Source organism: Maylandia zebra, linkage group LG22, assembly GCF_041146795.1.
Source record: "Maylandia zebra isolate NMK-2024a linkage group LG22, Mzebra_GT3a, whole genome shotgun sequence".
Lineage (NCBI taxonomy): Eukaryota > Metazoa > Chordata > Actinopteri > Cichliformes > Cichlidae > Maylandia > Maylandia zebra.
Window position 1 is genome coordinate 18,816,324 of NC_135187.1, and position 243,285 is coordinate 19,059,608.

The 243,285-nt window shown below is 41.7% G+C and overlaps 10 protein-coding genes and 4 long non-coding RNA genes across 22 annotated transcripts; 6 read left to right on the plus strand and 8 right to left on the minus strand.

Moving 5' to 3' along the window:
- Positions 1-16,105: 16,105 nt before the first annotated feature.
- On the plus strand, positions 16,106-81,477 carry runx1t1 (RUNX1 partner transcriptional co-repressor 1). 6 transcript variants are annotated; one of them, XM_076879174.1, is made up of 11 exons: positions 16,106-16,300; positions 58,774-58,911; positions 60,452-60,693; positions 63,435-63,524; positions 67,774-67,955; positions 71,161-71,423; positions 71,996-72,093; positions 72,373-72,568; positions 73,334-73,402; positions 76,137-76,369; positions 77,189-81,477. In XM_076879174.1, the coding sequence occupies exons 1-11, from the start codon at positions 16,279-16,281 to the stop codon at positions 77,510-77,512; spliced, it is 1,857 nt and encodes a 618-aa protein (XP_076735289.1). In that variant the 5' UTR covers positions 16,106-16,278; the 3' UTR covers positions 77,513-81,477. The 6 variants fall into 6 exon arrangements, with proteins under 6 accessions (XP_076735289.1, XP_076735288.1, XP_012773772.1 ...); XM_076879173.1 differs by lacking the exon at positions 16,106-16,300 and adding an exon at positions 23,882-24,421; XM_012918318.2 differs by lacking the exon at positions 16,106-16,300 and adding an exon at positions 23,882-24,421 and having other exon boundaries at positions 76,179-76,369.
- Positions 22,545-23,808, minus strand: LOC143414549 (uncharacterized). Its single transcript, XR_013095183.1, has 3 exons — positions 23,738-23,808; positions 23,056-23,122; positions 22,545-22,966 (listed from the first exon to the last, which is right to left on the minus strand). It is a non-coding gene; the product is annotated as an uncharacterized LOC143414549 (long non-coding RNA).
- Positions 81,478-106,723: 25,246 nt separating the features above from the next.
- On the plus strand, positions 106,724-108,852 carry LOC143414585 (uncharacterized). Its single transcript, XR_013095219.1, has 3 exons — positions 106,724-106,807; positions 106,927-107,042; positions 108,735-108,852. It is a non-coding gene; the product is annotated as an uncharacterized LOC143414585 (long non-coding RNA).
- On the minus strand, positions 108,505-115,038 carry LOC105940849 (uncharacterized). The gene is made up of 3 exons (XR_001167493.2): positions 114,824-115,038; positions 114,392-114,461; positions 108,505-108,896 (listed from the first exon to the last, which is right to left on the minus strand). It is a non-coding gene; the product is annotated as an uncharacterized LOC105940849 (long non-coding RNA).
- A 255-nt stretch (positions 115,039-115,293) lies between these two features.
- On the minus strand, positions 115,294-120,642 carry otud6b (OTU deubiquitinase 6B). The gene is made up of 8 exons (XM_004548078.3): positions 120,359-120,642; positions 119,075-119,223; positions 117,613-117,714; positions 117,172-117,372; positions 116,562-116,682; positions 116,409-116,470; positions 116,192-116,298; positions 115,294-115,929 (listed from the first exon to the last, which is right to left on the minus strand). The coding sequence occupies exons 1-8, from the start codon at positions 120,426-120,428 to the stop codon at positions 115,845-115,847; spliced, it is 897 nt and encodes a 298-aa protein (XP_004548135.1). The 5' UTR covers positions 120,429-120,642; the 3' UTR covers positions 115,294-115,844.
- An 891-nt stretch (positions 120,643-121,533) lies between these two features.
- On the plus strand, positions 121,534-129,420 carry LOC101476881 (ras-related protein Rab-5A). 2 transcript variants are annotated; one of them, XM_004548075.4, is made up of 6 exons: positions 121,534-121,711; positions 124,935-125,155; positions 125,389-125,540; positions 125,656-125,778; positions 126,260-126,353; positions 126,781-129,420. In XM_004548075.4, the coding sequence occupies exons 2-6, from the start codon at positions 124,990-124,992 to the stop codon at positions 126,894-126,896; spliced, it is 651 nt and encodes a 216-aa protein (XP_004548132.1). In that variant the 5' UTR covers positions 121,534-121,711; positions 124,935-124,989; the 3' UTR covers positions 126,897-129,420. The 2 variants fall into 2 exon arrangements, with proteins under 2 accessions (XP_004548132.1, XP_004548133.1); XM_004548076.4 differs by having other exon boundaries at positions 124,938-125,155.
- An 86-nt stretch (positions 129,421-129,506) lies between these two features.
- On the plus strand, positions 129,507-138,768 carry kat2b (K(lysine) acetyltransferase 2B). Its single transcript, XM_004548077.3, has 18 exons — positions 129,507-130,261; positions 131,084-131,210; positions 131,305-131,450; positions 131,542-131,628; positions 131,730-131,911; positions 132,002-132,193; positions 132,361-132,464; positions 132,599-132,724; positions 133,477-133,610; positions 134,549-134,757; positions 134,851-134,977; positions 135,077-135,187; positions 135,281-135,424; positions 135,526-135,640; positions 136,579-136,609; positions 136,815-136,878; positions 136,970-137,054; positions 137,317-138,768. Exons 1-18 carry the CDS (start codon positions 130,061-130,063, stop codon positions 137,508-137,510), a joined length of 2,379 nt encoding a protein of 792 aa, XP_004548134.1. The 5' UTR covers positions 129,507-130,060; the 3' UTR covers positions 137,511-138,768.
- Positions 138,769-139,012: 244 nt separating this feature from the next.
- Positions 139,013-143,222, minus strand: sgo1 (shugoshin 1). 2 transcript variants are annotated; one of them, XM_004548074.4, is made up of 9 exons: positions 142,724-143,222; positions 141,975-142,183; positions 141,782-141,825; positions 141,629-141,690; positions 140,537-141,403; positions 140,277-140,408; positions 139,971-140,141; positions 139,566-139,680; positions 139,013-139,474 (listed from the first exon to the last, which is right to left on the minus strand). In XM_004548074.4, exons 1-9 carry the CDS (start codon positions 142,866-142,868, stop codon positions 139,315-139,317), a joined length of 1,905 nt encoding a protein of 634 aa, XP_004548131.1. In that variant the 5' UTR covers positions 142,869-143,222; the 3' UTR covers positions 139,013-139,314. The 2 variants fall into 2 exon arrangements, with proteins under 2 accessions (XP_004548131.1, XP_004548130.1); XM_004548073.4 differs by having other exon boundaries at positions 139,566-139,749.
- A 4,919-nt stretch (positions 143,223-148,141) lies between these two features.
- On the minus strand, positions 148,142-178,943 carry LOC101476118 (zinc finger protein 385D). Its single transcript, XM_004548072.3, has 8 exons — positions 178,785-178,943; positions 176,543-176,658; positions 162,524-162,631; positions 161,825-161,987; positions 160,126-160,374; positions 159,858-160,039; positions 149,321-149,422; positions 148,142-148,979 (listed from the first exon to the last, which is right to left on the minus strand). Exons 1-8 carry the CDS (start codon positions 178,792-178,794, stop codon positions 148,737-148,739), a joined length of 1,173 nt encoding a protein of 390 aa, XP_004548129.1. The 5' UTR covers positions 178,795-178,943; the 3' UTR covers positions 148,142-148,736.
- LOC143414547 (uncharacterized) lies at positions 165,753-172,784 on the plus strand. The gene is made up of 4 exons (XR_013095179.1): positions 165,753-166,063; positions 170,259-170,310; positions 171,413-171,508; positions 171,668-172,784. It is a non-coding gene; the product is annotated as an uncharacterized LOC143414547 (long non-coding RNA).
- A 5,889-nt stretch (positions 178,944-184,832) lies between the features above and the next one.
- On the minus strand, positions 184,833-187,541 carry LOC101475825 (ras-related protein Rab-25). The gene is made up of 5 exons (XM_004548071.2): positions 187,253-187,541; positions 186,523-186,718; positions 186,101-186,294; positions 185,842-185,922; positions 184,833-185,753 (listed from the first exon to the last, which is right to left on the minus strand). The coding sequence occupies exons 1-5, from the start codon at positions 187,287-187,289 to the stop codon at positions 185,629-185,631; spliced, it is 633 nt and encodes a 210-aa protein (XP_004548128.1). The 5' UTR covers positions 187,290-187,541; the 3' UTR covers positions 184,833-185,628.
- Positions 187,542-189,801: 2,260 nt separating this feature from the next.
- ubqln4 (ubiquilin 4) lies at positions 189,802-198,350 on the minus strand. Its single transcript, XM_004548070.5, has 11 exons — positions 198,108-198,350; positions 196,540-196,691; positions 196,213-196,361; positions 195,851-196,113; positions 195,535-195,693; positions 195,150-195,372; positions 194,856-194,995; positions 194,341-194,424; positions 192,662-192,777; positions 192,418-192,583; positions 189,802-191,240 (listed from the first exon to the last, which is right to left on the minus strand). The coding sequence occupies exons 1-11, from the start codon at positions 198,249-198,251 to the stop codon at positions 191,088-191,090; spliced, it is 1,749 nt and encodes a 582-aa protein (XP_004548127.1). The 5' UTR covers positions 198,252-198,350; the 3' UTR covers positions 189,802-191,087.
- Positions 198,351-200,606: 2,256 nt separating this feature from the next.
- On the plus strand, positions 200,607-202,645 carry LOC101475234 (lens fiber membrane intrinsic protein-like). 2 transcript variants are annotated; one of them, XM_012918243.3, is made up of 5 exons: positions 200,607-200,825; positions 201,443-201,651; positions 201,854-202,003; positions 202,102-202,236; positions 202,353-202,645. In XM_012918243.3, the coding sequence occupies exons 2-5, from the start codon at positions 201,477-201,479 to the stop codon at positions 202,412-202,414; spliced, it is 522 nt and encodes a 173-aa protein (XP_012773697.1). In that variant the 5' UTR covers positions 200,607-200,825; positions 201,443-201,476; the 3' UTR covers positions 202,415-202,645. The 2 variants fall into 2 exon arrangements, with proteins under 2 accessions (XP_012773697.1, XP_004548126.1); XM_004548069.3 differs by lacking the exon at positions 200,607-200,825 and adding an exon at positions 200,857-201,010.
- A 1,785-nt stretch (positions 202,646-204,430) lies between these two features.
- On the minus strand, positions 204,431-229,020 carry tinagl1 (tubulointerstitial nephritis antigen-like 1). The gene is made up of 12 exons (XM_004548068.6): positions 228,733-229,020; positions 226,138-226,448; positions 224,330-224,396; positions 218,377-218,469; positions 218,170-218,284; positions 214,529-214,655; positions 214,183-214,333; positions 213,911-214,097; positions 212,946-212,991; positions 211,979-212,102; positions 209,117-209,162; positions 204,431-208,104 (listed from the first exon to the last, which is right to left on the minus strand). The coding sequence occupies exons 2-12, from the start codon at positions 226,439-226,441 to the stop codon at positions 207,937-207,939; spliced, it is 1,428 nt and encodes a 475-aa protein (XP_004548125.1). The 5' UTR covers positions 226,442-226,448; positions 228,733-229,020; the 3' UTR covers positions 204,431-207,936.
- Between the last annotated feature and the right edge of the window lie 14,265 nt (positions 229,021-243,285).

The following is a 243,285-nucleotide window of genomic DNA, read 5'->3' on the forward strand; positions in this document are numbered from 1 at the left end:
CCTTTATGTCTCTGATGTCAACCATAATTTATGAATTTATGATCACCTCATTGTAATATTGTATTAACTAGATCCCAACTAAAATAGCTCACCATTTACTGTGTGGCATTCCCAACCACATACTCCCTGCTTTCCTGTCTGTGCTCACAAATAAAAGCTTCAAATGACCAAACTAAACTTTTAAAAACAAAACTATGTTTAAAAAAAATTTTTTAAGAAAATGCTTGAATGTGAGGTCATATGTGTCGACAGGTTGTTGTGCCATAGACTTTTTTTTACAGTCAGACTAGATTTTAACAATCAGATGAGTCACCACCAGCTGGATAACAATCCAGCATTTCCAGATTGGTTTTGGACTCAGATCGGACCTCCATCTTCTATCTACAGTCTATGTGATGGATATAGATATCGCCTGAGTCTTTCATGTATGGAGAAAATATCTCTCTCCCTGTGTGTGTGTGTGTGTGTGTGTGTGTGTGTGTGTGTGTGTGTGTGTGTGTGTGTGTGTGTGTGTGTGTGTGTGTGTGTGTGTGTGTGTACTCCCACATGGATAACATTGCCATTCTGGGCTTTTCTGCCTCATAGACTCACAGCTGCTTTCTCCCGTTTGAGGAGATTTGCCAGGTCTGATACATAATACAATCCATTTTAATGTTAATTCACAGTCCAGAAAGCCGCATAAATAAGTAGGCAGATGACATCACAGGTGCATAGATAATCACACACCTATATCTCACATGAACGCAATCAGATTCACTTGTTCATGTAAAATTATTTGCAGAAATACAGCCGTGCCATCATCTGTATGACAAGGGTAAAGATAACATGGTAATACTCATAATCACATTACAAAAAGTATAATATGGGGACATATATGTTTTATGATTAAAAAACTTTATAAAGCAGTCCCCTTGTCCACATCATTGCCTAATGTATTGCCATTAGCAGCATATAATGAAACTGACCAGCATGGAGTGAGGTTATCCTCCATCAAACCACCTTGAGGCTGTCACAGTCCCAGAAACCCTTCTAAGTCAAGGGGACTGTGAACAGCTCGCATCAGGGGGGTCATGGATGGATGTATATTGACTCCAGAGGATGACTGGAAGGCAGAGAAAGACAGACGGGCTTTGATATGGACTCTGAACCGGTCCCTTGTCATCTACTAGATGGAGGCCAGAGAGAAATACAGGAGGGAGGAGGGGTGAAACAGAAGGAGAAGGGAAGGGGAAAGAAGGCCTGGGGAGTTTTTTTTAAAGTGAATATAGTTGTATCACGATGAAAGAAAGGAGGAAAGCAGAAGGGAAATAAAGGGCAATGAAACCACCAGATTTTTCTTTCTTATTTTTTTTAACACATTCGACGTTATGAGATATTGCTAACTGTTTATACCTGACTTGCATTTTTTCAAGCTTGAAAAAAAATATGGCATAAAAATTAGAAAATCATAGTGTTATATTTAGGCACTTTGTTCCCCAAAATTCCCCAGTTCTTTAACTGAATCTACAAAAACAGCAAAAATAATACAGTTTCACAGGCATAAAATGGTATTTTTGTGCCAACATGGTGATTCTCAAATGGCTGTTAGGCAAAAGCCTGGCATATCTTAGTATGGCGTGCAGTGTCTCCTTAAACTGAGGAAACTGGACATGTGAAGGACAAAAGGAAAAGTGGCAAGCTGGAAAAAATATCTGCAACTGAGGAACAGTACCTGAAAGTCATGTCTTGAGGAAATAGAAAAAACATCCAGCAAAGACCACACACTGGACCTTCAGGTGAGCCACCTGTTTACTGAAGCCTCATCAGAAATGGCCTCACTGGCAGGGAAGCTGTCAAGCAGCCATTCTTAAGGAAAGGAAACAAAAAAGCTGAGGTATGGCTGAGGTATTACATAATGACTTTTCTGAAAAGCAGTGGCAGCAGGTCTTATCAAGCAGTTCATCCAAATTTGAATTTATTTGGTTCGCATGAGGTCAGAAGAGAGTTAAAACAGTCAGTAATGTTGTAATGTAAAACACAGCGGAGGCGCTGTCATCGCTGAATTATTAACACAGAAAAGTACCATCAAGTGTTGAGCCACCATGCAATACCATCTGGAAAGTGTCTGACTGGCAAAAGTTTCATTTTTTTTAAGCATAACAATGATCCCAAACACACTGCCAATGCCGTAAAAGCAAACCTGGATAAAAATAAAGCACATACTATTACACTCAGTCATGGATTGGCCTCGTCAGAGTCCGGACTTCAACCTTATTGAAGCAGTGTGGGATTTATTACTCTTTATATTTGCATGTTTCAATAATTCAGTAGTTGCAATTATTTCCCAGTTTTTTCCATCTAGACATATAGAAATAAGTGTGTGTGTGTGTGCGTGCGTGCGTGCGTGCGTGCGTTCGTGCGTGCGTGCGTGCGTGTGTGTGCGTGCGTGTGAAATGGAGAAATCTATCACTGGTGTTCTGACATCTGTTTTGGGTGAGAGAGCTAAATGGGCCTTAGATGCGATCTGTGACCAACTGTCTGTCCCAAAGCACAGACAGCTTGACTCTGTGACCAATAAGTCAGCTCCACTGAAAATATGTCATCTAGACTCGCCTGTGCATGTGTGTTTGTGTATCTTTGAGTGTGCTCTTTGTATTCTTTTATATACCCTTAGGATTCAAATCTGTCCATGTCACAATGGGTTAATGAGTGCATTTGTCCCTATCTATTATCTGTTACCGAATTTCCCAGAGGAACCCACCCGTGAGATGAATAAAGTTCTATCTTATCTTATCTTATCTTATCTTATCTTATCTTATCTTATCTTATCTTATCTTATCTTATCTTATCTTATCTTATCTTATCTTATCTAGGGAAACAAGAGCGAGAAACTAAACAATTAACAAAAAATGCAATGCTAACGATAGCGTGCCCCTATTTGACTTTACATAATATGAAATAAAGATGTTAATGGTAACGACAATAAATGTATAAAAAGCAAAGAAAAGAAGGCTTAAAATTGGAGAGTATTCCTTAAAGAATTACACATGATTTCTCTGTTTAAATGCTTCCTTTTCTCTTGCCCCCTCTCTCATTTTCTCTCCTGTGCACTCATTTTCAGTGCGAGCAGCAGTGGTGGGAGAAAATGTGAGATCCAGATGTTAAAACCTCAGTGCAGATGTTCTCACTTAGATGCCAAGAAATGCTGATCGGCGTTGCCGTGCACATGCACACACAGTGGCATCAAAGCGAACCTAAAGATTTAACATAGACCCATATTTTTATGAAGAAAATCAGATATACACTCGTGCAGACAGGAGTGTTTGTGAAATGAAACCCAAACAGAAAATAAATAAATAAATAAAATGAAAAGCGAATGTCAGATCAATGTAAAACTCCAAAGCAGACCAGCATACAAAGAAAGAGGCCTAAAGGCACAGCGCTCCCTGTACATCAATGATTTTGGTACAATAACTCCCTGCTCTGTTTTATTCACTTAACAGTCACTAAGCTCTCAGTACTTACCAGAATGAAGCACACGTGTGCGCGCACAAAAAAGCCTTAATGGTTTTCAAAATAGCTCCAAATATTAATGTTTCCTCTGTTCACTACTTACATGCCATGTAGCCCGTTATTGTAAAAACAAGCTGCATTTGAAGGACCTTGACTATTCTTGTCCAAGGACTTGATGCTAATGAAATGAGAGGAGAATGCGAGCATTGACCTGCTTGCATTAAGACCATTAGAGAGAAAGAAAATATGGGAACAACCTGGCAGAGGAATCCAATTTCCAATTAAAAAAGAAATTATAGTATTAGTGCTTCAGAGATTACAAAATACTATGTTTGGGGATTTTTTACAACTTTTTTCTTCATCAAAATTATTTAGGAAATGTTATAGACTTTTTTACAATTGATGGTGTTGTTTTTTTCTGTCTACATTTGTGTAAACCAAACAACAAAAGAGGACATCTTTCTCTCTCTATCTCCACATTTTTCTCTCCGTGTTTCCTTCCCTCCTATGTGTGTAGTACATCCATTTATATGTGGATTCAGAAAACAACATATTGACATCATGTTCGTGCATGTGTGTGTGTGGCATGCACACTGTTTGCTCATTATTTGTCCTTGTGTCCTCCCGGCCAATCGGTATTGATCGGACCATATTAAGTATGGAGAAGGCTGCTTATGGCGGCAGCCTGACTGAGTGTCAAGGGAGGCATATGGATGGAGGGGGGAGGACCGGTGTGGGGATGCATGTGAATATTGGTGAAAATGTTAGAGGGTCAGCTTAGCGTGGGAAGATGCAGAGTGGAAGGAATTAAACTGTACATGTATTAGAAGGTTCAATATTAGACTTTCTGTGTGTGTCTGTTACAGACATTCATCAGACCTTGTACCCTGCCGTGCAAAGAAACACACCTGATAGGGCTCCAACGCAAGATTTAAGAAAACCCACTTTACTATCAATATAATGCAATACATCCAGATACCTAAAGAACAGAGTAGGTTGATCGCCGATGATAAACAGAAAGAACACGTATCATAATTTTTCATACTCTAACACTTTTAGTGAGGCAGTGTGAAGGTCAAACATTGCTTATGTGGTAGAGGGTGTGGTGGTGGCAGTAACCAAATAAGCAGTGGCTGAATTACATATGACTCGTAAACTCATAAATCAAGCAAACTGTGCTTTATATTACTCTAAACATTAGTTTACCTCAAAACTATCCAGTTTCACGGGCAACAAAAATAAATGACTTCTGGGGGTCTTAGGAAGAATACATGTGTTGATATTTCATATAGTAAAATAAATGCATGTCCAAAAGAACTTAACTAGAAACAAAATGAACGAGAAGGAATGCTTCAGAGCAAAAATATAACTATGTCTAAATAACTAATGTGCAATAAAATCTCTACCTCTTTATTCTAAAACCAGCTAAAGGACAGAAATTCGACGTATTTTCTCTCAAGATATGTTAAAACACTAATAGTAAAATACAGTATCCACAAATGTAAACTGGAAACATATTTTGTTTCAACAATGCTGTAATTATGGACTTTAATGACCTGCAGAAACATATATTTTATTCTTATGATTGAGTATTTGCAGCATTGTTTTGGGTAATGAGCAGCTAATGCTAAAACTATAGTCAAATGTCTCCACTAAATTTTTATCATGCTGGGTTTTTTTTATATTTTTAGTCAGCAACACTATTTTCAAGACAAATTTCCCCTTAAGTTAAAGGTTACTTTAGATTAATGCATTCAAGCTTTATTTTATTCATTAAAAAAAAATCTATTGTTTTAATTAGACGATTTTCTGTTATTTTTCTGGTACCACAGCTACCAGAATATTGCAATTGTTAACATTCAACCTTTGTTCTTTAAACTTTCATTAAATGTATAATAAGTTTTATTCTTACCATTGTTTTGTTTTGTCTTTGTTTCTGAAGTACTACCAGTCCAGCTATAGTTCATTTCACTTTCAAGTTGGTGCACAAAAACACCATCCATGATAAATTTCTCTCAGGTTAAGTTGCTCCTTATAGCCTTTGGCTAAATGCTAAAAGCAAATAAATGCAGATTGCTGTACAGTGTGAGAGGAAGGTCAGATGCATGGTTGAAGGTGAAAATCAGTCTAGAAGCACTGTTGTCAACATCGCTATTTGTACACTTGAACATGAGCTTGTCTTTGAAGAAAATGAGTCTCAGTATGAAGCAATTTATTTTTCTTGCCGCGGAGAATCTCTTTTAACTTGAAAACCTAAGCGCAACATCTCTTTTGAATTGTTTATGTCTAAGAAAAAGCTGAATCTATTTATTGCATCTACTGAATCCATTTATCTCTCTCATTGTGGTTGGATTGCTACAGATAACAGCCCAGTATTCGTTCTGTTGGTTCAGGATTTGGAGTGCTGCCTGTTGGCTTGCATCAGTGCCCTCCTGTTTGTTTTCTCCACAAGAGTAGATGAGTCAACTGATTGGCAGTCAGACTACACGCTAGACGATAGTGCTAAACCTTGGCTGGGGTTAGCTGTTCAATTATTCACAGAAAGAGCAAAAGAAAGAAAGAAAGAAAGAAAGAAAGAAAGAAAGAAAGAAAGAAAGAAAGAAAGAAAGGGGGAGTGTGTGTTTCATGTGCGTAAGTAAAAGTAATGAATGACAGAGTCAGGAAAAGAGAATAAAAGAAGATGAACAGGTGAAAAAGAACAATTCAAAAGCTTAAAATCAGCTAATATAACCAATTGAAAATGTCCACTTCTTTTTATCACCCACCTTCAGTGGTGCAAGCTCTGCCTAATGCCTTAATCATGCTGCTAGCCACTGTCACCCACCACATCGTAGAAACACACATACAATAAAGCAGCGCTAGCTCTGCCAACACTACACACAAATGCACCAACACACACTCCAAGCACTCCAGCATATGGGTCAGATCTAATCGCAATAATTTCATTTCCCCCCTCATCAGCTCCAAGCCAGATAGACTAAGTCCCATTTGTAACCACTGCAGCGCTACTGGAGGGAAATATGACAGATAAGAGGACTCTTGTAATAAGCCGGCTGTGTGGATCTGATAAATGAAGAGAGCTTTTGCCAGTTAGCTGGAGAAATATATTGTAGAATGGTGAAAACCCGAATGTGGTAGCTTGAGGATTCATAAAAATAAATGAAGAAACAAATTAACTTTGTTGATTAGCGGCAAGACGGAGGAAGCCGCTTGGAAACAGCTCAGCGCCACTTGGGATATCTGATATCACGGAGAAAGCAAAAACATAGATGTTTAAGATACAGTAAATCCTCGTAGGCATCTTTTCAACAACAGTCACTCCTCATTCACACATGCACAAATACACACTTTCTGTCAAAAACAAAAAACAATCTTTTCAGCTGTTCCTAGTAAAAACAGATGTGCAAGGCTAATTCTGATGAGAAATTTTAATATTTGTTTCGAGCCTGGGCCTGCATCGTGCACATATGGTTTTCAGGGGTAGAGGTGGAGTCGCTCAAGCGGAATTTGAAACATAAATAGAACAAAGGATTGTGGGAGGTGGTTAATTTCAGCTGTTTCCATGGCAGGTAAGCTCCGTCGGCAAGGCTCTGATGTTTATTTGTGTGCTAATGTTTCTCTTCACAGCATGTAAAATTATGTTTGACATGCTTTGCACAGTTCAAAAATATGCATGAAAAAGGGGGGTTTAAAAAAGAATCAGCACCAAAGGAAAGTCGCACTTTGAGAAAATTGCAGTATCACACAAAGATTTTAATGGCTGGATTGTTTAAACGGGAGGAATTAGGGTGAAATGTGGAGCAGATCGAATGTTATTTGTGCAATACTGTTCGACATCTGATCCGTTTCTCTCGTGACTGAGAATTTCAAACCTTTTCTGAAAGGCATATTCCAGTGAAATTAGGTCAAAAGCAAAGTGAAGGAGGTTATCCACGAGCCGAGAAATGCTTCAGTGCATCTAAGAAAATCACCCATGCGAGACCCAGCACATAAACAGCCATCTTGTCAATCACCTTGTCAATCAGTCAGACACTAGGTCATCAACTCGGTAGGCCAGTTCTGCATTCACCCCGCGACCCAGTCATCCATCTTTGTATTGTTCTCTCATCTTCCCTTCCAACCTTCCTTTATCCTCTCACCACAACTAAGCTCCACAGACCTGTAATGATCCACTGTCTCCTTCACTTACTAATGCTTGGTCGAGTCAAGCCAAGACCTCTTCCCTCCGCCTCCTACTTATTTCAAGATTTGTTGTTTATCAAGGATTTTTATGTTGTTGTTCTCTTTTCTTCTGTGAAATTCGTTTATCTTCTGAAATTTCAATAGGTTTTAGCTTTATTTGAGCTTGAGATTCTTAAGAGTTTCTTTCATTAACTACTGATGTCTGTCAAACTTGCATCGTCTTACACGTTAAGGTGCAAAATTCTCACTACTACAAATGAATAAAACCCTACCAAGCATCACCTGAACAGCAGATGTGTTCCAGGTTTTATACAATATACATTTTTACTATTTAAGGCGCTTTCCCCTCGCTGCACATTGATTCATCATCAAAAAGGAAAAAGGAGAAATTGTTTCTGCCTCTTTTCAGCTCTTTTGAAGAAAAAAAAATTAGTGTGCTTGTGAGGCCACTGAATTGGTATAATTACATGGGTTTAAATGCAAATTTACAATGTGCTTATTAATTCTATTCTGCTCATTTCAAATGACTGACTGCACTTAATTAAATCAGATTGATTAGACCTTTTCTAGACTTTCCTTTTACAACCACATAATTATGACAAATAGAGCCACTTGACACCAAATCTACAGCAGAGGAGTGAGCTTTCTTTTCTCTGCCATTCAGCGTCTTTCAAGTCCTGCGTGGGGATCTATGGGCGGGTCACAAGACGGCACATCATCCTGAGGGAATACTGTTTATTTATACAGCGATTTAAGGCCACTGACCTGTTGTTCACATTTTACCAAACCATTCATGAAAACATTACATCAGCCATTACATCTTCCCACACACCACATTTCAAACACCCCCATTTCAGCCTCAGTTCTCTGGAAAGACTTTTCCACTTTATTAGTTCCTCATCAGCGCACCCACATGACCTGAAGAAACGGGAGACCACACTAGTCAAAATATGTTAGTTATATGATGCTTAATCTTCCTAGGAGCTCCTAAATTGAAACCAGGCTGTCAAAATAATACAGACGATGGCAGAAATACGTATTTCCTTTAATTTGATACACTTTCCCAGTCTATGCAGCTACAGTGGTTCCTTTGGCTCTGTCCTTAATAACACAGGCTGTCTGGACTCGTTGCATTTTGTTCCTGAAGTCTAATGAGCACACAAGATTAGTTGTTTTTCACAGTGTCACAAATCTAGGTGTGAGACAGCCCTAAGAAAATGGGCAAAATTGCAGTCGTCCTGTAAATATCATTCTTTGTCTAAGAACAAGAAAGGTGATTATGTGCATAAACTTTCTAGTATTCTTTTGTCAATGCGTTTACTCAGCTTGAATATTAATAATTCCAAAAAACCAGTGCTAATGGTGCGTTGAGCACAAGGGGAAACAGGATTAATAATTAAGAGTGGGGGAAAAAAACAATATGCAAAAAACATATTCAAAGAAATGTAATATTTAAAAAGCAGCACCCCAGGACCTGGCGAGTTAATGGCTGAAAGAGCTCCTGCTCCTCAAGTGTTTTTCTGAGCTTTGATTGCAATTTGGAGAAAGAATTATCTCATCGGGGTGCGTGGGTGGAGGGAGGTCGGATCTGACTGTGAAGTGCTTGTCATTACCAAGATCTCTCCCCTTCTATTTTCACTTGTTCCCTTTGTCTAACTCTTTCCCCTTCTCCCCTTTGTCTCGGTCGTCGAGGTTGCTCTGCAACTGTAGCTTGGCAGAGTCAAAATATCAGCGAGTTTTACAGCACATGACACATACAGAATATTTATATAGCTTTGTACGATCCATGCAAAGAAGACATATTTAGATAACTGTGCAAATTTACTAAACATATTTGGAAAAGCAAAACTTCAAAACTCAGACTGTAAACCTGACAGTCTATAGCTATTGGATTCAAATTTATAATCAGTGCATCGACACATCTGCGAGTCCATTTGTAGATGCATGCCGAAGCTACTTCTCTCATCACTCATGCACCCCATCAAGACAGGTTCATTTTCCACATTCCTTCTCCCTCCCTCTTCTCCATTGATTTGACAATCACTGTGTAATCTCGAGCTTAAATGACTCTTTTTAAAAATGCCGTGGGCACTAGGGTCATGATATTTCCCCTTAATTACTGTGCCACATTATCACCGTAAAGCACTTTCCACCTCTCTTGCACTTCTAATTACATTGCTCCGATTGCCATGACACATCCTTTCATTTGCCGATGCACTTTGCGAGCTCATGTGCGCGTGAGCGAGAAAGAAGTAGTGAAAGAGCAAGGGCAAAAGAGGGAGAGACAAGCAGCAGCGTGTCTTCATTGAAGAAATATTTTAAATCCTTTTTTGCGCACTCACAATTCTGTTTGGAAGCCTTGACATTTAAAACAGATTAATACAATTTATCTGAACCATCGGAGATGAATACACAAAAAGTTTCAAGCAAAAAAAATCAAAGAATAAGACCGAGAGCAAATACATACTGAGAACACAGCAGCGGTACGCCTGTGTGGTTAATTTTGTGCAAATATCAGTTGTGTATTATTGTCAGAAGCAGCAATTAATCTTTTTTTGGAGACATTTCCAACCATCAAATGAGTCTTTTTGCTTAAATATAGTTTCCTGGTATTTGTGCTTCATTCGTCAGTATAGGGGAGACGGAAAAGGGGACAAGATAAATGGCTAAAGATTTGATATTAATTCGTAGTAATGGAATCACCTATATACATTCATAAAAGAAATTGCATTTCATATATATATATATATATATATATATATATATATATATATATATATATATATATATATATATATATATATATATATATATATATATATATATACAAAAAAAGCATCTGAGCATCAGTATTCACTTGGCAGCTGAACGCAGCCATGCTCTCAATGAAGTACCACATATAATTTCCATTAGATGTAAAAAAACAAAAGGTATACATAATCAGTGTCTTGCTACAATCTGATGGATACAGAGAGTAAATGAATTGAAAGGGAAGTTATGCACACAGCAGCTGGGGCCAGTAGGTATACTGTAACAATCACTTATACTAAATGGATGGACTGTACTTATATAGTGTTCCACTTAAAGCACTTTCTTAATATAAGCCTCATAGAACACTTCATACCAGTTCTTGTTCTTATGCCTAAACACTGGAGAGAAACTCAGGGTTCAGTATTTTGCCCAAGAATTCAAAGATGCCGACTGTGGGAGGCTGGGATTCAACCACCAACCTTCCAATGGAGTTTTTCCAAAAGAAAAACTGAAAATAGCAATAATGATAATGCATTGACTATATTTGATATAGTGTGAAAATTAAAATATTTATATTTTCATAATAATTTAATGTTTATATCTAAAATGTGTCTATAAGCTGGTGGAGATATATCTAAATGCATTTGTTTCCCAGATAAACAGTAGTAGATGTTAATTTCTAATTTGATCTTAATGTTCCCTTTTCTTATTCTTGCAATGTCTAGAAAACCCACATGGATACACAGTATTTGTTTTATTGTAACAATATAATTGTGCGACAGTGGGATTTAGTTGATTGCTATTTAGCTTAGCATTGAAGGGTTTTGTTGAGAGCATCTCTGCAAACTAACAGGCAGTGTACCAAAGGACAATGACCCATGAGAAATTCATCTGTGACTCGTATTTTTTAAGAGCAGAAACAAAGCATGAACATGAAACATCTATTCAGAGCACATATTTAGCACAGCCAGTGGCTGAAATGTGCCCAGCCTTCAGCTGAGCTCCTACGTGTAGTTTCCAATGCCAAATTTACAAAGCCAAAGGCGTGCAGACCTCCAAAGAATGATCACTTTTTAACTCCTGTGGTCACAATTAGAGAATCTGCCTCAGCTTTTTATTCACACACAGCTGCAAAGCTGTTACACCTTGCACAATAACTGAATTGTAATGATCAAAAGCATGTTATTGCAATCAGAGATTCCTGCGCCAACTAATTCAGACCTGTTAAATGTCACCATAAAAAGTTATGACACAATGTGTGCAAGATAACAGTGTAACTACACTGATTCAATATTTGGCTGGGTTTTCCCATTTTAAACACCCCAACTCCTACCAAAGACCCATTTTACTTGTCACTGTGTTCACAAACCATTATGAGGTCTTTTCCACTGGTTTCAGAGTGGGATGGGGGAGGGGCACGGGGGATGCAGTTTCACCAGGTGGGCTCTCTGCTAAATAGCCGCTGCTCACTTAAGCACTTATTACTTAAATCTAGCTAATCAGACAGTATTACATCTATGTCCATTTTTGAGAGCAGGGCTCTGTGGTGTAAATTAGCCTTTTTACATGTAGTGTTTCATTTCCACTTTAAAACTGATTTTATATTATTTTTTCCAGAACTGGTCACAGGATGATCAACTCACTTTCAATGTCATACACTTTTACTAGGATCAATTCTGATCTTTTAGATACCTTTGATTAAGAGGTTAACGCATAGATTTAAATAAGTCTTTTACATTATTTTATATCATTTGACATCATATTTTGAATAATTCAAGGAAAAACTCACTGGTGGTTGAACTGACGGCAGATTTGCATGCATGCATACAGCATGATAAGAAGTGTCTAATCTTTGTGCATAATCTGTAAGCAAAGGATGAGTCCAAGCATTTTTTTTGTTTTTGTTTTTTGCTTTCATTTATTTAAAGTTTGTGTTTTCTCAAGTCTATTTTCTGTAAGATGAGTTCTGAAGGACCTTCTTGATGGCACAGTGGATGTTGGTCAGAAACACTTCATTTCCCTTCTTGCTGAGGTGAACTCCATCCGGTACAAACATGGTGTCGTCATAATATCTCAGGGAGGGATGTTCAATGATTAAACCTCCAAAGGAATGAACGGCTTTTCTCATGGCTGAGTTTGCAGTTTTCCTTGATGTACTTTGGATTTCCGTACCTCCACACTTGGCGTTCGTTGATGCAGGAATTTATGATTATCATGGAGGGGAACTTTGCATGCAGTTCAATCAGTTCTTGCCGCCGGCATGTGAAGTGAAGTGGTGATATTGTTGGACAACCCTTTCCTGTGTGAACACTATTTGAACCCTGGTGTCTTTCCATTGGTGGTCTCCATTTCTCTTACTCTCTTTCAAGTCAAACCTATTATACCCTGAGTCCTGCAATGTGATACATAAGTCTTCAACACTTTTGCCAGTGTGTTTGAAGTGCCATTACACAGTAAACTGATGTTGGTTTATGTTGTAGAGGGCAGAGACAAATGAGACACGCATGATCGTTTCTCAAATAAAAACAAATTGTGGCCTGCATACTTTATACATTGTGGCACCTACACAGATATGCACAGATAAGAAATAAATTAACGTAAATTAAAGTACTTTAGGTGTTGAGCCATTTACATTGTGCCTGAACAGTTTCACTGAGCCTTCACAGTGATTTTAATGTGGAGTGATGGATCACCATTTCTCCTAAAGAAAGGTGGAAAAGGGTGTTGTTTCCTTCAGTGTTGATTTAACAGAAATATGATAACAGAAATAATAGAAAGTAACAGAAATACTCTGACAATTGTACAGTAGCTGGAACTGTGATTGATGTTCAGGCGGAGAAGTGCAGTGGATGTTTTTGTGGAGAGGTTTGTATGTGAATAAGATCAGAGAGGTAGTGATCGACTTCAGTAGAAGAAGGGCAACTGCAGGGCGCATGGCTATCCTGGGGCAGGATGTTGTCTTGGTAGAAGAGTACAAGTTGTGAACTGATAGACCAACACAGAGGATGTGTGCATAAAGTGAAGAAAGTTGAGATCTTTCACACATGCACCAAAATGATGGAGTTTTCTGTCGCTCAGCTACGGCGAGCCTAGTGTGCATTACTGTGGTCTGCTGGAGGAAGCAGCATTAGAGCTGGTGATACTCTGACAGACTGAATAAAGAAAGGCTGGCTCTGTAAACAGCTGCAAACTTGAAGCTGTAATGGAGAGGAGGTCACTGAACACACTGTTGGATAATCCTGACCACCCTGTGCATCACAGGACAGACACTGGAGGACCTTCTCTAACAGACTGGTACAGATACAGGAAACCTTTCATGCTGTTAAATCTTTATAACATAATACATCTGTTTGACAGATCCGGCAGAGATTTTATTGACATTTATAATTCAGTCTGGCTTTGCTTATTTAGAAATTTTTCATTTGTTTAGTCTTGACTTATTGGTTAACTTAATAGCTTAACCTGTCTTCATTTAGCTTGTCTTTCATTGCATGGCCAACATTCATTTCAACAACTAAATAAAAAAATGCAGAATCTGGAAATATCTCCACTATCTTTTCTGTGAAAGCCACAACATTTGTGACTATTCCCATTTTGTGGTTTGGTGGGTGTCAAATAAATATATATTTAAAATATAACATGACTAACATAAAACTGGATGTATTCTGCAACTGACTGTTTCATTTCTACACTGTACAGAAGAGTGTAGAAATTACCTGTAACATTTACCTGTAACATAAGTGCATGCCATGTTGAATTAAAAAGAGGCAATCATCTCTCTGTTATTGTTAATGTGCTTCAGGTTAAGTAATTGACCCAAATATGGAGAGAGTCCCCTGAACGCCGGCCAATCACAGTTGACCTAAAGATAAACAGATTAAAGCTCATTATTTTTGCACAAGGCTATTTCTTAACAACCATTAAGCAGCCTAATTAATGAGAAATAGAGTTCCTAACATGCTCTAATATTCCAAAATGTCAAGATTCTCTACTCTTACTTTACATCAAAAAAGTGTTATACAACAGATTACTTTAATTCCTTGGTCAGAGTGTCGTGTATTGTGTATCATCACTGGCAGTCTCATCTATACTGTATATCTGTATATACTGCACATACTGTTTATATACTGTTTGTCTCTTTTTTATTTCTATGTGGTTGCATTTTTCTAACATGTTCAAAATAAAGATTCAGTTCAAATTCAAATATAGTAACCAGTTATCCATCAATTGTAACAATTTATTCTTAGCACTCTGCACAATTGCACATACATGTTGTTATTGTGCGTGTCATGATACTATTGTCCGTACTGTCTGTTTGTCTATTCTGTTTACATTGAGAGGAAAAAACATAACTCGCTGCCCAATTCCTTGTATGTGAACACATCCTTGGCCAATAACACTGATTCTCACTTTGATTCTGAATATGTATTTACTAAGTATAACCTCATGTCATGGTACTGGTTGTATGCACGATCCCTTCTTCATATGATACAATCCTCCACTCACCACTTTTCAGTGTGCATTTTGGCAGGAATGAATCAAGATGTCTGTGTTTGTGACTGCGTGTGTTTCTGCATCTGTGTCAATGAATTTGAGTTGGTTGTGTGTCGCTTTCAGCCTCTGATGACCTTTGCGTGTTGCTGCTGTGAGCAGAGTGACCCGGCTGTACTCATTAAAACCAATGGAACGGATCATTCCCCGCTAATTGTTTTCCACTGACAAATGGCTCCTCTGACTCCCGAAGACTGCTGCAGGGACCCTGCCTGCCTAAAGCATACTCACTTCACTAATGAGAAATGCCTGTCTGCAAGTATTTGTGTGTGTGTGTGTGTGTGTGTGTGTGTGTGTGTGTGTGTGTGTGTGTGTGTTTGTGTGTGCGTGTGTGCGAGAGAGAGAGTGAGAGAGTGAGAGGCAATGTAAACGTATGTCTGTAAATGCACAAAAGTGTGCATTTGTGTATACGATATTCGTCATGCCTGTCTCCCTCGCTGTGCACTGCCATGTGTAAAGCCGGAAACACTGCTACATTAGGCTCAGCATAAGCCATTAAGGCATTTTTCTCTTGTCAGTCACCCTAACACCAAGATATTATTAACAAGTAAAGTCTTGTATCTAACTGCTTAAAAAGTCAAGATTTACAGTCAGACATGTTTCATGCAAGGTGTGGATGGCAATCATTTTAGTACAGCAAAGGTAATTTTTCCCTTATTTACACCGTAGGTAAAACATTTTCACCATGGCAGCATTACCAAAACCAGCCAGTCTTTCTGCTATCACATGGTATTTTTAATTTGTTTCAGTAAATATACAAACCATCAACTGTGTGCAACACATTCACGTAAACTAAAGGTAAACTCAAGGTAAACTCAAGGACAAAAGATAACTGGCACTTAGAATACAGGAATTTGTTTTTATTTATAATCTTAATGGCAGGACCAAAATTGGTACCAAATACTATTTTGAAAGAAAAAAATCTTTCCTGACAAGGTTTGTTTAGCTACAGCGCTGTGCCACAAAGTGACAGTGTTAAGGTTTAAAAGAAGGGCGCAGGAGGGGTTCTATAAGGCCACACCTGGTGCTGCTATTACAGCACACACACACACCTTTATTTCTCTCTGTTGTCCCTTTCTCTGGTTCCACCTGTTCCATGGTCCACTGGATGACTGTGAATCCTATTAGGGGACACCCTTCAGCACCCCAGCCCCTCCCCAGCTTCACTACCTGGCACTAATCCATCAGAGGGGCAGTCAGGCTGTGCGCCACCCCTCCACCACCCATCCCTGATTCCTGCCAGTGCCCAGTGCTGCAGCAGAAGCCCCAGCTGGGGGACCGCCAAAGCTTGGTCGTTATCAGATGACGGATAGCTTCATATCAGGTGGGTAAAGTGCGCTAGCATTGGAGAGGGCCATCTGGCTGATGATTTGGGGGAAGTTGGGAAGTCGAGTCTGCAAGTGAGGTATAGCAAGGCAGGTGATGATGATAGATGGGGCTGAGAGCATAACCGCCAATCACGGTGTTCTTTGGTAGCCATACATGTGTAGATGAAACAGTTTTAATACTAAGACCATGCAGGCATGAATAGTAGCACTGTAGTACTATTTATATTGTGTACAAATTTGTTCTTTCTTCTCTCCTTTCATTGCACTGACTGCTGCTGTCATGCAGTGTCAACATTTCAGAAGTTTGATGAATGTAAGCACAGCAGAAGTGTTATTTAGTAAGACAGTACAAGAATAGGAAGTGTGATGAGGACACTGACACATCAGCTGCTGATGAAGGCCTTATTGCTTCAGCTTTAGCATCAGTCTTGGATAGTCATCTTCTATGATGATTAAAAATACATTAAAAAGATATTTATTCACAAATATCATTGCTAGGCTCTGTTCTGACTGTACTCAAAATCTTTGCGGTTGTCCACACTGATATCTGCAAAATGGATTTGCATGTCCAGATGCACCAAGTCTGTGTGGGTTGCTGTATTAATGATATAGAGATCAGTGAAAACAGCTATAGTGGTAAAACGGTTTTCCAGAGGTCCTTCCATCGTTTCCTCTACAGAAGCTGCTGTTCTCCATGCTGTTCCTCCACACTGCTGCTAGCAGCAGCTTTGATTCTTCTAAGGACTTTATGGTTTTGTTGTGTATTACATTTCAGGTGGTTTTCAGTCTTTTTTTTTTTTTCCAGAAAAAAAAAATTGAATGGCTGCAGATTTGTGATGTTGTAACTGCTGGTGTGTCCAACAGCCAATGAGGTAACCATAAAAGCAGCTTAAGAATTACAGGGGTCAGCGTTCAGAGATGTAAAAATGCATGTATAGCATTTTTAGAAATTACTTTTATGTAACTGAAAACTATGAGTACGCTGTTATCTTTTGTATAATTTAGCTCTGCATGTCCATTAACTATTAATGCATATTTTTTTGAGTTATGGTGCCCATAAAATTTTAAGGATAGGTATCTAGGTTTTTTTTGGCTATACAAGAGAACTTTTCATATGAGATGTGTTGTAAAGTTGTCATTGAGCGCATTTGCAGTTGTTAAAACACGGTCCTGTCCTGGCAAATTAATCCACTCCATCATCCCAAGAGTAAAATCCAGTCTAAACTTTCAGAGGTTTTGCTCGCTTAAAAAAAAAAGCAGACATTCTGTCAGACCCACTGATGAGGAAAGCAACAGAACATTTCTCGCATCTTGTCTCTAGTCTTAGCTGTCAAGTCTTCTTTTTTCTTTCTACAACCAGAGGGAACACAGAAGTGACAAGAAAAGGAGGAGATAGATGCAAAGACAGAGAACGTGTGGTGGCAAACAAGCAGGGAGATGTAATCTTTTCACATGCTCAGATCAAGTGCACTTGGAAAACAATAGAAACTCAAAGGATTGTTAGCCCAGGCAGAAGTATGTATCTGCCATTTTGGGCACTGATGCACACAAAGACAATACAGTGATGCTAGCAGGATAACTAAAGGCAATTTAAAGTCCAATAGGCACTCACCAATTAAGACTTAAAAACTGAGCATACACATACACAAAATTTCAACCAATTATCACTTCGGAACAAAGCAGACTTCAGCCTACTCAGTGTGATCTGTGTCAACCATCAAACAAATTCGAGAAGGGGGAAAAATATCAACTGACACAGGAGCAGGAGAGGCACTCTTCATGCTTCCTTCTCATCTATTGTGTCTATGTGCACTGTCTTGGTTGACTCCAAGGGAGTTGAGGGCTAGGAGGCTAATAGGCTGGTGGCAAGCAACTTATAGGCATCTGGGGTTCTGGTTAGCGGGTAGTTGGCTAATGTGATGACTCAGGAGTTAGACCAGGCAGAAAACTAGTCAACCGCAGTAAAGTAGTTTTTAAGAATCTCTCATTTCCAGCCTTTACCACAGCTGACTAGTGTCCTGCCTGCCCTAACTCCTGAGTCATCACATCAGATTGTGACCAAGTCTGCAAGGCTCACATAGATTCTCAGATAAGGCTTGAAGGATGTTTCCTGCAAAGTACTGTGGGAGCAGTTTCTTTGTACTCCATCCTAGAGGCCCCTTTACAATCACCATAAATAAACCCAAGGGCACATGACAACTCAAAAAAGTCTTTAAATAATGATTCTGCTCAGTCCACAACTGGCCACAATATACCGATACACTGTCACACACTGTGTGAGACGTCCCTGCTTTTTTATCTTTTCGCTACTATCCATTTCTTCCTTAGAGATAAAGATTGTCCTTTAATATAGCATGACACAATGATGTGTCAGTATCTGCTGTGTGATTTGAAAGTTACTGCCTTGAATGTCTGCATGCTGTCAGGATATTTAAACAGTCTCCCATAGAAGTTAGAGGCACTCATTTACAGTCGCATGAAAGAAAGTGGGGTTGTCAGTTTTCGCCTACTTAATTCTTCTCCTTGCTATGAGCCAGAAGGCGGGTAGAATTCCATAATACCCAAGTGAGTGTGTAAGATGCCTCTCTAGACAGCGTACCTGCATAAGATGCTGCACTGCAGCTGATATACCATTATGCAGCTCTCTCTTTATTCCTCCCTCTCACAATGCACTTCCATCTCTATCAAAGGAGAGATCGGATTTTGTTTGTTGGTTAAATTTAATTTAGCGTTTTCCAGTTACATTTTCAGTTGCAAAATAATGTGCATGCCATGTCATATCTAAGTATTTGAATGTTTTGCTAAAGAAAAAATAACTCTGTGTGTGTTGATAAAAATGTGAGCAGCATCTAAATGATGGAATGAAGGAGTCATGCAATATGTCAGTAATATTTCAGGTTAAGCAAAATATCCCCAAATATTTTAGATATTAATTTTGAGGCAGTTAACAAAACGCCTGACTCTTTTAATGTGCACATTCCAACCAATTAAACTCGCGAGGGCATTCAACAAAAGCCATGTTCTTTTTTTCCTTGACAAGTTTGCACTCCCTGCCTCCATCAATGCCACAAATTCATCAAATATTCACACGATGCTGAATCACTTGAGGACAACTCTAAAAGTTACTGTTACCTTGGACGTGACTCTACAACAGAATTTACTTGCTCGCGAACCCATTATTTCTCCTGTAAAAGAATTGTTCACGACAATCCAATCTGCAGAGGAATTTTGCTATTCATAAAAGAACACAAATTAAATCTCTCTTAGTCTCCCAGTCTGATCGATGTTGTGTGAGTGATTACAGTACAAGTGTTGTGCAAAACTGGACTGGAGTCTGTTTGCATGTGTTGTTAACAACACAAGAAACTATATTGATCATTTCACTTACTTTGGATTACATTTGATGAACACATTGACATAGATTTGTAGGTTTAAAGTTAAGGACTGTAGTTTACATTATATAAACCATGGCTACAGCTTTTAAATGCACACAAGTCGTAATGCTAATTATTGCTATTGTCAAACCAATGATCAATGTTAGGTAAAAATTTTGGAAGGCTGTATGAATTTTAACTGAAACTACACGAGAAGAAAACTGACCAACATTATACTGAGCTGATTATCTCAAGATTCACTGTCAGTCCAAGACTGACTTGACAGCAAACCTCCGATATCTGTCCATTTTATGCTCCTTATCAGGTCTCCAGATCATGAGGGTAGCAATTTAATCAGAGATACCCAGAAGTCACTCTCCCCGGACACCTCCTCCAGCTTTTCTAGTGGGACACTGAGGTATTTCCAACCTAATATTATCTCTCCTGAGCTTCCTGGTTAACCCCAGGACATCCTTCTAGTTGAACATGCCCAAAACATCTCACCTATAGGAGAAAGCCACCTCCGCTGACTGCTTTTAGTGTGAAGAGGTAGCAGCTCTACTCCAGGTGCTTCCCAGATGATGGAGGTCCTCACGCTATCTCTAAGGGACAGCCCAGATATTCTTCAGAGAAAGCTCATTCCCCATGTGTCCATCTAGTACAGGTGCTACACCAATCCATTTGTCATTCTACTGCGCTGTAGTTCTCCCTCCATCAAGAAATAGCCCCAAAATACTTGAACTCCCTCAGTTGGAGCAGCAACTCATTCTCAACCTGCAGCGGGCACAACACCCTTTCCCAATTGAATGTGGCATGTTGTATAGAGCACTTTGAGTACTCCGGGAGAGTAGAGCACGCTACATAAGAATCTGTCCATTTGCCGTTCACCCCACCTGTCAGACTGAGTTCGTCCTGTTATTTAAATGGAAAATGAAGCTGAAAGATAACTGTTTCTGACTCAGTAGAGAATTGTGCAGGGTGCATCATAGAGGCAAAACATGACGCAACAGAATCAAATAAAACAGAGAATGCTGTGGAATAGCAGCTCCACTGGAAACTACCCAGACGTGCATGTGAAGATGCCCTTGATGGGGAGATTGTTGAATTTTAAAGGGCCCCTTTACCAGAGCCTTTGCTTACCTGGACCTGAGTGGATGTTTTGTGTTTTGTGCGTATTATTGATATTTACATATATGTGTGTGTGTGTGTGTGTGGGGGGGGGGGGGGGGGGGGGGGGGGGGGGTGCTTGCGATTTGTGTGTTTATTAAGCAAAGCCATGTTCTCAGGAGAATTCTTGCTTTTCACATAATTTAAGCACATCCTTAACAAGCAATCCCATTATATAACCTTATGGTATAAAAGGCCCTCACCCTGTTTATCTTAATGATCCAAATAAGTCTAAATAAGTCAGCTACTTTCTTTTAATTTGTTGTCTTCCTTTTATCCTCTTGCCTTTGTCAGCAGCTATGTTAATGATGTTGACGGTAGCCTGCTTGGCTTCAGGCGTTGTTGATCAAATGCCAGTTAATAAATGGGATTTGAATAGCACTTGTTTACTGTCAACTCTCAGCTTATATCTGCTTCATTCTGTCTTTGTCCCCACCTATATGTGTGTGAGTGTGTTTGTTTGTAAGAGTTTGTGGGTGTGTGTGTGACTGTGTTACAGGTGGCCGCCCAGTAGGTGGGAAAATGCAGGAAGTCTGCTTGTCTGTGTCCACATGTATCAGACGCAGCATGTTTTTCCCTTTCAAAGGCGAGGTATCCTGTGTGTGTATGTGTGTGCGTGCATGTGTGTTTATGTATGTCGCCGATCACGTTGGGCGGCTGACTTCCAGGAACCCCTGCAGCAAAAACAGGCACTGTGTGTTTCCTGCTCTCGCACACCATTATCACAGGACACACACACACACGCATACACGGATCATTGCCCTATTCTCTTTTCCTTTGCAGGTTTCCTCAACGCCTATCCTTGTGCCTCCGGCTGTCAAGATGTTTCACTGTGATTGTCATGAGAGAACTTGCTCTCTGGGAGCAAACTAGAGAACACAAATAGGCGAGGAGTGACAGCATCCTCACAGCTCTGCCACTTTTTCTGACCACATTAGGTTGCTCACCTCGAGTGGGCACCTTTCTTCTGCACCTATTCTGACCTTTGGTGTATCTTATTCAGCTATGCGCTCACAACAGAACCTCCTTCCGTCATCGTGACTTACGTCTCATTTTCTTTTCCTGTCTCATTATCATTCAATATCACTTCCTTACCTTTCCATTCCTCACCTTCAGCATATCTATTCGCACATCCTATCACTCGTCTTGGCCCATTGCCTTTGTCAGAAGCTTGCAAAAGGACCTAGATGCAAAAATGTAAGTACAGCACGAGTGCTAGTGACACTATCTGTCGATATTGCCTTTGAGAACACAACCCACTCCTGAGACGGTGCAGATGAGAAGTGAGAGATGAGAGTAAGAAGAGAGAAAAAAGTGAGAAAGAGAAAAACTCAAAGAAAAACTATTGCAAACGATTGCCGTTAATGGCATCATTTTTACCACACAGTGATTGCATTGAGGAATTCACAAGCTTCACATTAACAATTCGCTAAATGCTTTACATTCAGCACACAACTGACAAATGTAGTAAGTTATGATGATGCTCCAAAATCCAGATGATCCAAAATGGCCAATGATTTCAACCTAAATCAGAATGTGACACAACACAACATTACACTGTCACGTCATAGCACACTGTCCTCCAATTAAGTGATGCATAGAAGAGGACTACAAGTGTACAAAAACTGCAGAATAAAATAAAACACAAATGATTACAACAGAATGCTTTATGAGATGTTGTGAACAGGCAATGGTGCATGACTTGTTCAACCGTGCAGTTCAAGTCGCCCGGTTGTTATCACCGAGTTGTAAACGTAGCTTCTGCTCTGTACTTTCGCTGGCTCTGCGGGTGAGATGATTTCCAGATGGTCCCGGGAAAGTGTTTGCCTTAGGTTACTGCAGGCCAGCCAGCTTGTGCCTTTTTCAGCTGAGAGAAAGATGGAGGTGCAGTGTGTGTGTGTGTGTGTGTGTGTGTGTGAAAGAGAGACAGAGAGAACGAGAGAGAGAGAGTGTACATAAAGTGGAGACATGGCTCACACAGCTCTACTTTTTTTTTTTTTTTTTTGGCTTCAGACATCCACACAATAGTAAACCAGGTCCTCGAGCACCCAGCTGGCTGGATTCGGTCCATGACACTCAACTGTGTGTGTAAGTGGTTCAGTGGTCAAAGGGCTCCCCAGACTAAAAAACAAAAAACTAGATCATTTATTTAGAAGATAAGAAGAATGAATGCATGTTTCTATCCCCTACTGTTAATTGCATTTTGATACCTCGCTGTGTGCCCTTTCAGCAGAAGAGGGCTCAGTGATGCCTCAGTTAAAGGAGCACCTGCCAAACCTCCAACAAGCAAAAACAATGCAGAAAAATATGGTATTTACTTTGTGCATAAATTCATGAGAGCTCTCCTCATTGGTCGAAACATAGCTAGAGTTTTAATGTGGAAGTTTCTGTCACTGTTTAAGTAAAAAATCCTTTTCCCTGTCAGACCTGTGGAACTATATTTAGTAGCATTAGAGAACATTTTCCACGTCAATATAACAAGATTTTTGGTTTTTTTGAGATTCTGACATTTTCACTTGGGTTACATTTTACATGCAAATTGAAAATACAAATTCAAAGTATTTTCAGCATGGTATCCTAACAAAAACTCGGAATTTTAAGCACTTGGATGACGCCTCAGGGATATATTTTTAAAAGAGTAGCCTACACTGGACCGACTTACCCTTTAACTGAACTATGAAAGCTAATCGTGACTGCAATGGCTAATGATGCTGTTGAATATACATGTACTGGCATGTAAATTACGGCAGACTTGGAAAATCACCTACCTATCCAGTAATGACTAAAGGACTTTAGAAAGGAGTTTTAGGGGCTACCTCGCTTCAAGTGAAAATCCTTTAATGCCACAGACACTAAAGAAAACACTTCTGACCGGAAACTGCGTTTTCCAACCTGTTTAGGGCACACAGATGCTGGCTGCTGCCCAGTCGCCCCCACCTCCTCCTCCTCCTGCTCCCCTCCTCAGCAGCGCTTCAGTCCCGCCCATCGCCACCTGGCTCTGCTGCGCACCGCCGACTGGAGGCAGAGTGTCGCTACTCCTCTTCCCCACGCCAACGGAGAAGCAGAACACAAGGAGCCCGAGTCCGAGGGTGTGTGGATGATTTTTTTCTCACATATAAAAACTGATTTTTTTTCCGGAATCGAAACTGACGCTTAAGGGATTTCGGAGGAAAGTAAGAAGACGGGTTTAAAAAAAGAAGAAGAAGAAGAACTCAGACAGGGTGCCCCTGCGCAGTACAGCATCCTCCCTCTGCATCTGTTTCTCATCTCTCCTCCTTTGCCTCTGCGCTTTTTACAAGATTCCCGATTCTCCCACACTGCATATCCCCAGTGACTGATCACTTATTGCAAGCCGAGAGGTGCCCTTTTTCTTTCTTTTGTCGGAGTTTGAACCACATTTCTGAGCTGCTGGGAGTATACCACCAGAGCCCCTGAAAGCTGGCTGGACTGTAGTTTTCGTCTTCCCGATACAGGCGGATCATCGAGGGGACCTTGCGCGGAGTCAAAAGGACTGGAAATTATTTAGCCCTCTCACATCGACGTGCCGCATGGTGGGAATTTCTGCCTCTTTTCAGTGTAAGTGTTCTCTCTATTAATAATAATGTTAATATTTCCCAATTCACGCCTTATTGGAGTGTTTTGTGACTTCGTATGCACACGTGTGCGCCCGAATTACGAAATATATCACAAAATACTCAACACACCTAACTGAGATTTTGTTTTATTTCTACTTTGATATATATTTATATATTAATGTAAATTAAGCAGACTGCGCTGCAGTCCAAACCCCCCTAAAAATTATAATACAATAAATACATAATCGCCAGGGAGTGCATTTCTTTTTTGTTAGAGAAATGTTTTTATTGCCCGAGATTATGTGCAGATCTGTTTCACATAGAAACGGTGCGTTTGTTTTGTGCATAATCGTGTTTCATTCTAATGGGAGAAAAAGACCGAGCAATCAGCGCTGATGTGTCTCACATTACATTTATCGCTCAAAAAATTAGAGAAAGTGAAAATACTCCGGCTATTGCCTGCTAATTATCTAGAAATGTAATTAATGAAGACAGTTGGCTTTCTAGTTTGTTTAACCAGCATGCTGCTGTCTTAATAAAAAAAAAAAACAGCTCCCAGTTCAAGAGCTTGTGCCCAAGATGCGCAGCTGTTCTGGGGCAACAGGCAACTTAAGTTTACGGACCAAGTCTCGTCATCACCTTCGTTTCAGGTGGAGCAATCTTCACATTAAGTGTTGATCTTCGAAAGACATTACACAACGTCTTGGGAGTTTAAAAAATAAAAAGTCACAATTTTTATTATTCTCACTGCAGAAACGGAGACAAATATTACAAATATTTCCTGCAAGTAGTCAACAATAATCCTACTACTGACTACTTTATGTTTTTTTGGGGGGAGGGGGGGGTTGTTTGTTTTACTTTTGCGTGAGGATTTTGAACTCAGCCTGAGCCTCTCAGTTCTGTTCAGTGTAGAGCTGCTTCTTCTAATCTTTGCCTGGGAGTCCTAGAAAGCATTTCTAGAGACTTTGCATTTCAGACTTTGAATTTGAAGTACAAAAAAAAGAAAAAAGAAAAAAAAAGGAAACATCATCCGGAGCGCTGACACAACTCTCAAACGCATCTTCTCAAACCCATGTGAAGTTTCCTTCTCCACCCGCTGCGACTTTGTCATCATCACATAACCGAAAATCTCCAAAAACGGAAAACGGATTCCCCCCCCCCCCCCCCCCCCCTTTTTTTTTTCTTTTTTTTTAATGGAGTGGCATAGGGTTGAAATTAAAGGCTTTGGGCTATATTTACTCCAGTGGGAATCTTTTCCCCCGACTGGGAAAAGAACAGACATGCGGGTTAGGGAGGGAGGCTGCTATGGCACAACATGCTGTCGATGCCCGACTGTTCTCACGGCTCAGATTAGAGAGAGAGGAAAATATCTTCTGGAAAACCATAGGGCTTTGGACATTTTTTAGGCATACCAAATGCTCCCCACACAGCATCGTACACATTTGTAGACGTCCAAGAGAGCGCTTGTTAAGTCCTGTCAAAGGCATGAAACAGAGCAGAGGTGGCTTTAGATGAGCTAAATAAGGGCGACCGGGTACAGAATGAGCAAGAGACACTGATATATACTGATCAACAAGAAAACAAAGTATGGCAGCAGTTTAAAAATGCTCCTCTCAAAGAGATATTTTATTGGGATATCATGATGCAGGTGTATCCTGTGTCTGTGAGTCTTTTAAGTCATTGAAATGAAGATTCAGGATTATTTTTCATTCTGTCTTTCTTTCTTTTAAATCCCTGTTTAGTCTAATAATTTACTGCAGTGGCGATGCCAGGTGATGTGGTTGTTCTGGCTGTCATTTATTATGCCATCAGTTGTTTGTTTCCCATCCTTTTAACGCTGGGACTTCCATTAAAGTAGTGACTTGACTGAAAAGACCATTACCTGGAGTGTGTGTGTTTACAGAGATAAAGAGGGGGGGAGGGGGGGGGGGGGGGGGTAAATGAAAGGTAAACAAAGCTGCTGATGAGGGGAGAGTAAATGATAAGTGCTGTTTGCAGGTTATCTCTGCGTTTGTGTGTGTGCGCACGTGATTGGACATGTGTGAGTGCGTGCTGCATGTGTGTGCACTGTATAAACAGGCTTGTATTAACGATAGCTGCTAAGTCTCTGCGGTCCATGCTCCCCAGCATTGCACTTCCAGGGGCCATCTGCCCAGCCACCAGCCTGCCTCACACCTGTTCTCCCTCCTCCTCCTTCCTTCCTTCCTCCTCCTCCTTCTCCTCCTCCCAGCTCTTGGGCTATAGGGTCAAATGCATCAGACCGCTGCTCACACACATGGACGGCCTTGCAAAAAATGATGGCAGCCATTTTATTCTCGCCTTCACACACAGCCAGAGAATCACACGTAGACGTACCTCTGGTTGGCAGATTGAACAAGTGATGCTGAGAAAGGCTGTGTGTGTCACATGCACACTTTCACAATGTGGCATAGATATCGTACACACACACACACATATGCACACACACTCTTTGGTTTCACTGTTTCCCCTGTTTTTTCATGTTAAGCGCTGGTAATAGCTTCCTAGCAATTTATACTGCATATTTAAATCACAGCAACAAACAATGAAGTACTGCTTTTAGAAAGAGAGAGAGAGAGATTTTTTTCATGTCTCGCACAGAGTTACACTGAGACTCCAGTGCTGCGATGTAGTTACAAAGCACTTCTTTTAAGTGTGTCACACAGACGTTTGGATGCAGTCCAGGTTTGCTATACGGTGAATAAGTGATGATGACTCAACACAGTTCATATGCTGACTGTCTCAGGTTTAATACAATCCACTTCAAAAGCAGCGCAACCCGGATCACCTGTAATTTTTTCGGCATTCTCAATTGGCTCTATCAGAGCCAGATTCTAGTATACAGAACTTAACACAAGCTCCCTCGTTTGTATACAGCCTACAGTATATGCTCTAAATTATGTATGCTCTCAAAGATTTTTGGTTGTTTGTTTATTGTATAATTCAGTGCTTAGAATAAGTGGGCTTTCCTGGCGCTACTACTACTTGGGATTTTCACATAACTGCTGTGTCAATCTAGAAGGTCTGTTCTTATCTAACTCCACGAACAACATAAAAACTTTACAGTATTCGTCATTCTTTTCACTGGGTTTTGGTGCACATTTACCACAGCTGCCGTTACTGCAGAAATGTGTATAAAGATCGAGATGGTGGAGCCTTGGACACAGATTGGAACTGAAGCAATGCAGTCAGGGGGCAACTATCAGCTGCCGAACCAGATACTAAAATCAGTGTTGCATGCACTCCTTTAAGATGTATAGATCTCTTCTGATTATTCAGAGCTGTCTGTTATCAAGTCCCAGAGTGAATTATAGTGTGCGTGCACGTGCATGGGCATGCACATACGCATGAATGCTTTTGGAGATCGATAACCCCATTGATGGTTATCAGTGAGAGGGCAGTTCTCCTCACTGCTTATTGAATTTCATCGCCCATGAAAGAGCAGCGGTGGTATAAAAAGGACTTGCAGGTAGGTGTGTTTGTGTGTGTGTGCGTGTGTGTCCGTTTGCATTGTATACGCGGCGCTTGTGTGTCCACACTCTCTTGTGCTTACAGAAGCAAGAGGTCTTTGTTTTATTGTAGCTGTGAGATGGCCTTTACAGGGTCTGATTTAATGTCAAAGTGAACGGTGAGCGCCACAAACTGATTTTATTGGCCTTGTTCGTGTTTTTTACTCTGGATAACATAAGACTTATAGGTCAAGTGAAGAAGAGGCCGACAGGGAAGGGCCTCACAGTTCATAATTTTTCATGGAGGATTTTTACCTTTCTAGCATTTTTTTTTATTATTATTTTAACTTACTTTTTCACTTAGCCAGAACTGATAATAGATTGGTTCCAGAGCAAATCTAAAAGCAGCCGTGTCATGGGAGATGTAGTTTTTTCATATGTTTAGGGTAAATGGTTAGCTGTATCTATTGCACTCAGGTTTCTGGGGCTTAAAGTACACACTCAAAATAGACACATCCAGGACAATATAAACCCACACACTGTCACACATGCAGAGCGCTTCCTCAGTCCTCTGTATACAGATGCGGATTGAGTTGCTAATTAACTCTACTTTCTCTAACTGTATCGCTCACAGACAGACCTCCACACAAACAAATGCACACATATAGAACCTCTCTCTTAGGCTTCTTGTCATGATGTCTGTCCCCTTGCTCTCGCTCCCTCTCCCTTGCTCTCTCTCTCTCTTTCTCTTCCACTGTTTATTTTCCTGCCTCCATCTGGAGTCGGCTGATATTGTAATCGCCCTAATGCACATTGCCTTCCCTTCTCTCTCTCGCTCTCTCTCTCTCAGTCACACACACACACACACACACACACACACACACACACACACACACACACACACACACACACACACACACATACATACAATGTGCCATCCTGACAAGCTCCTTTTCTTATTTCAAAAGATAAGCAACTGGATGTGATTGTGTGTGTGCGTGTGAGTGTGTGTGTGCAGGTGTCTATACAGTATGTCCAATGAATACGAAAGGACATACCCACGACTGTGTTTCCCCCTACACTCTGCTAAAGGTAATGATATTGAATAGGCGCTTCTTAGTGATGTGGAGCAGCGATAAAGTGACCAAGTGAAGATGTTACCCTTTATCTCTCACCTTCTCAATATTCACCTGTCGCCCAATTTACATTTAAAGATTAAACAGAGGACCTGGTGGGCTGGGGGTGGTTTATGTCTTCTGTAAAGATTCATCTGAAAAGGAACAGAGTGTACTGTATGTAAGAGAGTCTGAACTGCCATCTCTAAGCTTTTCTTCATGATTCAGCAGAGGTTTGAGATGCTATTCGGTGGGAATGTCTACAAGCACAAACAGACACACACACACACAAACGCTCGCACAAATCCCGAGGACACACAGAGAGGTTTGATTGATGGGAAGTATGAGCTGTGAAGCTGTGCGATTAGGAGCCTTTTTTCTCCCCAGTTCACGAGAGGACAATTGCTGAAGAATGGACCAGTTTGCTTTGCTACCAGTCCATAAAACCTGACCATAAAAGTCGTTTTTTTGTGTATGTGTGTGTGTGTGTGTGTGTGTGTGTGTGTGTGTGTGTGTGTATTAGAGAAAAGAGAGAGAGAGGCGGTGGAGTGGGCCCAGACAGACAGCGCTTAAAACAAACAAACAGGCAGGCAGAAAATCAGACAAATTGACAAAGAGAGACACAAAGAAAGAGGAAGTAGATAACAAAGAGAGTGAGAAACATCATCTCACCCCTGTCACGCTTTAGCGGTTTTTATCACCTAAACTGAGGTTGCTTCCTCTGTAAAAACTTCACATTGTTAACGCTGACCTAAATGAACCCGTGAGAATAATTCTCTCTTTTTTCCTTTTCTTTTTTTGTTTTACGAAAAGGGACTTATGTAATTTACGATCACCACCTCGGCTTATCAGCTTGGATATTTGATTTATAGCTCGGTTCACTCTCATTAATTTTGATGTATGGATTTGGACAGTACATTTTATGAAAAGGGCAGCCGCTAGATTGGAGCCCTGGCTTGGTAAAAAGGAGTGTAATTAAGATCAGCAGACAGGGAGAGAGAGAGAAAGAGAGAAGTGTAGATCAATAGATGCAGACAGTGGACCCTCTGTTTTTTTCCCTCCGAGTATTGACGTGCTCAGTCAATTACATCTAGAGAGTAGAAGAGAGAAGAAGAGATGGGGATGTGGGAGGCTGTGTGTTCAAAAATGCATGTTAGCAGACAGGAGCGTGCGCGTTGTATATTGCGGTGGTCTACTCTGGTATTTGTATACAAGCGGAGGTTCAAACAGCTAGCACCAATCTACACTGTGTTTCTTTAATATTCATAATGAAATAGAATCGGCACCGGCAGAGCAATCACGTGCACGGCTGTTTTTTTGGACGTCCAGTCGCTGCCAGCCTTTTATGTCCCATGGGCAGACACAACTAAATCATTGTTTCCTCCCCTTGCTGGTTAAAATCACACCACTACAGCCAAATAATGAGGCCCTTTTCTTTTGTGCTTGAATTTGACTTGCATGATGGGTATTGTAGGAAGAGAGGGCTTCCAGCTGTTGTCAGTTAGTGTCACAGACAAACAGGGAGATGGGACAATGGGACGACGGCCGGTCGCTCCATCTGATTGTCTTGTTGTCAAACCAACAGCAGGTGCCTCAAATGATAAACGCAGAGTGTCAATTATTTCAAGGGAGGGCCATTTTAGAAATTGGTTCAAAGAGAAAGAGGGAGAGTGGCAGAAGGGACAGTGGGGGTAACATAAAAAAATGGAAGGAGCTGGTCCATTTTCTCCAAATGGGGCCAAGTAAAAAGCCCCATTTTGTTTAACTTCTAGTGCGTCCCGTCCATCCTGTCCATAAAATTTCAGTCCCTATACATGACCGCTCACTGCAGTCTAACCTTAAATGGCCCGAATCATTGCTTCATTGCTAGCTGCCGTGCTTGTTTGAACAGAAACAGAACAAAACCACAGTCGGTTTTATCTTTAAAAAAAGAAAAGTATATTTAATGGCAGTTGTGTCCACCCAAAAATTGAGAATTACACTTACAGGCTTCAACCTCACTGCTGTTTCTCTCAAAAGGGATAAAAAGTCTCTGAAAATGGAGAAAGCTCTCGCAGTTCAGTCAGACTGGGAGATTAGTTGTGAGGCTGTAGCTGTGTATCGATGAACAGATAGAGATCTGTAGAGCTCCCTCTCCTCACAAGTGTCCATGTGAATGTGTGTGTGTTTTTATATCTGCCTACAGTATAAAAACATATATCTTTTTGTCTGGCTTGCTCGCTGTCTGTAGTGTCATCTGATATACATCCATGACCCCAGCTGCTCTTATGGATTTGCGATTGACAGCCCTTTAATCAAGGCATCTGTTCCTCCCCTCTGTCGTACTCTAACCATATGGACGTGCCATCCTCAGCTGCGCATTTCATACTAGCAATAGACGATGGGTCTCCATGGTAACCGAACTCCGCTTTTAGAAATGGGATATGAATGATATGTTTTTGGGCCTCACATGTGCAGGGATGTACACACATGCGTCTATATTGCAATGTACCTTGACATTTATAGTGTTTCATATCGAGTTAGTCTGCATGATTGTGGACCCCATCCCGCGGCACTCTCTGAAGTTTTATGACTCCAACAGTGTGCAGACGTGTTTGCCTTCTCTACATGATAGAGCCATTTGTGGAAGAATCCAAGCTTCTTTTTTTTTCCAAGACTTAAACAGCTCCAGATTGCGGCAAAACTTTTTAGTCCTGGTAACACTGAGAGCAGCACAGCACAGGAGGGAGAAAGGCTCTCACGGAGCAATGAAAATCCAAGATAGAGAGAGAGCATAAATCCATCTCCTTTTGTAAGGTACCTTTTTTTTTTTTTTTTTTTTTTGCAGATGTTTCAAGATGTTTGGCTCAAGTGTTGGTAATTTTTTGCCCATCTGTCTTCTCTCCTCCCCCTATGTCTCTTTATCAACATCTGGTTTTCGGTGAGGCAGGGAAACAAGTATCCTTTATAAGCCAAGGGTTCCCAGTTCCCCCTCTGCTTGTGCTATTAACTTAACCTCAACTACTGCTCTCTCTCTCTGTGCACACATATTCACATATGCTAACCATTAGAAAGTCATACCATTCAGAAAATGTAATAACTTTCAGTTAGAGGCGGAGATAAAGTATTTTAGCTTTTTTTTTTTTTTTTGTTCGCTCTTCACTTTTTCCATAGCTGCAAAGAATTCGAGGCTCTGGGTTTTTTTATGCCTCCCCTGAGGGAGGACAAATTACTGCCTAGATGTTAGTTTGAGGATGCTTTAGTGAGTGGAAAGCCCCTTCCCCTTAAGCATTTGGGTTGCACCCCTGGGTCTCCATCTGCACCTCTTCTACGCATTTATGAGTGACGAGCATAAAGCTGCTACTCAGGGTGATAGCATCAGAGATGCACTGCATCGTTTCACTTTGTAGGAATTTTATTTGAGCATGGATGCACACAAACATTTTGCCAGACACTTTAGCAGTGCAACAAAAGTACGATCTTAATTTCCTGTTTCCTCTTTGGCAGCATTAAATTGTCCACATAATAATTCACAGCTGTGCAGGGATCATGTACTGGAGTGCAGCTGCAACTTTATATTTGCTAATGTAGCTATCTCACACATAGGACTGAACTACACATATGTAAAAAAAAAATTAAAAATACACAGGTGTGCGCTTGCTAAATTGGTCTCTCATAAACTCAGACAGTGAGTGGCTGAATATGCAAACAAAGACAAAGCTCAGCACCATATGGCAGGGTTGTCAATCTAAAGTGAAGGCATGCAGAGCTCTCTTTGTGTTTGTTAGGTGGTCTACAAGTTTCTTGGTGTGCGTTTGATGTGATGAGTGATATTTTTAGCGTTATGTGGCATGCCATATTAACAGGCAGCCAGACACGCACACACACACAAACACATTCGTTCGCTGCCATTCCTCGTCAGAATGAACACAACATACACGCACCATCCTTTCCCACCACATACCCTTGTCCTATTTCTCGTCATTTAGTCACTTAACAAAAGCATGCTGAGCTCATTGTTACTGGCAATTATGTTCTATTAAATCAGTGTTGTTCTTGTAACACAACACCGTCTCATAAAATTTCATGAAGTGAACATTTATACTAAAATACGGCATCAAATGCATTTTAAGACCACAGCATGCAACATTTTTACCACTTCGTCAAAATGAAAGGCGTCTCAAACTGTTAAGAAAGTAGAGCTTTGGTTATTGCCAGCCATATGTAACAAAAGAGTGTAGACAATGAAGACAAGCAACCAAGTAGGGGAGTTAAAAACTACGCGCAGCAGAACCGGAGACAATCTGCATCTGTTTCTATATTTAGATAAAACACGACTCTTTGTATTTGCCACTTTGCCCCAGGCTACATGATGCAGCGACACAAAAGCATGTACACACACATGACAGATGCCCCGAACTGCTAAAGACGCTAATGCATTAGTCGTGCACCGCCCCGGGCTTTTGCCTGGCAGGGCAATGACAAGCCCAAGTCACCAGCTGATCAAGGGTAAGGGACACACGCAGCACACATGTACGTTCATCCTGATCCCATCATAAAAAAAGGATTACATTTCTACCTAAATGTAGCCAACATGTTTTAATAATTCAGTGCAACTCCTTAACACTTATTTCGTTGCTTTCTGTCTTTGACGATCTGTTCTGTATTTGATACTTGATATGGTGTTAATTTAAGTGGTTTTGATTCGAATGAACGAAGATGTTCACAGTCTGTCTGATCCAACCAACGTGTAACAAAACATAATAATAGTGTGTTGAAATGATTTTTGATCCTGGTTTTGGTTGCTTTTTATGTCTTGCAGACATCTGTTTGCTTGGCGCACTGAGTGTGTGTGTTTGTGTGTGTGTGTTTGCCTGTTTGTGTGTGTTATTTGGGTCGGGTAGTATCTTCATGGGGAATTGATTGCAAAGGATTAGAGTGTGATTACAAAAAGGGTGGGGAGCAGAGGCAGATACTGGGGTGCGAGAAAGGTGAACGGTGACAAGTGCAGCAAGGTGAAATGGGGAGAGGCAGTAGGGGAAAAATTAGATATCCATCATTTGAGGATGTAAGGTGCAGACAGTGGAAGTGTCTTTTCTAGAATAAAAATATCTACTATTTTGCTCTCTTTTGTCTAACATAGAGACAGATATATTCAAGAAATAATTATTTGAGATGAAATATTCAAAACACAGGGGCTTGGCTAATTATTGTAGACTAAATGCATTTGTTTAGGGCACGTTTCATCGGATTTGAGGCATCAGGGATAGAATAGCTGTGTTTTAGATTTTTAAAGAACACATTATTAGATGGTGAGAGTGAAGTTTTTGTGTTTGCAGATCTGATGTCACCTTGTTTGCCTGTGCCAGCTCGAGAACAAGAGTCTGAAAACAGAAAGTGGGAAACAGAGATGAGCTAGTAGGACATAGCCGTGAGTTACTTTAAACTGCTAAAGGGCCAAAGCCAGAAGCCACAGAGTCAAGCAACCGTGAGAGACGGAGGCAGTGACAGACAAAGGACATATACAATGTTGAATAACATTTATGAGTTTCAAATTGCTTAGCTCGGATACAAGCGTCTGCTTTTAGACCTTGAGCTGCTGTCTCGTTTTTTTCTTCTTCCTCTTTTAGACAGCCAGTAATGCTAAACTGCATTTGGGGAAAAATAACACATGAAATCATTCAAGCTATATTTAACCAGCCCCTGTCAAGGAGTTCACACAGCAAGCGTTTACCACAACTGCATGTGAGCACCAGTATATACTACACACATATATATATCTGCCCTACTGTAATTGAGAATTATAGTACAAGGGGGGATTGTGAGGTTAGGCGAAAATACTGCATGGTATGTGGATGTGGATGGAAGCTTGTAAAATGTGACATTCCCTGCAGCTAAGAGTACTTAGCTGAGACTGCTTTATTTCACGATAAAGAATAGTTGGTTGTGTGTGCGTGTTTTTTTGTATATAACAAGAACAAAGACAAAACTGCTCTTGTGTGTGTGTGCGTGTATGCTTCGTGAGGAAAGCAATTTTGAATTTATTGCTTCGTCTCATTTGAAATGTGTGCTTTCATTCCCGCGCGGCAAATTAAATCAGAATCTGGAATATGAATATGACAGTGTAAGAAAATTCATGAATCCACCCTGTACTAAAGGAAAATTGATATGGTATTAATTTCCCCATGAAAGGATACACTGGTGTATACGTGACACACAGACCTGAAACAGAAGCGATCTATTTCCTTTCACCACATATCACACGGGTAATGCATGCGCGGCACAGACGGATTTAGAAGCAGAAATACGTGTAGGTTATACATTCGTGTAACGGCGTGTGGCGTCGACATCCCTCTACCCCCTAAAAACCATCAATTCAGATGACGCTGAGAGGTTTAGATTTAGGACAGTCTGTCTTTGTCTCTATCTCTCTCTAGTGTCTGAGAACAGAAGTTATGGCACACTTGTGCAAGAGGAAGCAGCAAGGACACCGTGTTTTATTTTGCCAGCCAAGCCCAGTGACTCTAGTTCACAAGTTGCAAAGGAAAAAAAAAAAAAAGATTTCATACTTATTTTAAAAAAAAAATTTCAATTCAGCTTTAGCAAAATTGCTTTTGGTGTCTGTAATCATCATTGGCAATAAAGCAGCCCCTCCTAAGCACGACTTCCAAAGCCAAAGTCGGCTTTCTGTGCAAAAATATATTCAGCATATTTTTTTTAAGTTCAGCAGCAGCTGTATCTATCCTGCATTTCTGGCCTGTTTCTTTTTTCTCTGTTTCCTTTTTGGTTCCTGCCATTGTCTCTTTATTCTTCAGTCTTCTTTCTTCTGTCACTCCGGTGATGACAGCCACCTATGAAATGCTAAAAAAACACTTTAGTACAATCTTTCTTTTTCTTTTCACTGCACGTGTATATATGTGTGTGCGCGTGTCCTTTGACAGTTGAGAGAGCATATCTGCTCCACTTGTTGTCATGGAAACAGTGGGCGCCATGTGCATGTGTCTGTGTTTTATTGAAGAGCACCCCCACCACCTCTAGCCCCCCTCCCAAAACAGAACTGGGAGCAGGTACACATCACGACCTGCTTCTCACTCTTATGTAATTTACTTCTTCCAGTTTGTCCCCAGGGTTAATTCCCATCATTAGGTTCAGAGACCAATGCTCCTCTGCACTGACTCACTGTTTGGGGCTCCAGGCAGTTTAAGAAAGCCAGATAGGACACGTCACTTGCCAGGGTGGGTGCCAGGTCCAAAAGCCACTGATCCCATCGCCATTCTCCAATCCTGCTTCCCTCTTATATCAACCACTCCCCCATGCACCTTGCATCCCACTGTTGCTGTCCCAGCATTAATTACCTGTAAACAAGCTTTAACTTCCTTAGAGAGAAGAGTAGCAGTGTGTGTGTGTGTGTGTGTGTGTGTGTGTGTGTGTGTGTGTGCGCGCGCGTTTGTGTTATTTTTGTATGGGAGCAAGGCATTTATCTGAACAGCTCTACTTTCTTTCACACAGACACAAACATTGTCCCCTTTACACACATCCTGACCCCAACCAACCATCCCCACCCTTTCCCTTGCTGCTTGGGTTTGCATCCTTAAGGCTTACACACACACACACACACACACACACACACACACACACACACACACACACACACACAACCACCTCCTCTTCTCCCTCCCAGGTTTCTTCTGGTTCCTGACCAGCAGGGCTATCTCTGGATGGCCGGAGGTTCCTCTCATTCTGCTGGCCCATTGTGTGGCGAGCTGGGCTGGGCTCTGGGCCCCAGAGGCCGGGAGGGGAGCCAGGAATGGCCTGGTTCCTGTTTCTGTACTAGTTAAAGGAACTGTGGCACCATTTCCATTAGTCCCACATAACGGCTATGAAGCTGATTTTAGGGCTATTTTTGTAGAAACAGTCACATCCATGCAAGTTGTTTTCCTCGTTTTGGGGGAACTGTGGCTTTGATAAGGGGAATTGGGTAGCTTAATTGGATGCCTTGGGTGTTAAAATGACTTAATAACACAATTTGTTCCACAGCTGTTGCAGGACAAATCTGTGTTTTACATGTGCAAAATGCAGCCCTCAAAATGGATGGTTTTCCTCTTGAGCAGGATTTAGTGGGAGAGACACAAATAGGCAGCGATGATATATAAATCTCGCGCTGGCAGATATTTTTTTTGTTTTTAAAAAGACACCACATTTGAAATATTTCTTTATGATTTATTTTGTTTGTTTTGCATAATTAAATCAGCAAACCTCTAAACCGATGCCTTAAAAATTTGAATTCCTTGCAACAATAACAGACACAGAGAGTTGTATTTTAAAGGATAATTTGTTACCTTTGGCCCGACGCTGATTTAATCAGCAATGTCTGACCAGAGGCAGTGATCCTCGAAGAAGCCTCAAAAAGTCCTTCTCCTTTCCCCACCTGTGTATGTGGCTTAGTTGACTGCACACTGTCACTACACACACTATTAATCACACACACACACAGAGGCGTGCACACACAAACATGACCATCATGCCTAGTGGCAGCTCTCACTATGAGCAGTCCTCTCTGTGCTTGGCTCACTGTGGTGTGTTGCATGGAGTGCTACACTAGCTAGTGCACTCGGTTAATTATGACTGCCAAGCCGGGCTGTCACAATGATTCACTATGGAAAGACGTAAAGGGGGAGGAAGAGGGGGAGGAGAGGGTTGGCAGGTGTACAGATGTATCGTTAGCGCCACCTAGTGATACAGGGCGAATGAAAAGCAGCTCTTGCTGAAGAAAGACTCGAAGGAGGCTCGGTTTTGACAAACTGTTTGTCATTCTGTCTGTATTGCTATGCATTTTTCTTTCCCCTTGTTTTCTCGCTATCATCTATTCTTTTCAAGCGTCCCCTTTTTCACTTTGCTCTCCTCTTCTCTTCCCTTCCCGTCTTCTGTATTGCTCCTCAATCTTTCAGCACCCTGGCACTCCCTTTTCTTGCCTGCTTGTTTCTTATTTTTTCTCCCTGTCACCACTCCTCTTGCCGATGTCAGTTGTGGTGTCTTGTGTTCTGTTGCGACAAATCAAGTGCTCCATTCATCTCCTGTCATCCGTGCTACAGAGAACTGTAAATGTGCACTCTCTCCCCTCCTCTGTCTCCTCTCCACTTTATCATCGCCGAGCAGATCAGATTGGAACTGGGCCAAGTCACTCAGTGGAGGATAAATAGAAGGTGGCTGGGTGTGAGGATATATAGGACTGGTGGAGGTTACCCTAGCTGGAATTAAATGCCATTGTGTTTATATGGTTTGTTTGCTATAGGTCCTTGAGACACAGTGGTAAATGCATTAAGACTGCGGATTCCTGAGCCTATGTTTGCGGTGCTCTAGAAATCAAGCATCGGTGCAAAGCAACATCAGATCAGGTGTCAGTAATCTGGAGCTATTTTGTGCCTTCAGGTGAGAAAACAAAATTGGTTTGTGCACAACCATTAACAACTCTTTCGACAGTTAAGCAAGTGGTTTGGAAACGAGCAGTCGAGATTGGAAGAATTCAGCAACCCATCCACCCACCCACCCACCCACACACACACACACAGGGCCGCACACATGCATGCACCCACTGAAAAAAAGTCATTTGTTCTACCTCATTAGCATGTATTGTGGTGAGCGGGCGTAACACACTGAAAGGTGAAATGGGTCCGCCATGAATAGCACACCAGTCGGCAGAGGAGAGGGGAGGAAAAGGAGGGTGGAGGAGAATGGTGGGTGTGGAGGGCGGGGTGGGTTGAGGAGGGGGAGTGTCCAGATGGCTGGGGACCTGCCGCACACACAGGGAGCCTCTTGCTCGCTTTTTTTTTTTCCGCCCCTCTGCTGATTGCACCTTTTCGACTACACTCACTTTCACTCGCTCTCTTTTTGCAGTTCGCTTGCCTTTTTCTCACTTCCATCAACACACAGGCACACAAAGGCCAAGCCCATATGTAACCTCCCTTCCTCCAGAGTTGCTGCTCAGATGCAGCCGTCGTGCTCGCGCGTGCACGCGGACGCACACATCAAATATTCTCAGAGGTAATGTGTGTCCAGGAGGCAGAGAGCAGTTGAGTGCAGCCCAGTGGAGCGCCTGTTGTGGCCAACTGCACCTCTATACAAGCTGGTCGCCTTCTTTCCTTTTCTCCGCCTTCTTGTCTCTTTTAACCACCTCCTCCTGCATCCTCTACATCAATTTTTCTGGCTTCCACCTTGTCATTCGACCTTTGTTTTTCTTCAGGCGTCTCTTTATTCCTGCTTTTCTCTTCTCCTCTCAAATGGGGTGACGCGTGTATGCCGATATACGCTTAATTAAAGATATACACTCGAGTTTGTTAGATAACACTAAGTGTTCACCTTAAAGTGTGACACATTTTGGAGAGATTTCACATATCCTCTCTCTTCAGTCTGATGACTGTGGTATGACTATGTTTGATGTGCAGCATTGAAACTGTTTCTGGCGAGTTACATCAGATTGCACTAAAGCTGAGGCCATCTTTGGTCGGTTTGCGAGAGGAAGAGAACTGACGTTTGCCCTGATGTTCCCTTTCCCTTTCTTTCTGTATTATGTAGCACTGCCAGAATATCTGTTCATTTATCTTCCCATCTGTGTGTGTCTGCGTATCAGTGTGCCAGTCTGTCACTGTCTCTTTCTCTCATCCTTCTCCTCTTGATTCTCCCCCCGCAGCCACCCCACCCTCTCTCTCCCCTTCTCTCCTCTACACTTTTGACTCTTTGCCTGTGTCTCTCTCAGACTATGTGTTCCCTCTGTGTCTGGTAGAGGATCACTAATAGTCTCCACTGGGGTGTAAACTGTGTGAGGTTCTGTGTATTCTGTAGCCTGTGCAGACACACACACACACAGGCACTCCTCACATGGAGACAGCACACAAGCAGGGGTTAGTGTGCAGGGAAGACAGAAAAGGGTGTAGCAGAATGGAGGCAGAACTGTCTAGCTTATTGGTGATGGTGTACAAACATAACCATGCATTGCTCTCTGCGACTAGCTAACTCTGTTCTCTCACGCACATATCACCCTGTGCCATTAAACATGCTGACGCTGAGTGGCCAGAAGCTGTCCCGTGGGACTTTGCTTTGTATGTGTCTGTGAGAGAAAGAGATTATTTTCTGTGTGTCTCACTCCATCAACTCCGCCATTCAAGTGCACCTCATTGACTTATCATTGAGTTGGCCCTCCAAAGCCCCATTGAGTTTACCAAGTCTTCCACAAAAAAAGTCACTTCAGTTCCTTCCAATAGAACCCCTCATCACACACACATACACACACCCTTCACCCACAAAATGATATACACAGGATGGCTCCACCCCACACAAAACAGCTTTGACGCTCCATTGAAATCTCCTTAGCAAAACGGTTTCTCCTCATCAGTATTGTGTGACTATTCAGTGCGTTAATGCGCCCGTATTAAGAAAGCCTTTTATTTGCCTGTTTTGAATTTAAGCACATATATTAACCCATATATAGAGAATGAGTCCTTATTAGCCTGCGTGGGGGAGGTGTCAGGAGGTTGCAGGAGGACACAGAAAGAAGGCTATACAGTACAGTATATGCAAGCTTACTTAAAGCCACAGTATTGACTTGTTTAATTCTTGAATGAAATAAGCCCCTGATGCTCATTCACAGACACACTCACACGCAGAGGGAGTAATTTAACTCAGCACGGTTTGTATCCCAGTTTGCGGTGCTGGTGCCACTGATGTATGTGTGTCTTTATTTTATTTGTATTTTTTTTTTTTTACAAAAGTGTTCAAATGGCAGGGGATGCCATTATAACAAACTGGTCAGATTATGGGTATTACAAACATAGACCAATGCAAACAACCATCAGTGTCTGTCTGCAGGGTTTTGCAAAGCTTTTGTTGCAGTCAGCTGGATTATGCGTTTTGGCAAGCCTCTCGACAAAGTAGTTGTTTGGTTGCCTACGTCGGCTGCTGTTGTTACCTGCTTTTGTTGCAGATGAGGCCGTGAAAGTGGGCCTGATTCCAGGCAGTTTTGGGCAGAGGAGAACAGATGATTTGAAAAGAGGCTTTAGCATCCTGCAACACATATGAGATGATTTCATTGATGCTTTAAGCCGGTAAAATCTCATCAGGTAAAAAATCTGATCATGTAGCCTGACTGGTATGGGCTGGTGATAGTTAGGATGAGATGTCTTCCTGTTACTACTGCCGAAGCTAATCAGTACGAGTTCTCTGGTTGCAGTAACTGGAAGTGGGATATGAAGTTAAGCTCCCAACAGTGTATTGAATAAACTCAAATGCATTCTATCAATTCCTGTCTCTGAAATGAAACTTGAGCTTAGAGAGAGAGACTGGGTTTGCTAGTGCTTTTAGGGGCCACGTGTCTCCGGAGAGCTGGAGCAGCTATTGCTTTTGTTTATACGCTCCCATACTCACATCTTCTCTCTTTCATCTCGTCTTTGTCTCTGTCCTAATATAATTCTTTTTCTCTCCTCCCTTACTGGCATTTTTAGCAGCTCACTGAGGGAACATTAGTGCTTGTTGTCTTGCACTAACATTAAGGCGCTTTGTCTCTGATCCTCCCTGTTGTGGGCACGCACACGTTCACGCTCAGGCGGCGTGGGACATAAATGTAGCTAAAAGGAGGATCGTGAAAATCTGCTGCCATTTTTGTCCTTTACACTCTTGAACCTGAGACACGGTTTACGAGGCTGCGTGAATGCGAGCGCCTCTGTTAGTTCGCATGTGTGCAGATGCCTGCAAGCTGACAGGGAGTGAAAGCCCAGACATATGTTAATCAGATGTTGCGATGATGGCAGAGCAGAAGGAGCGAGCGAGAGAGGGAGAAAGAGCACTGGAGGGAGGAATGAGGGGTAAAAAGAAAGGAAAGGCTCTTAAAGACAGAGTGAGAGAGGGGAGAGAAATGAGAGCCAGCTGAAGAAGAAGGATGCGGAGAGAAGATTTCAGGAGTAGTCTGGAGAAAATGACAGGAAGTGCTGCAGTGATTAATTTTCTTACTGCTAAACCACTGCTGAGAATCGATTAGTTTAACTGAAGGGGCCCACACAATAAGTTTCAGGTCACTAAACAAAAGTGATTAATGTTTCCTGTAGGCACATGAGATATACATACTAACACACACAGTGCACAAGGAGGTGTTTTTTGTTTCTTTAGATCTTTAGTATGACATTGCTGCCCAATTTAAACCCAGGAGCACCATTTAATTGTTTGCCTTAAGGATCAGACAAATGAAGCTTAATGAAGGGCTGAACATTCACTATTAAAGCTGCTGAAATCATTTCTTTGTATTAAAAACTATATCTTCAAGTGAGCCTCCAGATATGCAGCTTCCCTTTGCACCATGGAAAGGCTGCTAACTGTTTGTTTCTACTCCCGTGAGCTGAAAACTTTATCAGTTTTAAATTTTATAAAATTCTGATAACTTCAGTTGCCAAAAGCAATAATTCAAAGCGATAAAATTAAAAGTAAAGGGGATAAGACAGAGTTTCAGTTTTATAGGTGGGATGAGTCTTATTTAACTGACAGCGCTGACACGAGTCAGTTGCTTTATTTTGTTTGAATTCAGAAGATTCTGCACACTACCCAGCTTGATGTCTGTTCTCAGATTTCATGAATCCAGTGTCCGCTGTTCATCCTAACAACAGGGCTCTAACACCTGGTTATGATTCAGCCGTAAGCACGAGCGTCGTCGGGAGCTCCGACAGCTGTTTTTGACATAGCTCGTGTATTCTGTGATGACTCTTGGGTCATGAAGGCAACTCATGAGTTGACTCATTGGACACATTTTCAACTTTGTTTGTCCTTTGTTATGTTCATGGCTATCTATTATCATATCATTTATTTGCTGGAGGTCCGTCGTTCTCTTCAAATACTGTCAACTGTTGCTAATCACCAACTAACCCTGCTGATTTTGTCCTTTGTGTTTATAGCAGTTTTCAACCAATGTTTTGGTTGAAGTAATGCCACCATTTGAAATGTGTGTGCATGATCCAGGTATAAGGAATAATAGATAGATAGATAGATAGATAGATAGATAGATAGATAGATAGATAGATAGATAGATAGATAGATAGATAGATAGGTAGGATTTGGTGTCTAGATTGTGTGAATGGATTATTACTTTATCATGGCCTGTCCTAGTAACTGAAAATCAATTTAAAAACTGAATAACTTCATCTAATTTTTCATCTATTTTACACATGAATCGGTATTTAAATTCTACTCTGTATTGCAATGTCGACACCTTACCTGGTTGTGTGAGAACACAGGGACCATAGTGGCGAGAGAGTGAGTTGCTTAGGAAACAGAAAAGGCAGAGAAACAGGGATAAATAATTAGAGAGAAAGAGGGGGAATCCACGACGGAGAGGAGGCAAGAGCAGAGATGTGGGCCATTTTTACTCAAGAGAGTTCAGAGGGGGTCGGAGAAGCCTGCTCCAAATGGATTTTCCTTGTTTGTAATGAGGCTACTTCTTCCAGTGCATGTGGCGCTTTTGGAGGAGTTGGACGGAAAGAAGGACAGCAAGGCGAGCAGATAGAGGAGTAAGAGGGTGAAAATGGTTGGAAGTTGTAAAGAGAGGGCAGGGAGTAGGAAGCACAAGGAGGAGGGATTGCAACTGAAGGAGAAAGAGGCTGCAGAGAGAAAGAATAATAGGAGTGCAATAGTGTTCGGTCATAGATCTTTCTGATGATGTTATGCAGTTGCCAAAGGGTGGGGGGAGGGAGAGAATGGGGAGAAAGGGAGGTAGGAAAGGATAGATGGTGGGAGAAACAATCAGTTACTGCAGGTAGTGGTGATCAGTGAGAGGGAAAGAAATAAATGGAACATGGAATAGAAAGAGAGGGCAGATTTGTGACTGAAAATATTACAGCTGTTGTGCTGCAGAGGAGGAAAGGAATAGCTTGGTGGTATTCCAAATGTGAAGCTGTTAAACTGCGATGTAGAAATGTTAAGATGAATGGAACGGCATCTGGAAAATTACAGCTATTTTTCAACAAATGAGCTAATTGTCTAAATCCCTTGTGAATATACTCCGGCACAAAAAAAAGGACATGCGCTGCATGTAGAGCACTTGTGTCTTTCTTTGGCCTTCATTTTCAAACAGTGGTTCAGAGGCTTTAAATGAGAAACATATGAGAGAGGTTCACCCAAGGAAAACTCTGGTAAAGACAGTGACCTGCTTTAGCTTCTCTTTGAAGTGAATTCCACAGTCCTGTGCTCATATTACCTTCCTACTTCTGTTCTCCTCCTCCTCTTTATTTCCTCTCCTCTCCCTTTTACTCTTATCAATTTAAACTGCTCTTGTCATTTCATTTCTTTCTCTACATTGGTTTTCACTCTTTTGCTCTCGTATTCATTCACTCTCCTCTGAAGAGGAACACTATGTAACAGACTGAGATTGATATTTTCTTTCTCTTGTTCTCACTTTTTTTAGTATCTTTCTTTGATTTTACATGACTTATGTGGTGTACTGAGAGATGGTTTGTGTCCTCAGTGAAAGACTAATCCTGATTTTACTGCATTCACACTTTATTCAGTATTAGTGAATCACTTAAGGATATCTTATAGTTCCTCATCTATATATCTGATTGGCCCAGACTGCCCAACTCAAGTAAAAAACAGAGAGACTCGGTAGACTCGCTGTCTTGCTCAGTTCAACCTGAAAACAACCTGCCAAATAATGACACTTCCTAATCCTATACGTGGGGAGAAATCCAAAGAAAATACATGTCAAGTGTCAGTGCACAGGTAGCAATGACATAACGTAGGGATCTCTGGCCTGAAGAACTCATCTGATAAGACGGGGAACGATGAGAGAAAGTGTGGAAAGGAGGAAAGGGACCGCGCGTTTATGAAAGCAAAAACAAGGGCAGAGAACGAAGCAGAGGGAGAAGTCAGAGGCAGCGCACAGATGGTGAGCTGTCAGCGGCCGGCTGTGCCTGTGTGTGTGCGTGTGTGTACCTTCATATGTGTGTGCGCTGTTCATACCATGCATATTTGTGGATTCTACATAAATGTGGAGTGCATGTCTGCCCTTGCTTTCTTGTGTGCATCCATGCATGTGTGTGTGTCTGTGCGTGTCTGTGCCCTCTGAGCTGAGGAGAGGTACTGTATGTGCGCAGAGCTGTTCTTCCCAGATGGCACTGGCAAACAGACACTGCAAGGCTGGCGGAGCTGGCACGCCCACCTAGTGCACAGTTGGCACTGCCCGCCACCATGCTTTCCCCTATGTACCGGGGGCGAGAGTACCTGCTGCCAGCCGCCTAAGCTCATTGACTGGCAGGCTGTCTAACTACTGACTTTTTTCCATTGGTAAAGTTTCTCTGGCTTTGTTGGATCCCAAGAGAGCGTTCCTTTGACCCTAAATGAATGTAAAACCTCCTGGTTTTTTAGAATCCGCCATTCAGGAACAGCATTTCATGAGTATGTTACAACAGAAGCTGCAGCCAATGCAGAAACACAAAGTCAAGACATGAGGCAATATCAGACAACCTGTCACAAGAGTTCACGTCACAATTTAGGCATTTTAAATGGTTTCAGTTGCACGCTGCTGCATTCTAGTAAAGTCAGCTGTGGCAGGCAGAGCTTTCATTCATTGCATGTCTTAACTTTATTGTGCCCTGACTAAACAGCGATGTGTCTTAACACACTGCTATGATCATGCTGATCTATAGGCCTCTGCTGGCAGGTTTCCAGTACTGGAGGCTTTCCAGCTGAACGCCTTGATGTTTTCGTTGTGCGCATGAAGAAAACACGCAGAAACATACAACACTGAATAGCTACCAACATAAAAGACCATGTTAGTGCGAATGCTCGTGTGTGTGTCTGTGTTGCAGATGCGTTTGAATACATTTATCTGTCTATGTGTGTGGGCTTGGGTGATGCGGGAGTGATGGTGGATTTTATATTTTGCATGCCATGAACAGGACGTGTAAAGTAAGTACAGATGTATGGAAGCGTGTGTAACTGTGATCCTCTGCTGTGTGTACTCTGTGTGTGTGCGTGCGTGTGTGTGAACGAGGAAGCAGCTGTGCGAGCGGCAAGTGTGCGCCAGGTCGACAACACTTAAAGCAGAACCAAGGCACGTGTGTGTGTGTGTGCTTGCGTCCGCATGTGTGTCTCTATTCTGGAGCATATGTGTGTGCGCGTGTCACAGTGCGCATGTGTTTGTATTCTTGTGTGTATGCGGGAGGGGTGGGGAATTTGGCCACCCATCTGTGCTAGGCTATTTCGCTACTGTTTCTGCAGGCATACACACACAGACACTGTCACACACACATACACACACACACACTGTGGAGCACTGTGCCAGGCAAGCTGTTCACTAGCTGGCGCTGGCAACGCTCCAGAGAGAGTGGTGGCATCCATCTGTAGCACTGGAGAGTGGTTAGGCTGTGTCTGAGTCTATGCGTGTGTGTGTGTGTGTGTTTGTGTTGCCACAGAAAAGCAAAACAATGGGACTGTCTTGATGATGCTATTAGTAGTATCAGTCGTGGGTGTGGGGACAGAGTTCAGAGATGTGCTGGTTGAAAAACTGAGGCTGTTTGATGGACACGGGGGATGGATGTGGCGAGGATAGCGATCTGAGGCGCCTCCTGCTGAACAAAGACGACAACATGTGATGCTAATACCCAGAAATGCTAGAAAACTAATGGACTGTCACAAATAATATCTCACATTTGTATATGGAAAATTAAAAATAAAGTATCAAACCTAAAATTTATGGCCAGTTTATGATTATTTTTTACTGAACTAAAGATTAAGATCTCACATTAACACATGATTATTTAAATAAAATGCAGATTGTAGACACTGGAACTGTACAGTCCTGTCAATGATGCTTCAATGGTATTGTGGGCCATGTTTAGCTCCTTTCTTCTCGCCTGTCAGTGGACTCAGATGGCTGCGTGCTGACAGGGATGCGAGACAGTGAAAGGTGAAAGAGCCCAGTAGAAAGGATGTAACAGTTAGATGAAAGGAGACAAAGACACATCGCTGACCTAAAATGGGCTGTGGTGACACTGGGCATGTGTGTGTTTGCGCGCAAGCAGAGGCCATCCCTCTGCCACCTTCGCCTCCAGCCATACTTTACTCACAGCCACTCAGAGCCATTAGCAAACCACAGTCACTGTGTCACCCACAAGAACACAGGTACACACACACACACATGCGATGTAAGCTTAGAAATGCCCCGATCCAAGGTCTCACCAACCACTGCTCCCTGCTCACCAGATGTGACTAAGACCCTGTTTTTAAACATCTTCCCCCGCAGGGCAGAGGAGGCAGCAGTGGGGGTAGAAGGGGAAGGAGAGTAAGAAGGCAAAGGAGTAGTGGTTTTCAGAGAAGAGGTGGTAAGGGCTAAAGGTTTTTTTCCCTCTGTTTTGCAAATCTGGTTCTATTTAGCACAGCCCTGGAACACATTTCATAAATTGCAGACATATTTTTTCAGAGTGGTTTTGGGGAAGATAGTTAACCGGCAGTAATTTCCAACACATGGCAGCCGTCATGTGATATTTTGAAAACACCAGGCAGACAAGCTTGTTCCCTCTCCCCCAGGAACCCCCACTCTCTTACTGTTAGCCTATGCCCTCTTTTTTCTGTTCTTGTCCTCTGCCTCCTGTATTTGATTTCCCATCTGTGTCTCATATGCCTTAAATGTTATCTCTTGTTTACAGGCTCTCCCTTCAGCATCCTTACCTCTCTTTTCTCAGCTCTTTCTTGATCTGTTTCCCACATCTGTTTTCAACCCTCACCCTTTCATCCATGTCTGTTTTCCTACATGTCACACTAAATAACTGTACTCTCACTTAGCGTCCATTGTATATCACTCGACTCATGCGCCCCCTTTATCCATCCTTCCTCTAACTGGGTGTCTCCGTCTCTCTCCACGTGGTAAGAGATAACTGTCATGTAAAACACGACGGCCTTTACTGTCTGTTGAAAATTGATCTTGCTGCTGAGGCCTGGAATATATTATATAATATTCCTTTCAGCATGGACACGCACACAGATACAAATTGGGTTCCATCTGGCTTACGGCTCCAACACACTGTAAGCTTTCAGCAATCTTATATATTTTATTGAAATCCGCACTGTGGATCTAATAAATCTGGGTAGGACATCAAGTTAGATATAGACTGTGTGATGATAATACCAACTGAATCGTGGGCTGCAGTGCCCAGCTGTGCTCCAGTATTGCTACTTCCTTCATGTTGCAGTCACGATAACAGCTGGGACACACATCATACAAACAAACGTAACGCCGCAACTGTTGGTTGGTTTGCTGGTTAGCAGACGTAGGTCATGGCAGCAGTCAAACTGTGAGATGTCAGTACCCTCTGGCCCAGGCCATGCAGTGACCAGCTTGGAACCTCTCTCTCTGTGCAACAACCTAAAACATCATCATGATTCCTTCACATTGGTAGCGAGGAACTCCACATATATTTATAATAAAGCCAGAGGCCAGAGGGTTTGATATGGGAAAGGCCTCATTCACTCTGATACCTTTAAAGGAGGTTGGCAAGCAGAGAAAAAAGGGGCGCAAGAGTGGCTCATGGAAACAAAAGCAAATATGCGTTATTTATAGTGTCCGAGGTGTGGTCCAGCTCCTGAAATTCAGATGTATTATCTCCAATTGAGCGAACATAAAATGGAAATAATGCATGCGAGCCTGTATCATTGTGAATTAGTGTGCTTGTGTTTAGAGATGGAGTGGCTATATGAGTGATTTTAAGCTGTACTTGAGCTACAGACCTGAACAGTTCTCATAAGGGGTTTGTGTATAAATGTGCAGCCTGTTCATAGCGGTTATTGTAGCGCTGACATATATGCATGTCAAAACGCACAACCTATATCGAGGTTCAAAAAGCAATTTCGCTGCTCTACACTGTAGACTAAAGAGGTTACAGACTGGCTGTGTGGGAAGCTTTAGAAAATAAAGCCATGTGTCATCGGCATTAGGATGTGTGCTGAGAGTTTTGTGTGAGTCCTTTGCTGGCGAAGAGTCTTGCCTGGGAAAACGCCCAGACCCATTTGGGCTCACTTTGCTCTGTGTCAGCATGGCATCAGAAATGAACCAAACTGTATACAGAAAGCAGTTTCCAATAGGCTGGCTTCCATCAAGTGACCAAACATGGCTCACCGAGGCTTACATGTGATTTACATCATTCTATTTTTTCCCCCCAAAACACACCATTTATATCATTATTTAGACATCATGTTGTTAATGAAAATGACAAGCCAGCTTTATATAAATAAACGATGTCTTTGATGGAGTATTCTAAATATGTTGAGCCCCGTTTGGCCCCACTGTGGAAAAATGTCAGATGGAATTAACATTTCTATTTCCATCAGCACTTTAATAATGGTAAACTCTGCTCATAATGGCGGTAAATCTCCCGAACTCGCTGTTTGTCACTCTGCAGCTTGTCTTTACTTTTACCTCTCGCCGACCCTAGTCTTCTGTCACACACATCCATTGCTCATCTTTACTTTTAAAAGAGCTCGTAGTTCAGCTTTGCCTGGCAACAAGATGTGGCAGGAGTACTTTCGATTTGAGAGGATGCATAACGGGCACTGTGAATCATTTTTATTGTTCCTTAACACTTGCTTCCCCTCTCTGTGCAAGTGAGACTTTTTCTTTTCAACAGATGGGTAAAACAGACATTACTATAAATCTGACTTAAAGAAAGAAAAAAAAAGAGCTTCTGATGCTATACACCACATATGTTTTATTGACCGCTGTGTGTGTATGTGTGCAAACGTGAGTGTAGGTCTGAAAGATCGACGTGTTTTTGTATGCATATATGCACGTATATGTGTGTGTTAAAGTTTGTGTGGTGGAACAGATGGTGCTCAGACCTCTGTGTGCAGTTGAGAAATCTCCGTATGTTGCACTGAGAGAAAAATAAAGATATGGTGGGAGATGAAAAAGACTGTCAGCATTGATCCAGAGCCAGTCTGTTTGCAAAGTTTTAGTGCTGTATTGTACCACATTTTCACTGTTACACTCATCAACGGGGAAAGATTAGGGATGGGAATCCATATTGTTCAATTTCCTGGGAAGATTATCTTTTCCTTTAAACAGTGTTTTTCTTTTTTAGACAGCTGTACAAATGTTGTCAATGTACTTCCTTCACATAGAAAGTTAACCAGAAATTGATAATACATGACCAAGCAATAATCTAATCGATATGGCATCGGTATCTATAAAATGATATCCAAACCAACCCCTCCAGGCAGCACAAGCACACAAGAAACTGATCATTAATATAATCACAAAGGGTGGGAATGATAAATATGATTCAGTTCAGGTCCCCTATTCTCATCATTCAAATCTATTGCAAGTAAACACAACCTTTAACCCCCAAACTTCCAGAATCACCAGTGAGCCATATTTCAGTGAAGCAAACACCCAGGTGTAACATACATCAATAGTAAGATGATGGACTCTTAAACTACTTCACCAGCTGGCCGGTCAGGACAACATTGGAAGTTATTAGTTCTTTTTTTTTCTTCACTGTGTTAAATGACTCAACTATCAGTCCATGTCTCAACCCCATCTCTGATTACACCGAAATATAAATGATGGATGTTTAACACGAGGGAAACCAACATCACCTTCTTCATTTGTGGTAAATGTTAAACGAACACGTAAAGCAATCGTTTAAAGCAATTAAACACATAATTGCTATTGACAGTTTGCTGACTTTAACAAGCAGAAACTACATTGTGTGCACTGGACATGCATAATTTAAGACAACGTTGCTGATATTAAGCGTTAAGCAAAAACCAACAGTGAACTTTCAGGAACAATATGTGATCACCAGTGAGTGTTTGCAAAGGGATTGACTGAAGACAGGAAGAAAAGTGGGGGGAGAAAAGCACGAAGGTAACGAAGGAAAGAGGGGGAAAAAAGGAGGCGAGGAGCGAGAACAAGGTGGTGAAAATAAAGTCAAAACTGATGCGCTGATGGTGGTGCTGCTTTCCTCTGCATTTGAATCCACTGCATCTGCTGTGGAGGAAAATAAATAAGACAATGGAGATCAGATGTGTGTGTGCGTGTGTGTGTCTGTGTGAGAAGGACTGAGAATTGTGTTGTTTTGCTATCAGTGTGTACATGCATCCCTGCAGCTGTGTGTCTGTGTATGTATTTGTGTTTTTGTGGGCTTGTGGTAGGGCGTTGCATCCATACATCTTCTTGACAAGCGGGTGGACTTTGATGGGACATGCTCTGCATACTGCTCCATCTGGCTGTGCGTGCATGTATGTGTGTGTGCATGTGTGTGTGTCTGTGTCTGCGTGATATTCCACTTGCATACAGACAAGATTCCTCTTGTTTCTCTGCGTACTCTGTCTGAATCTCAATCATCCTACCTGTCGCCCAGCGCTGTTCTTTAACACATCTGCCCTTTCATTCTCTCTCTCTCTTTTACCGCTCTTTGGTCCCTACTCCCCACATCTGTACCCAGCACACAGAGCAATCACCACACACCACTATCACACCATCTCAGTATCGTTTCATCTCTTTCATTACTACACAATTACCTATCCGCCATGCTCCCTCTCTTCACACATCAATGTGCGCTATGTGCTGGAATAACCCGCCTTGGGGGCTCTATCGTGCACAGCCGTGGGCACGTTGTGGAGACCAGTGCTCAAGCCACAGGCGTCCTGTGGCTTCGGTGCCTCGTGGTTTTCACTTCAGCACCTACACATCGGTGTTCCCAGTGAGGGTATTACACATCAAGATTACAGGGTTGCCGGTGTGTTCAAGGCACACGTGGGCCAGTGTGCATGCACTTTTCCATGTAATGATGGTATCTTACAGTATGTCTGACTAATACAATTGTGCGCTCACGCAGGCGCCAGCGCACGGTAAATTGTTTATGCCACAGCCGCCAACTCTCGAAAATTCACCCAGCATGATTGAAATCCATTGTCGTTTTGAAGAATGGGATTTGCCTGTGTGAAGTAGTCTCAAGTGGCATATTACTGCCACTGTTATCACATCATTTTCTGGGTCTCCACTGGTACTCTCGGCGCGCACACATACACATTCGCAGAACCACGCGTACACACGGAGGCAATTCTAGCTTATGAAGTGTGTAATGGAGATTGTTTGACTCTATCGCCCGATGATAGACTTTGAAGTCATTGTGGCCTCGATGAATAATCTAAAATATCAAGGTTAGGCAATGTTGCTCTCATTTCGCAAGGTGATTTGAATACGAAATGACCTCCCAGTTTTGCGTGCGATGATGAAATGTGCGAGGTTTTGATATCACATTGTTTTTTTTGCCTTGAGTTATGGGTTAGCAAAGTCCTCCCTGTAACATATTGAACTGTTTCTCAGGGACCACGTTCCTCCTAGATATCGTTCATTGCAACAATCCTGTTTTAAGCGAGTGATGTAACTTGCGTGTAACCTTAGAAAAGGCATGTATCACAAGTCAGCGGGGGGATAAAATCTCCTTTCTTTGAGCTCGGCTGTAAGAGGGTACGGGCGAGAGGGAGAGAAAGACGAAGAAAGGAAGAAAAAAAAAGCGAGAAAGAGGGAGCGATTTTTGCAAACACTGAGGATCACGTAATCACGGACGATGCGAACGGGTGATGTAAGTGTGAAGACATCCCTGTGAGTGGCAGGTAGTTGTCCAGGGCTCTGCCTCATTTCTAGGTTTGATTAAAGTTACAAACCAGAGCAGATCGAGCTTTGCTTTGTTATTTTAACGGGAGGGATGTTTGGCATGATTTGAAGAACACAGCATATTCAGTCACTGTTGTCTTAGTCTGCAGTTGTTGTTTTTTCAAATTTTTGTGTGCCTTTATGACAATGAACGACAATCCAAGTAAGCAGTGCTTAGATATAAAGAGCTACCAGCAGAATAATGGTGGCTTACACTCCAAGCTGACTCAATACACAGCAGACCGTGCAAATATAAGGCTACTCCTTATGCAAAATCCTAATTCAGTCAGATATCAGTGAAATAACCTTCGACACTTTCAATATAATACCACAGTAGAAATATGCATTTGTGCGCACATTCCCATCAGTTTTTAACTTTCTTTTATTCAGGCCGCCTATATTCCAAATATTTCCGCTAAGAGCTCCTTTAGGGTAGGGCTGCTCGATTATGGCAAAAATGATAATCACGATTATTTTCACTGAAATTGAGATCTCGATTATTTGACGATATTTATTTAACCCTTTAAGACCTACTATAGAACCAAGTCCGCCAGAGCTTATATTATTTTTTTACATGTTGTAGTGCCATTTGTGGGAGCATTTCAAGTTGCTATACAACTGTTATAGCCCATATTTTAATAATATGTATGCATTAAGTCCATAGTAACTACATTAATTGCAAAAAAAGTGCAATAAACTACAAAAAAATTGAAAATCGTTTTTTGTATTTTTTACATATATTTCTACTTGGAGAAATTTAAGAGGTTTATCCCTCAAAGCTTTAAATACAAAAAAGTTGCAAAAAATAGTTTACAACAACAGGAAATTTATTTTGAGTGTCTTCATAGTTTTATTTTGGAGATACACCAATTTTTATATACTGCAGGAAAAACGAAAAAACAATCCTATGATGCGAATTTGCAAAGAAAACAGCAGGTGCATCAAAATAAACTATTTCCAGCAGTGCAATTCGAGTTCTAAGCATCCCAGAAACGACACAGAAAAGTCAAACATGACCAGTATAGGTTTAAGGCCTACAAGTAAAAAACTACAATTTCCGCGAGACATTAATCCCTGTCATCTAGCGTGATCGATAAGCTCAGCACCTCGGCATGCATAAAGTGTGCTAGTGAAACAGCACACATTGGAGAGACTCTTGTGTGCCTTCATAGCTAATTGGTGCCTCTTCAACAACTGTTCTCATCCTCTTCAATCCATTAATTCCTAGACAACAGCACTTCTGAGAAGCCGTAAAGTGAGTTAGCCAAAGTCAAAGCACTCATCACCCCCCTTTCCATTAAAGCTCCGCACATCAATACCTGTCCACTCCTGGAGTACCGTCGTCTGGCCACAGATCTGATGTTATCCCTACATGATGTAACCGGCGATTCACTAACAGGCCTAATAAATGGACAATGCATGTGCCTGTCCATTAACTTCTAACATGGTGTATTACACTTGAGAAGCCCAACTTTTTCAAGGTTGTTTAAGGGTGCTTTTTGGATTGAATTATGCATGAGGGAGGGAGTACTTCCTATCGTTCAGCTATGTAATAAAATGAGCCTGTCTGATTGTCCTTCAGCTCTGATACATATTTTTTTTAATTTAACAGTATACGTGACATATTGGCTCATGAAAATGGATAGCACACAGGTGTAAGGTTTGCTTTGACTTGTTTTCAGGAACGTGCTAGAGTTTTAAGATGTATCTGTATTTTTTTCCCAAAACTGGGTAAATTACCTTGTGTAGGGAGAATTGCCATTGATTCAAGGGGCATAGCAATTGTAGAGTGAATAGCTGGATGCCGCCTTTGTTGGTTAGTATGAAGCCATTGATGTTATTCTGGTTATGTACTTTGCAATCAAACCAGAGACAGACGATGCTGTTTGTAAGTCACATACCTGTAACTTTGTGTGGGGGTTTGTGTGTGCAAGAAACTGTTATTGCCTGGATACACGTGTGTGTACGCATGTGTGTGTGTGTGTGTGTGTGTGTGTGTGCAAAGGTTTCACACTAATTCATTCTTCATCCTTCATCTTCTTTACCTGAGGGACAGCAGATGAGTTTTGAATGCTTTCAGGGTTTGTTTCCCTCATCTCTAGCTGATGACTACCATCCAATCACGACATTGACCCAGGTGTTATTCTCCAATTACAAGCCTGTAACCAAACTCATCTTTTCATACCACCGCAGGGCCCAGAGTTCCATGCAGGAGTCCGCGTGGATTTGAAGTTACGTATTACATATTGTGCATCAAATAGACATGTTATAGGCTTGTAATGTTGAAAATTGTATCTTTTTTTAAGTCATGGTGCTGCAGCTGTAAAAATGCTCCAATTCTAGTTGTTCTACTTGGTGGAAAAACTGCATCCTGTTATATCATAATATTATAATATGGATTTTGTTTAATAAGGCGTTACTAAAAGTCTATTTCAGATAGCGTTGTGCTGATGCGAGCCATTTTGTGTATCCATTTTCCTAACTAATCACAAAGTTTCCTGATTTGCAGCCTTTCTATACAGAACTTATAGATGAAGTGAACTGAGCCAGAAATTATCACACAATTATAGAAAAAAAAGCACCATACAGACCTTTGGAAAGCACGAGCCATTGAAACAGAATAAGCACAACCATGTGTGATATAGCGGCTTTATTTAATTTATGCTTGTTAAGTATATACATGCAGGGCCTTTTTGTTTGACTGGAAAATTATGAATTACCTTGGGTCCTGTCACCGAGCCATCTTTTTTAATGACCTTGTATTTTCGTAGATCATATTTTAGGAAAGTATAGAGGATATGATAGCTGGCAGCCAGAGGTAAGACTATACGTTTCCACTAGCTATGTCTTGAGTTTATAAAATAAATAGTCCAGATTTTTTCATATTATGGTGAAATTGGAGCAGTAAAGCTTTCACAGTCTGGGCAGGAAAGGTTGTTTGTGTGGGTGCGCAAGGAAAGAGGTAGAAAGACAGTGGAAGCAGGAGAGTCAATGTAAAGGACAGTAAGTAGAAAGGGTTCAATAGTCTCTCTGCTCGCTATACTTTTCTTTTCATATTGACTTTTCTTTAACCTCCCTTCCTCTGTTCTCTGCTTAGCTAATCAAATTTTTCCCACTAATATGCACTTTGTATCCAATCATAGTGCTCTGCTGTGCAATGTGCAACCTTTTCCTCTAAATTCCAAGCAAGCTCTCCATCACCAAGTTAAAGCTAAGTCAGTAGTAATCTTACATCTCTGTGTTCTGCATTGATGGTGTAACTGAATGTGACCCTAAAAGCATTTTAGGCTCAAGGTCATCTGGCTTTTAGTTGCCTTCCTGCATCCATAAGAGTCACACGGTCTCTAATATGTGCCAGTGTGGTGTGAGACAAATGTATTCAATCCTCCCAGGTACTCTTCAGTTGACAATGATAGGACAGTTAGAAGGCAGGAGTGCTGTCTTTATCCCTCCTTTCCTCTTTTTTGATCATCTGAGTGTAAGAATCTTAGGGATTACTGGAAAATCCTTTACAGTTTTGAATATCTTGGGCAAAAATGACTTATGATTATTTCTTTGTGATTACACACAATTACCCTAGCAGCTACAGCTTAATTAAATTAAAATAAACCTTTGTTTCTTTGTATGTGAAAGCCTGGAGAAGCTAATCGTTGTTCTTGAACAGGCTGCTGGTCATGATGATTCGCGCCGACATGTTGTATGTCTTGTTACAGCATTGATTCTTTTATCGAGCTACCTGAAATTCCTTCGGCTTACTTTCCAAACATGTTGAATAAATAAAGAAGCCCTAAACGTTCAATCGCAGGCAGAGATTTGGAGCACTTTTTAGAATTTTGGTGACATCTCCATCTCTCACTCGCCTGTCTTCTAAAGTCAAGCTGGCGTGACTAAAATACTTCACACATACTTCGTCACAGTGCACTTTGGCTGCAGTGCTTTTGAGATTTGGGCCTGGCTAACAGGCTTAGGCTCCTCTGTCTCTCTCACGGCAGTATTTCTCCTTCTTTTTACCTAAACGTAACATTATGGCACTGTGGATCCAAGCAATCAGAAAGCACCAAGGCCAACGTTTACTATTTGTGTTCTGTGGCGTATGTAGTATATGCTTTACTTAGTTGAATGCACAAATGCTTTAAAAATTTCCAGAGGAACAGAAGTGAAAATATAAGATGGTGTAACAACATACGCATTAAAAACGTACTCACAAACACATTTTGGGATTTTGGTCAAATGAATGATGGGAAACACCCGGGGGGGGAACATGCACAATATCTTTGCACTTTTACCACACTGTGATGCATTTTGGAGTCAAATCAGATCTATTCACACTGGTTACAGCAAAGTTCCCAATGTCATAGATAATACTTTACTTTCTCTTGCAGCTCCTCCTTCCTCCTTTTCACACTGTGCCACAGATACATTTGATAAGAGTCTGTTCACTTTGTGATAGGCTTGTTACTGCTGTTGCAGAGAGAAGTTGTATATCTTGTCTTGCACATTTTATATGGTCATTTAACTGGTGAGCACAAAGCAAATTTATTAAGTGGAAACGGTCATGTCCGAGAAAATGTTTTGCTTAAAAAAAACTGTCGTCTTTAGTGTTTTGTTTGACTGTTTTATTTAATGTCTAATTAGTTTATAGGCTATCTGGTTGTCTGCTGTGATGCTGTCTCAAACAGATGTGAATATACTATCCAGAGATTCAAGCATTAAGGCAGTGTGAGAGTGAGTATGTGTATTAGTTTGAGTGTAATGAGCACTGCAGTCATTAGCTGGGACGGGGAAGGGGTGTGGGCTGCAGGATGGCACAGATGGTGGTGGAATGAGACCCGGACTCACTGCAGATTTATGCTTCTCTCTCAGGTGTCTGTCTGTGTGTCTCTGCTTGCTCACTCTCATTTCTCATTTCAAAGTCAGACACTGTGTGCCAAATGCGTAAGATGAGGGGAGCCATCTCTTTCCACATCGAGTCTCTCTGGGGCTCCTCACAAACATTTTGTCATCAAAATAAATTCTGCTGCCCTTTGTACTGTACGTGCATTTGTGTCGTTTTTGTAGGCATACATTTGCACGATTTCCATTAATCAACGAGAATAATTCAGCTCTTTTTGAATAGCAACAGCTTATCAAGAGCATATGTTCTAACTGTGAAGATTTGGAAAAATAAATGCTCATTAAAAAAAAATGATGGGCTCCTGTTTACGACCGTGTTGCATCACCTCTTCTTTTAACAACACGATAAGCGATCGGGAACTGCCATAGTTTGGGAATCAAAATATTTTCCCGTTCTCGCTTGGTGTGCGATTTCATCTGCTTGTAAGTTTGAGAGCTAATTTGTTGTATTTTTCCATATTGCGCCAAATCTTTTTATCTGGTGACACAACTGAACTGCAAGGCAAACCAATGCTGTTGTAATAAAGCTAGAATCTGGTTTATCATTGTCTTCCTGACATGTCATCACATCAGTGCCATCTGGATGGCAGCATAAATTGCTTCAAAAACCTGTTCAGCATTAATGGCGTCCTCAAAAATGTATTAAATGAGCTTGGCCAAAGAAAAGTTGGTGGCTTTTTTGGCTCTTCTCTTTATATCATTTATATATAAATACCTTTTATGATCCACCTATCTTCTGTCACGGGGAGAAGCAGCCAAAGCAGAGGCACACAGATCTCCATCCCTCCTGCCATCTTCACCAGCTGTTCATGGATTGAAGAGGTTGGACACTAAGTCGTTCACAAGCCAGCTGAGAGATTTAATCTCTCCAGTGTGTCCTTGATCTGCCCCAGGGACTGCTCGATAGCACACATTAGGAAAAGCAAATTTAGGAGGTGCTCAGGAGGCATCCTAGTTACATGCTCAAGCCACGTCAAGTGACTCTCTTCAATGTGTCAGAGTAGCAGTTCTACTCTGAGCCTCTCCCAAACAACTGAACTCATCATCCTATCTTTGAGAGAGAACCCAGATACCCAACTGAGGAAGCCACTTTTGCCGCTTGTATCCGTACTGTATCCCACCTGGCACAGAATGCGAGGCGACAAAAATGCTGCTCGTTTCTACTTCACGGTATTTTGCTTTAATATTTTCTGTCTTCTTTGTCTTTGCTCAGATCGCACTGGGAAGCGCTCCATCATGCCCGACTCACCTGCGGACGTCAAGACACAGTCCAGGTTGACCCCCCCTACCATGCCACCCCCACCCAGTACACAAGGAGCACCCCGTAACAGCTCCTACACACCAACTACATGTGAGTAAGCAAAGAGGACGTGTTTATTGCTGATTGCTGATATAAGAAAACCTACTTTTATTGCAGACCGTGACCATGCTGCAAATATGGTCCAGTGTTACAGTGAGAGAAATAATGTGACTACTTTTGCTATTAATGGCCAACCAGCAACAGCCTGCTGATGAGTAGGAAGGAGGTCAGAAAATTACCTTCCTATAAATGTTCCCAGCATTGCTCAAAGATCACAAAGAAAAAAACAAAGCAAATAATCTTAACACAGTTAATATTTTACACTAATGTCACAGCTCAGTCATGTCCCGGCTGGGTGTATGGTTGGAGGTATAACAATCATATAAAAATTGCACTCTAAAAATGGTGATTGACAGTAGATTTGCAGAAGCTCATACATATCAACGCAGTTCCAGCATGCGAGTTATCATGGTGGACGTGTGGGACTCGTGAGACCCTCTTATCAAGTTGCATTGAGCCTTTTCAATTCTTTCCCAACAAGTTCATTAACACCCATGCTTACAAACTGTTGGAGCAATGCCATGACACGCACATAGCTTGTGACGAGCAAATTACACCCTAGTATTCACTCAGAAGAGCATACTTAACCACTTGCATGAAGAGCACTAGAATCAAAGAATCAGAGGCCCTGTGTGCTCAGAGCACTTGAGTCTGCATTGGTACTGCTGGTACTTTGCAACGGCTGAATTATTTTGTTCATTTTTAATCACATACCCCTTTTTTCATTTATGTTATTTACTTTCTCTCTCTCCCTTTGCATCTGTCTGTCTGTTTCGCTCTCTCTCTCTGCTGCAAACGCTCACACACCACAATTAACATTGGGGCTTCCGTGCAATGAGGGAGGAAAGGCCCAACTCTCTCATTACACATGCCAAAGGTTTTAACAAAGCAGTATGCTTTGATTTCCATCCGACGTAATTGTTACCAGATGCAGTTTGAGCATCTCGTCTCTCTCCTCTCTTTACAGTGGTGGGTTTGGACGGCGGCCAGAGGGGGAGTGAGTGGATCGCTAGTCACAACCTAATCTCATTAGAGAGAGAGCTTTATGCTGCCTTGTATCTCTTTGTACAGCAACTCCCCCAACACACACACAGACACGTATAGCTTCCGCGCTGTGGAGCACAGGGGGGGGTCTCACTGTCACCGGCATGTTTAGAGCTTCGGGAAGAACAGAAAAGGGAGACGGAGGTAGAGAGAGGCAACGTGTCTCCAAATACAGAAATATGTTTTTATGGGAGGATGTCGTGAAGGTTCAAAGGAGGCGCACTAATTGGAAACAAATGCGGACGCTTGCGGATGATTTTAGGGGAATGCGCATCGTTTGAAATCACTGGAAATCACAAAGCTGTTGTTTCCTCCATGATTTGTACGTAGCGGGAGGAAATCCAGTGTTACTTTAACAGTAATGTGATTTTATCAGAAATAAAATTTACAAAAATAATAAGAAATGACGTCAAGAAAATGCAATTAGCAAATGCCGTGCTTTCCTGTCTGTTGCTCACATTATTCTCTATGTCCTTATCTCACACAGTAACCAACGGCAGTAGCCACTCCCCAACGGCGCTCAACGGCGCTCCATCTCCCCCAAATGGTTACAGCAATGGTCCTAGCTCATCCTCCTCATCGTCTCTGGCCAACCAACAGCTGCCTCCAGCCTGTGGTGCCCGACAGCTCAGCAAGCTCAAGCGCTTCCTCACTACTCTACAGCAGTTTGGGAACGACATCTCACCTGAAATTGGCGAAAGAGTCCGCACGTTGGTGCTGGGATTAGTGGTAAGAACCTTTGGTGTCTGTGAGCTGGATCAGTGTTCTTAGAGAGGAAGTAACTGCTTGGTGCTGTTAAAATGTGTTAATATGTGTAAATACAGTATTGTGCAACAATCTTGAGTGAATCTTTATTTCCTTATATTTTGATTCCAAGAAGTCAGACTTTCTTGTAATTTTTTAAAGTGGTCTTGGGCAGTAGTAAGTCCTTCAATCAAACATAAACAACTTAGTGAAGAACACATTTTAAATTATATCTTTAGGCACTTTGTTACTAGCATCCTTTCAAGAAAATCTTGAATTTCTGATGCCAATGATAACACAGTTTGACAGGTTTAAATAGCATGTTTTCAACAACAAGATGACTCTCAGAGGCATATTAGTGTATCTTGGAAGATTTTGAACAAGTAAAAGAACAAAAGAAGAAGTGGCAGGCCTTAAAAAAAATATCTCCAGCAGATGAGCGTTGGCTCAAAACCTTTGTAGAGTTTCTGCCTTCAAAACTGATATCGATCGGTGACGTTAAAACTCATTCTTGAGGATCACACAATGCCTGGCAAACAGAGAAAATACAGCAGTGACATGAGGCTGGCAGCATCCATCTTTATACAGCTGATCGACAATGAATTTAACTACACTGCTGTGATTTCAACTGAAATGTAACAACGTGGAAACGACGGCGATATGGATTAGACTTCCCATTCCAGCATCAAACTAATGTTGTCACTAAGGGTGTGCAGGTGTCTGACAACCTAACATAACTCACCCAGTTGCATATTAAAACTGTTATTTATGTAGCTAATGAATAGATGTAATTGCAATCAAGTGATGACTGTGGCTTTAAGAGGATGCTCAAATTAAAGCATTACTGCTAATCACACTTCTAACCCTAATTAAGATCCAGCAAATAGAGGGAATAAAACAGCATTTGATATTCAACATGTAAATCAGAATTTGTCTGAGTTCGTCAATTATGAGAAAAATGTAGGAAAAGATTGAAAAATATGAAGGTTTTAAGTACAGCACATTCTTTACTGGAAATTCACATTGGTACCACGAATGTTAATATTGGCATTTCTGCAAAATATACATCGAGTACATTTGATAAGACAGATGTGTTTCCCAGTTTAGTTGACACAGTTATGCTAAGGATATATCAGGGAAAGGATTTGGTGTAAAATACAATGTGCAAATCTGGAGATTTACCACACATCTTTGTGATCTGAGAAATTTTGAGCTTAATGAGCAGGGGAATACAGAAATAATGATTGAATGTTGTGCAGAAAAGAGGAGGAGGCGGAGGAGAAGGAGGGAGGAATTTTTTTAATTAGCCACATAGAGCATAACCTCCTTTTGGCTTCACTATGTTTATTTTTCTCACCGTCTGCATACGCACATGCCTCTCCTGTGTCCTTTTGGTTTGCATACCTCCCCGCCATACACCCCCCGTCTTCCTCTCCCGCTCACTGTCTCTCTGTCCCTCCCCCTGCCTCGCTGAAAAGAGTGACACCGTTAATTAGCTGGTTGTGTGCTTGGGAGAGGGAGAGAGGGAGACTCGGGAGGTTTCACTAGCTGTCAAGAACAGCCCCTACGCAATCTGGGCGAACAGATGTAAGACTGAATGTAACAAAATTCAGGTCTGGGAAATAACGCTGAGAGTGTTGGGAGGAAAAATAATATCTGCAGCTTTTTTTTATGCTCTCTGTGTTGCTTGATTTTTCTCTCCTCCCCCCATTTATTTTTTGGGTTTTTTTTTTATTGAAGATTCCTCTGCCATGTGCAAGCACACCTTTTTCCATCTCTGCTTTTTTTTACCTCTTCCTTTGTATTCTGGGAATACCTCATGCTGAAAATTAAAAATAGTGACACTGTCTTGTCAGACACTGATGTAGTTTTCAGCAACTAGACTTTATTTGGGTGCTAAAGTTGACAGGTTGCAATGCGTAACCCACTTTTTGACCGACCCCCCCACTGCTTCAGACACTTAAACCATCTCCACATTTGCACTATTACAGGAAAAAAAAGCACACATGCTCAATAAAAGTGCACACACATGCACACACTGTTTTTCTTCACAATCTCCTGCTGCTGAAATGTATTTTGGTTATTCTTCTCTGTGATCAGTAAAAAAAAGAGAGAGAGTTGTACATAAATGATAAAACATTGATCCAGAAAAGAATGCTTGCCATGCACACATGTACAACAGAAAAGTTGTGTGAATACCCCATGATTAGTTTGATTAGCATAAATTATTAAATGCAGTGCATTATTATCCATGTCCCCGATGTCTTCCAGATATAGAAAATCCTCATTGTGTTTCAGCTTCTGATTATAATTCACAAGCGGACATGTGGTAATGTGAAAATAGAGTGGAAAACCACAAGCAACTATACTTAAATGATTAAATAAATACAGAGATAACTGTTTTTAAATGAGCCTGTATCTCACGTATGATAAACTCCATCAGCGTTCGTACAAAAGCCTTTTTAATCAGACACATTTGTCCTTCGTGCGGGATGTGTTTGGATGATGTGACTCCTGTATGTGCGTTTGTTTCTGATGGAAGGAGATGTGTGCCTTTGTTTTCTGTGGCTCTTTTTCGCTGTGGCCTGCCCATATGCTTCCTATTACAAAACCCAAAATGCTCAGTCCAGGCCAGGATATAGCTTAGCTTCCAATAAGTAATATTATCACTTAATGCCTTCCACATGGATTCATGTGTTTGTTTTTTGTGTCTCTCTCTTCTCCAGAATTCCACTCTGACCATCGAAGAATTTCACTCCAAGCTGCAAGAAGCCACCAACTTCCCTCTGCGACCTTTTGTCATACCCTTTCTGAAGGTAGAGGCATTTCAGTACACGTTTACAACAAGAAGGTTGCCCGCCTGTTTGTTTGATCAATGAAATCTGGAAAGCATTTAGCCGGCACAGATTCCAGATGTGCATACTTATGTTCATGATATTTATCCCTGTTGTTGCTCTTTTTTTTTCTTTTCTTTCTTTTTTGAGTCTCTCTTCTTTTTTGCACTTTAATCCCGTCTTTCATCCATCCCTCACTTGTTTATTTCTTGCTTCTTACTCACTTTCTCTGCTGTTGACGAGAAGCTTTCAGGGTTTTCTTCTTTTCTTTTGCTCAGTCTGTCTATATAGTGCAAAACGCTGACACAAGGCAGAATTTTTTCTTATAAGAGTGTTTGGATGGAAAGAAGTTGTTGTTTTTTAAAGATAAACACAGTGAATATACTGAAACAGAATGACTGTGGTTTTATCCCCAAGGACAACGTATCTATTTATGTCCTCCTCATCTTCATATTGGTCTTTGGCTTGTTTTTGTCATTATTTCCCTTATTCCCACTAAGCTGCATTTCAACCATTAACATGGTATGTTACTAGAGGAAAGAACACTTTCTTAAGCATCTGTGCCCTTCCCTCAGTCACAACAGCATATCTCTCATATCTATCACAGTGTGGAAGATAAAAGTGAAGGAGATGAAATTATTTCTATTTGTATCCACAAAGGGAATAATGTTTATTTAATGTGTGGTTTGTGTGAGATAGGTGCATGTAGTGCTTTTTGGTGCATATTCTGAAGGCTAAACTAGGGGCTGAGACTGGGGGCAGTAGCGTGATTTGTTATGATAGTCACGGATGACAAATGAGACTGAGGTTTATACTGAGCAGCAGAAGGTTAGACCATGTAATGGGTCCAGGTGAAGTGGAGATCAATATCAGTGAGCTACTGAAAGATGGAGAGCAGCGACGGGTGTAATATTTAACGCATCACTCATTTTTTGTTCTTTTGCACACCTCTGTAAAGGTAAAAAGCTCCATTTTTTTCCTGTTTTCTTCTCCAGTCTTCTTCTTGATTTGCATCAGTCTTTCTTATGGACTCTCTGCTATTTGTAACTGAGCAATCTGGGAACCCATCCGCTATTGTCTCATGACTAATCTCTGGGGACAATGGTGAATATTTCAGTGCTTCCAATGTAGCCAGCGGATATCCGGATCAAAACTTCCCGTCTGGGCATTGTTTATGAATGCAAATCAGCTTTTTCTATTCAGTTTTTTTTTTAAAAAGCAAATAAAAAACTAAATCATCATCAGACCATAGGTTGCGGTACCAAAAATCTGGTAATTTCTCTACAGATTCTGCCTTATAAAGGTTAGATATATCTAAAAAAAGAAAAAAAAAACTTGAATTAATAGAGATTCTGAGTGACAGATGGGTAAATGTTACTTTTGAAAACACAGGCGGCATCTTTTCCCAACACAATAGCCTCTCACTTTACATGGTGCACTCACATCTGCATTTGCAGATGTGTGCATGTGTCAACTGACATTCACAAGTTTATGTTATCCACCAAGGGTCAGCGTGGTTATGGGCAGCAGAAATTGGTCCCACTAGAACTGCCATTACTCTTTGTTAACGATACAAACAGGAGCTTTGTATCCACCCCCTCTCTTTCCTACATCACTCCCTTGCCCTTAAGTTTTCTTCATTTTCTTTCGCTTCTTGTGAAAGATTTTTTTTCTCCCTCTGCCTCCTTCTGTCCTTATCCCTTTCGTTTCTCTGTTTATCTACTGTTCTCCATCCATCCATCCTCCAGTCCCTCCTTCCCTTTTCCTCTCCTCGCCAGATGGTTATTGTATCACTGGGATGGCTGCGGAATCAAAGATGCAACTCTCTTTTTTTTTTCCTCCATCGCTCCTTCTCAGCCCCTCTCTTTCTCCCCAGTCTAATTTTAGTGTCTTCCCACTGCGGGGCCTTTAATGCCAGCTACCATATGGTAGCAGAGAGCAACTGGAGGTGTGGGGGAGCTTTTATAGGTGCGTCGAAGCACAGCTGCAACAATGCATGTCAGGGCTCAAGGTTTTTCATTACGCTAATGTTATACCGAGTCAATCCCACCAACTACCCACCCCCTCTCGAATTCACTCAACTCTTTTTTCCTTTTCTCTTAATGCTAAACCGCAAATTGGTTGGGATTCTTTACTGGAAGGAGGCAATCATAAACCACACAATGGCTGTGACGTGATGTGCTGGCGAGATGCGGGCCACACGATTCTTAAAAGATATGAATGCGTCTCAGCCTTCCACTTAAAGTTGTGCCATTTTTTAAAGTTCGCCCTTTTTCTTGCGTCAGATTCAAGTGTGAGTAGTGCTGCGAGACGGGGGAATAAACACATACAGCTGTGTGTGTGTGTGTGTGTGTGTGTGTGTGTGTGTGTGTGTGTGTGTGTGTGTGTGTGTGTGTGTGTGTGTGTGTGTGTGTGTGTGTGTGTGTGTGTGTGTGAGAGAGTGAAGGAGAAGGAGAGAGTCTGTTGTGATAGAAAATAATTGAAATAGGGCAAAATAGACATGCAAAAAACGAAGTCACCTTTCTCTTCCAACTGCAAATTATACAGAGAGAACAGAAAGTTGATGAAGTGCAGCACATCCTAAATGTGGCATATTCTGAATTGTTTTTTGGCACCGTTTGACAAAATGACAAAAGCAGTATTTGAACAATAAATCACCCCAAGTAGAATTTAGCTGTGGCTGCTGAACATTACTTGAAATGTGCCTTTCCCCCCCTTTTTTTTGGTACAAGTGCAGATGTTGGTTAACATAAGTATGCGGAAGCAAATCGCCGCACTTTATCATATGAAAAATGATCCAGTCTCTTCAGTGGTCTGCATTTCTTGACTCAGTCTTTTTGTTAATGTATCCCACATCTCCTCTGGCAATTAGGATGACCTCTAATTAATATAAGATGAGTTCACCAGGGTCAAAGCAATTTATTTTATGCTCTCTCTCTCTTTTTTTTCCTTTTTCCAGAGGGTAATTATGATCATAAACTATTAACGGACCATTAACTCGGGCAGGTAAAGCGAAGGCCAGCGGCTGGCATTTCTCTTACTGCAGCCAATTACTAGAGAGAGATTTTCATGTGATTACAACATTAATACTACTAAACAAAACATGGCCCAGTTCAGGTAGTGTTACTTCTGTGTGCAGCTGCAGGAATCAGAATCAGAAACTTTATTGTCATTGTCATGAGAACAACGAAATTAAGAATGGTCCCCGATCATTGCATCATCCCTAGCAATATCAAAATATAAATAAAACAATAACAGAAGAACAAAGGAGTGAAGACTGTGAGGAAGATTACAACAAAAAAAAACAAAAAGGAAAGGAACCACAAAAGAAGCAGGAGACTTGCGAGAGAGATTATGATAGTGAGGACAAAGCAAAGATTAACGGACCTAAAACTTGCAAAGATGGCCTCTCCAAAGGCTCTTGTGATGTGCCTCGCCAAAATAGCCCCCACTCTCATTCTAAGCCTGCTTGACGCAACACTTTCATCTTCTTGCCTCATAATGCACGCCATCAGATGTCTTTGAAGTCGATGTTCGCATACCTGCATGGCCCCGTAACTCCACACAAGAAAGTAGACCCCCTTGTTACAGTATGCCAAAGAGTTTGAAAATAGCTGCTGTGTTTTTTAAAATTTTATGCCACAGAGAGACTTTACGGCCGCTAATGCACTCTGGGTCTCAGAAAGCTGCGGTGGTTCAGGAATAATGAGCAAAGAGGGGTGAGATGGTATGGGAGACATGGATCTCTTCTTACAATAAAGTGGTATTTGGAATAAAAATCTTATAAGACATTGGCTTTTATGTGTGATTCAGTTCTTTGTGTGGGATGGTAACATGTCGGGTGGTAGGACTGTATGTTGTCTACATTTCCTGAGCATTAATATGATTACATTTACCTTTGTTACAACGTAAAGCACTCAGAGCAGAGCATAGTGTTTCTGTAAGTCATAAGTGCCACTTTTATTACTTTTAGTACATTTTTATCACTTTTTGCACCTCCAAAGTTTCAATATTGTGTTTCAGAGATAAGAAGTTTTAGTAAACAGTAACCAGCTCACAGTCTGAATGATTGTTCACCAAAGGAGACTTACCTGAAAATGTCTTTATAAATGTTGTGAGGCTGAAAGGCACGCATTCCTCACATTCTTGTACCTCCTTTGAGCTCTCAGGAAACAGTCATCAGCATTCTTGTGAATTTCCCGTAATAATCAAGTGTTGTTTCCTCCCGCAGGCCAACCTGCCGCTCCTTCAGAGGGAGCTGCTGCACTGTGCCAGGCTGGCCAAGCAGAACCCGGCTCAGTACCTGGCCCAGCATGAGCAGCTACTCCTGGACACCAGCACCACCTCCCCAGTAGACTCCTCAGAGCTCTTGCTGGATGTGAATGAGAACGGCAAAAGGAGGACACCAGACAGGTGGGTGACTCATAAAACCAGAACATCACTCTCAAATATTACTATTTCATCATTTTAAGTGTTTAATAAATCTTGATTTGGGTTGGAATTCTTAGAGGATAGCTGGAATTTGTGGGTAGAGCTTATACATTTACCAGCTCCTGGGATGAAACTTTTTTTTACCCTCTATTGTTTGAGCTCATGCATAAATCCCTTTGAGGATGCCTGCATCCCCATGCGCCCCTGCATTACTCCACAGACACAAGCTGAGCTAACGCAAGGCAATAGTGTCATGTGCAAATGTATGTACGGGAAGCGTCTGCCAGTGCGCCACCGGGTCTCATGATGTGCTCCGTTGGACAGCTCAGCTCCTGGCTTCTGCTCTTAATGGGCCAGAACTGAGGAGAACATGAGATGGGAAAAGTAGACCTGGCTACACCCAGGCACACATACGCAGGGAAAAAAGACGGAAGACAGCTGTGCCGTAATGAAAAGCATGAATAGATGTGTCACTGAATGTGTATGAAGCCCTCCGATTTGTGTGTTTTTGATTCCAAACTTATAAAGTTATTTCCACGCTTGCTCGGGTGTGTAAGTACAAAGTGTGTGCCTGTGTTTGTACGAGTCTCCACATCACTTCAACTCCCCCCACCCCAGCCAAATCATTACATCCGTTTGCTGTCACGGACTTTGGTAATGACTCAATGTTGCTTGCTCTAATGGACAAGCACTGAGACGTTCCATCCAGAAACACACAGCGCCGTAAAAAAAGGGGGGGAAAAGCTATCTTCCTCTCTGTCTGGCACAGAAAAAATCTGTCCAGACCAATGGTGTGTGTAAGTGCATGTTCAAGAATGTAGCTCATTTGCTGCCCCAGTAAAACAAATTTGAGGTGATAGAGCTGCGATATGAACAAACCATAAGATCAGACTATAAATCTAGAGTTTGGCTTTACACTCTTCTCTAATCAGAATAACAGAGGCTAACAAGCCTGCAGCAAAGTCTATTAGACATGCACAGACCCATACAGAACTGGGTTTTTTTTGCACTGGAGTTTGTGAACATATATCTGATGTGGGAGCTGCAGACTACAATGTATGTATTGTTTTGTGAAATAAAATCCCCGGGGGTCAGAATTTTTAATACAGGCAGGGGAGACGGAAATGTACATTTTATATTTGCTGAGGGACAAAAATGCTGAATGTGATATTAATAATTCTCACCTCTCTTTTCCCCAAACACTCGGCTATGCAGACTTTTTCTGTAATACCTGCACATTTGCAGGGCGTCTGGTGCATAGGGGAGTGAGCTTAGTAGAAAAGGTGCGCGTATAAATGTGAGAGGGAATATGCGGAAGGTGGGGGGGGAGTAGGCATCTGTATTCAGTGTGAAAACGCAGTCTTTGTGTGAATGCGTGTGTCTGTGTTTGTGCACGATTCTGGATCCAGTGTGAACGTGTGAGCGTGCTTTGTGTGTACGTGCGTGTGGTGTATGTGTGTGTGTGTGTGTGTCTCTGCGTGAGCGTGTGTGTGCCTAGGGAGATGGGCTGATAACACATACAGATGAGGCTCCAGCACCAATATGGCTGGCTAAGCACCTCTGGTTTCTGCTTACCCTGCTCTGCACTTATTGGAGCCTGTGTCAGAATATTGGAATTTGAATGAGAATTCTTAATTACAGACAACAATGCACTATCAATGCATTCTGATTAATACCATCGCCTGCAGAAAACAGACCAGGAAAATTAGAGTATAGCCTTAGATACTGTGTATGCTCAAAAAGCCAGTATTTAAATATCGTCTGAGAGTACAGTATTACTGATGATCGTACTCTAATAGCAATGCCTCTGTGCACATTACATTTTAGTGCATTTCCAGAATATTAATTCCATCTGTGGCATACAGCATAATCATACACAACAGGCTATTTCTTCCTTCCAAAAGAAATCTAGTCAGTAAATAATATTCCTGCATTGTTTCAAATTTAAAGTTAAATAAACATATTAAAAATATAAATTGGTGCCTTTTAATCGCATCACCGTAAAGAAAATTTTAACTGTATTCAAAAATAAGCGCGCAAATTACCACGTGTGTATCGTTTAACAGGGCGTGCACACCGGGGTATTGCACAGGTGACTGTAAATGTGTTCACAGGCGTATACTTTAGTGCCTGTAGATATAAATATTGTTGCAGTAGCAAGGCTGGGCAGAAAAGAGTGGGGGGGTGGGGGTGGATGGATGAGTCGAGGGAGACGGAGAGATGGACGGATGCAAGGGAAAGAGCATATGGAGAGCTGTGGATGAGCATTAGGAGCCCATAAAAACAGCTCATTAAGAAGTTCAATCTGTTCATCGGAGAGAGAGAGAGAGGGAGATGGGAACGGAGAGGAGAGAGGCAGACAGAGAGAGAGAGAGAGAGGAAACTGGTGGACTGCAGATAGCGGGGGAGGTTGGCAAGTTGTAACTGTGAAGTGACAAAAGTGAGAACACACACAAAAAGGCATACAGAGCACACGTGTGAGAGCGTGCTCACACAATAACACACCTGGCCACATTAATCTTTGGAAGCAGGCTAACAAAAATCCACCTGATCCCCTGAAAACTACTTGTGTGAGTATGTATGCAAGCATGCGAGCACACACATTCAGGCTTATTTGTGTGTGTGTCTGTGAATAGACATGTTTTCAATAAAAAAATTCCAAAAGGAATCCAGGAAAAGTAGCCTTTCATTGCAAGTGCTTTGTCTGGTAGGTTGGACTCAAATATTTCCAACAGCACAAGGGGGCGGACCAGTTGTTGTACTGATATGCTTCAGGTCTGGCTCTTGTATGAAATAACTGTAACAAACACATTTTGTATCACTTATTTTTACAAAATAGGTGTGATGTAAATATCACACTGATTTGTTCCTGTGTCGTCCGCTCTCCTCTCTTTTATTTCCTTTTTTCCCAATCCAATGCACCTCAGGAAGCCTTTTGTTATCTGCAGAGCTGTCACTAGAAATTGTTCGAGCTTGGTAATAACAGCAAAGATTTATGCCAGCTTTGGCCCTGTATTCTGTCTAAAATATTAAAACAAGTGAAAAATGCTGCCGGTACTTAAAAAAAAAAGAAACTAAGAAAAAAATTACGACCTTATTAAATAAGGAAATTATCCCACGTCACTGTTTGAAAGAGTCTAAGCAACAACGACAGCCACATTACTCATTTGTCTGCATCTCCACTCAGAACCAAAGAGAACGGCTTTGAACGAGACAGCGCTCTGCATCCGGACGTTCACCCCAGCAAACGGCCCTGCACTATAAGTCCTGCCCAGCGTTTCAGCCCATCCAATGGACTCTCCTACCAACCCAATGGTCTGCCTCACCCAGGCCCACTCCCTCCACAGCACTACAGGCTAGACGACATGGCCATTGCCCATCACTACCGCGACACCTACAGACACCCGGCGTCTAATCACCGAGAGATCCGGGAGAGAGCAAGGCCCATTGGTGAGGATACTGAGGATTACATTTGTGTACACGACTGTATATCTCAGAGCACAAGATCACTTTACATACATTTCACCGGTTTCTCATATCTTTATAGTCCACTGAGATGAATAACTATTACAATAATCAATCAGATTATCATTATAATCAGTGAGACTCAGAAGCCACAGACGTCATAAAAAGTGAGATACATTAACACTCCGCAGACGCACATTTAGATGTGAGATCATCATATTAGATCCTTTTTTCTTTTTGCATAAAGCTGGCCTTGATGAAGCTGTGATAATGACTTGGGCTCTATTTTAAAAATAGGAGACACATTTAGCATGTCTCACCTTGTGATGGATGTTTACTGGAGGAGAAGCTCAGTCATCTGAGTCCTGCCCTCGGGGTGGGAGAGCGATATGGAGATAGCAGAGAAAAGGGGGAGTGTGGGAGCAGGGAAAAGAAATGAATAGAGAAAGAGTGCCAAACTGAATTCAAATGAAAAGGGGAGCAAAGGCTTGATGGAGTAATTGATTGTGTCATGCTGAGTTGCTGTTTGCTTATCTGTCTATCTTTCATTCTTGCAGGTATGCATGCAGGTACCAGGCAGGAGGAAGTGATTGACCACAGGCTGACAGACAGAGAATGGGCTGAGGAGTGGAAGCACCTTGACCATGTAAGAAAAGTAATAACAATTTTATTACTATACTCTACAGTTTTGTCTTTGTAAGTTCTCTGAGTATCAGTTCGTATGAAATTGTTATCTAGCAGATCTTGTGGCGAGTCTTTATTAAAGTTTGGATGCTTTTAAGTTTCTTTATGAGCTCAGTCAAAACGATGTTTGAAATTACATGTATGTGACGAACCCTACCCTTGACAAAGACACCTTCTTTGAATTCAAACCAGCCCATTCATCCTGTCTATGTGTAAACTCAGCGCTGTGTCTGCTCCCTGTCACCTCCAGCTGCTCAACTGCATCATGGACATGGTGGAAAAAACAAGGCGCTCACTGACGGTACTGCGGCGGTGCCAGGAGGCTGACCGTGAGGAGCTCAACTACTGGATCCGACGATACAGCGATGCCGAGGAGCAGAAGAAAGGCGCTGTTAGCGGGCAGTCAAGGCAGCAGAGCCCTGCAGCACAAGAAAACACAACTTCAGGTATGGATTCACTTACATGCCCGAAGTATTATTGTTAAATTATAATTAATATGCATGTCTGCCGGTTTTAAGCTTGTTGTTCATCTTTTAAGACTACTGATTTTCAGTTTTTTGGTGTAATCTGTGCAACTTTAATTGTTCTTTAAAGGTATCTATATTAAATACAGACTCTAAAGGTGTCAGCTGATGTGCATTACCTTGCAGTCTGTTAGGTCTCTTAAAGCAAGGATTATACTCTGCAACCTTCTGAGAGGGTTTGTGCAGACCTCCATGTGCCTGCCTGTTTTTGTGACCACACAGACTTATCTGTGGAGAATTTATATGACAATGTGCCAACTAGGCATGTGCCCAGCCAGGAGACTTCAAAGAAGTAAAACAGAAATGACTGTTGGGTCTCCAGCTGTCCCTGTCTGCAATGGAATATATCCGAGGCTTAAGGCTCGGAAGTTTTTAAACCACTATTAAAGAAGCTCAAATCTAAAATGAGTCCAAAATTAATTATTATTAGCTGTAAGATCTTTGTTGTATTTTATGAATTAATAATATTGCGTGTGGAGTCCCCCAGAGTTCAAATCTAGGCCCCCTATTTTTACATTAAATATGTGTACACTGGCTGATAATAAGTCAGTTTCATTGCACTGGTCTCAAAAAGTCCTTTGGAACATAGAAAAAAAGCCAAAATGTTAACACACACACACACAGTTTTGTGTACTATGCCATTGATGGATCTCTGGTTACCACGTCTGTATGTTTGTGTCTTTCCAGAAATTCACCGGGAGCTCCTGCACCGGCCTGTCTCTGGCTACGTCCCTGAAGAGATCTGGAAAAAAGCTGGTGAGCAGCACTCCCATGCCTCTGATCAGTGCACGTAAACACAGTTCCTCTATTTTTCCTCTAATCTGTCTGAAGGCTTTATGCTTTATGGAACTCGAGGCCATGTTTAGGTAGATGAACGAGAAAGGCTCCTTTAAACCTGCTCTCTCCCCTTTTCATCTCAGTGTAGTCTATTGTCTGCAACACAAAACCTTGCTAGATTTGCATTAAAGTCAGGTTATCTATATCTGATTCTGTAGGAAGTTTCATCACTACGCACTGCACACTCAGAATATGATGTCAGGCCTTACAAGGATTTTATTGCAGTCAAATAAGGGACATAAGGAGCTTTTACAGCTGGCCCAGTGGTCTCCTGTCAAAAGTGGCAAGATTTGGTTTCAATTTGCTTTTGGCACTTTTTTTATCCCCTTAATGAGAGACACTGCAGCTATCCTACTTAACAGTTTAGAAACTCCTTAATGTTTTAATAACCCGAGTAAAATCAGCACTTGCATTCATTTTTTTATAGCTTATACAAACAGCATTGTGTCACTGTTATCACTCTGAAAACCTGAGGGTTCACTCTTTGAGATTTTGTATTCTCCACCAGTGATACAGTATATCTGCCTTTTAAACCCCCTGGAGAAAAGAAATTGTCCCCTTGCTTGACCAAGCATGATGTGTGAGATACTCAGAACAAGTAATATGCATTTAAATTGAACTGAGTATCACCATCGGGACTCTGCCTCCTCTCCAGTACTCTCTTTCCCCTCACCAGCTTTGATCGATCTTCCATCTAAGGCATTTGGTGTGTAATCACAATTCCATGCACAAGGCATATATCACAAGGCACCGGGGCAATTTCCATGACTTCAAGCAGCATAGTAGGTTAAAGACAAAAGCACCCTGGTTTAAAAACTCGCCTCAATCACAGTGGAGAGAAAATGTTTCTGTCTTTATAAAAGCATGCAGTCGGTCTGATATCGAAAACAGATTTTACATTTTTAACGCCGGTGTAATATGTACTAAGAAAGTGAAGCATATTTGTCAGGCATAAAGCTGTATTTTATCTTTTGTCTGTCAGATAAAAGGTGCCTCTTACTTTTCACTCTATTTGCCTTATCCTCAGTATTTTCCGTTATCCATTTCATTCATATTCTGGCTTAGGAGAGACTGATTTAAATGTGACCCGGGGAGGATTGCAAAATAGGATTTTTAACACAATGGAGTGCAGCGGCGAATACGTCTGTTTGAAATGGGCAAAATGTTTACAGTTGGTGATAAATATTCAAGCACCTTGCACGGTGTCCTACCGGTTTCCCACTTCCCCTCACCACATGGGCCTCTGGGATCACAATGGAAATGCATAATTTAAATATAAATTGCCTGATTTGCATACACAATTAGTCAAGTTACAGGCTTGATGGGAGCAAACAAAAAAGCCCTCCTTTTGCTTTGACGTTCTGTAGGAATTCCACCGCTTAACACCCACGCGGAAGGTTATTCATTCCTCAAAACAAGGATAAAATAACATATTGCTCCGGCTGAAAAGCACGTTTTGTGAGTGATTACCTGCGATTAATCAGCTCGTGTTCTCGTGAGAATATCCTCGGGATATTCTTTTCCAAATTATAATATATAAGATCAAGATCTTCCAGGAACATTGAACTTTACATTAATATGTCACACACTGATGTAAATATGCCTATTTAGACATTTAAAAGGTTCTTAAAAAGAAATTAATCAGTGTTTGAACGAAATCGTAATAGTTTAATTAAATCAGCTGACGAGTGTCCCCGTTATCCTGTCAGCCTACAACATTTAGACTTGATGTGCTCTTAAATCTTGTCAGATATTAAATAAATGATAAAATACTAATATTAAATATTCTAAGCTGAAAGTTGGCCTTGAAATATAAAATAAACATGAATAGTTAAAGTAGTTTTCTTTGCCGTGTGAAATAATCCATTGCAGATTTTGTTTTCTAGTTTGCATCTTCTAGATGTGTTAAAACAGTGATGCAAGTTTAGACATAGTGTGCATTTAAAACATGCATGTTTGGACTGATGGAGTAATTGAATTCATCTGTAGTTGGAGAAATATTTTTTTTTTGTTGTAATTTGTTGCTTTGTTTGATTCTCCCATAAATAAATACAGACAGCAGGAGAGCTGAGTAGCGAAAACATTTGTGTGCAGTTGAGTTTAGCACGTGCTGCGGACTTAAACACACATCAAGACGAGCTCAGCCTGCAGCTCATTGAACGCGCTTTAGCTAGGAGAGAGCGCAAGAGAGGTTTTCTACTGAGATGTTTTGCAGACTCCCATTGGTTGTTAAAGTGGGAGTGAGTTGCAGTCTCTGCTGTTGCCACATTTTGAGATATTGCTGTGGAGTCAGCCCTTATGGGTCTCTTGCAGTTGCCTGTCTTGCTGCCTCAGAAGCTGAGCATCTGACTGAAAGCATAACAGGAAAAAAAAAAAGCTTCTAGCCAGAATATGAAAACTGCTCATCCACGCAACTTCAGACTCAGCACTGCTCTCTCCTAAGTAGATGGGATGAACGACTGGAGAGCAGAACGAAAACCTGACAGAGACACAAACAAGCACAATGAGACTGTGAATATGCTAAAGGGTTGTTTAGAATGGCATATAGCAATTTGGAATCAGCAGCAGCGAGTATGTTATTCCTGTTTAAAAAACGATGGTGTACTCGTACTGAAAATACAGTCCAGTGAAAAATGCACGCGCTACATTGCAGGTACGGGAGGCTTGACTTCCTCTGTCTCCACACTCTTTCCAGAAGAGGCTGTGAATGAGGTGAAGCGGCAGGCCATGTCAGAGCTGCAGAAAGCCGTGTCAGAGGCCGAGCGCAAGGCTCACGAAATGATCAGCAGCGAGCGGGCCAAGATGGAGCGAACAGTGGCCGAAGCCAAGCGCCAGGCAGCCGAAGAGGCGCTCTCCATAATCAACCAGCAGGAGGATTCCAGCGAGGTAGAAGCGAATGTACACATTCTCAGTCTTTCATCATCAGTGTCATTATCGTCTTTTTGTGTCTGGCTTTTGATGCAAGCTGTGGTGGATTATACAGATGCTGTGGGTTTTTTATTACTATTTTAGAAAAAATATTACATAGTGCACATTTTTGTAAAACCTGATTATCCACCCCTTATGTGTTAGTGCATATGGAAGAGCAAAATGAAGTAAGGCAAGGATAATCAAGCACCTATTACCCCCGAGTAGCTACTTTACAGTGCTTGGAAGGGTGCTACCATTTGAGCTGAGAGGAAATAAGTAAAAGCATTTGGTAATCTCCATTAGAGACCTGAAAGTTTAATCATTTAACTGAGAGGGAACTCTGCCGTTCATGTGACATTAATTGCAGGAGCGATGTTTGTAACAGAGAAGCGCCCCAGAGGAGAACTTTCAGAGGTTGTTTATAACTTTGTTCTCCTCTTTCCTCTGGCTATGCAGGCGCCCTGACATGCTCTCCTTGCGGTTTCCAAGATATATAAGTGGCTCTAAGTGTAACAAGAGATTTTTTTTTTATCTGTCTGTGGTTTGGGTCAGGCTTAAGCGCCAAGCATAGAAGTAGAGGCTTCTTTCATGGTATCCTGTGTGGTGTACCACTTTCTGCTGCTAATCTTCACGTTGTATTTGCCAGTTCCCAGTTTAATGTGGAATTTTCTTTACTTTTGGTTACAATGTGTGATTAGATTTTCATGTGAAAAGAGCATTAAACCATTACAAATTGGTTTTTGTCTGACTGCTACTTTTTGGAGTTATTTGACTTTGTCTCTTTCTGTCCGTCAGAGCTGCTGGAACTGCGGACGCAAGGCCAGTGAGACATGCAGCGGCTGCAACACGGCACGCTACTGCGGCTCCTTCTGCCAGCATAAAGACTGGGAGAAGCATCACCATGTGTGCGGTCAGACCCTGCAGGCTCAGCAGCAGCAGCAGGCCAGCCAGCAGCAGGGAGGGGTTCCGGGTTCAGAGACCCCCGCTCCCATCAGCTCCTCCGCTTGCACCCCAAGCAGCGGGACCGGGAGTCCGGCTGCTACCCCCCCTGCTGCCACCCCTCGCTCATCCACCCCTAGCACCCCGTCCTCCTCTGCCCTTGATGGCACACCACGCTAAGAAACTCACACAGAGGTAGGAGGCAAAGGCTTCCCAGGTGTAACAGCCAGCCCACAACCCGACAACTACCGTGGCTGTCTACATTGCCCTGCAAAGATGCTTAGATACTAGAATGAGACGGCAATACTTCTATCTTGCAGCGTAGTCATAGAAGGAGGAAGTCCATAATCAGGTCATATTGACTTGCCATGACTTTAAAGAAACACAAAGATATTCTTTGTTTTGAATGAATGAATTTAAAAGTTGACATTCTTTTACTGTTACACTTGCTATTCTTGTTGACTGTTTGTCCTTGTACCTGTTGTTGTTAAAGTTGTCGTCATTGTAGCTTATCTTATTTTCCCCTGTAAATATGAAGAGACTGATCAGAGATAGCCGTGAACTCAAGACAAGTATATCTGACCTGCCCTTTTCAAATGTTTTTATTTTTCATCCTGGAGTCAGTGGTTATTTCCTTCCTGTACACGAGACTAGTCAACCTCAGACATTTATCAAACAGCATATCACGGGGAATGTAACTGTCTCAGAGAAAACTTTGGGATAAGAGAGATATTAGATTTAAAAATCCTGAAAGACACACAAAAGGATGAATAAGCATGTTTGCTGCCTGGAGAGGGGAGAGGGGATGGACTGAATCTCCGGCCCACAGACCGCCACGAAACGGGCAGATGTGCAGCAGATTGCCAGCTGTTCAACTGATGTTATTTCCCTCTCACTTGTAATAATATCCAGGTCAGTGGTCTGGGAAATACAAATCCATTTCTCTGATGTAAAAGGAAGAATTCTTGGATAAGATACAAAAACCTTGCACACTTGGAGGACGGACCAAATACAACTCGATCGCTCGGTGGGTCACAGACGCTCTCAAACAGGAAGTGAAGTCATCAACCCACTGGCAAGACTGTCAAATGACCTCGACAGCAGGCTCGGGAAACATAGACTCGCCCCAGACAACCTCCCCTCCTATCTCGACTCTGACAACATTTTTCATCTTTCTTCACATTCTTACTCGTTTTCTGTAGATGTCATGGTGTTTAAGACTTCTGTCCTGTGGTGTCACCAATGGTTATTTATTGTATATGTGTTGGACAATTGTGACAATGCATAGTACTTCAACCAGTCACAACTCTAAGTCCTTCATAACTCTTTCTCTCTAGCTGGTGCAAAAAGAGATAAAAAAAAAAAAAAAGAAGTGTTATCTTTTCTTTTTTTTCTTCCCCAAGCTGCTTCTTTTCTATTCTGTGTATAAGTGGTAGATTCCTTGTAGTTCTATAAGTTTTCCTTCCCTACGTCCTCAAGAAAAGACACAAGCTATATCTCAGAGCTGCTACTTGAGTCCGACCCAGATCTTTTCTGAGAACTAGCATGTTGCGCGGAATGCTAACCTAAATGTTTTGTAAAAGGGACATACATAAATGTATTTGCACTGTCACAGAGGTTATCTCGGCATGCTTCTTTTCAGCATACTTGTGTTGTCGGTATAGAGCCATAACTCATCAAGTCATTTTGTATGTAGTATTAGCATCTTCTATTCTCACTTTCTCTGGATGGGAGGAGATGGAAAAACGTAAACCACCAAACCCATTCCGTTTTTCTTTTTCTCTTTTTTTCAGTTTTGTTTTTTTTTACTCTGCGTGCTAAGAAGAGCAGCCATTACGTCTTTTTTTTCCGTTGTTGTTGTTTAAATAGTTACAACAGTGCATGCACATTACTGAACGTTTGTTAAATATTTGTTATTTTTTAGAAAAAACTGAAAAAACAACCAAAAAAATTATAATAATAATTTTTAAAAAACAATACAAAAAAAATATTCTAACAAACTAACTTTCCAAATGCAGAGGTGTAGACTCCGATTGACAGCTTTAACACTGCAAAGCACCAGGTAACACGCAGTATTAACACAAGAGTTAAACATAAAAACACCAAAAACAGCCAAAGACTGACACCAAGGACCAAAATCCTGATTTAAACGATTTTTGAAAAGAGGTTTGTCCACTCAGACATTCAGGCATTCGTTTCTCCAGCTTTTGTTCATATTTCCATGAACAAAAAGAAAAAGGATTCATTTATCTTTACCGTATTCTGGAAACCACGAGCACTCGTCTCACATTGTGGAATAAGAAGGTGTGAATTGACCCCGATGAGCGTGCAGAGCGGAGATACACTTTAACTGCAGCAATAATAGCTAATGTGACACAAACGCAACTTCTGAAACCATTTTTGAAGCGATTCTCGAGATTTCTTTCCTTTTTTTTTTTTTTACACATTTTTTCATTACACAACTGTCAGATTCAGTGCCCATTTCAGCTTTAAGCAGTTAAGTTTTTGATTCGCAGAGGTAAATGTGAGACTGGGCTTTCACACCAACGCCATTGTACTGTATTTATTTATTTATATCATTTGGGTTAATCCATCGCAATTTTGTCGAAAACCTTTAGCGTAAATCAGACAAACCTCTCAATCGCAGTAAGAGAGCACTTACCCCGACACTCACCCCAAACACCTTGGTGCTACACAGAAGCGCGTTACAAATTCTGACCTCAAGGAACAAGTGGAGGCCCACAAAGGTTTCGGGGCAGTTTGCTCCCTCTGTACTTCCTCATCTCTCCCTCCTTGTCTAACTACAACATACACTTGCATTCTTGACTTTAAAGGGTTAAACAATCCAAAAAGGTGTCTGACACCCTACTAGCGAATTCTCAGAAGCTGTGAAGAAACAGCCAAGCTGTTTTAACACTAGTGTATTTAAAGGTATACAACAAATAATGTATGTGTTCATAATTTTCAGGGCAAAATCTGGGTTTAAAAAGAAAAAAAAGAGAAAAAAAAGTTAGGAAACACGATCATTCAATGATGCTTTGAGAAGCGTTATTGTTATTTTATTTTATTTTTTTCCCTCCTCTATGTGTGTTTTGCTACAAATTCCTCGGTGGCAAACAAGTCTCACTCTACCTCTTACAGCACGATAAGAGCATCAGTCACGGCGCTGATACTGGTCTAGTCGAAACCAAATGGGCACAAGAGAACAGGAAAATATAAAACCCAAAGTCGAAGCTCATACAGCTGCAAAACCATATCACTACTTGGTAACAATGCAGACCTCATAAATAAATGAAACCTAAATAGAAATGAGAAAAAAAAAACAGAAAAAAAAACTTTTGTTATGTTCCTTTATGCCTGTGGCATTTCTAGAGTACATCAAGAGTTTGAATTGTTTGAACAGATTTGAGAAAATTGTGCTAATTTTAAAGAAAAGTGTTGTCGATTCCCATCTCGACGGCACAAGCTAAGGTCACAGATAAGAAATGTTTCTCTTGCTCTTTTTTCTTCCCTGTTTCCCCACCGCCTTTTCTCCTCTTTTTATATTGTTTTTTTCTCTGTTGTTAAGACATGCAGAAGTGCTTGTCGATTTGTCAGCTGGGGGATATACAAAAGGTCAATCTTGGAAAAGAAAAAAAAATTGAGGCTATGAGTTTAGGCATGCCTGTTTTTCACAATGGGGGGAAACGTTATTTAAATTTCCTACTTAACATGAAACAATAGGGAAATGGAGGGGCCGACAGCAAACAGCAAGGCCGTAGCATTAATTTGGGGGGGAAGGAGTTGAACTTCAGGGGTGGGAGGGTTTTTCCATTCTCTTGAGAAAATTTATTGTGAAAAAAAACAGAGCTCAAATAATTTGAAGTTGTTGTGCAATACTTAATTAAGACATGAAAACCACAGGTTAGTGGTAGGCTGACGCTAAGCGGTCTTTCCATCGCTTACTGTCAGTGTCCTCTAGAGAGCTTTCCAGTCTACTATGTCAGAACTGTGGTTTCTTGTTGATTTTATTTCTTTTTTTTGTTTCTTAATTTTAATTCTTTTCTTTTTTTGGGCTGTAAACTATGGTCTGTCAGTCTGTGAAACTTTGCAGTATAATTCTGGTATTGTTGTTCTTTACGGTGTAATAAATATGTTAATTCCTGCCCAGAGAATTCAGAGTTGTGTTATTTCATTACAGCGGCAAGCCTAAAGGGGCGTCCACGCAGGAAGCAATATTTTCAGTGGCGTGGCGGCCACAGACAAAAAGTCAACGACATTAGGCGACTTTAACGGGTGAAATCACAGCTGCCGGTGTGAAGTTAAACTTTTCTCTGAAGCAGCTGCCAGTGAGCGTGAAGGATGCCACTGCTTGACACATTGCACGGTGATAACTCCATCAGAGGGTTACCTAGACGATCAGAGCCTGGAGTATCCATTAGTGACTGATTGTCAGCATCACAAAGAGAAAATCGTTTCAAATTCAAATTCAAATTTTTATTTGTCACGTACACAGTCATACACAGTACGATATGTAGTGAAATGCTTAGACAACTGCTCGTGACCTAAAGAAAAAAAAAGGAAAGGGCTATGAATAAGATAGGAAATAAATATGAAAAATTAAAAAGTTGAATCCTTGAATCGCTACCTTATCGTGGTGGAGGGGTTTGTGTGTCACAGGGATCCCAGGGGCTATGTTGTCTGGGGGCTTTTGCCCCCTGGTAGGGTCTTCCATGGCAAATTGGCCCTGGGTGAGGGACCAGACAAAGAGCGATTCATAAGACCCTTATGAAAAGGACACCGAGGGAACAGTTTACCCTGCCCGGGATAGGGTTACCGGGGCCCCGCCCTGGAGCCAGGCCCGGGGAGGGTGCCCGAGGGCGAGCGTCTGGTGGCCGGGCCTTAGTCCATGGGGCCCGGCCGGGCACAGCCCGAAGAGGAGACATGGGCCCATCCTCCCGCAGGCCCACCACCCGCAGGAGGCGCCATAGGGGTCGGGTGCATTGTGTGCCGAGTGGCGGCCAGGAGCGGAGGCCCTGGAGGACTGACCCCCGGCTGCCAAGACTGGCAATAGGGACATGGAATGTCACCTCTCTGGTGGGGAAGGAGCCTGAGTTAGTGCGTGAGGTTGAGAGGTACCGGCTAGATATAGTCGGGCTCACCTCTACACATGGCTTGGGCTCTGGAACCAGTCTCCTGGAGAGGGGCTGGACTCTGTCTCAGTCTGGAGTTGCCCCTGGTGAGAGGCGGCGGGCAGGGGTGGGTATCCTAATATCCCCTCGGCTTGCTGCCGGTACGTTGGGGCTTTTCCCGGTGGACGAGAGGGTTTGTTCCCTGCGCCTTAGGGTCGGGGAACGGGTCCTGACTGTCATCTGCGTTTATGCGCCGAGTGGCAGTTCAGAGTACCCAGCCTTCTTAGAGTCCCTGGGGGGGGTGCTGGAGGGTGCTCCACCTGGAGACTCTGTTGTCCTGCTGGGAGACTTCAATGCTCACGTGGGTAACGACAGCGAGACCTGGAGGGGCGTGATTGGGAGGAACGGCCTCCCTGATCTGAACCCGAGCGGTGCTCTGTTATTGGACTTCTGTGCTAATCACAGTTTGGCCATAACGAACACCCTGTTCGAACATAAGAGTGTCCATAAGTGCACGTGGCACCAGGACGCTCTAGGCCGTAGGTCGATTATCGATTTTGTAATCGTATCAGCAGATCTGCGACCATATGTTCTGGACACTCGGGTAAAGAGAGGGGCTGAGCTGTCAACTGATCACCACCTGGTGGTGAGTTGGATCAGGTGGCGGGGGAAGACGCTGGACAGACCTGGTGCACCTAAACGCGTAGTGAGGGTGTGCTGGGAACGTCTAGCAGAGGCCCCAGTCCGCGAGATCTTCAATGCACACCTCCGGCAGAGCTTCAACAGCATTCCGAGGGAGACTGGGGACATTGAGTCCGAATGGACCATGTTCAGCGTCTCCATTGCCGAAGCTGCTGCATTGAGCTGCGGCCGCAAGGTGGTTGGTGCCTGCCGTGGTGGTAATCCCCGAACCAAATGGTGGACACCAGAGGTGAAGGGAGCCACCAGGCTGAAGAAGGAGTCCTATCGGGCTTGGTTAGCCTGTGGGACTCCGGAGGCAGCCGACAGGTATCGACAGGCCAAGCGGAATGCGGCTCGGGCAGTGGCTGAAGCAAAAACTCGGGTGTGGGAGGAGTTCGGAGAGGCCATGGAAAAAGACTTTCGGACTGCCTCGAAGAGATTCTGGCAAACCGTCAGACGTCTCAGGAGGGGAAAGCGGTGCTCTACCTGCACTGTGTATAGTGCTGGCAGAGCGCTGCTGACGTCGACTGAGAAAATTGTCAGGCGGTGGAAGGAATACTTCGAGGACCTCCTTAATCCCACTGACACGTCTTCCGAGGAGGAAGCAGAGTCTGGGGATGAGGGGAATGACCCGCCAATTTCCGGGGGCGAGGTCACTGAGGCAGTTAAACAACTCCTTGGTGGCAGAGCCCCTGGTGTTGATGAGGTCCGCCCCGAGTTCCTGAAGGCTCTGGACGTTGTAGGGCTGTCCTGGTTGACACGCCTCTGCAAGGTTGCGTGGAGATCAGGGGCAGTACCTGTGGACTGGCAGACCGGGGTGGTGGTCCCCATCTTTAAGAAAGGGGACCGGAGGGTGTGTTCCAACTACAGGGGGATCACACTCCTCAGCCTCCCTGGGAAAGTCTATGCCAGGGTGCTGGAAAGGAGAGTTCGTCCGTTAGTCGAACCTCGGATACAGGAGGAACAATGCGGTTTTCGTCCTGGTCGCGGAACACTGGACCAGCTCTTTATCCTCTCCAGGATACTTGAGGGTGCATGGGAGTTTGCCCAACCAGTCTACATGTGTTTTGTGGACTTGGAGAAGGCATTCGACCGTGTCCCTCGGGGTGTCCTGTGGGAGGTGTTGCGGGAATATGGGGTGTCTGGCCCATTGCTACGGGCCATTCGATCCCTATACAACTGTTGCAAGAGCTTGGTTCGCATTGCCGGCAATAAGTCGGACTCGTTCCTGGTGGGTGATGGGCTCCGCCAGGGCTGCCCTTTGTCTCCGGTTCTGTTCATAATTTTTATGGACAGGATTTCTAGGCGCAGCCAAGTGGCGGAGGGCTTTCACTTTGGTGGCCTCAGAATCTCATCTCTGATTTTTGCAGATGATGTGGTTCTGTTGGCTTCATCGGGTGAGGGCCTCCAGCTCGCACTGGAACGGTTCGCAGCCGAGTGTGAAGCAGCGGGAATGAGGATCAGCACCTCCAAATCCGAGGCCATGGTTCTCAGCCGGAAAAGGGTGGAGTGCCCACTCCGGGTCGGGGATGAGTTCCTGCCCCAAGTGGAGGAGTTCAAGTATCTCGGGGTCTTGTTCGCGAGTGATGGGAGAAGGGAGCCGGAGATCGACAGACGGATTGGGGCTGCAGCTGCAGTAATGCGGACGCTGCACCGGTCCGTCATGGTGAAGAGGGAGCTGAGTATAAAAGCGAAGCTCTCAATTTACCGGTCGATCTACGTCCCTACCCTCACCTATGGCCACGAGCTGTGGGTAGTGACCGAAAGAACGAGATCGCAGATACAAGCGGCAGAAATGAGCTTCCTCCGAAGGGTGGCTGGCCTCTCCCTTAGAGATAGGGTAAGAAGTTCGGCCATCCGGGAGGGGCTCAGAGTAGAGCAGCTGCTGCTCCACATCGAAAGGAGCCAGCTGAGGTGGTTCGGGCATCTGACAAGGATGCCCCCTGGGCGCCTCCTGGGTGAGGTGTTCCAGGCATGTCCCACCGGGAGGAGGCCCCGGGGCAGACCCAGGACACGCTGGAGAGATTATATCTCTCAGCTGGCCTGGGAACGCCTTGGTATTCCCCCGGATAAGCTGGAGGAGGTGGCTGGGGAGAGGGAGGTCTGGGCCTCTTTGCTTAGGCTGCTGCCCCCGCGACCCGACCTCGGACCAAGCGGATGAAGATGGATGGATGGATGGAAATTAAAAAGTGTAAATTTAACTAGCAAGCAGAGATGGGCAGTAACGCGTTACTTGTAACGCGTTACTGCTTGTAACGCGTTACTTGTAACGCATTACTGTAATCTGATTACTTTTTTCAAGTAACGAGTAAAGTAAGGGATTACTATTGCAAAATCGGTAATTAGATTACCGTTACTTTCCCGTAGGAACGCTGCGTTACTGCGTTACTAAAACCGTGATTTTTTTGCGAGAATGTCTCATGACAGTGACGTAAGCGAGTGCGCTGTTAGTGGCAACAGCTGTGTGCAGATCAACAGTGGATCATATATCAATTGTGGGAGAGAGTATGAGCATGCAGCGTTTAAAGCGTGAAAGTACTGACCTTATTTTGAGTTTGACTCCATAAAATTGACAAAAACATTAGTGTCCGTTGTGCGTGGGAGGAAAACTTTTTACAACGAAAAAAAACCCCTAAACTTCCAAACAAGCACCGAGTGCGCTACCACGTAATGGGAAACTCACAGAGAATCTCGCGGATTCTTCAACTGACCGCGGCACACCTGCACCAGAGTAAACCTCCGCCTACCACAGTCCTGCTTTACAGGTGAAAATAGAGCAACAGGACCGCTGAGTCTTTATTTATTTTCTGCTGTGTTTTACTTGCATCTATTTGAAAGAGTGAGTGTAAACACAAAAAATATTTTATTTTATGTGCTGGAATGTGTAGAAAATAGGTTTAAATGTTAAACTAATTTATTCAAATCAGAATGTTGCATATAATTAAATTTTTGCTTGATGCATAAAGTTAAAAGATTAAAACTGATAAAACAAGTTTAAAAAAAGAGACTTTTCCATTTGATTACATTTTGTATGATGGATTATGCAGAAAAAGTAGAATTGGGCTGAAAGATCTATCGCTTTATCACCTCTTCAGGTTGTAAATCGTGTTTTTAAAAAGTAACTAAGTAACTAAGTAATTAATTACTTTTGAAAATAAGTAATCAGAAAAGTAACGGGATTACTTTTTGGGGAAGTAATCAGTAATTAGTTACTGATTACTTTCCTCAAGTAACTTGACCAACACTGCTAGGAAGGAATAAAATATAAGAATATAAAATATAAAAAATGAAATAACTGTACAACACTAATTAGAATGAAGGGTAAATTTAACTGGGAAAGAATAAGATAAAATATATAAATTAAAGTTGAAAATAAAATAACTGTACAACAAAATACACAATACGCAGTATAGAACTATATAAGAATGTATGAAGAAATATAAATAAATATATATATACACACACAATAACAGCAGCTGTACAAGTATTAACTGGAAATGAAGAATATAGTGACCAGTGTTGTGCAATCCACATTATGTCTTGTGCAGTGCAAATATGCTTAAAGTGATTTAAGTGATGAAGTGAAAACAATGTCCAGAATGTCCAGTGTGTGTGTAAGAACTATATGTGTGGGTCAGTACTGTGTGGTGGTGTGATTGAGAGACCGTATCGCCTGCGGGAAGAAGCTCCTCCTCAGTCTCTCTGTGTTGGTCTTTAGGGAGCGGAATCGCTTTCCTGACCTCAACAGAGAGAACAGTCTGTTGTTGGGATGGCTGAGGTCCTTCACGATCTTCCTGGCCTTGGTCCAGCACTGCCTGCTGTAGATTGAGTGCAGGTCAGGGAGCTCGGAACGGATGGTGCGCTCAGCTGATCGCACAACCCTCTGTAGAGCTCGTCTGTCCTGCATGGTGCTGTTCCCGAACCAGGTTAAGATGTTTCCCGCCAGGATGCTCTCTATGGTGCACGAGTAAAAGTTCCTGAGCACCTTGGAGGGCAGTTGGAAGTCTCTCAAGCGTCTGAGGTGGTAGAGATGCTGACGGGCCTTTTTCACCACGGTGTTGATGTGACAGGACCATGACAGGTCCTGTGTGATGTGAACTCCGAGGTATTTGAAGCTGTCCACTCTCTCCACTGGGCACTCGTTGATGACAGGGGTCTGGTAGTTCCTCTCCTGCTTAGTGCTGAAGTCCACTATCAGCTCCTTTGTCTTACTGACGTTTAGAAGGAGGTTGTTCCTCTGGCACCAGTTCTCCAGATTCCTAATCTCCTTCAGGTAGGCCGTCTCGTTGTTATCAGAGATCAGGCCCACCACGACGGTGTCGTCAGCAAACTTGATGATGGTGGTGGAGCTGGTAGTGGCCACACAGTCATATGTGTACAGAGACTACAGCAGGGGGCTCAGAACACACCCCTGGGGGGCTCCAGTGCTGAGAGTGGTGGAGGCTGAGACATGTCCGCCCATCCTTACTGCCTGTGGTCTGCCAGTTAGGAAGTTGGAGATCCACTGACACATAGATGAGCTGAGTCCCAGATGCTCCAGCTTGGTGGTGAGTGTGGAGGGAATTATGGTGTTAAATGCAGAGCTGTAGTCTATGAAGAGCATTTTAACATAATTCCCCCTTCTAGTGTCCAAGTGAGTGAGTGATGTGTGGAGGAGATGAGAGATGGCATCGTCTGTGGAACGATTTGGACGGTAAGCGAACTGTAGTGGGTCCAGTGTGTCTGGTAGTGAAGAAATGATGAAGTCTCTGACCAGGCGTTCAAGCATGTGGGGATCACCGACTGAGATAAAGAGATGTTGAATATCTCAGTGAACACAGGAGCTAGCTGGTATGCGCAGTCTCTGAGGATACGACCTGGGATGCCGTCTGGTCCTGCTGCTTTCCTGGTGTTCACTCTCATAAAGGCTCTCCTTACTTCATGCTCGGAGATGACGAGCACGTTTCCGGTGCTGGCAGTATCTTCCTGTCCGCAGCCGTTAGCGCCGCTAGCACTAGCATTGTTGGAGTCCTTAGCTGCAGCCTCGAAGCGAGCATAGAAAGTGTTCAGCTCGTCTGCCAGAGTCACGGCCGCATTCGTCATACCGGTTGTTGGTGCTTTATAGTCCGTTATTGTCCTTAGTCCCCGCCACAGGCTCCTAGAGTCACTCTGTTGGAGTTGTGACTCTAGTTTCCTCCCGTAGCGCTACTTCGCCTCTTTCACCGCCCTCCGCACGTTATATGACGTGGCTTTGTATGGGTCCATGTCCCCCGTCGTGAGTCCCGTGTTGTAGGCAGCGGTGCGGGATCTCAGAGCGTCGCGGATGGTTTTATCCACCCACGGCTTCTGGTTGGGAAACGTTGTGATAGTCTTTGTCTCCACGGTATCATCCGCTCGTTTCCCGATGAATCCCACAACCGCTTCCGTAAACACATTGACATCATCATCGGAGCTGTTTCTGAACATGCCCCAGTCTGCGTCATCGAGTGCGTCCTTTAACGCGGCCACCAATTGATCAGTCCAGCGCGCGATCTTCCTCTGAACCGGAACTTCCTGTTTCAGCCTTTGTTTGTATTTTGGCATGACGAAGATGGCGGCGTGTTCGGATTTGCCAAACGGAGGGCGGGATTGTGCCTTGTAGCCGTCCTGTGTGGACATCTCCTTAAAGCCAGCTTTAACAAGCATTTTTTGTTGTTGTTAAAACTAGAGATGGCACGATACCACTTTTTTATGTCCGATACCGATATCATAAATTTGGATATCTGCCGATACCGATATGAATCCGATATAGTGTTTTTTAATCAACAAAACTGTTTTTTTAAATATCTTGCTGCATTTTGTATAAGTTCATACTCAAGTTTAAAACAACAACTACACTAAAGCTATTCTGTTATACCTGTATGCAAAAAAAATGTTTCATAGTTCAGCAATACTGATCAATCTAATAAACTTAAACCTACACCATCCTCCCTATTCTGGTATTTTAAAGAGTACTTAGCGTAAATATTAAGCAACCTAACTAATAGGGTTCCAATTCCCAGCAACAAAATTAAATAAATAAAAAATAGGGAACCACCCCTCACACTCCACCTCATGATGCTTAATCGACGTAATCAACCTTAATTTGATGCAGTGTGAAAAAAAATGCACAGAAATCAATTATTTTTCAAGAAATATTAAATAGATTCAACATCTTTCTTCAACAAAATTGCAGACTGCACAGATGGTACCTTCCCAAAGGAAAAAGTACTATAGCTTACTAGGGTATATTAGACTTAATAGTTACTATATACAGTAATTGACTTCTATTCATTTTACATCAAATTTAAACTTTGGGTGTCAGATAATTATTTATTAAAAGCTCGACATTTTAAATGAGAATAAGAAAGAAAAGTATGTTTTTGTGCCCCCCTTTCCCTGTTAATGCCCTATCGGCCCCCCTGGCTAAACTTTGCTAGATCCGCCCCTGCACAGTTACCAGCCGTCAGCTACGTAGAAAAAGATCCTCGAGTAGAAACTAATATTAAATACATTCTAACAACAGCTTATCAAGCTTAAACGTGCTGCTGTTGTTCAGCCGCTGGTTTCCTCTTTCTGGTGCAAAGTGGGACAAAAACAAACAAGAGACAGAAAAGCCGATCAGCTGATCATTAAGCAGTTTCATGATTGAAGTAGCAGCAGGAGAGGCAGTCGCTTGTTAAGCTTAACGCAGGAATGCTTTACATTCAGAGATGGACTTACACACTTGCTTTACTTCTCTCGGGGATAACTTTGTCGGAGATGAAATGCTGGGTTGCTAGCGAAGCTCCACATGCTATCCAGACCACCGACAGGTCCCGCATGCCACAGCCGCTCTATCACGTGATGCATACTGCTCCGACGTGCTAACGTTCTGAGGCGAGTTACGGCGTGTTGCAAGTTTTGTGAGGTGCTTTCGTGATATTTAATGGATCGGATTACATTTTTTATTTTTCTCCGATATCCGATCCAGTAATTTAGGTCAGTATCGGACCAATACCGTTACGTAATATCGAATCGGTCCATCTCTAGTTAAAACAGCTGGTCTCCATAATGATGACCTTATCTTGGAGTAAGAAGTAGACCTTTGACATTTGAAAGAAGCAGACATTTAGATCCATTGTATTCCTGTTGTGTAGTTCCTAACAAACAGCACCATACAACAAATTAAATTCCTGTCCACTGCTGTTTCCACAGGTCGTGCACTTCTTGATTTTGTAACCCAGCTGGGTTTTTAGCCACAGCAGGGTTGAAGACAGAAGTGTAGAATCATGTCGGAGTACAGAAATTCAAAGATTCACCGATTATACAGAGGGAGATGTTGCACCCGTCTGAAAAGATTAGACTAGTGAAAAAAAGCTTGGACATGGCTGTGTGATGATACGAGCGGTGCACGAGTATGCTGGGGTCTTTAGGAGGGCGACTGGCTCTTTGAGAAGACACTGCTGCACTGCTGCAACAGATGAGAAGGATGAGAAGGATACCGTTAGGTCATATTCAGCATATCTTGAGTCATATTAGAACTATAAGGCAGCCGTTCCTGTCCTATTATAACATTGCGTCTAAAGTTCATACACAGCCAACTTTAGCTCAAGGTGTGCTTTACACGCTGCTAAAATGTGGAGTGGAGGTCTAGAAGTAATACACCTGCCAGTGTATATCTTCTGTCAGTACTTCACCCATTCAGTCTGCCCAAGTCACGTCTTGTGCCTCGAGTTTTCTTAGTTTATTGCGTGTTTTGCATCTTTGAGTGCCTGACAAGCTGAAACATGAACAGATTTGAGTGTCAGGGCTTGTATTAAAATATAAGCAATTAATTGCAGTTTAAAACCTATTTTGCTATTTTGTTAACTTTTAATTTGTTCAGCTGTCGTTTTTAAAGTGGAAATCCCAGGAGTGCAAAGTGGAAAAATAGTTATTTCTAAGTTCTCTGTAGCGAAACCCCAAAAGTGACTTCTTCATTTCTCCACACAGATGGCTTTTCGGTGGTTAATAAGGGGCACATTTCTTTTACTGTGTCTTTAAAATGTACATAGAAAACAACAGCTTGTTCCTACTTAATTGTGACATGATATAAGTCTGTAAATATTTTTTGTTATGATCTTTTATTTGGTAGCTTGCTATTATAATATTTCACACGTTGGTTCATTTTATTTACTAGACGCCACAGTCACAACTTAACGGTGCCCTTTGCTGATTGCACCCACTCAAGACAATGCCACCACATACTCTCAAGTGCATTTCTGAGGCATCCAAAATAAGGTCAGTGGTCACTTAAAATAGCTTCAGTGTTCATTTTCACACACGCAACCTCAATTTGCACAGTGCAAATGAGGAGAACAGGAAGTCGGGCAAAGTAGAACCTATCCAATTTTCAAAATAAAAGACATCACGCAGCCTAAACATGCTACACAGAGAAATACAGCAAATTAGACATTTCTTATAAATTGTGGTCCAACAGAATCTTTTTTTTTTTTGTAAACTAAGGAAAATGGCCTGAAAAAAAATGATGGTTCTCCTAGAAAAGATGGAACTTATTTCAGTGACCATTGCAGGTTTTTCTTACTTTAACGGAGAGTAACCATCCTGAAGAGTTTCTACAGTAAATGTTGATTGTTGATACTGAAACAGCATACTGTTTTACTTCTTGATCATAAATACAATATATATTATCAAAAACCTTTCTTATAATGTGTGTGATAGTGATGTCCATGTCATTATCTGTCTGTATAACATCCACGACTCATGGCATTGTGTTTTTGGGGTATTCCTTCTTTGCATTCTTGCGTTAACACCATATTTCAGGAATTTCTTGAAAATGGGAACAAATGTTTACATGGATTTCAGGATGAAATGATCAGAGAGTTCGTTGTGATCTTAAAGAAAATGATTTAGACTTTAGCCCGATTCATGAATGAGATATGGCAGCAACACCTTAAGAACATGTCTTAAAATGTGGTAGATATGTCCACTTAAAGGTGGGCTGATTAAATTTTGGTGGTAAAAGGTCAAGGTTAGTGTGATTTCACGTGGCCATAACTGAAAAATTTATAGGCCAATTATGATGGGAAAAAATTCATACAAATGAAAAACTTTTAATATTCAAAAAGTGAACTTTGTAGGACATCACAGTGATTTATTTTATAAAGCACCACATAAGGCTGTGACCATATTTACAGTTGGACTGACACTGAAGATTCTGACCTGCAGATTCAGGGCATCCTGGTAAGAACGTTCTCCTGGTTTGCTTGGCCTTAGCCCAAAAGCAAAAGTAGAAACTGCAGTCAATAATTTAGTTTCATAAGTATGTAAAGCCAAAGATTTTGTTATTAGAAGCTGCAGGCTAAAAAAAAAAAAACATCTTAAGCATTTGCAATGTAATAAATCTTTAAATCAGTCTACATGCACTAGTTTAAATATAACATTCTTGCTTTAATGAAGGCAAATGTTATGTGTAAACATAACTGGGTACTGATTTTGCTTTTTCTCCACTCTTCCTCTCTCATTTATTAACACTGTTGCCAACAGAAATGTGTGTTATATCTTTCAGCACGGGTTCCTCCCAATTCAGCTCCAGAGCAAGAAAAGCAATAAAATGTTAAAAGCAAACCTTTGGATTCTCACTTTAACCACAAACGTATTTTTATTTTTAGAATAAAGTCTAAAAAGACACAAAACAGAATAAAGTCAAGGCAGTAATTCTAGCCCTATCTTAAATGACAGACTCTGACTGATGTGAGAAATCATATTGTGCTTTGTTTAACAAGTATGAAACACAAAAAGCTTCAACAATTTTGTGTTTTTAAGCAACAAGTTTGATTTATTGGAGCTGGTAACTGATGACTCGTAGGTGTGGATGTGAACATGAGTGGTTGCTGGGCTGTCCGTGTCGGCCCTGTGATGGACCGGCGTCTGCTAGCGTAGGCTCCAGCTCCCTTGCTACTCCCGTTGAATAAGCAGTTAAGAAAATGGATGGGAGGACTGAGGTGCTGATGTGAACTGGTCAGAAACAGGTGCAATAAGTAACTCTGCCCTTAGACAGTAAGACATGTGGTAAAAATTTTACTGACTCTAAATTAAACATATTATCTCCGCCTGCATCAGACTCTTGGAAGAACAAAGAGCAGCTGCTGCAAGTGACAAATGAGCACAAGTAGGTAAGAAAACGAAATGATTAATTTTCAGGGCGCCACACAGCCTCGGGTGGCCAAGTGTTGGGGCTCGCTGTGATGTTTAAAAGAGGACAAACAGTAATCAAAACCAGCTGGAGCCAATTTGTGGCCTTGTAAGCATTGATTATCATCCCATTAATATGTGACCTGTATATCTATGTGTTTATTAATACAGTGTAAGAAACGAGCTGCAGTGATTATCCAGTGTGGGAGACAGAGCATCTCATCTTCTTGAAAGACTAATCAAACAGCTGGTGTAACAGCCCCCTCTGCTATGCATTAAAATGTCACCAAACATAGTGACAGGGCTCAGTGAAGTGTTAAAACTAAAGTAGAAGGATATACATTACAACAAAGAAGTTACCGTATGAGCCTTTGGTGGAGATTTTGTTATGTGCTGCTCTAACACTAGTGCAATTAACCCTGAGCTAACCTCAGGTTTTTGCACGGCACGATACTGCCGGACGTCAAAGAGCTGGAATCAGGTCCCATTCAAAACAAATGACAGTGAAGCCACAAAGCAGCTCGTCAGCTCTGGAAGCTCTTCCTTTTTTACGACCTCGTCCCCTATCCTTATCTCTGTGTTCAACCACTTTGGAGTTGATAAAGCTCAGGGATGAGTTGGACTGCTGTGATATTCCTGCCACATTCTTCTACACAAAGTTCATTGTGACCAGAGCTCTTTTCTTCTTCCACCCACCACCCACCCTCATCTTACTCTGGCTCTTTCCCTGTCTTTTCTCACTCTCTCTTATCAAGCCAGGCAGAAGCAGTCAGCAACTTGAATTAAGCGCTAGTTGGGGGGGGGAGCTGCTTGGAGCCGATAACAATACAAAATGGATTTTCTCAAACAGAGAAAAACAGCTGTCTCCATTATTTGAATGCTTCACCTTTCCCCGCTCCATTAATTGGCTCTTTGATCACAGGCAGAGGTGCACAGTGACTGATAAGGAGTAGGTTATTAGTAAAGTAGCCTGGAGGACCAGGAGGCGACCGGCCGTGGCGGGCTGCAGGAGATGAGATAAAGGCGTGGTAATGCCGGTGTGAGAGAGTGCCGGTGAGTGATAGGGCTGTGCCGCCTGGCCCTCTCGCCCCTGCTTGGTTCACGGGCGGAGGGAGAAAGACTAGCAGCAGGACGAAGTGTGATATAGCCGCTAATGCAGGATTGTGAATCAGCTCGTGGGGGATGGAGCGTGGGATTTGATTCTGGAACGGCTCGTTCCTTTAAGTGGTAGATCTCTCACCTCCTGTACGTCCCTGAACTCACCCACTCCTCACAAAATCAAACTGTGCGACAGGAAATTTCCTCTGTGCTTTTCACATTGGCCTGATATGTGGTAAATATTACATCTATGATAGACCAGGAGGAAGAAAAATTAAGAGAGGGGGGTGACATTACCCCCATCTGAGGCCTTTAAAAAATGGGTGGCTCCTTTGATGCTGTGCTGAGCTAAATTCACTGCATTAAATCTGATGGAATTTTCACTATAAGCCTGTTTATGTATTTTCTCACACCCATGGACAAGGGGCGATTTGACACACTTCTCAGTGGAGGAAAGGAATCTTCAAGAAGTCACTATCGTATAATCCCCATCTCCCCCCTCCCCTCCCCCGACACACACACACACCTCTCTCCCTCCCTCCCTCCCTCTCTGTTCAAGAAATAGGACCGGAGGGGACAAGCAGGGTATTTGTGTGTTGTAAAGTGTGGTAAGAAAAGAGGGGAAGTGTTGATATTAAATTACCGAACACAAGGTTATCTAGTTCCTGCACATGGCTAGGCTGCCCTGGGCCAAGGGTAATCTGCTAATAGCGTTCACAACGAATGACATTATTAAGGAACTGGGCCCATGTGTCAGGCCTCTCTCTGTCTGTCTCTCTCTGTGTCTGTCTGCCGCTCGCTCGCTCTCAAACACACACACAAGGCAAAACAGCGGAGAGGGAAAGAAAAATCGCAAAAGAGACAGGGGCCAGAGATAGATGAGCAGAGCTGGTGGAAGAGATAGGAGTTGAGGAATCAGAGACGCAGAGAGAGGACGAGGAAGCGCGGGGAAGTCTAAAGGGTAAAGGATATGACGCTGAAATGCTCTCCTTTTATCAGCAGGGTTTGGTAATAATGCCCAAATCGCAAAAGTTCAAAATGATTTATGACTCAGTGAAAGCAAATAACTCCAAACCTGTGAGTATTGTGTTGAGCACTGTGAGCTGCAAACCACTTTGGTTAAGCAAAGCCTGCATTATGTTTAGGTGATCCAGCAGAATGGGACAGAGAAAGTCCTTGCAGTAAAAGACAAAATCAAACACCAGTTCCACAGACACTCTGTATCTTGCTGTGCGCAGGGAACGCACAGCCTTACATCTCCTCAACGCTACAGTGTATTCAGCTGTGGAGGACAAAAGCAATTGCAGCTATCAATGTTAAGTAATGGCCTCCATACACTGCCCAGCAGGTGAAGTAGAAAAAATACACAAAGCCTCTTATGTCCCCAGGGAACAGTGAAAACTCAACACAAGTAGTCAATGAAAAAAAAAAACTCTTTCCTTTTCATTTCTTTACACTCCATCCCACCTCCTGCAATCTCACCCTTAACCGTGACAGCATCCTGTAATCCACCATGTGGTTGTTCTGGTTCAAACAAACACAGTTGTTTCACACAGATGTAGATGTACATTCAGTTCATGCACACATGCTGATTCAGTGCACAGGTAGGCAGCTTGAACAGATCATACAGTGAACATATAGTAACTGCTTTTAGCCCATTTTCAGTCGTACAAATGCTGAAAACAAAGTTCTGGTCAGTTAAAAAAAACAAGTTTTTTCTAAGGAATATAGAGAATCTAAGATATGTAAACAATGAAATTTGGACATACATTCCTGTACAACAGACTACACCGGAGATGGCCTCACATCTCACCTGGCTCTGGTGATAATAAGATACCCAAGATTCCCGTTCTAAATTCTCCACATGCCCTGAGAATCACCTATTTGGTGTCCACCAAGCATCCCTGTCAGATACCTGAACCAATTTAATGAGCTCTTCTTTGGCTCAAGTTTGAGATCCATCCAAATAACCAAGCTCTTCACCTGATCTCCAAGAATAAACCCAGATGCTCTAGATCTCTTCTTCACTCTTCCTCCACATGTGAACAAGAACAACCTAGCTTTTCTAATTGAAGCATTAACTTATCTCTAATCCAGCGGGCAAGCCACCCTTTGTCAAAGCTTTGAACTTGAACCCAAGAGCAATCTTGAGCTCACTGCTCCTCAGACCAAAAAGAAAAACCTTATCATTTAATTATTAGGGTTTTTATTCCAAAGGTTTCCCACAAACTACAATTTTCAAAAGAAGAAAAATTCTAGAAACCAAGCAAATTCACTGGGAACAGGGACATCAAACCCACGCTGGATCCTGGATTATGGAGGACATGATTAACGGTGAGCAAATGGCAGCCTGCCCATTGTACCTAGCTGGGCTTAGCCCAAACAAGCCACACGAGCTCCACCTCCTGTGGGAAGTAGAAGCCATAGGGGTGCTTTGTGAATAAAGCGGCAGTCAAAGGAGGCCTTGGTAGTCAAACTGGCTTCATGTTCAAAATCAGCTTGAAATAATTTTTAAAAGGAAAGATCTTAACCTTTTGCAGATTTTATAGTATCCATGGACTTTCCGTGACATTTCCAAAAGATAAACAGGACAAACAAGCTATTTAACTTTAGGAACATGCAGACCTTCCACCTGCTCTCAGTAAGCAAACATTTCTCTGAAACTCTTTGACATTGTCTTCTTGAGAATGAGCGAGTATGTGTTTTTACTGTTTGCACGTGTGGCTGTGTGTGTGTGGGCGGGTGTTTTAAGTGCCAAACTGAAGATCTTGCTAGGATGTGAAGTCAGGAGGTCTCTTCCCATGCAGGCAGCCAGTAGAGAGGAGGTGATTGATGGCTAATGAGGGCTGAACGACGAGTCGAGGCCAAACACACAGTATACTGCCTACTGTGGCTTTACCACATGATGGATAGCATGCTGGGATACAGTACCCACACATACACATGATGCAGTTCCAAGTGTGTGTGGAAAGGCTTCTTTGTGTGGTCTTAGTGGATGTGTCAGCATCAGACATGCATACTGATATCGAAAGTTGTTTTTTTCAGTTCGGGTAGTCTTGGGCGCATGCCCTTTATTTCACTGTTTCATGAACCAGCAAAATAAATAAATAAAAAATCATATCTGGAAGTTAAAACAAATCTTGTGGTACCTCTGGAGCATTTCTGCTATGTTGTATCTTGTCTTCAGCCCATTTGGTTATAATCTAAGCCCACTGAGCCAAATCACATCCAGAAAGTTCACCGCGACACTCAGTGGGACATCACAGCCCATCAGTCATCTCGAACCCCACTGTTTCCTGCTCAGTGAATCCATCCCCATTCAAAAATTCCACAGACCTCACCTATATACACAGTGTGAAGCCTTGTATAAACCCTGCAACATATGGAGCGCTAGGAAACCATGTTTTATCCTCCAGGTTGGCTCAGTGATTAATTGTTCTGTGTGGAGTCCTGACCTTGACAGAGTTCCCTGCATATCTAAGAAAATACACAGACAATGACACTCACAAGAGTAGCCCTACTAATTATTAGTTTCATCATTGCTTGTGATGTTTTTGTCCGACGGCTGAATCTATCAAATGTATTATAAACCATAAGATAGTTTACATTGTTTTTCCCAGCGACATCGACATGGCATTTAAAGAATTTTGTTGCTAAGAGATAAAATATATATATATATCCATCCATCCATTCGCTTCCGCTTATCCTTTTCAGGGTCGCGGGGGGCGCTGGAGCCTATCCCAGCTGTCATAGGGCGAGAGGCGGGGTACATATATATATGTACCCCGCCAAATCTATATATATATATAGATTTGTTAAAATGCCTCATATTAATAAAAATGGTTAACACAATTTTTTTTAAAGTGGCTAGAAAATAATCAACAAATGTCATAATAACTAATCAATCGTGGCTGTCTGCGACCTCAAGCTGAAGAAACTTGACATTATTCAAGTTACATCAACTCTTGACATTATTCAGCGTATTTAAACTTTCTTTTTCTTAATTGCGAACAGCAGTAGGGAGACGTATCCATTACTGTGATTTAAAGGTGATGGCAGTATATTTATCTGAAAGGTGCCTGCTGCTAGAACAAGTGCGATCAACCTTTTTCTGAGGCTTGAGACTTGAGAATTTGTGGTTAAACATTGGTTGCATTGTTCTGAGCCTTTTACCGCGTTGTGAAAGTGACTGACAGTTGGTCCGATTGAACAGTAAGCCACCGTGCCTTTGAGTGCCTGTGATGTATCTCTCTGAAGCCCAAATGAAGCACTGCTTATGCAACACATTTCTTTTGAGCTTTACCGCTTCTTTTTTGTTGTCTTTCTTTTGTGCGAATCGCCATGCTGCTTTCTCCTTTCAACTCTTGTCCGTCAACGGAGACAGTAGAGAGCACAGAGCAAAGTTTACGCTCGGAGGGAGAAGCAGCTGTGACCAAGAGGGTGTGATGAAATTGAGCTCACCACCACAGCAACAGTGAAGATTAGTAGTTCTGTTGCAATGGACAGGAAGAAGCCATAAGCACCCTTTACATCCCCTGGCCCCACTTCCATCCACCCATCCCTGGTCTACTGAGTCCCCAACTCTCCTTTCCCAGCACACTCTCCATGGCTTCCACAGCTGTTATGCACCTGGATGCTAGCCTAGAAGAGAGGCAGCAATGCATGCCATCAATCTCTGTAAGGGGGCACATGTGGTGTGTGCACACATGTGTGAGTGTGTGTTCACTTCCAGAAAGCCAAAGGACATGATGGGCGATGGTTTGTGGGTAAAACTGAATGACAGAGATGTAGTTTTGTGTTGTTCGATTGCCCCTGTAATCAGTGTTATTTAATCCTAAATAAAAATCACAACTATGTCTACCAAAGGAAACTTAAGAACACCATGTTATTGCATTAAAAAATGTCTGTATTTATTTCGAGCCTGAAAGCGGGAGGTAAGATGTAAAAATAATAAAACCCAAGAGTGAGATGTGGTTTGGCATCAACCAGCATACATGCAAAGGTTAGGGAAAAGAAGAAATGTAATTTATTGATCTGTATGAACCTCTGAGATACCACAGATGAAAGAAATGTTTTTAAAAAATATGAACTCCTAGAACTTTTAAATTCGAGTGAAGGTCTCAAGGTTTATAAGCCCGAGAATTGTGGCAACACGGGTTGCTACAATAACGGATGCAAAAGACATTCAGTCTGAAAACTATGAATGTTTACTGTATTGAAACGCTTTTTAAGGTCAGTTGGGAAACTTTTAAGCATCACAAAACAAAGTACCTCCTCTGCAAGTCTGCTGAGTGCATTGATTCAGATCCACAGTGAAACAAAGCAGCAGTCTAAATAGACTGTTAAAAAAGTTCAAATATAGGTTTGTTTAATCAATTTTAAATCATGCTTTTTATTTGTTTTTGTTTCTAATGTCTCTGTAAAGCACTTTGAATCACCTTGTTGTTGAATTGTGCTATACAAATAAACTTGCCTTGCCTTGCCTTGCCTTGCCTGGTAGCAGAATGACATGGGTGCTAAGCAACCCTGCTTTTATGCAGGAATATAAACAGCTGGCAACCAGTTCAATAGAGACCCCTATTGCAAATACATCACAGACGACTTGGAGTCATCATCGCACTGACTCTGAGTGTAACATGTTGGCAATTTGTCTGTGTTTATAAATTAGGCAGCAGTTATTTGCAACCCTTGACTACTTTTTCGGAGAGTGACTGTAGTCGGTTTACATGAGTCCACAATTTTTGGAGGCAAGTTGCTTCTTGTGAGGTAACTTGTGCAACTGCCTCGCAATTAAAAGTGTTTGTCCCAGCTATTTATAGCAAATGCACAAAAATCACCTGTTCATTACAGTTTGCTACATATTGCACATAATTCTCCAAGAACAACTGAGAAGGCAAAGCTTCAGGCTATCAAACAATGCATCTGAAATGCAGTCAGGCCGACTTTGCTGTGACTCAACGGAGAATGTTATAAACCTGAACCAAAAGAAAACTAAAAAAGGAAGATGTTGTTGATTAAATACAATTTAAAGTTGACAGAGGCTCTTTTAAGATTTTAGGATATCATAAAATTGTTCCAAAGTTGACAAAAAGTTGAAAAACCATAACAGAGCCAATAGAGTACTAATAGTGAAATACTTAATGAGGCTGTCTCTGTGGACAATACAAAATTAATTATTTCCAATGCCATGTATTAATAAAAATATTAAAATGTGATAGCGGCACTGCAGGAATGTCAAGCCAACATCTTAATTAAAAGCAATTTATTCCTGAACGGCTTGTTTGCAAAATCAATTTTTCATTCTAAATGTCACATTCCTCCAAGTTTTGCAATGCAGATTGGCTGAGATATTTTGTTGAAATGTACATGGGACTTCTTTGCTCTCCCATGGCACACAAATTTGATTGGTTTGAGACGGAAGGAAGATGGATGAAGATTGTCCGTGGTTTGTTGTCAAGGGACCCGGAGAGGTTGAAACGTTGCTCTATATCTGCGTGAAATGTCTATGATCAGAAATGGCAGCTCCCATATGGATTTGAATCCAGGCACAACTGGCATACTAATAAACAAACTGCACACAGGCAGGGACGTACTTAGAGGCTTGCACAGGCAACAAATGGAGGAGAAACACAGTCGGCTGAAAGAAACTAAACATCTTCTAATGGGGTCTTAGATTTGTGGCATGGTCAATTTGAATCTATGCTTATTTGCATATTTAGTTTTATGGAAAAAAAACACCAATTTTTTTCTTTCAAATTGTGAATTAAACCATTTATATACCTGTACTGAGGTTATATCTTATTATGCCAGTAAATCATGCTTTTGATGTGCTATGGATCTACTAGAAAGACTATAGCTAAAAGCTGAGCCCGTGTGCAGCAAAACCCAACTTTTGATTTCCCCTCTATTAATCTACATCTTACATTAATGTTACTAAATTGTTTATAAAACTAATTTTCATAGATTTGGCTTTACAGTGCTCCCTAGTCTGTGTGTGCTGTTTGCACCAGATTCCCCATAGGTCTGCAGTTGGTAGTACAGAATAAAGCAAATGATACTAAACTGTATTCTTCCTATGATTTCTTAATGTTATATGAAATACTGTTTCTTTATTTTATATATCAATTTGTAATTAGTTGACTTCCAGTTGTACTGAGAGTCAACAAGCAACACTCAGTAATGAAGAACATCACTTAAAAAAAACAGGAACATCACTCCTACGTACACCAAAGAGTCTTTATTCATATTTTTTTCTCAGGAGATGTGAAGTCAAACCAGAGCTGGCCTTGTATTTGATAGAAAGCAAGCAAAAGGACTCCTGTGGCTTGTGTCACTCTTTTTTTGTTGAATGAGTAAGCAATGTAAGGCGTTTGCAGCTTAACAGGTCCATGTCTGTTAAGCTGCAGAGACTGTTTTTTTTTTATACTTAGCTCAGTGAGAAATCGAGTTAAGGGGATTTAATGAGCTACTTGAAGCTGTTTTCACACGTGCCTTACAGCCCTAAACTTTGGACATCATCCAGTAGAGGTGTGTGTGAGAATGCGAATGTCTGTGTGATTTAATCAGACACTAAGTAGTTTAGTGATGGTATAGTCGACGCGATGTCTGATTGTGCCCATGTAAGGATACCTGAGAGCTGTCTGGTGAATTAAAAGCGCTTAAGTGGTGGAGCATGTGTGCTACCTCCTGCATGCTCTATCCAGCAGCACCCTCACCTCAACCTCCAGTACTTCCACTACTGAAAGCACAGCTGAAGGTGACTGTCTCCTGCTCGTGTGACCAAGGACAAGTTCCTCTTTTACTGTCACTGGGTTCTGAGCACTGTTTGCATTTTGGAGGAGGACACAGCTTTTATACAAATGTCTCTGTGAGAATATTAAATTTAAGGATCTGCTAATGTCTAAAATCATCATTGCCTGTTGCTAAGATTTGGGCTTTTTACCAAAAGTCACCAAAAAGAAATAAAAATATCTTTAAAAACATTAAAGGTGATATAAGTCCTTTCACTTGACCATTTTAGCAGAATGTCTTTTTGTTTGTTAGACCACTTAACACTCACCTGTAAATCATTCCAGCATAAAAAAAAAAGCATCTAAGTCAAAGGATGAACCATTGCTGTGCTACACATAACAGATACTTTAATAAGGTCCAGATACTGGACCTTTAGGCACTTTGTTGCAAGCAGGCTTCACAAAAACACACACATATCCCAATTTTTTTAGCCCAATCTGTGAAAAATGCCAAAGATAACACACTTTGGCAGATGTAAAATAGTGTTTTTGCACCAACAATGTGATTCCCAAAGAGGTAGTAGCCAAAAACATGGTATATGTGTGCAATGTTTCCATAAAAAATGTGAGGAAACTGGACAAGTGGAAAAGAAAATGTGGCAGCCCTAAAAAGGTATCTCCAGCATGTGAACAGTATCTGAAAGTCTTCTCTTGAAGAAATAAGAGGAAAAAAAATCCAGTAACAACCTGACACACGATCTGAGAGATGCATCTGACCCTTCAGTTGATCTACTGTTCACAGAAGCTTCATCAGAAATGGTCTCAGTGGATGGGTGGCTGTCAAGAGACTATTTCTGATGAATGGAAAGTGGGAGAAAAGGCTGAAGCAGGCCAAATTACACAAGTCCTGGGCTTAAAATCAGTGGCAACAGATCTAATGGAGTGATGAATCCAAAATTTTGGTTCAAATAGTTTGAACAGCTACTGACAGACCACTGTGAGCTTATTTCCTTGACCTCCCCACTCTGCCTGTCTGTCTTCCTCCTCTGACATCATATTTTCTTGCTACCACCCAGCTATTCTCCACTGTAACGTCTTGTATCTATGACTTCATCTGTTTATTTCCTTTTCACTATCACACCACAAATGTCATCTTGAATTCATCAATCAACTATTTACTAGTCTAATAGGCTGGACGCATCTATTCTTCGTCACTTCATCACTCCGTCCGTCTCAGTCTCGCTGTCTCTCTCTTGGATCTACAACAAATGTTTGACCAAGCTGTTCCCCACTGTATTATTCAGCACTGTGTGTGAGCCGGTATCATCAGACATGTATGCCTGACATGATGCATTGGCTCTGTTTAATTATAGAGATGCTGAATAAATATTTACAGATGGCCGATTCGTCTTCTCCAGCACAGGCCCAAAAGTGCAGCTTATGAACCGTCAGCTATGCAGAAGAAACTACTGTCATTGTTTCTATTCAGAGGCTGAGCATTAAAATGCATGCATGTTTTAAAACCAGCCGTATTCAGGTCTCAGGCGCTGCTGTGTTAACACATGCAAGTAGAAGCTGTTATGAGGATGAAATCTGTCGTTTAAACAGGTTCTTGAGGCTGTATTAACCTATAGAAGCATTGCTGTGTTATTAGCTTCAAAAGCTGGCAGGTCTTGTCAGATACGGAGGACCTACTGGCAAGGTGAAAGAGTAAATGGAATATATTAAAGTTTTAAAACTCTACACTGGAAATGATCTGACTCAACCTGGTGTGAAATCTGTTTTAACTTGACCTTTACTGCAATAACATGTCACTTTAACCCTGACTGACTATTTAAATTGTTGTAAAATTACCTTTGTAAGAGCCCTTTGTTAACTGTAGATTCTGAATTGCACCTCAGCAGGCAGATAACAGGAAATCACTGGGTATTAACATCAAAAGTTTTTAAAAAAGGAAAAATAAGACGAGAAACCTTGTTACATTCTAAATATTCTATTCATCTATAAAATGTTAAAACAATACAGTTTGAGAGGAGAAATTAGGAATTAAAATAAGGCTGGATCTGGAAGTCAAACAACCCCTTAACCCAAAGCAAAGTTATATATGATGAAGTATACAAATATAAGCAGTGTCAATCAGGTTAAATAATAAAGCAGAAGGGAAAAAATCAATATGAAATTGTTAACTTTTAAATTAAGCAACAAATGCCTGCATAGTGTCTCTAATTCTTTAGGAACCATCGCTTGATCAAAGGGCAGGTCTCGTGGTAGCTAAAGTGATCAAGTGGCTCTGTAGAAGGATGTAAGTGAAAGTACAATGTGGAAATATAATCCTCAAGAAGCTTGGAAAGACTCGTTTTTGCAAAGAATTTTGTGGGTACAGCAGATCAAAGGAAAAAAGCAAACCTCAACCCATGTTCGATCATTATTCACACAGTGTAGCATACTATATACAAACATGTGAATGCTTAGCAGACCCGTATTTAGAAAATATGATACCCCTTTAAAGTGCAGCAAAAGTTTCCATTAGTTGCTCAAGTCGCACGCCAAAAAGTCTTTATACACCACAAAATTCTTCCTAATGCAGTCCAGCTTTAGACTTTGTGATTGACATTTATGTGAGCTCCGAGGTGCAGAGACTTGTATATCGCCTTGTTGTGCATGAGTTCCACCTTGGCCGCTGGGAGAGAACTACAGTAAAAGCACATTAAGCATTTCACATCCAAACTCGCTGGAGGGCTGCAGTGTTTCCTAATGCTCGACTTTTTATAGCACACATCAGAGCGCCTGTGTGCGTGCGTATGTAAAATATGTGCGAGAAGGTCCGCTTGCATGAGCGCCTACGCATGCTCTCGTGTGTGTGCGTATCGTTGTACTTGCCAGCTTGCTGGTGCTCCAAAGCCATCTGGTATCTGGTCAGTCTAGTGAGCTTCTGGAGGGCACCTGGCCAGCAGCTTGCTCACCTGGCTCTGCTAGCCCCTGCCAACCACCACACCTGGTCTGGCCAGCGCACACGGAAAGGGAACAGATTGCACAGTGCAGTTAAAAGTGCTCCAACACTAAAGCATGAAATATTGGATATGTTTGCAATTTGATGTATAATGTAGGATTTATAAAGAATACGTCTCTCTCTGTGAGCTGTTAAATATCAGCGACCACACAGATCTCAGTGATTTTAGAAGACGCTGCACACACTCCTATAAGATTCCATAATGACAAATGTCTACTTCTATCACATCTGTCCCAACAGTTCGTGCCAGACTGTGCCTACCCATCCATTTAGCATATGATGGCACTTCCTTCCTGCAGGTTGTCCTCTGCTATCAATTACACACTCCTCTCCCAGCAAGAAAGATGCTCTTTGTCCCCTGATGTACGCACACAAACAAACGCGCGCGCGCACCGCGGACACAGAGGGACAGACACCTGCAGAGTGTTTGTCACCTCTTCTGTTGACATCTGCGACCGCATGGCATTGTGGGAGAGACGGCCATCTGTTGTCGGCAAGGCTGGATTAGAAGGGGACAAGGGGGCGAGATGCATCATGCTGCTCTTTTCTGTTGGTCTGAGCTGTGTGAAGTGTTGTGCCGTGACGGCACATGGCGTTTGTTGTTTGAAAGTGAAATAATACAGCAACAGAAAAATGTACTTTTTAAATTATTATCATTTTTGTTATTATTATTAAATAGACTACAATTCCCCCTGCAAATGCTGCAAATTTAAAAGTAACCGGAGCTTCTCTTGTGGGCATTACCACCTTTTTTTCCAGGAATTCAACATGCGTGCTAATTACACAAAAGCAGTGTCCTGTAAAGAATGTTTTGGATTCATTAAAACCACATTTAATGGTTGCTTTTTTGTCAAATTGTACTCCCTCCTAATTATCTTGGAAATGTTTAGCCCGCTTCACAGGGAGACAGCACATGAATGCTTGATTGACATGATAGTGACTGCAAAGTTTCTTCAATTATCCTGGCAAGGTTACGATGCCTGCCTCTTGTTTCACAGCAGGTCCTATTCTGAGCACAGAAGTACTAAACTCTACACTTCAGTAACCTATGAATTTCAAGCCCATTGAGATTGTATATAAAAGACAAACGTGGAGTTCGAACCATTTAAAAAAAAGATGTTGATATTTAAAACAGGTGGCTGATGTTTGTCAGTCAGTTGGAGGCTATTCAGTCCACTTTTGTCTATATTAAAGTACATCAATAACTACTGGATTGACTTCATGATTTTTCTTACAGCTTTGATCCTTGGAAGAGGAATCCTATACTGACTCAGATGATCAGTTATCTCACCATTTAGAGGCATCATCAGGTCAAAATTGTAATTTGTTATGATTCTTAATAAAATCATCAGAAATCGCATCCCTTTTAGCTGTGGTTTATGGAATGAGTAACAAAAAAGCAAATGTAAGGATGCTAATTGTCATCATGAGCATGTACTAAGTCACACGGGACTAAAAATAGGACGGCTCCCTGTGACTAGGAAATTCCATGGTTAAATTGTTGAATTGCTTTGCTAGGAGAGTAGTTGCAATGACCAGTTGTTTGTGCAGACGGTTGAGAGTGTTGCACGCTCAAAGCTCTGTGCAACCTCTTTGGACTGCAAGGCAAACAGACTTGCCTGCAGTAACTCTCAGAGAGATTAGCAAATGACTGGTTGGTTGAATTCTGGATGTAAGTAGCTGATGTGAATTTATGTCTACGCAGATGGCAACAAAACAGATGAAAAGTAACTGCTATCTTAACCCCATTCAACTGCAAACTGAAAGCAAACTAACTCCACCTTGTTGCAGTTTTATCACCATCTCGACTCACCAAAGTTGCTTTGAAGATGGCAAGTTCCTGCGAGTGGCTGCAGACCTGTTCCTCATTGCTGAATGGACCATTTCAAAGGCTATGAGATCTCAAGGTCATTGCACACAGTTACAGTCATTTAGGTCTTGTTGAGTCTCCCAACTGTTTTCCCTTTTGTGACTGTAGCATTAGCGTTCTGATGCTAGCATTTAGCTCAAAAGCAGCATCGTGCCTAATGTGCTTGAAGGACTGTAGGCTTGTTCAATATGATGTCGTGCAGAATTTTAGCCATCTTCAGTGCTGTATGGATATTTTAAAAGCAGGCATAATTAAAAAGAGTTTAAATTCAAGGAATCATTTAGCCCAGACCTCAAAAACACTGACTCAGTTTAGGATAGTATAGAACCTGCTTATCTTAAAAACACGAGTTATTTAAAGTTAGTTTGAGAATTTACTGCAATTTGTATGAATATATGAATAACTATTAACGGTAGGGCTATGTCTTTTGAAAAAATGCGGACTTTACTTTGATGCCTAAAGCTTTTGCACAACACAGTACAATCCCCAGAATTTTTTCGCGCAGAGAGTCAGCATCTATTCGCTGTGCTGAGAAAATTCATTCATGTAATACCCGTATTTACAACATCAGGTTTGCTGGAAATACAAAACATATTGTTCAGAGGGATAGAAAATACAAACTGAGCAACCATTTTCATGACTATGTAAAATTCTTCAATGTTAAGAATATACATGGCATCTTACTGTTAAAACAAAGGCAAATGTTTGGTTTAAATAGGCACGGATAGAGTTCACTGGCGGCAACGGTACTCTGAGCCATGTGATGTTGGGAGAATAAATTTGCTTCACAAGAAATGAAGCATTAACAAACAAGCAACTTCAGAGGATGTGGTCTTTATCTTGAGGGATCGCTGCAGAACGAAAAACAAACACCAACAGCAGCTTTGGAAAAAGTGATACCCCGACAGGAACGAGTAACGTACGGCTGAGATAACGAAGACATTAACCCACATATTCCTGAAGGACGTTCATGTGTGAAGGACGTTCATTTGGCTGGCTGGGTTGTGGGTCTGCTCATCCAGCCGGCCTGCACACTGCAGACAGATGTTTGGCCAGCCAAGCCTGCAGCGCCACAGGCAGTGTGTGTTCTAGAAAAACCCAGAGCAGATGCTTCTACCTGGTGTCCCACCCGCTTGCCGCTCCGCTCTTGTGGGTATGCTTCAGTGGCCATCACATGACCTCAAAGCCGGGTTTTCAGATTGCGCGCTGTCAGTCACACTGGTGACAAAGTGGAGCGGCTCTGGAACTGATAGATGTCCTCGGGTCGACTCAGCATGCTCGTCAAGGTGGATCTGACAGGCTGAATTCATTTGTTTTGAATAATGAAATCCGATAGTGACAATACATTAGAAAGTATAAGGTGATTAAATCTTGGAAAATTGCATCAAAATAAACATAAAAACACATCACATAGATGCTACTTCTGATAGCTATTGAGTAAGTAAGATCAAAAGATACAATGCAGCATCAACATCTCTTTCAGCCTCATTTTCCCATGTTGTTTGCTCCCCAAACATAAAAACAATCACCATCCCGAACAAACAGAAACACACAATCTTTGTCCCTCTCCACGCTCCCTGTTACCAAACCCGAGGAAACTTTTGAAGAGATTCAAAGACACTCAAGATTAAAGATTTATTTTTTCTTTTGATGTTGCTGCAGCATTTCTGTCTGATTTCTGCAGCAAATGCAGTCTGGTAATGGTGGTTGTTTTTGGGGTTTTTTGCAGTGTGGCTGGTGGTGACCCAGAACTGCCAGAGACAGGGAGCTGGCCTGACGGCTGGGTTCTTGTCTTACACCCCCTCTAATGAGGAACGGTTCAGTAATGGTATCACTTCCTTGTAACCTCCAAGGACAGACAGTTTACTTGCTTCTGTTCATTTACAATATTCTATGGTGAGAGAAAGAAGAGAAAAAACAAAAGAGTAGTAAGAAGCCTGGATGGCTTTGTTTTGCAGCATTTCTTGACAGTCGGGTGCACTTCAAGTCTAGCTCGTCTACATTATTACTTTTTACTTTCTCGCCTGTATAAGGGAACTTCTTTTGTTGCATTGTGTCGATTTGGATAAAGAGATTCTACAGTTATTGTCTTGTACATCTGGTGTCTTTGCCATTTTTTTCCTATTGCTATGCAACAATGAATGCAATGAAACTTTCTCCCTTTTCACCAAGGAATCTTTGGTCGCACTGATAAGATTTAAAAGTCAAACATGTCTTTGAATGTTTTGATTTGATGCGTAGATTCCAATAAAGCTTTGAATTCCAATAACAGCTCATTGTTCTTGCTTTTATTAACTGCTCTATCTCTTAGACTCGTCAGGCATATCTCAGTGTGCTGTGTGCATCAGTGCATCTCTCTCCCATCTGGTCGAGAGCCAGCAGAGAATCACACTGCCCCCTAGTGCCCGTACTCATTAGTAACACAACAGGATTGTTGGGGCAGCTGTCAACCAGACAATGCTCTGGTACTCTGCCAGTGGCTCGATACCAAGATCTGTCATGGGCAGCAATGCACAACAATAGAATCTAGTGATTGGAGTGGTGCACACCCCTGGCTATGACACCGGTCCACCGCTCGCTATCGAATGCCTGTTGTTCCCCTCTCTCCATTCACAAGACCCCTACTTCAGCAATCAGTGCTACACATTTCAATAGACCCTGTGCTGCTGCCCCAAGGAGAGAAGATGAGGAATCCACGTGAGCTATTGTCAAATAATTCTGGCAAAGACCACAATCTTGGCTTTGCTGGATCTCTGAAAATGACCGAATGACGGGGCATATCACATCGTGGTGTTTGTTTCTGGAGTGAGCTGGAAATCCTTTGCTTTAAAGGGAGCTATTATGGTCATTTCCAGTTCCACATTTTGAATGTTGGACACTGTCAAAGTAGCTTTGCATGACTCACAGTTAAAAGTCTTATTTAAATTCCATTGGACCTAGATGCATCCCCTCAATTAAAAAAGCATCACACTTTAGCACCATTTAAAACCAACTTTATTCTGATTGGCTGCCCCTAGCAAACAGAAGGCTTCAACAGCAGGTGGGAGGGGCTTCTATCCCTGAGAAGATAAGATTAAGGATATAAACTCTGAAGCCAGAGAGAGCCGAGAGAAGAAAAAACAAATCTGAAACTGAGCATTTAAAGGAGTCTGATTACTGGTACAAACACTTATTATTGGCTATGTTTAATATGAGCATCCACCATTGTAACAATATGACAGAAACTAAGCGAAAGCATAATATGTCCAGTTTAAGCATAATATATTTAAGATACTAAAAGGTGGGGATTCATATACAGAAGGGATAATAGTAGTGATGTATTGAGCTTTAACACCAAATAAACAATTAGTATCTAATCTTATATTTCAGTTTACATATCACTTGTCTTTCTGGCCCCAAGATACAATGTAAGCTCAAACATCCAAAGTAAATGCTCCAAATGACAAGACAGACTAAATACCTCCAAACAAACGATGCAAGACTACAGAAGGTGCTTTAACAAAGGAAGTATGTAATGAACCTAAGGTGCCTTGTCCCCAATATATCATCCTGAGTGAATTTGCCAACATCACTCTCTTTACCTCCAAGCATGGTAAATGAGAATTTATGCCCCCGCTACTTTATCATTCTTTACTTTTTTTTTCACCCCCATGAGGTAGCCATGCCAGGCGAGACGGATATTTTCACCAAAGGCAATATCCCCTCGCAGTAATTATATCAGAGCGAGAGAATGGCTCATTAACATATGTTAGGCATGTCAGGAATTTACAAGCGCCTTTTGTAGATGCCTCTCATCAGTGTGCTGCTCCCATCCGTATGGTATCTCCTTTGAGGATGTAACCTCCTCATTTCCATACACGTCAATCATGCTGCGCGTGATGTTAAGAAACATGCAGCACACTCTGTATGTGGCAATCATAAGGAAGAGCTCAGTGATATGGAAAAGGAATGCATGTGCACACGGGTGGGGGTGTGTGTGTGACTATGCGTTTTGTGAAACAACATGATGAAAACAACACTATGTGGGGAAAAAATATTGTGATGATGTGCCATCGGTGCAGAGCGAGTGAAGTGAGCGTGTCTGCTCCTCTGTAGTGCGTTAAAGGGATGTGTGTGTGTGTGTGTGTGTGTGTGTGTGTGTGTGTGTGTGTGTGTGTGTGTGTGTGTGTTTGTACGTGCAAAGACACGCATAAAGCTTGACACCAGAGACCAGACACCAGACCCACTAACAGACAAGTCCTGAGGCCACTGAGCGAGTGCGGCTGCTGCTGCACTGCTGCAGGACCCAACATCTGCTGTCTGCAAGAAGGCACACACTGTTGCCCTTTCACCCATTAGTATGATGCCAGCTGCAATGACCTATTTATCAGTTGTGGCCTTATAAAGTACTCAAATATATACATAGATTTTTGTCCATTGTGAAGATGTAAATAATGATATAAAGCTGGTCAATAGTTTTAGTTTCGTAGCCCTAACCTAATACTAGCTCCATAGTGTAGTAGCAGTGTCTCCTGGAAGAGGAACAGCACTCTTCCTCTCTCTATTGCGCCCACTGGTCGAGCGGCCAGTAAGGCTTCAGAGAGCGACAGAGAGCAGCAGTGCGCTGTGGGAGAGAAAAGGTAAAAGACCTTGTGCTGCACCTAACTTTCTCTCTGAGTGATCATTTTGCATGTAAGTGTAGCTGAGATCACAGCACCCGTGTGCAGTAATAAAATCACGAGGCGTTGTGGCCTTACACGATAGTTCAAGACTGACTTGCGTGGTGTTCAGTTCTGTGACCTGGCCCTCGTACTCTCCCAATAAACTAATTAGGTTGACTGAAAAAGGAAATAAAAGCATGTCCACTCGAGCAACTTCACATTTCTTTCTTTCTTTTTAAAACGGATGTGGTACGTGAAAATGACTCAAGAATACGGATCTATTAGCTGAGATTTTTTTAAAAGCAACCCAACTACAGCAAAGCAGGGGTCTGACAGATAAACCTATAAAGAGAGAGAGGGAGAGAGATAAAAGCGTTTGGTCCAGTCCTGCCTTTTTGCTCCAGCAAATTTCGTAACAATGACTGAAGACACAACGTCCATTTCCATCACCGTCCGCGCTCTCCATCTCTCCCTTTCATTCTCATTCATTGTCATTGCTTTTTTCCTTTAAGTGCACTTTCGCCCACACCACTTGGAAATTGATTGAAACAAAATGTCACAATTATGCCCTGTAGCTCGCCGCTTCAATTATTCATCAATTAGGGGCTAGGCTCCTTTTTTTCTCTCCTCTGAGCTGATTTTTCATTCAGTTTGCTCGAGATGTATGGCTCCCCTGCTGTTAACCAGTCCAAAGTCATTAGTTTCTGGGTTTGCAATTAAACCTGATGCATTATGCATGAGGCTCCGACTCAGCAGACACACGCAGCAGCGGCCGCAGCAGCTAGCGAACGAGCTAGTAAGCTCTGGAGGCGTGGATGGGAAATTAATTTGCTAGAAATGAAGTTCTCTCTAGCCCTCCCTCCCTCTCTCTATCTTTCTCTTGTCTGGCAGGTTGGAACAGATGCCACTTTCTGTAGAAGCCGATAGAGATGGGGCAGCTATAGCTGTGCAGTTTGATCAGCGCTGATGGGAAAAGGATGTGCCAAGGTGGACACAGACAGAAAAATAAAATATTCCATTGCTAAATGTAAACGGGTCTTCATATAGATTTTGCGCGGGTTAAACCCAGTGAAGGACTCCACAGAATTATCTCTTTACTGAGAAAAACAGGTGTGACAGGTATTCTCTCACAAAGGTTTTATGTTCAAGTATTTGTAAATAAAGTTGTTTTTTTTTTTTAATTGTGTTGTTTTATCTGTTTTCAAGGATTTTACATCGTTGTAGCTGGCATAAAGCCTGCATTTTAGAGCCCCATTGAAACGAGGGTCCCATCAATGTTCATTTGCTGCCATCTAGTGGCTACAGAGTGAACTGTCAAATAAATTTAAAGGACAAAATCACTGAGGAATGAATCCATGTATGCTTCCAGACCTACACACATCACTTTGATATTCATTGAAACATTTTGTGCCTTCAGTTTAAGAGATGAAACAAAATGTATGAGATGAAAAAGAAGACTGTATCTTTAAATAAACTTGTATTTATCTTGTAGCAACACCAAAGTAGGCGTGTCCTTCTGTGTTAAAGCACCTGTATGAACAGAGAAGGGCACGCACTAGAATAGTGAGCATACTCCTCATTTTCATGTCCTGTAACACAAAGGCAACAGAGCTCATTTACCTACTTCAGTCATTATGTATGTAGCATTTTTCAGCCGTATTGCATACTAATGTATATCTGCTTTAGCAGGTGTCACAGAATTATGTTGTTGAAATTATGCAACTAGAATAGGGAAAAAAACAATGGATTCACCTTCTTTAGATTTACATAATGCACACAATGCAACCAGGTGGTGAGGAAGGGGCTGCAGCAGACCGCACAAGAACTGGCGGTATCCAGCAGACGTCTTTAGATTTGGATAGTGGGGAAGCATCACATGGATTAGAGAGAACCTGTTTCTGTCCTCCCGCAATACAAACCTAACAACCACTTCCTACTGGTACAAAAGGAAACAGTGATATGGAAACAAAGCCAGCATTAAAGGAGCAAAATATCTATTTTTTTTAAAAGACTGACATTTACCTTTAATATAAGTACTTCAGCATACTGCACCGAAGTCATGAGCTCACACTGCACAAACCTGTTCCCTTCACAGTGCAGTTCCGTTACGGCCAAGTTATTTCACAGTACAAAAGTAGAAGCAGAGATACAGCTTGACACAAATATCTTAAAAGCTACCTTATCAGTATAGGAACACTATTTTCAGTCAAAAATTAACTTCAGGGAAATTTAGATCGTGTGAGTGGCCAATCAAATTACTGATTTTCCTAAAACTCTTGATTGGCTGACTAAAACAAGAAAAGAAAAGAAAAGAAAAGAAAAGAAAAGAAAAGAAAAGAAAAGAAAAGAAAAGAAAAGAAAAAACATGGAAAACTCAACAGGTAACTGGTGTGGGATTTTATGAGAACCCTCCTCTGGTAGGCTGGTCAAGTAGTTTCTGGCTGCAAAAACAGCTTTGTCAGCTCTTTGCACTGGTACAGCTGCCGAGGAAGCCAGGACAGCTTGTTGAAGTTTAGGTTTATCTCAGACAAGCGAGTGAGATGACCAAGCTTTGCAGGAACTTCCTCCAGCTTATTGTCCAGCACGCTGAGGTGTTCAAGCATAGTCAGACTTGAATTTGAGAGGAGGGGGGGTTTACATGCAGCATTTTCACAATGTGTGCACACGTGTATCAGAATTAAACTGTCATTAAATGATTTGTTGACTTCAGAACCTATAATTGCAGATATAGGGAGTCATAACGCACCTTTTAATCCCTGGCGGAAGTCTGTGAATCTGGTTGTGGTTCAGATTGAGGACAAGGTTCTTGAAGCCACCTGTAAAACATGAATATTGCACAGACACACACACACACACACACACACACACACAGATGACTGGAGCTTTGTATTAATCATACAAAACCAGTAAGAGCCTACCTATCACATCAGGTGGCACTACAGTAATTTGGTTTCTGAACAGGTACCGCTTTTTCAAGGACTCCAGATGGCCCAGAACAGCGGGAAACTCCTTCAAGGCATTATTTCCTAAATTCAGCTCAGCCAGCTTTCGGGCGTTGCAGGAGGAAAAGTATTTAATCACAAATCTGCGTGATGTGTAAAACATTTCAAGTGGCACCTTGCCAATTTTCCAGCAAATAGATAAGCTGCGAGCAAACAAACGAAGCGAGAAGACTCACTTGATGTAAGGAGAGCAGCTCAGTGGGAAGGCCTGTGATGGAGTTGTTGTTTAACAGGAGGACTGACAGGTTTGTGAGTCTGGAAACGCACTTGGGAACTTCCTTTATGTGCGTCGAGCTTAAATTTAAAGAGGCTGCTCCGGCATATAAAACCCTTATCACCCACTTTCTAGCCGCCGATTCCCTTTTAGCCATTTCTTTACGCCTATCGTAACGTTCTGTGGAGTTACCGTGGCAACAGCACGCTCTTTGACAAGTCAAAGATCTGATCCGGAGCAGCTGCGACCTCTGGTGGACACAGCTGGATATTAAACTGTTAAATATGGGTGGATTGATTATAATGGCCAGTTTTACCATGACAGTGAGGGTTTTTCATTTTTAATGCATGGTATATAAATTGTGGTGCCTATGAGGAATACAAGGATGCTCATTAGAAACATTCAGAATAAAGCTGTGACACACACACACACTCATGGTATTGTATGCATTTATGTAACTTGGTATCATTTACACGTTTAACAGCTCATTTCAGCCAAACAACACTGAAAACAACCACTCGTTGTCCACATTTGGTTGGTAGTCACACATGATAAGCAGCTCCTGAATCCTCAACTGCATGAGTGGAACTGTATTTTTTTTCTTTAAAAAAAAAAAGATTCAGCGATGCCTCTGAAAATGAGCTAAAAGGTAACCCTGTAATCATTAGGATTAGCCAGGGGTGACCCATGTAAAATCTTTTCACACATTCTGTTCAATTGTGTTTTTTTATTATCATTATCATGATTAACACAATGTTATCGTTTATACATTAGAAGTTATGTATTCATTTAGGTTTCACTCTCCGTATCTGACTTCAACACAGACATTTAACCGATGTGAAAACAGAAGCATTCTCTGTTGAGCTCAGCAATGTCTCGCTTGACCAGGGGTCTCCCTTCAAATATGTCATATTTTAGGGTGCTTTGTGTTAGAAGTTTGAACACTCTCTGCATTACGCCAACAGCCTTATGTTAACTCTCTCTCAGCTGTCCTCAGCATTGACTGGGTCCTTTAGCTGTTCCACAGAATTGTAGTGCTCTCCTAGACCATAAGCATGCCGCATATAGCTACAAGCAAAGAGACAGAGAAAAGGTTATTGTATAGGAGGAAAAAATAACGCAGTATATCAGTTTCCTAGCTTTGACATGCAGTTACACGAAAATCCAAACAGTCAGATTGGATTTAGACTGGCAGTAGTGAAAAATGTGTTTGTAAATTTGTGATTGCAAATTTAAAATGTTTAAATGTTTACTACAACTACATTCATTTGCACATTTTTACTGACAGTGTTGTACTCTGAGCAAAAAACATATTTGGAAACATTCTTACACAAGTGTGATGGGTTCGCCGTCATATTCCTCCCCAATTTTTATGGTAGGAGAGTCCGCCTGGATCACCTCGATCGGCAAATGAAGAACTTGCGTCAAAGCTCGAAGCTGCAAAATTTGAAAAATTAAAAAAAATCCATTATTAAAATGAATTGAAAAGTACAACAAAACACTTCACTGTGTATAGTACAGTATATGACAGTTAAGGAGGAACTCACTTCCAGTTGTCCACCCCAAGCTGATGTGTGCTCCACATCACTGCAGTATTTCTCAAACTCATCTGGAAGCAAAAGACAAACATGTCAATTGAATATTAACAAATATAGCAGTGAAAGTTTTACTTTCATTACCAAAAACACAGATGGTCTCACCTGTTGTGTACATGTCACCTGTGCTTGGGTTGGTGAGGAAAGGCAGGAAGTCGTCAGGATGGCCTCTCATGTGCTCGGCAGTGCGGGATCGCAGTTCCTTCACACTTGTGGGGAATTGGAGCTAAAACAGAACAGAATGCAGTAGAAAATGTGTTCTGTGTGTCTAAACTTGACAGTTTCTCATTGAGTCATTTTCTGTATGACAAGCTGTACAGACTCCAAACACGGAAGGTGTCAAAGATTGTCAGCAATGCTCAATTTCTTATGTAATTCCTGACTCAGTATATAAACTACAGCTACAGTTATTATTCAATTCAATTTTGTTTATACAGCACCAAATCACAACAACAGTCGCCTCAAGACAATTGATATTGTAAGGTGGACCCTACAATAACGCATACAGAGAAGAACCCAACAATCATATGACTCCCTATGAGCAAGCACTTTGGCAACAGTGGGAAGGAAAAATTCCATTTTAACAGGAAGAAACCTCCAGGCTTTAGAGGGCCAGGGCTCAGGAAGGGCGACCATCTGCCATGACCAGTTGGGTGAGAGAAGGACGACAGGACAAAAGACATGCTGCGGAAGATGCCTCTATAACAACATGTACCTTTGATCGCCGTGTCAGCTGATCTTCAATAGCACGGTACATGCAGTGGCCATCAGAGGAGATCTCCTTGATCTGAAGCTTTTGCTGGGCGAGTTTTTGGACCAGCTTTAAACCCTCCTGATGTCTCACACCCTGCAGGTTCTGCACCTCAGCCTCTGCTATCCTGATCTCCCTCTCCTTCTCCTGTGCAGCCTTTTTGTCCTATACGAAATCATTTAAAGGTCAAAAGCAGGTAAATACGGGTGATTTATTAGACTCCAACTTATATCTAGCAGGCAGGACTGATCATCAGAGACCTCTCTAAAGCAGAGACATCATGAATGTGAACTGTGGTAAACAAGGACGATTGACTATGAGTTCTAAGTGTTCTTCTTCAGGAAAACCTAAAATGTAAATGCATAAAGGTTCGACAACACACAAGTCTTTAAAGTTGCACCTCACCCTTCTCTTCTGGGCTTTGGTTACTCGCGGCTGTTTTGCCTCCTCTTGTTCTCCATCTTCCACCTTTACAGTCTCCACTCCATTTATGACCTCTTCCACCTTCTAATATTGAGTAAAGAGAGAAATGGTTATGTCGTAAACTAGGGTTGGGTTTTGATAATCGATTTATCGATTAAAATCGATTCTGGCTTGGATAACGTGATATCGATTCATTAAAATCCTGAATCAATTTTTTTATATTAATTTTTTTTTCCAGAAACGCCAGAATCTCAGGTTAAACCTCACAAAATTTCAACAACCACCAAACATTTAAAACAGTAAATGAGAGCAGGAACATGGATTCTGCACAAAGACGTAAAAACAAAGCGCGGACCCGCAGATCAGAATCAGTGAGATGTCGCCTTTCTCACCCGACGGCACGGACATGGTCGGGGCTGAAAGCCGACAGCTCGCTGATTCCGATGTTTCGGCGGGTCCGCGCTTTGTGTTTACGCCCTTTTTGGGCTGATTCTAAAGCTGTTAGTTTTATCTCTCTCCAAACAATATTGACCGAACCAGCAGCAAAAGAAGATCCAAACTAAGCTCCACATAAACATCGTCATGAATTCCCTCTGACTTTTGCTGTTTTGCTTCCACCACGATAAAAATCACACTTCATGCACAACTCTCACTCTCTCTGTATACTTCAAGAACAGTTTCCCATCTAAAAATCTGTTTTCTGCATTATTCGCTTGCTTGTTACGCACAAGTCTACCGTTGTTTACAGCGCTGTTGGCCGCTGTTTTTTTTCCTTTTACTTACTTCCGAAAAGAAAGCCTCATTTCTGCTGTTCAACAGACTTCTGAACAAATGTAAACTTTTTTAAATTGTGCAAAATGCAAAACGTTTAGCCGTGTCTCTAATAAAACCGCTGTCATATGTTGATTAATGGTTTTCTTTCGTTTTTGATGTACTGCAGAATATTTTTATAAAATCCCAGGCCAGCAAAACCACCTTCATGTTTTTCTGTGTTTTATCTTCAGCTACTTTGACACAAAGGCATCTGCTGTGATGTTTACACCTTTGATAAAGTCTTGCGTGTGTCAGCTTCCTTTATATAGATACAAAAATATGTAAAAAATATGTAAATGTACTGATCTGAATTATAATATTTCTAACTGTCTGAGGCAAAACTTCCCAGATTTAAATCGAATTGAATCGAATCGTGGATCGAATCAATATCGTCACTGACCTAGAAATCAGTGACGATACCCAGCCCTATTGTAAACTGCAGCTGATACAGCACAAAGACTAGAATCATTTACATACTGAATGTATACTGAACACATACAAAAACCTTTTAACAGCTGTGTTCTTTCCCTTTCCATCTTACACTTGTTACCCCATTATGAAAGAGTGCTTCTACATTAATTACTAATCAAACTCTACCCGATTTGTCGACCATGTAAACATAATAAGTCACCTTTGTGTCAGCTGTTGCTTTGAGCTGCCTGAATTCCTCCTCATGTTTCTGACTCAGGTCAGCCTCAAGTTTGGAGATCTCCTCTGTCAGCTGTTTCCTCCTCTTCTTGTCATTTTTGGGGACTGCATTTTTCATGCCCTGGACTTTAGCTGAAAATGACACAAAGCAGACCATCAAACAAAACAGTACAACACAACAATACAGATGATGCTGCATACTGGTTAGAAAAGTTATACATGCACAAAACTGCCAACATAGTGAAGGATACACTGTCATAGATAGCACTAATGCACCTAAAAAAAAAGATTAAAATGTTTCTGCACCTGTCTACACCAACTGCACAAACAGCTGATTTTACATTATCAGACATTATTAATTATTTTGCAACATGTGGCATGTGAAAGAAATGTTTTGATATCAGTGGTCAGCTAAAGCAGCAACTCATTTCACATCATGAGCTACATACAGCCAACTTTCATAGTAAGTGAGCCAGACCAGTGAAACACCTTCTTTCAGCCAGTGTAAAGCAGTTAAACCACAAATTGAATCCTTGAGACATCTAAAAATAAGACAAAGAAGTGCAATTTCAAAAAATACCTCAGTTTTTCTACATGATAAAGAAATACTGCAGTAGCAAATGAAATAAATCTTTCAAAATGACTCTTTGGGTTTAAACCGTAGGAAACAAAGGTGTAAAATTACAGAAGCATTTCTGGTGGCTAACTTGCAAGACTTTTCCTTTAGAACAGAAAGCTTTGTTAATTGACAAAATTCTATTTTTATTTCTTTTCTGTTGTTTAATTACTTATCTATTACCTAATTACTTGGATGTAGTATGAAATGCCATGGTGAAGATCTTTTTCATTCGGAAAAACTATAAAGCTTATTAAAATACAAATCACATTTTCCAAAGCCGGTGGGGCCGGATTGGTGTGTTTGTCAGACCGAATCCGGCCCTCGTGCCTTATGTTGGACACCCCCTGGGCTAAAGTCATCAAATCCTTAAACGTTTCTCCCAACAGTGATCTGTGTATTAGAGGTTTATTACTCTAAAAGCAAAACAAACCACGCGATAAGGCTGGCAGTTGCCTCACAATAGTAACCACAGAAACGTCTGCGGTGACCATTATTTATTTACTTGATGGTCACTTAATAGCGGCTAAAGTAAGACTAAACACTCCGACACATAAATGGCCTGCACAACACACGGGCACGCTAACCAGCTACCAGCAAAGGCTGAGATGTTAGCCCACCAAACAAAAGAGCACTGTTAAAAGTAGCTACCCTGCAGATCCTTCTTCTCCTTGCGGTGCTGCTTTGCCAGGAGCTCCTCTGGTGTCTCCACCTCCTCCATGACTGGATGCTGCTGTTAAGGTCAACCACTAACAGTGCTTACGAGGTACATGAACCTGACTACCATATGTGTTATTAATGACTTGTTATAAAATGTAGCTCATCATTAGCACAAGATAAAAGCACACAAATACAGTGAACGATAAATAAAACGTGCTGATATGGCCTTATCCGGAAGAGAGGGTGGGGCTTCTTCTTCTTCGCCAAAGATAAACTCCGAGATTGTCTCTATACCGCCACCTCTCGGTATGTTGTGTACTACATTTCCAGGCTGTCTCGGGACTACGTTCTTTATTTTAATACATTTTATTAAATATATTTTAAATAAATATATTTTCTAGACACGTCGTGTTCATTTAATCTCATCTTCATCTAAGAGTGGACAGGAAAAAGTGTTTCCTCTTTCTTCGTATCTTGTTTTTAGATCTTTACCACTGGTTTGCAACCTGGGGAATAACAATAACCCTCTGAGACAGAAAGAAAACAAATATTTTGAATATGAGGGTTTGTGGTTATACTGAACAAGGTATGTGGACCTACCGGGAGGGAGGAGAAGAGGAAGACCTGAAAGGACATTTGTGGATGCAGTGAAGGAGTGAATACAGAGGGCCTTTGTGACAGAGGAGGATGCTAGAAGTAGGGTGAAATGGAGGCAGATGATCTACTAAAGGGAGCAGATGAAAGAAGAAGAAACGCCAAGAAGATCCAGTGGGTTTAAAATAGATTGCATGCTTCTTTTCAAAAGGGTATAACAATACTTGTCTGTAAATATTAATTTCAAATTAAAGGGGAAAAAATGTATGTGACTATTTAAATGCCTTTGTCCTCGTGACAAGGTCATCTTTAACCCATAGAAAAAGGTATCTATATTGTACCGAGTCTGTCTATCTAAATATCAGCTGTGTCTGATTTCCTTTTGTTAAATTATCCAGTATGATCCAATACGCATGAAAATATTATTTGTAATTTTTATTATTATTAATGTCTGATTTTATTTGTATCTCATTAAAAACAGATATCGAGAGCTGATCATAATATACAGTCAATCAAATTTTGCCTGTTAGCGGGCGTGTCGTGTGACGTGGCACGGGGAGCGGAAGAGCTTGTTTGTGTTTTGGTTCTAAGGGGAAGTTGCGAGAAGAAAGAAAGGAGGAGACGTGACAGGATTGTTGAAATTGTTTTCTCGGTCCCCCCCTCCCCTGACACCAGCTCATCACAGTGTCCCGGGTTCTGTGTGCGAACTGCAGCGGTGCTATTTAAAGTTGTACATCGCCTGGCTCTCGGGTAACGTACTTGTCACGAATCTACGAGTTGTGGTTTGCAGCTGGCTCGGTGACATGACGCCGCCGTTTGTTTAGTTGTCATCGGTGACTTCGTTAGCTAGCTATGTCGCTAGCTAAGTGCAGCTAATGTCGATGGTGTTTGGTGGCATGGGGGATGCAGAAATGCGGGCCTTTGTCCTGTCGAGTCCGCTTGTTCTCTTGTATACCAATAGCAAAAAGCTTATAATGTCTTGTATAGCAGGTAGCATGGCAGGCTTACAGTGACTTTGCTAATAGGTGGACTGGGTTCAGTGGGTGTAATGCTAACAGTGACAGCAAGCTAACGTTAGTGTTTGTTAATTGAGGGGCTCAGCTATTCCCCTTGAATCAACATTAGCTAAACAGCACCGGCAATCAGGGTTTCAATTCGAAAGAAAAAAACAATGGCGTTAGTTTTATGCAGATAGCTGTCGTGTTGTTTTTATGTCCTTACAGCAGTCGGGAGACTAATGACACCAGACAGCTAGGAATGCTAAGCTTTGCTAACAGCATAAACGCTAACAAGCTAGAGAACAAAAACACTTTGGGGAAAATGGCGGCCCCCTCTAACATCAAAACAGACCGATAGCCACTGCTAACATAGAGCGAGTGTGTTTATAGTCAACTAAGTATCGAGGGTTCAAGCCAAATATGCACGTCGTAGTCATGTAATGCGCAGCGTTTGTTGACAAATCGTGTCATGAGTGTGGGTAAATACAGTCACTGTTCTCATTCCAGTTCCTGGAGCTTGTTTGTTTTCTTGCTGCGCGTCTTCAAGACTTCGTCTCAAGGATAAGTCGATTGAGATAAGGTTGAAATGTTTTGGCATGACCTCGCCGGTCAATTTATTGACTCGTTTCCCCAAAGCTCTTTATTTGAAATAGACCCAGAAATCTGGTGGCTGTTATCTTTACCTTAATAAACTCTGTTATATGAATGCCTTCAGCCTTTAGTGTTGCGACACAAGTAAGAACGGTTTGCCACAGATGTGGGCTAGTGACGCACAGGTTTATAGTGTGTGTGAAAAAAGTAAATGCTATTTATAGAGCTCATTTTGAAATGACTGGAGTTGACCATAAGTGCAGTACAGGCACACTCATTTTGTAATCCACGTCTCAAGAACCCAATTACAAACATGGAGCTTACATAAACAGGGAACATAATAAAATATAATATTTAAGAAAAGAAATCAGAAAACAGCTGCATTCTACCAATGCTAAACAGTCAAGTAAAACAGTAGTACAAAACATTTACAGTGTGTTTGACCAAACACTGACGGACCTGAGGCTAAACTAAAAGCAGCTAAAACAGGTATGTCATTAGATCTAAAATCATCAGTTGTTGAACCAGTCCCCATGCGCTTAGGGGCAATAACCACAAAGTCCCAGTCGACTGTAGTTTTTAGGCAAGAAGGGGACACTGAAAGAAGAAGTTAGGGTGATGATGACAGTGATTTGGAGGCAAAAATATGGAGATAAAAAGTGAATCGCACATTTGTAATGGCAGACATTTTTTTTTATTTGCTCTGTTGCATTTGCATTTAAGCAGTCCTGGCACAGTTACTTTATAGACTGACTTGCCTATTTTTGCAATTTTGTTCAGAGTACATTCATAGCTGTATCCTCTTAGTTATCTTGCAGATTATAAGCACATGTTAACTCTTAACTTATATAATTAAGTAGCACTTTTCTTCTTGGAGCAGTCACAGCTACTACTACTCGTTCATCCCATCACACATAAATGCATGCAAGTGCTTTTTTTTCTTTACCATAGCGCCTTTTCTATCATTTGCATGCACTCTAGCTCACAATGCATGGATTGCAGGCGACTCAGGGTTCAGTGCTTTCCCCAAGGATACTTCAGCATGCAGTCTAGAGTAGCCGGGGAATCTATCCATCAACCTTTCAAGCCACAGACACTCAAATGTGTCGTATGCTATTACGTACTGCTACCTTACAGTATACTATAATTCAGTACAACATCTTCATAAACTGCCATTGAGGCTACAGCCACCACAGATTAATGCCTCTCCTCAACAGAGTGTGACTTGTGTGGTTAACAAAGGTTGCTTTGTGCTTTATTGCACTGCACCATATATGTGAGTTTGATGCGAGGCGAAAGGCCAGTTTTTGATCAGGCACAAGATTCCACTAAATTCACCCTGTGAGGCCAGACATAAGCCGTGATTATCTCCTTACAACAGCCGTCTGTGTTTTTTAGAAATTCTGAGCTGTTCATTCCCAAATAAGTTAGTAAGCACTACATGCACGCATGGTATGCATGCATGCAATGGTTCTCGCAGTTGTACCACACTTGTGTAATGTGGGTGGGTCTTTCCCCGGCTCTCTTTCGAGTTTGCCATGAATCACTGTTGTAGTTCATGACAAGGCTTCCTTTTCCTGGTGTTACTGTAAGTTACATTCATGAAGAAGTGTCTGAAATTTCTGCATCCCCTGTCAAAAATTGCACATGCATTCAGAACAGGCCTTTGTGTGTTTGAAATGCTCGCATGTTATTTTTACTGACTTGAAATGTTCACAGAATAATTCAGTTATTAGCGTTATAAAATTGCATTTACAGCCATAATTTGCAGATAAAAAAGATAGCTAATTGATACAGGCTATCATTTTCAATGCACTGTATATGAATTATATTTGAATTTATTGATCACATAAATTTCTTCATGTTGCCTAAACTGCAGTGTGAAAACCACCTGTTTCTTTGAAACACTCTGTGTGTGAAAACCTTCTTAATTCACAACAAATTGAAGTGATACCAGTGGGTGCATGCTTGACTTTGATGTGTGCAAGTATGAGTAAGAGATGTATCATTTTTTGTATGTAGTCTGCTCTGAGGAACTTTCATTGACCTTTATGTCCCAGTCAAAATGTCAAAAGATTGCCTAATTTAGTTACTTTTTTCTAGTAGCCTATTCATTAGTCGGATTCTAGTTTTCATAAGATTTGTAATTTTATAATGATTTTCAGAGGAAGCTGATCTTATATTTATAAATTTGTTGCATGATTTGAATATATGAGTAATGCTCATTTGTCTTAAATGTCAGACTGTAATCTATACAAAAATAACTGTTCCGTTCCTGTTATGACTTGTTAAACTGCATTTGAAGGGAAAAGAAATTACAAATCTCTTAGAGTTTAATATCTGTTTTTACTCTGTGAACATGTTTGTTCTCGTGCTTCCTGCAGCAGAAGTCCCGACAGTGAGGTTCGGCACACAGGACACCTGGGATCTGACTAGGTCATGGCCAATCGAGGAGGAGCTACGAGACCCAATGGACCAAATGCAGGGAATAAGATCTGTCAGTTTAAGCTGGTGCTGTTGGGTGAATCGGCTGTGGGGAAGTCCAGCTTAGTGCTTCGCTTTGTCAAGGGCCAGTTCCATGAATTCCAGGAAAGCACAATAGGAGGTAAGGTCATGTCATCAAATCAGGATGTTTCTGACAACCTGGCAGTTCTGTTGGTTTTTTTTTTTGTTGTTGTTGTTTGTTTTGTTAGTTTGTTTTCCTGAGAAGTCCCCATTCAGAATACTGATGCTTTTGTGTTGACACATTTATCAGCTGTTTATATGACCTCGTAAAGATATAGTTTTGGTGTCGTTAATGATCACGCAAAAACGACTCGTCTCTTCCTATCTCCACAGCGGCCTTCCTAACCCAAACAGTGTGTCTTGATGATACAACAGTGAAATTTGAAATCTGGGACACTGCAGGCCAGGAGCGTTACCACAGTTTGGCACCAATGTATTACAGAGGAGCACAAGCTGCCATTGTGGTCTACGACATCACAAACGAGGCACGTTCATCCTCGACTAAGACCCAGGCCTTCCAGAGCACTTGTAGAGCAAGTTAAAACATGAAAGTAGCATTAGATGTTGACAAGTGGTACCGTGTCTTCATTTTTATTTCAGGAGTCCTTTGCACGGGCCAAGAACTGGGTGAAGGAGCTACAACGACAAGCTAGCCCTAATATAGTCATCGCTCTGTCAGGAAACAAAGCTGACCTGGCTAACAAAAGAGCTGTGGACTTCCAGGTCAGTCTAGACAAACCTTAGACTGTGTCTTAGGCTTTCATGATTTTACAATTATTATTATTATTTTTTAATCTAATTTTTCTGTGACCTTTATGTGTGGAGTTTGCATGTTCTCCCTGTGTCTGCGTGGTTTATCTCCGTATACTCCAGCTTCCTCCCACAGTCCGAGCACATGTAGTTAGTACAGTTATTTAATTGGTGATTCTAAATCTCTCATAGGTGTGACTATGGTGTGAATGGCTGTCTGTACCTCTCTGTTAGCCCTGCGACAGGTTGGCAACCCGTCTCCAATCCCACCGCAAAACTGAGTTGGATGAGGGGAGGAAAATAGGTGGATGGGTGATCACGTTCCTAGCAGACGCTGTATTCTAGAGCCATGACTTCCGTTTTTAATTATCCCCTAATTGTGTTTCTCTTATGCCTGAAGAAATGCGTGTTGGAGGCTGTATTAAAAATTCGTTTGTTTACACTGTGTCAACAGGACGCCCAATCATACGCAGATGACAACAGCTTACTTTTCATGGAGACATCGGCCAAGACGTCTATGAATGTGAATGAGATATTTATGGCCATTGGTGGGTAACTTTTAGGACTCAATTTGTAGATATTTGTTTTTCTGCATATTTCTATTATTCGGAGTTAGAACTGTTCCCTCATAGCAAGAAGGTGATGGCTTGAAGCCCAGTTTAGGGCTCCTTCTGTGTGGAGTTTGCATGTTCTCTGCTACCCTGGGCTTTCTACTGTAGCTCCAGTTTTCTTCTGCTGAAAAGTACACAAGGTTTACAAAGCTGCTGTTAGGCTTGGACAATCACAAATTCCTAAGAGGTTTCAGTTCCTGCTTAAAATGCAAGTTAAAAATTAACTGGAGGACAAGGTCAAACTAGCATGATTGATGTGTTTGTTAATGATTTTTTTTTTTATCATTTGTAGCTTCTCTTTTCTGAAAATCGTTGTATTATTTATTTGTTTGTTTGTTTGTTTGTTTGTTTTGATTTCTTCCAGCAAAGAGATTGCCAAAAAATGAGCCTCAGACTGCAGGAGCAAACACTGGGCGCAGCCGGGGAGTGGACCTGACAGAAGCTGCCCAGCCAGCCAAGGCTCCATGCTGCAGTAACTAACATGAAGAACACCCTCCTCCCTACCAACCTGTATGGCAGTAACTAATGTGGTCAATGCCCCAAATGCCACTGCAGTTACTAATGCAATGTGTCACCTACTCTCTGAAACAAGAAAATATGCCCTGCACTCGCCACCCCACTCGTCCACTTTTAACAAATTCATTGCCATCACACTGATCTTTCTTTGCGGTTCTGCCTCTTTTCCTCCATTATGGTTCTGCTGCTACCCGGGGAAGCCTCCTAACCACTTTGTCTTACTTTCTGCCATCGAGCTTGTTACATCTATCGTATTATTGATAGATCAGTGATCGCAGGTATTAGAAACATTAGAGCACCCTTCCTTGCGTTGTCATCATCTTTACACCGTGTAGACATGAGTTTCATCTGGAGGAAGTGATCACTTCTCTTTTCTGGGATAGCTTAAGTCTTTAATGTTGCATTTCTAATACCAGTCTTCTGTTTTTGTTCAATTTTTTTATAACTTTGTTGATTATTGTTTACTGTAATTTTGTCAAACTTGTGGATGCACATGCTAGCATATTTAGGCGGCCTAAAAGTTAAAGAGTTACACATTCAATCTGCAGTAGAGCAGAAAAAGTTGGTTGGAGGAGTGTGTTCTTGTTAATCTCAGAAAGAGGAAAGGTGGAGGGGGCAGAGAGAAATTGTAGATTCTGTCTCTCTTGTTGTTTCTAGGGCCCTTTATCTCGTAGCTGGGAGGGGGGGGAGAATAGTTGGTCCTTATAACCCCACTCCCTCCATTAAACCCAACGTAGCACTAGTGCATAGCTTCTCACACCACCTTGTCTCCATTCTGGGCCCGTGCCTGCTCCTAGCTGTCCTTCGTGGCATTGTGCAATGTTTCACAGTATTTACTCTGTGAGTTGTCTGCAAGGACCAGTGCTGCGCAGCAAATCCCCTTGTGTCTATAAACACAGCGCAGAGGCCTCTACGGTACACGTCAGTGTCACCAACTGCCCACTTCATGATGTGTCCGTCCATAAACCTTGTGTAGACCACCCTTTTGTTGTCATACTGCGGTCTCTTGGGTTTCTGTTTTTCAACGATTTATTCTTGTGCGGTTACTTTTTCCATTGTGTCAATGTTGCTCGACTGCTGGGTTTGCACTGGGGGTAAATCGAAGGTGATAGCAGTGAGTGGGGAGTTGCAATATGTAAAGTTGCTTCTTAATTAATATCGGAATCATAAATGTTTGACATCTTCTCTTGATTAGAAAGTGCTTTAGACACGGCGGTGTGTCATTCTGTACAAAGCCCGGCCCGGGTTTGCTGTCTGGTGACAGATTACATCCTTCGACTTATTCACACGCATTTATCCGTGTGTTTTGTTGTTTTTGGCTTTTTTTTAACACACATTTCCACAATTAAACACACACACGCCACTGACTTGTCGTCTCCCTCCCCACCTTCCCCTATTCCCTGTAAGACCTAAACATCACTGTACATGAACATACACACAGTCTGTTACACATCATCCACACCTTTGTCAAGCACACACTCTGTCCCACCGACACACAGCCCCCCCTAATTGTTACACACACATGCGCACACACACATACAGAGTACTTTTAGTAAATAACTCTTTTTACAGGTCTGTCTTACTCATGCCTTGCACTAATGATGTTCATGAATATATCTTGTCATGATTTCAGCCAGTGTGATATATAAATATATATATATATATATATAAATATATAAATATAAATATATAAATAATATACTGTAAATAAGGTGTTGCAGTGTAGTCTACCTTTTTCAATTTACCAGTGACAGGACTAATGCTTGCTAGGGAGTTGTCTAGATAATCATAAAAAAGTGTACAGTTAGCAGGAAGGGGAAAAAAAACAGCTACAATCTGGGTTTGGAGTTTTGTTGCTGTTCCTTTTTTTCTTTGTCTTTTTTTTTTTTTTTTTTTTACACATATAAATGGTTAAATTATAATCAGTGGTGGTCTTTATAAATGTATCTAGTGTTTATTAACAACAACAAAAAAATGAAATTGCATTTATTTAGTCATCTGTCTTGTATATTTCTGTCATAAAAAATATATCCAAACATGTTTTGTTTTTTTGTTTTTTAAGATTATCTCTTTACTTTACACTTCTCCATTTTTTTCTTGTCTATGCCTTGTCCAGAACTATTCCTCCTCCTACTCCTCCCTGTAAGTAGACGTGAGCTTTCAGAGGCACAGGTTGTAAAACTCCAGAGGAGTCGGACACCACGCTGCACAGTTTTTGAGCTTTCCTCTGTCTGTCCTACTACATCTCGCTAACATTGTGACGATAATTGTAGGAACAGTAAAACAACTATCAGCTGGCACAATGGCGGTTTATGAATAGATGATTTAACACATAATAAGGATGCAAATTGTAATTTTTTTTTAATTTTTTTTGTTTTGCAGTGAACACTTATTTGCAGCCAGAAACATTTAAATGCAAGCATTTTACAGTACTGTTATGTAATGACCAAATAAATACTGAAATAAATTTGATCATTTATTATTGTAATCAGGCGGTGTGCATGCATGTGCGTGCCTTTATTTCCTCTGGGCCTCAATAGCTTTTTTTATTTTATTTTTTTTACTTTTTGTCTACTACTCTATATATCTGTTTGTTTTGTCCTCTGGAGGTTATGACCCACACTTTTACTTCCCTCATACTCATCATGAAACTGATGAAAGCTTCTAATCATCATCAATCCTGAACTTTAACCTTTTTTTTATTGTTGTTGTTTGGGTGAGCATACTTAAGACATTTCCACATGTTCACTGATATGATGTGAAAATATTTTTAAGGGTCTATAAATATATTTCTAAATGGTGTTGCTATTAATTTCAGTAATTTTTCAGTATAGTCTTGGAAGTCACCTGTGCCTGACTGAAAGTATGGATCCGCTTTTTTTTTCCGCTCCCACCACGTTTGACCTTGAAATTTTGCTATAAATGGTTGCATTTTGTGACCTCTCCTCTTTGAATTGTTGTGGAGTTGGCCTATCCCATGAAGGTCCCCTAGCGGAGGAAAATGGGCCTACAGCGAGAAATTGAAAATAAGGATGAGCGCCATGTCTGATCCTCCGTTTGTGGAATAGAGCGGACGGCGCAGCGAATATTCCCCGGGCTGGCGGTCCCTTCGGGTTTCGGTGGGAATCATGGCCGACAGCGCTGGGATTCAGCAAGGTTCGCCGGCCATCGGAGCCGCGGGCCTGGTTCCGGCCGCTCCTGGAGCCGGAGGCACGGAGGGCTCAGGCGCCGCTAGAGGATCCGCACGTATCGCCGTGAAGAAGGCACAACTACGCTCCTCGCCTCGGCCCAAGAAACTGGAAAAACTCGGAGTGTATTCATCCTGCAAAGTATGCCACATCTGCAAAAGCAGGGCTTTAAAGCGGGGTAGTTTTCGGGGCTCATACTTAAAGTGTGCTGCATTTCCTGGGCTTGGTTGCAATAGTTTTCAAAATGCAAGCACAGCAAAGGAAGCCATTGCCGCACTTGAGTTTCTTGTGTTTTTTCTTTTGCATGCATGAACCAGTTACTAAAGAGGTAATACTAAAAAAATAAAATCCTGACACATTAAGTGTTTTGGAGGGGCTTTTTTTACATCTGGACTTTTCAGCAGGGGCCTTGCAGCTGCAGCCTGTTACAGTGTTACTGCTTCTGTCAAGGTGGGGGGTTGGTGAACGTAAACATTGGCTTGACGCTGGTTTTGGGAGTAGCTGGCTGTGTGCACAAGGTCTGGATACGCGTGTGTGTTTGTGTGCGTGTGTGTGGTCGTGCACGAGACCGTCATAGCAGGGGGGGTAAACAGAGAGGAGTTTATTGGGCTTATGCAGCGTATGATCCGCAGAGAGGGACGGGGTCTTTGTTTTGACAGGGTGACAGCTGCTGGCGGGGGCGGAGTTTGTTGTTGTTTCAGGGCGCATGCTCAGAACAGCACCTTCAGCTGATCATGTCCCCGCCCCCTGTTACTGTAGAAAGTCGGGCATAACATCTCTCGTTTAACCTGAGAGAGCCTGGAAAAGCTTTTAAGATATTTATGTAATAAAAAAGCAAAACTTAACAAGTTGAATGGTTTTCCTTAATTGTTCTATGTAATCTGCCCCCATTTATTGCTCATTTGCTGCTTTTAATATCGTCTTTGTGCCTGCTTGTACTCATTTAACCTCTATTTATCGCAGGCTGAAGGAGCCTGTAAGTGTAATGGCTGGAAAAGTCAGAACCCCCCTCCTACACCTCCTCAAACAGAGCAGCAGTCCAACGCAGTCAACCTCCAGGAGCCCTGTCGGAGCTGCTCTCACACTTTGGGTAAGTCGGCATGCCCACCAGAGAAGCTGCATCAGAAAATAATACCAAGAAGGGTAAGCTAGATGAATTTCATTGGCTTATTTCTTCTTTCCAGGTGATCATGTGACCCATCTAGAAAATGTTTCAGAGGAGGAAATGAACAGGCTTCTTGGCATTGTTCTGGATGTGGAGTATCTGTACACGTGCATTCACAAAGAGGAGGATGCTGACACTAAACAAGTCTACTTTTCCCTCTTCAAAGTAATTTTATTGCTTTACACTCGATTTGAAGCAAGGTAGAGTTTTCAGATCTCGCTCGCTTTAAACAAACGCCATCTTTTTCCATTGTCAGCTGCTGAGGAAGTCCATCCTACAGATGGGTAAACCAATGTTAGAAGCACAGGAGAGTCCGCCGTTTGAAAAGCCCAGCATCGAGCAGGTAGAGAAATAAGTCTCCACTGCACAGACTCTTTCATCCTCTGATCTTTATCTTACTTTTGATATATTTGTTCTTTCTTTTACTCCACGTTTCTGAAATAGGGGGTGAACAATTTTGTCCAGTACAAATTCAGCCACCTGCCATCTAAAGAACGCCAAACCATTATGGAGCTGGCTAAGATGTTTCTCAACCAGATCAACTACTGGCAGTTGGAAACGCCCTCTCAAAGACGCCAAAGGGTGCCCAATGACGACGCAGCTGGATACAAAGTCAACTACACTAGGTAGCAGAGTAGACAGATATCTTGTGCCTGCCTTTCCTGCACCAGTACAGTTACAAGCTGTAAGATAATTATGGGATATGCTTGTTCCAGATGGCTCTGCTACTGCAATGTTCCTCAGTTCTGTGACAGCCTGCCCCGCTACGAGACCACTCAGATCTTTGGGCGGACGCTTTTGCGTTCTGTCTTCACTGTGATGAGGAAACAGCTGCTGGAGCAGGCCAGACAGGAGAAGGACAAGCTCCCTCCTGAGAAACGCACACTCATTCTTACACACTTTCCCAAGTAAGAGATACAGAAGGCTCACATGCAGTTAGCCACACAGGCCTTCAAGTAGCTACACTCTGGGATGTGCTTCACATCCTCAGTATGAAACCAGACCGTAGCCACTTATGTAAAGTTGACTGCTTGTTTTAATATAGTTAAGTAGTTGTTGTGATTTCTCTGCTCAGGTTCTTGTCAATGCTGGAGGAGGAGGTTTACAGTCATAACTCTCCAATCTGGAGCCAAGACTTCTTGGCAGGGGCAGCGGGAGGGCAGATTCCTATCCACACAGGTGACACGCCCTCCCACACACCCTCGCCGAAACGCCTCTCAAGATGACACTTGTTTTTTTTTATGAAAAGGTTAAAGCCTATGACTGAATAAATTCAATTTCCTCTGTGGTTTTTTTTTTTTTTTTTTGTGTAGTTATAAGTGCTGCTTCAGTGGCCAGGCCGCTGTACTACAGCACCAGTCCCGTATCAGTGGACCCGTCCACCTGCGGCAGTGTCAGTCCTGCCAGGAAGGCAGCTTCTGTACTGGAGCCAAACCCAGGTATTGCTGACAAGCCTGTTATTACTCACGAGGTTTCAGTTAAGCCAACTTATTGCGTAACAGTACAACAACAAAAAGTGTGGACCTGAGTAAAGTCAGCCTTGTTTTACACATTTAAAAGTGGAACGGTTTCTACTTTACAGCAAAATGACTCAAGTCAGCCGTCCTTTAAGATCGTTTCTAGTTTTGGAGATTTTTATGCTTTTAGTGTAACCCTGTTTTAAATGCTGCCTCTAAGATCTGTCATCACATGAAGGTGAAGTAAACCCCAGAGCTGCTTCTAACAAACAAAGTACATATAGGTTTAAAATGAAGACTGAAGATAGTAGACTTCAGATGTCCGTCACTTGTTTACCAACCATACCAACAGTACCACATCACCCCAACAGAGCACTTTGCTCTCAGACTGCAGATTAACTTGTGGGTCCTAGGATATTTAAAAGTAGAATGGGAGGCAGAGGCTTCAGCTTTCAAACATCTCATTCTGTAGAACCAGTTTCCAGGATTTCTGTCTCCACCTGCTTTCTTCTTTTTCCCTCTAACGCCAGTAACAACAGATGGTTGCCTCTCCCACAGCCTGGTTCTGTTGGAGCTTTCTTCCTGCTAAAAGGGAGTTTTTCTATCCCACTGTTGCCAAGTGCTTGCTCAGAGGGGGTCGTCTGATTGTTGGGGTTTTTTCTCTAATATTGTTTTTACCTTACAACATAAAGCCCCTTGAGTAATGAGAGCTTTCCTCTGTGTACACTCCCCAGCTGGAGAAAAGCGTAAACCTTCTGAGCCCCTTTCCCATGAGGAAAACAAGAGACCCAGGGTGGTTGGTGACATCCCCATGGACCTCATCAATGAAGTCATGGCGACTATCGCTGATCCTGCTGCCATTCCAGAGGTAACCCATTATTGTTTAGTCACAGCATGGAGCCCAATTAGTTGGAAGTGAATTTAATCTTCATATGATAAGTATGATAAGTAGTAATTTGGGCTAAAATTCTATCATTTCTATAATTATAGCCCACTTATAAGCTGTTTGTCAGAAACTGTATCCGAGTGCTTGTGAGGCCTGATGATTTCCACTTCCTCTTCTTGTATAACGCTCCCTGTTATGTTATCTTTGCCATGTCGAAAACTTAATCGCGAGCTTCATATGAAATCTGAGCCAATCACTGCGGCGCGGTGTCATCTATGAGTGGGATAAGATAACGGCCCTTTTTACACTGTTGCTGTATGTGACAAAAAGTAAAAGTGAGAAGACACACCAGCGCATATCACTCCAGCTTCTGATACACAGCTGTTTTCTTGAAACCTTTCTGTCAGTCAAGACGTCTCACATCTGTAAATCAAGTGAAGATAAACGGAAATGGCCCGTGCTCTCTTCTTCAGTTGTTTTGGGGTTACTCCTAGTTTATTTTGAAACTGGCATCACCTGCGATGCTTTTCAATCTGACTCAAGTCTTGGATTTTTAAGAGAAATAAGAAGGCACTGCAGATTTGCAAAGGGCAGTTATGTAATCTTCACAGATACCATCCAGACCCACAGCCTCTATCAGATTTTCCAGGCTGACAGTTTATAACAAGAGTAAAAAGAATTAAAGTCATTAGATAATTGTAAATCTTCTCATCCTTCCAGCCTAATCATTTTCCTGTCAGTGTCAGATCTCATGGTAATTGGTCTTAATCTCCTTCCAAGCTGCCATAATGTGTCTGTATAGCACTTCATTTATTTTTTTTAGTCGTAGGTTAATTGTCCCTGCACAAAATGTTCAAGTCCTCTGCACATCACAGCAAATTTTGGACCATGATTTATTTGATACCTTCCTGTCTGTGCAGACTAGCCTGCTATCAGCTCACTCTGCACGTGACGAAGCCGCCCGCCTGGAGGAGCGCAGGGGCGTGATTGAATTCCACGTCATTGGGAACTCCCTAAACCAGAAGCCCAACAAGAGGATCTTGATGTGGCTCGTCGGCCTTCAGAACGTGTTCTCCCATCAGCTTCCCCGCATGCCCAAGGAGTACATCACGCGGCTGGTGTTCGATCCGTGAGTGTAACTCTGCCTCATCGTCCCACCTTAAGTTCAGAGGGTTATAGAGAAGCAGATTCCCTCTGTAAAATTCATCTTTTTTTCTGGTAGGAAACACAAAACGCTGTCCCTGATCAAGGACGGGAGAGTGATCGGAGGGATCTGTTTCCGGATGTTTCCATCGCAAGGCTTCACAGAGATTGTCTTCTGTGCCGTCACCTCCAATGAGCAGGTCAAGGTGAGAGCGTGCCCAGCTTTATTTCTCAGCTTGGTGGGTATTCAGTGATATCTGGATGGCCGGCTCTAACCCTTTCCTGGTCTGACTGTGTGGTTGCAGGGTTATGGAACACATTTGATGAACCACCTGAAAGAATATCACATAAAGCATGAAATCCTCAATTTTCTCACTTACGCTGATGAATACGCCATTGGGTACTTTAAGAAACAGGTAACATTAATAACGGCCATTAGTAACAATAATATAATAAATAGAGGCAGTGCGTGGCAGCTCCAGGATAAATTATTACTTCCTCCTTATCAGGGTTTCTCAAAAGACATAAAGGTTCCCAAGTCCAAGTATGTGGGCTACATCAAGGATTATGAAGGAGCCACACTCATGGGCTGTGAGCTCAACCCCAGCATCCCCTACACAGAGTTCTCTGTCATCATCAAGAAGCAGAAAGAGGTGTGTGGGTGACTTTTAAATGAACTCTTTAATATTTTATTGATCTAAATGCTTCTTTCTGTCCCCTCAACTAAGATTTTTTTCTCATTTGTTGCCTTCAGATAATCAAGAAGCTGATTGAGAGGAAACAGGCTCAGATCAGAAAAGTCTATCCAGGGCTGTCCTGTTTTAAGGATGGAGTCCGGCAGATTCCCATTGAGAGCATTCCTGGCATACGTATGTTATTCTTTTTCAGTGTTGGGTAACCTTGGCTTTTAAAAGTAGCTTGATACATTACAAGATTATTGGCATTAAAAAGTAATGATTGCCATTACAGCATTAATGCTGAGGAAAGTAGGCCACTTACCACATACATCCTGTGCAATTAAGCTGTCCAACTTATTGGTTATATTATCTACTGGGTTTTTATGGGCTTTATCGTACATCTACCTCTATAATCACCATCAACCTTGTTAATTTCCTCGGAGTGACAGGTTAGGCAGAACTAAAAGCTAATTAATCAAATACTTTTCGGATTTAAAGGCTGTTCTCTATGAAATCTGGATGGGTGGTTATTTTCCGTATGTATGGCTACCAGCCAAGGACTAGAGCAGGTTGCACGTGAATGCAAGAATTATGATGAATTTTTTTGAATTTGTTTTGTGGCAACAAGACAAGCAGTAATTGCAATGTCACACAAGAAAAACAGTGGTTGGAGACTGCAGGGCAACCAAAATTATTGCACTCAGCTCGCTATGTGCCTGCCTTTGAAGTGGTTGCTTTGAAGAAGGGAACCAGATTGTAAACCACTTCCAGTCAGCTAACATCTCTATAGAAACATTGGTGTGTCAGGACAGTGAGAAATCAGCAATAAGACTGAGTCAGCATCATGTCTGCTATTGCAAAGACTGACTGCAAGTTGTTTAGAGTCTATCTTTTTTCCAATTAAATGGGAATTCGTTGCAGACTTTTGCCAGGTTTAGAGTGCAACACGCTCAACCTCTGCGTAACTAATTGGTCATCCAACTACTTCCAAAAAAAATTCTGCACAATCATTCGCCAGCCAGCATTTTTTTGTGGTTACACGGAAGTTGCTGACCTATTCTTCCTCTAGTGACTAGAGAATGACTCCATTCTGGTGTATGAGTGTAATATTAGTTTATTTATATCAACAGGTGAAACTGGCTGGAAGCCTGTGGGCAAAGGGTAAGATGCTCCACTAATGATTTGGCTAATGTATTCACATTATATATTTGATCATTTTTGTCAACAATGATACAGTCAGACATTGTCTCTGGCCTTCATTTATGACAAAAATTTGCAGGCAATAATAACACGCATGCACATCTGGAAATAGCACTTCGCTAGCCTCAGTTTTATATCGTTTTTTCTACCATTTTTCACTCTTCAGGAAAGAACTGAAAGACCCCGATCAACTGTATAGCACTCTGAAAACTATCCTCCAACATGTGAAGGTGAGGGATAGACACGTATAATGTGGTCTACATCTGACACACACATACACAGACAAACAGTTTTCTTAAAGGACTGCTTTATGTGTTTTAGAGTCACCAGAATGCCTGGCCTTTTATGGAGCCTGTGAAAAAAACAGAAGCACCTGGGTACTACCAAGTCATACGCTTCCCCATGGGTACGTGTGTTAACAAGCACAGTTGTCTTAAAGGGGAGGAGATGAGTTACAGTTTGTGTATTACTAATTGTCTGCACTAGTCATTGCATAGTTGTACATTGTTTTGCGGTACGACAGCAGATCATTTCTAATTAAAGTCCACATCTTTTACTGTTGTTATTCAGCTGGCATTAAAGCATGAACTAAGTGGGGTTTATTTGTTAAATGCTATACTCATCCAACCACTGAAAGGTATCATAATTGAAATTTCACATTTTTACAGACCTCAAGACAATGAGCGAGCGTCTAAAGAGCCGGTACTACACGACACGGAAGCTTTTTATGGCCGACATGCAGCGAATTTTCACAAACTGTCGTGAATACAACCCTCCAGAGAGCGAGTACTACAAGTGTGCGAACCTACTGGAGAAGTTCTTCTACACTAAGATCAAAGAGGCGGGCCTAATTGAGAAGTAAACCAGAGGAAGAGATTTGTCTTCACCTGCACAAGGATGAGGGTGTCCTGGGACAATGAACTATTGTTTTAGACAATGCAAAAGACAAGCAAAGCAAAGGACACGACTACTGATTCTGGAGTAGATAGGTTTCAGAAACATATCTTAATGTAAAAGGTGCAAACGGGTCTTGGATGAACACTTTTGTAATGTTTGATGCTTGCTGGCCTAGACCATAAATCAGTAGCTTAGAATACCCTGAAAGATGGGTCACAAGGGGAAGGCCTCATTTAAGAACTGTAAGACTGTTTCCGTTTCCAGACAAAAGCATTGTAGTTTTTGTATTTGACCATGTGTCTCAGAGGCCCATGGAAAGAAAAGAAGAGCAGTAGTAAAACATTAAGCAGAGCAGGTGTTGTTTGTGTGCTGAAAGCACTGTATCATGACAGCTGATCAGAGATTAACCACCCATCTTACTTAATCTTTGTTTTCATACTGCCTTTTCTGTGTCTGCCTCCTCCTCTCAGTTGACTCAGGTAGAGATGTCATGAGGAATTGCCGCATGCGCGGTAGATTAGTGTTACCTGTGAGAAAAGGGACTGAGAGTCCAAGTTTTCCTGTCTGTAAAACTCTACTCTTGTGAGCACGCATGACGTTAATGAAGTCAAAGTTTGTCTGTGAAGAGTTCATCCTGCCAAAAGAGGAATACATACTTTAAATTTGTACAGATTTTAATGCACTTATACCCCACTGTACATTTTAAATGTGTATATAACATATATTTTCTTTCCCAGAACTGAAAAAGGACAACAAAAAAAACCCAATCTTTTGCTTTTATTGTGTCACGTAGGGCAATTTGACTATCAAAATGCACTTTTATTTTTCCAAGTATTAGTTAACATGAATGAGAGCATCTCCTTTCCTTTAGAATTTGTTTTACATAGAAATTACACTGTTGACTAAGGACTAATTTAATTATCTAGAGTATATTCTTATTTATGTGCTGTAATTTAGAAGAATGATACTTAAGGCAAGTTCTTAATTTATTATTTCTTATTTTTGTCCGGCAGATGGAGATTGATAACTTTATACTTTGGAGATAAACGAAAAGATTGTGCAATACTATGTACTTTTACTGTTTTGTAAAAAAGGTGTTTGTACTTTTCAAGCTTTAGAAAAAAAAATACCTTTTGTAATGTCTGGAGAGATAATTTCATGCTTTCTACAGTGACATAGCATTAGCCTATTTTATAGACTGAATAAAACAGAAGTGAGGCTAATTGCGTGTGTGCACTTTTTCCTACACAAAGACCTTGCTAGCCTTAATTGGGTTCAGCTGCAAACACAGCTGAGCTTCTCAGGCCCAAAAAAACGAAACAGGGCTTTGATGAGAACCAGACTATAAATGGTTTGCATGGCCAGTGTTCCTTTGCAACTACACAACACTAAAACTGATGTCCAGACCTCATTGAGTTAAGCCCAAATTTGTTGTGTTCAGATATTAACCTGTCACAATGATGTGTAAACGCTTATATGAAGTTTATTATCATACAGTAGAAGAAACATAAGCAGAATTACAAACAAACTTCTTAAAGAATTCATAATAAACAATTTAAAATTGGGAAATGGCAAAATTAGGAAATCTGAGAAGGCTAATACTACATTCACCTAAAGACAAATAACAGAAATGAAAGCTTAAGAGACATAAACATAAAGAAATATATAAAAATTATCACAGTTGTTCTTTATCACAAAGAAATCTCACTGACAGTAATACAAGAAAAAAAAACTAAATTAAAAATCACTTCAAAGTCAGGCAACAACTTTCAGCGACACCCAACAAAAGACTCATTGTACTTTTCAAACGGCTGATGCACGCTCCTTGAATTCCTTGGATTCTGCACAGACCTCCTGCCAGGCTTCTGCTTGAAAATTGGAGAGCGGAGGAACTGCACATCTGTGAACTTATCTCCCCGCCGAAGTTTCCTATTGAGGAGAAATGTTGAGTTTTCTTGCAGTAACAAAGAAAATAAAAACACAGTAAACCACGTGCAGTAGAGAGCGTTTGTGAGCTTACGCGTGCAACGAGGGCTCCTTGTAGTTGACCGCCATGGTGCAGCGCCGCTTGCGGATAGGAACGGGGGTGGAGCATCGAGAATCAGACGAGCCTCCACAGGAAAATTTACGATAGGCTGCAGGGGACAGATTGGTCACATCACACAGACTCAAGCCCCGCCCTGCTGGCCTTACACCAAGCCCACCTGCAGGAACGTGAAGGAAAACGTGACCCGTGAGAAAGAGGAAAAAGGAAACGGGTAAATTCACACGCATACACCAGTGCAACACAACAAAAAGGTGAATCAGCCAGCCCCTTGTGCTCAAAGATGTTGGCAACAAAAGGTTATTTATCAGAAAGAGAACACTTTCACAGTGATGTGTAAACTGGACATGCAGTTTTGGATTGAATCCTGTAACAGCTTACGTTTCTTGCATGATTTGAGCCTCTTTGGAGTTTGGTGGGGTAAAAGTGGTGGAGCTTCACCGGAGGAATCTCCAAAATTGGACAGGACATTGTCTATTCTCATCATCTCAGCTTCAATCAGAGGGCTGACAGGAAGCAAACAATCATTCTCCATTCCTTCTCCACGAGCCTCTGAAGCACCAGAACAAACAAACAAACAAACACACACACACACACACAGTTTAATTACCATTTCATACTTTTTTGTTTATGTTTATTATGTTTTTTGTTTAATTCGTTTTTTAATGGCACAAATTAAACACCTACCTTGATAATTATCATGTTCTATCTTTACAGGGTCAGGGCTGTTAGAATAGCTAAAATCAGGTGACTGATCGAGGCGACCTGCTGCCTCTTCAGAGCCTGTAGTCTTGGGACTTGCCTCTTCATCTCTGAAGACTACAAAAAACAAAATTCAATAAAATACCAGAACGTCTTCAATTATCAAATGTTAAAGAAAAAAAGAGACCAACAACAAATAAAAAATTAAACAAAAGCTGAGATTAAAAACAAATCTAAATGCTTACCAGTGATCTCTGGTTTCGGAGGGATGTTTTCCGTCTTTCTGACTGCGCTGGAGAGCCGGCCTCTTCGAGTGGTGATGCCCTTGGTCTTGTTAGGGGAAGCTGGTCTCTGTCTGGTCTTGTGAGGAACATAAAGGCTGTCTTCTGATTCAGAAGATGGAGATGAAGAGCTGGATTCACTGGTCTTGGAAATCACAGGTGAAGTTTCAGCCTGGGCCTGTCCTGTTTCTTGAGCCTCCTCACTCAAGGGTGTAATTCGCTGATTATCCTCAGCCTTGGCCCTGAATGGCGTGATGTGGACGGTCTCTTCACAGTCAAAGTCAAATGTGTCATTAAATCCCAGTGAAGTGTTGAGTTTATTGCCCTGTGCTGGAGGTGCCGTTTTGGCCCGTGTGGCTGATCGGTCCCGACTCTTTGACCTGGTTCTGGGTTTGGTATTCTCCCATGGTTTCTTTAATGGGGCACGCTCTGGTTTGCGCCCTCTCTCGGGTTTTCTTGAAACCTGTTCTGGTTTGGAGGACAGCTGCTGTTGCTGTGTCTGCTTCCTGGCGACCTGTTGTCTGCTTTTTTTGGGTGGCACTGGTTCAGGAGTAGAGTGCTGTAACTCCTCAGCGAAACCTGGATCTGCCATCTCTTGTTCTTCTAATTTTTGCATTTGACTGAGATTTTCACTGTCACTGCGAATAGGACTTGGGATCCAAGACCCAAAGCCAGGAACTGGACCTTCCTCACCCAGAATCCTCTGTTCTTGCAAACGTTCAGACCTCCTCCTGTTTTTATCTGTACGCTGACGCCGCACTCCTACTGTAGATGGCAAGGTCACCTGTTTTTCACACTGAGGATCCCCATTCTTGTTAGAGAGCTGAGGGTCTATGAAGAAACAAACGAACACGCACACACACATTAAATAATTTCAATGTCTTGACTGTAGGATTAAGATAGATGCAAATGTCAGAAGAATAAGATTGAGACAATGTCCAAAGTTACTATATTAAAAGAAAGACCTCCAATAAGTAATATATTTGGTTAATAAGTTAACAGTCATGGATAATACATAACAAAAAATCTGGGATATTGAAGTATTTTTATGCATACCTGCACAAACTGGTGAAGATTCACAGATGATGTGGTCCAGGTTCTGGCTGGTCCGCTTTCTTCTGTAATTTAAGAGGAAGCAAATCTCAATATTTCACTCAGTTTAAGGCATATAACATTTTTTATGTAAGTCATTAAGTTTTAAAACCTTACCTAACTGAATGCATGTTGTGCTTGGCATCAGTAGAAGGTTTAGTCTAAACGAAGCAAATAAATAATTCATACATTTTCTTTTACATTCAAAGTGCAGTGTCTCAAAATAATTCATATGGTCTACTAATAACTTAGGACATTCCTAATTTAAAAAATAAAATAAAAAAAAAATCTGACAGCTGACAGTGCGTACCTCTGAAGCATTCGCCTGCAGAGCCTCCTGTTCTTTCAGCTTTCTCTTGAGCAGAAGCAGGTGAAGGAAGAGTGCCTGCTGCTCTCTTTTCAGCTGCAGGATCACTGCATTAGCCTGCCTCACTTTCTCCTTTTCAGCCTGCAAGGCCACAGCCAGCGCCTTGTTGTTCACCTGCACACCCATCAGGATGGTGTGCGTGGAGGTACTTCCTGAGAAAAGAAAAACGGAATCCAGTAAATGTCAGCATCATTATCAGAATATTAACACACCGTCTCACAGTGTGGTATGCTGGCTGCTCAGCTGCTGACAAAAAAGCTCTACTGAAGGCCATTAACACAGCTGTAAACGACAGCTCTCAGCCTGGCCACAATCTGTTTGAGTTGCAGCCCTCAGGCAGACACTCATTAAAAACTTGGGTTTCACAGATTCTATTTCTATTACCACAATTAATTTATATTTACATTCTGTTTATTTATTATACTTATCCCCCATGCCAGAAATCTTCACCTGCAGATTGGAAATCAGCTGACCCAGGAGCTTTATGTTCCAACTACCTTTTTTTAAACAATCTTATAGTGTGTTTCAGTAACTTCATGGATTAGTAAATGCAAGAATGTGGGTTTAACATGGATGCAGCAAACTGGAGAGGCATTCCCAATCTCGTTATTTCAATAACAACAAATTTTTTCTATTCTATTAGGTAACTTTATTGGGGGGTGGGCAGAATTGACAAAAGATTATTTACTTACCACTTGTTTTGTTCATCATCCTTGACCGGCCCCCGCTGGGGGCTGAGGCACTGGCCAGACGTTTGTTCCTCTTCTCCTTCATTTTCTCCTTGATGTCCTCCAGACTTTGCTGGAAGGACTTCTTCTGGGTCCGTTCTCTCACCATGACTCGGGATCGGTTATTACGGCGAAGTTCAGTGTGCAGTTCAAAAGCTTAACGCAGTAGCAAAACGGTATATCGGAGCAAAACAAACGAGGAAGCTAATGTGCGAGCTAGCCGTTAACGTTTGTCAACGCACTTTTCACTAACTGCAGTCTGGCATTGTATTCGAAAACAGCACCAAATGAAACCTACCGGAATAAATATTTAAATCACCAACACAATCCGTTTATATGATACCACTCGAGCAAAAAACACATTTAGCGCTTAAAATGAGGAAACAAAATAATAATTTTTTTAATCGCAGCCTCCGTCCTCCGAGAGTTGCCGTTCGAATTGAGAACTTCGACTGCTGATTGGTAAGAATTTCAGACGACGTCACTTCCTCCGCATGAAACGGCCGTCCGCTAGATGGCGCTAATGTATAATAGAAAACAAACCGCGTTTCCTCGCAGAGGAGACGTAATTTATTTAGTATTCATTATTCGTCTGCATATTCTGCTCCATTGAGACTAAACAGGAGACTACCGCACACAAGTACAATTATCTAATTATAATCCCTGCCGCTTCAAGCTGTCCCTTTTCACCCATATCATCCCTGTCAGCTGGAAACAAAGCAAAGAAAAAAAACATCCACAACTGGGAAATAGAGCCATAGTAAACGTCTGTTTTTTCACAAGTAGGAATTAGATTAAGACCCATTAAGGATCAGGCTCATTCAACCAAAATGAGCATTTATAGCATAATTGACTGCTGAAGATAAGAGCATTCAGAGCTCAGTAGAGTGCTCAGCTGCATGTGGATGGAGCTGATAACTGTGTTCATCCTAAACCCTCTGGCAAGCAGTGTTTGAGTCATATTATTTTGAGTTTTTCCTGAAACTGCGGTGGCTTTTTCAGTGTACGATTGTACAGCAGCTAAGAAAGACAGTCAATGATTAGATCAATGTATTTTTTTTATTGAGCTAGCAGGTCTTTTGACAGTCTCTTCCAGTATACAGACTCCTGTCTTCTTCTCTGTGACATGAGGCCCATAATAAGTGCATACCTTTATGCACACTGTCTCTCTCTCACACACACATGCACACATAGAGATCTGCCTCTCTCACAGTCACCCTGCACCCATAAGTACCCATCATTAACCCAGGTTTTGCTCAATAAATGTTCCATAAATACTGGATTACTTGGTATTACATAGTCATGAGCTGATTTAATTTTCCAAGCCACACAGGGGATGTCTTGCTTGGCATGGGATGGGGAGGAAACCTGGACCTTTCTGGCATTGCACTGCAGCTAATTCATTTGGACCTTCTGCAAGTGAGGAGGATGCCAGCCAAGCAAACCGAGACTAGAGCGAAGGTTTGGTAAGGTTTGGGTGTTGTCACTGTCACCCACTAAAAAAAATGACTTCAGAAAAGTTGGCTCAGCTGTAAACAGGCACCTGATATTGGACAAGACCATGGATCATTAACAGTCCTCCGTTTAGCTGACCTTTCTCACAAATGTTTGGTTCTTTGTGAATTCTAAGCGGGATTATTTCAACATTACCTGCATGAGGACATGTAGCAATCAAGTTTAATTACAAACAAAATAAATTACACTTATTTTGAAAGAATGTAGCTGATGCCATTTTAGTGTTGGGGTGGAACTGAGTGAGTGTGTGTAAGCCTTACAGTCCTGTGGTGACTCATTGGTGTTTACTTAAAAGGTGTATTATTCTTGCTAAAAGAAAGCAAATGTTACAGCTGTTGCCTCACAGCAGGGGAAATACTCAGTGGTGTTTGTGCGTGTGTGTGTTTTTTTTAGAGAGTCTGACTGCATTAAAGAGCAAAAGAAAAAGAGAGAGAAACGTATAAAGTCAGACGGATAGACAGCCAGAGGGACTCCGCGGGTTTTAGCTCAGCTTGCTTTAATGGACAAATCCATCACACAGTCTTTTCATGCAGCTCCTCGCTACCCGCATGTCAGCTGCCTGGAGAGAAACTTATTATCACAGGTAGAGGAAAAGGGATAGGAGGAAGGGATTAAAATAAAAATAGAGTGAGTGCTGTGGCTGACTGTGAAATTAGGGTACAATAAAGATAATAAAAAGCAAGACGAGACATCAACACACACGAATAGGTTGCCTTTTTTAGTATAACAGTAGCCAGTAGGAGTCTGTCAACCTTTTGTGACGTAATACGGTTATAAAGAGATCATAAACTCATCTCTGTCCACTCAGATCTCTAGCTCCTACATCCGTGTCCAGACATCCTGACTGGCCAATGAAACCATCATCTGCCTTTCTACCAGATGAAAAGTATTAACTCTAATCTGTGAGCTCGCCTCTACTGGGGCCAAAAATACAAAGTCCCATTTTTTAATATGGAAAATGTGCTTATGGTGCCATAATCACAATTTATGGTAATGAAATCATAACATAGGTTGTGTAATCAAAGCCTAAAATTAAACTTTGTAGAGGTTTAGTAGAGGTTGTTTTATAGGCCTCAGACTGATCCGATACTGGTGGAGTAGGTGGCCTCTTTCTTTCTTTCTTTCTTTCTTTCTTTCTTTCTTTCTTTCTTTCTTTCTTTCTTTCTTTCTTTCTTTCTTTCTTTCTTTCTTTCTTTCTTTCAGCAATGCAGAAGGATTCCAGCAGTTTTCCTTCTATGGATGCAAAACCAGCTGCTGCACTACTAACAAACATAACTGCAGCAGCACTCCTTCACACTCACATCCCATTGAACACAGACGACAGCAGGACCGGGCCCCAGACACACAATCAGCTCTCAGTGGGTTGCACCTTGGCCATTATGCCTTACAGCCTGCTCTTGAACACCCTGCCGAGACATTAACTTCACAGCCAACATCCGTTCCCTTTACTGATCTGCTGCGCCATGCCATACTGCTGCACTGCCTCCACAGGACCGGAAAGCCTTGCAGGGACCTAACATATCCTGTCTGGGGCTGCAACAGCCACAGATGCATCTTAAGCAAGAGGCCAAATTGAAGGCTTTGTCTGAACTTTTAACTTGTGCTCACTAGATTGCCATGGAGGTATGCTGACCCAGACAGATGGTGCTTATGCTGCAGCGCCCTCTCAGCCTGCTCACCTTTTGTCTGCCCACTCGAGCTGGAGAGACATTGCTCCCACAGGGCAGCTTGCAAAGGTCTTGTGGTGTAGGAGTGCCAGCCTTTAGATGTGCAATACTTTGACTGGATTTAAAGCCCACAGATTGCTGTTAACCACCTGGTCAAATACCATGAGGTCTCTGAACAGGCCTGTCGTAATTCTTTTTTTTATAATAGGTGAAAAAAAGAAAATTCAGATCCCTGAAAATGCCATGTTCAAGTGGGCCAGTCATATCTGTAGTGTTACAGGGTCAGTCTTTTAAATAATGTGATCAGTGTGTGTGTAAGTATTCCCTGCAACACCCCTAAATCTCTTGTTTTACTCTTGGCACTACATGATGTCATAGAGAAGGGCTGCTAACTAACCCTCTGAGTAGAGAGACCACACTCACCTGCTGTTTAAATCTTCTGACTGAGAGGGGCAGCCAATCAATTAAAACTGTGGCCTTAAAGTAATAAGAACTTAAAAAGTTTTGTTTGACATAGCAGGTGAATGAGGTGTGTGCATCCAGAGCTTTTACAACACAAATCAGGATTTTTTATTTTTTATTTTTTTTGATCAAAGTTTCTCTGGTTGAATGCAAGAATTGAAATACGGCGCTAGAAACGAGAACAACAGGTCCACTTTCATGTAGACTGTGCGGTTGGTTTTGTTACACAAATAAATCCTTGTGTCTCTAAACTTCACCAATTAGCCCATTTGTTGGTCTCAGTTGTTTAATGAGTTGCAAAAGCTCAAGCGTCAAAACTGCACTTTGTTTAATAGGTGTTGTGTGCAAGGTGTGTTTTTGTTGCCAAGTGAGACATTTCCCTTCACAGAGTCCTGATAAACATCCACGATAACCCCATAAAATGGTGAATTGTGTGATGGAGACACAACTATACTGGCACCTCCATACAGAGATGAGAGTAGGATTGGTCTTCTTCTATGATTCAAAGGCTATGAAGCAAATCAGTGAATTTACCAAGGTATGCTTCTCTTCTTTCAACAAACTCTGGTCTAATACAATAATAAGAAAAACGTAAGTATTTTAAGCTTGAATGGTGATTCCTGTCACTCATACTCATTGTATACACAACCTCCTTTGTTCTTACTTATTTGAACTGAGTTGAAATGTGTCAAAAGGTTGCGTTCACACGCCAAGAGCTTATTATAGCCTTTTTATGAACGTGAACAGCAAGCAGCCTTCACATGGCATGCATAGCTCTGCATTGTACTTTTGTAGTCGTTCCAGGTAGCACAGAATAAAAAATTCCCTGGATGCCAAGTCAGGCTTTTGTACTGTTGACATATGTTTATGTGTGCACGTGCACCTGCCAGAAAGCTGGTGGAGAACATAGACGTGAACATGTGAGATAACCAAAGAAAGATGGCAAAAGGTGAAGGAGAAAAGGCGGTTTAGGCTGGCCAGGGAGTGAGCCAGGCAGTTAGGGGGCCAGTGGAGGTCTGAATTCCAATAGCGTGTGGAGAATTGAGCATCCCCCACACAGATGTTCACAGTCATCACCCAGGCAATTTATAATAATATTAACTGCCGTGACAATGGGAAGAATCAGGAGGCAGTGACATATTGGATGATAACTCTCCGAACTGGCCGGTAAGGTTATTTGCTTTGGAGCAACTGCAGGAGACAGAAGTAAAACATCTAACAAATTAATCCAGTTTGGTGTCTGATGAAAGAAAATATGACGAGGGGTACTCTTGCAGCACACACACACACACTCACTGTATCCATACTAAGTGCACCAAACTGACCACATTGCTTGCAGCTGCAGTGTAGTAAACCTTATCAGAAAGACAGACAATAACATCGGTAACATTCCTGCACTGATTTATCTCAGAGATTGAAGCTGGAGGATATGTGGAGGGGCCTTCGGAGACATCCTGCCATGGATGTGTCCTTTTTACCTGAAACAAAAAAAACCTAGGAAAAATTTTCTGTGTGCTGCTAAGTATCAAAGGAGATTAACTGAGCTTAAGTCGTAGTCAGATACTGAGATTTATGATCTGGAGAGGAGGCGACACCTGGCTGCGTCAACAATTCCGGCACATACACGGAGACACGTACACAAGGAGTTGAAATGAGAACGTCAAATGTTTTTTGTCTTGGGTACGCTCTCATCTTTTTGATGCTTAAAATTTCCATCCGACAAAGACATGAACTTGAATCGTTATTGCACTTATTTATTTGATAAATTGCACATTTTTGGAGCATTTTCACAATAACCTCGTGAGAATGCATTAAGCCTCAGACAGAAAGAAAAGTAGGAACATTGTGCAATTGATGTGAGCGTCCCCAGGAATTTTTTATTAAATTGGAAAGTAATAATTAAGCATGCTCTGAATAGCATTCGTGTGCACGTACAAACACACACAGATATATTCATCATGGAAGTTCGCTATCCTGCATCTTTGTTTTATATATATATATATATATACACACATATATATATATTTCGAGAGAGGGAATTTCTTTAATGCGTCAAAGATTATTAGCAAAAGTGCTACAATATAAAGCAAAAACTTGCACTTCTGTGATGAATACGTCTGTCCACGCACCCGGTAGCATTCACACACTCTCTCACATTTCAAAATACTCTGTTTTCGCCCATCTGCTACCTCAATCTGACCCACTCTGGTCCGTGACACCCATGGTGTCTGTTGGCATGTGAAGTACAAAGGGCACTGGCTTATATCACATCTTGTTCGGGCCTCATGTCTGCTTTTAGCTGTAGTTCAGAAGCAATAGAGACATCGGCCGGGTCAGTAGGGGGAAAACAGAACAGATGTGTGCGTTGTGCAGATGGGTCCGGGTGCCGGATGAAGCAGGGCCTGGGGGAGGGATTGACTGTGAAACAGGGCGGGGTTCGAGTTTGATGCAGGTGGGAGAGGGAATGGGGGCAAAGATGCCATGGCAGCAGCGGCGGCAACAGAGAGCTGACGCTGGAGGACACAAGACGCCAGAGGCTTGGTCAGATCTTGGTTCTTTTGTAAAGTCAGCCTTATCTGAGGATGAAAGACAGGCAGACAAAGTAGTATCAAGTTGATTGTTTTTCCTGGGAAATTAAACAGTTTAAAGTAGGAAAGTACAAGCTGTTCCATTTATCACCAGGCATTTTTATTAATAATCCACTCTCTGTTCCAGTGAAATCCTGCCCTTTTGTCCAACTCATCATGTCAAGGGGTTAGAATTCAGAAAATTTATTATCCTTGAGCTATTGCTGACTATTTGTTTCACTGGCAGTAGGGAGTGGAGCTTCCTGGAAGAAGCCCATGAGGATCAACTCATGTACACAAACACAATGATGAGGGGGTGAAAGTAAGTCAAGCAATAACATGGTACTCACTGCCTGGAAACTCTGGTGACGCTGGGTGAGGGTGTAGGGGCTGAATTTAGGCTTGGCTGGTTTACCTGCCGCTCTATCCTTGTGTCTCCTGCTGCTGATGTGCTGGAGTCGAGGAAAGAGACACGTAGATAAGCACGCAGCAAAATAAACCCACACAGACACGGGCTGCAGCAGAAAGATGGCATGGGTGAAAGAAGAAGATGATGCTTGTGTAACATATGTGTTAAATACTTGTGAATTTCACCCAAAACACTTTCTTTTTTTTGGATTAAATATGTCATTTTTGCATCTCACTCTCCTACCTGTGTGATCTGAGTCTGTGTGCGTTCATGTGCATGTGTGCGCTGCGTGGTGACGTAGGCGCGTGCATGTGTGCCCCGGTCACAGCTCCTTTCAGCATGGCCGGAGGTAAGTCACTGCCACGTTGCTCTCAGCTAATTAAAGTTTGTTCGGATCCCAAGCTGCAGTGTGAATACAGCCGAACCGCCGCGTTTTTGTTTGTCATTAAGAGACTCATTCGGGATAAGTTTTGTGGAGGGCGGAGTTCACTAATATACACTTATAATGAGTTTTAGTCGAGAACGCAGCTAAAATGCTAGCATGCTAAGTTAGCCTGATCGCTAGCGGCTTGAGAGCGTACTCGCGGCAGTCTCTCTTTTTTTAACAGCATGCACTCTTTTTTCCTTCGTCAGGAGAGGTGTACTGGCAGTCGCATGACACACACAGATCGAACGCATATTTCTGTGTTGCAGGTATGGAGATGTTCTTATGTTTTGGAGATGCAGTCTTTCATTTATTGTTCTTATAAGTTGTTTTGATGTTTTTTCAGTGACATATTATTTATTTTGTGCTTTTTGTTTTTGAGAGCTTAAGTTAATGTTTTAAAACAATTTGTTGTATTTGATTCATTACATTAATGTACATTAATGAAGCTGCAGGCACAGCTCCTTTCAGCATGGCCGGAGGAGAGGTGTACTGGCAGTCGCATGACACACACAGATCGAACGCATATTTCTGTGTTGCAGATGTGCAGTAAAGAGCCAAAGACCCAGTACTGTCTCCTGCCTCTTACTTTCACGCCAGAACACAACGCAGAACAACAGGCGTAACACATGAACGGGTTACATTGGTGCCGTGACCCTTTGGATTCATCAAGCATCGACGTCATCTCGATCACCGTGGGGAGCTCTTCGCAATTGCCCTCGTTCCAAGTTGGTTGCTTTTCCTAACTTGTGTGGGACTTTTTGAATGAGCTTGGACATTTAATCTGCTCAATTCTCATCCTGGATAACATTAAGTGTTAGTTAAGAATACTGTGTTTGCTTTTGTACAGTTGCACTATTTGGAATCTTGTTCCTTGTGATTGTGCTTTATTCATCATTATGGAGTCAGCATCTGGTTCAGAGGCAACTGGTGTTCCTGATGGGGAGGTTTCCTCTAATGTTGGTATGGGGCGAGGGTGGTTTCTTGGGGATGGGGTTCAGACACCTAAAGTTGGTGTGTCATTTGCTCCCAAGTTTTGTTCCACTCGTCTCCAGGTTCCCCCCTGTGACATTCAGACCCCACAGACAGCTGGCAGTGCTGAGTTGAGTACACTCATCTCAGATTTGGCCAATCAGATTGGTCAGTCCATTGTAGCCCAGCTGCAAGGTGATAAGGGGACCAGTATGCCTACTGAAAGCTCTAAGGCTGAGCAGGGACCCCCTGAGCTAAATTTGTCTGGGGTGAAACTTGTCTTGGAATCAGACGTCAAGGAGCCACCAGTTTTCAGGGGTGATGGCAGTGATAAATTTTCCATTCATGAATGGGTTGAAATGATGGAAATGTACTTTGTAAAACGCAACACACCAACAGATCAGCGATCACGTGACATATTGGCTAGGTTGATGGGGAAGGCTAAGGATGTAGTGAGGGTCACCCTACGTCACAACCCCTCACTTGACCATGTCCAGGTTCCTGAATTGATATTTGACATTCTGAAACAGCACTTTAGTGTATTGACTTACTCTTCTATGCCTATGGCTGACTTCTATAACACCAAACCATTACAACATGAGGGAGTGATGGAATATTGGATAAGGCTAAACAATGCTATTGACATTGCTGACGAGTGCTTGCGTAGGCAGGGGCGTAATGTTGAGGATCCAGGGCGTGAGGTCTCGATGATGTTCATCAAGTATTGCCCTGACCCCATCCTCTTGAACAGGCTCAGCATCAAAGCAGCTGAGGAGTGGACAACCACTGAGGTTCAAGAACGCATTGATAGCTTCCAGCGTGAACTCAGGGCACGCAGTCAGGGCAGTTTCCACACCTCACAGAGGAGAGAGGTTAGCCACAACTGCTCTATTGTGCCTCAAGAAGCGATGGCATCACAGCCTGGGCAGGCCAGTGTCGCCTTGCAGTCTCAGCCTACAGCACCAGCCTCAAACCTTGCTTGTCAGCTTTCGCCCACAGCAGCTTGCTTCACTCCTGTTCTAGCTGATGTTTCGACAACCTGTCCTTCTGGGACATCAGTGTCTTCTTGTCCGGTGCCTACGCCTACTCCTCAGTTCCAACAGTCACCAACATACACTGTGACCACTCAATCTAGTCAGCAGTCAGTTGGTTGCGAGCTTGGTTCGACTAACACCCAAGCTTTTGATGTGACTGGCATGCGCGCTCTGATCAGCCTCTTGGATCGCGTGATTGCATGTCAGAATGTGCAGACTACAGCCCCTGCATCTGCACCTTCGCAGCGTTTTACCCGCGGGCCCTTTCTTAAGAAGAGTTGTCAGGTCTGTGGCAACACTGGTCATTCCACTCACATGCACTGCAGGAGAGAGAATCTCTGTCTTGCATGCTTTGCTCCTGGTCATTGGAAAAAGGACTGTCACAGTCGTCGTGAGGGACGGGAGGCCGGGGCTGTCACAAGGCAGGGTTGGCCTTCGGAAAACTGAATCACCCACACTTGGAGAGGGGCAGTGTGGGGGATGAACCTAATACCCTCAATCATGATGAATCGGATCTCGAAATTCTTTATGTCAACACCTGTTCAACAATGCCAGAGGGATACCGTGTCGTGGTTCAGGGACCAGCAGTAGTGCCTACATTTAGTGAATTGTTCTACACCCAAGTTGCAGTGAATGACAAGGTTAACTTGAGGGGCATGATGGATTCCGGGTCTATGGCTTGCACTATGAGTGAAGAGGCCGAGAAGTCACTTAGAGAGGCTGGGGCTCTTGTGAGTGGACCGCAGTCGGCCGAACGTATTGTGCTGGTTGGCTGTGGTGGGAAGCAGACCCACCCAAAGTGCGTTTATGACTTGACACTTACTGTCCACGGTGTGAAATGCATTGTACCAGTTTTGGTAGTGTCGGGCCAGCGTGATGAGCTCATCATTGGCTCCAATGTTCTCAAGTACCTGATGCGAGTTATGAAACATTCTGATGACTATTGGAAGCTTGTGTCTGTGGGAAGCAAGCACTCGCTTCTTGACTATGAGCACTTCTTGGACATGATGTCGTGCACCACCAGATGGAGGGGTGAGGAGGTTCCTGACAAAATTGGCACTGTGAAACTGCCTCGTGCTGTGACACTACTCCCACGGTGTGAGCATTTGGTATGGGGCAGGCTGCCCAGCAATGTGCCAGTCTCTCCAGGCAGCACGATCATCGTGGAACCTTGCACCTCTGGGTCTGGGCCGAGAGACGTTCTTGTTGGCCGGGTGATCACATCCATGTGGGGTGATCGGTGGGTGCCATTGAAGATGACCAATCTCTCCTCAAAACCACTAACCTTGAAACGCAACTCGAGGGTTGCTGTCGTTTCATCTTGCCTTGCGGTGGAGGACCTTGATTTCCAGCAGGACTCCTGCAAGATGGCGAGTATGGCCCAGGTACCAGTCAGTGGGCCAGCTGCTACTGAGGCCGACTTGAATGACAGGTTGTGCTCCCTAGGTTTGGGTGATCTTGACATTGACTCATGCCATGCCAGCTTACAATCAAAGAGAGAGCTTGTTGAGCTAATTGAGCAGTATGAGGACATCTTCTCTAGACACCCGCTTGACTGTGGCGAAGCTAAACGCTTTGTACATCGGATCCACCTGACTGATGAACGCCCATTCCGTATGCCTTACAGAAGAGTACCCCCTGCTCATTACCAACAACTAAGGCAGGTACTCACTGACATGGAGGAGAAAGGGATTATTCGCAAATCCATCAGCGAGTATGCATCCCCCCTCGTCATGGTCTGGAAAAAGGATGGTGGATTGCGGATTTGTACGGACTTCAGGTGGTTGAATGCGCGGACTCTTAAGGATGCACACCCACTCCCTCACCAAGCGGATTGCCTTGCCGCGCTTGGGGGCAATGCCTTCTTCAGCACGATGGACTTAACCTCTGGGTTTTACAACATTCCAATGTGTGAGGAGGATAAGAAGTACACCGCTTTCACAACGCCTGTTGGCCTCTACGAATACAACCGGATGCCACAAGGGCTCTGCAATAGCCCAGCTTCATTTATGCGCATGATGCTGAACATCTTTGGTGACCTCAACTTCACCAGTCTGCTCTGCTACTTGGATGACCTCCTGGTCTTTGCTCCCACTGAAGAGGAAGCCCTGTGCCGGCTCCGAGCTGTTTTTCAAAGGTTGAGAGACAACAATCTCAAGTTGAGTCCAAAGAAGTGTCATCTGCTGCGGAAGTCAGTCAGGTTTCTTGGTCATGTCATCGACCAGACCGGAGTGGCTGTGGACCCAGCTAAGGTGGAAGTGATTTCCAAGATGCCAAAGGAGGCTCTAATGGAGAAGGATGGTTGCACTCCTTCTGTGAAAAGGATTAAGTCCTTTTTAGGAATGGTCTTTTTCTATCAGTGCTTCATTCCTGGTTGCTCAGCCATTGCCAAGCCTCTGTTTGCTCTGACGGCTGGTCAGAAGAGGAAGGGACGGACTAGTCACGCTGGGAGGGGTGCTGGCATGTTCAGGAAGTTGACTGCTGCAGATTGGAGCCCTGCATGTGACAAGGCCTTTCATAAACTGAAGGACGACCTCCTTAACTGTGCCGTGTTGGCTCACCCTGACTTTTCACGACCGTTTATTTTGTCTGTGGATGCTTCTCTGGATGGACTGGGAGCGGTTTTATCACAATTGCCTATCGACGGGGATAAGGCACGCCCTATTGCTTTTGCGAGCAAAGCACTAAGCAGGTCACAGCAGAGATACCCAGCCCATCGCCTTGAGTTCATGCCCCTGAAGTGGAGCATCTCTGAAAAGTTCAGCCACTGGTTGAAGGGGCACCAGTTCACAGTGTGGACTGACAACAACCCGCTCGTTCATGTATTGACCAAACCCAAGCTGGACGCTTATGAACAAAGGTGGGTGGCCAAGCTGTCATCCTACAACTTTGATTTGAGGTACATCCCAGGTCGAAAGAATGTTGTAGCAGATGCACTTAGTCGTGACCCCTTCACCTATTCTATTGGTGGGCGCTTGCTTCAGGAGCCCTACGGGCACTTGGTGCGGAATGCAGAAGGTGCGGCGGCTCATGAGGTGCAGGACGCTTTCAGGTTTGGTGTCCAAAATATTCAGGTTGCCCAACAACCTGTTCCAGCTCTGACCTCAGAAGATTCCTACAGTTCGTCGGAAGTCACGGCTACCTTGGTTCACCATGATTACTGGGAAACCGCTGCGGAGAATAGAGCTGCCTCCCTTCTCTACCTTGTTCAGCAGTTGCAACCAGTTGGCAATGATGTACTGCCATCACTTACCTTACATGAGCTGGAGGACCACCAACTTCAAGATCCCGTCATCTCCGCTGTCCTGCCACTCGTAGCCCGCAGGAGGCACCCTTCCAGGCGTGAGAGACATGGTATGGATTCCAGGGCACTGGCCCTATTGAAGCACTGGGAGAGGCTCAAGGTTCGGGATGGCATTCTCTACAGGGAGACGAGAGACCCTGTGAGCAAAACAAAGAGACTCCAGTTGGTGTTGCCAGTGAATTTACGGGTGCAGGCCTTGAAAGGTGTCCACGATTTGGCAGGGCACCAGGGTCAAGTTCGCACCCTCCACCTAGCAAGGCAACGTTTTTTCTGGCCCAATATGGAGAGGGATGTGAAGGAGCATGTTCGGTGCTGTGGAAGGTGCATACTTGCCAAGACTCCAGAGCCTGCAGCACGAGCCCCATTAGAGAGCATTAAGACCTCTGCTCCCATGGAGCTCATCTGCATTGACTTTTGGTCAGCAGAGGACAAAAAGAAGCGCTCTGTTGATGTGCTTGTGGCAACTGACCACTTCACGAAAATGGCCTTTGCTTTCCCGTGCAAGAATCAGACTGCCAAGCAGGTTGCCAGAAAGTTATGGGACTGTGTTTTTTGTGTATATGGTTTCCCTGAGCGTATTCACTCAGACCAAGGTCCCAGCTTTGAGAGTGAATTATTTTCTGAGCTTCTGCAGATTTCGGGCGTTGCCAAGTCTCACACTACGGCTTATCACCCTATGGGCAATGGGGGCACGGAACGGTTCAACCGCACACTTGGCAACATGCTGCGAGCTCTCCCTCTCAGAGCCAAACAGGAATGGCCGCAGCAGATTCAGACATTGACCTTTGCTTATAATGCAACTGTTCACGAGACTACTGGATATGCCCCATTCTACTTGATGTTCGGCCGTGTCCCACGACTACCGGTCGACGTTATGTTCAAGTCTGTTTTGCATGATGCCATTGTGGTGGACTTTAACGGCTACTCCAAGCTTCTTCTGTCATACTTGTCTGAGGCTGCCAAGATCGCCCGGGAGCACACCAGCAATGAGCAGGAGCATCAGGCTCGTCAATACAATAAGAAAATCAAAGGTGTGTCTCTGAACGTTGGGGATCGCGTCCTGCTTGCCAATAAAGGCGAGCGGGGCAAGAAGAAACTTGCAGACAAGTGGGAGCCTCAGGTTTACACTGTTGTGGAGAGGCATCCCAGGACCCACATTTACAGGATCAGTGACTCTTCAGGCCAGAGTAAGGTTGTACACAGAAACCTTCTGTTGGACGTGAGTTTCCTTCCTGTCCAGGATTCGTTGGGAAGTCAGTCCCTAGATTTTTTCTCCAGTGAGGGGGATCTCAGTGATTGTGGGGATCTGGAGGACCCTGGCAGTCTAGAGACAGAGTCTACCGCAGCAAGGACTTCCTTGTGGGTCCTTTCGGATTTGAGCCATGGAGTGGATGTGGATTCTGTGGCAGGAGAGCATGCCTCACAGTCCACGGATCGTCAGCATGGTTCATGTGATGGTGCGGATGTGGACAATGCCCTACCTGACTCTCAGACTTGCACAACGCACACTTCAGCAAGCCCTTCTGGTCAGGCCCAGCACCTTGCTCTTCCTACTCCAGTTGACTGTTCCGCTACCTCTGATTTGACACAGTCTGGCACAGATTCTGTTCCAGGTGCCTGTCATGGGGAGGCTGTTGTTCCGCAGACTGTTCCTGTTTCTGGCTCAGACATCAATCAGACCTCTGGTCAGCCGTATACTGGGCAGCCATCCAACTTGCCAAGACATGACTCTGACCATGCCAATGTTCGAAGCAGAGTGGTTACCAGAGCAGGTCGGGTGGTAAAGTCAGTCAACAGGCTGATAGAAAACATGGTCCAGAAGCCTATTACATGGGGCCTGTTACCGCCACGGGAGGCTCGGCCTCTGACATAGACTGTTTTTTTTGGTCATCCCATTGCGTATTATGAATGTGTTGTACTTGCTTGAGGCATCATGACACCCACCCTGGGCGTCTTTATGGGACCACGTTTGATGAGGTGTAGGCTGCACCTTTGTGTTCTGAAAGGGTTGGAGGCCTGATCAACCTATCCAACTTCTTTTAATCCATTTATGGATAGTTTTTTAACTGAACTATGGGATAAGATCCTTGGGTTGCCTGTTCCGGAGGTGATGGTAGTTCAGCATCGTTGTGCCTCTTGGTACTGCAGTACCATTCAGATGTGTAGTGATTTTGGTGAAATTCAGGGGGGGTGAATGTAACATATGTGTTAAATACTTGTGAATTTCACCCAAAACACTTTCTTTTTTTGGATTAAATATGTCATTTTTGCATCTCACTCTCCTACCTGTGTGATCTGAGTCTGTGTGCGTTCATGTGCATGTGTGCGCTGCGTGGTGACGTAGGCGCGTGCATGTGTGCCCCGGTCACAGCTCCTTTCAGCATGGCCGGAGGTAAGTCACTGCCACGTTGCTCTCAGCTAATTAAAGTTTGTTCGGATCCCAAGCTGCAGTGTGAATACAGCCGAACCGCCGCGTTTTTGTTTGTCATTAAGAGACTCATTCGGGATAAGTTTTGTGGAGGGCGGAGTTCACTAATATACACTTATAATGAGTTTTAGTCGAGAACGCAGCTAAAATGCTAGCATGCTAAGTTAGCCTGATCGCTAGCGGCTTGAGAGCGTACTCGCGGCAGTCTCTCTTTTTTTAACAGCATGCACTCTTTTTTCCTTCGTCAGGAGAGGTGTACTGGCAGTCGCATGACACACACAGATCGAACGCATATTTCTGTGTTGCAGGTATGGAGATGTTCTTATGTTTTGGAGATGCAGTCTTTCATTTATTGTTCTTATAAGTTGTTTTGATGTTTTTTCAGTGACATATTATTTATTTTGTGCTTTTTGTTTTTGAGAGCTTAAGTTAATGTTTTAAAACAATTTGTTGTATTTGATTCATTACATTAATGTACATTAATGAAGCTGCAGGCACAGCTCCTTTCAGCATGGCCGGAGGAGAGGTGTACTGGCAGTCGCATGACACACACAGATCGAACGCATATTTCTGTGTTGCAGATGTGCAGTAAAGAGCCAAAGACCCAGTACTGTCTCCTGCCTCTTACTTTCACGCCAGAACACAACGCAGAACAACAGGCGTAACACATGAACGGGTTACACTTGGTAATCTGAATAATGTGAAAAAGAAATTAAAGGCAAGCAGGAATCAAAGCTCCTATTTTTGGCAATTCAGGCAGACTGTTTGTATTTTGTTGACTCTGAATTTGAGACTCCAAATATTTATGAGGGGCGGGTTAGGAAATCTTTTAAAATTTGACTGACAAGCACAAACAGATGGCTGTGGCCAACGTGCCACACAATCAGCAGCAAGCTGCTAAATATTCATGAGCACCTGGCCAAAGTTAACTTTTAAACAGTCGGCGGTGAAGACCAACGCTATGCATTCACATCACGAACAGAGATGCTAACATCATATTCAAATGCTCAGTGAAATAGCAAAGGCTTAGTAGCTTTGTGCTCTTTATCTTGAGGGATCTGTGATTTTAACTCACCTGCAGCGACAGGTGTGAGCCGTTCACACTGTGATTGAGAATAAAATTTGCATGGCCCTGAGTTTCCCGTCTTTAATGCATGATGGATAAAGTGACGATGGATCGCGGTGGCTTTGTACTTCCTGAACTCTTTGAATAGCAAATCTGTGTGACAGCTGACCTTTTAATAACTTTACATGCACAAGAGGAACTAACCAGTAAGTTAGTGCAACAGTCAGTTTTCTTATGTTACCTTCCATTGGTCACTCCCCGAGGGCAGGAACAAAACAACTACTGGCAATCAGTGTGCAATAAAATAAGGTCATTGCATGCGTGACTGCGAAAAGCAAGGGATCACTTCTTGGATAAATCTAATTAAATAAATTTGCTTTCTTCCTTAAACCATACAATTGAAGTTTTGCTTTACATTATATCATGTGATTCCTGTAATGACCACCAGACACTTGTGCATTGCAATGTGCGTTAAGATAAATATCTAATCAGCCAATCGCATGGCAGCAACTGTGTGCATTTAGGTATGCGGAGCTCAAATCATCTCAAACTGGTTTCATGGACATGACAAGAGTTGTACTCAAACAACCTCCACAGTCACCAGATCAAAATCTAAAAGCACACTTTTGGGATGTGGTAGAAAGGGAAATTAGCATCATGGATGTGTAGCTGGAAAATCTGCAGCAACTGTGCACCTGACCAAAATGCTTCCTGCAGCTTTATGAATCTATGCCATGAAGATTCAATTCAGCTCCAAACACAAAGCGAGTCTAATCTGGTACTAGCAAGGAGTACCTAGTAAAGTGAATGTATATTTCTCATCATGTGAGTAGTTTTTCATGAACCATCTCTGTTTTTTCTTTTTTAGGTAAAAGCAAATGCAGCGGAATATTAACATATATATACAAAGTTTTTTGTATTAATCATGTTGTAATAGTAATTAATTGATGTTTGTATTAAAAATCTATAAACCACCTTTCATGGTAATACATTTTTAAGATTCTATATAATGTCAAACACAGAAGTGCTTTAGCCATGATATAGATATATTACAATATATATTAGCAATAATATAGATATGTAAGTATATTACAGAAATGGGTCTATTATGGTATGTTATAATGTACACGGTATGAAGTATGTTATGAATATTCCATAACTAAGTATGTACAGGCTGTAGTGAGTACAAGCTATGTACAGGCTATGAACAGGATATAAATATGAAATAAAAAACTTATTGCACGGATCACCTGTTTGAGCTGAGTCTCAGAGTTGACGTGCACGTCGCAGATCTCACAGTGGAAAGTTTTATTCTGGAGTCCTGTCGATGACTCAGATGGTGCAGCCATCTTGCCTTTGACCCCCATCCTGGGGAAGGATTTGATGGCTCCATCGCCACTTCTGGCCTCGAGCATGGTCTTGTGCTTGGTGCCTGAGCAGATATAAAGTCAGATCAACAAAGTATAGAAACACGCTTCATGTGGGCAAAGTCTGGCCGTGGCAGCGACTGCCTCTCACCACTGTTGTGGGCCTGAAGCTGGGAGGCTGAGTTGACAGCCACCTTGCAGAGAGAGCAGTACAGAAGACGAATAGCTTTTGCTTCTTCGGTCTCCTCTCCTGGAGCTTCTGCCTCTCCATCTTTTGGTGCCTCTTTCTCTGTTGTCCTTGAAATGGGTGACAAGGAAGGGTCAGAAGGTGCTTTCACAGTTTCAGTGGAGCCACTGGTTGATGGTGCCATTTCTGAGGTAGGGTTCAGCGATGAAGGCTCTAAAACAAAGGAGGGGAAAGTAAGGTTATACTTTAATATTTGACTGTTTGGATATTCATCGTCTGGGTAGATATTCAGTTCTTAACTGTGATATTTGAATGTGCTTGCTTGAATGTGTATTTTTTTTCTGTAGACTGAAGAAATAAATGGATTTGTGGTGATTTAGTTAAGACACTGTAGCCATCTTAGCAACATAATTTCTAGATTTAGTACACATTTATCAACTTTTATGGCCAGTGAAGAATCTCAGTCTACGAGGTCTTGCTCTCCACGGCTCGCTCTCCCTCGCTCTGTGCTCTGTTCACAGAGCGGCACAGCGCAGCAGCACCTTAAAGCTTTTAAACTTACGCGTGTGGTGATTTTGTCAGACAGTGTTGGGGTATTAAATTCAGATGGGAAACTTTGAATTTTTTCTGTTGATTACTGCTGAAGCTTCAAAGCCCCCCCCCCCCCCCAAAAAAAAATGCATTAGGGAAAATCCTGTTGGCAAGAATGAGCACTAAGGAAGACAAACGTGAAGATTTTTCCACTTCTATGAAATTCCTGAATTCTTTATGATAAGAGAAAGATAAAAGCTCAGCAGGCTACACATGATTATGAGCTCCATCAACCTCTCTAATCACACTAATAATCAATGATTTCTCCTGAGTTTCTGCCTCGCGGCACTTAAACGGACACTTTTGTATAGAGATGATTTGACTCTGTTATCTTTTGTGGTGCCCACTTTCCCACAGAGGAGCGTGTGCAGATTTAAGGATTCACTCTCTGTTAATAACAATGATTATTAGCTCTGCCTCACTGAGTGGGTGTCTGTTTGTTACCACTGATTCCCCACTCTCTCACTAAAGTAATCTTCAGAGAGCGCTCCTGCTTCTCATCCACTTCCTCGAAACTCTTGAAATTATCATTCACCCTCTCACTTTCTCGAAAACAAACTCTCCTGTCGGCGTTGTCAAGAATATTTCTTCTTTAGCTGTGGCAAAATGCATTATTTTCAATCCTTAAACGCCCACGCATGTGCAAAAGTAGCACATCAGCACTGGCACAAATATAAACAAACGCTGGAAAGCAGTCTGTGCTTTGACACGCCGCCACACTTGCATGCCTGCAGACGCACATGTGCCCAAGGCCCTTGAGCAAACGTACACTCATACATAGTGGAGGAGAGCTACCCACAGATCATATTCAACGCATTTTCAATGCTCTTTTGATCTCAGGAGACCACTGAATGAGGTCAGAAAATGTAGACACGAAGAAGAAGCAGAGGATAATGCCCAACCTTTAATCACTTCACCGTGCAACCCAAAGCAGCAGGTGGTTTATCACATCAAAGAGTTAAGGTCGTGACTAGAAAAAGAAGGTCTGAGCCGTGCATTCATATGGCTAACGGTGTCATGCGCGTGATGTCTGTGCACATGTGTGCATGCATGGTTGCAGAAATGCACTCACCTCCTGATGTTGTGTCAGAGCTGGAGGGCCGTGAGCACGATGACAACAGGACTGCAGTTTCCTTGGAGACCGGTTCACAGGTCCTGATCTTTGAATCTGGGGCGTCCAGAGCTAACAGCTTTTTCGCATGCTTTGTGCCGGTATAATGGGAGGACGCCTGAGCCTTGATGCCCAACAGCAAAAGAAAAAAAAAAAGATTTTGCTTCATGCAGTAAAGTGGCTATCTTTACTTTACACAACAATGCATGACTTGAATATGAATGGAAAAACTGCAGAAAGCTATCATTCTCTGACTTGCTTACTTTTGCCAGTGTAGTAAGTAATCAAGTGGTAAGTCGTTAAAGTAAATAAGTGCAGCACTATGTGCACTTTTTCCACATTTTTACAAAGATTTCCGTACAATACGTGACAGTACTTTGCAGTTGTTGAGTTGCTTTCTTATGAGTCATGCTATGGCACAAATAATACAAAATGATACAGAATTTTCTACCAAGATCAAATATCAGGGGAGTTCACATTTGACCCAGTAATTAAGTAAGAAAGCTTTAAACCTTCAAAACCAGTAAGACAGCCATGTGTAAGGGCAGGTCTTCTCTGTGGTTCAACTGTCATGTAAGGGTGTGTGTGAGAAAAACAAGCGCACCTTGAAAGACAAAAAACTACTGACAAAGCATGTGTTTCCCACACAGCATCGCCCACCTCAGAGTTGAATCTAAGACGACAGACGCCGCAGGAACTGGGCTTTCTTATTAAGTGTGACGTTAGCCCGAAGCCTGGGCCAATCAGAGCTTTATGTATATGATCCATCTGCAACAAGGAAAAGTGAAAAGTTATGTCTGAACTGGTTTTGGATTATGCTCTAACAGACTTGACTGAGTTAGGTAGTAAAAAGTGATCTCCTCTTTAAATGTCATGCTATCAGCAGGTAATTTAATCTTTTAGGACCTACTAAGGGTGTTGGTGCCCATAAACATAACAATATTGATGTTCACACATCTATCAGTGAAATCAACAACACAGCAAACCACGTGCTCTCTGCTGCCTCAGCTTGCCCGAGACAAATACCAACATATCATCTTGACTGACATGATGTAACGTGACTTAGAAAAGCTTTCACAGTGCCGTCTGTTTGGTCATTTCAGCTGGGATTAATTACACTGACACTGAACTGTTTTCATGGGATAGAACAGGATTCAAAATGTTTATATGAAACCTGTCACACCACTCTGCAGCATAACGCACTTGTCTGCTGCCCACAGGTTTTCTCCACATGTTCCAAATGGTCACGTGTGGTAAAGCTTTTTGCCCTTGTGGCCATAAGCACTCTGAAGAGCAAAGCCAATCCTGAAAAATTCAGTGCACTGTGTTTAACGTATTTTATTCACACCACAATATAGAAAACACATCAAATGTTAAACTGAGACATTTGGTATTTCATGAAAAATATAGCAACAGATCTCAAAACAGTTGGCACAGGAGCAAGAAAAGGCTGGAAAAGTAGGTGGTGCTAAAATGAAACAGCTGGAGGAACTTTTTGCTAGTAATTGGGTTAACTGGCAATAAGGCAGTAACATGAGATATCTTAGTGATGCAAAGTTTCTAATCTCTAAAACTGGGCTGCGGTGCACCAACCTGCTGAAAGATGTGTCTACAAATTGAGGAGTAATTTCAGAACAGTGTTACTCAACGTAAAATTGTGAAGGGATTGAATACCACATTATCTACATTGCACAATATCATCAAAAGATTCAGAGAATCTGAAGAAATCTCTGTACAATTTCTGAAGTGGAGGGAGGATGGATGGATGGATGGATGGATGGATGGATGGATGGATGGATGGATGGATGGATGGATGGATGGATGGATGGACAAAAAACCCCACAGAGGACTGTTGAACAGCAGCTACTCTCCTCAGTTCCCAGACATTTACAGACTGTTAAAATAAAAAGGGATGCTGCACAGTGGTAAAATGGCCCTGCCCTTCTTTCTGCACATCACTGTTGCAGTCCACTCAGACCACCTTGAAGCCATGTGCCACAGCCTTTGCTATCCATAACAGAGAAAACACAAAACCTTTTACAGGCACCTTTAAAACCTGCAGGGGTGAGAGTTTTACTCACACAGCCCTGTTCCAGGAAGACTTCATAACACCAAACGTGCAAATGGTCTTTCCAACTGAACAGCGAGAAACCATTACCATATTAAGAAAACTAAGTTAAATAGCTTTAAATTGCGTGCAGCATAATCATGTTTGTGTAGCCTCGTACTGCAGATCAGCTAATGAAGTTTCAGACTTTTTCACCCCCCCAGACTACTTTTATTTATGCGTGTAAGAGAGAGGCAGTAAACCTGTCCATGCCTTTGCATATATGCGTGAACACAATACCATTATCTGACCACACAACACTGTGCACTGCTGGACATTGCTGGAAACTGTAATGAGCAAAACTACTCAGTGTAATAAAACCCAACTGGCCTTTGTGGAGCAAAACAAGACTATTACCTGAGATGAAATGTAGGAGGCCATATAAGCAGCCAAAGTGGGCGGGGAGTGGGGAGTGTGGAGTGGGGGTTTTATGGAAATCTGGTTAGTGGTAAAAGTAAAAATTTATGCATTCTTATGGGTCAGCCAGCTAGTCCTCTAACCCCAGAGAACCCTCAGTATAGCACTGCAGTGGAGATGTACCTTGTTTCTTTAGAGCCAAACCTGAACACGTTCTTCAAAAGTGAAAAACTCAACATTGGGTGTGCGTGTCTGTGTGTGTGTGTTCTCACTACTTTTCTTTGATCATCACTCTGGGCTGCTACACTGGAATGTATCTGTGCAGTCGCAAGTCTCTTATCTCCCTGTTTCCCTGCAGCTGTTTGTCTATAGAAAACTCCAGCAACCTTACATAAAAACAAACATATATCACGTGTATCATGTGTAAAATGCAAAAAGTCGTAGAAATTTAAGAAACAAAGCAAAGGACTAAATCTGTCATGTAACGTGTGACAAACATCTTTATGTGAGAGTATTTTTGACATCTTTTTTATGTTTCTGTGAATGAGATCGAACAGTTTAACATCAGCTAACAGCCCGCTCGCTCCCTCCTTGCTCCACAGCCCCAAGGTTCCTGTATCTCCTCCTGACCTTCCATCACACGTTCCTCACTTCACCCCTCCATCTGCTTACCTCTGAACCCTCTCCCTTCGCCTGCGTCTGATCAAAGTCACCTTCCCGGTTCCCCGTGGAGTCACCCTCTTACCCTCCACTCCCACTCGGCACTACGATGGACTAGCACCTGCAGCAAAGTCAGTTTGCCCTTCTTACTCATTGCCTCTTCAGTTTTGTTTTGCACAAACACTCGCACAAATACATATATCACATGCAGAAACAAATCTGCCACTGTGAGCTCATGAAGAGAAAGGAAAGCAGTACATTCAGTGGATTGTACACTAAATAAAGGCATCACATCCACCACACAGCATCAATTATATCCAGCATATTCCCTCCAGAAACCTCCTCGCACACAGGGTGTCAGCATGTCAGACATGCTCTGCTCCAGGGAGTCAGTTATGGCTGAAACATATGGCCAAGTGAAGTAAAGCAGACTTCTAACTTTATAATGATGAATGCTCCTGGATTTACACTGTGTACCAGCATGACAGGTATGTGTGAATGTCTGACGTCAAACACCTAAAGGGAGTGAGTTCTGACGAATGAGCTGCTGCTTTTGGGCTCTTTGTCATTTCAATTATTTTATTCTTGGAAACAATATCTGGGTTTTTTTGTTTCCAAAACGAAAGAAATAAAAAGAATGCGAGCCAACCAAGCTTCTGAAGTCCAAGTTTTAAAAGCAGAGGTCCCTGAATCACGACAAGCATCCGCACACATGCCTGCAACCCTGTAGTCATGACAACGCACATGTGCACTGAAAAAAGTGATATTGTCTCCTTTTAAATATAGCATATTATATTTTGGTATATCTTTTCAATTCAAATGAGTAATTCCTGTCTACATATATAATTCGAGTAACTCCAGAATACATTCCCTGCGTTTTAATCCAATTAATTTTAGTTAATTAAATGTAGCTCAAAATGCTTAAGTATGTTTTTCATAGCCTCCTGCTGGGCCATTTTGCGCATGCGTTAGGACAGGCCACCATTTTGCACGCGGACTGAAGAAGCGGACTCTTTGTGTGCTGCAAGCGGGCTCAAGTTAATCGCACAACTTCATATAAAGGTGGTCTAGCTTCGGTAAGTAAACCTTTTACGGTCGTTTTTGTTTTATTTTTTTACCTCAGTCAAAGCATGTTGACTCTTTAAGACGTGTGCACATGGAGAAAGAAGTCTAAGTAGTTGTACACCTCTGAACTTTGTCATGAATTTGACTTAAGCTAGCTATGTGCTCTATTAGCTACTGCTCTATTAAAAGAGTAATTGTATTCCATCCATCCATCCATCTTCATCCGCTTATCCGAGGTCGGGTCGCGGGGGTAGCAGCCTAAGCAAAGAGGTCCAGACCTCCCTCTCCCCAGCCACCTCCTCCAGCTTGTCCGGGGGAATACCAAGGCGTTCCCAGGCCAGCCGAGAGATATAATCTCTCCAGCGTGTCCTGGGTCTGCCCCGGGGCCTCCTCCCGGTGGGACATGCCTGGAACACCTCGCCCAGGAGGCGCCCAGGGGGCATCCTTGCCAGATGCCCGAACCACCTCAGCTGGCTCCTTTCGATGTGGAGCAGCAGCTGCTCTACTCTAAGCCCCTCCCGGATGGCCGAACTTCTCACCCTATCTCTAAGGGAGAGGCCAGCCACCCTTCGGAGGAAGCTCATTTCCGCCGCTTGTATCCGCGATCTCGTTCTTTCGGTCACTACCCACAGCTCGTGGCCATAGGTGAGGGTAGGGACGTAGATCGACCGGTAAATTGAGAGCTTCGCTTTTACACTCAGCTCCCTCTTCACCACGACTGACCGGTGCAGCGTCCGCATTACTGCAGCCGCAGCCCCAATCCGTCTGTCGATCTCCAGCTCCCTTCTCCCATCACTCGCGAACAAGACCCCGAGATACTTGAACTCCTCCACTTGGGGCAGGAACTCATCCCCGACCCGGAGTGGGCACTCCACCCTTTTCCGGCTGAGAACCATGGCCTCAGATTTGGAGGTGCTGATCCTCATTCCCGCTGCGTTACACTCGGCTGCGAACCGCTCCAGTGCGAGCTGGAGGCCCTCACCCGATGAAGCCAACAGAACCACATCATCCGCAAAAATCAGAGATGAGATTCTGAGGCCACCAAAGCGAAAGCCCTCCGCCACTTGGCTGCGCCTAGAAATCCTGTCCATAAAAATTATGAACAGAACCGGTTCTGTTCAGTAATTGTATTGATGCGTTAAAATGTCATATGTTTTTAGCTTAGTTCTTGTGGCACACGTTGTACTAACAAATTATGGAACGAGGCAATTTCTCTGTAGTTAGCTGTAAAGTTCACTGTACAGTCGCCTGCAGTTTTAAGTGGAGAAATCGTCCCTCCCGCCACAACATTGGCATTAAGGAATAGTCGGGCGGGGGAGGGGGCTTCTGAACGCACCTGCACAGTCAGGGGTGCAGTAGGAAATAAGTAGGATTGGCGTTGCACAACGTCTTTTGTGCAGAAAAAAATAATGGTTGTAAACTGTGGAGGAGAATAACTCAGTGGTTGCCAAAAATGTGAGATCAAAAGGCACTGAGAGTGAGGTTTGTCAGGACTGAAATTAACTCAGAAAAGAAGTTGCTTCACTTGATAGAGCTGTTGAGTGCAAGACCTGTCAGCGGCCTGGTTTAGCATTTGAAGCCTCGCTACGTGCTTCCAAACCGCTGCATTTAATCTCAGAGAAAACTAACACAGAGAAGTAAAGCAAGTGTGTAAGTTCATCTCTTTATGTTTGCATAGTATTTCCATGTTGAGCTTAACAACCGATGTATGGAGCCACAGCTGGACTGGCTGTCGGAGTTTTGTATTGAGGGGGAAAGGAAGCGATTTGTTTTATACTTCAGCTACAATGAAAAAAGACACAAAGCTGGAGTTATTCGGTGTCTTCATGCTGAACAGCTAAAACTTCTTCCCTCATTCTCCCCCCTCCCTCTCCTGTTGCTACTTCAATCATGAAACTGATCGATTATCAGGTGATCGGCTTTTCTGTCGCTAGTCTCTCTCATTTGTTAGTCACACAGTTTGCGCTAGAAAGAGGAAAACGGCAGATAAACAACAGCAGCACGTTTAAGCTTGATAAGCTGTTGCTAGAATTTTTTTAATATTACTTCTAGTATCCGCTTATGTTTTCTGGAGCCACAGCCGTAATAGCTGCTGGTCATGATAGTTTGGATATGTGGTGAGAAGGAAACATGAAGGTGAAACCAGGAGAAGTTTTTACTGAATCATTAGAGCTGAACAGGTAATGAAGAAACAGGTTTACATTTTAGGTCACGTGAATGAGTTGAAGGGAAGTTATGAACTGTTTATGAGAGACAAATAACACCAGGATCCTTTTCTATGTAGCTGACATCTGGTAACTGTGCAGGGGCGGATCTAGCAAAGTTTTGCCAGGGGGCCAGGTAGGGCATTAACAGGGAAAGGGAGACACAAAGGCATAATTTTCTTTCTTATTCTCATTTAAAATGTCTAGCTTTTAATAAATAATTATTCTAAATCTTACTACCAAAGTGGTGATCTGGTTAAATGTATAGAGATCCATTATTGTATGTAGTAAATATTAAGTCTAATATATGCCCTAGTAATAGTAGTACATATAGCACTTTTTCCTTTGGGAAGGTACGCTGTCTGCGCTGTCTGCAACTGTATTGAAGAAAAATGTTGAATCTAATTATTATAGAAAAATAATTGATTTCTGTGCATTAAAGTAGATTACGTCAATTAAGCATTATCAGGCGAAGGGTGCGGGGTGGTTTCCTAATATTTTTGCTGGGAGTTGGCAGCAGTGTTGGTCAAGTTACTTGAAAAAAGTAATCAGTAACTAATTACTGATTACTCCCCCAAAAAAGTAATCCCGTTACTTTACTGATTACTTATTTTCAAAAGTAATTAATTACTTAGTTACTTAGTTACTTTTTAAAAACACGATTTACAACCTGAAGAGGTGATAAAGTGATAGATCTTTCAGCCCAATTCTACTTTTTCTGCATAATCCATCATACAAAATGTAATCAAATGGAAAAGTCTCTTTTTAAAACTTGTTTTATCAGTTTTAATCTTTTAACTTTATGCATCAAGCAAAACATTTAATTATATGCAACATTCTCTGACTTGAATAAATGAGTTTAACATTTAAACCTATTTTCTGCACATTCCAGCACATAAAATAAAATATTTTTTGTGTTTTCACTCACTCTTTCAAACAGATGCAAGTAAAACGCAGCAGAAAATAAATAAAGTCAAAGACTCAGCGGTCCTTTTGCTCTATTTTCACCTGTAAAGCAGGAGCAGGGTAGGCGGAGGGTTACCCTGGTGCAGGTGTGCTGCAGTCAGTTGAATCCGCGCGAGTGTCTCTGTGAATTTCCCATCACGTCGTAGCTACTCGGTGCTTGCTTGGAAGTTTAGGGGTTTTTTTCGCTGTAAAAAGAAGTTTTCTTCCCACGCACGATGGACGCTAATGTTTTTGTCACTTTTTATGGAATCAAACTCAAAGTAAGGTCAGTACTTCCACACTTTAAACGCTGCACGCTCATACTCTCTCCCGCACTCGATATATTATCCATTGTTGATCTGCACACAGCTGCTGTCACCAACGTCGCACTTGCTTACGTCACTGTCATGAGACATTCTCGCAAAAAAAATCACGGTTTTAGTAACGCAGTAACGCAGCGTTCCTACGGGAAAGTAACGGTAATCTAATTACCGATTTTGCAATAGTAATCCCTTACTTTACTCGTTACTTGAAAAAAGTAATCAGATTACAGTAACGCGTTACAAGTAACGCGTTACTGCCCATCTCTGGTTGGCAGTCCTATTAGTTAGTTTAATATTTCTATGTACTGTTTAGAATACCTGAATAAGGAGGATGGTGTACGTTTTTTAGGTTGATCAGTATTGCTGAAGTATAAAATATTTTGGGTGCAGTGTATTTTTTGCATACAGGTATAACAGAATAGCTTTAATGTTTTGTTTTTAAAACTGAGTATGAACTTATACAAAATGCAGCAAAATATTTATAAAAACAGTTTTATTTATTATAAAATACACTATATCGGATTCATATCGGCATCGGCAGATAATCAAATTTATGATATCGGTATCGGACATAAAAAAGTGGTATCGTGCCATCTGTAGTTTGCACAGAGGCACAAGTAAGATTTGTTTTGTTACAAGGGAGTATCATGAAGTAATGCACTAATGGCTTGGAAACGGTAATTGTTTGTCTTTCTAAAGTTTATTTTTTTTTATTTGTCTTCCTTTTCTGGCAGATTTTCTTCCCCTTATGTGTTACTGTTTATTCAAGAAGATGGTGTTATTTTGGTAAGTACATGCAAATTCCTTACATATTTATCACAACAGTATTTGTCACAGTATTGCAGGGACAAGTTTATCTATCTCATCTTAAGGGTTCTTGTGATTATTAATATTGATATTAATTAATATCAATTAATATATATGATTAAATTTCTTTTATCCAGGACAAAAGAAAAAAAAAACTTGCGAAAGTGAAATGAAAAACAGGAATTTAGTTCTTGTGAGTTAAGAGGATGCAGAGCATAGGGTTAGATGGAGGTGGATCATTCACTGTGGTGATCCCTGAAGGAAACAGCCAAGAGAAAAAGGATCAGATTGCAAAAAAAAATGTGGTTTGTTTGCATACATGAGTCTTTACGGTACCCACAGGACTCCTGAAGTATAAGTACTCTGAAGTTTGCAGAGCAATTTCAGAGATGTTTGGGGCTTACATGGCAAGCATGTTTTTAGTTGCACATCTAAATTTTCTCTGCTCTCTGTTGCTGATGGCAGAGTTCTGCCCCGCTGACCTCACAGGTGAGACACTCCCACCAGTGGACAAAGAGCACAGGAAAATGTGTTGCCAACCACCTGAAACAGACAAATATCTGCTTTTTAAAACCCTTTAAACCCGTTAAATGGACTGATGCCATTCATTTCTTCTTTGATTAACAGTAGTAACATCCTTCATGCACTGTATACTAACCCATATGATAATCATGCTTTATGAAGTGATGGCAATTGCATTGTAGCATTTAATGAAGAAATAACAAAATAATCATACCAATGATTAAGCACCAGTCTTCTGTGTGTGTGTGTGTGTGTGTGTGTGTGTGTGTGTGTGTGTGTGTGTGTGTGTGTGTGTGTGTGTGTGTGTGTGTGATATCATGCAAGAGGTAAATCTGAATATTGCAAATTCTATTTGGATTTCTTTTGTCTTAAGTGGCAGGTCACTGGTGAGTCCAATAAGCCGTTTTAGGTGACCAGCCAAGCAATTTAAATTTTGAAATTTCATATATAAATTTTATTTACTATGTTTGAACTGACATATGATAAAATTTACTTATTGCGAATGTCAGACATTGTTCTTTTTTCCAAATTGGTTTAATCAGCAACTCTCTTTAAACAGGCTGAAAGTGATGTTAAAGTGAAAAAGGAAGCAGTTCTCAGGGCACTTTGCCTCTACCTTGGTGAAGAGGACGGAAGCCTTATTCGGGAGTTCTTTGTAAGTCATTTAAGTCATTGTAAGCAAGTCATCTATACACACACTTTTTAGATAGATATCTGTGTGTGTGTGTGTGTGTGTGTGTGTGTAATACGACTAGATTGGAATTTAATTGTAGAGTTAATTGTTTTTTCTTTTACCTTTTTATTAAGTGTTTAGGACATTGAAGGAGATGATATCCAGAGAGACCTGAAGAAGCACACCATGGGCATTTATGTCATCAACAGGGAGGATGGACAAAATGGACATTATGATGACATTGGAATATTTGTTGAAGGGGAGATAGTCATGGACAACATTGGATCTCTGGCGCAAGCTTGTGCATTGATGCTTGGAGTAATCTATGCACTAAACCTAGCCTTCCCCAAGGAATTGAAGGACTATTATGAATTCATTTAGAAAGTGTTGATGGGATTCGATGGTGAAAAGCTCTCCCCCAAAGTCTTTGGGCTGAAGAACAAAATTGCTACTGGATAGGAAGATTTCTAAAATAACACATCAAGAGAATGCTGTTATGTAAATTACCAATGACTGGTGCTCTTGTGAATAGGAGTGAAACTCTTGTACAACCATCATTTGTTCTGTGTTATGTTTCGATTGAACATTTTAACTTTCAATAATGAATGTTTCACATGTGGTACATTTGAGTAGCTTGAAGAGCAACTTTGTAATTATTCAGTTATAGCTGCTGCCCTGCGTATAATCAGTGTTAACTCAACCGAATTTAAAAAAAACAAAAAAAAAACCATTCATGATTACCACACTGCAGCACACTGGTAACACTTTAAAGACTTAATTGTTTTGAAGCGAGTATGTTAGGTCAGAAAATATGTAAAACATTCAGAATCTTCAAGGAAGGACTAGAATGTTAAGACAGTGGTCAATAAGCAGTAAGGAAAACACAAGTTTAATTTTAAGTCTAATTACCTTATTAAAATGCAATTTCTAAATATGGATCGCAGAACAGCAAGTCTGAAACTGGTTAGTTTGTGGATGCATCAGTTTCTAATTGTGATACATTATACTGCTGGTAGTGTTTTATTCTTTTATGTAAGGAGTTTGTTTGTTTTTTTTCTTTTTTAGAGGAAGAGAAACATTGGTTAACATTTCTCTTGTCTGTTGTTTCTGTTTTGTTTGAATACAGCTTTTTAAAGCTACTAGTTCATAGGCAAAAGTTTTGTAATTTGTATTATACAAATTGCAGCAATTTCCCTTAGAGATGTGGATTCTTATTCTGTTTGCAACAAATTTTGCATTAATAAATGATGTGAAAGAATGTTGTAGTTTTCATTATTGACGTTTTTAAAAACTACAAATCAGGGTAAGCAATATTTTTTTAAGTAAACTTAACTTAATTGAAATAGAGAGAAATTAACAATTTGATTGATTTGAATATAAGTTTGGGACATAAGTGTAAAGGAAACAAATTATTCTGGTACATTTAACACGACCTTAGTTGGACTTACTAATAATATTTGACTAAGACGTATCCACAACAGTTAAGTTAAAGTAGCTTAAAAATATATGTTGGTTTTACTTGCTTAAATTAAATTCAGTGTACTTAAAAAATATTTCTGGATTCAAACAAATTTATTTCGTGCAACCACTTGTCATAAAAAAATTGAGTAAATTGAACAAAACATTTTTTTCAGTGTGGGCACCAAACAAACTCCTGTGCAGAGTTTAATGGAGGCCAAAGCACACAAGTGAATGCACTGCTTACACACAAATACACACACACGAAGAACCCACACATAAAGAGACACATTTCAGAAGAAAACACAGGCCGTCAGAGTTCAGCTGCGTGCCCACTTACTTCACACCCACAGGTTCGATTCAGAGGAGCAAGACAATTCTCTGACAAAATACGTTCTAGACGATATTTTATTTTCGTTCAGCTCATTCCAAACACTCAAAAGCAACTGAAGGATATGGGGACCTCAGAGGTTTAATTTATTTAATAAAGACAGCAAAACCGAAAGAGTTCAGCGATTCACAAATGAGATTATGTCTGCATAACCCAAAGGGAGTACAGCAGGATTAGTTCAACTAAAATGACAAAAGAGAAATTAAAATGCTCTGAATTTTTTTTTTAAAGTACATCTGAACAGATTTGAGAAGAAAAACTAAAATTAACACATAAGTATTAGAAAAAGATATCCAAACTTCATTTATAAATTATGTTAGTTTGTTTCTGCCACTGAAGAAAATTTTAGTTTGTTGTCCAAAGTCAAAATTTAAGGTTTGTACCTTCGAATTTCAACTTAACATCTCGATTTTTGTTACATTTTGAGATAGTGAGCAAGTTGAAATTTTGAGATATTCAGAAATTTAAAATTATCTCTGTATGTCAATTATTTTTTTCCCAGTGGCAGAAACAAGCTTCCATAACAAATGATAATAGATTGTAGAGGTAGCTAAAATTAAAGCTAAAATTTTCCAATCCAAAATTCCAATCCAAGCCGTGTAACGTATACGCACAATTCAGCCTCGAAAAACAGTGAAAAAAATGAAGTGACCATCAAGCAATGATGAATTGGTCATGATGTTTCTAAACAAGGAAAGTAAGAAACTAAGATTCTGGGTTCATCTAATTCTCACAAAAAGACAGCAGCAGGGAGAATTTTATGGTTTGATCCAGGAGTTGAAGCTTTACCACGACTGCTTTCGTACATATTTCAGGATCTCAGTGGGGCCATTTGAGCTCTTGTTGGCAGAGTTGGGGCAGAGTTTGAGGAAGGAGAGAAATAATTTCAGAGAATGATTGACCTGGAGCAGCATCTAGCAGTGTGTCTGTGGTATAATAGAATATTTTAATATTTCCATCTCAAATACATTCAGTACTGGTATTAATTTGAGTTATGAGCGCACATATTGCCAAATGCAGTGATTGGTCAGATTTGGAAAAATAAATGCTACAAAACATCCAGTGAAATTACATGGTCGGTGTGAATGGTTACATTAAGAATAGATGAGTCTGAAAAATATTTCTAACGAACAAAACATTTGTTTAAAGGACCTCACTCTGGAAACTGTTAGCGCACAATATGGATGAACTATTGAAGCTACTAGCTACTAACTACAGTCCCTCAACTTCTACTCTCTTTTAATGTTTCTAGTAACTTAACAGTATAGATTAAAAAATGCATAACATAATAAACTGTTAGTGGAATAAACAAAATGAAAAGTTAAACAGTTGAGGAGCTAGCTAACATTATGAATCAAAAGTTATCAATTATAAGCTAAAAAAATAGCTAAACAGTTGAAATTATAAGCGAAACAAGGACGAAGAAACAAGCAAGAGTTTTGTCAAAACATCACTAAGCACTATTAATATCTGTTAAATAGATTAGCGATTAAAAACATTGGCTGCCAGTTATGACTGAACTGTTGACATAATGGCAAGCTAATTAGCTAATGTAAATGCTAAAATGTAATGAGAAGCTAATATTTTAACCACATATCAAATTCTCTTATCATCAGTGAGGGCATTCACTGCTTTCCTCGTCATTTCTGACAGTAAAATTACTATATGTGGGTTTTTGACACTGTCACTATTTTCTTTAACTTTACAGAGATAATGATTAGCAATTAACTGAGATAATAGCCTGTAGCTAATTGCAGATTTCAAGTTTACAGAGGTGGCAAAGAGGGCTTTTAGTGTGGAGATATGCTGGATTTTAAGTTTTTAGCCAATACTCTTTCTCTAACCTTGTTTTCCAAAAAAGGAGTTAAATCTCCAACATTACTCATTCAGCATTAAGAGTAGTGAACAATGTAGCGCTCAGTCACTTTTTACAGGTGTTACACTATTTCTGTGGCTGCCAACTGGGAGATGTGTTGAACATGGGGTAAAATCAAAGAAATGACAGAAAGAGACAAACAGGGAAAAGACAGCAGGGAGAGTATGAGTGAGATATTTAAAAACATTTTTCTGTCCGTGCTATATTAAGGTCACCCAGCAATAGCAACAAATATTGTAATATTAAGTTTCTTATTATGTGCCTTACATTTAGTAGTGAACAGAGGAGTTCAAAGGAAGGTGAAGTGGATCTGAAAGCTGCAAAAGGGAGAAAAAGCGCACAAGAGGATGAGCGAGAGGAAAGATGACAGCAGGGGACAAAGTGGAAAATACATATGAAGAGAGAGCTGAAGTGAAGAGGGCGTTGGAGCACAAGCAACACAGAAAGTGGAAGGGGTGGATGAAAGCGAGGTGAAATGGGAGGCAAGAGGGCCGAGACCTAGAGCAGTGTCTCCCTGGGTGGCAGATGGGCTTTTTGACAAAGAGACGGACGCTACACACAATCCCTCACACATGCAAAATAACTGCTACACTGTGAGAGGCCACAAAAGGCAGACAAATACACTCTTTTTGAACCCTCACGTGTCTCTTCTGAGACATCTTCCAAACATCTGACAGCATATCATGGGAAAGAAGAGTAAAGACGAGGGAGGAACAAAAGCACAATTGTCAGCTCTGCTTCCGAGCAGTTATTTGGTCAGACTCAATGGAGTTATGAGCATACTCTTATAGACACAGCCAAGGCATTTAACACCTTGGATTATACGAAGAGATATCACACGATTTCCGTGTAAACCATACATCAACCCTCAGCCTGACACATCTACAGTCCTCTGGGCTTAGACTTGGCCTGCCTTGGTTCTCTCCACCTTCACCTTTCACAAACACCGGGGCAGACAGCTCTAAGAAAAGCTCTGCAGGAGGAATACCAAGGATTCAGCTCCACACCCCCCAGGTTGTGTGGAAATGTCACAACTCTCTGCATTAGGGATGATATATTTGGAAAGGTGTAGGCAGCGTGCTCATACATCTGTGCATTGAAATTTTACTTCATGCAGGCAGACTATTCCACGAAATTAACTCCTCCGCTTGAGGCAAAACATTGGTATGGTAAAATGAACAATTTTGCTTTTGATAATAATAATAATAATAATAATAATAATAAAAGGCATGAGAGTGCAGGTGGTGAGAGCTTTGTTGCCATGACAGCTACGATGACTGACAGTACTCACGTCAGTGAATCCAGGCAGCAGGTGGAGGGGGAGGAGGGCTTTCGGGTCAGGAGAGGGCTGGGTCCTGCCCAGCGTGGGACGAGCCAGCGGCGGCAGAGTGCTGTGGCACACATTACCTGAGAGACATCACAGGAGGAAGGAGACAGGCAGATAGATAAACATATGGAGCAATGACTCGATGGCGATGAGGTGGTACCTTTGAGATGATGATGATGATGATGATAAAAGCTAATAGACCAGAGCGAACCATTCTGTGCTCAAAAACATCTCTGGTTGCAGTGTTTTGATACATTTTTTATGCTTTCTTACATCTTTGTCTTGTCTTATTTGAATTTAAACCTTATTACATAAAATGCTTTTCATCATTTGTGTTAATGTTTTCAATTCAAATAAGATGTTGAGCCAATTTGAGTGCATTTGGGATCAGTCCAGCTATATTGTAGCCCAAAACATGAAATTTGCTTTCATGGGCTTTCTAACTGGAAAAAATATACCAATATTTGATCCTAGTGGTCTTCTCTCACTCACAGATCCTGGAAATTACTTAAATAGGCACAGCTTCTGTCTGAACAGCTATAAATCATCTTATGTTGCTTTGAAACACCCACTTTGCTGTAAACTGTAATCAAGTACAACTTCCTAAGTTCTTAGAGTGGCTCAGTGGTCAGTATCTCCATTCTAGCAACAGCAGATGGCCACCCGTCCCTGAACCTGGTTCTGCCGGAGGTTTCTTCCTGTTAAAAGGGAGTTTTTCCTTCCCACTGTTACCAAGTGCTTGCTCACAGAGGGTGGTCTGATTGCTGGAGTTTTCTCTGTATTATGGTTGGGTCCTGACAATGAAATGTGCTTTGAGGCAACTGTTGTTGTGATTTAGTGCTAGATTGAATTGAAATGGATGTCAAAGTGTCCTTGTGTAAGATACTGAACCCTTGTACATGTTTTGTTTTTGTCATCCATAAGTGAAAAATTTAGCTCATTTAGCTCAAATTTTCAAGAACTAACCATCTGAAGAAAAGAACTCAAAACTGAGAAACTAACTTTATCTAACTTATTCAAAATTTTGAGATACTTGCCTTAAATTTGGGTAGCAAAAAGAAATTTAAAAAGAGAGAGAGAGAGAAAACTGCAGAATTTGAGTAAAACTGTACTTTTCATACTTTTCTTCTTTGACTAAATAAAGGCTATGCAGGATTCTTCTACCTCTTGCTGGGGGGATGCATTGTATGCTGTAATTATGCTGGGTACAAATGCGGCCTATTATTTTCTTGACAACCTTCCCAGTTTCATTTTTCTTTGTCATTGTTTTTTTTTTTTTGGTTTTTTTTTTTTGTTCTTTTGCTTTTAAAATTATTTACTCAAATAAATCATTTTAGAGGGGTTTTTTTTACACATACGAGCAAGCAATCAGCCCTTTCAAAACACTTTTTGGTGACGGGGGGGGGGGGGGGGGGGGGTCTAATCAAAAACAAACTCAAATATATGCCAAGCACGTACATAAGTGCACATGCAACCTGAAAAACAGTGCACGAGTATGTTGAGGCCATGGCTGATAAGGGTCTTGTTTGTTGTGCTGAGTGATTATAGAGCCTTATTTTCTATAGTTTGCATGTTCTCTCAGCTTGATTACAGTTTGATTTAGGACCGTGTGTAATCATCGCAATCACAATCATAACACACCCATCCGCTCTGCCATTACTCTGATTAACTGACTAAAGTCTTGCAGGGTGCACGTGTGAGTGCGCGCACGCAACGTTGCGCGATTGATCTGATTTGCTTTTGGGATGGATTACTTTAAAGAAGTTATTATGCCTTTGAGAAACACGTGACAGACTGCAGTCTGTTAAGAGCAGCGGAGTGACAATCAATAACTTGCAGGCAACGATCAAAAGCAATCAAACAGCCCAATCGTGAAACCCGTTTAAAATGCAAGTTATGAAATCTAAGAAACGCAGTAAAGTAGCTTCTGTCTTCTCTCAGCATGCTGTTACTATATTTTTGCATCTCTTTTATGCATAGACTAATATTTTCGATACTTATTTTTGCGTAAACGGACTTTAAAGTCAAAAACACCGTGATATAACCTGTGCGCTGAGTCCCTCTGTCTATACCGCTGTGCAGGTGACTGACTTCACGAAGCTCACGTCCAATCCAACATAGCAACAGGTGACTCCGCTTATTACCAGCCTATTAAAAAACTAATGTAAAACAACAATAATAATAATAAAAAGCTTCGTTTACATACCAAAATACATTGCGGCACCAAGTGAGATCCGATTGTTCAGTGTGTGATAAAAGTGTCTTTCATCTCCGAGCAGAGATGAGGCTTCGTGTCTTCTGCTCCAGTCTCTCTCCCTCTCTCTCCTTCTTTCCTCCGGCGCCGATGCTGCTCCTTCCCATCTGGATTCCCTCCTCCTCCTCCTCCTCCTCAACTACTCACCCCTCCTCCTCATCTTTACACAATCCGTGTAGAAATCTGTCCGTGTATCTACATCTCCCAGAAGTCTGGTTTTAATTTGGCAAATACCCGGAAATTACCTTAATTGGTACACATTACCACCCAGGATTTGTGTAACCCCCACACACACCACTGCACCCTCAGTGCCAGCATCCACAAACCAACAGGCACATTTTTAACTCATTGGAACAACAGAAATTATTTAGGTTTAATTTGAACTTCTAGTTGACACATCCACAATAAAAGTGCATGGGAAAGGTGCGCACGGGAAAGGAAAGGAGAGACCTGTGTTCCACTTATTGCTTTGGTAAGTGCTTTCCCATCCTCCTTTTCCTCTCGGGCCTATGGTATTTTTAGATGCATCCTTTCGCTCCATGGAGAGGAAACTGCACACGGACACATACAGTAGGTGAAAACATCACAGTCTGCCACACATACGTGCAAGCACACTTTAATGTGAGCTTGCAAATTCTATAATCATTCATCCTTAAAAAGAACATGGATCGCTCCTGTCTGTCTTTCTGACTTGCATGCACCCGCAAATGCTTGGAGAGCTCAGATGTACTGTATCTTTTGGCAGACTGACTTTCTTGTCCTCGAGCCCAAACATGTTTTCTCCCTGTGCCAATAAAGTGGACAACAACATGTGTTTTCCCACAATCCAAAAACTCTAGGGAGACTTATCTCAGGAAGGCTGTCAGTTCAACAAGTGCTGTCCTGAAACTACACACACACACACACACACACACACACAGAGAGAGAGAGAGAGAGAGAGAGAGACTTTGTGTGCTCACAGGCTATTTTAATTGGTAATAAACAGACAGGCACACACAAATGTGTGATTAACAAGTGAAGCAAAAAGAAGCCACACAAACCAGGCATTAAGTGAACATAAATAATACAAAAGCGTGGCACGCAACAGGCCTCACTCGGAGTCATTCAGTAGTGTTTATTCAGTGGAACAAAATAGTGTGTGATGTGCTTGTTCGCAAATAAATGCGGTGTCTTTACACTCGGGGCGTATCTCCAGCCTGAGCCATTTCATGTGGACTGCGCCTCCATTCATGAGCCACATGGAACAAAAGCTGAGGAGGAGGAAAATACAGACATGGAAACATCTACTCATAAACTCAATTTCACGCCCCTTTTGTCACTCGCCGCGCTGCCAGGCGTTTTGTGCTCCCCTGAGAAAGAGCCGAGGGCTTTTAGGGGGCTATGTGCGCTAGCTGTTATTGCCTGTCCCATTCTTTTGCTGGAGATGGCTGAAAAGTTTTGCTTCATCTCAGTGTCACACATTTGGAAGCCCGTGGTTTCACATTCTAGTTTTAGCCACGTGGCTTCTTCTCCTCCAGTGTAGGAGTGGTGCCAGGGTGAGAAATCACCTCTGAAATATTGGCGCCAAACTTTTGTCAGGCCACCTTGAAGAAAATGGATCAGTGGAGCTGTGGTCAGAGCAGCAAAACTACACAAAAGTCAGGTGTTATGACTGAGGATAGAAGACTTTATTGTGCTAATGTGCCAGAACAGCCTTGCCTGCTTCCCACTCTCCAGATGTCATCACTTAAAGCAAAAATTCAAACTTGAGAGCAGGCAGAAAGCTCACCTGTGACAGCAGAGCTAATCTGTTAATGGCACTCCTACTTTACTTTGTTTCTGGACTCAGCTCGAAGCAGCCCACAAATAGCAGATCGATAAATAATTAATAATAGAAATAATAGCTTTACACCTGCAGCTGTTTAGCATCACTGACTCACAGACAAACACTGAGGCTGTCATGGCAACTGAGGTATGTAATATTATGTTAAGTGGACCGATGCTGAGGCTTTCAGCCTCGTTTGTGGCTGTCAACCTGTTTAATTGCATGCTGGAAAGGAATCTTGTGACCCCAGCTGGGCCTTGAGCACAGACAGCCAAGCACAACGGGCTCCGTTATGAAATTAGAGGCTTTTAAAGGAGTTAATTGACTCGAGTATATGGGGAGGCGATACAGCCAAGCACGAGGGGGCAGACAAATGTGCAAACACTAATCTAGAGAACTGAATTATAGGACGTTTTAATTCCACGATAAGCCGAGCCGAGACTAAAACACCTCCGGTCTTCAACAGAGATCGATGAAAGCACTCTTTAACAGTTTGCTTGCGATGAACTCGAGGCAGTAACCCACCTCTCTGCCCATTTTCAGCTTTCTTTTCCTCCACTGCGCCTTTTTATTTTATATTTTTTTGAGAGCACACACAGGCACCCATCAGCTCACCTCTCTTTTTGATTGGTCGCCATAACAACATCACCATGGCAATCAGCGGCATTGACTTGGATTCTATTTATGCGATGATGTCAGCTGATGTGGAAATATCAGTGTGTGCTCTTTGCTGACAGATGCGGGATGATGCAGGAATGTAGGCCGTCACACACACTCACGCCCAGACGTTGTTTTCACGTCGTGCACATTTGTAGCTGTGAACCCACACAGTAAGGCGCGAAAAAAAATCTGCAACAGGTGCAAGTTGTGTATTTAATGCGTTTTTAAGCATGCCCACATGATGCTGCTATTCAGTGAAAAGCATGTAAGTGGGTGACATGCATTCAAACCACTTTATCTCTTCTTTTGCTCATTCAGGTTCAGTCTTGCTGAATGGCACTTGTACATGTGGAGGCACTAAAAGGCTAAACCTCTGATTAGTGCATGACCTTGTCTGCCACCTGCACAACAGCAAACTAGCATGCATTTCTGTATTTGAATCTCCCCCCCAAAGATAACTAAAAGTCTTCCTTAATGAGTCTAAACATCCTGCTGAATAAACATTAAAAAAAAAAACTGCTGTCACTCTACTGCAAGCATTGCTGCTTTTCTTGATTCAAAAGCTGACAATTTATTTTTCAAGTCATGTGCATGCGTGTGTGTGTTTGGAGTACTTTAGATGTGAGGAAGTGAAAAAAATCCATTTTTAAAAATGGCTACAGAGGACAGCTGGGGGTTTTTGTTCTGTTTTGTTTTCTCTTTAGATGAAATGTAAATATGAGTGGGATTGTGTTATGATTGTAGGACTTATATCACTGCTGATCATGCGTATAAACAAACAAATACAGGAAGCGGATATAAACAAGTGAAAATGAGCTCTGGACAGGCAGAAACCAAGTGAGAGACACAATTTGCGAAAGTGGGATTTGGAGAGCAGAAGAGAAACTGCAAGGCAACAGAAATGAGAGTTAAAGGTCATAAGAAAAACATAGTTTACAACCCAAACCGTACAGATTTGATGCTCCGACTTAAAACTCCAAGATTTCCCTGCGAAACAAAGTGCTGCAGGGATGGAGAGGGGGGCATCGTAAGCCGGAGATAAACAGATCCATGTTGGGGTCAGAGGTGCCATTGCACTTATCACTTTAGCATATATACGAGTCCTGGTTTAAGACACACTTTTTACAACTTACACATGTCTAGTAGCATGCGAGTAATAGCCACCACATGTTTGTGCTAAATCCATTTCTTTCCAACCATGATGAGAGCCTTACTTTCAAGGTTGGGTCAGAAACACACTGACACACTAGGAAAAAATTGGAACAATCAGCAGAAGGAAATGCTGCTTCACTGTTCAGCCCTCTTCATTCAGAAAAAATAAAGGAACCTGTATTTTTTTATTTTATTTATTTTTTAAAAGAGATTTAGTAAGTATAAACCTTCCTTATAGGCATGGGATGAAGCAAAATTTACAGGTTTGGTGACCAGGCTTTCAACCTGTGCAGCTTGCTCAGCCTGTGTGGATTATTACACCAGATGTCTTTCCTCAGCCTATAAAATATCCCCATTCACAAGGTATAATTAAACATTTACTGCCTGGTGCAGAGCCTTCCTATCATATTTTCACGAGAGAAGCTTAATAAAAGCATTTGTGGTCATTTCACTGTAGCAAAATCATCTCCGGCAGAGAAGTCTTGCTTGGGGACACAGCATGCACGCAGCACACACGCACGCTCATACCACAGCAAAGGCTCCTCATGCACATCTGTGAACCAGAGATAGAGCACTATCTGTCCAGAATGTCATTAACTACCACCGCTGTAGATTTATATTCACTCAGTTGTGCCATATGAGCTTGTACAATTACATCCATAGTCTGGAGATCTTCTGCGAGTGGACACGTTGACATAAAATTACCAAGTCTGGGGAAAATGTAAATTAATACCCCACATCATAGGCAGCAAAGGTTGCTAACTTAATATAATGAACGTAAATGTGATGCATAGTAAGAGATGAGACAGGAGTATGAGACATGTAGGCGTTACTAAATGAATGAGAGGGGGAACAAATGTATTTCACTATAGTACCCTCGGGCTGTGGTTTCAACTTGTAACATCGGCAGTGCCATCTACAGGTTGAGAGGAGACATAGCACCTTCAAAGACCATCTCAGGACTATCATTGGGCAAGATCTGAAAACCAATCGTGCTGGTGTGACACCATCTCTCTGCCACTTGGGGAAAAACTACTACTTGACCTATACCTCAAACCTGGAGTTTTGTATATTATATTAATCTCGCCAAGCACTCCAGGTTCCTCCTGCAGTCCAAAGACATCCATGAGTTTAGGTTAACCGGGGGTCCTAAATTAACCATAGAACGTGAGAGTGAATTATTTTATCTATATCTCTGCATTACCCTGGGACAGGCTGACAGATTGTCCAAGGTGTACCCTGCCTCTTGCTTCGTGACAACTAATATAATCTAGAGCACCCTGAAATGATTAGAAAATCAATGGACATAATTCATACTGGTCTATTTCTGAAAATGCTGATCTACTGGATTTTCCTACACAACCATTTCTAGGATTCACAGAAAATGGAATTACAGCGAGAAAATATCCAGTGAGCAGCAGGTCTCTGGGTGCAAATGTCTTGTTGATGGCAGAGAAGAATGGCCAGACTGCTTCAAGCTGATAGGATGTAATAGTAACTCAAATAACCACTCATTACAACCAAGCAGAAATGCATAAAACATTGAAGCAGATGGGCTACAGCAGCAGAAGACCACACTTGGTGCCACTTCTGTCAACTAAGAACAGGAAACTGAGCCTAAAACTCACACAGACAAAAATTAGACAACAGAAAATTGAAAAACCTTGCCTGATCTGACAAGTCTTGATTTCTGCTGCGTCAGTCAGATGGTAGGATCAAAATTTGCATGGCTCCATCCTGCAATGTTGTGGTGCAAGGTTATTAAAGTTAATTTAAAATAGGCTAAAAACTGAAACATTTTGTGACCTGGGAAAACTAACTAACTAAAATAACACATATATAGAGAAAGGAAATGTTCTTACCTTTGGTACCTGTTAATTAAGCAAAAATGTATTATTAACCTGCCTGATGACACATGATAAATGTGTTTATTGAGACTTGTGAGATGTTTACAAGACTGTTAGTCATCTGCTTTCAAAGCATTGTGTTGTTATTGGAATACCAATATCTTGCCTCAGACAATAATAACCATAAAAGACTAAAACTAACACTGAAACTAATGAAAACTAAACTAAAACTAAATCTTTTCCAACAATAAAATCTAAACTGAAACAAGAAAGTACACTCTGTAACCTAGCTGAAACTAAAATAAACAACAAAAAATTAAATAAAACTACTTAGAAAACACAAAACTTTAATAACTCTGGTGTGGGGGATATTCTCTTGGCACACTTTGAGACCCTTATCACCAACTGAGCATTGTTTAAACACCACAGCCTGCAGGAGTACTGTTCCTGACCATGCCCACCCCTTCATGACCACAGCTTACCCATCGTCTGACGCCTTCCTCCAGCAGGATAATGCACCATGTCACAAAACTCTAATCATCTCACACCAGTTTATTGAACAAATCAACAGTGACTTTTGGTTTCAAGTAGGACAACCTGCTCCTTACATTGATTTTGATGCTCTTTTTATTACCTTACTTCTACTTCAGTGTTTGTCAGAAAGCAGTGAAGACAAACTTACCCCACTTCAGTCCCACCCCCCAAAAGTCATATATCTAACAACACATGTGATTGGTCCTAAAATAGCATTAACTATGATGATGTAGGAATACCATCGGTCTCACTGATCCCTCATTTAACTCCACCAATACAATTTTTTAAAGATTAACTTATCTAACAGCATATGAATTGATTCAAACTGGACCAGTCTTATTCAGCTAGTGTGTTAACACTATAACTTTATTTATTTCACCTCCTTTTATCTCCTATTTCCACATAGCTCGAGTCTCATGGAGATGTTTCATGACTTTTTGTTGCAAGTACAAGCAAATAGAAGAAGCATAAATAACTTATTCCAAGACGTTCCCTCTGGATTCCTTTATAAAAGCAATAAAAAATTACAAAGTATTTCTAGAAACATAAAGGAAAAAATGTCATCTAATGCAGAAATTGCCCGTCAGCCATCAAAAGAAATATGTATAAAACATGAAAGTGAATTACCATTTGCAACACTTATTCAGTAAATTAGATACTGTACAGATGGTATACTGAAAGACGCCTGAACACTGAGAGCTCAGTGTCAAGCAGAAGCCTCGCTTGAATGACAGTCAAGCATGGTGATGCTTCAGTATGTACACAGCAGATCTTTCTGGGGAGGTGCCGCAGTCTGTTATTAGCTCCTGCAGCAGCCTTTGCGCTCCTCCTGTGCCTCGCTGCTTGGCCCAAGGGGGCTGGAGAGGGTCACAGCACTGATGGAGCCACGGGTCACCTCTCTGCTGGCCACCTTCTTATGGATCGCTGGAGAAAACGGAGACGAAGAAGATTGGCAATCAACACAGACACAAGTCCAAGTGAGGGTGTGAATGCTCTTTCTGGGCACCTTTACCTGTGAGAACTTCACTGAAAGCTGCTTCAACATTGGTGGAGCCCAACGCTGATGTCTCCATGAACATCAGACCTTTCTTTTCTGAATCGCACCGGGGTTTGAAAAACAAAAAAACATTAATACAGAGCAAAATGTATTTAGCAGTGAAAACACCATTTATGAGAATTTTTGCAAAACATAGAAATAAAATCAGTCTCATATATTAGAAATATTCCAAAACAACATTAAAGAAATAACTATACAACACTACTTAACTTACCTGCAAAGTCTCTGGCCTCATCTGTGGGTACAGTCCTGAGAGTGTCCAGATCGCTTTTGTTTCCCACCAGCATGACCACAATATGAGGGTCTGCGTGGTCGTACAGCTCCTTCAGCCATCTCTCTGCGCTCTCATAGGTCAAGTGCTTGCTAATGTCATAGACCAGCAGCGCTCCAACTGCTCCCCTGTAATACCTGAGGAGGAACACACATGGGCTGGGTGTTACATTCAAACAGGAAACAATTCCTTTAAGTAGGTGTTGTGCATGAAAGAGGTGTGACCGTTAATTAAACACAGTGCAATCAGTGTTACTTAAACTGGCAAACATGTGTGAGCCAACACTGATAATCTCATAATTCCCACCTCAATTGTGTCTGTTACTCATTCGTAAATGGTGTGTGTGCTTATGTGTGTGTACCCACGCTGAGGTGATAGCTCTGTAGCGCTCCAGGCCAGCCGTGTCCCAGATTTGAGCTTTGATGGTGAGGTTATCAATCTGCACGGTCCGTGTGCTGAACTCGACACCGATGGTGGTACGGCTGTCATGGGCGAACTCATTCTTGGTGAAGCGAGACAGAAGGTTGCTCTTTCCTACGCCAGACTCTCCGATCAAAACCACTAAACAAACACACACAACAGGTATTGAAATGGCTCTTAATCCTTTATTTGATTAAAAAACTAGATACCAATAACACTGAGTATTAGAACAAATCAAGGATAAACCTATCTCATGGTAACTTGCTGAAACATATTCTTTTATATCCAGACTTTCTGTCACCCTCAAAAGATACTAGACACTATGACACCACACAGACGTGGCACATCTCCCCTGGGGCTGATTTCACTTTGGAATGGATGGAAGTTTATTTTAATAAGGAACATGCACATTATCATGAGGCTCTTTGTAAGATTATAACGTGTAGATTATATGTTTCTACAATAGGTCAAAGGTTAAATGGTTTACAGCCGAATGGATACAGAGCGATCACTTCCTACTTTCCCTGCTCTATTCACTTCCTTGGAAATAGCAGCAGGCAGCTACAGCCGGAGTTGTACCTGCCAGCTTCATTGTCTACAAATACGCAATAATACACAGAGAAAAAGACATTCATGTCTTCCTACACAATCACAGCTTAAGCAAACATGACTCACCTTTAAAGACAAAATTGTACGAATCATCAGACCCCATGCTGCACTCAGAGGCGAACGGTTCCTGCTTTGCTAAGTAAATATCCTGAAGGCACTTTAAATATTAGCTCCCAAAGTAGAGTTTAAAAAAGAAAGAAAAACAGAAAGAAAGAAAAAAAATCCAGCCTCAGTCCTGAGTCTCTCTCTCCGATGTGGAGAGAGAGCAAAGGTGAAGAAAAGAATGGAAAGAAAAAAGGGAACTGGTTGAGCCGCTTGCTTCTTTATCTACGCATAGTGGGTAGCTTCAGATTGAGGGCAGGCAGTCCTGAGCTCTCATCAGCTGACACCCAAAGGAGGGCTGGAGGGAGGAGAGCAGGTGGAACAGGTAGAACCACTGGCAGGTAGTCATGAAGCGTCTCCACCCTCTGCTGCTCTATTCACGCACTGATTCTGATCATTTGTGGTGTGACCTCACTTAAAAGGTGGTTTCTGTGTGCAAACACACGTCATCATTCCCCACCTTTCTGATCATTAAACTTGGAGTTAAGAGTGCTTTATAGTGTACTAACTATTATGTAACACACTGCTTAAACAGAATTTAATAAGCATATAGCAATAAGTCAGTTAAACTTCTGGGATATTTAACTGATCAGTTAAGTAGCAGCGGGGATTGTTATTCAGTTTCAGCTGCTTTAGTGTTGATGAGATTAACAACAGATGCACTAGAGAGGCAACAGTGACAGTTGTCCCTCATCTAGTTTTGCATTTGACAGTGTAAATATCTCTGACCGAACGATCAGAAACAGACTTCATGAGGGTGACTGAGGGTTCTCTATGGACTGCGGAGCCGGAGCCCAGCTGGCATTTAGTGTAGAAAACCAGAATTGCCAAGTATACCACTCGTGAATTGTGCTTATCACCGATCAGAGCAGGTTCACCCTGACAGACCAGCTGGAGAAGCTGTGACAAACTTTGTTTCCTGTAACAATGTTTAGCACGACCAGTTTGGTGGTGGGTCAGTGATGTTCTAGGGAGGCATATTCATGGAGGGACAAAGGCTGACTGCCATTAGGTATCAGGAGAAAGTCCTTGGACCTGCCATCTGACCCTACACTGATGCAGTGGGTCCTGGATTTCTCCTGGTGCACAATACTTGGCCTCATGTGGCGAGAGTACACAGGAAATGGGAAATGGCCTGTATTTGTATAGCACTTTTTACTAGTCCCGCCTAGGGACCCCAAAGCGCTTTACACACCCAGTCATCCACCCATTCACACACTGATGGAGGCAGCTACAGTTGTAGCCACAGCTGCCCTGGGGCAGACTGACAGAAGCGAGGCTGCCATATCGCGCCATCGGCCCTTCTGGCCAACACCAGTAGGCGGTAGGTGAAGTCTTGCCCAAGGACACAACGACCGAGCCGGGGCTCGAACCGGCAACCTTCCAATTACAAGGCGAACTCCCAACTCTTGAGCCACGATCGCCTCTGGGATGTATGAACTGGTATCAGTGACCCCACCCACATTTTCTTGACCCAAATCCAATAAAACACCTCTTGGACATTATTATCATCATTATTATTATTATTTCAGTCCGTCTGACACCATCAGGTTGCACCTCATTCTCCAGATCATGGATGCCCAGATCTAGATCCGAGAGGAGACCATCCAGTCTCATTAGGAGCCTACCCTGACATTGCATTTGCAGTATGCATACCTGATAAACTGAAGCTTTGGTCAAATTGACTAGTCTGCCACATCTTTTTTTCACTTGTGTCTTTAAATTTAGCCACCTGTAGGCTAATAATTACTATTTCCTTTAAAATATCTGGCATCCTTTCATTCCTAACCAATTACCCAGTCTATATCAATGTAGATATCAAGCATTTCCTTTTTTTTCTTCATAGATCTGATGTGTTCAAAATGTTCCTTTACGTTTTTTTAAAGTATATTTTAATTATCGTGATTAGCAGAACACAGCTACAATCGATCCTATATGAATACAAACCAGGAAACACAGTTCAGGCTCACACAGTAATTCATAACTCAGCACTCTATAAGAAGATAGCGTGTTATTGTTATAGTGACATGTTTGTCTTACAGACTATTTGTGACTGTATAAAATCTGAATTACCACGTTATTTTTGTAAGAAATACAATATTTGAATCAATAGAAAAGATAAAAATAATATACAGTAAGTTCATTTTTGACAAGACATTTCCTTACAAATAGTGAAAATATTGATTTTAACTGACTAAATTAATATCAGAGATGAAAACACTTCCTGGAACTTTTAAGCATCATTAATAGTAATCTGTGTACTTTTCTGCAAGCTTCCAAGGTATTTAAAATTAAAATATTTAAAATATCATCCAATTAGTGGTACCAAACTAAAACCTTAAAGGATGGCCAACTGTGTTTAAAAACAAAAAAAAAATAAAAAATAAAAAAACCCTCCAAAAGTAGATTTAATCTTACAGATTTCAACATTTCACATTTAACAAAAAAACAGAAACAAAGTTCAATGACTTCATACAAATTAACTTTCATAATCAACTGACACATGTGTGGGCTGTTTTTAAATCATGTTTTATTTTTTTAGTACAGTACTGTTAAAAGTTAGTTCCAACATGTTCAATTCGGAGATGGATTTTCTTTTTTTCCAGCTGAGGTCAACAGACAAAGCAAAGCTATAGCAGCAGTTGCCAAGGTTACCACAACTACATTGCTGAGAATTTCAAAAGGAAAAAAATAAAATAAAACAACCTAGGCTTGATTTGAGAAATTTATGATGCCACTGTACCAGAGTTGTTTGTAAAGCCATTCCATCGTTCATTTTTCGTTAATCATTTGATTTCCATTTTATTTTGATGAGACAAATCACCTCTAGGTACTAACTGCACCTTGAAAGAGAAATTAAAATGAAGAATAAGATTAAAACGAAAGGAAAACTTGTTTCATTCTTATTCATTCTAACTGCGCCCTCTGCTTCAGAGACGCTGCGATGTGATATCTGATTATGGCTAAAGTTCTGGATGGTGCGTGAAATTTTCTTAGTTGGGGCAGGGTCCTCAATAACCCACTGAGTGAGGCAATTCACTGATGATAGGGCAGTGGAAGACAGCAGGCACAGCAATGGTGCCTCAGTGGGGAAAAGCCACTGCACCTGTGAGTGGGCACTTTTATCTTGAATGACGTATTATGTCATGTTATTAAGAGCTTGCAATAAATAGTGAAAGCTGTTGGGGAACGACAGCCATTTAAGTAGAATCTTTAGAACAAGGAAAGGAGGAAATAAGGTGGATCATCTGCGTGGACAAGCTACCTTCCTGCTAACACTCAGGTTTGCCACCTGTAATCAGAAAATCTTCATTTATCAATTTGCTAGTTAAATACCAGCAAACCTCACAGTAGCCATGTAGGAAAAAGAGCCAGATGCCAATCACATCACGTGGGTTCAATTTGTATCATGAAAATGTTAACCTGTAGCACTCTACTCCAGTTTTACATGAAGAAAACAATATATAGTGAAAATGGTAGGGAATCCCTTTCCAGGAGAGATTTTCACTCTTATTCTCTGCACCAGAATACCCTTTACGGTAAGAGTGGTTCAGTCCAACTCTACGGCAGCACTCTTGACAGAGATCTGGTTGGATGGTGGCAAAGAGTGAAAGTATGGGAAATGGGGCATGATCTGAGAACAGATGTAGAGTGAAGGTCTTATAGATCCTGCCCACGTTCGTTCCGTTAAGTTGGGGACAATACACTGAAATTTATTTTGGTTCTCTGTAGATGCTGGGTGTTTTTGTGAGTTAGGTATGTATGCGCATGTCTGTGTATCACTAGGTACTGTATGTCTTTACGAGGGCTGTGAGCCCAGAAGTCTCTCGATTGCAGCATTGATGTCTCCTCCAGTAGCTATGAGCGCCTGCAGGTTGGCCTCGCGGTTGATGAAGCCCATAGCATTAAGCTGGTCCAGCTGGGACTGGAACCGAACCTCTGGGGTCTGGGTCTACAACGACAAAATGAGATGCGAGACAAATTATACTAGTACCATACTGTGACCATGTCCATTCCCCCCCCTTTTTTTCTGTAAAGCAGTCATTTCATCTGAGAGCACACATGTTCACAAATTGTACAGTATTGTGCAAAAGTCTTGAGCCACCATTTCTTTATATTTTGCTTAGCCACTTTTCTGTCCTTTTAAAAAGCGTCCTCAAGAAGGCTTTTTGAAGGCCTTTCAATGTTTTTCTTTGGCTGATTTTCCACTCATTTCAGTCCAGTCCTTTTACCTGACCATTTTCACAGGAATGTTATTTGACCACTTAACACAGGCTGATAAATCATCCACCCAAAGATAACAACCTAACTCAAGTGTTCCACCTAGTTATGTTTATGTATGTGACTAGAGAGCTAGAGACCAGTGAAACAAAGCAGCACTTGATGACAAAAAAGTTCAGGATATCCTCAACTCATCACACTATTGCTGTCATTTGCCAGAAGTACGCTTCAGCGACTCATCAGAAAGTGTTGACATTATTCAAATATTTTAAAGTGTAGTGTGTACCCCAGTGCTCACTGTACCTATGATTACACACTTGAATTAAGAGGGGTAAGAAAAATTGAATTCAGTTAACTGCAATTTGCAATCTACTGACATCTAGTGATATTTTACAGACTTTACCTTTAAGACAAAGGAAAAACTCCAGCAAAGACCTGACACAGGACCAGCAAGGTACATCTGGTCCTTCAGTGGATCGCTCACTGAAGTCTCATCATATATGGTCTAAACGGAAGGCGGCTGTCAAGAAGCCATTTCATAAGGAGGACAAACAGTGAGAAAAGGCTGAGGTATGTCAAAATCCAGTGTGAGATGATCTTGACAGAGGATGGAACAAAAGGCAGCAAACATCCATAGAAGAGCTTTAAATGTCCTTCAAGAAGCCTAGAGATCTATTCCCGAAGACATGACAAAACAGCTGCCTAAGAGAGTTCAGACTATGTTGAAGAATAAAGATAGTGAACCCAAATGTTGACTTTAAACCTTGTTAAAACTGAAAAAAAAAAAACTCAGTTTTTATACTTTTCCATGTTTCAATAAAACACTGGAACTATGTCCTATTTTACCACCAAAATATAAAAAGAAATGTGGCTCAAGACACAGTACTGTAATTCCTATGCATGTGTACCGTTGCGCTTCCGCCTCCACCTCCTCCTCCAGCAAACATCTGGAGCATCTGATGCATCAGCTGCTGCTGGGCAATGTTTGTTCCAGCACTGCTGGGTGAGGATGCAGGGTTCTCTGTGGGCATGGCCCCTCCTGTGGGTATTCCAGGAATTCCACCTGGCATCAAACTAGGATGAAAGAAAAATTAACAGCAGAGAGTATATCCACCTCAAAAATGAACGATGTTTAAATGTGTGTTAGCATACCTGGGCATGAGGCCTGGTGCTTCTGTCTGCAGTGTCTGTAGGCCCTGCTGGATCTGCATCAGAGCTTGCATGGCCCGTGGATTGGTCATCACTGACAGAGCTTCTGGGTTCTGCATCTGCAACCCAACAGTTCATTGAAATTGTCACAGGATTAGCAGTCTAAATTGTGTGAGCGTTACAGCTGTTTTCACACATGCACTGCAGGTTTGTTCAGCTGACAGAGGTGCATTGGACAACCTAAAAGTCAGGCTCAAAGGAGCTTGCAAAGAAAAGCGTCTGGACTTCTTGTTGCTTGAAGACGTTTCACCTCTCATCCGAGAAGCTTCTTCAGTTCTAAGGTCAAATGGTGGGGAGTCCCAGATTTAAACCCAGTGGGAGTAACCCCCCACAGAGGGACAAAAGGACCCCTGATGATCCTCTAATCGCCTGAGCCAAGGTGTGAAACTGGGTGTGGGTCCCAATCAGCCAGAGTTTCGGGTGAGCTCTTTGTGAAACCTGGCCCCACCTTATCATGCGAATTCCTGAGGTCAGATGGCCCAGGATGTGAGTGGGCGTTCAGGCGTCTGGGGAGGGAACTCAAAGCTGGATTATAGATGGCAGACAGTTGGTGTCGTAAACCACTGCCTCTGTTCAAAGATGGTCGCTCACAGTGGACATAGATGTAGCTCAGGCGATTAGAGGATCATCAGGGGGTCCTTTTGTTCCTCTGTGGGGGGATATTCTCCCACTAGGTTTAAATCTGGGACTCCCCACCATTTGACCTTAGAACTGAAGAAGCTTCTCGGATGACAGGTGAAATGTCTTCAAGCAACTTAAAGAAGTCCAGACGCTTTTCTTTGCAAGCCCCTTTGACTACGATGACCTGGATGACTGAGAACCTTCACAGACTAAAAGTCAGACGCAATTACATCAAACATTTTCCAGCTACCTAGTACAAAGTTCATGCTATGTCAAATGGTGCTGCTGTGTCAGCACCACAGGTAATATTCTGCTACATTTACTGTTAGCAAATATTTCCTGCATGCTAGGTCCAGTAGTTCCCTCAAGTGAACCCTGTGAAGTACTGCCAATAGTTTGAAAGCTGACACTTTGCTGTAAATTTGTGACATGTTGTGTGGTACATGTGAGAAAGAAGAACAGTAGAAACTGTATTGATGCAATTATCCAAAAACTGACTCAAGTGGGAAAGCGACTCAACTAACAAATAACAACTATTCAGGAGATTCTTCTAATATTCAGATTTCAGTTTTATTTAAAGAACCTGGGACATTTGCCAGCACTGCTCTAAGTGAGCGCAGCAGCACCTGTGAGGGAGCCGTTTGTGTGCTGTTGTCTTGTGGTTTGGTTGCCCAGATGGAGTCTGTTAACTATGAAACCGACAGTCACTTCCACCCTTCTGGGTGATCATTTGATATACTACTGCCAAATTCACTTCTAATTAAAAATGAAACACGTAATTTCCTCATATTTCAATGTGTTTAATGTATTTTAACTTCTAAATCAGGTATTAAATAGATATTATTTAATGATATAATTCATCATGTACCCTCGGCAGATACATAGACTGAGGCTCATTATGCCACCCTGCAGATCTAATCAGCTCCATTCTTTGTTACAGTCTTTTATAGAAAACATGCAAATCTAGAACTGCGGTACTAAACTAAACAAATATGCTGTACCTGCTGCAGAAAGATAGGCAGCTGAGCTCTGAACTGTTCCTGCAGTTGTTGGTTTCCAGCAAACAAGGGGTTATTCATCAAAACCTGGTAGAGAAAAAGGGAAATACAGTCAAGCAAAATGATCATTCCACATCAGGCTATGCTGCTTACTCACTAAAATAATAGAAAGATTTAAGTAAATTCATTTTAGCACCTCACCACAGCTTTCAAACTGATGCTGTAACCTAATCAATATGTCTTTAGTATCACTCAGCAGCACTTTATCATGAAGCTGCTCTGGTCTAAATATGAGCTTAAAAGACAATCTCTGTATTGTCTTAATGCCAGTGGCTAACCTGATACTGACAGTACATTTAAACCGAGTTGTTCATTATGATCCACTTGTCTATGTATAAACATGTGCACCTGTCTGATGCACATTCTGAACAGAAAAATATTTTAATCTAATTGTTTTCTGCATGGCTGTGCATTATATGTATGTTTAAATGTGTGTGTGTATCCATCTTTAAGCTTACCTGGGAGGCCAACTCTGGGTTTTGAGCCAGTGACTGCATCATGCTGCGCATGTAGGGAGCAGACAGCATGTTCTGCATCAGCTGAGGGTTTTCAGAGATCTGCTGCAGTAGACTCTGCATGCCTGGGCTGTTAAACATGCCTACAATAAAAAGAAAACAATAGAAAATATAGACAAGAAATTCAAAAAAAAGTAATGTATACATAATTCACTACATCAAAGTATTATTTACAAATAAATAATTTGATAGTTAGATAATATTAAATTTAAGGAATTCAGGCTCGCTCTGGCTTACCATTTCCCAGACTGCCAGGATTGATGCCCAGAGGGTTCGACACACTTGGGGTGGTGCCTGCGGTGGTACTACTGCTCCCCGTGCTGCCCCCTCCACTTTCAGAAGGGTTAGAAGAAGTTGGTGGCCCCCATGGATTTGGTAGGGGCTCTCGGTTCTCTGTCCGTGATGGCTGGGCACCAGACTCGGAGCTCCCTCCCAGAGCTGAGAATGGGTTGCTACCAAACTACAAGGAGGCACATTTGGAAACACAACTGTCAGAATACTACTAGCTATGCAATGCTGACAAAAAAGAGACAACAAATACTACAGAATGAGTGAGAAGTTCAACAAGCACCAACAGTGCACAAAAACAAAACATTTGTCAGCAAGTATTCCTCACAGATACCTGTTCTCTGGCAGCGCTAAACATGGGCTCCTGGATGTCTGTGTACATCCTCCGCAAAGCATTGTATCCTCCTGGGATGCTCTCCAAGTTGCTCAAAGCCCGGTCCTGGTTGCGCATCATTTCTTGCATCATGGCTGGGTTCCTGGCCAGCTCCATGGTCTGTGAGGTGTTATAAGAACAGGAAAGGAAACAACTGAATCAAGGTATCATTTTAAACAGAGCTTGTAAAATCCTTTAAAAAAAGGCAGATAATATAGTGGGAATCTAATATTGTGCTACCTGAATGACACATTCAGCCCTTCTTAGTTCTGTTTACCTGTCTCATAAGCTCAGGGTTGTTGAGCATGTGGGAGATCTCAGGGTTGCGTTCCATCAACTGTTGCATCTGAGGATTAGCCATAATCATCTGTCTCATCAAGTCTGGGTTTGACATCATGTTCTGCACCAGCGGGTTCTCCATAATTTGAGAAAGCATCTCTGGATTGGACATAAGCTGCCTCTGCATCTGCTGCTGCAGCTCCATGAAGTTAGCCGAGCCCATGCCCAGTCCAGCTAGACCACCCAGGTCACCGAAGCCAGCTGAAGGAGGAAAGATTGGAGAGTGCTGGTTAAACACACCGCATTTCTCAAACAGTGAAAGGTGTTTGCCTGTATAAAATTACACAAAGTTGCACTTACTCAGTATGTTGGGCGTCTGTGTGGGTGGTGGGGCTGAGCCAGTAGAACCTGTTGTGGTTGAGGGGTTGGTGCCTGGATTTGAAGTGGAGGTACTGCCTGCTTGGGTGGATGTTGAGCTAGAGGCTGATGTGCTACCACCATCTGCCGCCCTACAGAGATGATTTTTTTGGGGGGAAAAAGACAAACTTAGTAATGCTGTGAACGCCTTGTGCTTTGAAGAGAAACATGAATCCAAATGCACAAAAAAGACTGAACTGTAAATCTAATGAATCCTTTTTGAAGACAGACACGAAGCATTTGGTTGAATCAGCATGTTTGTTGACTTACTTGTGTGCTGTTTTTATGACCAAGTGCACTGTCAGGCCATCTTTGATGCCATGTTGGCTGAGGCTGTCGCCATCTTTTAAGATTTTCCCTGCAAAAATCAGAACCAGCTGGTCCTGTTTGGCTTTGAATCGCCTCGAGATCTCTTCTTTAAACTAAAAGACAAGAAAAAAGTAAAAACATAAGAAGTGAACCAGAAAATGTCTTACAAAAAGAGAAGAGATGGAGACAGAAACTGGAAATGAAAATTACAATATAAAGGAAGAGATGATTACTCACGTGACATGCTGCTATTATCTGGTTCTGTTTTGATGCAAACCTCTGGCATTACAGATGCCATTTCTAAATATCCCATTATCTGGGACCATGCACTCTAAATCTATCAGATTACCACTAGTCTTTCAACACTTTGTGAAAATTACATTGATAAAGTACACTTTTGATGAGTATTTTAAGGACAAAGGAAAAAGAAATCACTAGCACCCTATAATCGGCCTTCCTGACTGCAATCAGCCCTTTAGAAAATCAGAATGGTCAATGTCTACCTGTTACTTTTCATCAACTTTACTCTGTTTGATAAAACATGAAAAGCTTTAAGACCGCTTTCTGTAAAAGAAGAATTTAAAAAAGGAATCAGTACCATGGTTTAATAATGGCCCAGAATTGTTGACTACTATCGTTTCGTTCACAGGGGCCTAGCAACCTCTGTGTAAAAGCAGCACAGAATCTACACAAGTAAATACGCATGATTATACAATGCAACTTAAACAATTTAATACTTATACATGTAACCTGGTCATTGCACTAAATGTTATGTACACCAAACAAACACAGGCCCGTGTGCATGAACAGATTAAAGAACACGGCTAGCATGTATGAACAGTGAAACCACAACCATTCAGTGGCAACGCAGCCATAACAAACACATCTGAAGAGATTATCCTTTTATTGTGATTAAAAAGACTGCGTTATGCTTTCAGTGCCCCACGTCGCCAAGCCAACAGTAACACTGAGAAACTGTATATTCCCAAGAAAGCCCAATGACTCAGGGGCAGCACTGAGAATGTTCTAGAGGGAAAGCAAAGTTTAGCTTTCGCTAAAGCCGTCGGGCTGAAACAGAAAATTAAAGTATGTTGTAAATCCGAAACCCCTGTCGTGGTTACATCAACTATCGGTTATATCGGTTCCTACTTGTGGTAGTGGCATAACTAAAGCGTCAGCTGACACTTGTTTGGCTACATAGTTAGCTAATGGCTCTGCTAGCAAGTTGGCTGGCTAACTTGCTAAGTGCTAACACTTAGCAGGCTAACCGGTTCGCAATTTCATCTATTGTGTGGTCATATTCCTCGATTGGATGTCACCAACGTTAATATCACCGAACATTTGTTACCCTAAGCGGCAACATTTCCGCTAAACACAGCCCCTTTAATTTCACAAAGCCCCTGGTTGCCGGCTAGAGTGACGACAAATGCTAACAGGGCTAGCTCGTTAGCTTCCTAGCTGAACTTGTGGGCAGAGGCATGACGTTAGAGGCGCAGCAGCTAGCTCCCCACCAGCAAAACCCAACCAACCTGAGTAACAGAGGCATCTTCTGCGATGGCGATTTCTTCTTTGTCTTTAGGAGTTTTCACTGTGACCTTTATAATAGTTCCCTCGGAGGCTTCAGGTTTATTATTGTTGTTATTACCAGGATCTGCGGCGCCTTGGTCAGCCATCTTTACTCCGCCGATGGAACAGCTCGGGTCTTGGCGTCGGCTTCCGGATCATGAGAGGTCAAAACCTCTTTCCAGAACGAATTTCACAAGCTCCCGTATGTACGCTGTCTCTGCCTGGTCATCATTGGTCATCACATGTATCACCAGAGGAAACGGATGTTCTAAAACATCACACGTGTGATTAACATCCCCACCCCCCAAATAAACAAAATCGGAAATGATTTTCTAAAACATGTCTGCACTATAATCAGGCTTTTGGCAGCACATCGGGTATCTTACATACATTCTTTATTTTAGACCGGCGTATTCTTATTTATTTATTTAGGTATTAGGTGAGAGATAAGCCACCCAAGCTTTCATACATTTATCGATTTTCTCTATTCAAACTTTACAAAAACAAAACAAAATTTATTTAAACTTAAAGCATGTAGAAACAAAACGTTCTGTTTTTAAAAGTACAGTGCTGAGCCATATTCGTCCATGGAAATACAATATATACGGAAAAAAACAAACTTTGTAAATAGGAAAAGTAATAGTAAACAAATCAAGTGAAGGTCCAGATGCATCTCTCAGGTTCTGTATCAGGGCTTTACTGGATTTTTTCCTGTCCCTTAAGGACGTGACTTTCATCCATCATCTGCTGTGTTTTCAGCAGTTTAGCTCTTTGGTAATCAACTTTTTATTGCAAAACTGCTGTCTTATGCCGATCAAATTGTGTCATCTTTGGCCCTTTTCACAGATTCAGCTATAGAAATGTAAAACAATCATGTGTTTTTGTGATAGCCTGTGCCTAAAATAATATGTAAGGTATCTATTAAGTGTAGACAAAACAGCGATTACTCTCGTGAGTTTAGGTGCCTCTTTAAGCTTTAATGATTCATAGGTCAGTGTTAGGTGGCTTAAAAAATGGCCAGGCACTATGGCTGGACTGAAAATGAGAGAAAAAACCATCAACGTTCAAAGAATAAGTTAGAAAGGCCTCCAGAAAGCCTGTAGAATTATTGCTCAAGACCACTTATAAATTTACAGGAAGGTCTGGCTCTCTGGAAGCAAAATATAAAGACACGATAGGGTGATCGATACTTTTGCACAGTACTATAGGTTTTTGTTAATTAATTAACCCTTGTGATGAACCTTTATGCAGTGTTTTTTATTTATTTATTTTAGGTAAAGTCCTTTAACATTTCCTTTATCTGTTGGTTTAGTGTTTTGTCTATTAAGGATATGAACTCTGTCAGCAGTATTGTTAACACCTGCTTCAAAGTCACAGGGGCCAAGCAGAGACATCTGTGCTCACTCTTTGGGAAATCAGATAATGAAGCAGGCAATAAAAATTATTAACATATTTTTCATCTGATTTCAGGAAGTTCCTCCTAGGTCACCATTTCTGTGTACCCCAGAGTGGATCAAATGTATACTTTAAATCCTTCACTCCCGCGGCTATTAGATTACTCAACACTGACAGGGTCCATTTAGATTATTTTTTTCTATGATTGTTCATTTTTAGATACTTGTCCTGTTTATTTATTTTATGTTTAATGTATTTATTTTAATTCTTTTCCCATGACCTCATTCTTTGTTGATCTCTGCCTTGACATGCAACAGTGTTTGTGTTTAAGGACTAGGTTGTGTGAGCAGGTTGTGTCCGTAAGATGCAAACAAATAGTCCTTTTTTGGCATTAATAAAGTGATCTGAATCTCAATCGACTAAGCATAGATGATTTTCATGTATGTACCCCTTTTCCAATATACATGTAACTGTATCTAGAAAAAGTGGACAGATTTTCTAAAAAGCATCATAGGTTCGTCATAGGTAGGTTTAGGATAAGGGTGTGTGGGTGTGATAAGGTTTATAGTGAGAGTACAGAAATTCCCTACGTCAGTGAGTATTTTCACAGTGACCAAACATCCAAGTGTGTGGTGTGTTTTTTCCTATTTCATTTTGTGAACCATATAAGTTGTTTTTAAAATGTTTCAGACTAGTTAAAAATCTCCTTTATAACCTTGTCTGCAGGGTAGAGCTCGTGATCTGAACATATACTGTATCAGGTTTAAATTGTGACAGAGATACGGCTTGTATAGAGCGCTGCCTCTATATGTGTCTGTACATGCTGCCACAGGGGGTAAGAGCTGAAAGAAAAGTGTTTGCTTCAGCATGTTGCATTGACACTGACAGTCCTGCATACCTATGCACATCCCCAGTTCTAGAGCAAGCCATTTACAAACAAACAAAACCCCCCAAAAGGAACACCCCTTCTCTAAGGGCACACGAATGCCAGAGACTGCGCACACACACACGCACAAACACACACACACGCACACGCGTGTCATTTGCACCGTGGCCCCTGTGGTGTTTCATTCAAGTGTATCTCACTGAGCGAGACTCATGGCAGCAAAAGATTTTGCTTTCCTCAACAAAAAATCAGAGGGGACAACTTTACAGTTGTAGTATTGTCTCTGACTCTCTCGCTCTCTTTCCAGCCTGCTCTCTCTTCTCCCCCTCTGCCTGTTCGTATTTACTCTATCTACCTCTGGAAGGCGGGCAGTAGAGAAAGGTGCATTTCCAGAAACGAGGTAAGGGATCAGATTTAACTGCTATTTTTGAGTGTTTATCCTCCAGTGTCACGTTTGCGTTCATGGTCACTTACTGCTGAAGAAGAACCGGCGTAACATGAGAAACAAACTGCGGCATCACACAGAGTAGCTGTTACACATATTTTGCTTGTTCAAGTCACAGTAATGTTTCCTCTAAAGAACAGGTAATGTTAACTGCTAATCAAATGCTGGATTTCTGTAAAAGACAGCTAAAAATGTGATTGTTCTAAGATTGTATATAGAGTAATATTTTCAATCAGATTCATGTTGTTCCAGTGTACTTGTTGTGGATTGGTTGGCTTTATGTGCTGTTTTCAAACTGGGCTAAAAAATTCATAATTAGCTCCCTTTCCCCTTTTTTTCCTGTCGCCTTTGTGTAGTTTTGGGATAATTTGAATGATCGTGAACATTTAATTTTCTGTTTAATGTATTTTAGGTTGGGTAATGTTCTACTATCACATATGCACAGAGCAAAGGCAGAAACACACTGCAGGTGTTTGTTTCAGCTGTGACATATTTAACCTTTTCTTTGCAGGTTTTGATCAAACGGGCTTTTACAGTGTAAGAAAAATGTCTATCGTTTTCTGTTTTTACAGGTGCTCTACAGCGGCCCCATTATCTCTGCTCAAAATGTACAGCTTCATGGGAGGGGGTCTGTTCTGTGCCATAGTGGGTAATATCCTGTTAGTGGTCTCCACTGCTACGGACTACTGGATGCAGTATCGACTCTCTGGAAATTATGCCCACCAGGGTCTCTGGAGGTACTGCATGTCCAACAAGTGCTACATGCAGACCGACAGCATAGGTAAGAGATCCAGGGTGTCTTCAGCCCATTGGACCACCACAGTATTTGTAACAAATCAAAGGAGTGTGTACATTTATATGTCTGTTTTTCATTTTTGGATATTGACATGGCTGTGAAATAAAATCAATTGAATTTCTTTGGCTCAACAATCAAAACAATCCTGTCATACATGCCTTGTTCATTTCTGTCTGTTTTCACCCAGCTTACTGGAATGCCACCAGGGCCTTCATGATCCTTTCAGGGATGTCGTGCTTTGCAGGCATCATTGCTGGCATCATGTCCTTTGCGCACTTTTCCTCCTTTGAAAGGTTCAACCGCTCCTTTGCCGCAGGAATCATGTTTTTCGTCTCAAGTGAGTTGTCTTTCTTTTGAGTCGGCAAAAACACACCAACAGAAACAGTAATAATGGCACTAGAATCACTGACATGTGCATCCCAATCGCCCTCTCAGCTTTCTTTGTTCTCCTGGCGATGGCCATCTACACTGGGGTGACAATCAACTTCCTGGGAAAGCGATTCGGTGACTGGCGTTTCTCTTGGTCATATATACTCGGCTGGGTGGCGATGCTCATGACCTTCTTTGCAGGTGAGAAAGGACATCCAGTTGCAAAAGTCAATAACTGCTTAAGTTACCATTAAATACCTAAAATCCGACCATTTGAATATATTTGATGATCAAAGCCTCATCTCGGCCTGTTGCAGGTATTTTCTACATATGTGCCTACAGAATGTGTGAATGCAGGAGAGGAACCGGACCACGCTAGAGCGAGACAGGCAGCTTGTTTGAGAAAATAAAGACATGCTGCCTCTTCGAATACACGAAAGGCAGAAAGGTGGCCTTGACTGATCTACTGAAGAGATTATGTCTTATACCGATGCTGGAGGTCTTTGATGGTCTGTTTAGCATGTTTTTAAAAAGTCACTGCAGTACAGACTTTCTTTTAGTCACAGTAACAATATAGAGGACAAACGAAACTAATAAAGCTATAACATGACTGATGCTGTTTTTACTAGTGTAATTTGTTACTGGCTTAAGTTTTGTGTGGAAATCTCACCAGGAGATGGCAGCACTAAAACACCACGGAAGTCCTATCTTAGTCAGATTTGATGAGGAATGTAGGGCCACTATATTAAACATCAAATCAGGGATTAAATACCTGGTAAGGTTGTCGTTTTTGTAGATCAGATTTTTATACAGTCACTCCTTTAACTTTCAGCGCCGCAGACTAATGGAAATACTTTTTATTAATAAGCAAACTCTACTGGAGGAATGTATGTAATGCAAAAATATTAATCCACAAAGCAAAGAACAGCACATCAAACCTCTGTGGGGAATATTCTTGTCTCGGGGTTCCCCCTGAAGCTATCAGATTCAATACAGCTGACAAAGATTTCCCCAAAGTAATAGAAAAATATATGATCTTTTTTGGGCTGTTGTTTAAAGGCAGAGCTTTGCCTTTGATTTTTGACATCCCCTTAAGGCTTGACAGCTCATGGAAAACTAGAGGGAGATTGTTTGTGTTTGTGTGTCAAACAGGCTACAAACAGCAGAATAGATTTTGAGAGGAACGCCAAGCTCCCAGACCGGGGCACACATCAGGGCAGGGTCCACAGCAAGCGATTGTTTTACTGCCTTTATCTTTACTAACTGCTTCCGTCTTTTTCTTGGTACTCATCCACTTCTCGAATCAGCTGAAAGGAAGAGAGCAGGAGCTGTTCAGGTAATGAATGCTTGGCTACTCAATGACGCAGAAACAATGGGAGAAATGTAAACAGTCGGTGGACAGGTCCCTTGGTCCAAGTTTCCATACTTGGTCACCCGTGGCTGCTGTAGAGAGAGAAGCTTTGTAATATTGTGTGCTTTTCTCCAGATTCTTTCATAACCCTCTGTGAACCTTTCACCAGAGTCTGGGTTTACAGTCTGTGGTATGACTTGGCAATTTTTTCAATTTTGTTTTTATTTTAAGGACTTAATACAGTCCTGCAATAAGACATTTTTATAGCAGCAGAGTGAAACAAAGTAACAGAGTAAAGGGTACTGACATATTTTTATTCATCTATCTGTACACACATTTAAGATTTAAGGTTAACATTAGTGTTTTGTTTTTGATTTGTAACCAGAATCAAGAGAGGTTTATTATCAAATGAAAAGGTTATTAACTGGCAACTACACACGGTGGAAACACAAAAATGCAGGGGAGGTCGCCCTTCTAAGAGGTCTGCTCATAAATGTTTGCTGCTGTCACTGAGAGCACCTGGAAGGTTTTAGGTTTCACTGACACAACCTGATGATTTATGTGACAACATCTCTAGTAAATCTGACTTTGCAGACGTGTTATTTTTCTCACATCAAACACGCCATCCTTGTGCTGTCAGTCTGTTGGGGGATTTTGAAAACTTTTTTTTGGTTTTGGCACAAAGAGGTATCAAGAACAAGGCAAGGGGGTCCAACAGGTAATCAGAATATTTGATTTTAAAAAAAAAGCAGTGCAGAAAAGTGGCATGCAAAATAGTGAGCACATTTGTAAATTAATGTCTAGCCACATTACATGAAAAGTGATGCTACACAAGAGCTTGAAATGTCTATTTGTACTGAATCATCATTTTTTTAAGTGGTGAAAGAAGTATTCAGACCCTCCACTTAACTAAAAGTCATAATACTTAAAAAAATATATATATAGCATGAAGGTCAAGATCAAAATGTACTTTATATGTACCCAAAATGTATGTAGGTTTAATGCAAAATCTTATCCATTAGATTATTGGATCAGAAACATTGATTCATTAATGGTCATGTCTCTTTAATGATGGCAATTGTCTAACCAACAGTAAAACTTTATATTAACATGTGAAACAAATGTAGTATAAACAGACATTCCGGTTTTTATTGGGCCATTTGACAAAAAAGCTTTTTAGATAACAAAAAAACCAAAACATTAAAATACACATTCATATATTATTCTGAATTTTTTTTTTTAATGTTCTGTGGATTTTGGCTTCAAATTAAACAAGATGGAGCATATGAGCAAGAGCCAAACGTCTCTTTGCCCGGGTCGTCCACCGACTGATTAGTTATTGCCCTCGGAGATGGAAGAGTACGCTGACACAGCGCGACCTTATAAAAACTGTCCTCGTCCCACCCCGGCACATCGTGTGGAGATTCATCCTAAACACCCTGTGCCAGGTTCCTGCTATTGCTGCTCACTCATTACTTTCACCATCAGCTTATAGTCACGCGTGCACAGCAAGTATGAAACGAGACGTGTTTTTGATCGCTTCTCGGTCCCTGAATGCATCTATTTTTATTACACTGTGATATTTCAGGGGCAAGTTACATGGACGTGGTTTTAGAAAGACTTTATTATGTAAGTGAACACAACACGAGACAAAGAAATAATGAAACATTTCACAGGCAAATAAAGAAGAAAAAACTATATAATTTAAACAACTTGTATAAATAAAAGTCTACACAGCAGTGAATATGAAATGGTTCATTTTACACTAAATACACATTTTCTGAGTGAAAGTCTGCTGCTCGTGTAATTGGAGAAAGCATTTTGGTTAAAAGTAGGATCAGTTTCTGTGGCACATATTTGGAGTTTGCAGTGAACCTTCTGCAACTGTAATTGGTCCCACATGAACCTTGATAATATATCAACAAAATCACAACGTTAACGTTTTGAACATCTTCATGTGATAAGAGGGTTTTTAATATTTTATGTTTTCTATATATTCAGTGTCATCTATTGCATTTTGGTTAAAGCTAACAACTAATCCAAAGAACCACTAAGTGAAAGTAATGCAGGAAAACGAGCATGACGACAGGTTTCTGGTCAACAGAAAAAGAAAAAAAAAAAAAATCCAGCTTTGGTCAAATTCCACTGCTCTCTCTGCTTTTTTGTTTCTTTTTTTAAAATCAAGCCACTGATATGCACCTTTTCACACTGAGACCTGTTACTGACAGGTAGCGAGGACTACAACACACCTATATATAACAATTTAGCAGCTAGCGGCTTTTATTAAATCAATCCTTCCTCCCGTGTAAAGGATTTGTCCACAAGCAAAAATGTAGACTTGATTGATCCTTCTTTGTGTTAATGACATAATCACTTCCACCCCAGGACAGGAAGCCCAGTTTCATACTGTTTTTGGTGTATTTTTATTTACTGTCAACCTCCTGTGCAGCTCATGTCTCTTGATCCTTTCTGGAAAGCAACGATTCTTTGTGGGGGGATTGTTTTGTTGTTGTTTTTTTACAATGAACGAGGAACACGCAATTGACTGCTAATCTCTACCCTCTCCACCACATTGCACATTGCTTGAGCATCCAGACATTTCTCTTTGCTTTTATATTCATCCGCCAGTTCACGCCTGAAGGAATCAACGGAAAGGCCTTAAAGATCACAAGACGTGACGATGTAAAAAATGAAAAATCCTTTTGAAATTGTTACTGAAGCAAACCAGGGTGTAATTTCAGGCATGCAGTAATAACACGCTGTGCTTTGCTTTTCAAGTGAGCCTATGATAACAATGAAACTGAAAAGAAAAACATATATTTCAAATGGAGCTAGCTCAGTTTGATCTTACAGTTCCAGCAGAAAACAATAAAAAAAAAAAAAAAAAAAAAAAAAAAAAAAGTCACAACAAATAATGAGAACATAAAGTCATACAGCTTTGAATCCGTGTTACAGTGTTACTCTGAAGTGGCTTCATATGTTTATTACCTATCAGATGCACGAAGCTAAACACAAACAGCGCAGCGCAGACTGGCCTTTAGCAGCATTATCGCACGTCGCTCAAGCTACTCACCGTGTTCAGTTTCAAGAATGCAGAAGAAGAAAAGCAACAGAATCATGAGGGGGTTAAGAGAATTTCTACATACAGTACATTGTAAAACAAGTAGTTAAAAAATGTAAATGTAACTGCCGCAAAAGAATAAAGACATCTTTAGCTCAAACTGTAACAGTGTACACAGAACAGAGTACATTAAGAACATTATACATACTTCCTATTTTCTTCTGCAGTGATCAACTCTGTTTTATTTTTGTGTCTGTTTTTTTTTTAATTAATACAATCTTTAAACTCTGCAGACATCAGTTTTTAATTTAGTAAAATATTAGGACTGGGGAAAGCAGCATGGCTTTTTAAATCTTAATAACTGTCACAGAGACTTAACCTAATTTTATCTCTGCCACACAAAAAAAAAAACCCCAAAAGACAAATTATCCACAAAGTTTGACTTAGTAGCTCAAAACTCAAAAACTTGCCATTTTGGTCACGCTTTTTAATAATGTTACACTATTCAGGATTAAGAAGGTATTAGAAAGTGCTTGATTCACCATTTATATAGTAAATATAATAGATATATATGATATGACCATTAGTATAATTATGCTTATTACCAGTGTCTGTGCATGGTGTTAACACATCTGTATTTATAAATGACATAATAAGGAGGAGTAAAAATATATAAATGATGAATTAAGCACTTGCTAGTAGCGTACTAAAGAGCCAGGATTGTGCCCGTTTCATTGATATTTCTTTAAAAGATTTCATAGTTTTAGGAGGAACTGTGACTTTCCTTGTAATCTTACACTTTTAAGTCACCTTGTGTTTCCAGTGTCAGATTCTACCTTTTTACTGGAATGTGTGAGAAACCCTACAGCCTCCAGCTACTAACTCTTTACAAGTGCCCTCTCTGAAAACAAGAGAACGGGTCAAGCTACACCTCTGTTTAGCTGACAGGTAAATGTCAGTAAGGTCATCAGTGATATATTATTGAGTTACATGGTTTAGAAGGGTGTGTCTTGACATCTGGTATTTTAGCTCTCAGATTCCCTCTTTTCCAAGCCTGTCTGGTTAATACAGGTTTTGAGTTAGAAAAAACCGAAGAATAAAAAGATCACATCCTTCGTCGCCAGACATGATATGACATGATCACCAGATATTATACTGGGGATTCTGGGATGTGTGGTCTTTGGAGCAGTAGGTACCTGAGTTGCCTGATTGCAAGGCAAAGTGAAAGAACTTTAGCTTAGTTTGTCTTAGTTTTTGGTGCCATGAATCTTGAGATACACAGTCGTTCTATTAAAAGGCTACAGAGGGTGGAGAACAAGGTTCTGTATCGATCCCCAGAATAAACTAAAGTGTAAAAAAAAGAGGACTAGGGCTCACTTTATGGCCAGTAGAGGGGATGCGATGGCCTGCGACGCAGCTGCATAGAAAGACCAACTGTAGTTTGGACAATAATACAGGTTTTAATAGGGTTTTAAGATCTGCAGTGTCTTTAAATGTGCCTGCGGTGATGGTGGTGATGGTGGTTGTGCATGTCTTCCATTGAGATTCTGCCCCACGCGCCGATCACAAATGTTTCAATCTCACACTCGTTTTCCCCACGAGCGATCCGGAAGTAGCCGTTTTCACCCCAGTTCTTTCCCCAGGAGTTGGCAGCAATCTGGGGGAAATAAGATCACACTAACTGTAAAATACAATAAGACTTAAAGATGACAAGGTTTTATTTACTTTCCCCTACACCTCACCAATCAGGGGGGGAAAAAAAACAGCTTTTTACAACAGACTTTTTATTTTAATATCGAATAATCACTTATAGTAATTAAGATACTGTTTTTAAAATTTAATCATATTGAAAAGAAGCTTTAACTGTTTAATCGTTAAAACATATTGCCTGTGCTACAGCAGCAGGGTTTTTCAGTCAATCATTTTAAAAGGGACCTATTACACTTTTCCTTATTTTCTGCTGCTCAGTTTGAAACTCATTTTCTACTCTTGTGTCGAGCTGACATCAGCCTGAAACAGACATCCTTATATGATCATTTCAAGCTGGGATGAGGACTTGCAAACACTATAAGAACTCAATTTGTGGAAGCCACGAGAGGGGCAGCCAATCAGAAAACAGCGGCCTTTTAGAGTGGGAGGATAGAGAGTAGATTTAAAAGTAGTCATTTTTATTTTAAGTCCATCCATCCATCCATTCGCTTCCGCTTGTCCTTTTCAGGGTCGCGGGGGGCGCTGGAGCCTATCCCAGCTGTCATAGGGCGAGAGGCGGGGTACACCCTGGACAGGTCGCCAGTCTGTCGCAGGGCCAACACACAGGGACAGACAACCATTCGCACTCACATTCATTCGCACATTCACACCTAGTGACAATTTGGATTATCCAATTAACCTATCCCCACAAGCTGCATGTCTTTGGACGGTGGGAGGAAGCTGGAGTACCCGGAGGGAACCCACGCAAGCACGGGGAGAACATGCAAACTCCACACAGAAAGACCCTGGCCTGATGTTGGAATTGAACTCAGGACCTTCTTGCTGTGCGGCAACAGTGCTAACCACCGTGCCACCGTGCTGCCCTATTTTAAGTCTAAAAAACAAAAATAAGGAACTGGAAATAAGCATAATAGGCCACCTTGAACTACTGGTAAAGAAGGTGTAAAGTGAAAACTTACCCAATATTTTCTTGATGTTCCATCAACATTTCTCTCTTCTCCCCACCTAGTGCACAGATCAGAGATGATAGTGAATTAAAGCGCATAAAAATTAAAGTATAGCTACGTCTTATTAGAGCTGTAAAAATAATTTAAGACATGTAATGCATTACTTTGCCTCAGATGTGCTCAGTGAAAAGCAGATATGCAGGGTTCAAATGTTTAAAAAAAACAAAAAAAAAAAAAAAAAAAAAAAAAAACAACTTTTCCCTTGTTAACAACATCCTGAGTATTTATAGCTGGACATCATTTTGTTGCACTTTTGCATTCCAATACAAAGAAACACGGAGTTCCCCTCTTCATCGGGCGTAGGTCACAGGGAAGAGGAACAGCACCTCAGCTTCGTCAGAGCACCAACACTGCAAAAAACGAGCAGCCCACAGGGACACTGAACTTTATCTTTACCTTCTCTGGTGGCTGTGGCTTTGTTCTCAGGAAACCCTGGCAAAGGTCCATAAATTCCCACCATGCCATACACTTTGGTCTTAGCATAGCTGCTGCCAACCCCTGCAGTTTCTGCTCGTCATGATCAAAACAGACCTAAAGCCAATTCCCATCCTGTTTTTCCACACCCGGCCTTTCATTTCCAAAGAGACTCCCGGTCCGCAATCGGTTGTTATCTTTTATAAAGTAAAGGAATGCTGGGAAATACACTGGACGGCCTCAGGCCCTGCCAACTCAGTAGCCTGCCACCAAAACACTGGCAAACTGTGCCAGGCTTCATTCAGCGAGTGACTTTATTAGGCCACTACTCTCCCAAGTGGATTATAACGTCACATTGACCAGGAGCAGACACATTAAAAGCAGCTGTGTAAATACAACATCCCAGCCAGCGTCTAAAGTAGACCCTGGCTGGTGTTTGTGAGCATTGTTCACACCTGTATACAAGTGTGTGACCCCGTGTTTACTTGTGTGCATATTTATTGGTATAGAGACAGGCAGACAGAATCGGACCACTGCTGATCTCTTATCGGTCTTCCAATCAACTCACTTGCTCACTTGGGGACAATGATGGACATGCCCCTGTGCCCATGTACCCCCGCCCTTGCCCAGCGCCCCTCATCCCAGCTCTGACCTCTCCTCTCGGGCACTGATCCCCCTCTCTCTGTCCAGTGCAGTCAGGATCAGCACCCCAGACAATGCTCTTTCCGCCACAGTGGACCTCAATGCCATCTCCACAAACTTTCCCAGGCCCTGGGCTTAAATGAATACACAGCTATGGGATTTAGCCTATGTAAACATACTGAAGCCTGTGGCTGGCAGGTTTGGAGCTCAAAACAGTGCCTTTCACAGCCTCCATCCATCTCTAAACCTGCACCGCAGCTAAAGCCTCCATCCAGCCAAACCACATCCAAAGCAGTCAGAAATCACAGTAGTTGTAGAAGGAGGCTGTATCTTCATCCTCACCATCATCTCACACTGTGCATACCTCCACAGTTTACTGACAATGAAGCTGCAGAGAAGTAATTACACTCCAGAGGGTGTGGTTCTAACACGAGCGTGATAAGCAAACACGAATGCACTTGAAGAAAACTGAGAAAACTGTATAGGATTTAAATAAGCCAAGTACAGGTTGGAGGATGAGAAGTGTTTGGGGTTTTTTTTGTTTGTTTGTTTGCTTTTTATCCTACATGTGCTTATGCATGAAAGAAAAACTACAGACAGTGAAAGCTTCGAATAAAGAGATTTGTGTTTTATCCTTATCAGATAAAAGCAGAGAAGTTGCTTCTGTCATAATGCAGGACTTGCATGTTTGCTGTTTTTTGACACTCAGGTAAATGTTTACCTACAGTATGACACAAACCCACACGTCATTGGATGAATTAGCTGGTAATTGGGGTTTTATTATCTCACATAAAAACTGGAGGAGCCGGGGATCGATCAGACAACGTTCCAATTACTACCCATCTCTGACAGTCAAATGTTACCAAATACCAATTACTCAGAACCACTGTCACAGTTTAAAAATGTAAACTGAGCCAAATATATCAGTGACATATGTCAAAGGGAGCTGGATGAACTACAGCCTGTAAAATATTTAAAAGCAAAGAGCGGTTTATTCATCTTAAAGGTCAGAATATTTAAAAAAAAAAAAAAAAAAAAACAAACAAACCATAAAACAGTATCAGTCTGTCTGGAGTCTAAAATGATAAGAGGAATATTTTGGCTTAAATGTTAAGAGGAGTAAAAGAAAGGAAGTGGGACAGTCTGACGGCCAGATGAAGAGTGATGATGGAGACATCACAGAGCCAGAGAAACGCACGGCAGTGGGTGTGGGCAGGCAATCCAGGTGCGTCAGCCGTCTACCTGCCTGCATATTTGCGGTTGTTAAAGTGACTAGATGGGGGGGCAGGGGGGACTGTCTGGGGCAGATGAAGGAGTGGAGCCAAGGTGTGTCTCCGAGAGCAATAGTCTGGAAGGGAGGGAACGCTTATTCACAAGCAGACAGCTGGCTGTGTGCAAACACACGTGCAAGTGGAGCTTTGAATCAAACCCAGTACCAACAAGGACTCAATTAAAACCCTGATTCATCCTTATTAAACAACTTCTGAAGAGATAGGGCCACTGCTAAGCATGTAGCAACAGTTAAACCAGACACACTCGGGTTAAAGATGAAGAAAAGGTGAAAGCTTTTGTCTAAACAGGAGTCAGGTAAAGAAAAAAAATAAAAATAGAAAATTAAAACCTGGTGAGTTTATTTTAAGCCCAATCAGGTCTGTATATGCATGTCTCCAAGCCACGTTGTGACAAAGCATGTTGGTTCACTAAATGGGGGCAAAAATATGAACTGTTTTGGATTGTCTCGGTATTCTGGTAACTTACCCGGTGATCCTGACTGAGTGTGTGCCATGTTTACGGTATTGCGGTGGTTTAGTGAAACTGGCATCTGTGTGTTTGTAGATCCCAGTCTTATAGACAAAGAAGTCCTCGTGGACCTCCATAATAGCTGCAAGAACAAACAAGCACGGAGAATTAGAAGGTGGAAATAACCTGCATGAGTACACACGCACGCACGCACACACACACACACACACACACACACACACACACACACACACACACACACACACACACACACACTTTGATTAGCCATTTCCCAAAACTATTAAGCAATTTCACCAAACAAATTCTGATTTCCCCCCTGAGTCACACACCCAAACATCAGAGCAGGTTTGTGTGCGTGTGTCAGTGTAAGCTGCACATCTAAGCTATGTGTGACTTTGTTTTTCCAGCAGCTGTTTATGGATAGAAGAAGTTTTTAAAGCTGTATCAGCACTAGATGCAGTGTTCCCTGGTTGAGAATATAATGCAAACTTTCACTCTTATTAGAATCTCTTCAGCAGACACACACAAAGGACCACACACACTCATGCAGCTCTCCACGACTTTCTCAAAACTCTTCCTCCCTGGACTGTTGAACAATAAGTTGGCACACGCTCCCATACACACATGCACACATCCTTCGACATGTGACTCCTTTATTCAAGTGTACTTGAAGGCATTCCAGATGGGCTCCAGGCAGCTAGCCGCGCTAATATAGCAAAGTTAGATCAACCCTAGCAAGCCGCGGAGGCCGCTCATTTCTGACAGGGTGACTGGGGTCAGAGTTAAAACTCTGGTTAAAACCCATTCAGATGAAAAGGTTAAATATGACATCAGTCTAGGTCAGATACTTCAAGCTGTGTGTGTTTTAATTCATGAAAAGTCACACCCACGTGGGAGCAATGTTGACAATAAAATACAAGCATATTTAAGGAAGACATACACACACAGAAAGGCATTGCGTTACCTTGCACGGGGCCATTATCCATAATCTCCTTCATAATCTCCTTTTCCTAAGTGAGACGATAGAGAGAACGATTTATAGGCAAAGGAGAGTGAGACAGACAGAATGATCGTTACATGTCAGTGAAACGGAGAGGATGAAAACAACCCCCTGGAAGTTAAAAGCCAGATAACAAGATTGAGTTCAGCAGGGCCCCTTGGTCTTAATGCCTGGCTTATTGACTTCACAGGCTATCAAGAGACAGGAACAACAGGCTGTAATGATTTTGAGAAGCATTAGCCGTCACTTAGCCCTGACGGATAGCTTCTGGTGAAACCACATGTTGGCTGCTGCTCAGCGGTTGTCTGATTTGCAGAAGATCCATGCAGCAGCGTGGAGACACCGCTTCGGGAGGGAGTTTGTGCAAATGTTACATGATACTAGTGCATGGATTGCAGAGAGGGCGGAGATAATGTCTCCATGAAGTCATTTAGATTCATCCACCCATATTAGCAACCAAAATAGAGATATTTTACGGTTTTTATTGTTCGATTGAAGGATGAGGGCTTATGTAACTCACTTCTGTCTCTGAGCAGAAAGTAGAAACACTAATATGAGGAGGAAATCTCATTTCGGATTAACCCGCTGGTCCTGAAATGATAGCAGACAATGAGTGTTGTCTTTAAATTGGTGTAATTCACTCACTGCGGTGTTTCTCAAAGACAGCCTTTCTAAGTCATCGTACTAGAATAGTTTATAATTTAGTTTTATACACAAAGCTAACTCCTCAGTCCTGAATCCTACCTCCTGAGATATGGAAAACAAGTGGGTAAAAAACAAAACAAAAAAAAAAAAAAGCACATCCCACTGCCCTTCTACAATCTCAGACTCATTCCCAGGTGAGCCAGGCACACCATGGCTGATCAGTGTAGTTTTGTGAGCGAGAGTGGACGTTTTTGTGTACACTTGTGCAGCTTTCTTTCACTTACATTGGATGAGAGCCTGTAGGGCGGCGTGGACTGGTAGATGTCGTTGTGGTAGTTTTGCGTGTTGGGACATCGCTGCGTGGCTTGCCTCTTCCCCCGTCCAACCGAGCGGCTCTGCATCATGCAGCGACCCACCTCTGCCGGCGTTTGCTGCGGAGGTTGATATGGGTAACAGTCTTCTGTCACAACTCTGTCGGGAGGGATGGGAAGATGTAAGTCACCCATCATTCATTCACGAGCAGTAATAACTTTGTCTGAGATGAAGGGGGGCTTACCCCCTACGCCGAAGATACCACCAGGCTCCATCTATGCGTCCTCCGGCACAGCCTCCCTGGTTGCGTGTGTCACAGGAAATAAGATTTTGGGGAGACAGCCGAGGAGTCATGTGGCCCATAGACTGGATGGAGATTCTGTCTGATGCCACAGCTGGTGGCAACAAAGCAAACGCATAAACACGTAACTAAAATTTCATGGTGGAAGCTTCACTTCAAGAAGAAACTTGAGAACTAAAGAACTTCTATTTCCTAGAGTTCATGCACGTTTGCATGTGACACATTTTAAGGATATTTCCCTACAGTTCCCCCATTAGCCCTACAGATGTCATTTTCCCTAAGACAGCACCTGCTGTTGAGAAGGCCCAGGAAGCAGCGCAGTTGCCCTGATCCAGCGGTTCATGAATCTTCCCCGGCCACTTCTCTGCTGAATTGAAGTAGGGCGGCAGATTGTCGGTCTGAGGATCCATGTTCATCTGCAAGAGGGAAAGGAGTTTGTTCGTTCTTGCTTCAACTCCATCTTTTGCAGCAACCCACGAAGAAAACATTTATAGTTCTCAGTAAAAACAGTCATTATTACCAACTGACAGTCCAAGATGTGTGACATGAATTTATAGGGAAAAGAAAGGAAACGGTATTTAAAAACAGGCTAACATTTACGTGCAGCAGCACGGGTTGCTTGAATGTGGTGTCAGGTAGTGTAGTGCAACTGTTTGGCCACAGCAGAACACAAACTGAAGGGTGCAATTAAAATACTTGTGGGCAGCTTCGTAATACAAGCTTGGATCATGGGCAGATTACATAAGTCTACTAATCAAAGGCCACATTTAAAAAAAAAGAGAGGATTTCTTTACAACCATTTGAACCAGAATCCATTTCTAACGTTGCAGAATAGACAGGACCCTCTGAAGCCACTCCTCTTTGTGAAACAACAAGTCTCTTTGGTTATATTAGGGTTTTATCATGATGGTAAACTTCTGTTATAGAGTGTAACTGTCTCCCTGATAGAGCGCTTTCACTCAGACGTGCTCCATCATTTAATCGCCAGCTATTGTCGGATACTCTATTCATATCTCCTGGTATTATGTGATGAACATACACTTCAGATAGCTTCATCTCTCTCTCTCTGACAAAGACTCTGGCTGCCCGCGGTGCATTCCACTGCTTAATAGTGAAGCATTCAGAGCACAGACGGCCACCTGATACATCACTAAGATCAGAGACTTCCTCTCAGACCGTGTACAGAGAGTTAGAGTGGGGCCTCATCTTTCCTCAGCCCTCAGCCTCAACACCGGCTCTCCACAAGGCTGTGTACTGAGTCCCCTACTGTACACTCTGTACACACATGACTGTGTTAGTTCCCACCCAGACAACACAGTCATCAAGTTTGCAGATGATACCACTGTGGTGGGGCTCATCTCAGGGGGAGATGAGACTGCATACAGAGCTGAAGTTCAGAGGCTGTCAGATTGGTGTGCAGACAACAACCTGGACCTCAATACCACCAAAACAAAAGAACTGGTAGTTGACTTCAGAAGGAGGAAGTCCGAGCTGCAGCCTGTCAGCATCAACGGGGAGTGCGTGGAAAGGGTCTCCAGTTTCAAGTTTCTGGGTGTGCACATAGACACAGACCTCCAATGGAGCTCTAACACCTCTGCGGTCTTAAAGAAGGCCCAACAGCGTCTCCACTTTCTGAGAATCCTCAGAAAAATGGACCTGAAGAAGGAGCTGCTGACCGTCTTCTACCGCTGCTCCATTGAAAGTGTGCTGACATATTGCATCGGTGTGTGGTTCTCCAGCTGCACCACAGCACACAGAAAGGCACTCCAGAGGGTCATCAACATGGCCCAAAAAAATCATTGGACATCCTCTTCCCTCCCTGAAGGACCTGTACAGCACTCGCTGTCTCAAGAGGGCACGCAGCATCCTACGGGACTGCACACACCCAGGACACCGGGTGTTTAAGCTGCTGCAGTCTGGCAGGAGGTTCAGGCTGCTGAGGTCCCGAACAAATAGACTCAAGGACAGCTTTTACAACAGGGCAATAGCCCTGATCAATGTAAATAGCTGACCTGACTGGATACCTCCCTGGACTTTTTAGGGGGAGGTAACAATGTTTAAAACGATAACAATATTTATATTTATAACAAGGTGCAATAATAATTAATGTGCAATAATAACAGTGTGCAATACACATACACTTATTCTTCTTTTTTATACTAAGTTAATATACTGTGTTGTGTTGTTTGTTACGTTGTGATGTGTCATATCGTGTCGTGTTGTGTTATATGTAGTGCCGACGTAGGACAGTTTTTCCAATTTCATTGTACTACTGTACTATGTATGACTGTGCAATGACAATAAAGAGTTATCTTATCTTATCTTATCTTATCTTATCTTATCTTAAGGAATGTGCTGCTGCTCAGAGATTTGGAGCTCTGGCAGGTCAAAGTGCAAAAAAAGCACCTGATCCAAAAGGCATCTAAAATGTTGCATTAAGTGCATTTGACACGAGTCTGCAGAAACAACAGGAAAGGGGAGAGACTGAGAGTTTTGTGAATGGGCTGTGATCTGATTTGTGGCACAGGCAGGGACACGCTGACGGCGGAAGGAGTAGGGGGTGTTACAAAATTTCGAGGTGGAATGAATGCACGCAGGGCAAAGTGGGGATGCGCAGACCCAAGAGGAAGTCTTGTCTTTATTCTCAAAGCCGCCACCATCCTTTCCGTCTTCTCTATGTGATGTTTTGGTTGCGTCTTATGTAATCTTTCTGGGGTAAAAATGTAAACAAAGACAGAGCAGGCTGAGGTCTCCAAACAGAGAGGCCGTTACATACCAGCAGGCCACCATAATTAAGTGAAGCAGGTTTTGATCAGTGCTCACTTGTTTGTAATAGGTTTCAAGCGTGCAAGAGCTTGTAAAAAAAGAAAAGTTGAAAAGTAAAGATATGAGTAACTTTTTCTTTTTATTCTCACCTGTCTGTAAAACTTCCTGCTTCCACCCACATCTCTCCTCTTTATGTCATACACTCACACAAGTGGGAAACAGTTTGTGACTAATTCAGCATATGTTCCTATCGTGACTACAGAATAGAAACAATAGTTCTTTAAATTCAGCGTTGATCAAATTTCATATACTCTGATTTTAAAAACTATTTCTATGTAATATTTCAAATGTCTGTGTTTAAATACAAAAATAAGCAAAAGCAGATGTATACAATACCAATGATTTCTGTTGAATATTATTTCCCATGAATGTAAATCTCTATGTTACTTTTTTCCTGCTATTCATGAGTGAAGAAAGACATGATGGTCCAGCCAACCGGTAATCCAACGAGTCACTGCTCAGGGAACCTGAGTATGCACGCCAACCACTTGGTTATCAAATCACTCCATCGTACAATTCTGAAAATATCTAAAGACATCATTTTGGTTTTCTCTCCATAGTTGTAGTATTAGTGGAAACAGGAGATGAATGATATGTTATCCGTATGTTATGCCTTTTGTCGTTTTTAAGTGGAAACAGAGTTTAAGAAGTTACACCTAGTGGCGACCAGTACAGTTATATTCTTACACTTCCTGTATGGATATATCAAGGGCACCTAAGTGAATTTAATTTAATTTTATGTAAAACTCAGCCAACAGCTCAATGTGTTTTATATTGCAAAGTAAAGATCCTACAATATTAGAAAGAAATCCTAGCAATCACACAACCTTCTATGAGCAAGCATCTGGTGAAAGTGGGAAGGAAAAACTCCCTTTTAACAGGAAGAAACCTCTGGCAGAACCAGGAAATCTGCTGCAACTAATTGGAGGAGAGAGGAAAAAGAAGAAAGGGCAGAGAGAGGCAGGACAAGAGCCAGACTACAGGTGAGAGATTTAAATAAGGAGTCCAATCAGTGAAGTTTTGTATCTAAGCCTTTAGAAAGTTCACCCATATATTTATTTTCTAACGATGATTTGATGATTCAATGAACGAAGAGTCCTGTACCTGAATCTCATTCATGTTCATGACTGTTCTTGATGGTCTTTGTGTGCCCAGTCGGTAGCGGATGCCTTCGTTTAAAGTCATGCCATACAACTCACTGTGGTTAGCTGCCCTCCACCTAAAAACAATATGAAAGAGGCAGAAATCATATGTGTTTTTAACTACAAACAGAGTATTGTAAGTACGTGTCTATATTTATTTGTTTCTTACCCATAGTTTCCTCTGTTGACAGCTTGGATAATGTCCGGCTCAATGAGACAGGCGTTCTGCTCACACTCCCAACGTCCAGAAGTCCCACATGTGCTACAGGAGAGAGAGAAAAAAAGTTAGTAGGGGACATTCAAAGAAACTACAAGTGCCTGAAAAAATGTGTATTTTTATGCTACAGTCACTAAAGTCTATTAAACAAAGGCAAGTGAGCAGAGGCTGAGTGGATTTCCCAAATAAGACATAAATTGAAAGAAGAATGTTAGCAGCCGGAAAAGGCTGGAGAAATTATGGAGTGGGATGGTTAAAAATAAAAAGCTTAGATTATTCAGCCTTTTAAGGCTGCAGAATGCAGATCCGTTTTTATTCGGCAAAACGGAAAATAAGTGAGCAGGATATTAACGATGACACACAGATGTTTACTTTGGAGATGCTCAGAAACAGAGGATTTACTTTCTGATGACTCACTGCCGAGAAGTGTGCCTTTGTGTGTTTGTGTGTGTGGTAATACAACATCAGAATGGAAAGGCTTTAAAAAAAACAAAAAAAACAAACACACATATATATATACACAAGCAGTCCCCATCGCTATCACGCGTATTATAGTTGACAATTTGCAATGCACAGGTAGCCCTCCTGTATGTGTGCTCCCCTCCACCCCAATCATACCTCAGTCAGCAGTATTTCTCACTGGGTTATCGCTTCAATCACTTGCCTCAAAGCTGAGATAACACTAAACAGATCCACTCTGCATTATCTTTTTACTTGTACATCCAGTATGCACCAGTGGGTGTTTTAGTTATTTCTAATATATTTTCATGCACATGACATGTTTCAGATTATTATTTTAAACAGAAAACCCCCGCACAAATCCTGCATAAATGAAACGGAGAAAACAACTTCACATTTCCCTATGAAACATAGAAAAGCACAAAAAAGAAACGCATTCTCAAATGTATTGCAGATTTTCAATGATAAATGTATTATTGCTACTTATTAATATTAAACACACTTTATATGTCTTAGAACCATTGCCTGTTTTGTGCAAACCTTGTTTTATACATGCTATAAATAGCTCTGTGTAGCATACAACACATTGAGCTTACTCGTTTTTTTGTTCTTGTGACAAACTCAGTTTTAAAAATACATCAAATGTGCTAAAACTATAAACTGCCTGTGCAATTTTAAACAGACGGATCCACACATGAGTAGACGGTAAAATCTAGACACTTAATTTAAACCTAGGTGACATATACATTAAAACAAAACCAGGAACATAAAGCTAAAGCAGCTAAAGTTCAACTGCTAGTCTGGCAGGGAACAGCGGAAGCGTATGAGACAGACAGGTAATTAGGTGATAAGACACAGTGAAACAAGACAGAGGGATGTAAGTAAAGCCAACAGAAGTGAAACAATGTGATCTTAAAGTCAAATTGAAACAGAAAGAAGAATGAGTTTGTGTATAAAGTGACTATATTTTTGTTTTTAACAGTCACATGATCAGCAGCAGTGTTGAGGATGTGAGCCAAACAATAACAGGGGTGTTTCTCAGATAATTATGTAGCTAGCATGAATTGTGCATGAAATGTTTTACTACCCAGGACCATCACTAAACAAATGCGATGTGTGTGACTGAAGAGGAATTTGACCTCTTCAGTCACACAGAAACCCATGGACGGTATTCCCCTCTCAAATGGCTCACTTTCCTGCTGGGACACATGTGCCACGTTCATGTTACATTAAAAGGTTACACCAGTGTGTTTCTGCTCAGCATCCTACAGGGACCATCTGATGGCTTTTGATTGGTTCAAAGCAACTGTGACCTTTCACCTCTTCCACCCTCCAGCAGGAATACAGGCATGCAGCAGCACAGTGCCAGTAGGTCTGCGATAAACACACAGGGATAGGCTTGATTTATGGAGATTGAGGGACAGAGTGGGACTGAATATAAAATATAAGGGATGTGAGGACATATTTAACATTCCCCGTCACAGTCCCAATTTAAGATCTACTCGCCTGAGACAGCATGGATAACAGCTAGACAACACAAGGTGTAGTATCTCACCATATCTGGCCATTGATGCTTCCAGATCAGTCGGAGCAGAGCCATGTTTGTGTGTGTCTGAAGATACGGCGCATCTACAATATCTGAGCAAATAAATAAACTTAGAAAGTCTATGCTGGCATTGGCTGTTGTCCCATCTGACATAACGAGCCAACAGACGAAAGCAGCTGCCAAATCAAATTAGAGATCAACTGTTCCTTCAGACTGCTACCCCAGAGACCATCTTTGAAAGGAGAAGTCGCCGAGGTTCAGATCTTTCGGGACAGATAACATGTTATCGGGATGGCAGCAGATCTGTAAATAACCAAATTAGCTAGAAATCCCATTAACAAGACAAAAAGCTGACACATACTGCATTACACGTTAACACTCACAACAGTAAATATAAGCGCAGGCTGAATACACGACACTTAGTCTGTTCTAAAAACCAATCTGCGGATGATTAATTTTGTGCTGCACAGACAGATGACGTTTATACTGATTGTGGTGCTGATGTCAAAGTGCATTAAGTGCAGCTGTTAAACCAGTTAGTCATTAGAACAGTTTCCCTTTCCTGTTCAAATCAGTAAAGAAACATAGGCGGTACAGATAAGAGAGTGCAGGGGCGCTGCTAATGAGAGCCTCGGGAGGGGGAAAAGGGCGAGAGCCGATTTCTGAAAGAGCTGGGAGGACACGCATTTGGGAAATTAATAAGTGGAGGGAGTGGGAGTAGGAGAAGCATGTCCGCGTGTATCCGTCCGAGCCTAAGTTGTGGCGCAAATTTTCAAACTCCTGTGTGTATTGGTTTGATAAGCACGTGTGAGAGCACGTGATACCGAGACTCTCTTGTTTTCAGAGCGAACGGGGGAGTTAGCACATTATTGTTGGTTTTTAGGAACTGGAACACCAGAGGCTATTTTTAAACAACCTCCACAAGTCTTTCCTAAAGATAAAAATAGGACCCCCGCCTTTAATCAACTTCCATCAACTGTATTCCTTTCTTAATTGCTCCCGTGATAAGACTGAGTGACACACACACACACACACACACACACACACACACTTACTTTAAAGAGCAACAATTGACACAGACGTGAGAAACCAGCGTGGAGGACAGATGCGGAATTCAATTTCCGCTGCTCCTGCTTTCACTCACTTAACCTCCCTCCAGACTCTTGGGAACTACTACACAGCTCCTTGACTGCAGCTTATGTCATGCAGAAAAATGGCAGCCGTCGCACACGGGCTCTGTTCCCCTCAGGGTGCTGAAAATCACTGAGACAGAGATACTTTCCTGTCACTTAGAGTTAATCCACAATGCTCTTTGTAGAAGCTCTTGACTTCATGTCACGGTAGTAAAGTGAATTAGAAACACACTGAATTGGAAAAATAATGCAGGACTGCCAAGGAGATTTACTCAAGGAGTCAATTACAGAGAGCTGTATTACAGTGTACAGACTTATTATAATGTATTCAAGCAGAGTGGTTTTCTATCTCTATTGAAGTAGACTCAAACTCAACTGGAAAACTGTTTCAGTTCAGATTCAGTCTATCAAGTCACGTAGAAAGGCAAATGCAAACCTCTCTTCTTCCCTAGGGAGAAAAATAATTCGCATAAGGGCTGTCTAAGCTTACCACTAGGCTATCCTATAATTTATAATAACAGAAAAGCCTTTGGAGGACAGGCAGTAGAAAGTTTGAGAACAAGGATCTACACCTCAAAAACATGACATAAAGCAATGATTTTGAGTAAAATGCAACTCAAATATATAAAATCAAAGGTGTATTTATTCAAATAATTAATCATTAAGGGAAAAAATGCTTGGTATACACTCAGCTACAGCAATCGAGTTAATTATCTTTTGTGCTCACGTACAAAATTACATGGGAAATTTACATGTTATCAAATTATTTAAAGTCAGCATTTTGGGGCATAAATACATTTCTGAGTGTGTAACAGAGTGCTTAGCAGGTGTGGTTTGTAGACTATATACAAAAGATGAACACCATGAAATCCTTTGGTTTGACTGAGAGGTGTCAATAGACCAAGTAGCCTAAAAATACCCTGCTTTTTCTACTATTTTCCACCAGATGGGACCAAAATTTACAAAATAAACTGCTTTTGGTATCAAGTAACACTTTAAGCGAGGGATTGAGAGTAAAATCTGAAGTTGAACAACAAGACAGACATCTCTACAACTGGGCTTCTATCCGGTTGTTCAGTCTGACGTCACTAGCCGTGTCTGGGTCTAAACTCCGCTGCAGGTCCATATATCAAACGATCACTGTGGCATTACTGAGAGTTGAAAAACTGTCTAAAGTCTTTCATCTTTAATAAAATGATCAGCGTTCTGCTCTACCAGGTGTAACAATTGAGTTTAACATCCAGGCATCCATGAAAACGGAATTTATGACATTTAACGGAGTTAGAAGTTAGCAGGGAGTTAGCTCGCTAGCTTCTATCTAAATACAATATAGCATGTCCTGACTGCGGGGTTTTGGAAACAAATTAAAACGTACAGCTCTGTTATCACTTCCAGCATAAATGAAGACAGAAAACTAAACAGCAGTGACGCTTGTAGGGTTACTGAAGTTGGGCTAGCTGGTATATAGTAATGTGCTACGTGACCGCTAGCGACACAGCTATGTTAGCATAATATAAACAAGCTAACTTTTTTCCACTGGATAAAAGTTAACGTGAGTGTTCTCGGTGGTCAGAAACAAATGTAATCACATGGCAGGATGCTGTAAAAGGACCAAACTTCAGCCAGGAGAACAACTGAGATAATCCATCCACAATACGAGGTTAGTCATTCATATACTGTTGCATGGGCTGGGCTGTAGTTACATCCTAAGGTTTTAAAAACTGAGCTTAAATAAATGATTAGTGGTAATAAAAGCCGAGGGAGGTCAACAGGGATCACTGACTGTTTTAGGAGCTTTTTGAGATCAAATAGAAGAAAATACATAACATTAAACATGTTAACAACACAAAAGCCATATTAAACGCAGACTACTTTAGACCCGGAAGTAGGATTCGTCGCGTCATCACTGAACAACCGGATTTGCAGCCAGAGCAGTCACCCCCTGCTGGCCATTAGACAGAATGCAGCATTAAAACACAGATTCACATTTCAGCCCCAGAGGCTACAGCCATCTTTTATATACAGTTTATGATGGAGGTGTGATGGAGAATCACCAGAAGTTATTACAAGGAATCCTAAAGTGGAAATGATCTCTAAACAAAATATCATAATGAGCTGAGATATTTTATTTTTCAGGCCTAAAGTCATTTCTCCTATTTGGACAAACTAACACGGCTTATCTGTCATCTTATCTTATCTATACCTGCACATTTCTTACAGGCATTTAAAAAACTCAACAAAATTATGCACGCAGAGCTGGGCAGAAGGAGGCAGACAGAGTTTCAGGTGCAGGTGACTAAAGCTCATATGTGAGTAAGGATCATGTGATCAGCGAAAGATTTTCACTCAAAACAAGGATATAAAAATGAATAATGAACATTACTCCACAAAGCCACCAGCATAGTTAGAAACACATGCTGTGCAAAGGCACATTTTGCAACCTACAGCTTCATTTTAAACTGTGCAAATCCCCACAGCTTTTAGGAATACCAAGCGCTGTACGTCAGAGAGGGAGTCAGAGAAACTTGATGGTAAAAACAGATTTTTCAGCTTTTGTAAAGCCAAATCCATAAAAAAAAATTCCCCTCCAAATTATAAAAAAATATTACATGCATATTTATATAATGCTTAGTGTTTACATAGGTAAAAAAAACAAACTGGGAACCTGAAAATGTTCGAACTTAAAGATACTTCAGGGGGAAATTAAAGGGAAAACCCTTGATTTAAAAGGCAGAAAGAATGCATGGAAAAGGCGGGGTGTACATACCATAAATTGCAATTTTCTTTGTATGTTTGCCCCGTCAAGAACGTGTTTCCATTTCTTTCACAGGTGCCTGAGAAAAGACAAAGAGTGGCAATTTAATATACGCAGGTTTGATGTGGCTAAACAATAAAGATCCTATCGCTAATCTCAACAAAAGCTACGCACAGTCTCAATCACTGAGACACAAATGAGACACATGCTGTACACGGAGGCTTAAAAGCACACATACACACTTGATATTAATAACACAGTAACCACATTCCTTCACTTGCAACCACAGTAAAAGTTAACAGCAACTAGTCTTAGTATTAACACACAGAATATGTGAGGTCTAAGGAGCTCTAAGCCAGTAATCCTGTGTAGGAATGTGGCGTTAGCTTCTTTCCTGCCTTCCCAGGCTTCCCGGGCTCTCGTCATGCTTTAACCAGCTTACGCCCCACTGCACCAACTCTACTGAGATAGCATGGAAAGCCCCCACTTCCATCTATAATTAAACATCAAAAATTTTACAAAATTTGTGAGTTGCACACCCTGCGCTGTCACGACCCCAAAAGTGGCCCATCTTACTCGACTGTTAAAACGTTGGTGTCTTGGTGACAAGCTTACGTAAAGTGGAAGATGCTGTCAGAGGGGACTCCATGTGGAATTTAAGGCATAATCTGGCTGAGAATTTACAGTGTGAGCAGGTTTTCCCGGCCTCTGGTGTGAGGCCCCGTGCTGACAGTGTGATCTATGACTGATGCTCTCACAGCTGTCTCGCCCGGTCTATCGTAATTCAAATTACTGCAGAGCTTCGGCAAGTGGCAAGTTACACATTAATACAGAAGGAATGTGTGCAGACTGAACATATGCAATGGTTACCGTGACATTTTTTGTATAGCATTCCTTCAGCGCAGACCGAGTGAAAAAACAGTAGCAGTTAAGAGGAAAGACCTATCATAACAAGCTGTCTTTCAGTGGCTTCCCTCCGCTGACTGTGTGATCAAACATGCTTGCGTGCACATGCTTGTACGTCGGACCTCCTGAGTGCCAAACCTTATCGAGCACGGCCCACATACCTGCATCGACCTCTCTAACTTTGTAGTCCTGTACCCATTGTCTGGCCGCATACCCCACATTCTTTCTCCTGACCTCCATTCATCCCTCTACACACCCCTCCTCCCACCGTCTCGGTTAATAAGAAGCCTACTGTTCCCTACGCTGCTCTCAGGTAGCCCTTTGCCTTTGCTGGCACATTTCACACTTCGGCAGAGAGGATGGTGCTAGAACTGTGAGGGAGTCCAAATGTAGTCAACCAACCAGTAACACAGGTGAACGAACAGGAGTTTAATCTGCAATACAATCAGATGCTATATGTAGATGATTTAAGGGACAGGGAACGTACAGATAATCATTATGTATGCTGAAATATAGTTTGACTTTCTATTATTATTATTATTATTATTATTATTAAATCCATTATATTAATACTGTCGTTTACCCTGTAACTCTGTGATTAATCACACAGAAGAAATCAAAGAGACATTAGAAAGATCAAAGGTTTCTGTCCAAGTAAGAAACATTGGTATGATCACTTCATATAAATGCAGTAACAAGCTGAAGCTTTTAAAAGCAGGTATGCAATTCTAATCCATTTTCAGCATATTAGGGGCGTCACGCTGCTTTCCATCGTGGCCCAGCGTGGAGCTTGTCAGTGGGGTTTCCTGCAGCTCTCTGACAGAGTTTAACTAACAAAGACATGCCCACACGCTCACACACATGGCTGCAACACTTTCTGATGCCCCCCAAAACACATTTGTACCTTCACATACCAATGAAAGGCGGCTGCACGCCAAGACAGTGACCCCAGAAGTCGGGGCAGCAGTCGGACACCGTGCGGTTGCAGAACAGGTCACAGTAGCAGATCGTGTCCAGGTACGGCACGGTGCACAGGTCGTCCCTGCCAGGACAGCAGCCTCCTCGTCTCTGGCAGTAGGAGCCGAATGGGTCTCTGATGCCGCCAACATGAAGTGGACTGGCAAGCTCCCTCTTGGTCCTTCTGGAAAGGATTCTGTCTGCAGTGCCTTCTCCCACCACCAGGAGTAGCACGGTCACAGTCAACAGGATGAGCTTCATGATAAACCTGCGACAGGGAGGCGACAGAAATTAAACATTTAAGAGTTGTGGATAAAGCCAGTGCTATCCAAGGCATACCTCTGTATGATGCTCAAGAAGACACACTTAAAATGCTCCACTCTGCAGGGGGAAGAGCAGCAGAGTGTAGCAGAGGAATTGGGCATTACTGCTGCCAACTTCTGAGCAGTTCATATAAACAGAGAGACACACACACACACACACACACACACACACACACACACACACACACACACACACACACACACACACGATAAGTTTAAACAGACTTGGCAGCACATGGTTTAAATAGAAACCCATGTGATCCTTGGAGATTGTCTATTTATTTCCTCAACTTTCCTTTTAAACCGCCAAGACAAACAGCAGCTAAATATGAAAATACACACAGCGTGATGGAGAACATCGTCTCAGTGGCAAAAGTTATGTTATCAAATATGTTGAACGGTGCATGATGGGCAGGTTCTCTGACATGTCTATATGCACATGTAATATCCTCAATGCCCACGTTTAGTTTGTTTGTCCCTGCTCAAGGTCTCGGGATTATTAAAGGTCAAACAATCCCACGCATTGTTTTTTTGTTTGTGTTGGTCTCAGGTCACTGGATAGGGGAGTCTCTGCAGGGTCGGACCAAGAGGAGGGCTCGCCCCCGCTGCTTACATAAACAGCATCATTAATTATCCAATCAGATCTCTCGGCACAATGGACCCTGTGCACATAAAGCACAGCTCTGGAAAAGGCCTTTGCTCTGCTGTTTTCTGCATGACTGTGCCTTTACTTGGTGCACACACACACACACACACACACACACACACACACACACACACGGCAGCATGGGATGGGCAGGTCTTGTCCTTTACACAAGTGTTTTGTTGTGTCAGACTTTGAGCAGCAGTGCAATAAAACACCAGCCAGTGTGCTCATCATGCTGGTGATGTCTTTAGGTCAATCTAAAGCTAAAAAAAACCCACTTCTGCAGAGATCATAATGCAGTTGTCTTCAGAGGCTCTTCTTTATCATCTGTAGCTTCTTTTCACATATTAGATTAGATTGTTAAGCGATAAAGTATTTTGCTCAATTGCTTACTTAAATGAGACAGTATTTATAGATTTAGTCCATATTACTGTGTAAAATATCCTGTTAACACCCAATATTTCAATCATACGATCCTGAGAAAAAGATCTTAAAGCTTTCAGTAATGTCACAGATGGCATATGGTCCATCAGGGCTCCACACACTATAGCGCATGGACACATAACACAGTGGCAGATGAGACATGCGGAGTCAGTGTCAGCAGCTTCAGGACCACAGTTATGAACAGTGAGTTCATAAATCTGAGCAGTATTTCATTGCACGGCAGCACTTTTTTTTTTTTTTTTAAATGGGAACATTATAAACCACAAATACATTAATGCATCAACGTACTTTTCATTTTTATGCTTCACTGCTAATGAACAAGAAATTAAAACCTATCATCCAGTGATTTGTGGTTAAAGTAACTCATACAACCTTTTCAGTAGCGAAGCAAAAGAACATCCAAGGCTAGAAATATTTTTTAAGAAAAAACCCACACAAAAAAAACCCACAACAACAACAAAAACATAAAAACAAGGGCCAAATCTTGAACTGTAATTAAGGTGAACCAAACTTTTAGCTGCTTACACACGTGACTTGATCACTTTCCTTCCCAAGACTGAACTTTGACACATTGTTGCAACACCCAGCAGATAATTCATTCTTCAGTGCGTCTCTATAAAAGCCCTCTCAGCACCATTTTTCCTGTGTTACACAGTCCTGACTATTCTCTCAAACTAAAAAACATTAAGCTCGATTTTTAAGGGGGAGTGGGTTGGATCATGTATAACACCTTACAGGTGTCCAGTGAGGACTGCACCTCAGCAGGTGAGTGAAGAGATTACTGGTGTCTGGAGCGGCCACTCCACCTGAACCCAACAACCCTCCATTAAAAAAAAAAAGACAAAACAGCCTTCCGTTGATATTAATGTAGCTCTAATGTGCCCAACACACCCTTAAGATACATATGTCGTAACAGCAAAGGCTTGACTAACCAATGCTCTACAATACATCTAAATAATTATACAGAGAAAGACTAAAAACATGGAAGGTGATGACAATCCTCTGAAAGAGAGCTTAAAAGTTTCCTCTTCTTCTGTTTAAAGTAACTTGATAATAGTGTAAGCCAGACTATGACGCTCAGGCTGCACCTGCCTGAGAGCTGCTGCTGAAAAGTGCAGAGAAACAGAAACTGCTGTTACCTTGAGTTTAGAGAGAAATCCTGGTTTTGTAATCCAGTAAGAAACAGCTTATTTACTGCTGGTGTGCTGCTCAGGAAGTCCCTCACAGGTAGAGAGAGTTTAGGTAAAAGGTCAGGCTCCTTTTCTCTGTTCCAAACTCTCTCACAGGATCTGCTCTGTCAGTCTCGGTCTTCTCTATATACAGGCAACAAGCAAGCGTAACCACTCCCCCCTCCAGCCTCTGGCTTGTCCCCTGCTTCACTGCCTCTCCCTCAGCAGCTCACATTCACGCACGCCTTTCCCTGTGACTCCCACAGGTTGACTATCTCTGCGTGCTTTTCCTCTTCTTATCAGACTGGAGCCTGCATAGTGAACTGGCTCTCTGTTCATGTCACTGCTTCTCTCATATTTTCTTCCCACTGTCGCTATCAGTAGCCATGACTTCCCCCTTCTTTATCTGCGACTTTTCCCCAATCCCCACACAGGGCCAAATCCACTTGAGGTGGACGCCATTGCACGCCCCCTAGCGGCCGCAGGTTGAGTAGCTCCACCTATCAGCCACGAAATTATGGAGGAGCCAGAGAGAAACCTCCCATCTTCTAGAAAGTTACAGAGGAGTCTCTGGAGATGCGGTTTTGGTACGCATTGTCGGAATGTGAGAAATATTGCGGATGTTTTTTTGTAAGATGATGAATCTGTTTGTATCATCAGCCTCTTGTTGTGTAACATCTCCCCCTTTCCAAACAAAATCATTTCAGTGAAGGAATTTGATTTATTAAACAAATGAAGTTCATGTCTACACAAAGTTTGACTTTATTTTCTTAAATCTTAATATTGTGTGGTTTCCTGAGCAGTGAACACAAACAGGACACATTACACAGCTGCAGTGAGCGAATGACAGAGAATATCAGCTGTCAAATGTTTAACCCTCTTCTATATTTGGTAACCAGTGTGCTGAAAGTCCGCTTTCCTTAAGTTTATGAAAGTACATAAATGACATAAATGCTTCTGCAGAAGAAGACTGAATAAGGTTTTACTGAAGTGTTGCTGTGGCCCAGAAAGACCCAGCTGACCACTTTTGGGCTGATCAATAAGCTAAAAGCTGAATCAATAACTGTGACACCACATGGTGTTGGACAGGGTGGGTGAGGCTTCCCCAGAAAATGAAAGAAAACACTGAACACACAAAGGCTATGCTTTGCTTTGCATACATTTATTATTGAATATTTAGAAAAACAAATGAAAACATTGCTTTATTACTTAAAAATATTCATAAAACATACAATCGTTTCCCATTTATTAAGTAAGTAAGAAAAGATAAATCAAAGAACCTTCTATTAGTACAATAACAACTACTAATATAATATATAATATAATAATGATGATGATGATGATGATGATGATAATGATGCCTGTTAGCTACAGAGGCGCTGCTTGCTGCCAGATGAAGCAGGTAACTACTTAGGGCTCCAGGCCATTTTTGAAGGGTTTGGGACTGATATAATTAAAAGTACAGCAGTGGCATGTGTAAAGTTTTCTGTGACAATAGGAGAGCCCTGACCTCCCTAAGGAGGTCATTCCAGCTGCAAGTGGCATGTGCGATTCTGTTTACACAAACCCAATGACAAAAACAAAAGCTATTCAGTGAAAATGAAGAGGAGTGATCCATCTGGGAGTGAGAAAGAAAGAGGGTCAACAGAGGAAGAGGAGAGAAAAGCAAGACAGAGGCGAGCGAAGGAGACAATAATGATTAAATTTAAGGTTAGATAACTAAATGCTGCTAGTTTAGCCTTTACTGTGGAGGAGAGACGCTCGCGTGTACGGAGGAGTGTTGGAATGAATGTGAGGCTGTATGTGTGTCTGCAAGCTGGAACATGTTAAATCTGTGGTCTTATTCAAACTGTGAAACACTGTAACTATATGATTTTTAATAGTGCCATACGAATAAAGTTATTATTATTATTACCAAAATAAAGAATAAATGGTCTCTGCCATTTACAGTGTACTTTTTACATGTTTTTTCATAAGACTCTTCTTGTTTTTGGTAATGTTTGCATCAGGTTACTTACTAAATAAATGTGGTGAATGCTGGTCCGAGGGGCCACTGTAAACTTTTGCCTAGATGGCCAAAAGGGCTCTAGACTCATCACTGGTTAGCTGCTGAGCTGCAACAGTTAACTTAATCAAATAATCAGTCCAAAGGGAAACTTCAGCATAATTTAATAACTGTTTCATAAGACAAATAAGCTAATCCTCTCTCAATATAAATATTAACTGGTTTACTAAAACAAATTATTATTATTATTATTATTATTACATTAGACTGTAGAGAAAAGTGATTACTGTCTAATTTAAATAATTTAATTTAAAAAATGATCCGGGTAAGCCTCAGCAGAAAGCCCACTGGGATGGTTTTCTTTATTACATAATATGCTGTAGGATTACCTCACTTGGCAAATTAACATTTATAGTCATAAGAAAAATTAAGAATTTAGAAAGCAATAAAACACAAAGTTAATCACCACTAAAACAAAGCAATTCATGTTGCATTTTGAAAAATAGCTTGGGGCATCTTTGAATGTGAGCCAAACGTGGCTTTTACAGTTTCTTTGAAAAACATTTTTTACTGACTTCAGAGATTTTTGTCAGCCTTTACTTCCTGATTGGAGCGTGTCTATGCGCACGCCATAGTCTTTTGTCCAGCCTGTGCCAGTCATCCCCAAGATTCAAAGCGGCTTCTCTAAATTACACATCATATCTGAAAAGCTTTCAGACGGCTTCTGTCACTGATGTGAGCAAAGATGAGGCCGTTCTGCTTCTGCTTTCCAGACAACTCGGTAATTATAGCTATAACATCTCTTACACAACCTCATACCTTCTGAAGAAAGGTGCTCAGAGCGATGTATACCTCTGTTTCACAGTCATCGCCTTCTCAGTCATTATCATACCTCTTTACTGTACATGCTGTTTGCCTTTTAGTGATGACTGACTCATTGGCGCTAACATGCAAGGAATGCTGTTTTGCACACATATTGGTAGCTGCAGAGTAGCATACAAAAGCTTGACTGTAGCAATCTCCAAGAGAAGGTGTGTGTGTGTGTGTGTGTGTGTGTGTGTGTGTGTGTGTGTGTGTGTGTGTGTGTGTGTGTGTGTGTGTGTGTGTGTGTGGACCTCCCTGAAAATAAGACCCCTGAGTCAGGCATCAATAGATGAGGAAGCTTGCGTGTGATTCATCAGTGAAGGCGAGGATACTAAATCATCTTGGACGGTTGTTGTTGGAAATGTATTTCACAAGATCTGTAGGTGGTGTGTTGCAAGCCTCGTGTACGCGTGTACATTTAACACAAAGGCCTGACCCAGACTGCAGTGACTCAGGCCTTAAGAAGACCTCTAGATGTTTAACCGTGACACATAATCTGTCAGAGGAAAAAGCAGAAAAAAGCAACCCTAAACCGATCAGCAGTGCTTCTGTTTGTGAGGTCATTTCCCAAAAATAGACTGAACTGTGGAGGCTGAGGCCACACGTGTTAACAATAGAGGCTATACATACTCACGGAGCTGTCAGAGCGCGCAGTCAAGGGGAAAGCAGCACGTTTGCACACATGCTGACACACACAATCAAACACGCACTCACAAAAAGGAGTTGTGTGTGCATTTTGAGCGATTTGCTCTGTATTTTCCTGACAAGAACCTTCAGGAAGAATCAATGATGCTGGAGCTGACAGGCGCATGACAGCAGCCAGTCACAGACGCATGCACACATGCTCATCCTGAGGAACAATCCCCCTCTTGAGCTTTGCCTCATAATCCTCCCATGACACTACGCAGCAAGGCCAGATATACCAGCTGCACTGTGTCGGGGTGGAGGTCTGCACTTCTGACCCTGCGAAGGAGTGGACATGTATCCATCTCCATTTCTCTGGAGCATTTCCTGTTCCAGGAAGGAGCAGGACATGTGGTTGATAGTAAACAAGAATGGGCGTGCTGGCAGCACACATCAGCGAAGTACAGAGTGTGTCAGCAGTGTCTCTGGGTGTTTTTGAGGCAGTTAGTCGTAGGTGTATGGAAAAATCACCCACATGTCAGTGTTGATGAGAAGCACAGACGCTTGGAAGAATTTCACTGTACTGTTTGTTCTTCTCTGCAGCTGCACAGGGAGCATTGGACGTATCTTTGTTCGGTGGCTACGTATCTTACAGAGCTTGAAGATTATGATTCTACTGGTTTGGGTCACTTTCAGTCTCAGATTCCTGCTCGTGTAAAACAGATCTGGAGGGATCTATATCTCCATTTGCACTAAAACACTGGCTCACGGTCAGCTGGTGTTGGAGCAACAAGGGTGAAAAAGGAAGACATTTACTGACATTTAAGTTTTTAACTGTGGAAACTGTGGAAAGAGGATGTGAAAACGATTGACTTTAAATGAACAGCAACTATTGTCCATGTTCCCATTACTAGATTGATTTGACTCAAATATGAAGCCCTTTAAAAAAAACTCATATTAAGAGTTACCTGAGGAGCTCTTTCCAGAGATTTTTAAAATTAGAATAATTTCTCCACAAATGGAGGTAAATATAAGTTTTACAATCAGCTCAAAAATTTCTCCTGAGGGGAATGAGAAACTTCCCAATAAAATTTGTTCACTGTCCTAAATTTCTTGGTAATATATCTGATAGCTACCAAGAAATGTCTCCAAATTAGGAGAACCACAGATATCTGGAAAAAACAAATCATATCAAATCAAATAGCTGTTCAGACTCACAGTCAGGAAAAACGGAGCGACCCCCCCGCTGGCACGACAGAAGGATGTAAAGTTCAGCCTGTCTGTTACCCTCACATGTCTGTCACCTCTGATTCATATTGATTGTGAAAACACTGACTTCCATATTGATTATTGCTGACTGAGATTGAGAGATTCTGAATCATTCAGTTAGACTAAAAACTAAACTGCTGAAAATCTAGAAGCTCTTTTAATGTCAGCAGAGTAACTTCTGCTTAATACAATTCAGCAGTGACTGCATATGTCTTTATGTCCTGGAATAAGCAAGTCTAGCAGAATTTCAGCGGTGATAATCACTTTTCTATAGAACAAAGTGCAAGAAAATGTGTGGCTCATGCATCATGAATCATGAAAATCATGAAACTGTTCACATGCTAACAAAAAAAGATTATTGAATCAAACATTTCCTGCTTAAATATGGGACAGATCTGGACCTGCAGTCACTTTAAATGCGTTCAGGGCCAACAGTTACATATTATGGAACAAAGTCGTAGCCTCGAGGTGTTTCTGTATAATCAAATAAAAATCTCCTTCATTTTTCTTGCCACATGAAAAGGTGGAGGTGACTGCAGGCTGCATGCAGGGGCTTGTCGTTTTATTTCCTTTTTATTAATCCTGATGCATGAGAAGTGTTTTCATGGAGCTTTTCAGATATCATGGATTAATTGGTTACATTGTATTGCAAGCGCTACATCTTATGTAATAAAAACTGATTTTTTTTCCTACCAAAGTAAGGAAAAAAACAGGGGATAGCGAAGGAGGAGCTGGATAGATCTGTGTCCGCTGTGAGTAGAGAGGAAACGCACCCTCGAATACACACCCCTTTCCCTTGTTGATGATGTCATCTTTGGTGTTTAAAAAGAAAAAGGGAGGCCTCAGGTGGACCTTTATACACCCTTCTCCTCCAAACCCTCCCCCAGCCATATTCCATCTATGCATCTCCACAGGGACTGACCCTCGCTCAATACCTGTCACCCATCCCTGTGTTCATCCATCTGAAGGCAGTCATCTCTACTAATGGAGAATACATCCCAGGGCTGCTCTCTGGACCTCTTTGAAAATTCCAGCTTTTAAACAATATTCCCTTTGAATTACTTCAGTTTGTACCTTCACTCACCGGCCCAAAATACATTTTTACTTTGACACTTAAATTCACACAAACCAAATTATCACAAACCAAACTGAAAGCACGCAAAGAAGAAGTGTTTAGGGGTACTTAAGCCTACCTACAGTGGCAGCTGTCACTGAAAAGCACTTTAAAACTCACCCCACCCCATTTAATGCTGTCTGTTATTTACCCAAGAGCCTCTACAGCACCAGTGTCAAACATAAGGCCTGTAAAGAAGGTCGTCTTTATTAGTCAGATAAACATGAGTGATTTTAATATTTATATTAAAGAAAAGGGCACTCATATAAAAGTTTGTGGTTTTTTTGTTTTTTTGTTTTTTTGCTTATTTGGCTATAGGTTTTCCTTGTGGGCAGTCTTCCAGCTGGTACTGTTTAATGTCTGCCTAGGAAAGAAAATTTCCATTAGTACGAAGAGTTTGGTTAAGTTGGTGGAAGCCAACACTTTAACACTTACCTTTTGAATAAGATTATCTTACCTGTGTTTGCTCTTAATGGTGAAGAAGGGATTGAACAGCTACATTAGTTTAATGTTGATTGTACAATAAACTAACTACTAAACTAAGGTTGTGGATTGTTGTCGTTGGGCCAAGTGGGCAATATTTAATGGATGTTATCATGGTTGTCTGGAATATTGATTTGATATTAATATAGTTTATTAGGTAAGCAACATGTGTGCAGTTTAGTTCAGTATATAACCCCAGATAGTGGTATGTCTTCAGGGCCAGATAGCAGCAGTTTATAAAGGGCTGCCAGTTAACATCAGAGGCTGTTGTTGGAAACAAGTCCCACCACTGGGCTACATTTTTTTTATTTTGTGTTATGTGTCTGAAATTTTAATGTTGCTGAACAAACACATGGCTGGTCATCGCCTCATCATCTCACCTCTGCCTCAAGCCTCCTGTTTGAACCCAGCTGCTACAGGCTATCCTAACAGGCCCAGGGCCAGAACGGGCCCACCAAAGACTCTAATGCACCCCACTGGAAAATAGAAAACAAATAGTTTTTACTTTAGAAATTTCTATTTTAGTGGATCCACAGAGAAAAAAAGCAGGAAAAAAAGAGAAAATAGGACATTTTCTGTGAATTAACCAAAACTTTGCTACCAGCCTTGGTTCTGTGTGTTTACACTTCCTCTACTTTTATGATTAACCTTTAAAACTTTTGTTTCTGATAAAGTCTATAGTTAGAGCTATATCAGGTAACCCTGACAGCTGCGGGACTTCCTCTGATTCATTGCGATGCATCGAGCATCTCGTCCCCACTCACCTCTTGTCACTCCCCACATGTTTATATACCACTGTAGCAATCATTAACTCTTTCTCTTCTTCCCTTAGTCAGTGTTTTGTTCTGTCCTTTTCTATGCTCTTTGTTTTGTCTTGTCTTTCTTCTTTTCTCTCACCCCAACTGGTTGCGGCACATGGCTGTCCATCCCTGAGCCTGGTTTTGCCAGAGGTTTCTTCCTGTTAAAAGAGAGTTTTTCCTTCCCACCGTCTCAAAGTGCCTGCTCATACAAGGTCACTTCGTTCTTGGGGTTTTCTCTAAAATATTATAGAGTACAAAACAAAGTCCTTTGGAATGACCGTTGCTGTGATTTGTTGCTTTATTAATGACAGTCTTGGAAACAAAGTAACAGTCTATGAGAATAAACCCTGCAAGGAGCAGGATAAAAGAAACACAAGTTTGTGAGTAGTAATGTTTCTTAATTACTAAATGTAGCCCTACAAATTGTCAAAAAGTCAGAAAATACCTTTTACAAGGACTAAAATTTTGGTGAAAAGCTTTCGAATTGCAAGACTCACAGAATGACACGTATGCAGCACAAATATTTGTTCCATCAAGATCGGGTAGGTTGGTCCAAAGGAAGAGTTTTATTGTGTTTGGAGCAGAGAAGAGTTCAGGGGGCAAACAATGTGGGCAGCAGCATCAGCAGTGCTCCTCAGCTCTCTTATGTTTGTTATCTGTTCATCTGATCTTGTTCCTGTAAGTGTAACACAAGCCTTTCACAGGTCTCAACAGGGATTTGAGACGGAGGAAAGAGTTCATGGTTCAGGATAATTTGGTGTCTTTGTCAGTATTTTATCTCTGTACATGTCTCCCACTCCTTTCTCAGAATTTAGCAAGTTTTTCATATTTCATATTAAAGCACAACAGGACGGCATGGAGCTTCACTTCCAGTGAGCATGTAAAATAATCACACAAACATCAACATATGCCAGGCAGGCAGCAGTACAGTACGAGCTTGTCATTAGTTGTCAGTGTCACAGAAGCAAGATTGTCTCCGTCAGAGGCTACAACAAGTTGGCAAAGACTTGAGGTTACATTCCTGGAACATTCAGCTTCATGTTCTGTGTTAGGCAACTGCACATGGGGCATAAACACGGCGATGCGGGCGCAAACAGGCCAAACAGTGGAGAACTGGGATAAGAAGGGAGTCTCATAAATGTCAAGAGAGAGGAGGAACAAGTTCAGTCATCAGCTTGAAACTCAAATGATGTAAACGGAAAATGACATCAGCTTGGTATTCAAATGTTTGCCATCAAGGATTATAATATTGACCTGAAGTACAGTAAAAAAAAAAAAAAAAAAAAGACAGGAGGTTGAGCTGCAGATTAAGATTTTCATTGTGAGGTACAAGAAATGAATATATCAGAGGAACACCTCTGGTTGTGCAGTTTCATGGGATGGTGGATATATTTGGACAAAGGGTGCTGAAGGAGGAGAAGAGGAAGACCACAAAGGAGGTTCATGAAACGTAGGAAAGGAGGACATGCAGAGAGTTGGTGTGACAGAAGAGGATGCTAGGGATCGGGTGAGATAAAAGCTGGAAGAGGAAGAAGTTGATGTCTGTGTCACTAAGGGTGTCGCATACTGGAGAGTTCCTGAAATTAAGAGGAATTTCATCAGTGAAAGTGGCCAATGGATGGCTGTCAAACAGAAGAAAGGTGATGTGAGGTGGATGGCAGAGAGAAACAGAGTAAACTCCTGAGCCAGAGTAACGAGTGAAGACCAGACACTTGTAGAAGGACTGTGCTGAAACCAGCAGAGGTGTATTAGCAGATTATTACCTTTGTCATACTGAGGTGAAAGCAAATTATACTTTCAGAACCTCAGAATGGGAATCAACTGATAATTATCTCTGCAGGTTCACAGAGCTGCAAGGTTCACTTATGCTGCATCTAATGATTCTGACTTCTCACCTTTGCACAGCTGAAACCTCATTGTCTGCTAAACCACCACATTAATCCTGTTAAGAGACCATAGCCACTGCTCCCCAGGGACCATCGCTATCTGATGACTCCACCTGTTATCCATCAGTAGGTTTTGAGTTGCTGACAGCGCTGAGTTAAAGCGAGTGTGGTGAGGAGCCTCAGAACAGACAATCCACAGATATGATCAGACACACGCTAAAGGGCAGGCACACTGGTGAAGGTCTTATCTTAGCAAGATTTTTATGTCTGTAGCCCCCCACCCCTCCTCTATCCCTCTTGTCTCTTCTCTGATTTAGTCCTCCACCTCGACATGCCCCTACATGGCTCCTTTAGGAATCCCAGAATCTCTTAAATGCACTCAGTGAAGAAGGAAAGTAAAAGAAGAGAGTGTTCTCACAGGAAGATGGTCGGAAGTAGTTCAGGTTTCTGGGTTTGTCCGATGAGGCAAGAGCAATAAAAATAAAAGCTGTGCTCGCATGTGTCTTTCCATAGATGCTCAGAGCTGTGTAAAAACCCGATGGTGAATAGATTCATAACTTTAATTGAAATGATTTAAAATGATTTTAGGAAAACAAACTTTTGCCACTAAAGAATGAGCCAGACACAAATGTTAAATCTATGACGGCTGAACTAACAGTGATAAATCACGGCGTGCGGGTATAGTTGCTGTATTTAATGTTGACATGAACGATGCTGCTCCACAGCATCACAATATGCCATGCACACACGCAGCAGCTGTGCTGAGTGACTGAGAATAACTAAGATCCCTTTGGGACTCCCAACTTGTGCTGACTGACCCTGAACAGAATCAAAAGAGCTCAGTTACGCCATGACATCATCAGGAAAAGCTTCAGATAGTGATTCATTATTATCAAGATACTCCAGCAGCATTTTTCCATTGTTCTCCAAGTCTGGGCACAGCCCTTTCTTTCGATTACTTTGTTTCAACAGTGCTGTTTCGTCAATACGAGCATTCTGTAACTAAAGCAAATGTTCATGCCTTTCTTTGTGAGCTGGAGTTTTTTTTTTCCTTTTGCAGTATGTTTTGGGAATAGGAAACATGGCCATCACTGAGTCCATATCAGGCTAGCTCAGTTCAGCAGCACACGACGTGGAGACTGAGCACGCTGCTGCCACAGAGGCTTCACACAACGCTGGCTTTCAAAATGTTGTTAGCATTTCAAGCACTTGATCTTTAACTTTTTGTATCTGTCTTCGTTTGCTTTGTGTCACTGTCGTTCAAAACATCTCCCGCTCCACAACACTTTCATATTCCCAGGCACAGTGAGCATGGAGCATGGTGAATAACTATGTGTTACAGTAGCCTCTTGCTCAGTTGTGAAGGCACAGATAAGAAAGAGTCCCTCTTTTCAGGGATTCTTCTATCCGGTCGTTAAGTGATGACGTGATGAATCCTACTTCCGGGCCTAAAGTAGTCTGCGTTTAATATGGCTTTTGTGTTGTTAACATGTTTAATGTTTTGTATTTTCTTCTATTTAATCTCAAAAAGCTCCTAAAACAGTCAGTGATCACTGTTGACCTCCCTCGGCTTTTATTACCGCTAATCATTTATTTAAGCTCAGTTTTTAAAACCTTAGGATGTAACTACAGCCCAGCCCATGCAGCAGTATATGAATGACTAACCTCGTATTGTGGATGGATTATCTCAGTTGTTCTCCTGGCTGAAGTTTGGTCCTTTTAAAGCATCCTGCCATGCGATTATATTTGTTCCTGACCACCGAGAACACTCACGTTAACTTTTATCCAGTGGAAAAAAAGTTAGCTTGTTTATATTATGCTAACATAGCTGTGTCGCTAGCGGTCATGTAGCACATTATTATATACCAGCTAGCCAAACTTCAGTAACCCTACAAACGTCACTGCTGTTTAGTTTTCCGTCTTCATTTATGTTGGAAGTGATAGCAGAGCTGTACGTTTTACTTTGTTTCCAAAACCCCGCAGTCAGGACATGCTATATTGTATTTAGATAGAAGCTAGCGAGCTAACTTCCTGCTAACTTCCAACTCCGTTAAATGTCATAAATTCCGTTTTCATGGATGCCTGGACTCAATTGTTACACCTGGTAGAGCAGAACGCTGATCATTTTATTAAAGATGAAAGACTTTAGACAGTTTTTCAACTCTCAGTAATGCCACAGTGATCGTTTGATATATGGACCTGCAGCGGAGTTTAGGCCCAGACACGACTAGTGACATCAGACTTAACGACCGGATTGCTGTCATGCTTTTGATGTGAAAGCAGAATAAATTGGACCTATTGTGATTTTTTTTCTTTCTTTACTTTACTGCCTTGTGTATGCAGCATCATGCAAAAGTTTTAGCCACTCCTATGCTTATGTAAGACTTTATCACTGTTACATAAGCATGCATATGCTTTTACTGCATTGGCAGTGTGTTTTGACAAGCTCTCCCCTGGTGAAAATGCAGTGCCCAGACCATGATAGAGCCTCCACCATGTTTCACACATGGCTGTAAACTTATTATTGTTAGATTTATGGGGGGGGGGGGATTACATTTGGATTGATCACTCCATAAATCCAGCTCTTGTATAATTTGACATACCAAACTGAAAGGATGCATCTCTCAGGTCTTGTGTCCGATCTTTGCTGGATTTTTATTTTTTTCAGGTCATGACTTTCAGATACTGTTTATCCGCTGTAAATAGTTTTCTTCTTTTCTCTTCTACTTGTCCAGTTTCCTCTTTTGTTTTGTTTTTTTCAGGTTAAGACCATTAAGTTTTGGGATAATGGCTCCTTGAGAATAACTTCACTGATGGAAAAATAAAATGTTATGCTTGTCGAACTTTGTTTTCTGGAGCATTTTTTGTACATTCAACTAAAGTAACGAGAACAAATTATGTGTTGTTTTTTTTCCCAACAGGCTGTGAGTAACAAAGTGCCTAAAGATCCACTTTAAAATTGTATCTTTGGACACTTTGCTAATTTGTGTTTTATGTGTAGATTCAACACTGATTCATCTCTTGAGTGAATGATTCATAGGTCAGTGTTAAAGGGCTTGACTTTGAGTCAAAGACAGGGCTTATCCTGAGCACATGAACCCCACATAACTAGTTTTTAAACCTGACTGCAAGAGACAGCTAATCAGAAGACAGAAGAATGGGTAATCTGATCTAAAGGGAAACACTGTGCTGAGAAAATCACAATAAGCTGCACAGGGATTTAGTGTTACTGATGAGATTTTCTCCAGTATAAACTACTTCCCACTAAGCAACTTATCAGGGAAACCGAAAATCAAAAGAAAATGTATAAAATAAATAGATAATTGTATTTTTCTTATGATTTATTCACTAACGGTAGGTATCAACATGCAACATGCATGCTAGAATTTAATACTATTATATAATGCTCGATATATTGAAAGCAGATTGTCTTCATTATATCCTGACATGGGTGTAAGTGAAGAAGAAGAAGAAAAGGCAAAAAGCAGGAAATACATATTCGTTTATTCATTCACTGTGCTGTGGTATCACTATGTATGTACATATTATTATGATTATTGATTTTTAATAAAACTTCAGTTTATTTAATGAGCTCACTTTCCATTGTTTAGCCACTGCATGCCCACAAAAGCAGTGAAAATAGTTTATGAAACATAATTTCTTACACAATTACATAAACATTTTAGAATATCTGTCATGGGTAAAGAGAAAGCTCAAGGTATAGTAGACGCAAATGATGATTTTAGTGGGTAAAATCATCAATTATCATTAAATATTAACAACAGTGTTAAAAATTGACTTCAGAGTATCAGCCTTGTCCTTACTGAGCAGAACTACAGTGAGGGATCTCCTCGTATCCTTCATATCTGCCTCTGAATCTGCGTGGAAAGACTGAACTCGCCTCCCAACATTTCTCAGTTCTTACATCGTCTCACCTGCTTGGGCCTCGTGTTTGCCAGGCTGCAGTGTTTTGATCCCGATAGATCTAATGAGCAGAAATCAGGCATAATTACTACAAAGCAATCAGCTGAAAATGAGAATAATTCTTTTATTTTAGTAACCTGTTATGTTATGTTATTCCCTGGCTGTACAGTGTCAAAACAGCAATTTGGCATAATTTTCTGTCTCCTCCAATCCATTCATTGGGATGTAATTTGGCCCCATTTTGGTCCCATCCTGCATCCTGTTCTCTGAGCTTGTCACTGTCTAGACACACCGAATTATCCCCCGGCTGTGTGTTTTCATTATGACAACATGATATTTAACTATGGCTCAGTTTAATGCTCCATTTATCATCATTATTTTTAAGGATGGTCTAAAGCTAAACCTGTATGGCTAATGAGGTTTCATAGAGTGGTCAGGCTCACAGGACTAGTTTTTAACCACTGTGTCACCAAATGAAACTAATTCAAAAATACCATAATTTTTAAAAACATTAACCCTTAGGATATGTTGAAGTGTTTTCTTTAAAATGGTATTCATTTCCTTCCTCAGATTTATCAGCCGTCTCCCTGTATGCTTCGTGAGACCGTGGCAAATAAAAAATAAAGACACAACATTATCTTATCCTGTCTCCAGGAAGGGTGTCCCCATATCCTCTCTTAGAGGGATACGGTGTCCTGCACTGGAATGTGGACCAAAAGGATAGCACATCCTGGAATGTTGGGAATGTTAGTAACGAATTAAGTATTGGTGCCAGGAAGAAGTTTGTAGGGTTCTTAGTAAGACCTTCCTAGGATTGTTTTTCTTTTTTTCCCTAGAAGATTCTTTGAATGTGACGTCCAAAAATGGCATGTAGGGTAAATGTTAAATGGCACCTCGCCTTTGTGGTGCCCCAGGTGTTCCTGCCAGATTGTGAAATTTACAGGGAACATTTTGAAAGGTTGTTTTTTGGAATTAACCGAGTATGCAGAAAGGAAAAAAGAGAAGTTGAGAAAGGAAAATGACAGAATGAGGAATAAGTTAACAAAACCAGGAAAGAGGAATTTACATTTTGTGTTGACAAATGTCATGGAAATAAAGTCTGCTTTCTCTTTGGACGGCATCACAGCGTCCTCATCAGCAAATCCCATTAAACAGCCGACAGCAGGAGTTCATCCTCATACTGATAGATTCATGTCAGTGTCACTGGTGTTTCTTATCATTTGAAACCCGTTACAAAAGTACCAGACTTTAAATTTAAATTCGTTTGTCAACAGCTGTTTCCACATTCAGTAATAAACTGTGATCTCACTGCACTGTAACACGAGTTTATTACCCTGAAAAACTAACAGTTCCATGTTTGCCATTTCTATAGGAGATAGAGAAGGAGGAAACAAATCCAGAAGCATAAATAAGACAGTCGTGGAGACGGTAACACAGGAACACTGACGTGGGAACACGATTGACGCAGCACAGCAGGCGTGCGGAGCGTTTTCGCAGCCGGATAATGTCGCCCTCTTGTGGCTGATAGGAGAGGATGGCCTGCCAAAATATGAC

Coding starts and splice junctions, on each gene's coding strand:
- LOC101476881 (XM_004548075.4), top strand. CDS start 124,990: ATGGCCAATCGAGGAGGAGCTACGAGACCCAATGGACCAAATGCAGGG. Junction 125,541..125,655: donor TCTACGACATCACAAACGAG/GCACGTTCATCC, acceptor TTTTTATTTCAG/GAGTCCTTTGCACGGGCCAA. Junction 125,779..126,259: donor AAAGAGCTGTGGACTTCCAG/GTCAGTCTAGAC, acceptor CTGTGTCAACAG/GACGCCCAATCATACGCAGA.
- tinagl1 (XM_004548068.6), bottom strand. CDS start 226,441: ATGAAGCTCATCCTGTTGACTGTGACCGTGCTACTCCTGGTGGTGGGA. Junction 218,470..224,329: donor AAAGAAAATTGCAATTTATG/GTATGTACACCC, acceptor TCTCTCCTGTAG/CACATGTGGGACTTCTGGAC. Junction 212,103..212,945: donor GGATAATGGCCCCGTGCAAG/GTAACGCAATGC, acceptor TTGTTCTTGCAG/CTATTATGGAGGTCCACGAG.
- ubqln4 (XM_004548070.5), bottom strand. CDS start 198,251: ATGGCTGACCAAGGCGCCGCAGATCCTGGTAATAACAACAATAATAAA. Junction 194,425..194,855: donor ACCCAGAGTTGGCCTCCCAG/GTAAGCTTAAAG, acceptor TTTCTCTACCAG/GTTTTGATGAATAACCCCTT. Junction 192,584..192,661: donor GCACCAGGCCTCATGCCCAG/GTATGCTAACAC, acceptor CTTTCATCCTAG/TTTGATGCCAGGTGGAATTC.
- LOC101475825 (XM_004548071.2), bottom strand. CDS start 187,289: ATGGGGTCTGATGATTCGTACAATTTTGTCTTTAAAG. Junction 186,719..187,252: donor GTACAATTTTGTCTTTAAAG/GTGAGTCATGTT, acceptor GTGTTTGTTTAG/TGGTTTTGATCGGAGAGTCT. Junction 185,923..186,100: donor TGAGGCCAGAGACTTTGCAG/GTAAGTTAAGTA, acceptor GGTGCGATTCAG/AAAAGAAAGGTCTGATGTTC.
- LOC101476118 (XM_004548072.3), bottom strand. Junction 162,632..176,542: donor TGCTGCCTGGATTCACTGAC/GTGAGTACTGTC, acceptor TCCTTGTTGCAG/ATGGATCATATACATAAAGC. Junction 160,040..160,125: donor GCTTCAGGCCCACAACAGTG/GTGAGAGGCAGT, acceptor ATATCTGCTCAG/GCACCAAGCACAAGACCATG.
- LOC101475234 (XM_004548069.3), top strand. CDS start 200,991: ATGTTTCCTCTAAAGAACAG. Junction 201,011..201,442: donor ATGTTTCCTCTAAAGAACAG/GTAATGTTAACT, acceptor CTGTTTTTACAG/GTGCTCTACAGCGGCCCCAT. Junction 202,237..202,352: donor GCTCATGACCTTCTTTGCAG/GTGAGAAAGGAC, acceptor GGCCTGTTGCAG/GTATTTTCTACATATGTGCC.
- sgo1 (XM_004548073.4), bottom strand. CDS start 142,868: ATGGTGAGAGAACGGACCCAGAAGAAGTCCTTCCAGCAAAGTCTGGAG. Junction 139,750..139,970: donor GCTCAAATCATGCAAGAAAC/GTAAGCTGTTAC, acceptor ACGTTCCTGCAG/GTGGGCTTGGTGTAAGGCCA. Junction 139,475..139,565: donor AAGGAGCCCTCGTTGCACGC/GTAAGCTCACAA, acceptor TCTCCTCAATAG/GAAACTTCGGCGGGGAGATA.
- runx1t1 (XM_076879173.1), top strand. CDS start 24,394: ATGGTGGGAATTTCTGCCTCTTTTCAGT. Junction 24,422..58,773: donor AATTTCTGCCTCTTTTCAGT/GTAAGTGTTCTC, acceptor GTCTTTGCTCAG/ATCGCACTGGGAAGCGCTCC. Junction 60,694..63,434: donor CGTTGGTGCTGGGATTAGTG/GTAAGAACCTTT, acceptor TCTCTTCTCCAG/AATTCCACTCTGACCATCGA.
- kat2b (XM_004548077.3), top strand. CDS start 130,061: ATGGCCGACAGCGCTGGGATTCAGCAAGGTTCGCCGGCCATCGGAGCC. Junction 131,211..131,304: donor GAGCTGCTCTCACACTTTGG/GTAAGTCGGCAT, acceptor TCTTCTTTCCAG/GTGATCATGTGACCCATCTA. Junction 132,465..132,598: donor GCAGATTCCTATCCACACAG/GTGACACGCCCT, acceptor TTTTTTGTGTAG/TTATAAGTGCTGCTTCAGTG.
- otud6b (XM_004548078.3), bottom strand. CDS start 120,428: ATGGAGGAGGTGGAGACACCAGAGGAGCTCCTGGCAAAGCAGCACCGC. Junction 116,471..116,561: donor AGGTGACATGTACACAACAG/GTGAGACCATCT, acceptor TTTTGCTTCCAG/ATGAGTTTGAGAAATACTGC. Junction 115,930..116,191: donor GGCGAACCCATCACACTTGT/GTAAGAATGTTT, acceptor CTTTGCTTGTAG/CTATATGCGGCATGCTTATG.